General features: G+C 36.3%; 6 protein-coding genes across 9 annotated transcripts; 2 read left to right on the top strand and 4 right to left on the bottom strand.

The window, feature by feature from the left end:
- The first annotated feature begins 99,086 nt into the window (after nucleotides 1–99,086).
- On the top strand, nucleotides 99,087–105,643 carry LOC112052425 (uncharacterized). 3 transcript variants are annotated; one of them, XM_052882264.1, is made up of 7 exons: nucleotides 99,087–99,453; nucleotides 100,166–100,285; nucleotides 100,600–100,733; nucleotides 101,257–101,402; nucleotides 101,543–101,605; nucleotides 102,293–103,827; nucleotides 104,466–105,643. In XM_052882264.1, the coding sequence occupies exons 1-7, from the start codon at nucleotides 99,355–99,357 to the stop codon at nucleotides 104,490–104,492; spliced, it is 2,124 nt and encodes a 707-aa protein (XP_052738224.1). In that variant the 5' UTR covers nucleotides 99,087–99,354; the 3' UTR covers nucleotides 104,493–105,643. The 3 variants fall into 3 exon arrangements, with proteins under 3 accessions (XP_052738224.1, XP_052738226.1, XP_052738225.1); XM_052882266.1 differs by having other exon boundaries at nucleotides 99,088–99,453; nucleotides 101,269–101,402; XM_052882265.1 differs by having other exon boundaries at nucleotides 99,090–99,453; nucleotides 101,266–101,402.
- A 5,185-nt stretch (nucleotides 105,644–110,828) lies between these two features.
- On the bottom strand, nucleotides 110,829–113,978 carry LOC112052430 (uncharacterized). Of its 2 annotated transcripts, none has more exons than XM_024091503.2 (5): nucleotides 113,754–113,978; nucleotides 112,825–112,981; nucleotides 112,264–112,495; nucleotides 111,926–112,016; nucleotides 110,829–111,474 (listed from the first exon to the last, which is right to left on the bottom strand). In XM_024091503.2, the coding sequence occupies exons 2-5, from the start codon at nucleotides 112,966–112,968 to the stop codon at nucleotides 111,363–111,365; spliced, it is 579 nt and encodes a 192-aa protein (XP_023947271.1). In that variant the 5' UTR covers nucleotides 112,969–112,981; nucleotides 113,754–113,978; the 3' UTR covers nucleotides 110,829–111,362. The 2 variants fall into 2 exon arrangements, with proteins under 2 accessions (XP_023947271.1, XP_052738228.1); XM_052882268.1 differs by having other exon boundaries at nucleotides 111,926–112,013.
- Nucleotides 113,979–114,118: 140 nt separating this feature from the next.
- On the bottom strand, nucleotides 114,119–118,164 carry LOC112052429 (uncharacterized). Its single transcript, XM_024091498.2, has 5 exons — nucleotides 118,009–118,164; nucleotides 116,811–116,991; nucleotides 116,225–116,445; nucleotides 115,306–115,436; nucleotides 114,119–115,159 (listed from the first exon to the last, which is right to left on the bottom strand). Exons 1-5 carry the CDS (start codon nucleotides 118,162–118,164, stop codon nucleotides 114,991–114,993), a joined length of 858 nt encoding a protein of 285 aa, XP_023947266.2. The 3' UTR covers nucleotides 114,119–114,990.
- Nucleotides 117,038–121,349, top strand: LOC112052432 (uncharacterized). Its single transcript, XM_024091505.2, has 5 exons — nucleotides 117,038–118,706; nucleotides 119,110–119,281; nucleotides 119,567–119,787; nucleotides 120,014–120,144; nucleotides 120,954–121,349. The coding sequence occupies exons 1-5, from the start codon at nucleotides 118,566–118,568 to the stop codon at nucleotides 121,135–121,137; spliced, it is 849 nt and encodes a 282-aa protein (XP_023947273.2). The 5' UTR covers nucleotides 117,038–118,565; the 3' UTR covers nucleotides 121,138–121,349.
- Nucleotides 121,350–121,519: 170 nt separating this feature from the next.
- On the bottom strand, nucleotides 121,520–130,598 carry LOC112052428 (histidine-rich glycoprotein). The gene is made up of 5 exons (XM_024091496.2): nucleotides 130,447–130,598; nucleotides 129,511–130,141; nucleotides 125,940–126,159; nucleotides 123,580–123,772; nucleotides 121,520–122,860 (listed from the first exon to the last, which is right to left on the bottom strand). Exons 2-5 carry the CDS (start codon nucleotides 130,129–130,131, stop codon nucleotides 122,722–122,724), a joined length of 1,173 nt encoding a protein of 390 aa, XP_023947264.2. The 5' UTR covers nucleotides 130,132–130,141; nucleotides 130,447–130,598; the 3' UTR covers nucleotides 121,520–122,721.
- A 2,093-nt stretch (nucleotides 130,599–132,691) lies between these two features.
- On the bottom strand, nucleotides 132,692–287,913 carry LOC112052427 (protein O-mannosyl-transferase TMTC1-like). Its single transcript, XM_024091495.2, has 15 exons — nucleotides 287,671–287,913; nucleotides 227,550–228,615; nucleotides 188,522–188,699; nucleotides 147,515–147,588; nucleotides 144,526–144,660; nucleotides 143,586–143,756; nucleotides 142,824–143,013; nucleotides 141,821–141,942; nucleotides 140,993–141,157; nucleotides 139,948–140,061; nucleotides 138,890–139,033; nucleotides 137,096–137,295; nucleotides 134,856–135,006; nucleotides 134,616–134,733; nucleotides 132,692–134,377 (listed from the first exon to the last, which is right to left on the bottom strand). The coding sequence occupies exons 2-15, from the start codon at nucleotides 227,843–227,845 to the stop codon at nucleotides 134,072–134,074; spliced, it is 2,364 nt and encodes a 787-aa protein (XP_023947263.2). The 5' UTR covers nucleotides 227,846–228,615; nucleotides 287,671–287,913; the 3' UTR covers nucleotides 132,692–134,071.
- Between the last annotated feature and the right edge of the window lie 445 nt (nucleotides 287,914–288,358).

Raw genomic sequence — 288,358 nt, 5'->3', positions numbered from 1 at the left:
GCTAACTCATTTTTGTATAATTTGAATGAGTTTTTTTTTGGTCAAACGCTCTAATCTCAAGGACTACTTGTTCGATGGAAAAATCCCATCAGTGTTAGATAGACATAGATGTATGATAGACATCAATGAGCAAGGCAAGGCCGTCTCTAAAAGCACGCAGGTATTTAGGTAGCTGACCCCTTTGAGAGTATAAAATATAGTCTAATGCAAAGCAACCAAAGTTCTAACGCATTCAATTGTCTTGCTTGCCAATAACAATGAATGTATGCAATATATTCATGCTTATTCATCAATTCTACTTTACTTTACCTAAAATTTATATTTTTCTCATCCTCCACATTATTACTAAATTGGCTATATACGCGAGTGGAACTGCGTGGCACTGCCAGTAACATTATAACCAAGTTAGATACAAATAACAAGGATACCTAATAATTGTGTGACTTATTGAATGCTTCTCGGGAAACCTGGTGGGAAATTGCCTAAAGTGAGTTTGTACGAGTATAACGAGAGAGTTGGTGCTCGCAGTGAAACTCTTCAACGACCACTTTATTTCGGCAATTCGCTGCGAGAGATCGATTGAGACGTGTATTACCTACGTTGGGGGATTCAGGCGCTAAATTATCGTCTATTTTCGCTTTTTGGAAATTCTTACGCTTTTAATCTATCTACAACAAAGTGAATTTGTATTAATGAATACACAAAGAGGATATTTGTAAGTAAAGATAAGTGTAAGTTGGGTCATAGTTTGATGGACTTCGGTTTAATAACCAGCCCGAGAATTTACGATGGTTTTATGTGGTAGGTAAGCAAAGTCGATGGTATTGGCGATAAACGTACCGCCAAGCGATAGATAGGTACCGTTGAAGGGTTTAAAGATATGTATTGAATAAACTATTATTTAGCCAATACTGCCTCGTTGGTCCAGTGGTTAGCCTAAGTGGCCTCGTATCATGAGGTCCTGGGTTCAAATCCTGAGTTCAGCGTTCAGAGTTGGGAAATTGGTGGTGTTACGACCATGGCTTAAGGTGCTTGCAGGGGCAAGCACCTTAAGCCGCCGGCCTTGGTCATTATTATTAACATTTGACGTTAATGAATTTATCATTATCGCCCTATGCCCACCGAAACCCACATTGGAACAGCGTGGTGAGTTTAAGCCCGATAATGGTGGTACACTTTAAGAAGTTAAAACTTAATCATGGCTTTTTAAATAAATTCAATAAAGCGTCCGCAATCAAGCGCTGACTTTTTTATTAATAAACAAGAAGTGTAAAGTAATGCAGTACACAGTGTATATAAGTGTAATTGTAGCTATTAGCAATAAACACTGCACAAAGAGTAGTTGCATCAAAATTGCAGGTTGCCCGACCTGCAGCGATTTGCATACAAATTGCAAGCACAACTTCATAACTGTCCAACTTCGAAACTTTGGTGTTACACAATTTACACCAAAGATATTTAATCTATATCCTAGATGATATATATACAGATTTATAAAAAAGCAGCTGTTCTTCTTTTCTACTAGCTGTGCTTCGCCATCTTACACTTGAAAAAATAAAATAAAACACTTATTTTATTTTTTCGAGTGTAAGATCGTTTATTTTCACGGTGGAGGAATGAAATTATAGAAACCTATAACTAAACACCTATATTTCAGGTGAACGAGCGAAATACACCGTGTTATTCCAATTAACCTATTGTGATATAGGCAAGCAATGATTTATAACTCTCCGTCAGGTAGGTGAGATAAAATGTTTATGTAACTGTATATAAATACTACTACTTATTTTATATATAATAGATATTTATAATATCCGCTCTAGTTTTAAAGTGTCTGCGCTTCGACCGACCGTGGCCGCTTCATACTTTTTGTGGGCCAAGTTTGTGAAAATATGCTTATGGATTCATGAAGTTATGACCGCAACTTCCGGTAACTTACCTATTGAACTCGTAAAATGTGCTTTTCTATAATAAACTTTCCTTTAATATGTTGGACGGAAATTGAAAGACGGCGCATCTATACTGTGTACTCGTATAGTTGATATACCAAAAGTTATACCTTATTAAAAGGCAATAATAATTTATAATTTATTTTAAGTCTCTTTCATTTAGGTTTACGTGATTTTTTTTGTGTCCAGCAAAAAGGAATACAGTAAGTTCAGCAAAATGTAATGTATTATTATATATACTACATAGTATAAATTAGATGGACCATGTGATTATTCACGGCATATTCATGTGAAAAACGAATGTTTATGTTCAAACTTATAACGAAACAGTGTGCCCTAGTTATTTTTAACTTCAATGACTATAACAAATGCATATATTGAACAACTCGCCTCAGCCGTCGTCCTAGCTACATAACGGAAACTTTCTCATAATTAAGTTCATACGATTATTCCTGAAGTTATTCAAAAGTTAGAAGTTATTCTAAAGTTAAATGAAAATTGACGAAAATTTGTTGAAAAGTTGATGAAAATATTTAAACGAAACAAAAAAACGAATGAAACAAATTGTATTGCAACAGCGTATAATAGCAAACTGAATGGAACAGCTACATAATAGCTAACGAGCCCTTAATGAAAGCCTCATCTGAGCGATCAGGCCGCAATCAGCGCCATTGTGTTGCTGCTCGCTTATATGCGCTTAAATGCGCCATGCAGATTATATGTTAAGCGGCGCAGCTTCAGTTACCAAAACGGCAAGTCGAGCGAAAGAAAGAGAAACTTGTTTTATTTGGTTTAATTCATGAATACTCAGTAGAATTAGTAAAGACTGAGGAAGTATATTTGCTGTGTTTATACCTGTGTTTTGGTATAACGGCTGGATAGATACGCATTCTAAGCACGTGGAATTAATGCCTATATTGTGTCTAACGTTAGGCGTTTAGCATTAAAATGATTGTATAGTCTCTCAATCCCTTCTCTTGACGTTCAATTGTATTGTGCATAAAAACAAGCTTTTCCGTTTGCGTTCTTGCAATCGGTGGTCAGGACTTCAGAATAAGAAGTCTCACAATAAGCGTCGTCTCAAGGATTTCTTGCCTTCCGTATCCTGCCTTTGTTCCGACAGTAAAACCAAAGCCTCTTAAACTGTGGGTCGAAGTTTCTTGCTATAAGACTGAAAAGACTACCGGAACAATATCCCTTGGGTCAACATTTTTGAATAATATTATTTTTTCTCGTGTAAAGACGAAAGCCCATCCGATTGCCTCCAAGCAACATTGCCATTAATATTTTAACGTGTATGTCATAATAATGACATCAAAGTATACGTACGTAAAGGTACACGATATCATGAATACGCCCCCTCCCCTCCCCTCCCTCCCTGGAGCGAAGTGTGTATCTGGCAGACGTTAGCCTTTGTGATATCACTGTCGACCTCAAATTAACAACCGTGCTTTTATTACCTACTCACGTTGGTAATGTAAATATGTCTATATTAAGTGTGCTTATGTTCCTTATATTCCAAGGATAGTATACAGTGAAGAATTCCCTCGGCAGTCCAGTGGTTAGTTTATGTGGTTTCCGATCACGAGGTACTGAGTTTCAATCGGGTCGGGCTATAAATTATCGATTTAAATTGTACATTGAAAATTCTCAGCTTGGAGTTAATAAACCTTTGGTGTTACATCCCCTAGAAGGTATTTCATCAATCCTTGATCAATCTCTTCCATTCGCTTCTATCATTCATATTTTTCATATACTTCAAACATCTCTTCTTTGGCCTTCCTCTCCTCTTGTGTCCACATGATAGTAGGTATTTGTGTATCAATTTTGGTAACATATGGGATGAATAAAATAATAATTGGACTCTGAAGTTTTAAAATCGTTCAATATACGCCTTTGATAATACCACACAAGCCATAATATGCAGATCGTTTAAATAATTGCACCCCAATATTTTATGGTTCAGTTGAAAACAGTTCAACGTTTCATAATGTTCGTGCTACGATAAATGGACGAAATTATTGTATTGTAGCCGACGCCCCGCAGTTTCACCCGCGTAGTTTCCCTTCCCGTGGTGAAATGGGGATCATGACACTTACAAATAACGTGTCTTTCTAGTGGTAAAAATTTTCAAAATTTTGGTCTAGTATAGCCAATAATCTTTTTGACATAAAAATGTAATCGACTTCAAAGACGTATTTCAAATATTTTGATTTTATCACAAAATTACTAAACCGTTTTTCATCAAAATTAAATGGGAAAAAAGGGAAGTATACTCTTTTAATTAAAGAAATAATTTTCAAAATAGAGTAATAAATAATGAAGTTATAAAATAACAAACATTAATAAAAATAACATATGCGTCGAATTGAAAACCTCCTCTTTTTTTTTGAAGTCGGCTAAATATTATCCCCTACAATACCACTAACTTTACCTCTTTATGATATTAATATAATATAATTAATATAATATAGATATACATGTTGAATGTGGGTAGGTTTATAATGTTTAATTATGCGGAACTATGTATTTATGGTCCGAATAAAAATTGTTGAAATCTACAAAGCGCAAAGAATTCATTATATATTCCATTCGTTTAATCCACAATTTCAATATGCACAACGATTTAATGAGTTAAAAAAGTAGGCACATTTTCGATAAAACTGGTAATTTTACTAATTTTATTTTAAGTACAGATATTCATACAGAATTCATGTTTTAGTACAGATTTCATTTTGAAGATTGCTTTCTGGCACGATATCATCGTTGGGTAACATACGTACATATTTCCAAAAGGCAAACGGGTAAATTCAACAGCTGTAAGTGGTTCGCCACGTGATTTGAATAAAGGTTATGTGCTACGCAGCGCCGGTGCAGTGTTGGCGCAGTTGCCGCTATACCGGCACTAAATCTTGCTTACCAAAGTGAATTGATACTTTACGTGTGCAATAACGTGAACATTTTACATCTTATTGTGTGAAATGCATTTTGAAACCAACTTTTGTTGTTTTCATTATAAAGTATTCCACTTGGTAGGTCCAGGGGATAACCGATGACTTGGCTTTGGATCATGAGATCCTAGGAGGCTTAGGAAGTTGGCTATAGTAAGCTTTAGAATATTGAGCTTTTCTTTATATTAAGAAATTTTCATAAAATTTATTCACTCTGGAGTTGGGAAATTGGTTATTGTGTGGTCTCGGGCAGTACGTTACGTGTCGGTGCTGGTTATTGGCATTGACATGTCACAGTGATCGTTAAAGATGGTCAATGATCCGTGTTAGAAACGACCTTCACCCATCTATTTAATGGATGAAAAATGTTTAATATCAAACTCTAAAACTCCCGGCCAAACTATCATTGATAATAGTTAAATATGGTTAATAATAGTTATCCAGGGTAACCTGTTTTTTAACTTAATAAATTTGGTATAAAACGCTTTTCATCCATTAAACACATGGGTGAAGGTCGTTTTTAATTTGGATTTAAACATTATTATTACCCGTCAATCCTTTACGATGAATATTACGATAGGTGGTTTGCGGACTTGATTTACCTTTTAACAACGTTTTTATTAAAATACTGCATTGGTTTGCAAATAACATTGACACAGCAACACTTTTAGTAAAGCTTTCTACAGCGTCAAAGTTTATAAAAAAGCCTACAAATTATTAAGTGCCTATATAAATCTGACTAAACCACAAAACACTTAAGTAGAACCTACAAGCTAAACCTCAACCGTGTGGAAATAGTCTAAATTTCAACCCTTTAAGCAAATTTCTTTGGTTTCGTGTAAATATTTGTAATTCATCTTGTGAAACGAGAGTATTAAACTTGGAGCCAAGTTTGAACAACAATGTCTAAGTTCTGTAAGGTATTAAAGTTGCTGCCTTTCGAAGTTATAAAGCAAAAGGTAATTTCAGCGTATTTCTCACATTTTCTCTAAACTTTATGTATCTCTACTTAGCAGCTTAAAGTCTTTAAATTTAATATTTAATAAAATAGATTAGGTAGCATCGCCTCGTTGTATATACATGAATTATGCTTACGTGCTGGGTTTTTACAGGCGTCTTGGGAACTCTCGTAACTTTGATGTTTTCGACATTACCACTACTTTTATTATCATATACCTTTATAGTCAATCAAGACTAAAAAACAAAGTAGAAGATATGTTTGCTTTTATTTTAATAATAGAATTTTCCAATTAATTATTATGTTCAATATTATTCCACTCAAATAAGTCGTCAAGACTGTACGTTTGCTGGAACTGTTGGACTATCCCATGGGCGGGGAACCAAACCTATGACCACTCGAAGTTGTGTCCTGCCCCTTCACCATAGAGCTATAGAGCACTTTCTAGCGAGTAATATCAATTAATCTATACCATGAAAAATAATATAGATATTTATTATAATCACAATAAATTGGTATCCCAATAAAGCCAAATTGAAGGATCAGCGAAATGGGAATTAATTTTCATTATTTAGCGAAACGAGCGCAATATTTACCATCACATATAAACAATGATCATTATGATAATGGAAATGAGATTCAGAAATAAATGTGATAATTCACCAGATGCGAATATATCTCAATTATTTGCAGAAAACGCGGTTTGTTCGATTTTAATCATTAATAATTTTCATTTTATGAAACTAATACACATAAATAATACAATTTGATTAATACATTAAAATCGTTTTAAATATTTTGAAATCCGTGAACTTTAGAATATGATACTTTAGTAAAGTGTAATATCTTCATATTTTTCTCAGCACGATATCCCCAGTCGCCAGACACTTAAACGTTCCAACCCTTTGGAACCTTAGAGTTTTATATTTGACGATGTTTTGAGACAAACTGGCAACTATTTTTTCATATTGTGCCGAGGAAAATATGAAAAATAAGTTTTTTAATTGAATCTTCTTCTCTCAAAGCCTTTGTTTGCTTGTTGTGTGTACATATAAAGCGTATAAATAAATAAATAGTTGTCAATACGAGTACTCACAACGAGACAAACTTTCAGCTTTTACAATATCATAATCTATACATGAAAATAGTTATTGTGGCAGTATTTCAGTCGTTATTATTACTAAATAATGGATAATAGCCGTGTTTGAGGTGAGGCTAATTAGGCAAAATGGCTGTAGCACACTCGTCCCGCTGACGCAGCGCCGGCGTGCAGCTATTGGTGCTGATCCGGTTCAGTGGGTCAAACGGATTAGTGGGCCAATTACTGTAATCGTCAGGGTTGCAGTAATGCTGCACTCGAACAGAGCTATACAAGAGATATCAATTTAGATAACATTGTTAATTTGGATTTTGAATAAAGTTCTTCTTTATTAACCGCTTGTTTTAACGGTCCACTGCAGGCTTTCTATTTATGGCAGGAACGTGGTGGGTCTGAACTCCGTAGAGGTTTCAAAGTTTAGACCCACCTCGCTGCTTCAATGTTGGTTGAGACTGAGGATGCTTCTCCACCAGAGATGTGCTACGCTTCGTTGCTATGGATGCGTTTGATATCCACCAATCATATTTATTGGTGCACGTAGCTTAGCACTGGTGGAACCCAGGTTCTCGTTATCGGAACCCATAACGACGGACCAACGACGCATCATATACTAAAATCGTCATATCTTTAGTAAAACCACAAAATCAATAATAGTGAAATCTCTTAAAATGTTTTCAAACAATTATATAGTAACTTGCTGATTTTCTGTATTCTGAGCTTGCTGAAGCCCGTTTTGTCCATTTGTCAGAGTCTAGACTTTTTTTAGAGATGCCTTAATTCCCAGCGGCAGACTGACACGATTTATTTTGTACAAGCTAAATTGAATATAGGTTGATGCGCCTACGAAAAGCACACGAACGACCTTTTACAAATTTATGCAGTTTTCATTACTTTTTAAAATTAAAAATAAAACCTCAAATCGCAACAAAACACAGACCAAACATGTTTTTCATGTATAATATTAATATTCTTAGGTAAATAATATACAAATACCTTTAATGAATAATAATAATTTCCTTTGTGATGACTTTTTAAAATAAAATGTTTAACAGATTTTAGGAGAATGATTAAGCAAGAGATTCCCATAAGTTAAGAACCAATGTTTATACGTAAAATTTTGGATGAAAATCTAAATAAATATGAATAGATAATATTTATCTGAATTTGTTTCTCTCTTCGCAACTACGAGGTATGACACTCTGATATATACAATCTCGTCTCCGATCCCTCGATCTCATAAACAATATTGACTTTATTGAGATTTGTTTACTGCCTCAGAGGGAACCAGTCAAATGGAGAGCCCTCACGAACGCGCATGTTTTCACAGATATTGTATATTTTTACATCGTAAAACCGAAATCGCTTTACGGTAAAAGATGCAATGTAAATTCTCACTCACATCAATGGAAGTATGCTCTTTCTTTAACAATCACTAAGTTGAAACAACAACAATCCTGTGAAAAGTTCTAATATTAAAATCAGTTATTTGTATTGGATTGAGTATTTGCTCCCTCTGGCTTGGTCAGGCTTCTATTCGAGCTCTACTCTGGCAGAGTAGAGGTCCAAGTCCAACCCTAAGCCCATTCTGGGTTGGGAAGGAACAATTCACGTCTGTGAGATTTAGACTTCGACTTAGAGGGACTTCGGTTGGACCGACGGGGCTTGTGAGAATTACATGCCAGTTTATTTTGTTGGCACTAAGCTGCGATATGTATTGAAGATCATAGAGGTCGCTGTAACTTGGTAAGCTTACAGCATTTTCAAACTATGTACCCCTCTTATGCCCCTTATTATAAAACAAATCTACCAAATGTTACATTTATAACCAAACCAATTTTATATTGTTACAAACTTCACCGGTTCATCTACTTTGAAAAACAAACGTCAGTTCAGAATATTTTCAATGCCTTTGTGTTAGTTATATTTTGCGTCTCTGCTTACAAAAATCCCCCACAAATATCAGTGGAGCCCTCATTACATTCGTATTTTTTGAGAAATGTATTTCTATTCAACGGCAGCACTAAAAAGAATAAAATCCCACTTCCTGGCGCGGTGAATAACGCGCTTCTATTCTATTCATGGATGCAGATTCAGCTCGCCATCGAACGGGGAAAGTTTTGCTATTGAAATAAAAACTTTATTGTTGGATAAAAATTGTATACAATACGCGGATGGATTGAAGTCATTTCGCTGTTAGGTGCAGCCTAGTACTACTCGAGCCGAATGAAATGACCATCCATTGTTGTGATTTTGTGCGCTTGTGCATCGGGTTTAAGAATATTTTTTTCTGTATTGTTTAATAAGTTATGTCGTAACTGCAACCGTGCTTCTTTTGCCGGTAGCGTGGTAACAACACACGGTCAAAAACTATTTTCAGTTCAGACTTGTCTACTTGCCAAGCCGATCTCCAAATACATTGAAATTATTATTTGATTATTATATAATAGTTTACTTTATAGATGTTATTTTAACTATGAAATCGCCTTAGTACACTAAAAGTAAAGTTTTTGTAATTAGAGACACATAGTAATAAAGGCTCTACAAAAAAACTATTTTTTAAAATCAATATTTAATTAATTTTTAACTAGCAGTCGCTCGCGATTGCATTCGCTTAGAAATAATAAAATATTTTATTATGCACATATAGTAAACCTTCTGCAACTCTATCTATTGTTGAATACTTAATTTAAAACCATTGTGTAGTTTAAAAGATAAAAATACAATAAACAGTTTAAAAACTAATATGTAGATAAAGTAGGTACATAACCTTTTAATTTATACTAATATTATAAAGCTAACGAGTTTGTTTGTTTGATTGAACGCGCTAATCTCAGGAACTACTGGTCCGATTTGAAAAATTCTTTCAGTGTTAGATAGCCCATTTATCGAGAAAGGCTATATAGTATCCCTGTATTCTTACGGGAACAGGAACCACGCGGGTGAAACCGCGCGGCATCAGCTAGTTTTATTTAAAATTGAAAATTAATTTCCTAGTTCCCATATTCATATAAAATGAGATAAAGTAGGTATTAGTGTGTATCTGTGGAGAGGAACTCGCGTCAATATTTTATGTAAAGCCCGCCCCGAGGCTCGCACGGCCAGCAAGTTTGTGATGTATCGGAGGACCGGAGTCCGGAGGGACACAACAATATTAATTTGCCCGCAAAGTTGTGCTTAGTAATGAGGTCGTCACATATTTTATTAACTTTCTGGTTACTTTATGAGACACATTTTTGAATTAATGGAAGGTAAAAGTGAATGTGATCACAGTATATACACTACAGCTGTTGTGAATGACTTGATTACTCAAATGTTCCGTGGAAAAACCTACAGTTGCCTACCTATCTATCGCACCTTTGTTAGGCGAATGGTAGGTATTTAAGATTCATTATATAGCTACCAAAGTCATAAGAGCATCACTGTCTCAAATATAATCTGCCCCTGTTGCCTACTGAAGTACGGGATTGACAGATCTTGATCACGTGACCTGTCAATAGCAAATGTCATTCCCATACATTTTCTAGTTTTCGAAGCATTTGCGATCGTAGAAAGAGAATCGTCGTGCCACTTGGCTACAGGGGCTGAAGTTTCATGCGCTGCTGTAGAGTCAATCTTGTGCAACTACTAATACAACGCTTGACTGCGTCTCTGCGTCTGACGGCGATGTAGGTTTGCTCGCGAGCTTGCTATTGACAGCTTGAACCGACAGTGAACGCTACAAAATATTACTCTGCACACTTTACATATGTTAAGCTTCTAAGAAAGATGATGGAAAATGGACTTTATCCGCGTAGCCTAGTGTAGACTTAATTTAAACACAACATGTTTTAATAAAGTACTGAATAAGCTCAGAATCCTTATTCATCGTAAATTCGTCTTATATTAATAAGTTCTACGAAAGGTAATATTTTCTTAACCGCACGTTTTAGTTCTCCTAAAATGATGTATAAAAAATATTATTCGAGATTTCTCCAAAATTAGTTTTTCAGTTCTCAACCAATTATAATAAGTTTTAAAATATAATTCGGGTGCTTGTCTTAAATAACGCATGGCACTGTAATATAATTTATGTAATGTGTGTCGACAGATGTAAAACACTTACGATGATCGAGATTTTGTTCACCGATGAAAAAAAATCCGCAAAGTATGCCTGTTCATCTATACTTTAAGCAAGCGCCCCATGACGCAATACATTGGTATAATGTCTCGTCATGAGTGTCAGCGTGACATCGATATGACGCCGCCGACGTAGACGCTATGGCTCGGCTGACATTTATGACGCCATTTGTTGCGTTGACGAGCGTTCCCGAGTGCGATACAGTTTTTCTGGTTATATTAATACTCGTTCCGCTCGTAAAAGAAAGATATTATGATAGGCCCGATATGGGTTTTTTGAAATATTGCAGATATACCATCCTTACTTGATCAAGTAAATTACCTCTATTGGTAGAGTCTTGAACCTCTTGGTAGGGGAATTTACATTTTCTAAAGTAGCTAAGATATGGACTGGTGGTAGCCTCATTCGTTGGTTATGTTTTGGTTTAGATGATTTTGTAAACTTACATTAATAATTAAATCTCTTAAAATGTTAAAATTAAAACACGTAAAAGGTATAGCATCCAAATTTGATGTTAAAAAGATATGTGTAATGTGTCAGATCAGTATTTTTCTGAATACACAGAAGTATTTGTATGTGTAAAATATACCAGACCCTTTCCTCAAATTAACTGAATACAGTTTGGTAAAGGTTTTTATGTCTAAAGGAGATGGTCTAAAATTGTATGGAGCCCAGGATCAGTCATTGTACCCTGACGGAAATAAAAGAAAATAATAATTTTAATATTTTCGATTATATAAATCTACGAATTTACTTTAATTCTTTTGAAATAATATTCATTCTCTCCCAAGAAATGCAACAGCACTAATAAGGATAACAATGGCGGATTGATGACGTTTTCAAAGCAATAGTCGGTTTGACGTTTGCTGTCAAATGTCATGACATAGTTGCTTTAAGGGCGCCAACTTGATATTACTCAAAAATTTGGGTTTTAATTTTATTAATTTCTTTTTATTTAGTTACATTTATTCACTTATTTAGATTTTAATAATTACCTTGAATTTTTTAAATTTTAATGATACGGGGTACAAGAGTGGACCATCTCCTTTAAAATAAACATTAAGCACAGTATTGAAATAGATAAAAGGCTAAACTGCCGAGAATTTGTCGGAACTGTCCGACTAGGTTTAATAGTGTTGAGAAAGTTAGGTTAGCGCCACTTGCATTTATAAGTTCATGACTAAGAAACACAGATTGGTTTGAAATTTGTGGAGCATAATGAAGCCGGTTATGTTTGAGTACTTTGGCAAACAACCACGTCAGTATTAATTCTAAACTGGTAAACAATAAGCACAATTTTCACTAAAACAGCATAATTTTAGCGTGAACAACATTGCAAACGTATCTACTCGAAGCGTTCAATTAATTCACTACACGATGAATAATTATGATTATAATCAAAACAGTTCATTTTAGTTGTATATATTACACGTTCGTTATTTGTATCGCAAATATTAGCTGTATTAGTTGTAATGGCCATATCGCATTAACACGGCGAGTTTCGACAACCAGTGATTGATTGTACACGCGATCAGCTACTTATAATCAAACTAACATAGTATTGTATTTGTTTGTTATATACTCAGTTCCGAGTACACAAACTGTCTCTGACGACTGATAGTCCAGTGGTTAGATTATTACCCCAACAGCACTAGACTGAAAAATCCTATACAATAAAACAGTGCGCTTATATATTATTTTGTAATACTTAATTAGTTCACAGATTCATAGCCCGTCAAGTTCTATTACTTTTATTTCTTGTTGCAGTATATACTCCTAGCTAAAAATTTTTAAATAGGTACAGAGGAAACAAGAGTATTAAGTAAATCCACTAGCGACAACACCAATTCTTTTATTATTAATGTATAACCATTAAAATACTTTATTTTTAGCATTAATGTTTTAAATGCGACTTATCACACAAAATAAGTAAGTACCTATTTCCTAATTATTAACTACTCGAGCGAAATGGATTTGGCCCTTGAGACTGGTGATATTTTAATTACAAATAAAAAATGCCTTTTTCTTTATTCGTTTGTTAATTGTTTGATTTCATTCAGAATTATTTTCTTCTCAGTAATTTAATTTATGTCAATTTATGAAATATCCAAGAACGTTGAAGAATATCTAATAAGATGAATGAATCAAGTTAATTTAGTGTCTTTGTCGTGCCTGAGCCTCGAGCGCCAGTGCTTGGAAATACTCCGTACATTATAGGCAACATGTCTCATTAACGAGATTTACTGCATCTGACTACGCTACGTACTCTGTGCATTACCTCAGATGCCAAGCGAACTTTGTATTATTTTATACGAGTTGATATAAAATAATAATAAGAATTCTGATATTTTTGAATTAATTTTCATTAATTTGTTATCAACCAATGACGAAAAATTTGGTGTATTAATTATGTGCATTTCTATAATAATGATAACGGATGGAGCGATTTGGTCTGATGGAAATCGGATTTTAGGAAGAAGATTGTTGGCTACGACGAAACTTGGTGACATTATTGGAAAGTGATTATAAAGAACAGCGGGCACAATCTGACCCGATTTGTGAAAAATCGCGTACAATAATTATCATCAATCATAAACGAGATTACGATGTTTTAAGATTACGATGATACATAATACGATGAATCCCACTATTCATGTTATGTTTTTTTTTTATTGTGAGAGAAAGTTAGCCTCAATAGCTCAGTGGTAAAGGAGCTGGCTGAATAGCTCAGTGGTACTCATCACCGAGGAGGTGGTTTGGTCCCCGCCTACGGTAAAATTAAAAAAATGTGCATCGAATTAAATCTCAATTCTTTCTAATTGAAATCTAAATAACCACGACAACGGGAGGGCCGAGAGATAAAGTATCATTTACTTGAATATTTTATATTTTGTATTAAAAATTTGCACATAAATTCGCCAGCCGTCTTGGTTGTACTGAGTCGCCGAACTTTGCTGTTGTTAGATTTACAACCGCACCGGCCGCGGCCGACCGATACCTTTTTGCGGCTTTCCGCAAAGTTGTGCGAACTTTTACAAATTCATGAAATTATGGCCGCAGTATATTTTTAAATCGCTTGTTGTCGCCGAAGCAGGCTTTCATTGGAATTTGAATGTTACAAATTGAAAATCTTTGTTGCTTCGAATTTCATTTTTTGCCGAAGTTTCCGTGGAAATAATTCACAGAGCATAAAACAATTTGAATTATTCTTTTCTTATTTCATAGGATGAAATTCCAAATACTAAAGTAAATTCAACTTGATTTCTTTATTTGATTGATCTGATTTGACTGGTTTACTCAAAAACCACTGAACGTACTTTGAATAAAGTTTATCACAATTCGAGATATTGCCACATGCCGAAAAAACTACAGTTTTCTACTGTTACATTATTGTTTTTATACTACTTACTTACTTACTTACTATACTAAAAGTATTATAAAAATATATTCATAAGTTGTAATTTATTTAGTTTTTTGTTGCGTATTTCCAAAAAAAACGACTGTAAAATATGATATTTTTTCTTTTTTCTTTTATTTAATTTGCTGTATTATAGAAATGCTTTGGTATACTATATACATATTTTCCTTTTTAATTTACTTTACTCCGAATAATTACAATAAAAAAAAACTTTTTCCTTCTTACCATCAGTCGTTGAACGTTCAACTCGGCACAAAGCTAATAACACCCTAATAACATGTAGTCAGTAATAAAGTGCAAAGACATTAGAGTCAAGTAGATTAGGCCCCGTTGAGCGAGGCCGGGTAATCTACATAAATAAGGGCGGGGGTTGCTTGTAAATAAAAACTCTCGGGCCGCGTTTATCATCCGCACGGTCCGCGTAAACTACCCGCTTTATTACTTTCATCTCTGCGCTACTGTTGTATTTTGTCCAGGGTTTATTCAATTTGGAGGGATAAGATTTGTAACGACGCCCCATAAAGGTCCATCGTCTGAAGTGCTAGTGAGCAGATTAATGGGAAGGGCTGCACTATTGTGTAAGCTCTAATGTCGCCTATCTATCTACAATCTACAAGTGTGTTGTTGGCATATTTATTACTACTTGTTGATGATAAATCATTGGGTCGCCTGATGAGCAGGAAACCATCCACTTAATAGTTCATTATTAGGCACAGTCGCTAGCTCGTCTTTATTGCATTGTCCCAGGCTAGTTAACCTGAAGCAATTTCACTGCCCATAAATTGAAAAAGCCCTCCTGCTTGCCGGCAGTAACAACTACTCGTAGTTTACTATCTTTAAGTTTCTCGTAATAGGTATTTATTTCGAAATTCACTTTTCACAATATAATGGATAGATATACCTATTATATTTAGATAATGACGTATTCAGTGGTATTAATAATTACAATGATTTACACTAACTAAAACAATAATATTTATCTAAATTAACTATTAGGTAGTTACGTAAGCTACATATTATAAAAATTAAGGAAATATAAAATTATAACTAACACATAAGCGTCGTAGAATACATCTAAACCGAGGTTGGTTGGAAAAGTGCCCAGAAGGTTGTCAGTATTGCCACGTTGTATGGCAGTATAACCTAATATGACCTAACAGGCCTGCCTTCTGGTCACGGGAGGCATCGATTAAACGCTTATCGATTTCTTTGAAAAGAAAGCGAGTACTCGGACCGCATGGTCGATAGTGTTTCGACCGCAAACACCTCAAATACGCAGCAGCAGCGCCCGCACAGCCCATCGTGCCATGAAGGCGCAAGGGTGTCCACGTATATTTCCATTTATGGTATCGTATTATTCGAAAATCATTATACCAATATCCTGAAGAGTAATGTTTGTAAGGTTGTAGTGGATAATCTCTGGATCCACTGACCCTATTTTGAAAATTCTTTTATCAGTAGAAAGCCACGTTGTGAGTGTTAAGTTTTATCACCATATTCCCACAGGAACGGGAATTGCGCGATTGAATCTGCGGCCGTCGGCGTCGGCTAGTAACCAATATGTTTATTCCGAATCATAAAAGTGTTTATAAATTGTTACATTAACTTTAATTACAACGTTCATTGTAACATCGTTGCAACCAATGGTTGCAAATTTGACAAAATGGATATTGCATTTTCCAAATTGTCCCAAAAATTTCCTTTTCCGAAAACCATTGTAAATTTTCGAAAAAGCTTGCAAGCATTGTAAAATGCTTCGAGCTTTAAAAATGTCGAAATACGGCACAGAACCTTAACGACCAATGGAGTGTTAATGACTCCTTATTTAAGATTTTTGTTCATTTTTTTATTACTGAAACACTGATGAATAATTGATGGTTTCATTTTTTATTAAATGATTAGTAAGCCTTCGAGTGCGATCTCTTTTAAAAATAAGTAACAATCATAGGTATAAAATACTTGTTAAAAGGATAAATTAGTTTAGAAAGTCTACAATTTACTCAACCTATCACCCTACAAGGTTTCTTAACGGCATCTTTTGGAAGTTTTTAGCCACTTGACAGGTCAGGGTTAAGCTTGTTACCGCTGAAATCTACCAAGGCCAATTAAAAAAACTCTACATTATACCTACAGACAAACATAAGTATAAGTAGGTACGACAATGTATCCGACTGATACTCACCGGTAAGTGGCACTTATTTCATGGATCACTGCATATGTTGTCTCGCACAGTCACTGCATGCATTATTGATGCAACGTTGAAGTTTTATTTTCCGTCCGCCATGGAAATGAAAACACCGCGCGAGGCGACGGCTTTAAGAAAGTGCCTCTGACGTAATTGTATTGGCACTTGATTCTAGAGCTGAGAACTTTCGAGAACATCGAGAAAATTGGATTCAATAAGGAGCTTACAATAGTAAATAAATTGTAAGACTTTTATTGAAAATCGCTGATGGTCGCGGCCTTAGTCGCTTTGGAATTGGATTATTGGTGCGGACGCCGACAGAGGGCGCCCTAATTGTTTACTGCGACTTGTACACTCGTAATTTTATTAGTTGAGAAAAATTTATTTTAATAAATCGAGTCAAAATTTAAGCTGCAGCCTAAAGTTGAAAACTTAATCTGTTATCGTTTTATTTGTAATTTTTGAAGTGTGAGAATTGTGGAGGTCTGTAATTTCCATTTTTTTTTAATTTGCATGAACAGTCAGACAAAATTCTAAAACTTTGGCACTTCTTGTTTTGCTCTTTTGGCTTTTTATACGTAATACAACGTATTCTTCTTTTCCACTAATTTATTACAATTGTAACCGTTAATTATAATTACAAATGTACAAGTTTTTTTTTGACAACCTCCGTGGCGCAGTGGTATGCGCGGTGGATTTACAAGACGGAGGTCTTGGGTTCGATCTGGGCCGATTGAGGTTTTCTTAATTGTCCAGGTCTGGCTGGTGGGAGGCTTAGGCCGTGGCTAGTTACCACCCTACCGACAAAGACGTACCGCCAAGCGATTTAGTGTTCCGGTACGATGTCGTGTAGAAACCGAAAGGAGTGTGGATTTTCATCCTCCTCCTAACAAGTTAGCCCGTTTCCATCTTAGACTGCATCATCACTTACCATCAGGTGAGATTGTAGTCAAAGGCTAACTTGTAAAGAATAAAAAAAAAAGTTATTTTACCTAATTGTTTTTTTAATTTCTTCCATCCATTAATTAATCATTATTAGTTGCTTCCAAAGAATTACAAACCAATGCGGATCCACGCTGATACATAGTGCGACATTAGTCCTAAGAATGTGTCAAAGCTTAGTCTTTAGCATGTCGTTAGATTAATTACTTAGTCCACTCTCTACACAGCAATTACTTCAGCGTATGAACTTAAAGATTCGTATCACATTACTCCGCGCCCATTAATCTCAGTAAGACGTCACATTCTAATTACTTTCAAGGTATGAGTATATTTGATTGAACTGCCTTGTTCGTTCAGTGAGCCCGTTTTTTCTCTCTAAAAAAATTCCGATGTTGAAAAGTGTACTTAGATGTCGTTACTCAGAAATTCAGCTAGAGTCAAAGATTAAGCAAATGCCTACTGGATGCACTCTGGAGAAGCGTGGTGTCTTTAAATTACAAATTTTCTGCTGTAGCAGATCTGTGGCCTTTAGATATATTGCTGATGATCAGTGGCGCGTGTTTCGTTTATCCTAAAGGCACATTACGATCTTGGAGATGGAATTTTCCATTTTGTACAATTTGTACGTAATACTATTCGTAGATATAAATGTGATAACATTTTATTCTGAAAACTATATTTAAAAATTAAAAATATAAAGTAATTTAATTTTGTTTTTCAAAGGAAGGTTAAACTCGTATCTCTTGGAAAATATTTACGAAGGTACACTTTGCGATGTCAGGGAAGGGAAAGATACCCGCTCGCAGTTAAGACAACCCGCTAATTTCCTCGGACCTCCTTAACGATTCGATAAACGAGTGCTCTCCTGGAGGACGGATGAGAGGATTATAAAATAAATGGAGGGCTCTCGTACGGGAAGGTTCCTCGAGTCGTATTTTAATTGCACTCGTCTGTATTAATGGCGATTTGACAAGCTAATACAATTATGCGGGAGGTCAGGCGGTACTGAGAGCCATCTGGCCTACAAAATGAAATATATTTATGTCGGGCGGGGTCTTTCCGATTGGAAAAGGTCACTGTATGGATTACGGCTGTTTCAGGTTAAAATATATCTTAATACATTTAGCACATGTTATAGGTTTCTTAGTTATTGAGTTATAATTTAACATGTACACTTTATTATTCATTTTATCAGTTCTTGTAAAAGGTGTGAAAATGTGCGTTTGTTTGTAACCATAACCGTAACCGAATAACTATAAGAGCGAAAATTTTATCTCCGTATAACCGTGACAACGGGAGCTACCTTGGTATCTCCTGGCGTCCACTAGTTTAATCTTTATATATAAATGTCAACATCACAAAATCTCAAAATCACTTGACGTACAAAGATGAAAGGCAGGAAGGTAGTTTATAGATACTAGAGGTCCACTGAAGACGGATTTTGCCAGAGGAGTATTGAGGAGGTCTAAGGGCAGAAGAAGTCGCTGGCGTCCTCTAGTTTTAAATGTTAGTAAGTTGTATATTTTAGTATTACAGACAGGTGCACGAGTGAATGCCTATGTCTTGAACGATGAACAAAAACTTTATTTATTCTATCTTAAATATACTTGAGATAATTATTTTAAAATCTTTTTGAATTCTGATATAATGTAAACCTAGGACATCTCGTATTTCAGTAAAACTAAAACATTGAGCCTTTCGAGGCGTATAATATGTGTGGACCGAATGAAAGAAAAAGTTGATCGTTCTTTAGGAGAGCATCAAGCAATAAAGTACACGGTGTTATAGCGTAGGCCCCGACAGCCGCCTGGCGCGCCGCCAACGAGGAGAACACGGCAAATTGGGCTAATAGTGATATCGGGCTGATATTGAGATGCCTCGGATGCCCGGAGCGGCCTGACCAATGGCGGCACCGCTATTAACATTCTATTGACTGCTCCCGCTGTACCTACTACAGTTTCATTAGATTCCGAGCTACATACAATTTTTACTGTAGGTAGGTTTAAAAAACTTTCCTTAAGAAATACTATAAAATATACATACATGTACGAAGGTACATGCTTAGGTAAGTACTGTACCGTGTTCTATGACGTGGTTTAAGCGCCCTTCGTTATGGTCCCTTCACCGTCAATACCAATATTATATGACTAGCGGATGCCCAAGACTTCATTCGCGTCAAACTCAGTTTTTCTCATATAACTCTGGAATCATTAATTTTTCCGGGATATAAAGTAGCCTATATTTTTTTGCTCAATGTACTCCTCTATCTTTTAATGAGTCTCATTAAAATTGGTTCAACCATTCCCAATATAAGACAGGCAGACAACAATCATAAAAACAGCTAAAGTTTTTGTATCCCGTAAAAAACTACAAGCACTTGAAAAAACAGCAGGGGCGTAGCTACCGCCGTATGCCGTATCAGTGATACGGGGCCCCGGACTACAGAGGCCCCTTACGTGTGAAAACAATAATTAGTAAAATGTAATCCACGATCTCATTTAATTCCTTGCTTAAGCGTGCGCCCAAAAGTTGGAAACATCCTGCGTAGGTTAAGTCATTGTCATATTTATTTTTTGCGAGCATTTTTGTTCATTTTGTGAGAAAGAAATCTTTACCCTTCATTAATTGGGCCTCCCAACTAATTGATACGGGACCCCTCCAAAGCATGTTACGCCACTGAAAAACAGTCACTTCGAAATCACAGACAGACACTTCAATTTTATGTGGATGTATGTATATTGTACGTGTACAGTTATTAATACAATATTGAGGATTATTAACAAGCCGCACACACACACTTTGCCTACATGCGGTACGCTTTGCTAAAGCTAAAGGTCTTGTTTGTAAAAAAAACAAAATGATTTAATTGAATTTGCCAGCTCAGCATCAAAACGAATCAGGCATATTGCATTACCTAGGTAAGTATTTAGTTACAAATATATGATTTTGTTGCGCTACTGTAGTAATTTTCATAATGCGTTTAGTTTAACTCGAAGCACTGATACGCAAGTTTAACAAAACTGCAAATTGCATTATTAGAGTGCTTACACAGCAGGAGGGGGAGGGGGTGCATCTGTTTCGCGCAGGAAGGGGAAATTAGCCAAGTTCGCTGACACAGTTAACTCCTTTCAGTACTAAGCGCTTTAAAACGCAGCAGAGGATGTATTTACAGCAGGAAATACTTGCATTTTATGAATAACCAAGTAATAAAGACTTGTACATTCAACAGAATGTCAAAAGTCTTACCTAACTGTAAATTAAAAATGTGAATAATTGTTTAAGTTTTAATGTTTTTAGTTTTACTACTCATTCGCTCGTCAATCGTCAAGAGAGGCGAAATGTGTCACCCGGATAAATTACCTGTTGAGGATTGTCAGGATACTTATCTCAGTATATTATTTGTCTGTTCTACCTTGCCACTAAAGATTTTCAAGCAATTTTATGTGTAAATAAAGTTATAAAAATATAAGAACAAAATAAAGGCATTATTTAGTGTTAACTCCGACGTCGACAAAACTCAGCCACTTGATAAATATTTTTTTAGTAACCGGTCCAAATATATAGGTGGTCCTATAAATATCTAACCTTTTTAAACAAGATGACGTGGCAGTGCTAGAATAATATATTCCACGTAATTGTATCACAATACTCGGGCGGGAGGCGCCGGCCATGTTTACTCTTTCCATGTCAAATTTGTATTCCGCTGGGCCGCCATCAACGGAGCTTCGGGGATGAAATTTGGAATCAAATTATACCTTTTCGCTTTCAAAATACACAACACGTCTGTGCCATTATAGATTTTTATGTACGCGTTTTACTTTACAAGTCAACTTTGCTTGTAAAATGTCTCTCGTAAAATTTAGTACATCGCGGCAAAAGACCTACGACGTACTAAAGAGCGATAATTTTATTTGAAAATTTGTGCAGTGACTTATCGTAGAAGAGAAAATACTTATCGACTCACATTATAACTATAAATCTACCTTCTCGGCATCTCATATATCTTCACTACGTAATCGATATTCTTTAGCCTCGACTCTAAGCTCAAAAAGCACTGCAAGCTTATGGTATTCCAAAGCTTCTTCTTTTTTTTTCCTTCCGGGCAAGCGTGTTCTTTTGCATATCATTTATCTTTTTATCATAAAAATAATTATAATTGCATCGCTCTAAAGCAACAATATACTTAAATGATAGTTAAGAAGCTTATTAAATATTTTTTTAATATTATTTTGTAACAAAGATTAGTCAATTAACAATATATATTATAATAAATATATAATATCTTACTCAAAATTAAAAAAAAATATCAAAACTCGTATAATGAACCTCTTTCTCTCTTATATAAAACTAGCCGACAATGCGCGGTTTCACTAGCGTAGTTCCCGTTTCCGTGGGAATATAATATAATATATAGCCTTCCTCGATAAATGGGTTATCTAACACTGAAAGAATTTTTCAAATCGGACCAGTAGTTCCTGAGATTAGGGCGTTTAACTCTTCAACTTTAATATTAATATTAGTATAGATATATAAAACTTGACAATAACCATAAATTTGTACCAAAATTCAAAATTCATTTATTTCAAGTAGGCTCAGTTTACAAGCACTTTTGACACGTCAGTTGACTATTTGTAAAGATTCTACCACCGGTTCGGAAGGCAGGTTCTGCTGAGAAGATACCGGCAAGAAACTCAACAGTTGCTCTTTTGAAAAAAGTCATACAGTATTACAATTTACATTTGATAACAATTAAATTACAATTTCTTATAGTTTTATTTCCTGTGTGAAGGTGGAAGCTGATCCAATGGCCTCCAAGCACCTTTGTCGTTAAGGAACTCATCAATAGTGTAGTAACCTCGACTAAGTAAATGTTTTTTAACACATTGCTTAAAGTTGTGCATTGGCAAGTCCATCACAGTCTTGGGGATCTTGTTATAGAAGAGTACACCCAAACCCACAAAAGATTTTTTAACTCTTTGGAGACGATATGCAGAAATAACTAACTTATGCCCGTGTCTAGTAAGACGTGGGTTTAGATCTCCTACCGTATAAAGTTCTATGGCAAGTTTACTAAGCACTTAACAGTTTTACGCGCTAAGTTCATATAAACGGTTCGGAAACTTTGCTTAACAACTGTTGCCATTGCACTATCCGCTTGTTTCATCCTAATGGACTTAAAGTTGGTCGCGCAAATAAAACACTTTCAAATGTTTTCAGCTGGACGTTAACTTGCAGAACAACTTACTGCTTCTCCGGTGTATTTTTAAGTTTAGTATTTTACTTGATAATAGCTGCACCTGGCTCATGAATCTCAATTAGGTTTCTGATATTTTAACTCTGCTCAAAAGCATGCAAGCGTTTGACTAGTGTTGAAGTCGCTGATGTTTTATTATTTATTTTCAAAATATTTACGCTGCCTGTCTGAAACTCAAGTTTCGAAATAGATTTATGGAATGGATTTTAGAATTGTATGGGACTCATCTGAGGAGAAGTATGAGTATAAACTCACACAGGTATTTGTGATATTATCATTAAAAACTACGTACCAACCAGTACCAAATAGTACATGCCATTTATTTATTCTCAAACTAAATAAAAGCATTATTCTTTTTATCATAACAGGCCTTTCGTTAAAAAATACATTGAACTTAAATGGCATGTGTTGAAAATGCAATGTTTAAGTCAACCCGTGCTGGTTTTGCTGACAACGTAAAAACTCAGGACTTTAACAATGTTACAAAATTTCTTATTACAATAAAGTAAACGTTAAAATAAATACACGACCGAAGAGCCCACAACAAGGTATATAATTCATATTTGCGTCGACGGAATTGTTTCAGCGTCGGAATTGTTTTATATTCTACCATCGCATGCTGTTGACGTAGCCAATTAAGTGTTGCATTAATGCTCCACATTTCACATGCATGCGATTTCCAATTCCAATAAAAAGTGGATTATTAACTACTATTCAAGTTTGTAGTGGATCTGATAATTATATAATCCAGTTCGCTTTCATTGCTTCTAATTGAAATGAGTTTATATTTCCTTAACTAATATTTTCATTTAATTTCTAGTTCAGTTTTAAGCTTTTTTTTAACTTTAATTAGGTTTATAATAATTAATTAGGTATTTGGAAACATGATGTGTAAAAAAACCAAACGATGTTGGAGATAGACTGTAACCTCAGGGACTTTTGAGAATACAGCAAATGTTTCACTATTTTTTCAGTTATTTACTGAAAAAATATTGAAAACGAATATTATTTCGACTGCCGAACAAGTCCACTGTGTACATCCTTCAGTGGCTTTAAAGAAGGAATACTGTTCTGCGGCATGTTTGGACGTCCTATACAACATTTTTATCTGTCACTTACCACAGTCACCTGATGTCACCATTGTAACGTATGCCGCTTTCCAGTCTTTCAGTGAAGATGCAATTGAAGTCAATTCCTCCCTCCAAAATCAACCTAATGCAACCCACCTGATGCTTTCTCAATAGCGAATTGTATCATGTGCAGCAATCTCATCACATCATTTTAGCACTACGAAAACTGAGTGACTGCTAGACTGCCTTGAGGACTGCCCTGTTAAGCCTCGAGACTTCCTAAAACAAAGACCTGCCTCCAACGACATATTTTAAGCACTTGGCCTTCCATCTGGACCGCTTTTGACCTGGAAATATACTATTGAAAATAAAAGAAATGAGCCCAACACAACGTTCAGAAATCTGCTCCAGGTAAGTAACCTGGAGGCAGACAGTCTACACTGAGACTTAACAATAAAATGCTCATTTACTGTGCAGTGTTAAAACCTTTATGACTATACTACGTCCAGCTGTAAGACTACTTTATCTACAGTAAGTCCAACGCATTGCTCAACACGCTACTCCGTAGCGAGTTAATACGCTTCAGGTCCGAGGCCTCTGCTCTCCGAAACACTTCCAACGTCTCAACTACGGGCTTCCGTAATAAGTCCGTAAGTAAATATTTTTAAATATTACTGACAATTTCTCGGATGAAAGAAAAGATGAGTCGAGGTCCAGAGGTTTTTAATCCAAAATCATAAAGCTCTGGACGAACGGTCCTATACAAAGAAATGTGATTGCTAAAAAAAAGTCAAATAAATAAATTGGGCACTTTAGATAACCATCACGCAATACCTTCCCAAATCCCTGAAGTAACTCGACACAGCAGGAATAAACAAAAGTCTATCTATTTTTATGGAGCAAGTAGAGCTCCCCGGAGGATACGGAAGCGCTTACCTGTCGTGACTCAGTCGCGCCAATAAAGCTCATTGAATACAAAAGCGCTGGCAGCGCCTCCCGTGACGGTAATGTGCTAATTGATCGCGATCTACAACAATGGGCGCCTTTCAAATGTCTCTATTGAGATGTTCCAAAAGCGCTCCTTCTGTTCCAAAGGATCGCTTTACGATAGACTTATTGCTTAACGGCTGACGCAATCGGTGTTTTACTAGTCTGTAGTTGTAAAATTATAAGATGTTCTTTACTAAAAATTACTTTTGTGTTTTTATACAATGACTAGCAGTTTCACCTTATTGTTTCCTTTAATTTGAAATAAATAATTACAAATTATTTAAGAAAATCGACGATACTGGCTCTGGGTTTCTTGTTGACTTGATATGTGTCATGTGTGGTATGACCCTGTATGACATTCTATACAAAGAATACTAAAATCCGATTGATGAGATGCATCCGATGCGTACGATACGGATATGTAGACTAAGTTTAAGGATCACATAAGTGACCCCTAAGACGCCGAGTCCCACGAAGAAAGTCCATTCCACAAGTAGGAGGGTCCGCGGTTTATGCTAATGAAGTATTTTCAATCTGAATGGAAATCGCCCGCGGCCTAGCGTTTATTCCGATAATGTGAAACATTAATGCTAATTTTATTTGTTACACTCGAAAAAATATGGCGGACGATAAATAAAATTTTCATACAAAACTAATAAAAGCAATTAATTTTGAAACATAATTGTCATGTTAAATTGGCAATTAAAATACAAATTATTCGTAGTTATCGATCTGGTTTAAGCCGTAATTGTTGAATGCTATCACTAACAATGCTGTGGTTTGTGAATTTGACGGTATATTATTTCAGAATTTACTTCAGACTTTATTCCATGTTAGGACATCTAAGCTGCAAACTAGATCTCTGTTACCTAAAAGTTGTTTTGGAAAAATACTGCTTTTTACTCGCATTTTACCTTGTTAGCTGAAATTGCTTGAAGAAAGCTATTGTATTACCTACTTGATTAGTTAATTTTAACCATCCACACAATTTTGAGGAATAAACAACAGTACATTCTAGTCTCTTTTTAAACAACCTTTTTAACTTCTAAATGGAATTATATTATTGAGATTACTCATTTGTATATGTGTTAATATCCTTAATTATATAATTATATTATTATTCGCATATATCTATTTAGTTTATTAATAACATTTTACCCTTCATCCTATAAATAACACTTCCCTAAAGAGGTAAAAAGGGTCAGCAAACCTCATTGACTCCATAATTTAACACCATCTTTATACATACTACTTTGTATGTAGATTAAAGCGGAGCCTTGCTTCCGTGAATTTTATCATTATAAAATTCATAAATTTTCAAGTGAACTTGACGTAATATTGTCTATTTTTTTTCTTAGATCATAATTTTAAATTTAAAGTCTGCTGTTGCCCACATTTTCTCGCGACTTTTCATTTTTGCATAACAACAACATAAAAGCTTTTTTAGTTTAAACGCACACGTATGAGCTATTTTCGTATTTATCTTTGATATTAATTGATATACTTGAATTGTTCTAGGTTCAAATATATTTCAGAAACCCAGAAGAAAATTAGCTTAGTAGTTAGTAGGGAAAAGACAAGACAAAAAATTAAGTAATTGGTTTTAAAATCTTATAATAAAAGATTTCATGTTATTCCATTTTATTCAGTGTAAAGTGGTTTGTAGTCTTTTTATAGAATAAAATAGCGTAGTTGCAATGTGCTTTACAAAGGATATAATGTTTGTCTACAATAATAAGATATCTGCATGCAAGTGTTGCGTCCACAATAACTTAGCCATAGTGTGTTTCCGGCAGGAAGTCCACGTTTGTTGAGGCAGAGCTGCGGCGCCGCGCTAGTCATAAATAAGAGTGAAACGGATCCGTATTTTGAAGCGTACGGTAACGGAATGTTTCACAAAGAGTAATGTGGGTTATCATCCAACATATGGGGGCTCGGCGTCGATTTATGAACGCGCAAAACTACCAACCGTATGCTGTATGCGTGTAAGTCTAACACGGCGTGTAATAAAGTCTATATTCGCTTGTATGATGTACGATTATAATTATGTTTATTTTTTTTCTATGTAGTAACTTTTAATATAAGGTAATTTGTTGAGAACACCTTTTGGAGATTCAGTATACGACTTGACTTCACGCTTTTTCTGAATTAACCTGAATTCAGTAGTGAGTGTTACTGTTACTCTAAATAGGTACAAAACTCTCGAAGGATTACTAATGTCTATGCGTAATGTGTTGTTTATACGAATAATTATGCTAAAAGCATTATTTCCCTGTAAAGAGAGAATTACGATAACTAAAACTTAACTCTCAATGTTCATTGACTGATAACATTTTTTATGTAGGTAAAAGCAAGTGTTCTTAAGTATTGGATTAAACACTTCTTTTGAGTTTGCAAGTTTTGCCGTGATACCAAATTTAATACAATTTCTATATACCTGTAAGGCGCTACAAAAGTAAGTGAGATAGTTTGAACGAGGTTATCGGCAAGCGGTCATAGTGTCTCGTAGAGTATCGCTACGAGTACGCTAACTTACGTAGCGTGCTACTACTACGAGTCTACGCGTCTAACCTCTTCATTTTACTGCGGAGGTATGCTACCACTACCAGTCTATCACGGCGATCCATTGCGGTCTCGTGGTATCTCGATGCGAGTAGCTACGATACGCTGGCAGAATTATCGTTGTAACGTGGAGATTATTGAACTAAGCGAGTGACCCACCTGCTGGCAAGTGTATAACAAACGTTAAAAAAACAGTAACTATTGACTAAACGCCAAGCAATACGTCCAACAAAATGCTGTCCTGTGTCCATAATCTGCCTGTAATTAACGCTTGCAAACATACCCAGCCTACCAAAACAGGCAATGCTTATTGGTGACAAAAATAACCATAACGGTAGCTCTTTCATAAAAAGCTACTACTTTCTTATTAAATAATCTAGTAATATAGATAGTACATTATCCAACAATAGGAGGGTGTGATTCGTTGCGATTTCCTAGTCCTCGGAGGCTTTAGTCTCAAACGCAGATAAAAATTAACCATTGTGCAATCGAATGAAACCGCTGAGAAGAGATCTCTCATTGAGATCTTTATGCCATTAACTGTGCTCGTCCATAATGAGGGCTTCGGCTTAACAATCAGCCCCCTCCCCCTCCCCCCCGCACCCAATCACTGCCATTGTTCCGCTCTTTTCTACTGAGAACGATCATGTCCTGGCGACTTCGTACTTAGTTAGTAGTAAAAAGTTAACTGGAATAATTTTAGGAATTTTATTCTATTGTAACGGTCTCGTTAAATAATAATTTACACAGAGAACTTAAATATAAAATACAATGGATATTAAGTAAGGAGGCAATCCAAATAGTGATTTTTCCTCTTTGCTCGAAACGATCTGTCTCACTACTTAAATAAGTTGAAAGGGTATAAACTAAAGTTAACTTGTGGATGATAAAAAAATGCGAAAATGCGGCGAAGTTACCATCTTTGTGGTAATATTATGAGTTTATTTTAAATTTCCCAAAATGTAGCAAGCACAATAGCCCACCAAACGACAGAGGGAGTACTTAACTTTTTATTGTTAGGTAAATAAGTTAAATTTAGGCAATTACGGCGTTTTCCCAGCGCGCTATGCTCGCTCTGTCGTGTCGCCTTTTGACGACTGAAACAAAAGATATAATTAGGCGTTTTAGCAACGTTTGTTCCCTCATTGTTTTTATTTAAATGTTTTCTAAGTTTCGACAAATAATAGGTACTGTACATAATGGTGGATGCTTGTCACATTGGAGCACTTAGTGTGGCCCAAGGAATGACGAGCTTATACCCTGGGCCTCTAATATGAAAATAGATCTAGAGATTCTGGGTTAAAAATAGCACAGCTGTAAATGGCAATAGGGTTAATGGCACTGCTGTTACCATATACATTCTCTCTCAATGTAATATGATACTAAATGGACAAAGGCATTCAATAACGTCTGTTACGAGTAAATGTCATCTTCAAGAGCACATGAACAGTCAGAGCGTTTCGTGTAGTTATTTCGGCGTGACATCAGCTGCCGGCTGTCACTCGCTCACCCTCGTCACTTGAGTGTAGTGCGATATCACGCGGTATTGCGTTTAGAGATTGAGATCTGAGCTAGCTCTGCTACAGCTGGAGCAACATCTTTAGATTGCGTGCTTGCGATTGATCAGCTCTTAACGCTCCTCTTGAGTACGCGTATGTTTGATGACATCTTAGCGCTCATGTTTAATAAAAGCATTATATTGGGTATAATTTCTAAATTAACTCAATTTCATTTATACGAGCTCATCATACCTTGGGCCACAAAAACAAAAATTGATCTAGAGATTTTGAATTTAAAATTCAGCCAGATGTCACTTCTGTTACCATAATTATAATTTTTGTGAAAATGGTAAAACCAAGCAAAGTCACAATATGATACTTAACGTCCTATACAAAGCGCTACATCACTAAATCGTCAGTATACAGTATGAAAGTGTTAATAAAACGGTGACATTACCCGCACTCTACGATTGCTTGAGCATAAATTCGAGCGATAAAAGCTACTCCAAGGCACTCACCTGGATTGCAGGCGCTCAAACTTTTATAAGCTATTACTCGGCCGAATCCAGCAGATGTTACAGCGGGCGAGGGTGGCAGACGTAACGTAACGTAACTGAATTGTCATATCTTAACTGCAAGTAAACTTTTATTGTTCCACACTGTAGGGGCAGTAAATTGGTTATATAAAACTCTACTCGGATCTTATGTATGGACTTTGTACGCCTGTTCAATTAAGTTCGAAAGATAAGTTAAAATTGATCCGTGCGTGTAGTGGTAGAAAGAAATAAAAGTTTCATGTAAACGCCACTCTTATAGAATCCACTTGGAAAAGTAGCACAAAGTAGGTAAATTAAAGATTATTCTATTTAAATTTCAAAACCAATATCAAACAGAAAAATACTGCGTCCGCCTGAAATTCAGTTTTTTTACAAATCCCACGGGAACCATGGATTTTTCCGGAATGAAAAGTAATCTATGCGTTTATCCAAGGTAAAAACTATTTTCATTCCAAATTTCAGACAAATGGGTTCAGTAGTAGCGGCGTTGAAGAGTAATAAACATCCAAACAAACATCCAAATACACATCCATACAAACATCCATACAAACTTTCGCATAAAATGCTTTTGAAATAAGTTGAACAAGATGGAAACTACCATTTAGCATTTTACCATACCATCAAATATTAATACTTTGCAAGCATAAAATAAGAACTCCAATTCGCCGCAATACACCTGAAAACGCAAGACTTACGAGGATATCCTCAAATGTATGTAAGTATAATCACAACAAACATCATGACCTTTAGACAAAAACATAGCCATATTGACGGCAGAAATACCTAAACATGGCGAACCTCCGGACCTCCCCGAAGAGCGTTTTGAAGGTATTTAGGCCAAAGATGGCACGAAAAACGTTTTGGGTAAGTAATCTTTATTTTAGTTGTTAGAATTAAAAGCATAGAAATTAATTATTACCTACGGGTCGCCTGGAGTTAACCGAGTAGGGTTATCACCGTTCACGCATCTCGCTACAGAACAACAGGTAGTAAAGAGAAGATAAAACGCTGAGCCTTACATATTTTATCACTACATACAGTAGGCGCGGGTCAACTGAAAGCCTTTTACAATTTAAACCAAATAAGGTGCGTGTATTGTTTCGTGTGCCGTTCGTTTTTTCCAATTTATATTAATGTCGGGATTTGTTTTAAATTTTAATTAAAGGTAGATGTTAATCCGCTTAGGAAATGAACGAACGGCGTCATTTGGCTGTCGTTATCCCGCCGCGTCCCGGGAGGGTAAACATTGAATCTTATTGTTATTGTTTTGGGGCCATCCATCATACCGCGCAGGGATAATTGTGTGGCGGGTTGAGTTCGCAATGTTTTTGCTTTTACATTATTTTATATTAGGAATTTAGTAGGTATTTTTTTTTCTTTCGATATTACCTGACTGGATTTTCATCCTACTTCTAAGAATTTAGTCCGCTTCTATCTTAAATTGCATCATCACTTACCGTCAGATGAACTTGTAGTCAAGGGCTAACTTGTAAAGAAAAAAATTAAAAAAAAACAATCACTTGCTGGTACTTAACTAATTTAGTATATAAAACCCGATACTGACTCGAATTGGGAATCGAACCCATGATGTCTATATTAAGAACCATAACACTACCTACTAGTCGCGCCAGTGAGATCGTCAAAAAATAATTCACAATGCTCTGGCTAAATATGTAAACTAGACTAAGTTAGCTCAAAAAGTTAAACCAGCTTTCAGCAAAACCGCTTGAGATTTCCGAAAGTTTTGCCCGATAACTGCTAAATATAGTTCTGAGTAGCACAGATTACCGAATAGCCACTAAGTTTGCTGTGGTTTGTGAAATTATACATTATCTAGTGGACGAGATTGAACTATAACTGTAAATTTACACAATTTTTTATGTATTTTTCTATAAGATAAACACATCCAGCTATTTGTTTGTCTCACGGTAGATAGTATATTACGTAGTTGGCTCTCCTCGAACAATTCAAAGTACCTTTTCCCATTACTACCGCACGGCACCGCGTCTCGATACAATTGCATTACATCGTCAATCTGTAGTGCCATTGTATACGTACAATGGAGCTCTCTCCAGAGATTCGGGATGCTGCGCTTCAGTTTATTTACTTTAGACTGGCTCTCCTCCGTTACTTTACCTGTTTACTATTTTAGTATTCATTTAACAAGAGATTGAATTTAGTTGACCAATATTTTAAGCCGTGTAGTCAATTTAATTAGAATTATTTACATTTTTAAGTATGTACGTATAGCTTTTTCTAAGTTTAGGTGAAATATAAATAAATAATAAATGTATTTTATAATACAGTAATAATGAATTCATGATCACCGGGACAACAATAAGCCAGTAATTAAACACATCAATAAAATGCAACAAAATAATGAGTGTACGCTGTACACTGAATTAGTATAATTAATTATTTGCGGTGCAATTACGACCACAGGCGATCACCGAACAAATTACTATAAAGGCGTGCCCCGAGTGCGCGCGTGTTTGCGGTTCACCGTTCATATTCAAATACCCGCATTTATGGAATAGAACGTTTCAATAAAGAGCACATTTAGATGATATTACTAATGCAGTGGTGAGCTCTACAGCCTTATAATAATTCGATTCAATGTTGTCCCGTAGTTTGAAATTATTACACGTTTGGATAGAACATTTACGATTAAATCAAGCCATTTGAAGACGCACATAAAATAGCATTCGCCGCTACTCTGCTTTAAATGGACCTGTCTTAAATGATCAAGAGCTGGCAATATACAAAAAAAAAATCGGTTGTCTGTAAAGTCGGTTTACTGACGATAGTTGAACGTGACAACGTCATAGCAAAATACTGATGGAATGGTTGTTGGAACCCAAACATTTTCTTACAATATGTAAAAAAAATGTTCGGGTTATCTCAAATACTGCTTAATAATGTTCATACACTAAAATATACTTTATTTCTTGTAAAAAAAAGTTGGCAACCCTATAGCGAGGAAACGACACATGACGTAATTTTTTTTTGATGTTGCAGCCGGCTCCATCGAATTTTTCAAGTCAACAACACAGAATAATTAGACATTTTTTGATAGGCTTCAAGTTCGTACTTTGCCTGCAAAACCACCTGATGCGAGTTAAAGATGATATTAATCTGACTTGGAAAATGTACAACTAATTCAATACGGTGTGTATTGGCTGACTTATAAAGCTACAATGTACAGGAATTCTCCCTCAATTTGCGGTATAGTGGTGACTAGCAACGGCACGACCTAGTTAATGCGTGACTGCGGTCTTACCGGATGTTAAGTGACGATACAGTTTCAAATAGCAAGACACTTACTTGAAAAAATATCCCATGTTATATACTCCCTAGGTATGGCAACGAAATATTCGCTTTCGTCTTTGTCTCTGTGACTTACCAAAGCCTAACCTAAGTTCATTTAAGAAACCGTTAGTTTTCGTTAAAAATGCACTTTGACCGGCCGGCGACTTTCGTGGGTCTTTTCGTTCGCTTATGACACATCCGTAGTGACACTATGACAGTGATTCGCCTGTACTACCTAGCACGAGGCGCTCGAAAGCACCGTAAGAGGCTATCGCCGAGCCGGTTACTGCGTGAGTCTCTGCGTGGATGATCTTTCCTCAATTTTCGTATAAAGTTAAATAAAATACAACTTTTTAACCGGTTTGCCACGTTCGTTAATGAGTGCATAAAATGTAAATAAGTCAATGATGCAATCTTGTCACCCGGTGGCAGCATTTAGCCACTGTTTGCCTCTGTTAGCTTCGCAGCGGGAGAAGTCATTCAAATTAATTATTCGCACTCTGTTTATTGCTTCGTTTGCGGAATGAAAATCGCGCGTCGCGAATGAAAACGCCGTATTAATATGAATGAAACTGTTAGCGAAAATGGCGAGCTTTTGTACTTATTCGTTGAATGTAAAAACGGCAGAAACACTCTGCTTTGAGTGAACTTGTTCATATATTTTAACATATTTTTCGCTTTTTGAGTGATATTTTTGAAGAAAATTCATATGTAATGAAAAGAAAGCTTGAGTATTTTAAAAGCCCTTTAAAAAAAACCTTTGGTAACTGAAAAGGTTTGTTAGATACTCGTAATAATTAGTCAAACCTGATATAATTTTATACCCATAATTTTTACGAAAACAAAACAGATGTGATAACAGATCAAAATAGTAACTAATTTCCTATAACTACACGCCATTAATGCCTTTTTATGTTTTATGAATGGCAAAATAAGTACAATCGAATAAACATTCGAAGTCAAAACATATTTTAGCTCGTTTTAATACTATTTTAATAAAAACTCACATGAGACATGAATTTTAACAACAAAAGAACTTTAACTATCACGTAGGTATCAAAATTCACAAAAAATACTACCTTACTCCAAAAACCTACATTCAGTATTTTAATCTACAAAACCATTTTCTTTTTCATGGAAAAGATATTAAAAATAATATTTTTTTTTCACAATTTCACAGCGCGTTTCGCGCCTCCATATTGACCAGAATACCGAAATATTTACGCAGAACAAACAAGAGCGGCGCTATGGAAGATAAATGGAGTCGGATCAAATGTAAATGTATCGCTGTTGATATCCTCTCAAAGGGAGTTTAATCTCGAGTTTTTTCTCTTCGCTATTGAAAGCCGATATCGAAATGATTAAAGTACACGCTCCGAGGAAAGTACGAAATTCCCTTTTGGGCGTCAGTGTAACATTTGTATATGCATACTTAAGTTAAATCGTGACTTGAATCACAAATACATTTGCTACATTTGACGTGACTGTAATGTATTGATGATAAATAAAGTCATAAACATAAAATTAAGTGATTAGGAATCCAAGACAGGGAAGAGACTAAAACACTAAGCTGAAGTATAATAAAAAATTTCAAGTAATAGAAACAGCTCGATCTAGTAATATAGTCATCTATAGTAGTAGGTACCTCAACTCGTACAATAACTTGCTATTGTAGTATCATTACAACGCCATTCATCGTGAAATTTAACTCACGCTAATGCAGTCATGAAAGAAACAATTATTTTATAAAATTTTACAGTACTGATAAGTTATTGTATTGAAGAAATTCTAATTTTGTCTAATTACAATTTGAATTCAAATGACGTCACAGATGCAGGTGTTTCTTAATGGAAGTTCATCATTAACAACTTTTCTGGTAAAACAGAAAAAAAAATCAATTATTGACTGTTCTTTAAATTCACAGAAATAAATTGGGTTTTCCCGCAACTGATCGGTGAAAATTGGGAAAAGCATAACGGCTCAGAAACGCAAGACCTCTCGACCCCTAACTAAAACCTTATCCACGCATCCCATCTGCTGAGCCATCACGTAATTTTTTATTGTTTGTTACGGCCGTATTGTTTAAGCCAAATTAACAGACTGAAGGAGGCAATTTCTAATTTCCATCTAAATTGAAAACCCCAATTCAGTCACGCGACGGCCCGCCGCAGCTCGCTGTTCAAATATCATGAACTTCGCTATGAAAAAGTCCTAGAGAATGAAAAATACGTCGTATGGTTTTAATTACACCGTCACTGCCTATCGAAACCACGCTAAGACACAGAACATAGACAACGCTAAAGCTAACGCTGTGCCAAGACGTTAAAATTTATATAGTAATAAGATTTAAAAAGTAGCACGATATTAAGAAGTATAACATAGTATTTAAAAGTTATTATAATAATATTTAAACAACAACCTAGAGTGTTTTAGAAAATTATGGGAAATCCGGGAAATAATACCTCATGTCACTCCTACAAGTAAGACGAATTCACAGACACCAATTCTGCAATCGCGTATTATCTTGATAGCCATCAAGCTGTTTAAGCTGTAGACCAAAAATAATGAGACATGACGTTACACACTTACAACCCTTCTTGGGTAGTTGTGTGAAAACGGCACGTGCAATGAGATACCTACTAGTAATATACGAAAATTTTCCTGAAATTGTGATATTACTTTGCATGTGACGTGTGAAAAGATGAATTGAAAATGTTCTTAATATACCCAGTTTTAGCTTATTATAATTAAATTTAGAGTACAACGACTATAAGATGTTAAAAATTACAATCATTATCGTCTATCATCTTGATTGACGTCCACTGATAACCTTTTGTTGGGGTTCTTGATAACATCTAGTTCTTGAGATACATACCTGCATCCAGCGACGTTATTTAAATTGACATAATAAACTATTAACCTAAATATGTTCTTTGTTAAAAAGCCTTTCAGATCTCTATTTGCCTTAACTAAGCTTTCATATTGCCTTCTAGATACAACTATTAACGATAATAGCGTATAGCATGTGCCGTGTACATGCCTGCGCGTTAATTACTGCGAGTCAAAGTCTCGGAGGAACTTAATTAAACTAAAAGATATGCTAATTGTTAGGCGGAAGGCGTGTTCAATTTAAATTGCCTTTACCGGAGCTACACTACAGTACACATGAACATTAGAAGCGTGTGTAAGTTGATTGCCGACTGACTCAAGATCCTCAGTAGGTAACATTGCAAGGATTTTGTACTGTAGTATAAAATAATTAGGACAATCAATGCACTTATTTTGAAGGCTCTTTTAATGAATACAATCACAAGCAAAACATTTTTTAAAACCCCTCAGATATACGTAATACGTACGTATACGTAATGAAAGTTAAAATATATTTCCTTTAAAAATTTTTGCAACTGCAAAGCTTACAGAAGTACTGTAATATATTATTTTATATTGAATATTTTAACTTTTATAACTCCGAGTTCATTAAACGCATCTTTAACTTCACTCTGCTTGGAGGGAATTCGGGCGAGATATTTAAACCAAACAAGTTTACGAGCGCGGGGGAGGGAATAAAAACACTAATTACATCTTTTGTCGGTGCCTTCAAAGATGCCTCGTAAAATGCTGCATAATATACCTACTCTGCTTTATGCAGGAATTATAATGAAGGAGATTTAAAGTCTTACGAGGGTTTTAGCGTTTCACCTCCTAAGATGAAGATATCTAATCTTTTGAAAGTCAGATCTATTTACAGCAAAGTGCTCTAAGTGCAGAAAGGAGGTTTGGAAAAGAATGTCACCCGGGACGCTTTTTATCGCTACATTTGATAAATTTTTTCATGCAGACTTGCAGATTTGTATGAATATTATAAAAAACTGCCAATATACAAAATTTACAGAATAATAAATAAATTATTTTATGAAATACGACTGGTAGAATTGCACCTTTTTTATTTTTATTGCATGTCGCTAACTTTCATACATTACACAAACGAAGTACAGGCGAACGATACCACGGGCACAGCCAAAGATACATATGGGGAAATTTACCTTGAAGGTCAGGCGAATCGGCTTCTGAGTGGAAAGCGAGCCACAACGCACGAGGGCGATAAAGAAAGGCCCACGGAAATGAGATAAAACGCGCGGCCGCAGCTCGCCCGCTAATGGCGGCCATTTGTAACAACCGGCCGACACACTCCGGTCACGCACGCCACATCGTGCTCCTTGTTTATTGTTGCTGGTCGCTGGTCGCTGGTCGCTCACTTGTAACTATTTGCTCGTTTTTTGTATACTAATAGTTGAAACAAATAGCTCACATCAAGATCTTATGTGGATAACAACCCTTTCTATCAGAACTTTACATTGTAAGTCACACTCCCATTGCGATTACGTGAAATAAAACCACTGAATTTAGCTTCATATTTGTAGCTTACAAGTTACCATTAGGTATATAAATGTAGCGGTCCTGTTTAGTAAGGTAGTATTATCATCAACGAGCTTTTATTGCAATATGGCTCTTTCTTCGTAACTTCGTAACGCTTTACTTATAACGAGGTTATGATCCATAATAGATCAATTGACAACACCTCATCTTATTTTCCTCGTAGAATGATGGAGTATCCATGATCTTATTTTCCTCGTAGCATCATGGAGTGACGTTCCCGTGGCCCAGACATCACGGGTAGTTGGGCACATCAGCAAGAACACGCGGTTTGTTCGACCCGTTCCCGCTGTCACGCACCCCACGTCACGTTTCCTTGTTTCTTTATTAATTGTTGGTACGACGATAATCTAAGTATCCTGACTACAATAAAAATAAGTCAAAGTTAATATTGAATCACAAAAGCTTTGAAAATACAAATGTATTATTTTGTTATTTCAGCAGCAGTTATTATGTAGTAAGTTATTTTAAACTTAAAGAAAAATATACTTTAATTATTTCATTTATTCTTTTCGCTGGTTAAGTCTGGTTTCAGTTTGTTTGGTTGAAAATAAAGAAAACCGAAACGTTGAAAAGGAAAAGCAGTAAGTAAAGATCATAATCTGGATATTGTGTAGGTTTCTACAAGACGGTGTTCAAGTTAACGTTGGGTGTATTTTAATGAAAAATACAAGAATTCTTTTTGATAAATGTTGTATGAGCACTCTTGTACTTAATTATATTACACAGGTTGCGAACCCTCAAAAAATCCAATAAAAACTGTTCGCTGCCAGAAATTTTCTTTGATCCTGGATATAAAAGAAAATAAAAAAAAAATATTTTAAGGAGAAAGAATGCTTTGACCGGCCTCTACCTTTTTTATTTACAAATCGTCCGTTTTTCAGAAAAGGGTTTTCTTTTCTTGGAGTATCATAAAAAAAGCTGATAAAGATTTCTTTTACGTCAAAACTTCGCAGAAAGAACTTCTTTAGTATTACAAAATATACCTAACATTACTAAGTCGACTGGCTATTTTTCTTTCTCATACTTTTTATTTTGTAAATTTTCTACCGACTTGTGTATAGCTCGCGACCTCGTTCGCCTAGAATTCGGTATATTTTTTTAAAAATCTAAATAAAACAAGCCGTAGGTATACAAGTATTAGACGTAGATCATCGAAGGAGATAATCTTTTTATATGTTTAATACTTCTTTTAACAAATTGACCCTTTTCAAAAATTCTTAAAAAAGCTTACAAATACGTACGTTATCAACCCATATTCGGCTCACTGCTGAGCTCGAGTCTCCTCTCAGAATGAGAAGGGTTAGGCCAATAGTCCACCACGCTGGCCTAATGCGGATTGGCAGACATCACACTCGCAGAGAATTAAGAAAATTCTCTGGTATGCAGGTTTCCTCACTATGTTTTCCTTCACCGTTTGAGACAAATAAATAAGTTGTATTCCTAATTTTTTTTTAGACTGACTTATTGTTATGTGTTCATTGTTTTGCATGTATGTTGAATACTCTGACAGTATAAACAATAAAAAAAAATACATTCGTTGCAGACTAATGATAAAATGAATGTCGCACTGATAGCCTGAATGTTCCACACACAATTAATAATATTGACAATATATAGGATAAATTTGTCCCTAAATTAAAAATAATAATCCATTATTATATAACCGGAGTGTCACTTGCTATTAGTACTCGTATGTTCGACTTTACGCCACCTTACCCTAAGCGTTTGGGTACCCTAGAGGTTTGTTGATTAACATAGGACTTGAATCATGGACTAAAAATCATATTGTTTCTCTTTCAGAAGTTATTTAAACATAAATCGTTTTAATAAGTTTATTTAAACATAAATCGGTTATGTTTTACTCTGGTATCAGTGATGCGTTACAAAGAATACATTTAACGAATACAAACGTAGAAAAATTCAAAGATTTCGATTTGTAACAAGGCTTGGGGCAGTAAAGAAGCAGGCAGAGGAGACTTCTGAAACGAATCCATTGTCTTGACATTTATCGCAGAGCTGGTAATTTATATCAATTAATAACATGAGACAAGGCATTAAGCAATTCATAACGGAATTAATCTGTTGCCTTACCCCCGCCCCGCTGCCCTTCTCATCCCTTAAGACTTGACAGTAAGCTATCTCTTTACTCAGGATTTAAGGGACGAAATAGTATAAGTACAGTAGTACAAGTTTTCATGACAAATACTCCCGTAATGATAAATCTCAATATCATCACTCTTAAGGGCGGACTCAAAACCGTGGTCGTGGGTTCGATTCCGATCCGCATGAAGATTGTCGTACCCACTGCTAACACAGTCTTTCCGACTAATTGTAGAGAATATTGGTCATATTTATAGAATGAAACTTTAAAATTTGAACTTTTGAACTTCTATTCACTTTCGTACCTATAGTTTGCTCCATTTTTATTTTTTTAGTGGATGTTGCTTTTTTTAGCTTTATTTCACATTTTTTAATGAAAACTCTCTTACTCGACGACAGTCCTACCTGATGGCAAATACCTCGGTACAGTTGGGCACAGAATACATAATAGTACAAGGTTGTGGCCAAAGTAACGCGCTTTGGTATAAGTTGCTTATTTAATTATTTTAAGGATTTTCAAGCTATATGAATTATGAAATACTAACTTTGGAAGGGGTCTTATATCTTATATTATTTGATTGTTCAATTGGTATTACTTGTTTAATAGGTATCTGTTTATCAATAACAAAATACAATACAACTTAAATAATATTGAGTATATGTTTGGTGTTTCCCGAGTATTTACTCGATTTCAATCACACTGCAATAATGTATTGTGTGCACTATAAATAGTCTGTTAGCAATTTCAATCAACGAAATGTAATTGGAATATTTGCACATTAATGCATATCTACTAAATTTGAGCAACATTATAAAATGTTTATTAAAGTTAATTGTAAACCATTTTAAATTATTTAGATGAATCCATAAAGTAATGGACCAAATTTTAAACATTTAATATGAAATATCTGCAACACCTATAGTAACTTATTGTATAGTACCTTTAGTACAAAGTTTCTAAGCTGGTGTTTTTCATTAAGTAGGTACTAATATTATAAGAGTTAAAATTTGTGACTAAGCCGGCTTTGGAATTCAAAATTCATTTATTTCAAGTAGGCTCAGTTTACAAGCACTTTTATACGTCAGTTGACTATTTGTAAAGATTCTACCACCGGTTCGGAAGGCAGGTTCTGCTGAGAAGAAACCGGCAAAAAACTCAACAGTTGAAAGATCTTTTACCATTTTAATGCAATGTTACTTGTCAGTGCTATAATAGGCTATATTGTATCGCCATATTCCCACGAAAACGCAAACTACGCGGGTGAAACCGCGGGGGATGTGCTAGTCGTTAATATTGTCAAAACACAAACACTTCTGTTTACAATGCCATAACTCGTATTCCGAACAACATAAGGCGAAGCTGTAGGCTGTACACACAGCACTAATTAAACGCAAACGTGCGAGTATCTTGTTGTTTCAGTTTTGTTAAATTTATTGCTGCGACAAGACGAACAAATTAGAAGGGGTTTTATAACGACATCAAACAATTTCGCAATTCGTGCTCGTCCTTTTGATGTGCCTTCTCGAGTCGCTGAGACTGAGACTTGAGGCGGAGCTTCACTTGTACCCGTAATTTGTTTTTAAATGCTCTGGCAGGCTCGTTACTTATATATTTTTTTGGAAAAATATCAACATTTTTATATTAGAAATGCTTTAGAGCCGCGTTAGCCCGGTGAATATGACCTCCCCCGTCCCCGATTCCGAAGACTGTGGGTTCGAATTCAGTACAGGGCATGCACCTCCAACTTTTAAGTTGTGTGCATTTTAAGAAAAAAACACGTGTCTCAAACGATGAAGGAAAAACATCGTGAGGATTCCTGTATACCAGAGAGTTTTTTTAATTATCTGCGTGTGTAAAGTCTGCCAATCCGCAATGCCATAACTCGTATTTCGAATCTTCCATTCTGAGAGGAGACACGAGTTTATCATTGAGCCGAATATGGATTGATAATGATGAAAGATGATGATGAAATATTGTTTTATTGTTATGCTAAAACGATCATCATCATTAACATTATCAGACGATGTACGTCTACTGATATACATAGGCCTTTTATAGACTTTCAAACCCCACGGTCTTGAGTCGCCAGCATCCAGCAGCTCCCGGTAATTATGTTGATGTCGTCGATCCACTGTGCGGTGCGGGGACTACTAACACTTCGCTTTTCAGTGCGGGTCACCATTCCAACACCTTGGGAACTCGATAAAGTAATAAAAACACCAAAAGAAGACAATCTGTCAAATTTGTAACATAAAGTTAAATTTAATCCAATTCGTGCAGTGGAGGTGCTTTATTTAAAACTCTTTGCTGACAGTATAGATTCATTCACATAAAACGACACAGCAGCAATAAGAGCAGGTGACAAGGTGGCCGCAGCACACTAGTCGGCCAGTGGTCGCACTGCGGCTTGCGACGGCTATTTACGAGAATGCACGTCGATATACGTGCCAGAGATACATGACCTACTAGCTATTAAAATCCATTTATTCAATATGAACAATGAATACTGAATTTATATAATACGAATTTATTAATTTTATAATGTATCTGATATTATACATTTAGTAAAGTGAAATTATGCTGAAAGTTCTTTATTTATTTATTTATTAATAGACATGAAATATGCCCAGAGAAACATTACAGTTTCCCAATTCGTTTCTCGAGCAATCAGAAATATAATTACAACAATAAATCTAAAATTACAAAATGAATATTAAACAATCAAAATAATTTAAAAATAATAAATTCAATTCAAATTCAAACAAATTAAAAATTAAGAATAAATTAACATTAACCAAGTCAAATAAATTAAAATTAAACAATTCAAATAAATTAATAACAATAGTCAAGAATTAGAATACACAAAAAAAAATAACAATAAAAATTAACTAGTCAAAAAAACAAAATGAAAAATATCCTATACATAAAATCTATTCTAGTAACAATTTAATTTTATTTACAAGCTGATAAACAGGTGTGTGAAATATGTCTAATTCTAAATTTCTACTAGTGAGATCATTGAGCAGGCGCAGCGCTTGAGCCAGCGGCTCATGCTGATATATGTACTCATGGTTGTAATAAAAAGCTTCCAATAATTTATAATGTGACCTTTGGCCTGTAGTCTCAACTGATGATAAGTGAACATACAGTCTACGAGTATGATAGTGGCGGGTTTTTTCTGAACAGCAACTAATAGGTACTGTACTGAATACTGTTCTACTACAGAATATAATGCATTATCATTGTCAAATAAATAAGTAAATTAATTTGTCGCGCAACTTCCAATATGCAACAATTTAAAAAATTTTGCGTGACATTGATTCTTACAAAAACATCGAAAGCAACGAAATATAAAAATTATTAATATATAATCGGAATAAATCAATTTTCCCTCAAAATACGCCTTTATTGAACACAAAAGTTTAACGTTTATAAGTTAAGTTAAATTCATTTTCTTAGTGTATGTGTTAGAACCAAGTAGCATCTTTGGTTTTTCGTATACCAGCGGCGACGGTGTTACAGTAAGCTTTTAGTCCGTTCATTTTTAAATACAAATTGTTGTTGCATTTTCGTAAATATTTTTATTTCGCCGCAAAGAATGAAGCGGGAAAATAAATCCACAGATTAAACCTGCCATGGAATTGCTCGAAATAGTGTATTTCTCATTTCGTTAGTGTTTTATAAAACGTTATTTTTAACATTGAATAGAAATGGGTGTTACTTTGCAGAATTATTCTCAGCAGAACCTGTCAAAACAAACAGTTGTAGAGTCTACAATACAATACAAGTCATACTTGAAATAGAAGTAACTAAAATAACTTTCCAATTTTTCATTTTACTACATAATTATCTTTTGTAAATTGGTCGTTTTGGCAAGACGCTTACACTTTTTATATCATTTTGAAAAAAAAATCTATTAATTAATCACACGATTCAACATTTTAAAAGCTCAAACAGAATATGCAAACGTCTCTCTCAAGCGCTAAATCACTGTCGGACGCCTCGTGAGTGTCGCTATTACTTTACATGACACAATTTTATGTGAGTAGACATTATACTAGGACTTTCACTTGATTACTAAGCACAACAGCTTAAATGTATCTATTAGGTTATCTTCAACATAATATTTTTTTTTGAAAATCCTATTTAAAATATTTATACATTTCATTTTATTTTTTTAAATTAAAATAAAAAGCTCTAAATTTTAATACACATTTGGAAAGTAAGTATAAAAGAATTAAAAAAAAAGTTGAAAATACACTTAAAGAATCATTATTAAAGGCAGAAGATAAATAGCGTAAATCCGATAAAAATAATCAAATATTAGATTTTCCTCAAAAAGTTCGGCGACGTCACCAAGATCAAGTTCTCCATGCACGTTACTCGGACATCAGTGGAACGCTTTATTTAACAAATTACTCTTTAATTTTGTTTTTTAATTACTGCATCCTTAATCATTCATAGCCAATGTTGTATTTATTGACAGTAATACTCTTTATAAGAAACTTGTGAAATACCTCGCTAAAGGCAACAACTATCACCTTGAGATTATTAAATTCATATCCATGTTTAACCTTCGGATCCTATTTTCAATTTCCAACGGAGCAAATAATAATGATAATGAATATTACACGAATGCAAATTTTGTACTAATGCCAGATACGCACGTGCCAATTTAAATATATTCATACAGGTTTGAATGTTATAGGTTGGCCTGTAAATATTTTTACCATGGTTATCTTTACGAGATATTATCTCATGCGCTACTGCGGTAGGTAAGAGTAAAGTCACAGAATACATAATAGTACTAGGTGAAGTGATACTTAGAGAACCAATTTGTTGATACCAATGTACTGCAAAACGTGGCACTGAACGCTAGTCACGACATTGAAAGGGTGGGAAAAATTACGGTTGGTAACAAAGTTACACTATTCTTAATCTTACAATAAAAAAAATATTTAAACATGCAGTAATAAATTTTCAATACAATAGTTGAATAGGTAGACCCCTGGCTCTCAAACTAGTCGTAACTGTATCTTGGAAGCCAGTGGATTTCCAATACTGTTACATGTCACATATTATTTAACTAAAAACTAGAAATTAAAATTAAAACATTAATTCATTCATTAAAAGACAGCATCTAATTTTAACTGACTACGTTGAGTTGATTCTTTGAATAATGTATTTTTTTTACTACAAGTTTTCTACAAGTTATCCCTTGACTACAATCTCACCTGATAGTGATGATGCAATCTAAGATGGAAGAGGGCTAACATCGTACCGGATCGCTAAATCGCTTGGTACGTCTTTGTCGGTAGGGTGGTCTCTGAAAAGTCTGACCTGCGTTCCTCATCCCTAAGACAGCGATTTCGTGTCCTTTCGGGTTATACGAATTCCCTTTTATGAACTTCGGGCTGAGGAACGCAGGTCAGACTTTTCAGAGATTCGTCGACGAGCTAACCCGTGGACTTGACTTTTGCTACGCTTACCTTGACGATTTTTTGGTATACTCCAGGACGCAGGAAGAGCACGAAGACCATTTACGCCAACTGTTCTCACGTATGCAGGAATACGGCGTACTAATCAACACAGCGAAATGCGTCTTCGGTGCACCTGAGGTAACATTCCTGGGCTACCAAATTTCCGACAAAGGCACCAAACCTTTAGACAGCAAAGTCAAGGCCATCGCGGACATCACCATCCCGAAAACCGTCAGAGAGCTTAGACGATTCTTGGGCATGATTAATTTTTATAGGCGATTTCTGCCTAACGCTGCCCAAATCCAAGCCCCTCTGAACGCCTTACTGACCGGATCTGTTAAAGCTTCCCACCCAGTCATCATAGAAGGAGAATCTCTGCAAGCATTCGAGGACTGCAAGAAGAGTCTGTGTGATGCAACCCTATTAGCGCATCCTGTATCTCACGCTAAACTGGGACTCGTCACTGACGCGTCCGATAAAGTCATCGCAGCAGCCCTACAACAGCACGTGGACGGAGCTTGGCAACCTCTTGCATTTTTCTCACGTAAGTTGAGCCCCTCGCAGGTCAAATACTCTCCATACGATCGCGAGCTCCTTGCAATATACGAAGGCATCAAACACTTTCGTCACATGTTAGAGGCCAGTGATTTCACCATCTATACTGACCACAAACCGCTATGTTACGCTTTCCATGAGCGGAAAAGTAACTGCTCGCCACGTCAGTATAGACACTTGGACTTCATCTCGCAATTCACTACAGACATTCAACACATCGCGGGTAAAGACAATGTCGTTGCCGACACGCTTTCCCGTATTTACGAATTGCAGACGCCTGTAGATCTCGAAGTCCTTGCCAAGTCCCAAACCACAGACCCTGAGCTTGCCCAACATCTCAACAGCGAAACATCTCTTCACCTTACCAAGATGACAATACCTGGTAGTCGTACTGAAATGTACTGCGACGTCAGTACCCCGACTCCCAGACCTTTTGTCCCAGAGAACTGTCGTAGGCAAATCTTCAACAGCCTCCACTCTCTCAGCCATCCTGGTCCTAACGCCTCAGCTAAGCTCGTTGCACAACGCTTTGTTTGGCCACTCATGCGGAAAAACTGCCGCGACTGGGCTAAGGCATGTTTGACATGCCAGCGCACGAAGGTAAGCCGACACGTGTCATCACCTATAGGTACGCTTGCTTTACCTTCGGCGCGATTCAAATATGCCCATTTAGACCTTGTCGGGCCAATGCCGTACTCAAATGGTTTTCGGTATTGTTTGACAGTCGTCGATCGCTTCACGCGATGGCCGGAAGCTGTCCCCATCACCGACATTACCTCTGAGACAGTAGCCAAAGCCTTTATCTCTTGTTGGGTCTCGCGTTACGGTGTTCCTACCGATATAGTCACGGATCGAGGAGCACAATTCCAATCGGCACTTTTCCAGCAGTTAGCCAAATCCATTGGATTCAAACACCGCAGGACAACTGCATACCACCCACAGTGCAACGGCTTAGTTGAACGCTTTCATCGACAGCTGAAGGCAGCTATAACTTGCCACGCTGATTCAAATTGGACCGAATCTCTACCCCTGGTACTTCTTGGCATAAGGAGCGCTATAAAGGAAGACCTTAAAGCGTCATCAGCTGATCTGGTATACGGTGAGCCACTCCGATTACCCGGAGAATTTTTCGGTCATACCACAACTGGGTACACCACCGATATAACCGATTTCTCAGCACGCTTAAAGTCCTTTGCCGAGAAGCTAAAACCAGTTCCCACTCAGCACCACTCAAAATACTCTCGCAAAACCTTCGTGTTCAAGGAACTCGACACGTGTAGTCATGTTTTCATCAGAGAAGACGCTACACGTGGGTCTCTGCAACCAGCGTACACAGGTCCACACGAGGTTGTACAGAGAAGTGCCAAAGTTTTCAAAATCATGGTCAAGGGAAAAGCCGTCACAGTATCAATAGACCGACTTAAACCAGCCTATATACTGTCTGACGACACACCCCAACCAAATCCATCTAATCCCCCAAAACCTCCACAACCTAATCCCCCAAACCCTCCACAACCCAAACCTCCAAATCCTCCCCCTGCACATCAGGCAGCTGGAGACACCACTCAACGGACCACACGTTCAGGGAGACGAGTACGGTTCCCAGATTATTATCGTCCGTAGACACGGCCTCTGGAGGGGGGTGATGTAGGCTACACACATTATTTATTTATAATATTATTAACATCCCATTATAAATATTTATTTCATTAAATATATTTATTTTAATTTATTTAACACATTCATTCACACTTACATACACACTTACATACACACTTACATTACATACAATCATAATTTCACACTCACAAATTAATATATGCACTTTTCACATATTAAAATTAATTCACGCGCATACTCGGGTGAAACCCGTAGTATGCGGCGCGGCGGCCGTCTTACGTCACGCGCTCCGCGCTCGGTCAGTCGACATTCGATGCCTACCCTACTATTCGTTCTCGGTGCGTTCGAAGCTATACATTTTGACTTGCGCGTAACCTTTTGAATAGTGTTTCTTATATTGTTTATGTCTCTCATTGTGTATGTTAACTGCCTAGTAATTAAAGACATTCGAAATACTTTACTCGTGTATATATTCCATCACTGCTAACCACAACAAAGCCTAAAACTAGTCTCCTACCAGCCAGACCTGGAACAATTAAGAAAACCTCAATCGGCCCAGGTGATCGAACCCAGGACCTCCGTCTTGTAAATCCACCGGACCATCCAAGTCATGCATCTCGAAGTGTTCTTTAAAAATAAAAAGTATGCGTTAAAGTTTACATGTCAGACTGAACACCAATAAAGACTGAAAAATAAAAGTTCAATGTAATATCATACAATAATTGATCCGTGTTATCCTTTTTACAGAACAAGGATTTTACAGAATTTTCTTACAATGTGTTGACAGCTGACTTGTCGGCACATCTAAAAGCGCTTTAATAGCGAAGGGCCGTTATGCAAATCCATTGAAATCACAAGCTTTAGTTGAACGCTTAATCGTTCAACTGCTTTTTTTCGAGACTCTAATTAAAAACGTAGTTTGAATGTCGCAGAGCTCTGTTATCTGCTGCTGAAAAGGTTTAAACGCTTCACTTTCATTGTACTTTTTGAGCAATTAATTCAACAATTTTGACCTGTATCGATAATAATAAATATCGGGAATTTGTATTTTATCTTACACTGCCATTTTTAATGGCGCTAGTTAATGAAAGTAAGTAATATTTCAATGCGAATGTGAGTTATTTTGTCTGTTAGTTTTTACATATATACAATAACTAAAGTATGTTTCTTGAGAATCCCACAATATTTAAATAGGTATGCTTTATATAGACCAATGTGCAAAAGCTCTTAACTATCACTTTTAAAAAAGGAACTATGTAATACAAGCAATTCTCATATAAATTGTTTTGGGTCGCAGCTATTCGCTTCAGTTCCATTCCACTTAGTATAATAACGTTATAGTATTGCATAAATTCACATGTAAATGGCCACAGTAATAGCTACGCATGTAAATGAGCGGGGTGGGGGGGCGAAGGGCGGGCGCCGCCTTAAAGGCTATGCGGATCTATGCGGTTACACTGAATTAGACTATCAACTATATTATAAAGCTCTTTCATCTAGACCTTAGGGTACTTGTAATCAAAAAATACATAATCTGGTCGAGTGGGGAATAAATTTAGTGTAGTAAGGATACTTCTATATACTTAAATAAATACATCTTAGCTAATAAATGGATAGACGAATCATATAAAGTCCAGTTCTAGAGCTCTCGGATCAATATATTTTAATCAAACTTACGTCTTGTCTGGTGTCTTCTCTGTCCATGATTACTTACCACAAAAGATGTATCATAACTATGTCATCATATGATGTCAAACGATTTATGTTATTATTATTATTATTTAGTTATTTATTTATTTATTTACCCGGTCATGCTTCGCTTTGACTTATGTGCAATTTCCATTTGACATGCGGCATGCGCGGTGGATTTACAAGACGGACGACAAGATAAGTTAGCCCGCTTCCATCTTTGATTGCATCATCACCATAATAGCCATCAGGTGAAATTGTTGTCAAGGACTAACTTCTAACTGTATTTCCAACTAATTGAAAAGAAAAGTGAATATATCTAATTTAAGAAAAAAAAAACATAATTATGCAAAAAATAACCAAGAACCACAATAATACTGTGTCTAAACCAGTTAATCGGACTATCTAAACAGACGTAAATATAGACAACATGTACTTAACCACTTCTCTTTTACGTTGAGAATGAAGAAAGTAATAGAAATAAAGCTCACAACCTTACGGCGATGAACACAAATTTTGTATTATACAAATCCTGACAAAGATCTGTTTGAATAAAGAATTATCTTGAGTTTGTGTTAGTTAATGAACAAGGTCAGGTTCTGTTTACCCAGGAGTCTGTGGCAGACACAACGATGTCACAGTATTAAATCCTAATGGTCTACTATTATAAAGGTCCCGTCAAAGTTTCGGGACGTGTAGAGAATACATAATTTAGTGAGATAGTGAGCACACTCGCTGAATATTAAAGTACCGTCCTCGTAAACTAAACTTGATGTACGGTGGCATTTTTGTTCACTGTTATAGATTAGAGTATTTAATATAAAGAGCGAATGTATTAAATGTATTGTTATAATTTGTTTCATATTGTATTGTTATAATTATGTTTTATAGAATTACCAAATTCGATAAAACATAAGTTCAAATCAAATCCAAATTAATTTGTTTCAAGTAGGCTTCGTTTCCAAGCACTTTTGAAACGTCAAGGTTGTTTGTAAAGACTACAACCGGTTCGCAAGGCAGAATTTGTTGAGAAGAGCCGGCAAAAACTCGACAGTTGTTTTTATTCAAATTTAATTTCCAAGATATGTAAGCTGTTACAGAAGAAAGTTACCCTTTCAATATTAAACGCAGTAAAAACAGAGTGCAATTAGGAATTAAAATTAGTACAGAATCATTTTTGTTTGTTAGGAATAAGAAACACGTTATTTGTAATCGCACTCCTCCGATACGGCTCATCTAAGTAATTAATTGTTTTGTGTATGTTTGGCAGGTAAAATATATTTCACCCTACCCCCACCCCTATATTTATTAATCGTATTTAAGATTTTAGTATTTTTGTATATAAGAACAAAGCTTATATTTATGGCTGGACAACATTTGCGGGGTCAAATAGTAATTCTATAAAAAAAAATATACGGAACTCAGTCCAACTAGAAACCGAACTCCAAATGGAAACGATAAACGCTGTAAGCATAATAAAGATGTTTAAAATATTACTTTGTAAAATAATCGAGGAAATTCGAATTTCAATCCCGAAATTCCATTCGCAAATACCTAAAACAAACAGAGAGTGAAAGGCTTGGTATTTTAAAATTCTCTCCAATTTCCAAAAAAAAATATTTCAGTAACGATACGAGTATATTGTGACACGGCCGCGCTAATGGATGAAATGATGAAAAAAGTGAAAACGGTGAAACACACGAGAGAACCGGTACACATTTTGAAAGAAAAAGCATTTTTAGCGAGGCAATTCAGCGTTTTACATAAGTATCTACTTATATAATATTAATTCAACTTTGAAAGATCTGATGAGAACAAATCAGGACAGAAAACCTTAGCTATAGTTTGATGGTAAATTTAAACAAATAATGAAAAATACAGTAACAAACATAATGTTACAATATTGTTTCGTAACCATAGGAAACCATAGGAAAATTAATTTGTCTAAAATAGTATAAACCTCGACCGCATTTCAGTCAAATATTATGAAAGGAATACGATAAAAGTGCGTTAAAGCACGAAGTGTATCAACTAATTAATATAAGTTCATTTAATTATGAGCATCAGAAGAAACTTCATCTTCTTGTACTTAGTGGCGACTGGCAGCCTCCCTCCAGTATCGTTAGCAGTTCCGACCATTACACGCCACAACATCAAACGTAATGAGGTGATCTCGCCGAGCAATTAACGTAACGCGCCTTCTCTGTCATAATGTGACGCATAACTGTTAATGGTTATGACAATTTTGACATTTGCACACTCAATAATCCTTCGGGGAAGTATCTTGTTATGGGACTGCGTTGAATCGCCGGTCTAGTAGTTATTTTTAATCACCTGCTAAATAACTGCTTTCTACTATGCTTAACTAGTTTGACGAGCATTAAGAGGTCTTTTTAATTAATATTTTCCCTGATGTAAGCTGGGGAAACATGCTTTCAAGAAGCAGACATCGAAAAAATTAAAAGTTTAATAACTTTTTTTTTCGTTTGAGAAAGAATACAATAAGGATCTCAAGCTAATTTATCCCAATAACTATACAAATTATACCCACGTAATATTCTTGCCATCACGGAATGGTGGCAAGAACACTGGCTGCATTTCCGCGCTGGACAGAAATGATTCGGTGAATTTTTTTAGCACTGCGGCTTAATGGCCCAAGGGTCTCCACGCCAAAAGTTACAAATATGTAACTCTCAGTCAGAGGGGCATACTTGAGCCACTTACCAGTTTCAGCTTGTTCTGCTGAGGCTCCCAGACTTGATTCTGTGTGATAACTGATGGCATGAGGCTATTAAATCGATAAGCAGCAAATCTTTGCTGGTACTGGTAAGATAGTACTAGCCGCGGTATAATCCTAACACCAGATCTGACCTGAAGTAGTTTAATACTTAAATAAAAAATGTAAGGTTAATCTGAAATCGGGAATTGAGTCCAGGATTTCTCAATTGGAAAGCAAGCCATACGCCAGCACGAAAAATAGTTCGATTAAATATCAGCAAGTAGCTTTTATTAACTTTCAACATTCGCCCCACACCAATCAATAAAAATAAAATGTTTTGTTAAAAATATCAACAAAAATGCAACCCTGAAGTGACGCACGCACGATTTGATTTGTGAAAATGTGCTGATTTGCGAGTCAGGCGTACGGACGAGATATTTACTGCTGCGGCTTTGTCGATAGCGCGGCGTGAAGTAAACCCGCAAGCTTTCATAACTGCCTTTATCCCGAGCCGCTAATGTAGCGAGAGAATTTATATCCTACACCCTTTTTATTTCCGAGTACCTTAAATCTTACTTCTTCGAACATTGGAATAGATATTGCTATTGAAAATGTAGGATTCACTAGTCCATTTTGTTTTTTCAAAGACAAGATAACGTTGGTTACGACGTAGACATATAATATGTACGAGCTACATACAGATAGATAGAAATCATTAGGTAGCTCAAAATGAAACTACTTAGAGCCTGTAAAATACGAGACATAACGAGTCAATATTATGTTTAAGATTCGTATATTTTTTTCAGGCACAACGATGGTCCGCGTTATGAGTACAATATTAGAATTTGGAAATTAAAAGTAACCAGCTATTGTAAAATATATTTGTTGACTACGATTGCCCCTCTTTTGACATGCATGAGTTTTAAGCAAAATACATGTTTAATGTCATTTCAACAGTCCTGCAACGATACCCTATCTGGGGGCACGGTAGTGCCCCCGCAAGTCGAGCAAATACAGTTATACACACAATGTAACTACACACAAAATATCCAATTTATATCTACAAAGTACTTAATGCTGTTTCACGAAGTAGACTTTGATCATATTCGATAATTATTTTTATAGTATTTTGGGGTATGCAGTCTATAGATTTATTTTATAACAGATCAATTTGTATAAATTGCTACATACAAAATCCCTTTGATTGGGAAGATTTCGATTTAAATATAAAACGAAGGCTCTATGGAGGAAAATTTGCCATCTTCAATATTTAATTTCTACGAGAGGTACTTCGCTCCAGTCCGAATGGCGTTTGTTTTTCCCGTTTCCGTGAAGAATCGTTCATTATTCAACAATCAGTTTTCAATAATCTACATTATCAAACTTTCTCAGCCGAATTAAAAAGGAAGCTCGACGTATTCTCAGCCGATGATGAATCCAGCCAGCCAGCCAATCTGAAATCTGACGCGTTTACTTGGAAATAATAGGTGGGTAAAAGTATTCCAGCAGTATCCCACAGTAATTGGCATATGTATATCATATGTATCATATGCATATGTGATGATAACCTAACCTAACCTATGGTGCAACGTGCTTGACTAGAAGATGCCTATAATTTTGGTTTAGGCAAATAAATAGTTGAAAACCAGATTAGTGACATACAAAAAGACATAAATTGACCCCAGCTGGAAATCCAAGTAACTAAGGCACAAATAAATCTAAATGTACCTACAGTTGAAATAATTCTCATAATAAGTTCGCGTAACTTATATAATAATTTCTCCTTACAAGTTCGCGGGCGGGCGCCTAGCCGCCTCCCACGCTACGGGAACTACAAAAACGAATAAGCATATTCAAGCCGAAATGAAAAATAAATTCAACCATTTATAAACGTTACTGGACGTGTCCAAAGAATGGGAAAAGTTTATAATGCCCAGGTTAACGATTTCCTTAAGAGCCATTTCTAGACTTCTCAAATATGGAACATAATAAGAACTTCAATCAGTATTGATGCTCTAAATTTATCTGCTTTTAAAATCAGTATTATTCGAACAACTGTATCAGTAATTGCCTAAGTAACTAATTCAGTGTATGAGTTATAGAAAACGAGAAGACGCCTGCAAGGGTTAGTTTTTTGCAATAAAACACTAATTTGGGTTTTTGTGTTATGAAAATATTCCATTGTAACAAGTAAACTTACAATATCGGGAAAATAAAAGCAATCTAGCAGATGGCCAATTTGATAGCAACTGGAAAACCGTCGTACAAAATTGCCCTGTATCTATATATCTGAGACGTACATGGGTGTCAAATCTTATAATTACGCCTGTAAAAAATCGACAACCATTGCGTATATAAAAATATTAAGTAATTATGAGAATGAACATCTTTAAACCTTAACCTGAAATATGTAACAGAAATAAAACAATACACATAACGGTACTTTCCTTAACGACCTCCGTCACAAAAATGTTCACTGTAACTAAATACTAAATCTGTTTGATAATTAATTAATTCAAAAACCTACAACATTAATAGATTGAAATATAGACAATATACGGAATAAATATCACACTTATATTATAAAACCGAAAGTTTCTGTGTGTATCGGAATGGAGATAGATGATATCCAGAGGTTATACTCTGGATAATCTATCTTCATTGCAGGCTACTTTCTATTCCGGAAAAATCAATGGTTCCTGTGGGATTTGTGAAACAGAATATCACGTGAACGATGTTGCCCGTGCCCTAATACGAGAACGAGTATGCTGTATGTCTGTAATTCAGTTAATTTATATGCAGACTTTAATCCAAATTCATTTATCTGTTTCCGAGTAGGTAATTGTGTCTTTTGCACCCATCTCAATTAGTTATTAGTTTTAAGAAGTTTTTATCCCGGGCAGCCGGGCATAATAAACACTGTTCATCTAGTGGACTCGGTCCACAGCATACCATTCGCTGAGGGGTAAAGAAAACACTGCATATAATAAGCACAGAGGTAAGGAATAAAAGCGTCCGGTTTCCGCGATGAAAATTTTGCGGTTTTAATATCACGAAATGCACTTTTCACAATATATTGTTTGTACAAGGAAAATGCAAAAGCAAGGCTTCCTCGTTGTTGGCGTTGTAGATCCTTATAGTCTACCGTTATTATTTGTATCATAGGTATATAATTACCTCTAATCGATTTTAGTAGGTGAGGTTGACGATTCGACTCCTGGGTCAGGTCAATAAAAAAGTTATACGGTTTTTCAGCCAGGAGATGAAAAGTTAGCAGTTTTTCAAACCTCCATGCCTCGATGTGCACGTAAAGCCATAGGTCCTGTGACTAATCTCTTTCCGGTCATATCGATGTGCCATTCATGACTACAATAGTGACACACTTGTATGAGCACACACTTGTGCACTATAATTTTCTCTTACAAATATGCATTTACCAAGATCAGATTAGCCACCGTGACCAAAATTTGTTTGTGATGAGAACCACAAACAAAGACCCTTAGTGTGAATAATGAATTTAGTTGTCGGTTTTTGAGCAGAATAGCAAAATAAATTAACTATTCAATGCCTAACTTTCGCCAAATTTATTGTTAACAAAAATTAATAAATTGCTATTCTATTAATTTTATGTGATGACAATATTAGTTAGTCCATAACTTCAGCTAGACTAAAATAAAATTTGTTGAAATAAAAAAAAATGTGTGTACTCGGTTTGTATAACGTACTGTACATACGAAATTAGTATACACTAACTAACCAAACCAATAAAATATTGCTGCGAAATGATTTTGCGCTACAATATTTTGGGAGGATTAAAGAATGTATGGACACGATGACATAAATATCGTAAAACAGAAGTTATTTGCTTTAGTTAACATTTTAATAAAGCTGTATTTATTTGATACAAACAAACTAACATTGAAATTTAAAACTGGGTGGTAGGTAAAACTCACGGTTCAATTATATTTTACGTTCACACATTTTGTACATATTTTGTGATCGGTATTTTCATTTCATGATTTCGTAAAATAAAAAAGGAGTCCTTTTTAAAATAAATATTATTTTTGAACCGACTGAATTATGTTGAAGTATTGCGCGCTCTATGAAATGCTTTCTCTATTACTTCAATAAAATAAACGCAAAAACCTTGGTAAAAAATAGTACAAACAACAGACAAAGATATTTTTTGTACAGAGCATTATAAATAATAATTAGTAAAATTCTCTAAGATTTGCAACCATAGCTCCACTTTGCAGAATAAAAGTCTTTATTATATCGTCTAAACTAAAGGGGTTTAGAAACTTATAGCCACCATGATACTCCAATGCGGAAAAGAAAAAAGAAAGAATATCCAACAATCTTATTTTTAACCGACTTCAAAAAGGAGGAGGTTATCAATTCGTCGTAATTTTTTTTTTATGTATGTTCACCGATTACTCAAGACGTCTGAACCGATTTGAAAAATCCTTTTTTATTTAAAAGGGTATGCTTTCAATTTGGTCCCATAGTAATCATGTCAGGATCTGATGATGGAATCCTGAAGAAATCGAGGGGCAGGGACTTTCGGAAAGTGGCAACTAACAATTCCATGAGGGTCTTGTGTCGATCTGATGATGGAGCCGTAGCTCAGGTGAGGGAACTCCTCATGGATTTACAGCAGTTACCTTGTGTTTGGACTTAATTAATGTGTCTCGATGAGAACTTTATATCTAGAATAGTTGTGACTGCCATCAAAGATCAGGTGATGGAGACGAGGGACATTTAAGAGAACTCCTCAACGGTTTACAGTAGCAAACTTTAAAAGCGAAAAATAATATCGTACTATGTGCTACCTTCTTATCAGTTTGAAGGCGGGAACAAGTTAAGTTAGTGCTGTGTTAATTAAACCTATCGTACCGTATCTAAAAGAACTGACTGTAAATCCAGTTAAAATATTTATGTTATAAACGGCTTGAATTAATACATCACTAACTTGGTACCGCCTTCAAACTGATCAGAAAGTGGCACATAGTATGATGTTATTTTTCGCTGTTTAATTTAGTAGAAAGTAGTTGTGATTTTGAAGTATATTGCATTTTTTATAGCCCAACTCAATAAGTTTAACCTCCGAAGTTCAAAACCAGAGGATATTATCGATGAACGGTCAGAAAAACAAAGCAGATATTTATTGCGAATTGATAGAATCCGCGGATTATTTTGGATGTTAATTGTAAACTACATTCAAATCTTTGCAGGTGTCTGAATCATTGTTTCATTTGGCAGCCTATGTGGTACCTATGTGGATACAATAAGCTCTGCATACTGGTGGCAATATCCGACGGATAATAATTCCCGACAATTTGAATATTGTGGCAATAAACAAGCCGGCTAGCGCTGTTGCTGGAATACCGAACGGCTGAGCAACACTTTCATAAGCGGGATTTACCGTACATAATGTTGTAACTGCGCCAAGTTGCGCCAAACTGCGCCGGCTGCACTGCACCTCGATAACTTACGCCGAGTTACATGTCGGCCCACTTTCGCCTGCAGGCTGTCTGTAGGCTGTACGGGACACGACGTCGTGTGACCGACTTTGGAACTGCTGAACTACTTCGAACTTCGCAAACACTAAGGTGGGTTTAGCGCTAACTCTAGTCAACTTTTTTGTCTTAGACTTCAAAATCTCGTGTCACAGTGGTTGTCATACTCCTCCGAAACAGCTTGGCCGATTTTGAGGGTGATAGTCGGTAGGTCTGAGAATGAGTTGTTATCTATTTTTCATATCCCTGAACTAAGTGAATTACAACACAATTCGGTATCTAACGATAGAATAAGTGTTACTGGTATGAGAACTGATGGACACCTACACACCGGGAAATATTCGAGACACTCATGTTAAACGCACAAAAATATCGGACTATGGAATCGGACCCATGAGTGTCCAAGTCCATGTATACTAAAGCCGATGTATTTCGTAGCGTACGTACGAGTATCTTTTATTAAATATTATCGAATGAATTTGGTAATTTCTAGAAACGACCGAATTCAATTGAAAATTCGTTTCTTTTTTTCTCTAGGATCTCGGATTATAGTAACGGTTAATTGGTTGCAATTCTTCTTGTACACAGTTTCCTACCAGTCAAAATTGCCATTTAACCTTTTCTTACTCGAAACGAGCAATGGTTGCAATTCCTACGCGCAAGATACTTCAAAAAACAATGAGAGCGAAGCCGTTAGCAAAAGCTAGTTTGGGTTTGTTTTTAGGTAAACATATTATTTATCAAAACTTTACATACTGTAAGAAAATTACAACTATTATAATTGAATATTTCACGCCAGCGCAACCCTCGCGAGCGCGCGCTAACGAGATTGTGATATATTGAGGACTGACTCCTGCGGGACTTAATATTAATCTACCTACCCGCAAAATTGTTCATACTAATTCAGTAGTCAAAATTATTCAATATTGAATAATTATCAGCCTTTTTAGACCAGGTCAGAACCAGATATTCCTTATAATGGTAGAAGGGTTTTAAACACATCACGCTACTTCAATGCGGGTTGACGGGCTTTGTAAATATTAAATGTTTCTCAATAAGGAACGTTTTAAAAATTCGAAAATATATAAAAATACACCAGTTCTAATTCAACTAATTTACATTGTATAAGTACTTACCTAATAATGCATTAAGAGGCTCTTTAGAGTGACTAGTCTTCCAAAACTTTCCACCAGTCTATTTAAATACGGTATTAACCTAAAAAATGGTTCAAATAATTTTCTGTTGAAGATTTATTTTCCAAAAGGAGTAGGTACAGTAAATACCTATATATAGCATCTAATACATAAACTAACTAAGAAAACAAACAAGTACTTTTACTGAGAACGTCGAAATTCAAGTCATCGTAATTAGTAGTAATTCCTGGAAGTATGTAGAACATTTTGTCTAATAATGGCTCAAGGTAACATTAAAATCCATAATCCACATTAAATTTCAAAATGCTACACAGAACACGAGTGGAAATACACCAATATAATCGCTCAGCTTCAGAATTATCCGAACATTACGCTCTTCCGTAAATCGCGTTCTGGGCAGTGATGGCAATGTTGAAGCACTTCCCAGCCCGGGCTCGGCGTAAAACTTTTACAGCTAATAAAGCCAGCACTCGGAGCCAGCCTCTACTCGCCACTACACCTGCGGGGATTCGCGATATAAACTGAATTGTCATACCTTTACGGCGAATAAACTTTATCGTTCAATAAGCTAGCCCGTGTCGCGGTATAAAATCTGTACTATAAGGCTTAATACAATTTTCTATACGCAGTTGGGATTCAATGTAGAATCCTGCTGTATTACTGATCTCTAGTGTTGAGATGTTAGGCAAAAATGTCATGTATATATTTAGTTTAATTAAATTACACTAACGGTCCCTCGACTTCGTTCGCGTGGAAAACTCTTACCGTTCGTAATTTAAAGACCAAAATTATTTTATACATACATTTCTCGCTTATTCGTCCCCCTGACACTTTAAAATAAGCCTATGACATTCCTCGATTGAGTCTGGTCTGTCTATCATTTACATAAGAATATTTTTTACAGTCCATCGGGTAATTCCAGAGATTAACGCTTTTAAACAAATATAATTATTAATAAACAAATATACAAACATTTCCTTAAAATCGCTATTGATTATATCCAGTGCAGAAAAGACATCCTTTCCCGAAAAAAAATAGAAGGATTTCGTACACTGCCTCAATGCAAATTGGAAAGTTTGACACAAACTATCACTGAGATCCACTGGAAATATCTTGGAAAGAAGAAACACCCTGAGATGCATAGACGGCGTAGCAACTGCACGTTTATACAAGTAAAGAGGATTTCATTCTACAGCGAGCTGAGAAATTGTAGCAATTCCCTCAATCGGTGCTAGCCATGCAGTCAGATATAGGAAGGTACTATAGTACGCGCGTTAACAACTGAGTCTTAGGGCCATAAATCATTTCTCTATATCTATCTCGCTTGCACTTATGGGTCTTATGGAGCCGTCTAGTGAAGGGTGTAACAATGAAAGACATATTATCGATAAGTAAAGTTTATTATCGTATCTTGTTCACAAAATTAAAAAAATTAACAATATTTGATTTAATATAATACATATTTCATATTATATAATTATTAACTAAATAAAATTAATCTTCATCTGAGTCTTCATCATCAGAATCTTCGTCTTCTGCCAAATTTATTATAAGCGGCGCGTGATCTCTAATTAGAGCTTTTTGTAAATCTTTGTTTTGAAGTTCTTCGGCATGCCTAACACATTTGGCATAAAAATACACATAAAAAAATACGCAATGCAATTACATTAGAAACCGACCAATCAGAATCGTCCAAATCATTATTGACTCATCATTAGCACGTGCGCAGGTAGCCGTTTATCGATAATTAGGGTGCGCAGGTAGGCGCGCTGCACATTCCTATCTTTTTTGACTTTTATGACCGGACGACTCAGATGATAACGCGCATACTATAGTTGTTGATCGCTGCAAAAATTGGAAACTTTATAGAAAATTCGTGCTCTAAAAATTTTCCTTTTTAACAAAACTGCTGAATTTTCAATATAACTTTACTATTTAGAGTTTAGTTCGGTTACCGTTTATGAAAATCTGGGCAAAGCAAAACTATGGTCATTGAGTTTTTTATTCTTCTGCGAAATCTGATAGCCGTTACAAATCCAAGTTTCCAATTCGTATTAAAACTTATTTTTAGATGACTTTGAAAAAAAATATTTCTGAAGATATTAGTTTTCATCTTAATATTCGTCTAAATTTGTGTAATGAAAGACAAAAATGATCAATCTTCCATTATGAAAAAAAGACGTTTCAAAAGGCAAATTTATATTAACGGCGGATTTTAATAACGGATTCATTTGAGAGCCGTCTGATGTTTTATTAAGTAGGTAAATTTTTCTTCTTGATTGTCTGCGTCAAATTCAAGCTTCAAAAGCTCCACGCGGTCAAGGGGGTCGGATTTAACGCAGAGAGGTCATGGGTTCGATTCGAACCCCTGCTGATTGTAAAACGGGCGGGAATCAAACACATAACTTCTCGGTGTTGACTTTGAAAAGTTGGCATATCAAGCCAAAAGCGTTCGGCAGTTTGTGGCTTATGAGATGAGAAAAAATAATAAATTAATAAAGACTTGAAACTTTTGACGCCAGTGATAGTTAGAACACGTCTTTCGTCACGGGGGCGTGCATAATCCAAATAAATATCTCCATCGAAAGAAAATTTAGCTACACACTATTTAATTTTACTGAGAAACTTAGTAGAAGTCATTAAGGCGTGCAAATACTAATTTATAAAACAAATTAACTTTTACATTTATAATATTAAATAGGACACCTAGGACTTAGTCTCAACGTTTAACATTCTGTGCGAACACACTCTGTGTGTCTTGTATACTAACATTTCTTATTTCCAAAACTACCATTTTTGCGAAAAACTACTCGACCGATTTTAAAATCACGAGTGGAATGACGTGGTCAGCTGGTTAGCAATATTATATTAATTCACCGTACACCCTTAACTTTTTATGTATTCAGCAAAAAGTGCTCGAGATATTGAATCCGGCAAAGGATCCACTCGTGCATTGAATGGTATTCTCTATTGAAGTACAGCTCATTACAGATAACAACTTCTGCTTCGTTCAGGCACTATTGAACTCATTATTTCCGACAATTATTATCATTATATTGTGTAAGCGAGACTTTTCTAGTATTACTAAATGTTTTGTGAATGGAAATTTCTAAGGCAAAGTTTCCATTATTGTAATCGGGCAGATAGACATAATAAATTAATAATTTCAAAACAAACATTTCAGTGAAGCAAAAATGAGTGAAGTAAACAGAGAATGAGTAGGACTTTTTGGCTACCATAAAATCATCACCACATTTTTCTGCTCTATGACATTTATATATGACAAATTAAAATGTAAAAAATCGAAACAAACAAACAAATGGAACTAAAACTTTGTGTAATATGATTCTTGGAATTACTGTTCAGGCATACACGTTACCGTTTTAAGCGTCATTGAATTGGTAAATTGGGGAGAAAGGTATGAAATGAAATGGATCAGAAATAGCAATTTTACGTACTGAGATTATATACTTGGATATAACGTTACTTGTAAAATAGCTAAGTGATATTTTAAGGAATATAACCTATAACTATTCTTCATATACCTATAATGAAACTCATAACCATTTCGGCTTTGTACCGTGAATCTATAGAGACTACAAATGTTAGCATTCTTCAGAAACTAGCAGTTGTTAAACACCATAAACGTGAGACGTTGGTTAAGAACAAAAATTCAGATTAGATTCAGTGTTCAAATTAGACATTCGAACTGTACAAAATCTGTCGGTTCTCTTGCATAATAACAAGGCAACACTGCCAAACGAAATAGCCTTTGTCAGTTTAGCAAGTTAGTGATAGCGCCTTAATCCGTGAACTGCAAACACACATCATAGCAACTTGTAAGTTCATAAGCACTTTACATCTTGTTTACGCAATAAACGCTCTTCAAACTTCAGCTAACAGCTGTTACCGCGCCTCTCGCTTAAGACCCTTTCCTCTAGTTCAAAGTGTCTAGTTTTATCAAAATCAATTAACAACTTCTTCTTCGATGGGATAAGGATTAGAATATAAATTATATTAACGGTATTTATTATACATCTATACTAATGTTATAAAGCTGGAGAGTTTGTTTGTATGCTTGAACGCACTAATCTCAGGAACTACTTTAGCCCATTTATCGAGGAAGGCTATAAACTATACTTTATATCCGTAAGCTTACGGGAACGGACCGCGAAACCGCGCGGCGTCAGCTAGTTCACTATCATCAGCATATTATAAAGGAAAAGTACAAGGCCAGGAAGCAACAATTGACATTGCAAATACAAATAGGACATAACATCATAACGAAAGTTAACAAATACAAATGTTGGGTCGTAGCTAATAGTTTCTCTGAAGGGCGACACTGACGTCCGGATCCGCGAAGAGATTGCTCGTGCATCTTTTATGAAGATGAAGAAAGTTCTCTGACCGTCAACTTTCTCTAAAACTCCGTACCAAACTCCAGCAGTGTTATTTATGTGTATAGGCCGTGTTATTAGGCTGCCTGTCCACCAAAGCGGAGCGAGTGAGTGTAGCGGATAAACGGACTAATGCGAAGCGGAGCGTACTGTGTCTGTCCACCGGAGAGGAGCGAGGCTGCGGAGCGAAGTGAGAGTGTAATGCGGAGCCGAGTTGCAGACGTGATTCCCCGCTCCGTTTCTCTGCTCCGCTTACCGGTTATAAATGATTTTTTAAACTAGCTCGCAAGTCCCTGTCCACTTAAGAGGTGCGGAGATTTTGTGCAGTCCTATTGGTTAACAATTCTCCGTTTCTCGGCTCCGCTGCCTCGCTCTGCTTAGGTGAACTGGCAGCCTTATGGATGTGAAGCATCGACCATAGTTTATAAAGATCGAAATTTTTGTCATGTGGATATACCGTAAAAGCGAATGCAGAAGAAAAAAATAAATCCATCAATATGAAATGGGCTGACTTCCTAAGCTTGTGATTCAATTATTATATTATACTTTGCACTCGCTACGAGAACGATCTTTACTCGCTTGTTGAACTAATGTGTAAATAAGTGAGCTATCAAAATAAAATGAAAATTTTGAAATGGTTTCCACGATAACATTGATAAGAAATTGGATATCAAAGGAATGTGCTTGAAATATCGGGTATTTTAGGAAAATATGATAGAGCTGCGATATCAAAGATAGTTTTTTTTACAAATAGGAAAACGTTTAAAGCAAATATTGATTTATGACAGCAATTTGTGCCGGTGAGCCGACGCGACGGGCCGATCGTGTTGGTTTAATTGGTTTAGTTTTGTTTGCGCCGTCGGACGCGGGCGGGCGGCGCACGCTGCAAACAAAAAAGCTTTTTATATAAATAGTTGATGGAAACTCGGTCTACCTGATGTGAAAAGGGAAAACCTATGAAAGAGTCTCCCAAGGCATACGCGGAACACGGCCTAGACTACCCTGCTGTGCCTTATAAGATATTAAGTAGGTACAGCAGCGCAATATAGGGCATACCTACTTGTAAGCATTCCACTACCTACATTGTGACAAACAATGCTTTTTTGTGGCAACATTAACCATGGAGCTTGTGCTTCCCTGGACGAGCTCGATCTCTAATTGAAATATAACATCAATATTTTGTTAATTCAGCTTCTTATTTCGATACCTACATCTTGTTTCCGTTTTATAATTTAGGTATTATCAACAAAGTCAGGTTTAATTTTATTAAGTTTATTTTAGATTTTTTCTAGTAATGTAGAAATTGATAATATAGTTTCATTAATTTCTATATCCATAAAAACATCTAATATAGAGAGTCCGTGGTTCTTAAAGCAGTTTTTATAATCATGCATTTTCTATTATCAAAGATTGACTTTTAAACTAGGTACTACTTAATTTAGATAATGTTGGAAATAGTAGTCAGGTAATGACGACGCTAGGTGGCGCGACTTGTTTCCGAAAAGAGTAGGAGGTTAGAGAGGGGTAGCCATCAGGTGGAAACGACTGGCGAAATAAGGCGCTCGCCGTATGGTCTAGATGATAATCTTTCATGGGTGTTTTGAGATAGACGGGGAGAGTGGCTTGAGAAGAATAGGGGAGTGTTAACTTGTGTGAGTTAACTTTTAAGGGATCCCTTAACCCTACTTACAATGATAGGGTATTATTTTGGTTACAGTTTGTTTTGTTAATTAAGTTGTCTTGACAAATATTGTGTATCTTAACCTTTGTTCGACATTGGTTTTCTTATTTTTGTAATCCACTTCTGAGTCTGCGAAAAATGTGTTATCTACTAGTTTAATAAAAAAAAATAGTATTTAATATAAATAGTCACAACGTTCAGCGTACAACCAGCTCGGTGTGAACGTTACAATATTGGCCGTGATAAAATCAACTCTTAGAATTCTATAAAATTGTCGACGCAGTTCAATAGAGCGACAAACAAAACGGCTGTGTTCTATTGAGAGAAACGAAGTCCATTGTTTAAGATAGAACTAAAAGCTCTCTTAGCACTGTGGAGCGCTCTTCATGCACAAAAGAGGACTTCACGCGAACAAAGTCGAGGGCTTTTGCTCGCTATTGAGTGTTTCTATCGTAAAGATTGTTGTAGTGCGAGTGTTAGTTCATTGTGTAGTAATACGTCCAATTTCTTGAAGTGGAACTGGCGTTCAATTAAAACATTTGCCAGAATTGGATATGCAATTTTGAAGGCTTTTGTTTCAAAGGGTCTTTCGAGGCGCTGTGCTTATGATATAGATGGTCAATTGTTTTTTTTTTAGGTTTATAATTTTAATAATTAGTATTAATACAGGGACAATAATTGCTTTATCAATTTTATAATATAAGTAGCAAAGACGGTAATTGAAGTTTTAAATTTTGTATTTTTAAGGACGCTTTAGACGAGAATTTAGAAAGGACGGATAAGTTATTCCTCATAAATAATAACTATATAACGATTTTTTGTGTTAATCAGTTTAAACCTCTGCATTCTTCTGAGATTCAGATGTTATATAAACATAGATCTTGAAATACCTATAAGAAATACTATTTACTTTTTTGAGCATCGGACGAAGGATGATGTCCTAATTTGTTAGAAGGGTATTAAAAATATTAGGAGCACGTATCCGCGGAATAGCTGCGGCTCAAAATACGAACCCTCGTTACCGCGGGCTGCGCTGGGAGGCGATCCATCAATGTTGCGTCGGCGAGAGATACTTGGCACTGACTAATACAGTGGACGTAAATCACCTTCTTATTATAACGAATCTTTGGATATAGCCTGCGATAGCCTGACTTACCTCATTTTATGAAGGCTAGATGTTACCATAGCATAGGTAAGTACGGTACAGAATATTCCAATTATGGAATATTGTATGGCCCTTCTTGCTCAAAAAGTTCGCTGGTGTACCAAAGCGGTGAAGTAATATTTGAAGCTGTATTATTTTTAATGTATTATTTCGTTAACAACCAACAAGCTTAACAAACAAGAAAACGAACAAACAAACCAATCATAGGTCTTCAATAAAAGTCGCAAGACTCGGGCTAGTAGGTAAGTATAGTACTTACCTATGGTATGAGCAAAGGCTGACCTTCATAAAATGAAGTACCTACGAGTATGTCTGACTATCACAGGCTTACAGTCCAGTCTATCAATAACGACTATGATGAATGAAACCTTATTTCCAGAGATTATGTTTCTAGAATAAAAATAAATGATTTAACTTCAAAGTCAATTTGCATCGAATGGAAAAAGTAATTGAATGATGGAGTGGAAGCGGACCATGAAGCCGGTAGCTGAGTTGTGTGCGTCGAGCCTAGTATTTGAATAGTGGCCGTTCAAAGTAATTACTTTAGCCTTTGAAATACTTGTATTGCATAAGACCGAAGGACTTTACTCCACTTCACTACTGAACTTCATAGAGCAAAAAACTAAAGCTAACTAAAACTAAAGTATCTTAATTGGATCCCCCTTTTTAATTTTTTTAATTTTATTATTCTTTACAATTATTGCCCTTGACTGCAATCTCATCTGATGGTAAGTTATGAAGCTGTTTTGTTGTGTTTTTCATAAATAAAATCCTTTTATTTCTTATTAACTTTTTATTAATATCACACTAATAATAATTAATATCACTTGGAACGCTGTGCACCGCGCAAACCGTCGGGCAAGAGAGAGCGATGCTTGTCATTGTCAATGGTGACAAGATGACACAATGACAGTTGACAATGTCAGCTGTCATTGTGTTCCGATTCACTATTACAGAAGCAATCTAAGATGGAAGCGATCTAATTAGTTAGGCGAAGGATGAAAATCCGATTTCTACACGAAATCGTACCGAAACACAAAATCGCTCGGCGGTAGGTACATCTTTGCCGATAGGGTGCTGACTAGCCACGACCGAAGCCTGCCACAAACCAGACCTGGACTAAATTGGAAAACCTGAATTGGCCCAGCCGGGGATCGAACCCAGAACCTCCGTCTTTTAAATCCACTGCGGATTCGACTGCGGAGGTCGAAGGCTAATCCACGCAAAGCAAAATTTTAAATTAAGCCAACTCAGACAACACAATCCTTCGCTGAGCGTGACACCACACCGAAGCTTGCAGGCACTCTCACAGTTCGGAAACTTGGTGATTAAGCGAAGTAGTCCTAGACGCTGAGTATCAATATTCATTAGCGACGATTCACTTGTATCGGAGTTTCAGTGAACTAGACCCGGATTAAGTGAGACTTGATTACTAATATTAAGATCTCGTGACCCGCCGGGGAGCCTCACAATGTGCGAGTGAGCACTGGTCGTTATGTAGATTAGTTCAGCTCACTTAGTTACGGGTATCCATTCTATAGCAAATCCTCACCTGGAACGAACGATCCTCATCTATCTAAATCATTGATATCAAGATACGAAATTACCACAAAGATTTTTCTGAATTTTCTAAGCCAAATTAATAAAATAAAACACAAATACATTTTGATTCTTAGTTAAGACACAGAAAACATATAGTTAAGAGTAACATAAGTAGGTCAACCTATATCATTTTAATTTAAAGTGTACCTATTCGATTTTTTTTTAATACGATTATCACTAGTATTTCTAAGAAAGATTTAATCAGAAAGGCTATATTAGGAATGGGTACGTGGTACAATATACTCCAGACGCGGGACTCAAACCCATGACGTTTCTATGTTGAGTCCGCCAGCACACCGTGGAGCTATAGTCTAGCAGATTCGCTGATGACACTCCCATGATATGCGGGCGACGGGGGGAAAGACTGCGCAGGTATGAAATTGTGCGAGCGGGGAAGTAAGGTGCATCAGTCGTGGGTTTTTAGGACATCGCTACACACCCCCGGCCACCCCAACCATCGGGAGTGTTATGAACGAATTTGTCAAGATATATATGCATAAGGCTTTTGTTATTATTTTGTATCCAAAAATCTAAGTTTATTAAAGTCAGAGGACAACTTACTAGTGAACTTTAATTTAATTAAAATGTGGTAAAGATGTTGACTCAATGGCCGGCCTAACGGCCAACACTCAATTAAGAGTGGGATGGGTGCTCTGTAAACAATGTAGTTCCAATAGAAACACTTAATAGAATGGCACACTTAAGAAGGTTCTACGTGTGCTAACATTCTTTGGATTTTTGTCCGACTAACGAAGGAGGGAAATATTTTTCGAGCATATGGTTGTGTGTATTCGTTCACTGCTGAGCTCGAGTCTCCTCTCAGAATGAGAGGGGTTAGGCCAACAGTCCACCACGCTGGTCCAATGCGGATTGACAGACTTCACACACGCAGAGAATTAGGAAAATTCTCTGGTGTGCAGGTTTCCTCGCGATGTTTTCCTTCACCGTTTGAGACTCGTGACATTTAATCCGGGAACCGGAGGCAGAGGTCATATCTACTGGGCTATCACGTCCGCTGTGTGTGTGTGTGTGTGTGTGTATAATATTATACTACTTTTTACGGATTCTTTTACAATAATGATGACATTCAATGTATTTCAACTCTTTCATATTACTTTAAGTAGTAGAGACTTATGTCTTTTTAATTTTTACATTATCCTTTCTCTCCGGCAAAATAAAAAAATCGAGAGTGAAGTTACAGACTTCCGTTAGAGTATTTGAACCCAATATTTCATGACCAGTAACACGCTTCGCACCTCTGAACTAACGAGACTTTTTCGCAGTTCCACTAATAGTAGTATCAGTGATTCTTATGATTTAACTCAAAAACTTTTTTCCGATTTTAAAAATTCTTTCACCAACAAAGCGATTAATTTAAAAACATAGGCTATATTTTATTTTATCCCATTGTTTTCATGAGAGCGGGAACTACACGGGTGAAACCGCGGAGTTTTTGCTAGTCAGGAATATTAAGTAAATAACAATTTCCACGAGAAGAAAACAGTCGGTAAGTAGGTAGATACATAATTTCCTCGCGCAGGCAAACGAAGGCTTTGCGGCGCGCGGGGCGCCAAGCGGTGGTTTAAGAAAATAATGCTCACGTAATTGTGTTGGCGGTTGGCTGGGAAATTGGCTCCAGTGAAAGGCCTAGGAAATTACACAGTAATATGCTACTACAATCATTATAGTACAATGTAGAAAATAAGTTAAATAACTGAATATTTCAATTTGTTTACGGCTAGATAGTGTGATTATTAATAATTGAAAGTCTGTTTATCTTTTACATGCAGGTTTGTGAAGTAAACATACAATAAAATTTATAAATATGATGAATGATAGATTTTTGCCTATCATTTCTTATTTTTGTCTGGGACTACAGACAATACTGAGCATAACTTCCAGCAACATATAGGCTGTTTCTTTAAAAACAGATATCGTAAAAGTTATTCGAAAAAAAGCTGGGTTTCACGCAGACTACAAAACTACTTTTTATTTTATTTTTAATTTTAAGTCAGTCAGTACAATTACTTTTATTTATATTTATTTTGTTTAATTGTAATTAACAGCGTTTAAGTACATAATTATTAGAATTCATTAACTTACTCTAAGGGCAGTTTTTATGATTGTGTGAAAACAGCGTTTATTTTCTATGTAGGTAGTTTCCCGCAAATGTTGTAGCTAAATGTACAACAAAGTTGTAACAAGTTGTAATTTTTGGAATTACACTTGTATTGGATTTATTGCTAATTACATCCGGACCTTCTCAGAAGGAGTCCCACAAATGTAAGCGTATCTTTCGGTAATTGGGACATTCTTGGTCCCGGCGCTGGAAGGTGTATGTCTTACGTCGGAATTGGCAATTATTTGGTTCGCATCAAAGAGAAACAAACATCAAAGTTAACGATTACGTGTGTTTATTTTGTTAATTAGCGGTATTGTCCCAGCCAGCAGTATTAGGTTGGTATGTGTATTGAATATTATGAGAAATCTTCTGATATATTTTATTTGCTTTAATTGTTTTGTGTGTAATATACAAGTTAGCACTTTTATCGCGTGAAGGTAGGGTTGATTCCTACAATCTATTTCAATGGAAAGTCTTTACGAGTATGAGCTTTTACAAGCACTTTTAAAACGTCAGTTGACTCTTTGTAAAGATTCTACCACCGGTTCGGAAGGGAGTTTTTGCTGAGAAGAACCGGAAAAAACTCAACAATTGCTCTTTTTTCAAAAAAAACATACAGTATTATAATTTACAAATGATAAACAACATTACAATTTCTTATAGTTTTACTTCCTATGTTAAGGTATGGGACCAAATGGGGACCTTTTAAACAAAAAAATAATTTTCCAAATCGGTTCAGTCGTCTTTGTGTAATCGCTGTAGGTACATACATAAAAAATCATACCAATCAACTTGAGAACCTCCTCCTTTTTAAATTCGGTTAAAAACAGCAACGAATTTAATACAAATATTTTTTATGCTTGAGTGACAAAAATCCGAACATACTTACTAATTTATAACATCACATTATTAGGACATTATTGCACGTTAATGAGATTCTTTCTCAGAGAAAAGTCAAGCAAAGGCAGCATTGTATACGTATAATTTATAGATGGGTATGTTATGCAGGTAACTATTTGATATAAGTACAAATAACTTAAATAAAATGTATTTTTAATTCTAAGCTTATTTAAATCATTAAATTTAAATCATTTTAAAGATAGAAATCTTATTTTTAGATCTAAGCGTTAATTGTTATCATTAATTAGTCTCGTTTGATAGTTATTTAATTTTAATAATTCGTTTAAATTGACAATGTAGACTCATTTCCAACTAATTATCCAAAAGAACGAGAGATTTTGCGAGATGTGCGAGAAGGTATATATGAAATCACCGGCTTTCATGTTTTAATCCTCAGCTTCCACGCTATAATGTGAAACACTTCAAATTGCCTTATTTTATGATAATAATTAGGTAATTATTAATTTACACTGGAATTTTATTAAATTCTGGACTGTGTACTAAAAATGTATGCTAAATTGTATCCTGGAATACCTAAAGCTGAACGAAATTAGCAACTTTCATATAATTTGCCTATTTTAACAGTCTACTGGAGGGTTAGACCTTCTACGTCATAGGAGAGGAAATATGGAACTGAGGCCCACCAGCTATGCTGCTCGAGGCGTGCTGGCGGATTTAAGGTTGCTATGTTGGACTCTTGATGATGATCAGATGCGGGACCGACAGCTAAACGTACTTTTTGAGACACGAGGCTGAAATACCACCAATCTCACACCTCCAGACTGAAAAAAAAATCATAATTTATTGGGAGAACGAAAAGCTTATTATTTAACTGTACAACCTAGGACTCGTAATTCATTAACTTTAAATAAAGCAACATAAGCAAACCACTATCCTAATAAAGAGACTTTTATAGAGTACATAATAGATGCTCCGATGAGTTTCCGACGCCCGTGTTTAAAACTCATCCTTCTTTACGCGCTAACTATTTACAAAGTTTTGAACGTTGAAGATTAAATTTACTGAAGTAGACTGTATACTGCATAGTGTTCAATTGCAGTGAGATCCGAGACGAGATGAGAAGTTTTATATTCGCCTCAAATAGTCGTCGCATCGTTGTTACCTTTGTAAAACAGTTTCTTAATTGTACAGCTTCTTCGCGCAAAGCAATCAAGTTATAAATAAAGCTCGAGTTTTACAAGGAAAATTAAAATAAAAGATACATTTCCATTTTCTTCGGAACATCTTACAAAATGATATTACCTACGGACTTGTAGATAAGGAAGATTAAATTTACTTTTCGTACCAGTCGACGTTATTATGGAAGAGATAAAAATAGACAAAATTTACCGACTTTTCCTTTTACAGTGCTTCTGTTTCGTTTAATATTGCGATTGTTTTACTGTCCTTCTTATTGATGAACTAGATTTGACCAGCAATTCTTTTCTTTGTTTCCTTTTGCTACGTATTTCTAACCGAGTCAACTTAGACTATTTCCGATTCTAGTTCATCATTCAAACGTGGAGCCATTGGGATTATTAGATCTTTCTTAATAAATTTCATGTGGTTCCGTTTCCGTTTTCCATATAACTTACAACATATCACTAGCTGTGTGGGCAAACCTCCGGCTTCCATGCGAATGGATCAGAGGTCCATCAACTGATTAGAGTAGGCAGCCGGGAATTCGTAATACGGCGCTACACCGCGAAACGAAAGCCTTCAAACAATTGGTTAGATAGGCAATGGATACTTACGGTCGAAGTGTCGTGAGTTGACCTGGGTTGGTTGACCCCAGCTGACGGGCGATATGTATGTGTGATGTGTCTCGTGTAGGTCAAGAATTCTGTGTTCTATGTATCCACCCGTCTGCAGGCCATCGCAAGCCAGTTCCAGCACTATGCACTTCAATGTCCAGAATAATTTTATCGTCCATTACCGCGGCAAAAGTTAGTTATCCAAACTCACACGCGCCTAACCTCGTCAAGTAGGCTAGTAGATTTTAATAAAGTCAAGCACTGTTCAAGATCACATATAAAACATCAAAAAGCCCATCAGTTGTGACAAAACAATACGCCATGTTTTATTGTTTCATTTGTTACAATTTGTTTTTATTTTCATATATAATAAAGAATGCAGATTGGTGTATAGTAATTAATTATAATTAGTGCACGTCGACTCCTACAATGGTGTGGTGTAGCGGTGCCGGTGCCGGTGCCGGTGCCGGTGCCGGTGCGCACATTAAAGCGATGACGCGGCTTGATGAGCTATTGTTCGTCCTTTTAAGCAAATTGCTCAAAAATACAACTCGCAGCTTAACGTTTAGGACAGCGACAGTAGAGGTCATTACCTTTTTACTGTAATCAAACATTTATCATCTATAAATAAATATTATAAATGCGAAAGTAAGTCTGTCTGTCGAAACGGCATTACCTTTTCACGGAAAACGGCTGAACCGATCAAGATGAATTTTGATATAACTGTAAATTACATAACATAATAGCTGTAGATACATTAAAGTGGGACTTCAGATAAAAATTAAATAAATATTTCGTTTTTTTTTTATTCATTTCAGTTTTTAGAGAGATTTTCCTTATAAAACACATTTCGAACATAAAGCTCTCGTTCTTTTCTTCACTGAAAATTTTATGTACTTACCTGTAATAGTTTTCTAAATATTTTTATATGAATGTCAATATCCACATCCAGCTATCCTTAATGTCCTTTTATACATGGTTTCTGTCTGAATGTATGTGATATGTTCTATGTCTACAACGAATCTAACTTTTATCTACCTGAAACAAAAACAAAGTTGCGTGTAAATATCTTGAAAATCTACATTTCCTTACTTTTCTATAATATTTTATTTAAGTTAGATCAGGTAAGTATAGAAAACAATAAGAAAATGGAGGGAGGAAAATCAATTCGGCCGAGCGGAAATATGGAATGGACTAGATTTCCATTAAACCGAATGACAAAACAACACAAGGAAATAATTCATGCTAATACTCTACTTGCTATAATGAACGACAAACCATTGTCTGCAACAACTGCACAGATCTTTTATTTAAGATTAATCCTGCTTTTATTTTTCCTCAGCATTGTGGAGCGGTCGGCAAAATAATGTTATATTCTATTGAATTCAATTGTTGTGTGAAACTCTAGAGCAAAGTTGAACTAGTTCATATTCAGCGCTGGACGCTCTACTTAATTTCAATAGCTCTTCAGTTTGCATGTTATTCGAGTTGGAAAACTATTCGCGAGCCAAACTTAAGTCTGCTTAGTGTACGTCTGGGAAGTTTCAGTTTCTTTTCATAGATGCACATAAATATAGGGTGAGATTACGTAGGCTTTAGATTTAGTTATGTGACCTATTTGCAGACTTAACGATGAGTTTCGACCTATATTGAGGACTTTCTATATTTGATACCGCCTAATTAGCAATTAATGAAAAAAAAGCCGTGATAGCCCAGTGGATATGACCCCTGCCTTCAATTCGTAAGGCGAAGTTTCGAATCCGGTCCGGGACATGCACCTTCAACTTTTCAGTTAAGTGCATTTTAAGAAATTAAATATCACCGTTCATATCATTGCAATGAACAACGGTGAAGGAAAAACATCGTGAGGAAACCTGCATACCAGCGTGGTGGACTATTGGCCTAACCCCTCTCATTCTGAGAGGAGACTCGAGCTCAGCAGTGAGCCGAATATGGGTTGATAATGATGAATCAGTTTGAGTTATCTATGTCCATGAATCTACATAAAACATAACCAACCAAGTCTAATAGTTAGTAATTAATTAAAATACTACAAATGTCACTGCATTAATTACGATTCCATTATGGATTCATGTTCCAAAGCAAGCAATTTGGCTATAGCCCGTTGTTCCAACATGGCTGCCGTGAATTAGGACCGTGTTTACTACAATGCCGGCCATTATACAAATTAAGCCGGATTAGATGCAGCTATGAAAACTAAAACAAACGGGCAAAACGATTTATGTAATCATTGTATTAATAACTAAAGTCATGGTATCTAATCAGTATCTTAGTTTGCCGAAAATAATTACACACAATTTTAGGTTACGTAAGGTTAACATTTTATTTAAAGAAAATGGGTTTCATGAAAACTTCTCCAATAGCTACTAAAACACATAATTATAACTTTTACTGTTGATTATAATAATATTTTTAGACCGAGCTGCGTATAGTTAATTCAATGTTATGTAATGTATGTATGTAACGTAGGGTACTCCGCAATTGATATATTTATTATTGAAAGAAATACACAAGGTCACTTCAATTAGCTTTTACCTTCACACAACAACTAATACAAGGGTTGTAAATATTGTAAAAAAGATATTGTAATTTATCTTTTTATCGTATTTTCTAAATAGATTCTGAATCTATAGGTATCTAGTAAAGTCATTAGCAAAACAGGTTCTTGAAAGTGTATGTATAATAAACTAACTTGCAACAAACGATTCTGAATTACAACCTTAGAACCGGCATAATTTACAAATTGTCTTTGAATTTAAACAACTTACTCCTAACAAACAACGGGTAACAAATACAGTGTTTGTTCGTTCAACAAAAGATATATTATTTTCTCCGCATAATATAAAGTGCCCGCATCCCTTTATTGGAGATTAAGAGCGTAAATGAGATAAAGGCTTTCGAGGATTATCTAGACTTTCCCGGGGATGCCGATCGCTCCCACGTGGGAGACGATAACATATTTCTTGCAAAACAAAATATTATATCTCGTGTCGTAAACATTATATGAAGTACTAGCTGCGACACTCGGTTTCTCCCCCGGAGGTAGATATCCTTTCTGAAGGAATATCGGAATAAAAAGTTACTCCTAATAAAATCAGCTGTTTGTGAAAGTTCCATCAAAATTGATTCAGCTTTTTCAGAGATTAGCCGAGATAAAAAAAGTATTTAACTTCTATATAAGTTTTTATTTGTAATAGTATAATAAATAAATAAGAAATTAGAGACAATATATTTTAGTTCTGGTAAATAGAGTTACTAATACCCAGTTAATAAATCAATCCGTTTCTTGTCATTCCCGCGGCTGTACGAGCTCTGATAGAAACGTATTCCGCCCGAAACTAAGTTAAGTAGCAATCACATAACGGTTACGGTGAGGGAATTACTTTTGGAGTGACGTGTAAAGTAAAGAAATAGTGTCGTTTGGGTTTATTTCAGCGTGAAATCGAGTGGCACCCGTCCTCTCACCCTCGTCACGCTACCTCTGACCGCCAAGCCCCGTCACTGTAAGCCGATAGCGCACATATTGATTTTGTACCCAACTCTTCCTGTTCCGGCTCGGATCAAACGGTACACCTTTACAAGAGGCATTATTTGATGCCAGATTATAGATTGCTTTATCAGCAAATACGATACCTTCTACTGATGGGTTCAGCAGTGTTCAATAAACAATTTTTTTTTAGGTCATATAGGATTAACAGGATTACTTGTATTATCTTATACAATTTATCTACGAGTATATCTTTATAACAAACAGTATTGTAATGTTAGCATAATAGTATAATAATTGGTTAGTTTCCAAAGTAATAAAATAATACGGGTAAGAACTTACGAAAGTACTTCGAGCGTAATTTTTCCTTACTATTAATTACTAACTAATGCCCAGGAGTTCGTCTGGAATATCACACATTCCGGGGAATAATTTATTTCTGCAGCTTATAATTGTATTTGTGTCTCTATGCCCAACAAAACCCTTGTAGGTAGTAGTATTGTCATGATCCATCCGCACTACTTTGGCACGTTTAGGATTAAAACCAATAAGATCATAATGTTATTGAAAAAAAAAATTACTTTTATTTTTGATTATATTATGTTCATTGATTACGCGCTGCTCGTGTTATAAAGTTACATTATTAGAGGACTGTATGTCCTTTTTAAAACAAATTTTAAGAAATTAAATATCACGTGTCTCAAACGGTGAAGGAAAACATCGTGAGGAAACCTGCATACCAGAGAATTTCTTAATTCTCTGCGTGTGTGAAGTCTGCCAATCCACATTGGGCCAGCGTGGTAGACTATTGGCCTGACCCCTCTCATTCTGAGAGGAGACTCGAGCTCAGCAGTGAGCCGTATAAGGGTTGATAACGACGTATGTTCTTCTTATCCCAAACAATCATAACACCGGGAAAGTACCTACGTCTCTAAGACGTTGTAAGTCACGTCTCGGGACCCTAGTCAGGTAATCCTTATCAATGTCACACTATCAAGGTTAAGGAAAACTTTAAGAAAACTGTATGTAAAGCTGCATGAGATAAATTCTTAAACAGCAAGAAGCCGTTTTCAACGTAATTCAGCAAGATGAATGAGTTAAAGATATAACCCGTGCGGTAGACGCAATCTTGATCAGAGAGGGTAAGCGCGGGTCAAGTGAGCACTTCTTATGCATGACTAATGTGCCCTATTTGCATACTCAGTGGCTTGATATCGGACTACCGTGACTTTCTTCTCATGGGGTTCTGTTTAATTTTTCTTATATCTCATAATACAAGATTAGAAACTGAATGCCTGTACTATGCATATTTCGTGTTCTATAGTTAGGTATTTGAGCGATAGACCAGAAAATTTAACCAATTTTTCAATTTGTTACCCAATTTTCATGTTTTATTTTGCAGGTAGACGTAACTTGAAGGAAAACGTTTGCTTCATTAGGATTAGAGTAGTCTTTCTTAATCGAATTCTACTCGGGCAAAGTCAATGTCGTCCGCTAGTAATTACTTGTTTGTTGTTTTTTTTAGTTTGCAAAGGTTCAACTCTTATTAGGCTTTAGTCGTAGCTTAGAAAGCCCGCATCATCATAGGAACATACTTTACAATAGAAACTATCATGAAAAACATGTAACTGGGTAGAACTATCAAAGGTTGAAGTTTGTTCAAGAGTAATTGAACAAAGATAACATTGGATGAATTTTAATGCATCAACATCAAAACGTATAAAAATTGAAGTACAACATTTCAGCTATGCGCTTAATATAAACTATTAAAAAAATAAATCACTTGAAACATTATGAAAGCATACACACATCTGGTGCTGAATATTTTCAACTGACCTTATTTTCAATTGCCGTTGGGTCTGCGGGACCCGCTCATGCCTCATTTTACTTTCATTAATTAGCTTTTAATGGATCACTCAATTCCAATCGAGAGTTGGCACTGGCCAATTAGCGATAATAAGCCTTTTTCATTTGATAACGATTTTTATTTTGTTTGCTTGTTTTCTCAGCAAGTTCAGTGTTCCATTAATACCAACTCTTCGATTCGGTGGTCATGCAGAAGATAAATTTGACAGTTTAATGGCCCAATTATAAATAGTATGGTTATAATAAAACTAATGAAAGAGTTGCGATTATAACTTGTAAGTGATCAATTTCCAATTTGGTTTATATAGGAATTCAAACATACTCGCATAAGTTGTTGTTGTTGTGTGCCAATTTGTTGCCCAACAACACGACCAATCAGCCAACAAATTGCTATAATTGAGAATTTCGTTCATAACCCACCTCAGAATTTTATCCAAAAACTTAACCATTTGGCAACAAAACATTAACAGCGTAAATTTGTTTTTGTTGGATCTGGTTAAAATCACGTTAAAAGATTAAATTACATACATAAAACGGAAAATTGTATCTTCTTATTCTTCTATAATAAACGAGCGGACGCCTGCAACTTCGGTCCGCAAAATCGGTGTAAACTTTCAAATTTTTAGCACAAAAATAATGTACTAAACTTGCGAGAGCTTTTACAACTCCATAATCCGGCCCTGTTTCAAAATTCGTTTGTAAGGGACGTCTACCAACTATAAACCACCTATTTGCCAAATTTCAAGTTAGTAAGTTAATTAAACAAATTTGCGAGAGCCTTTGGACCTCTTTAATCCGGTTCTATCGCAAAATCTGTCCGTAACCATAGACTACGTCAATCTGTTTGCGAGATTTCGTGATGACCTTTCGCATTTATATATTAAGGTTATCATGAACAGCACAATAACGACAACACTATACGAGACAACAATATAAATGCAAAAATTACTAACTAATCCTTAATCATTACGTAAACTTGATGGGTTTGTGTCGTTGTTGTATCGTGCATATGGGAAATAAGTTACTTTGAAAAAATAAACAACTGCAAAGTTCTTCCTCCTCATTTCGCTTGCCGGCATTTGAGATCGTAATCAACCTCACTTACCGTCGAATAAAAAAGTAATAAAATTATTTCAAGTTGCAAAGAGATGAAACACAAATCCGTAGACAAAAGCTATTCACAAAATGTAATCAAAATAAATCCTCCGGCCGTATAAACCTTTCCCCATTATTTGGAAATGAACATTTGTGTTTTCTTACGTAGCTATAACAAAGAGAAAGTTTTATAAGGCTTTTAGTTCGTGAGAGTAAAAAGTACAAGTCTATACCTCGGGGATTACACACAAAATAATATATTATCATCCGGGCGCTCCACATATGAAAATAGCTTTCGTAGAACTTTTGCTTGCAATATAAGACACCGCTTGGTGTTTACGTTTCTTAGTGCCAGGTAATCCTCGAGGAGACTATCTTACTACTTTACGTTGTCTCGGCTTACTGTGTTTTTAATCAATTTCCATTTTTATTCTCCTATAATGATAAAGATTTTTATTAAATACATATTTACTGTTTGAAACGAGCTAGAAATAAATTCTTATAACCTCAAAGGACCCAAGTGAAAATGTTCGAATAACGTCTAAATGATTAGGACCTGCGTGTTGTACGTGATGACTTATGGTACCGAGACCTCTTCGCTGACTATGGGCCTCATAAGAAGGCTCAGAGTTACACAGCGGGCGATGGAACGAGCTATGTTAGGAGTGTCTTTGCGTGATCGAATCAGAAATGAGGAAATCCGTAGAAGAACCAGTCACCGACATAGCTCAACGTGTCACGAAGCTAAAGAGGCAATGCACATAGTTCGAAGAGCTAATGGATCTTGGGGTCCCAAGGTGCTGGAATGGCGTCCCCCACCAGGTGGACTGACGACATCAAGCGAGGCGCAGGAATTCACTGAATGCAGGTGGCTCAGGATCGTGATGTTGGAAGTCCCTACAAAAGGCCCATGTCCTGCAGTGGACGTTCATCGGCTGATATGATGATGATGATGATGTGTTGAGAATATTCACACTTTCTTTAAAGATCTGTATTTTATAGCCCGACCAGACCGACCGCCAGACCTGAAACCTAGAAGCTTTTGATACGAAGACACAGAGGCTAACCGATAAATTAAACATATATTATCCAAATAAACGGGGCAGTTTGGCAGTGACCATTTATTATTAGGTATATGATAATATAATTGCACGGATTATTAAACAACTTCAAAGTAGGATGTGTACTTTTGTCAACAATAAAACGAACCAGAGTCGTGTAACCTTTCTGTTCCATCACAATACAGGGAGTCGCTCCACGGAGTCACGCTATTCGGAACTCCGCTGAAAGGGTCCTTTGTTGCAAATCAAATAAGAGATCCGGGGGCGAACAAATCGACAAAGAAAGAAAGGCAGGGAAGGTCTTTCCGTGAATATTGCCTGGATACGGGGAAATGGCTCGTCATGCACCTCGTGCTCTGGCGCGGAACTTCAAACTTTTTTAATTTCTTCTTCGATACAAGATTTTGTTCCTTGATTTATGATATCATTTATCATCGTCATCATATTTTTTTAATAATGAAATGATTATATTACAATGTCATTATCTTTCTCTCTCTGCGGTCGTTCCTTCATTTCTGAAGATCGTGGTCTCGGTAAGATCCCAACCTCCAGCGGGTCCACGTCTTCCACCGGATTCTGTGACAATCAGTAAAGTTACTTAGTTAATTTTGAATATCCAAAACTATCATCTTGCTTAGCTTTGCGGCAACTCTTCGAAAAACACCGTCAAAGATCAACAATTGCAGAGTTCCTTGAGACGGGTTTCCACAATAAGTCTGGAGGCTGGAGATTGAGGCATGGTTCATGATGATTAATGATGAAATGTATGTTATAAACTTGGACAATAATTCAGTATCGGGCACTTGAAATCTGTAAACTCCCAATCCGCCAAAGTCCAAAGTTCCCATTGGCTACAGTACTTACCTACCTACGGTAGGAGCGTAAATCGTAATATTTCCGGCTATCGCAGGCTCTCATTCTATACTCCCACACAAACGCATGTTACGCGGTTGAAACCACGCTACTGAAATATTCAATACTAGCTGACGCCGCGCGGTTTCACCCGCGTGGTTCCCGTTCCCGTAAGAATATGAGGATAATATATAGCCTATAGCCTATCTCGATAAATGGACTATCTAACACTGAAAAAAGTTTTCAAATCGGACCAGTAGTTCCTGAGATTAGCGCGTTCAAACAAACAAACAAACAAACAAACTCTCTCAGCTTTATAATATTAGTATAGATTAATTAGTTTGACCTATTGAATCACTGTGGCACCATTGTCGTACTATAGCGTCGCCTGTCAGCAATAAAGCCGTTCCCGTCACAAATATTACTCCTGCTTGTACTGTACCTAACACCGATACCTAATGGAAGATTAGTCTCTGATGGAAATTAATGGAATTTCGGATGTTGCGTTTTAATTAATGAATATTAACGTTTAATTTACGACCAGACGGATGCAATAAATTTTCTCGGATTTAATTAATTTTAATTACCTACAAGAAAATTTTAATAGTCTTGTGATAATCCACAGCTAGTAACCGATCTGCAGGCAAATATAGAGGGATGTAGCATTTTGACGGAGAATCTTATAAAAACTAATCAGTCGCCTGTCTAGTGCGCCGGCATGTGTAAGACTGGATCGTCACTTAACATCAGAGGAGCATTAGTTCGGTAAATCAAAAGACCGTTGGTTGAAATTTAAAAAAATATCCATCAGGTTAAAAGGTGACGTGACGTAACAAAATAGAGGTAATATTTTACAAACGCGTGAAATGGTCTACTACTTATTCAACCAAAGTAATTAGGATTGGGGTTGGGGTTGGGTCGCCGGTCGAAGGGACCGAGCATTGAATTAATAAATTCCCCACGCGCCAGCAAAAAGGTTGACAGACCTCAGCAATAACATCCCTCGAAGAGAATGTCTATTACAATTTCATAATAGTTGTACAACATTTCGCTGTTTACTTTTTGTAATGAAGGCATGTTAGCAATTTTGTGTTTCATTTTACATTCCATTTAACATCCATTAGTCTTTATATTTTATAGTAGTAAAGTAAAATATATTCAAGACCATAGTGCTTAGACTTTGTGTAGGTATTTATGAGATATTCATGGCCAGTCGGACAATCTATGAACAAGATGAAACACAACAGGGGTGATTTCCTGCCCAGCCCAGTTCCAGACTCTAGTGCGTCCGATATGCAAGTGCAATTATGCCTTCTGAAACTAGTCCGACAATTACTTTAGCTGTTCTGCAAAACTCGTCTTTGTAGTTGCAATATTTTTATTTTTAAAAATGTTTAGTTCTATACCAATTCGTCATTAAGATTTTGTTCCTCTGTTAATTTCAGAATTATCAATTGTGCACCCGCAATTCAAATTCACGTATCGATGCAACTCGATCCCGATAGCCAATATACGGAGTTAAAAGATCACAACGAACACGCAGCGGATCTATGCGATAGACAAACAATGTCGTAATTCACGGCGCTACATCTCGCTGACAGGCGCCGCTGCGATAGCTATTGGCTTTACCACTTTTTATTCGGCCACCGTTTTCGAAAACATCGTTCGTTATATGCAAATCTTTTTAAACGATCGCTGCGAAGCCTAACGATACTGCATTGCGACAAAAAGTTATCTTTTTAATCTTTCGAATGTACTGGGTTTTAGGAATCGTACTCGTATAGCCCCATCGCGAGCCGCGCATCGCGTGCTCGACCGAATTAAATCGTTATATTTTATTTTGACTAAAACACGGCCGAATGTGACATTTGCGCCACCTGTGTGGATATTACTCACGGCAAGATCCCATTCTTCGTTATCAACCCCTTTGAATCCTACTACCCAAGCCATCTCATACTCGTAGGAGAGGGGATTTGTAGCTTAAGCCGACCACGACAAGAACCAAATAATGGGAATACCCTCCCGTGACCAGAAGTTTGACCTTTATTTAGGTCAGAGAATCAGTATTGCTATACAACGTGGGAATACTTCCAGCCTTCTGGTCACTTTACCACTTACACCACTAGTGTAAGGCTGTGGGGTTTTTGGAGGTGACCCCAAAAATAACTTGCCAAATTCTGCCTTGGAAATCAATGCTCTTTTTAGTGTCCTTTTTAATCAGCATAGGATCTTGCTATGATTAATTCGATACCTTATCCTACGATATAGATACTTATTGAACATAATCTGAGGTAACACAAGCTTAGAAACTTAATAGTTATTCTTATTACCTACATCGGAACTTAACCACATACCTATACACTTTATTATGTTCGGTCTTAGAGCTGCTAAAGAAGCTACGAGTATTAATTAAGTTGAGAATCAAGATAGAAGAGGCCCCGTCATAATTTTAGTACATTTCTAGAATCAACATTTTCTATAATAGTAGAATTCAGTTTCAGGCAATATTTGTTGAATTCCAACTGTTTTCAACAAATTGAATTTTAAATATATAATAAAGTTAACATAACGTAGCGTGCACAAAATGTATTTAAAAGTGTTTTTGAACAAAGCCTAGTATTTTATTTTGATAGCTAAAATGATTTTTCTATTTAGAATACTAAATTTACGTAGGCACTGCTGTTATTACATTTTCGCTTCAATCACTATCAATTTGTTTATGAAGCAACTAATTTAGCGCCGATCACGTCATTTTATATTCATTAGTTGCGGCGCTCTTCTTTCTTATTAATTCGCATTGAATTCTGCTGCTGATTATTTACTTTTATTGAATGTAAGATATTTGGAACTGTAAGTTAACAAAAAGAAAATAGTAAATTGTATTATCAAAAATACCTGAATATTTTTTTTTTTGTTACGTATGAACTCAATGACAAGCAATCATAGTGGCGTACACGTCATAGATGCAAAAATGCACTGAATAACCTGTGGATTCAGTATGAACCAGTATTAGAGAAGGAATTTTCCATTACGATTTGTACGTATTGTGCCTACCCAGGTTGAAAAGCTAGCATACCACTGAATCACAACACATCTAGCTAATTTTAATTAATCTACTAGTAAAAACCGCATTATAATCTGTTAATACTGTAAGTATTTATAGGTTTCTGATCTCCGTCCGGTGTGTCGGGCCCGGGCCTCCCTACTCGGGCTATGAGAGTAAAAGAATAGAGATTGCACCTGTGATAGTCATCATCACCATTATCAGCCGATAGCCACTGCAGGATATTTGTAAAGACTTCCGAACAACTCGCTCCTTTAGTGGCTCCCTGCAATTAGTCAAGTTGATTTCGTTGGTTTATTTGAAAGACGTACTTTTCATGTAGCTCCAGTCCAGTACTTTGGGATCCCAAAGTTGAGCGGCAATTCAAACTGTGTGCCATTGTGCCATATGCCATTGCCAATTCTGCTTTGCAAAGCATGAGCGATCGGTGAGTGTGGTTCTTCTGCGGATCTCCTGTTGTGTAATTCGATCTCACACGACTCTGAGCATAACTCACTCCATCACCCCATGATTGACTCTGAGCCTTCTTGTAAGGCACATCGTAAGCGATTGAGTCTCTCATTTACAAACTCTTCTCCTTCGTAGATGGTTATTTTGCAATATAAGAATGGCCGTGGTAGAAACTCGGTCGGAATATAGTTGTACATTATTACTTTGCTTACACATGCTCTACTTTAGTCGACAAATACGGTCAATCAAAACTCATCGCCGGTTATATAAAACCGGTTATTATCGTCCCAATAGGCCGCGTCCGGGTGAATGAGCACTCGCGATAGCACGTCGCCATCGGTCTGGAAAAGTTTTTTGTTTAAAAACGCTTTTTTAAAAAAAATATAATTTCAAATAGCTGTAGCGGCCGTTTCGTGGAAAATTGCAGGATGCGAATATTTGAATGCGTGACAGTATTGCGAAATATTCTTTAAGCTTTTATTTGACTATATTTTTCGATATAGATGAATTGCTTTACACAATATTGTACGAGTATGTGAAGCAATTATCTCTGATTTACTAATATCAAGCAGACTAAATCCTACTAATATTACAAACGCGTAAGTTTGTATGGATGATTGTTTGTTTTCATGTTTGCTTGGATGTTTGTTGTGTCTTTAACGCCACAACGACAGAACCGATTTGGCTAAAATGTGGAGTGTAAATAGATTTTATTCTTGATTGACACATACACACACACATACTTTCATCCTGGAAAAATACTTACATGGTTCCCGAATTTAAATTCTATTCGCGGGCGACTGCTAGTACTCATAATAAAAATAAAATTTACGACATTTAGCATTTAAAGATAAAATATTGAAGGAAAGAACCAAGTATAATAATCTTTTAAAATTTTATAAAACGGCTTCACTATCTAACCGTAGAGATTTGATAGACCTTTGTTTTTTGCACAAAATTGTTAATTTTAAAATAGACAACTCGGAGTTGCTGAATAGGGTAAAACTTGCTGTGCCGAACAAAAATGCTGGATCTCACATTAAAAATAAACTAACTTTTAGGCCAAGAATCACAAAAACTAATCTGGGGAGAAATGCTCCTATTGAAGTGAGATCGTATAATAATATTTTTAAAATGGCAAATCTGGATATTTTCAATAGCGGTTCTTTTAAAAGTAAAGTTAAAAAAATATATGTCGATGAATAATGTACTTTAAATGCATTCTGTTTTTGTTTTAAATGTAATTTCTTATTGTTAATTCCCATTATTATTGTTGTAATTACATTTTTTTTATTTCTTTCTTTTAGTTTCTTTTTTTTTTTAGTGGTAGGTAGATTTAGTTTTTGTTTCTTTTTTTGAAATTAAGAATTGTATTAAAATAAACGCATGTTGAGTTAGCCTGTAAGTGGGGTGTACAATGTAGCATATTACTTTTTAATGCATGTTATGTTTAATTAGTCATAAGTTTTTTGTATACAACGTTGTTTTATTTTTATTTTTATTTATTCGGAAAATAAATAAAAATAAAAATAAAAAATAAAATAAAATAAAAACTCATAAAACGCACACACAAGTAGTACCTTAGACGAAGTCTGTGAATTAATACCTCAATGTGAACCCGAAGTTGGTAAGTCAGTCAGTTGTGCACCGTGTCTCGAAGAACGTTAAACCGTCAGACAATACAATCGTCATTGACATCAGTCTGATAGCGATACTTACCGTCAAACATTCTCAAATGAAACGTGCTAACCCTGTCGATGTAGCCTACAAAGCGCCGAGTGAAGTTCCACAGGAGTCCATTAGATACATTGCTACGGTTCATTAAATAATTACACCCTTTTTACAAGAAAAATTCTAAAGTCAAAGTTAGGAGTCGTAATGAAAATATTCAAAATTCCACACAGCGTAATGTAATACGGGCACGGTATAAAGGCTTTATTAGTATTTTTATAAAAGCCACTCGGGATAGTTTTACGAGGCATCTATCCGGCGCAGCGGGCGCTCTGATGTGGGGGAGGCTTCAGAGCTTTATGAGCGGCGACAGCTTGCGTTCAGGCGCGCCCTCTTATTATGTTATCTCACTAAACGTCCCCTTTCAATGCTGAGTTTTAAACTATTTTGAGCCATTAGCAAACTGTTTTACTTGTATGACATGTAGCTTTTTACGTTTAGTTAAAATATTTTAAACTGGCGCTTACTTACTTTGCATCTCTACGTCTTGTCTCTAAGCAGTAAATATTATCTGTGAGACATAACGTCTTGAGCTTATTTATAGCTACTGCACAAGACTAATTGGCCTAACAAACTAAGAGCCTGTGATAGCCCAGACGTACCTAACTTATTTTATATAAGACCCTCATAACTTGATAATGATATAACTTGATGTTTCGAAGAAATATAAATTAATTTTGACTTTGACATTGAATTTAAAAAAGGCTGAAAATTTGTCAGCCTATGTTTCTAGCCTACCACAGGTTACTATGAGTACTACAGTGGTTAATCTTAGAGCTTAAATCGCGATGGTAACAGGTTTCAAGGGAATCCTCAAGTATAAATATAATATGTGATTTTGATATTTTCTGCGAGACTTCATGGGGAATTATCCAGTCTCTAGTTGCCAGACATTCACATGATTTCCCGAATTTTGCAAATATAAAAAAATAATAAAAAAAACACTTTATACTTGGATGGTAGAGGGTCTAGACTCTTGAAATATGTTACCTTCCAAAGCTACCGCAGTTCGCAGTCCAAACTTCCAGGGAAGAACGGCTCCCCGTCCTATGCGATTATGTGCCGCCCATTTTTGCGATTTCTTAACCGTCGCCGACATAACTATGGTCTCTTTGGTTTGGATCTTCGGCGGATCTCTACTAATTTCTGATTCATTCACGCAGAGATAGTCCAGGCATAGCTTCATCGCGCGCTGAGGCCCAAAGTTAGCTACCAAGTTTGTTTTCAATTGGCAGTATTTACTCCCTCTCATAATATGCCTTTCCATAATATATAAATGTTTCTTTGAAAGCCTACAATCTTCTACAAACATGAATACAAATAGTCCCAGACATTTCCACAAGATCCACAGTGTAAACAAAATGTCCGTCAGGAACAACGTAATCCCACGGTCGAGCGAAGTTGTTCTACTCTATTTATTTTTACTAATCCTTCGATTCTGTCCCTTGGGAATGAATAGGCAATCAAATTGATATCTTACTGTTCTTATATTTTCTTTGTATCAAAAAATACGCATCTCTGAAGATTTTCCGATTCTTGTTTACTCATTGGCTTGCTCCATCAATAAAATTGTTACCTACCTACTTTAAAAAATAGTATTACCTAATTAAGGTTGATTGGTATTTTACAACGACCTTTGTGTCACAATTGTGTAAGTATATGAAGGTTCAATTACCGACTCAGGCCTGCTCTCAGGACTTATATTTTCTAAATCTTTTGTATGCTGTATAAAAATTTTAATAAAAAAAATTCAACCGACTTCCAACTCAAAAATTAACCTTAAACTAAAAAGCAAAAAATAACATCTTACCTATGTGCTACCTTCTGATCAGTTTGAAGGTGGTGCCAAGCCAGTGATGTTTTAATTCAAGCCGTTTAAATTACACAATTTCTGTGGTTCTTTCATTAACGGCTTTAATTAAAACATGACACTGGATTGGCACCGCCTTCAAACTAATCAGAAGGTAGCGCATAGGTAAGATGTTATTTTTTGCTTTTAGTTTAGGTTAATTTTTGAGTTGGAAGTCGGTTGAATTTTTTTTATTAAAATTTTTATTTTTTAATTTTTAGTAGTTTTAGCACACCTAACTGAGTGTGAACAAAAATTAATGAGCAATTAATTGAAACGTTATTTTCTTATGATAAGTATCAAATCATATACAAAATTTCACTCCCCCTTTATCCACACGTAATATAAAACGTGAAAGGTGACTGTCCTCTGTCTTCATCACCAGACCCCCTATGCAGTCACAATCTATAAGGGTGGAAAGTTCTCATCAATATAAAATTTATCAAGTCCAAACACAAGGTAGCTACTGTGATCCGTCGAGGAGTTCCCTTAACTCTCCTTCATCTTCATCACCAGACCTCTAATACAGTCACAACCTATCCAGGTGGAAAGTTCTCATCAATACAAAATTATCAAGTCAAAACACAAGGTAGCTACTGTGAGCCGTCGAGGAGTTCCTTTAACTATCCTTCGTCTTCATCACCAGACCCCTAATACAGTCACAACCCATCTAGGTGGAAAGTTCTCATCAATACAAATTTATCAAGTCCAAACACAAGGTAGCTACTGTGAACCATCGAGGAGTTCTCTTCACTGTCCTTCGTCTTCATCGTCAGACCCTTAATACAGTCACAACCATCTAGGTGGAAAGTTCTCATCAATACAAATAAATCAAGCCCAAACAAAAGGTACCTGCTGTAAATCGTTGACGAGTTCCATCGTCTGTGTCTCGGCTCCATCATCAGACCAACTCCAGACCTTCATAAAATTGTAGTGGTTTAAAATACCTTATGGAAACACTAACAAACGCACTAGCCGTCTCTACGATTTTCGAAAGTTCCTCTCGATTTCTCCAGGATGCCATCATCAGATCCTGACATGAAAAAAATGGAACTACCCTGGAATCAAACCCTTCAAAACAAAAAAAGAATTTTCAAAATCAGTCCACAAATGACGAAATTATCGCTGGACATACATAAAAAAAAAAAACATACATACAGCCGAACGTAGAACCTCCTCCTTTTTGGAAGTCGGTTAAAAATATTTAAGAAAATCGATACTAATATACTCGTACCTTATTATGCCTTGAACTACGGACAATGCGTTCTAAAAAACAATTAAAGAAATCAGTTTTAGACACCGGTGGTACCTATATTTCCATCTAATGTTCAGGTATTTGTTATGTGCTGACTAAATAAATAACCCATTACTGCACAATTTCTTTGTAACTTCGTTCCTCTAAACAAATTCGTCAACGTCACGAACCGAAGAAGGCACACGAGTGTAGCGAAGGGAAGGCTTGAACAGATGAGACGCGCCATAAATCCTTGCGCTTTGACAGCAATGAAGCCTACACAGTGTCTTGATATATTGGACGGGAATTTTCCGCTGGAGGAAATTGTGGAGTTCATATCACGACTGCCTCGGGTTGCCAGTTAAAATGTTTAGGTACTGACCAATATAAGCTATATGCTTAGTCTTGAAAACAATATTTTGTTTAATCTTTTCTTGGAAAAAAGACGAATTTCATATGGATGAAAATGTAGACTTCTTGTAAGTAGTTTATTAATACTTGTAACTTGTAAACTAACCAGCAGATGTCCCGTGGTTTCACGCACGTAATTCCCATTCCTGTAGGAAAATGAGTATAAAATATAGCCTATTTTACTCTATGAGTTCTAACCCAAGCATTTATAGACTTGAGAGAATGCCGCTTAACCAGAGCAATCAAGTGACCGTTGCTATATCAACTGCACAACACAACCCTCAAAAATCGATTGATATATTCGGCTATAAAGATACGCCGTCGACAATGCCGTAAGATTGCCGTAATTTACGACGCGGCCAAGTGACATTTATTGCCAACCAATAAAGTACACGATAACGCACCTATCAAAAAAGGATACATTTTTTTTAATTCTGAAGATAGTAAAACTTTTATACCGTAAGTTATTATCGAAGTTTTAGGTGTTATTTTCTTTGACTCAGTGGTGGACACTGAGTCAAAGAAAACACGTAGAGGATTTTATTAAAATTGGAAGAACGCGGGTTCTATATCTGTAATTTGTTTACCTAATTTTTATAAATGAAATAAACAGAGATCTCCAGGAACACTACTATTCGTATAATCATTATGTATCAAGAAACTAACCCGAAAAGCTGACTTTTTTTTAATTACTCAAAAATTTAATTTTTTAACCGACTTCCAAAAAGGAGGAGGTTCTACGTTCGGCTGTATGTATGTTTTTTTTTTTATGTATGTCCAGCGATAATTCCGTCATTTGTGGACCGATTTTGAAAATTCTTTTTTTGTTTTGAAGGGTTTGATTTCAGGGTGGTCCCATTTTTTTCATGTCAGGATCTGATGATGGCATCTTGGAGAATTTGAGGGGAACTTTCGAATATCGTAGAGACGGCTAGTGCGTTTGTTAGTGTTTCCATACGGTATTTTAAACCACTACAATTTTATGAAGGTCTGGAGTCGGTCTGATGATGGAGCCGATACACAGACATTGGAACTCGTGAACGATTTACAGTAGGTACCTTTTGTTTGGGCTTGATTTATTTGTATTGATGAGAACTTTCCACCTAGATGGGTTGTGACTGTATTAAGGGTCTGATGATGAAGACGTAGGACAGTTAAGAGAACTACTCAACGGTTCACAGTAGCTACCTTGTGTTTGGACTTGATAAATTTGTATTGATGAGAACTTTCCACCTAGATGGGTTGTGACTGTATTAAAGGGTCTGGTGATGAAGACGAAGGATAGTTAAGGGAACTCCTCGACGGTTCACAGTAGCTACCTTGTGTTTGGACTTGATAAATTTTATATTGATGAGAACTTTCCACTTATATGGATAGTTCGTGTGGATAAAGGGGGAGTGAAATTTTGTATATGAGTTAAGGTAGTATTTTTAAAATTGAGATTGTAGGACTTAGATACTTATCATAAGAAAATAACGTTTCAACTAATTGCTCATTATTTTTGTTTACACTCAGTCACAAACATGACACTGGATTGGCACCGCCTTCAAACTGATCAGAAGGTAGCACATAGGTAAGATGTTATTTTTTGCTTTTTAGTTTAGGTTAATTTTTGAGTTGGAAGTCGGTTGAATTTTTTTTATTAAAATTTTTATTTTTTAATTTTTAGTGTTAGCACACCTACTGAGTGTGAACAAACCTACTGACTGTCTGACTGTCCTCCGTCTTTATCACCAGACCCCCTATGCAGTCACAATCCATATGGGTGGAAAGTTCTCATCAATATAAAATTTATCAAGTCCAAACACAAGGTAGCTACTGTGAACCGTCGAGGAGTTCCCTTAACTCTCCTTCATCTTCATCACCAGACCTCTAATACAGTCACATCCTATCCAGGTGGAAAGTTCTCATCAATACAAAATTATCAAGTCAAAACACAGGGTAGCTACTGTGAACCGTCGAGGAGTTCCCTTAACTATCCTTCGTCTTCATCACCAGACCCCTAATACAGTCACAACCCATCTAGGTGGAAAGTTCTCATCAATACAAATTTATCAAGTCCAAACACAAGATAGCTACTGTGAACCGTCGAGGAGTTCTCTTCACTGTCCTTCGTCTTCATCATCAGACCCTTAATACAGTCACAACCCATCTAGGTGGAAAGTTCTTATCAATACAAATAAACTAAGCCCAAACAAAAGGTACCTGCTGTAAATCGTTGACGAGTTCCATCGTCTGTGTATCGGCTCCATCATCAGACCAACTCCAGACCTTCATAAAATTGTAGTGGTTTAAAATACCTCCCCTCGGTGATGAGCCCGACCGCTCTTACCGTTGAACTATTGAGGCTTATGTTTAAAGGTGGGTACAGATTGGTGCAATGCAACATGCAATGCAAGAATTTGACGTCCACATTGCTGCAATGTATCACGAATGCTCGTGGTTTGGACGCCTCGTGCGCACGAACTGCGCCTGGGTCGCACACGCTCCGAGCGTTACAACTCGTGCGCGGTTCGATCCGAGATTTGTCGGTTTTTGGTACGAACACAAAGGGGCGCGCAGTGTGCGCAGGACTGAGCCGACTGAGCCGACTGATTAATAAGGCAGAATATTACATTACATGTCGCATTGCACCAATCTGTACCCACCTTTATGTTTAACTCCTTAACGCTATCTGATGTCTATACTTATATTATAAAGAGGAAAACTTTGTTTGTATGTATGTTTGTTTGTTTGTAATGAATAGGCTCAAACACTACTGGACCTAAAAATTCTTTTACCATTCTAAAGCTAAATTATCCTGGGGGTAATGGTGGGGTTAGGGTGGGGTAGGGCTAGGGTAGGGGTAGGGTAGGGGTAGGGTAGGGTAGGGTAGGAGGGATAGGGTAGGGATATGGTAGGGGTAGGGTAGGGGTAGGATAGTGGTGGTTGAAAGTTTACATCGAGTTTCACTCAGACGGAGTCGCAAGCGTCCGCTAGTTAGCGATAAAGACCAGGAGCGGCGGCTTAACTAGCTCTGCGAGGCAAGTCACATGTGTTACCCCACCCTTTTCCCAACGACGAGCTGAGAAATTTCAAAAGATCATTACCTCATATCCCGACCCAGGAAAAACTAAAACTAACCTAAGACCTTGCAATAAGAAGCAACATATTATAGGCTAACACACCACAAGTAGCTTACAAGTAGGTACTTAGATATTCCAGTCCACTCTGAATACGAGGCGTATGTTTGTGCAGTAAACGAAACAATACCAGCTAGGTTAATGCAGATCCAGCTGACCTATTCACTAACTTTTAACAAAAATCACAATTTAAAGTGGAAAGTGTCATCTACCACAATATGACATCAACAAAGTGTTATCAGTAGGCATCGGGTGACCTTTTACCTGTAATCTCAATTTTAAATACGAAATCACGGGTCCTATGAATAACTAACAATGAAATTCGTATAATATGTCGTTGACAATGACATATTAACCTATGTCAAAGTTAGTGAATCGGTCTGCAGTTCGGCGTATTGCTACTACATACTAGCTGTACTTACTATACTAGTGTGCTGAAAGAGGAGCCCACAGTCAAAATATTCTTTTATTTTTCAAAACGTTTAACAGTCACTTCAACAAAGTTAGCTGAGCTATTAAAACTTGACTGGGCTGTACAGGCTACGGACAAGTTAATTGCAGCGTCACAAAATTTGCATGACCCGACACGTGCGAGGCTGGGCTGACGACGCAAAGTGATTTTTTTTTCTTTTTCAGTTATAGTTGTTTGTTACTATAACAAATAGTGTTTTTTTTTCAAATGGTTGTTACTTTTATAACAACTCTTTTTACAGTTATTTGATGTGTCTATTGGAGCTTAAGTTTAAAACTTCAAAATCAGTTGTTCGTGATACAATACGTATTAATCGTGGTTTTTTACTGAGCAAATGGTGAAAATCTTTCACTTCCACCACTTTTTCAATGCAAAAGTAAACTATGTTTTCAAATAGAAGAAGAATATTTAAGTAAATAACTAGATGATGTAAATTCTTATAGCAGATGTTCGTATTTTTACTATTACAAAATATTCCGTTCGCTAAAAAATCAACTGTTTTTCACAAATACCACGAGAACCATATATTTTCCAGAATAAAGAAATAAGTAACCTATTCAGGGTATAATCTATTGCCATTAAAAATTTCAGTTCTGTATTTAAGGCTTGAAAGAGTAACAAACAATAAACCAATATACACACAATCTTTAGCAAAATATTGGTAAGATACTTGTCGTAAAGTGTTTTATAATATTATGTATTCTGCGGAAAAGTCAAAAAAGAGTTTTCCTCGTTCTAAATTTACAATGCAGTGATTCAAGGATAGCTTTTCACTATGTGAAAAGTTTTCAATCCCTCGCCGTCAGAGTGAGAGTGCTACCGAGTGTATTAAGTTAACTCAGTGTTGCTGTGAAGTGAACCGCAGGCTCGGACCACAGACAACTTGATAATACCACAGAAAAGGTCTCTCTTTTCACTCTCAGAATACATTCAGAGTATTTTATTCCGGCTCGTTCCATCTTCCACAGCAAGAATAAAATTTATTTAGTAAAAAGTTAAACTTATACTTACCATTTACTTCGGCAATTAAACTAACTATGTAACTATGTTTAAGGCACATGCACATGCCATGAAATATAAAATTCTCAATCTTATAAAAACTTTGTTAAGTTTATTTAGATAATGAATGAAATGTCCTCAATTGTATGGACAAATTGTTTTGATTTCATTTGTTTCCGGAAAACATCACATGCATCATAAACATTTGTGATAAAATGTAGGTTAGAAAACGTTATTCAATTTAGTAGCTAACAACAAAATGAAATCATTTAAAAGTTTCGTTTAACAAGCGATGGAAGTTTATATCAATTAACAAAGCGATGCGATCGCTTCTAATTAACGAGAGAGTTTAATAAAAATAGTTGCACAGGAGATACGATAGTTCGATATTACAGAAACATTTGAGTAGGTACCAACTGCACAACTACTACACCTCTATAATCATAGACTCATTTCGTCATCAGCTCATAAGTCCTGGTTTCCACTGAGTCTTAGTTTGGAAAGCACATTAAGCCGTTCGGCCCCTGTCATTAGATAATAAATCAAACAATATTATCATAACCGAAACCGCATTGTAGCAGCGCAGCAGTTGTACAAGCTTATGTTTCAAATTCTTTGGTACTTTAAGACTAAAGCTAAAAGGCCTGGCCAGGCCTTTACTTTAGGCCTGCACACATGTTTAAACACGCTTGTAGCGTGTTATATTAAAACGTCCTACGACTGCTAACATCCTCCTAACATGTTAGACTGCATCATCACTTATCATCAGGTGAGATTGTAGTCAAGGACTAACTTGTAAAGAATAAAAAATAAAAAAGGTGATTATGACTGTTGACTTTTAGGCCTTGTAGTATGCTTTTAAATTATGCTATTGAACAATGGTGATAATGATATCTACAAAAAATAATTAACCCTAGCAACTAAGTATTCAAATCATGATTCATGAAGTCTCAAACGTCCTACATCACTACATAGTATAAAACAAAGTCGCTTTCTATAGCAGTTTTTTTAATAGATAGAGTGATTAAAGAGGAAGGTTTATATTTATAACATCCATGATTCCCGCGGGATTTGTAAAAAGCTGAAACCCACGCGGACGAAGGCGCGGACGTCCGCTAGTTTATCTATAAACGTCTTTAATAAATGTTCGAGTATAAACGACGCCATGTTCTCATCGAAAGATAAATGTTCTGCACACAGGAGTCTCGTTATTTTCCAATATGTGGGGAATCGATATAGGATCGGTCGCATGAGGTTTTTGTCGGTACACGGTATCTGCGTGAGAAATGTTAGCGGAAATCATTTATGATTTGTGTTCGGAGGAGAGTAATTTCGATCTATTAATCCCGAAGCCGCGAGTGATTGATGATGTTGGCTTGCGTCTGTGAGTCCTTTGACCTCGCCGCATCGGATAGTCTATTCGGGCTGATTAGTGGGAACGTATACCGACTGTTGATTAGGTAAATCCATCCTCACTTACTATTTTTATAAATGCGAAAATAAGGTATTTTTGTTACCATTCCAACCGCTAAACTGATTCTTAGGAAAGGTATAATTAATGAGACCGCGTTGTTTTTGGGCACGAGAACAAAAATAGAAGATGAATAATAGGGATCGCGTATGAAAGTTCTTCATTTCTCAAATTGTATTTATAAAAATTGGTACCTAAAATAATAACTAAAAAATAAAATGTTATTTTAGAATCTTTGAAATCTCCACCTTCTTAAGAGTTTTTCTCACTTTCTTACACACTTTATAAATTCTCTGATTTCCTATAATACTTTTACGCAGTTTTATGTTGTAATCTAAAGTTAGTAACTTGTAAATATAAAGTACATAACAAATCACTAGTAGCCCGTAAAGTAGTACATTACAGCGGTAGTGTGAACTGTGTAGGAGTAAGACAAGGTCGTAAGGCGAGCTCTATGTACGAGTAAACATTTGTTATTCAGCTTTACAGGGAAGGCAATAAACAAGCTCACCGTCAGCTTTGGACTGCATTGTTTATTCACGGCGATATTAAGAGTTACTGTACTTCTCGCTTACTAATATTATTTCAACGAGACTTTGTCAAGACTCCTTAGTAATTAATTAACTTCTAGATATTTTGTACTTGTTAAAAATAAGCAAAATATTAAATAAGCAGTTTTTTATTTATTTTTTCGGGAAGCACCAGATTTTTTTGATTAGATTGTGGATAAAACTTTACTAATTTTTGGTAAAGGGCTCCTTTTAGGAGCTACATTGTATCATTGATACGGCTGATATGGCGCGAGCTACGCCTATTGAAGAAGGGAGGCCCTTTAGTAAGTTGTAGTAGTGATAATACGTGGCATATTTGATAAGGTAATAGGTATAGGTAATTTGATTCAAATTCGAAATTAATGAAATATTGGCTGTAGAACACAGTATAAAGCAAGTACCTACTTAATAAATATGTATAGCTGACTCGTTTGTTGCCGGGGCCGGTGCTCTCAGTAATTTGCAGCTATTAATCACCGGCTGGCGTCAAATTGATAGATTATCTGAAACCTATAGAGCGGACATTTTTTCCGGTAGGTAGGAAAATTAGCTTTGGCCACTCGCAAAAAATAGAAATGTTTAAGCAACGTATGCAGGATGTTTCTCATCGTTTGTTATTATTACATTCTCTGCTGCAAACGCTCGTGATATCACTTCGATGGGTACCTACTCGCTATGTAACGAAGGTACATGTTTGGCCTAACTATTCAGTGCACGACTAAAGTGTTCAAAGAGTGTAAATATGATCACTGGCTAAAAAGCAAATTAAACAATTGCCACATCTAATACTAACCAGATTAATATTTTTTAGAACTTTCAAACATGGCACTTCAGCACCTCGGATTAAATATAATTATGTAAAGTTTAACGTAGGTTTATAAAAGAGGTTCGAAAACTTTTTTTCTCATAGACCACTTTCAAAATCTTAGAGGATCCGGTACAGATAGAAATGTAGCAGGGGGTCCCTGCTACATTTCTACATAAAATTTATTTTCCGATCCGGTGATAGAGTCAGAACAAGTGGACAGACCTGACGTTTCAAAAATGCTTGAAAACTAGACTTTTTTTCAAATAAATTAAATTAGAGTTTTGAAGTTTGTACTAGTCTACAAAACATTCAAAATTTAGCTCTAACTACGCTAACTTGCGCTGCGGCTGAATCCACCCATGAACGAGCAGTATTCGAAAAAGAAGGGAATGATAATTAATAAATTTTAATTAATTTAATTAATTACAGTTTGTGCTAGGAACCAATCAATCCATACATAAGTAGAGTAGTAAACCACTATAAAACCAGATAAATGTAGATGGACCCCGCTTATGAATTGTAGTCCCCTATTATTTGGTGACTCCGACGTAGACCCCCGAGGAGTTTTTTGTGGACTCCAGGGGGTCAACCTGAACCAGTTTGGGAATCAATGGTTTATATGATACGATACATTCATTTTAAATATGTCCTTCATCCGCGTTATCAGTAATTTTATGGCTATACCAAACAGAGCACAGCCTTCTTCTCTTGTATTTAGTAGATATAGAGCGGGATATTTACATGGACCCAATACGACATAGACAACCTATTCCGGGAATTCTGAATTTGGACGTACGGGTAAGATGACGGACCAAGCGCGTTTGTGTGTATAAACTAAAGGTTGGTTTCATTAGAGAACGTATAATTAATTCAGTCTCACACACAAGTGCACTGTCTATCAACAGTCTCCTTACTGTTAAACGCTTGTGTGTACATTTACCTTAACAATAGGCACATTTAAAGCCAAACGGACTTCGACCATACCAACTAGACCGTTTGACTTTCTAATATCACTTCTAATATCAGATGTTATCATGTCCTGGTCAACACCGATAGCTCTACTGAGCACAATGGTATAACGCCATCAATTTCTCAACTCTGCTCAGATAATAATTTTAGGAAGTAATACTAAAACCCTCTGAACGAAGCAATATTTTCATTACTTGAACAATCTTCTACCAAATAATCTTATATTCATAGTCAATAGTTAGCACAGGTTAATCGAGGTAAAAACAAACTTTATTGATAGAACTATTTAAAGAACCAGAATCTATAAATTCGCTATAGACTAACGAAAACGTTTAAAGAAAGATATTTCCACTCAAAAAGTCCATTGAATATTCAATACTGGCGTAGATTGACGGAATAAAGCAATTTTCCGTGCGGCCGCAAAGCCGGCGGGCGTCGGCTCGCTGCCCTGATGCAGTTAGCTCGCAATTATTTTAAAATAGGCCGAAAGTGCTGCCGCCCGCGGCTGCCACTCGCAGCGCTGCAAGACTTTTACACATCGGGACATTCGTTTTTAAAAAAACATCCAATAAATCTATTTTAAAACCTACCTACCTATTTGAACAACTCGACAATGTGAGTTTTTAATTCGTCTCATTCATTCTCTGGAGAAAGTTAACAGATAGAGAAGAATACGAACCTATCTACCAAATTAATATCTGTACAGCCCCCTAGCCAAGTGTCACGTCGATTCTCTTTCTACGATCGCTAATGTTTCGAAAACTAGAAAGATGTATGGGAATGACATTTGCCTAATACTCCTAACTCACAGAGACAAAGACACAGAAGTGGCTTTGTGTGGCACAGAAGTTTGGAAAACTGTTAGGTGTTAGCATTTTTTTTATTATGGCTTCGCATTTTGTGGTTAAAGCCAGTCCTCAGGGTAAAGTTTTTTTTATCAAATAATAATTTGCCGTTTAAGGCGAAAATGTTCAAATATTAAAGTCCATCGTCCATCATTGTCCTTCTTCTATTTAGACGAGATTAGTAGGTACCTAAATCACTTAAGTTACCCCAAGTCTACCTACCTTTCGAATATAAAAATCTTTCGTGAAATGGAATTCAGGGCAGGGGCGTTTAGCTTTTAGGTCGATTGGCTCTTTGAGTGTTGATTCCTACCAGAATCGGATGAGGATTTTTTTGATATTATTTGTGATTATAGAGAAGAAGACCTACCTATCTCACTGTTGTTTTCTGTTGTAATAAGTAGGTACTTAGGTAAGTACCTCCGTATATTCTTCTTATTCTAGTTCTAAGCTACCTCTCTACCAATTTTCAAGAAAAAAGTTTTTCTAAATCTAAATCACTTTTAAATCAGCCTTTCTTGAGTTAGGTATTTAATGTAACTAACACGACTTTCATACAAATATTTTCTAGATTATTTTGATCTCTACACAAATCTATCTCTGGTACAAATTAACCGCAGCCACTCGCGACACAATAATTTTCTATTCTTCTATTTGTATTTTGTCTTTCTATTTCGTACAGCGCCAACTATTTGAAATTTACATAACCAATCACGCAATTGGCAATTTGCTTTGTAATGCGCTTATTATTCACGAGATGGCGGTTACTAAGAAATAAAGGAACATAATTTAATATCTGAACTAGTAATTTATTTTCATCACAGTCATATCATTAAATTATCAATTGTTTAAATAATTTGCTTAATTTATCAAAACTCACTTTAATGTTTGAACTGCACAGAATATACATATTATTTGACGGTATTTTTGTTGATTGTCAAATGTCATTTTGAATTTTGACGTATACTGTCAAAAGTTCGCTTTGAATTTGAAAACAACAATTATAAGTATAACATGAAAAAAATTAAAAAGATTTTTTAATGTAGAACACAGTAGAACAGCTATATTTAAATGTAAATTAAAATATGTATTAAGTTTTCGTTTTCCCATAAAATGTATATTTAAAGTTATACTTAATTTTTATCCTTCAATGAAATTTCAAAGCTATCAACAAAGTTATTTTTTATAACCTGCCAAGAAAAACATTTAACGCCGAAAAGAGTAAAATAAAATGAAGTGAAATGTGTGATAAGAAGGAATATAGATGTGTAAACTGTGGTGCGACCGCTGCTGCCTTGTTCAGGAATTACGGGCCATCAGTACTGAAATTAACAAAATGCGTAAGTATAACATTTGAAGTAGGCCTGTTGTATGAAGAACTTCTTACAATATACCTTAATGCCCTGTAGCAGAGATCTATCAGCTAATGATGAAGGTGATGACTAAAATAATCTTTTTATTCAGTGTTATGATAATTTTTGGTTATCAGTACATTTGTAATATATTATGTATAGTATCATATTATTTTTTGTTTTTTACATTACCTATCATAAAACAAAAAAATATTGATAAGTAAAGTTGCTATCTTGTAATAGAATCAGGTATTAGTTGGTTTAAGTTCTAAAAAAAATTGCAACTGCAATCAGCCTCATGACACTAATCACGAGGAGTTGATCTTAGAAGGTAAGATACTTGGAAAACATACTCCAGGAAGACATCTCAGAAAGTGGATAGATGATGTCAAAAAGAGGACTTTACTTAGTCCTCTACATGTGCATGTGCCAAGTTAGCAAAATTGAGCGCGTGGGGCAACTCTACCCCCCTCCCGGCCTGCATGGACCATCGGGAGTGTTAGGAACGAATTTGGCAAGCTATACATACAGCTTAAAAATTTTGCAAAAGACCTGAAAATTGTCTACACATGACCATCACACTTCAGTTTAAATAAGACTCTCAGTGATGGTGATAGTTGGTTCTGCCACCCTTATAAGTTATTGTGGCTCAGTAACTGTTTCACAAAATATTACAAATTTTTGTAAACATGTATTTCAGGACAGCTGCAAAGGCATAGTGGATAAATACATAGAGTATGATCCTGTGATAGTCATGATTGACCTAGTGCTGATGTCGAGAGAGGCGCAGAGGCATATTATCTACAACACTGAGTTTAAGGTTAGTATTATTAAACATTATGCCACACATGAAGGCCTATATATCCCAAGATTATCGCCATATACAGACAATAATAGATTAACAAGACTACTTGTTGGAATCAACTTTAAGCACTTGGGGAGTTTGTTATAAAAAGTGTAATGATGCGAGACAGGGAAGTTAAAGAAGTATAGTTGTGTGTGACGGACAGTTGTCTAAACTTATTATTAGGCTTTGTTTATTGAAATTTGATGTGAGGAATTTCACAAATGGATGTTTGTATTTGATTTGTATTTGATTAATTAATTAATAATAAATTTTTGTGTAATTTCCAGGCATATTGGAAGCTGTTCATAATTTTAATACTATTAGAGACATTTGTAGTGTGGAGGAACGACAGTTTGTTCAACATAGCCATCAACACAATATGCAATATCAGAAATAACGCTACTATAAATTCTACTCAAATGTAAGTATACCCAAGTGTTTTGTATCAGTTAATCCAAAACCTGAGTCATTAAAATATTGTATGTTTTAGTTGATCAGTAATAAATCAACTCATTATTCTTTACATTAACATCTGGCTATTTATATAGGTACCTATTGTTAAATGGTGATAAACTAAATTAGAAAAAAACCCAGCTAAGTTTTTTGTGACCTTAGACTAAAGTTTGTTTCATGTAGATTAAAAAATAATAATTTTGACTTTGACATCATCAAGCATTTTTAAAGGCCCTCAGGGCCTCTTCCCTTTTAGTCTAGTGGAGACGATGAAACACGTTTATAAAGTAGTATAACTCGTCCAAGGAAGTATCACCATGCTTATTCTGGCCATCAATAAAGATATTCAATGTTCTTTGTTTTGAAGGATATTATGGTTTCCAATTTAAACACTGGCACTTGAGGCTTAAATCCTGTCTCAGGTTGATGGACACAAGGCAGTGTATTGTAGGATGTGTTTGTTGAAAAATAATTATTTATAAAAGAGAAAGTGTTTTCAGAAGTATGCCAATAAATTTGAGCATTCCTCAACAATGGAGGGGAGAGTGCCAGGGCTGGGCGCAGACTGAGAAGGACACGGCTGACCTCTTCATCTGGGAGAAGGACTTCTACATTCAATTCCTCTCTACTTTTGCTGGTAACAAAGAAATAATACACACACTTTACCCTACATTCATAATGATATGAAGTTTAATAATATTTTTTTTTCATTTATTTTTCTGCACTTATAACAATATTATTACATTTTGATTGAGTACAGTTTTAATTTTATTTCAGGGATTGTGGTGTACATATCTACGGTGCACATCCTCATGACTTCGTTTTGTACTATAAATAAAGGTAACCATGTACTTTCCATTTATTTAGCAGTATTGTAAAAACTGGCCAAATGCCTGTCGGGCCACGCGCAGTGTAGTGTTCCGTAGATTAAGTTTTTAAGCACTTTAATCGCTTATGTAATGCACCGATAACCATACCACAAAAATACCGATAACCATACCCCACACCATGGGATAGTTCATAAAAAATTCATCCCATTTGTATATAGAGAAGGAAGCCCAAATACTTTTTTTTTCAAATTTTCTTTCTACTCATATACAGACGTAATTACCTATGGGTATGTATATTAAATAATTATATTTGTACGTTCGCACATAAGAAAATATACTTTATATTTACTTTATATATACTTTTTGCATTATTTAGTTTATTTTGTTTTCTACAAATTTGTAATACTTTGAAGTAACAATAAATTTAATACTTTGACTAATTCTTAAGGTTATATAAGGTAATTTTGTACATGTTGTTAAATTGTCTTATTCCTTTGTTCCGTTGTAAGTAGACGTGGATTCTTTATTTGACGTTTTGAGAGTTACAGGCGCCCTCTTGCGTCCTCTCCGTACACCAGTTCGCTTGTATGATTAGCGAGCGAACAATATTTATTTTTTTAATCAATAATTTGAGATATTATGACATGAGAGAACCTAGACAAAATTAAATAAGTATTATTGTATACATTAATTGCAGCGCCTGTACAGAGGGTGTTGAAATCGTTCAGCCTGGCCAACGTGAGCACGTTGTTCTGTGTGCCGATGTTAGTGTGGGGTAACAACGACACCCCGCCCGACACCCGCCTCGCGCACTACCTGCTGGTGTTCGCATATAGTCTGGTGGTGTTCTACAACGTATTACGAGGTAAGACTGCCAATGCTGTGTGGGGTAACAACGACACCCCGCCCGACACCCAACTCGCGCACTACCTGCTGGTGTTCGCATATAGTCTGGTGGTGTTCTACAACGTATTACGAGGTAAGACTGCCAATGCTGTGTGGGGTAACAACGACACCCCACCCGACACCCGCCTCGCGCACTACCTGCTGGTGTTCGCATATAGTCTGGTGGTGTTCTACAACGTATTACGAGGTAAGACTGCCAATGCTGTGTGGGGTAACAACGACACCCCACCCGACACCCGCCTCGCGCACTACCTGCTGGTGTTCGCATATAGTCTGGTGGTGTTCTACAACGTATTACGAGGTAAGACTGCCAATGCTGTGTGGGGTAACAACGACACCCCACCCGACACCCGCCTCGCGCACTACCTGCTGGTGTTCGCATATAGTCTGGTGGTGTTCTACAACGTATTACGAGGTAAGACTGCCAATGCTGTGTGGGGTAACAGCGACACCCCGCCCGACACCCGCCTCGCGCACTACCTGCTGGTGTTCGCATATAGTCTGGTGGTGTTCTACAACGTATTACGAGGTAAGACTGCCAATGCTGTGTGGGGTAACAACGACACCCCGCCCGACACCCGCCTCGCGCACTACCTGCTGGTGTTCGCATATAGTCTGGTGGTGTTCTACAACGTATTACGAGGTAAGACTGCCAATGCTGTGTGGGGTAACAGCGGCATCCACCCGACACCCGTCTCGCGCACTACCTGCTGGTGTTCGCATATAGTCTGGTGGTGTTCTACAACGTATTACGAGGTAAGACTGCCAATGCTGTGTGGGGTAACAACGACACCCCACCCGACACCCGCCTCGCGCACTACCTGCTGGTGTTCGCATATAGTCTGGTGGTGTTCTACAACGTATTACGAGGTAAGACTGCCAATGCTGTGTGGGGTAACAACGACACCCCACCCGACACCCGCCTCGCGCACTACCTGCTGGTGTTCGCATATAGTCTGGTGGTGTTCTACAACGTATTACGAGGTAAGACTGCCAATGCTGTGTGGGGTAACAACGACACCCCACCCGACACCCGCCTCGCGCACTACCTGCTGGTGTTCGCATATAGTCTGGTGGTGTTCTACAACGTATTACGAGGTAAGACTGCCAATGCTGTGTGGGGTAACAACGACACCCCACCCGACACCCGCCTCGCGCACTACCTGCTGGTGTTCGCATATAGTCTGGTGGTGTTCTACAACGTATTACGAGGTAAGACTGCCAATGCTGTGTGGGGTAACAACGACACCCCGCCCGACACCCGCCTCGCGCACTACCTGCTGGTGTTCGCATATAGTCTGGTGGTGTTCTACAACGTATTACGAGGTAAGACTGCCAATGCTGTGTGGGGTAACAGCGGCATCCACCCGACACCCGCCTCGCGCACTACCTGCTGGTGTTCGCATATAGTCTGGTGGTGTTCTACAATGTATTACGAGGTAAGACTGCCAATGCTGTGTGGGGTAACAGCAACACCCCACCCGACACTACCTGCTGGACGGGATTCGCTTACCGTCTCGTGATGTTTGACGAGGTAAGACACCCGCCTCGCGCACTACCTGCTGGGGTACCTATGAGTGATGATATGACAGGAGCGTCGATATTCACATATTATAAACTAGACGCCCGCCATTGTAACGCAGGTGTGACTTACAATGCGTTTATCCGTTGCGACGAGGTAATGCGACGTAGCAACGATGCTGTATAGTAACAGCACTTAAATGATACCCAGCTATTAACATTAGTATTTTTAAAACGTCAAGTCTGTCAGTGACTAGTGCCGACTTCGGAGTAACGACCATTTCTGCAAGATGTTGCTACGGAAAAGAACCATCAAGAATATCAGAAGTTGCTCTTAAAAATATACTTTCCAATTTAACAGCAAACACCTTTCTCTTTTTCATTGTGATGGTCATATATATACTTCCAAGGAAACTTCAATATTATTCTTATTTTGGTTTCAGTTCTGTACGAGGGTCCGCGGCCACTGACCGTGGTCGTGCTCATCATCAGCTACTGCGCCAAATTCCTCACCACCTTCCACGTCACCCCACTCGTGAGGAGCACTATGCAGTACTGAATTATTTTAACCTGGAGCCATCATCATCCAAACCAAAGGAAACTGCTGAACATTGATTATAGGGAATTCTAACACGGACCCGCCTTTATCCTTCTAATGTCGACATCTTAGTTGAGTTGACTGAATAAAAAATCATATATCATTTTTTGAGACGTGACATAAAGATATTTTTTTAAATATGTTTTTGACGATACGAGCCTGTCGGCCATGACATATTTCAACTGTTTCATGACGTAAATGCAATAAATCCCATACAAATGGAGCGTTTGACAAAAATATTAACAATTAGTTCGACGTCACAAAATGGACGACAGTGTTTTTGAAGTTTGGAAAATTTGAAAAAATACGTATTAATTGAAATCGATATATTTCGGACCCTTATTCCATGTACCTACTACACGAAATTAATATTGTTTATATTTTATTTGATACTAGAGGACGCCCGCGACTTCGATGTAAACTTTCAACTAGGTACTCCTACCCAACTGTACCCCTACCCTACCCCTACTCTACACCTACCTTTTCCTAAATTTTCTTTGCTATAAACCTCACGGAGCCCGAGACCTTTCCAACGAATGCAAAACCGTGGAAATCGGTTCGTGCGTTCTGGAGTTACAGTGTCAGGAAAACCCGACTTATTTTTATATAGTAGATGAGTCAACTACCCTATTTGTCTATTTTCTCTTCATGAGATATATTGTTGATTGCATGTTAGGCAGGGTTAGCTCAGAAAGTCGCAAGCCAATCGGGGCTAGTATACCTATAGTTTGAAGACCTGATGGACGTTGGGGTCGCAAGGTGCTGGAATGGCGACCCTGCTAGGTGGACAGAGGACATCAAGTGGGTTGCAGGAAACCGCTGGATACTGCCGGCTCAAGACTGTGGTGTTTAGAAGTCCATGCATGAGACCTATGTCTAGCTGTGGACGTCCATCGCCTGTTCATGATAATGATGATGATGATGTTAGTTCTAATGGTATATATTTTTAAAAAAAGTTTACATAATATAGTGGTCTAGAAACTTAAAACTAAAAATTCTGAAATAAAACGATATTTTGCAGTATCACAGAGTATTTATTTCAAAATATATAGATCCAACTTTGCATAATTTATAGCTATCATGGTAATCTTTTACTTAACATACACATTACAATTATTACACAACATTACAATAATATGTATTACATACAAATATTAGGCAAAGAGACATTCTTGAGCGAAAAAAATATTCATTAGGTACTTAATTATACGAGAAATGGGAAAACTGTATTATTTAAACATGTTTGTTTGTGCCATTTTTATTGGAAGACAGGTCAACATAAATAAAATTATCATATTCTTTTTATTTAGAAAATAAATATTGTTTTTTTTTGTTTTACGATCAACTCACATGATTATTTCAAGGAAAAAAAAGTAAATAACTGTTTTTCGTTTAAATAATCTTACTACTTGCTACTGCCACTTCTACATTACTTCCACTTTACGTAAAATGAAGATACTCATGTCATTTCGTTTAAAATACGATGAAAACGATGTAGTGACTTATTATTTGAATGGTACACCGTAAAGATACATTATAACCCTGCGGATCATAGTCTGCCAACTGATCGCATGAGTAACAACGAAAAATAAAGAAAAACACCTGTATAGGTGTTTTTCTTTATTTTTCGTCGTTACTCAAGTTTGTGTATACAAACTTTGATTTGATTTGATTTGATTGATTTAAATTGTGCTATTTTTAGCATGATGAAGTACGAGTCATATAGTCATAACACAACATTGTGTGATATACTCACATTATACAGTTAATATTATATTAAAAATAAACTATTTCACTGTGATTTTATGCATAACAACTACTTTAATTAATCACTTTGGCTATTAAATTTAAATCTGAACTATATTCTAAATTTTTAATTTGCTTGCAAAGCAATGAGATTCCGTATAAAACAAGGAGTAATCTATAGGTAATAATAAAATATATTTTTATAACTAGTGACATATTTCCTAACTACATTTTTAAAATACCTAACATTATGTTGGTTAGTGTTTATCTGTTTCACGAAAACCTGGCTGAAGTTGTAGTGTGCCTAACTACAAAAGTTGGATTTGAAAACATTAATATCATTAAATTAAAATATTATTAACTAGCAGACCCAGTCAAACTTCGCTTTGACTTATGTGCACTTCTTCTCTATCCCTACCCTACCCTACCCCTTGATTCTTAAACGGTTGTATGGGAAATAGAAAAGGGATATTTTTATGGTTTTCCCAGTAATTATTCTAATTTTTCTCACCTTTCAAACCTTCCCTATATCTGCACAAACATTTCAAGACCAAGATTAGATAAATCCTTTCAGCTGTTCTCTAGTTTTAACGAGACTAACAAACAGCAATTCATTTTTATATTACATCTAATATATAAAATTCTCGTGTCGCGGTGTTCGACATTGAACTCCTCCGAAACGGCTCGACCGATTTTGATGAAATTTTTTGTGCATATTTAGTAGGTCTGAGAATCGGCCAACATCTATTTTTCAAACCCCTAAATGTTAAGGGTAGTCCACCCCTAAATTTTTTTTTTATTTTTTAGGCAAATTTTTATGTTTTTATTTTTTTATGACACAGCATACAAAAATACATACAACCCTAAATTTTCACCCCTCTACGATCAACCCTTATATTTTATTTGTTAATTAAAAACTATACATACAAATGATTTGTAACTAAAACGTAGTCAATTTGAGCTTTATTGTTATTGTATAAAGTTCATATTAATAATAATTAGAAAACGGGGTAGGGGTAGGGGTAGGGTAGGGGTAGGGTAGGGGTAGGGTAGAGGTAGGGTAGGGGTAGGGTAGGGGTAGGGTAGCGGTAGGGTAGGGGTAGGGTAGCGGTAGTTGAAAGTTTACATCGAGTTTCACGCGGACGAAGTCGCGGGCATCCGCTAGTATTATATAGAATATTATTGTTTTCAAATCAATAGTGAACCTATTGTGGTAAATGAACATAATTTAAAGAGTAATTTTCTCGTATATTGTAATTTGCTCCACTAGTTTTAGTTAAGAGCTTAGATTTCTAGTTGAAGTCTGTAGTAAGTACTTCAACTTTTAATGGTCTGCGAGAAATAGATCATCTTCTAGCTAATATTAGACAGTCAGATTATCACTATCAGCCTATTTTCAAAATGCTGCAGGGCTACTACAGGGCCAGGCCAGGCGTTTTTTTTAAAGAGTTTTAATACGAGAAAAACACCCACCAGCTCATATTGGAGTAGTGTGGTGGGTCAAAGCTCCAAATTTCCTCTCATACATTAACACTGGTTTAATTTGACTATGCTACCATCTTAGTTGTTGCTACACTAATATTATAAAGAGGAACGATTTTTTGTTTGTACCAAATAGGCTTCAAAATTACTTGTCCAATTTTAAAAAATCTTTCACCAATGAAAAGCTACATTATCAGCGAGTAAAATAGGCTATATTTTATCCTCATATTTCTATGTGAATGGGAACTACGGTAAAACCATTTGTGGTCTTATAGTTTGTTATCTTAAAATACACATAGTAAAAACTAACATGTTCGAGCTGCCATTGAATAAATACTATTTTTTTCTATAGCAATATACTAAATTAAATGAATGATTTTAGTTTTCAGACCCACTAAAATAAAGACTTCACATCTGAAATCCAGTGGTTTCAAATACATTGTTGTATTTTTTCCCAAAATTCCATTTTATAGCAGAAAGTGATTAAATTTATTAAAAACATAACATACAGAAATAATGTGTTCCTTCTAAGATACAGAACCCTCTGTCTCACTCAGTTTGAGTTGTTATAATATTAAGCAATATTAAAGCGGCTATGTATTTTTTATTTAATTTTAATAGAATTGTGAATCAAATTTAAACGTAGACTAAATTATTATTCATTCTACATTTATTGGATCAACTTATCTGGTGTCCTGATGTTTATTGATATTATTAAATCCTGTTGAATTAGCAAGATATTGCAGATTCCAGAGGGAATAGCTATCTTGTTTGTGTTTATTACAAAAGTGACTTAAACTAGAGAGAACAAAATTACAATTTTGTAACCACATTTCAGTCTTTGGTGACATTGAGCGGACAAAGCAAACTCTAAATTTATCATATAAAATAAAACTAGACCTTTATTTAATAGGCAATAAAAATATTAATTAAAAAATAAAAATATTCTTATACCTTAAATTTAACTGAAAAATTAGAAATTGTATTTTGTTTGGAAGAATCTTTGTATTTGAAAATGTTATAAAGGATTGAGAAGAAATGTGTATTTAATATGCAGGTTAGAAAATGGAATTTAGCTTGGATCATACAATGATTTTCAAAAATAAAACTTAATTACTATATTTGATTTTATACCACTGAATTAATATTCAGTGATATAAATACATACATACAAACCATTTTTGTAATCATTTTGTGATGACCTCTTGGTAATTTTTGTCAATTTCCTTGGACTACATTTTAATCAGATTCCACTATAACTGAAAAGTCTAAGCATTGTATTCTATTCATACTTTGCTTTGCTTTGCTATAGATGATAATATAGACAGACTAAATAAAACAATAAACATTGGAATCTTATTTAAATCCTTTCAATGTATTTAAAAATATTAACTTCACAAGTAAATAACATTATAAATTATAATTATACAATATAATTTTTAGTTGAGTATTAAAAATTGCATACTTTGTCAATAATAATGAACATTCAAACAGGAAAACTGACGCCAGCTATCAGCTACTTTGTAATGTTATAATAAGAATGATGATTACTTTATTAATTCTGTCAATAATTAATTAGGCTTCATAGATAAATTCCATTTGTGTACACAAAATAAATATTTAGCATGCTGATAAATACACAAGTTAAAATTTCAAATTGTGTAACTTAACACTCAAGAATTCAATCATTAACAACTTTTATGTCCAATATTGATATGTTCAGATTGGCTATCAAATCTTTGTCCTTTATATCTTAAGTGAATATATCTAAAGAGAACATCAACAAGGTGGACAGTTTTTGAGATATAAGGATGTACAGAAAACACATTTGGCCAACTGTACTAGACTACTTGTTGGAAGATGTTAGTAGAAAATCAATCAAAATGGATATCTTTAATTTAGCAGAGCACCTTTTTTTGAAAATAAATGCAGGCAAGATCTAGGCAATCGTTATGAACTTCTTAAAGCCAAACCACTCCCCAATATCACATATAATTATGTTGACGGTACCCTAACTTGTCCACTCTGTGTCAGACCATTCTGCACAGAAATGAGGTACATAAGTAACATGAGGGTACATGATTGAAGCCTGTGTGTGATCTGATGCGTGTTTCGAGTAGCTGTTGCCGAATAGGCAAAAACAAGAGATAGAGAACATTATCATAAAGACTATATCAACTTTCAAACAAAAGAACTGCATCTGACACTCAGACAGACACATGTAACTTATAAAACCCCTCAATTTTTATGTTGGGGGTTAATACTAAGATTTGGATCAATAATCATACATAATTTTATATTATGTTTAAAAAAAATTTAGTCTTTAAAATGTCTAAGCATTACATAAAACAGTACACAAAACGCTAGAAAATAATGATGAATATGTTTCAAAATTAAATTGAAAGCTTGTGCTAATAGTTTGCATGAGAATAATCTGTTGAGAATCTGAAGCTTGAAGACTAAGAGTGCCATTGGGCTCTGTAAAGACTACTATGGAACCAGGGGTGGATCATCCTGTCCGATCATCACATCTTCGTACATAACATCATTGTTTCGCCTTAAATTGATTTTATGACGAACATACTCAATTAAGTTGTATTTCCTTATAACTAACACAAGGCCTACAACCACCAGTGCTATTGTGAAGATCGACACGACCGCCGCCGTCGCGTCGTGATCTGATGCAGTTGCAATAACAGATTTATCGATACATCTATTATCACTAGTTTGGACATATCCATCCAAACAAGTGCACTGCAAAGAAGTCGCGTTACATACGTGGTAGTTCCCCGGACAAGGATTCAGCTGGGTCACGTTGCAGGACAGGATATGCTCTGTTAAAAAGAATAAAGCTCTCGGATATCACGTCCTGGACGAATTGATTCAATTAAATAATTGTCTACTTACCCGTGTACGCGCCATGTAGCAAATTTAATATTATCGTTGCAATGATATCGATGTTTCTAATACCCATGTTTGTAGTATAGCTCTCGGCGCCTCACATCACAAATTGTAACGGGATAATAAAAGAAGTTTTTATATTTTTTTCCGCTTTCGAATATTATTGCTTTGCTGCTTCACAGTCGGTGTCAGTCCCGAAACGACGAAAGAAAACAAATGTCACTGTCAAGTGTCAATGTCAATTGTTTGCTATGTCATTGTCAAAAAGTTTTGTTATTGCTATTTGAACAAAAGCAGAAATTAGGTATTATTCAATGTGATAACACACGAGCAAACATTATCATAGTCGTCAGTATTCATTGTTTAAAATTACTCGTTTTCTTTTCGAAAAAGAAAATAAAAGGTGTTTAAATAATTAGGTATTTATTTTGTTCTAATATATTATCACAGTGATTTTACTGGTTTATCAAGCTTTTACAATTATTTGAAACTTGAAAGTTATGTTATAAAATTATGACGATATTATTAGATTCTTTGGTGGAGTTTGCTTCTTCTTGCTTTGTTACAACGGTTTGCAATTCTCTTGATATTTCTGTTTGGCGTGATTATGTTGTTAAAAATCGTATTCTTCCCCGGAACCATAGGTGTACTTTTCCGGAAGGATGTAGTCGTTAGGATCGTGTCCATGAGCCTCAACTCCTCCGTTGCCGTCAGGAGCGCCCTCTCTGGAATAAAATAGTCATTTAATAATTTCAAAATTGGAAGCAGGTATTTCATTTACTAATATAAATCTCTGGGTACTTATATTCCCTTACAAAACAATAATAATCACGGCTAAATCACGGCACGATAAATCAAAAATATTAAAAATTGTCAATAATATGTTCTGATAATTGTAATATTGTAACTTGATCTTAATAAATAAATAATGATGATTAGTAAAAAAGGAAATATAAAACCCCGTTACATTATATTTTCTATTATAATATGAAGCTGAGATAAAAACCGTTACTTCAACAAAACGGCGTAATAATTATTAATTATTTTTAGTGGGTTCTCATACCACCAAAAGTGTTGACTGACGTCGTCAGCTTAGTTGGAAGGATTACGTTAGTTTATTAATTCTAAAAACTAAAACCAAATCTAGCTTTTTATTAAGTTCAAAACTTTACTCACTTTAGTTCTTCATGTTCAATTTCAGGTATGTCGTCTCTCAACCGTTCCACGTCTTCTTCATCTTTAGGTTTTTGTTCGCGAGGCTTTTCTGCTATGAAAATATTCTAATCATTAATGTCGAATAAAACACCTATATAGATACCGAAAATCTTTTTATTTTCCACTTATTGTGACTACAAATTGTCTGTCTCTATGACTAAGTATTTTGGTGGGTAGGTAATCTTCAAAGTAGATATTTACGTGAATACTAAAATTATCTAACTTCTAAAATATCCATTTGAAAAGCTTTCTGGCAATTTTTAGCGGTCTTCTAATAAGCGGGCCTGCTCTCAATTCACCTTTCTTCTCGTGGCGGTGGCTGTGCGCGCCCTGCTGTCCCTCCTCGTCTTTCCCATACGAGTCCTCGGTTTCCAACTCGTAATGGTCTCCAGCCTTTTTGTGGTACGAGTCGAAGTGCTGGTAGCCCTTCTTCCCGCCGCCGCTCTTCTTGCGGGAGTAACCGATCACACCGTCACTTTCACTTTCGTATGTCTTTTTGTAGTCCTCCTGCTCCTGTTTCTGCTGATGTGGCTGAAATTTTATTTTCTTAGTTAATTTTAATACCACAAATTATTAAATTGATTGTAAGAAATTGTAATTAATCAGAAGTCGCATGCAAGGCTGCGGTGAATTAGCGACCGCTAGCAAGCTATCCACAGCTATGTATGTCGCGCTGTGGTGTCAGCAAGTTGCGTTGTTTATTTTCAGTTGAACGTTGAATAATGAAATTACGATAACAAACACGCATTTTAATGTACTTATTTTGTCTGAAAGCGAGTCTGCTTACGTTAGCTGAACAACATTTAAGACAAAACCAAAAAAAGACAAACTGGTAGTTTATAATATAGAAAAGATCTCACAGCTGCAGCTCTGACGGCGCGGACGTAGCTTCCTATTGCCACGGTGTCGTCCACCATTTGCATGTCCTGAATACCCTGAAGGGAGCTGGTTGGGTTGGCTACAGCAATATGCAGAAGCCCGAGGGCTAATAACTTGAACGCCATTCTAATACTGGAACTATACAACAATTAAATAGTTAATTTAGCAATAAATTATTATAACCAAATTTGTCAGCGTACTTAGACGTCATTGTCCCAAGATATTGCACTATCTAGTAATTATCTTTAACGATATGAAATAAATATGCGAATTTTCTTCAAACATAAATAATAAAACAATGGCTTATAAATCTTACGAGTGATAGTAAAATCTGTAAAACCTTACTAGACCTACTTCAACTGTTAAGCCATAACAGTCACGAATAAACATGCACACAAATAGTCACCTACAATTGAGTATGAAAACATGATTTCAAAAAAATTAAGTCACGTTCTCGCGGTTCGGTGTTACACAATAGAAGTAATGAAGCAAAAACGGTATGGCATCTGGGTATTTTAGTCATTTACGTTTTTCAATTACGTTTGAACCCACCGCTTATAAAAAAACTGTTCCGTCCGTTCACAGCGCAGACTCTACAAACTCCACACGATGTTTCAAACTTAGTGTTTTATATAACTGTCGATTGCGAGCGATCAATCTTTCACAACGTTCGCCGCCGAGCCAAGCCAACGTTCCAGGTTTCCCAGCGAGATTGCTTCTTAGTTCTTGCATGCTATTGTAGACCGTTTTATTCAGATGTTTTTGCCTACATTGCTTTACTTTGCCAAGTTTCTATTAAGCGTCGTAAGTTACGAATCATTTCCGTTTCGAGGTGAGATCCGATTTATGCTAAGTATTTGAATTTGATCGCCATTTAAAATTTAATTTAACAGATGAATGAGTTACTTACACTTAGCGCTAACCACTGTAAAATTGGCATGAGTTTTCTTTGAAATTTGAAATTTATTTTACTGACTATTTTTTAACAATGAGGAATTTAATGAGTATTAGTAGAATTTGTTAGCAACACGTTAAGTAATTCTTACAGAGAAACTACAATAAATAATTTTACATGGACAGCGTTCATTGAGAATTACTTTTAGAAAGGTAAGTACCTACATATTTGGAAACTAGTATAAGCGTTGTTTAAATCTTGGAGTCATAGAATTATACCTTGTGCCGAATCGTAAATCAATGCTTGGAGTAATGTAAATATTGCAGACCAGTGAAATGTCAATAAATGTGTCTATATCTAAATTACATGTTAACTATACAAGTACTTTTGTAATTAGATAGACTGAATCAATCCACAAATGTGTTCACAATTATTATTTCAATTATTTTTTTGAACTCATAGAGAGCAACTTCGATAAAGATATTGAAATATTTAGTCAAATGGATAACAAATTCTGATGAGCTTTACTTTAATTTAATTGACGTGGTTGCCATATAAAAGAGTTATACCCGATAGACCTATAGATGGACCAACTTAAAAAAATAGCTACTTGGGGCGCGAAAATTGCATACAAATTCCGTTGTTAATTAATTAGATAAAGTTGTTAGAACGATAATTCAGAGTCTGTCAAGACTAGAAAGCTGTAATTAGGCATGGCTTTATAATATTTATTACGTCTAGTGAAAAGAAAATTTGTGCTTTAATTATTTTAATCTAAGATCCTCTACACTCTGCCCATTCATTCGGCCAAGAGATAATAGGGTCTTAAGAGAATACTGCTACATGACATTCACGCTTTAAGAAATATCCATATTATACCAATTTTTTTTATAGATAGGTACATCCATAAATATTTTTTAGGCTGCTTCCTTGTTTTTACACTAGATTTTGTACATAGAATTTGTACCTACTCGTCTTTATTGACGAGGTAGAATTTTTTTTATATACTAGATTAAATAAAACATGTTATAGTTTATTACGGTTTATTAACAGCTGTCACCATTAACTAATTATATTATATTTTATTAATTAGTTACTCTCGTCGATTGAATATTTCCATAGGCATTTGATTTTTATTTTAACCTTCTTATTTACGAGCGATTTTCGATGTAAATTTTCTTGCAAGTCCATTTTTATTTTCGTTGTTTCTCCAATATTTTTTTCTAATTGTAGATATTTCTTTCAATTATTTTCAATTTTCTTTGTCTGTTAAAGAAAATGTGTATACTGTTAATATTTTTCCATTGGGTTGTATGGTGTCTTCCTTGTTATCGGTGGAGTATATCTTTATAACGTCGGGTAAGACTTCGTAATTGAGTTCATATTCTTTTTTCAATTGTAGATCTTCTAGTGCTTTTGCTCTGAAAAAAGAAAAAAATGTTAATTAAATCTGATATTTTCATAAATCCATTGGTTTCCTGTTATAGTTAAAGTAACTATCTTTTTTGCTTATTTTTAAATTCTTAATTTAAGGTTAAACTACAAATAAAATATTCCCAATACTCACATTGAATATTCAGTGACGTCAAACCGCAAAAGAGAAAACCCCATTTCCCGACCGCGCTGAATCGAGTTCCGGACGAGCATCTGAACTATTTCTGAGCTTTTTGGTGCATCGAGAGGAACCATCAAAACTACCTGTAAATAAAAGTATGTTGTATTTTATATAGTAATATGATCTATATCTTCGAAAGAAACGAAAACGAACAGAAGATGGTTTACTTAATGTTATATGGAGACCGATCGCCTATAAAACAGCAGCACTTTGCTGTGGTTGTAAAAAAAGTGTCTTACAAGGCGCTACACTGTGCCCGTTAATTTTAAACGTAGGTGTTAAATCTCACGTGCCTATAATGTTATTGGCAACTTCCCTTCGGTTTGTAATATAGCAATATTATTTGGTGGCAGTAATAACTGAAACTGAATAATAAAATGCTAATACTTAATACTCTTACTCAAAAAATACTAGCAATTTCCAAACGCAATATCTGCGGTTAGGTTAGACAATCTCAATATTATACTTAGATTGATTTCCTAAACAGTTAGGTATCCAGGATTCATTACAATAGACGTGATTGATAGAAAATATGAGAAGGACCACATTAACTAGGCAAATGGATAGATTTACCAAATATATCCATATCAGATATACATTAAACGGATCGTTATTGTTTCTCCTCGCGACAACCATACGACTCATCGTATTAGGTCGCTTATATCTCCCTGTACGAGCACGACTCTACGTGAGGGATAGCCCCTCTTATCCCTAATGCGTATCTACCTACCTATCACGTGATCTTCGAAGCACGGGGGTATAACACTCCAACTTCACTGGTACTGAGAATCACTTGAAAAAAAAATTTAAAACTAAATAAAGGTCTTCAGCCAAAGTCACTTTAGATGAAAGAGGCTATTAGTAATTTTACCTGTAAAACTTTATGGACTTTGTATTTATCGTGCAGGTCGGGAGCTTGCAAGCAGTGCGCGGAGAACAGCATCAGTTTCCTAGTCTTCGGGCAGCGCATGCACTGCGCCCACTTCTCCAGCAGCTGGGCGTCCCACGAGCAGGTGGAGGAGCTGAGCGCCAGCCCCCGGATCTGCGACCAGCCCCGTTTGTCCGCCTGTTGCTCAGCCAGCATAGTGTGACCTGGATCACAGGATTCCTGACTAAGCGTTTGTCATGTTATGAGATCAAATACATCTTATACTCATAATATTATTTCTAGCGGAGTTAAACACTCACGACTTCGTGCGAGGAAATCATTGTGTGCTTCCATCCCTTTGTAACTTATTACAATTTAAGTTTAAAAATAACGATATTTACAGCGATCTTAAAACACTATGTTTCATGTATATCCAATCCTCTAGAAACAATTTTTTTTTTAAATATTACTCCAAAAATTATCTTCTATGTTCTTTGGTTCCATTTAAGTATAAACCAATAATATTTTCAATCAGTGGCTTAGTCGTGAAAAAATAATATACAGACATACTTTCACATTTCAACGGTACCTTGAGCCAACATTCTAGCAACGTAGTCGGAGAGGATGATAAGGTTGGGCGTCTCCGAGCCGTTGACCAGACCGGGCCACGCGAGGCACGCGTTCTCCCGCACGAAGCGAGTCACCCGGGAGACGTCGGCGGGCCGGGCTCGTCTCACCCTCACGCGCACTTCGTCTTCTGTGCCGTGCGCCTTATAATAAAAATGGGTATTTTTTGTAAGCATTCATTGTCATTATCAGGGCCAGGCTCCCTACAGGCCTGGCCTGGCCTATCTTATTTAAAGGAGAGGAAATATGGAGCTTAGGCTCACTACGCTACTCCAATGCTTGTAAGCGGGCTTAGAGTTATGTTAAATTCATTGACGACCGCTATCAGATGATAATGATAATGAAAAAAGAAAGAAATATACATCCCAACCCTGGTTTCGAATCCAGGATCTTGTGATCCGAAACCCTAAAGGATAACCACTGGACCAATGGAGCAGTCAGTTGTGGGCATAACGAGTAAAAAATAAATTAAAATTTTCAAAATTTCAAGTACATAGGGTTAGTTAACAAACACTTTTTATATCAAGATTGACTATTTCAGAAGGCAGGTGGAAAGAGTATTTTCACATCTTATTATAATAACCTAGTTTTTGACTACCGCCTCAACCTTTGTAACTTTCTTGACCTTTCTTCTGTGCCGTATGTAGCTAATTACGGATAAGTTAATGAGGTTAGAATCTTATGTCAAGCCTACAAACAAAGTGTCTAAGCTTAGTAGCAGCCTGGAGTTAGGAAGTTGACCCTATTATTTGTATTCACGTGTTGTCACTGTCATCTTAACTTCTAACTAAATCTATCAAGAAACAAACTGGATGCTGCTCTGACAAATGACCAACAACTGGTACAATACAGAAATGAGTACCTGCCTACATGAGTGTTACGTGTACAATGTAACACAATATGTGTATATTTTTTCATCATTTGCAACATCTACTATCTTACTTCTACGCGTATTATAATGTAAACTTATCATCTACGGAGTAGATTAACCACATATAATATATTCTCTTTGACACTCTAAAAATTCATACTTTTGACTTGGAGCCCTTTCTTTTCTTTTGTCTAACATATTTTCTAATAGTCTACAATTATTAAAATCATTAGCTTTTCTAACCACTTATAACACCAAAATTGCTATTTCTTTTTTTTCTTCAACTTACCATGACTTTCCTGGTAGGATCTCTTTTAGGAGTATCAGCAAAATTGCGTAGACGTTGCTTTAGTGTAGAGGGAGAGAGAGGACCGCTGGTAAGAGCTACCGAGTTCCTCACCGCACAACTAGCCGGCAATAGTTTCAATAAACGGAGCACTGACATATTTTGATGGTAAATGTGAACACAGGAATTTTGGAATCTATGTTTTGTGTAAATTAGGCATGGTTACGAATTTTGGTTGATTGTTTCTATTAGAAATTTTGAAATATATAAAATACAATTCAGGGCATGGTGACGGCTGTGACAAATAAGCTATTTTTTCCTATTTTGAAACATGTCAAGAACGTGAAACAGGCTATTAAAACCGTGAAGGTTTTATATTTTCATAATTTTTGGTAATCGTAAACTTGCAGAAATCATAAAGATTTCTACAAGTTTTTCTTCGAATTTTCTGTCATTTTGATGTCAATTTCAATAACATTACAAAAAATAACCAACAAAAACCAATTAAATTTCAGTTTTTAAATAAAATGAAGATGAAATAGCCTTTGAAGCCCTGAGCAATGAATCGACTTTGGAATTTAAAGAATGGTTTCTTGCTACCAGGACGATCCTTTCAACCCTGCATAAATTCACAAGCCAAGCGTTTTAGAAAGAAACAAACACCGTGTGACATTCATTACTACCCTATAAACAAGAAACCGGTACAGTTTATATCCAATGCAAAATAATGTGTAGCAAAATGATGAATATTTACTTCCCCGGAAGCACAGTTTTTCTATCGATGATTTAGATGTCCTTCATGTTTTCCGATAGCTTCACAAAGTATTTCTATAAATTTAGCAGGATCTAGCATTGAACTTGCCATTGCCACATTATAAGATTGTTTCATTTTCTTAATAGATGGTTAGACACTTTAGCTATTGCTAACAGAGTACATTTTAGGAAGCGTGAAGTTTTGGTCGTTACCTTCTTCAAAACTGGCGTAGCTAAATATTTATTTAAGATATCCAAGTATTCCAATTTGTGTCAATTTATTATATTTTCACTGTGTTAATATTACAAAAAGCAACGGGATTTCTGAGTTAATTCAAATTTTTTGTGCAGTGCTTCAATTTACAAGATGTGACCATCGAACGAGGGAACCAGTGCCATGCAAAGCTCATCAGGTCATTCCTCTTCACACACTACTGGCCGCGGGAGCCCAGTGTGGTGGGGCTGTGGATGTGTCTCAACAGCCCCTACCTGGAGACACTCACTGACAAATATTCCAATACAGGTATCTGCTATAGCAACTGAATACGAATCTCCTTTCAGTGTAAGAAGGGTTATGGATTAGTTCTCCACTCTGACTTTCGTCTGAATTAATTAAGTTTGATAAAGTACACTAAATATACCAACAATAAAAATGGCTTCAAATAACTCATATGTTAAGCGTATTCTGGGATGTGCTATTTATAATCGTATTAACCATCAATAAATATACTGCAACTGTAGTAGGTAAATCATTCGCAACCCATGTTCGGCTCAGCATAACATAATGGATATCATTTTGTTCTCCCAGGTGATCGTCTATTAGCTTTTGAATTCCTTCATCGTACGAAAGAGAAGAAGCTAATTGGCGTGAGTGTGGCGAACAAGACGTTTCCGTGGATGGTCGACGAGTACGAGGACTGGGCGCACTACACCGTCTGCAACGCGGAGCGATATCGCATGTACTTTATGGCGCATTGTTTGAAGAGTCCCAGTTTATTCAACAAATATAATGTCAATTTTTTGTACGATGTGAGTGTCTTGTAAAGAAAAAATACAAGTAAAAATCAGTGAAAGTAAGATTCTAAAGCTAACATCCATGACTTATTAACAATTGCCTACGAATATAATATAATTAGATTACCTTTCTATTGTTATAGATATTTAAATCTAAAGCGAAAATTGGTAAATGCAATGATAATTTAGACTGATGAAGACGTTTTATATTTCTACCTTTTATGAATTTTTATTTCGACAGATAGAGGTTCTGGGAACAGCTTCCGAAGTGGCAGGTCAGGGCGTTGCTACTCTACTTCTGAAGGCAGCGCTAGAGCACGCAGAGGAATCCCGATTCCCATTAGCGCATGTCATCTCTGTTAGTCATTACATGTAAGTATTGTTCCACAGTCGTTAACCTTCCTTCCTTTGCGCGACTAATCAGAAATCAGAATCAGAATATTAACACTTAAGACTCAGGTTAACAGGCACAAGACAGCTTTAGCCTATAGAACGAGTAGTGGTGTGCTTTGTGAGCTTATCCGGAGATATTGCCGTGCTTAATTATATTGTTAGGCAACATAGTTGTGTTCTTGTCTGAAATCTACGGTGTGCCGGTCAGATTGCAGGCACAATGAAGTATAACTTACATCTCCAGTTGACAGGCACTAGTTATCGCTTGCATGTACTGCTAGTTGCTGTGTTATAGGGAATGGTTTTCCAAATACCATCACGTGGGCAGTATGCCCACATTTGCGTTAGGGACATATCTTTCTAAATAAAAAGTTATGCCCCTAAAACTTCAGAAGTACCTACCACAAGCTATTCTTCCTCACGATATTTCTCTCATTAAAACGAGTTCGTTCGTTATCAACCCATATTCGGCTCGAGTCTTCTCTCAGAATGAGAGGGGTTAGGCCAATAGGCCACCACGTTGGCCCAATGCGGATTGGCAGACCTCTCACATGCAGAGAATTAAGAAAATTCTCTAGGTATGCAGGCTTCCTTGAATGTCTGAGACACGTGATATTTAATTTCTTAAAATGCATATAACTGAAAAGTTGGAGGTGCATGCCCCGGACCGGATTTGAACCCACACCGTCCGTAATCGGGGGCAGAGGTCATATCCACTGGGCTATCACAGCTCTCACGAGCATTACAAGTAAAATAATAATAAAAACAACTATGCTTTAATCTCTCAGGTCAAAAATCTGTGAAAAATGTGGCATGAAGCGTGAGTGGTCCATGGAATATTCAGATTTCATAGATGAAGCTGGTCAAAGGGTTTTCTTCCCGCGAAGACCTCACCTCAATGTCAACGTGTACACCAAGCACTTCAACCCAGCGGCAGGGGGAAGGTTGCCTTGCAGTCCTCTACCAGTTTAACGTCAATTTATTTAGAACTCTGTACGTAATTCACCCGTAACATTAATATGCAGACAAATCATAATAGACAAAAGTAAAAAAATTAACATTTTGAAGATTATTTTAGTTTAATAAGAAAAACACAAAAAAATATTTTGAGAATAATAAATGAATTAAAGAAGTATTATTGTTGTACCTTTTATATCTAAGCCAATAAATATATAATAATTTTGTATGTTTGTTACGATTAGTTATTGAAACGATTTTAATAATTCTTTCACCAATGCAACGCTACATTATCAGCAACTAATATAGGCTATATATTCCTATGGAATAGGGAACTACGCAGGTGAACCCGTAGACGGCTACTAGTCTTAAAATATATGGGTATAAAAACTCGAAATGCACAAAATAATATTTACATTTATTTAGTTACAGCAGATTTATAAAATTATTTTCATATAAAATTTTACGAAACCAGTGTTACGCACTACCATGATAGTGATTATCTATTTTTACGAATCAAAACAAATTTTATTCTCAGCCAAATGACTATAAATATTTATGATACAAAAATTTGTTAAACTTATATTCACCAACATTATTATGAAGTCTCACAAAGTGCCAAACATATAGAATTTAGATAGGATATCAGTAGAATATTTGAAAAAGGGCGTAGAAAAATTTCACAATAATCTAGACTCTAGTTCAATCAAAAAGAAAAGTCTAAACGACCTTAGTACAGTTACAACAACCGGTCCATTTGTTCCGGTCTCTTGCGCGAATACAGCAGACACTGAACTTTTTATTCAAATAACTCACAAATGTACTGTGAAATTAAATTTCCAAACATTCAAAAGTACTTATTATTAAACTTTTTTTTACTACTGACGTGAATTCAAATAATAACCAGAATGAAGAAATATTAGTTAGATAAAGTCACAAAGCAAAAAAAAATTAAAACGTGTAAGCAGTAAGTCAAATAAATGGCAGAATAATCGCAATCGTAGGGATTGTTACTAGAAAACTTAAGAATTCAAAGGTAAAAAGAAGCCTAACTAATATTTACGGACGGCAAAACATTTAATTAAAATAAATAGAATTATATTCATCATTCATCATAAGACATAAACTAGAACTTTAAAAATTTAAAGTTTCTGTAGCACTATTCTTAATTTTCACTTATACATAACCGCGAAACACAATTATTTCACAGAGTTATTATAAATCTAATCTTAGTAGTAATTACTTAAATAGATTAAAATGAGAACATTTTAGACTTAATTGTGTTTTCAAATAAGTTTTTTAAGTAAGCTATATTAAATTAAGTTTTGTAAGAAATCGAAATCTGACATTTTAATTATTATATGTATTTTATTATAGTGTTCAGTTCTCTTACCAATTAATGTTAATTTCAATTACATGTTATGTTCTGAATGAAAGTTTATCCCAGAAGATTCTTAGGATATTTATTTTACGATTCTATCTTATTTATAGTATAGTATTACTTTTTAGAAAATTGAATAATATACTACATTTCATAACAACCTTACGCAATTCCTGTTCAAAACTATTAAACTTATCTATCTTATCTTAGGCTATGTGCTAGTGCTTGGAATAGCCCCATTGTGATCCATGGTCTTGCTTCCCTTTCTTCCCGTGTTCTGCATGGTGTTGCTTGTGTTCCTCATGGCCATGTTTACCGTGATATCCTTTGTGGTCTGCATCTATGTGGCCTTTGTTACTGAAAAATTATCAGACATATTATTGAAATATTAATTAAAGTAAATGTTATCGAATTGACGCTTTAATATCGAAACTTGTACACTTAATTTGTTATTTGATCATGTACATATACGCAAACTAGCATTACTAATGAATATATATTAGGCTGCAACATTACTGTTTCCTGTGAGTTTGTCTATTGGTTAAAGAGTTTCTTTGGAGGGAGGGAAGAGGAATATCGGTCATATTGGTGGTATTTGACATGAAAATTATGCCATCGTACACATAATACAACTTTTTACATCAAGTTACAATGAAAAAACTGCTTACACAAAATACACAAGTTATAAAAATAATATTTGAGATCCTCACAACAATCTCTTTAATTTTATATTTTCCATCTTGACCGCTAAAAGTGGTAAATACATTCAGTTTTTGTTTATGCACATCACACCTATGCTTTAAGATTACAAGAATTAACATTGTGTATCAGAATTCAACTTAATCGGTTCAGTAGATTCTGAGAAAATTTACTCTGACAGGTAGCTGAATCCTACACGAGTGATTCCGACTTCTGTTCTTATCTATTCAGACGTATGAAACTCTAAAACCATTCGAGGCTTACTTTCGTGCTTCATCACGGCAGAAATTCTAATTCCTTGCATGTTACTAGTAGATATTCACCCTCTTATTTCAAGATACAAAGAAAGCCGTTTCTGTCTAGTGTGGAAACCTTACCTGTAGCCCTTCTTCCCGTGTTGCATGACGTCGTGTCCGCCCTTGACATGGTGCACCTTCTTCTTGCCGCTCTCGTCGCTGGCGTGCTTGGCGTTGAAGTTGCCGTAGCGGTGGTGCTCGCCGTCCTTGTACAGATCGTCGTAGAACTTGTGCTCCTTCTGGAACTCGTCCTTCTGGTACTTGTTGTGGAAGCCTGGAATGTTGACATATGTTTTTTACCTTTGGACCTGCCAATTCATAAGCTAAAGATCTGCCAATGTGCTGCACATGTATTACACTAGGCTTGTAACTAACTAAATACTACTAACTCATCAATTATGAGTTTATTAGTGACTAACATTGGATTTAATAAATTAGATTTCATCTTAACACAAGAAGTAAAACTAAAGTCCAACATTATATCAGTCTAAGCCTAATATTTAAGTTACGTAAGTAAAAAGTAAAGAAAGAAAAGTTAGTGAAGTATTTAAGCTAAGTATTTATTATTAAGTTTTCTTTTACCATATTGAAAGTGGCGAGGAAAAAGAATGAATGAATGATGGATGATAGTTTATTCATAAAAATGTAGATTGTACACGATGGTACAAATAGAATTGAGCACATTTTACTACAAATGGTCTATGAATTATTTATCTATTATCTTATGTAATTAAATACATTTGAACGAAAATAAAAAAAAACTAAATCTAATAAAATATCACAATTACAAAATAATAAACTTCAAAAAGTTGAATTTAATATTTGAAGTGCGTTTAATGAAAGATGAGCCAAACTGTTTAGTACTCGTAAGTACGCGTTCCAGAGATGTCAACAACGAAGCGGTGCCAATTACTACTATCAGGTCAAAACTTCAAATACCCTCTCCAATAAGAAGGAAGCCCGCCCTATACTTCGCAGTTAATATAGGCAAATGGCGATGACGATACTAATTAATTTTAACTTTGATTCATTGCTTTCATTTAAGCTGTGCAAATACTAATAATATCTATACTTTTTATAAAGCATTATGTACAACTTTAGATAACTTCCGAATAATCTAGGTAGTATTTTCGGTTGCATTATTGAATGTTATAGTTGGATTACATTCAATGACGAAACGTTACTGCACCGCTCTGACCAACTTACGATGAAAAGGTTTTTATTCCGTTGTATTTGCCGTCACTTGCGTCTAGCGCCACCATTGTTTAGAAAAAAATTGTTTCGCGGTCGAGTGAAAGCGAATGATTTGTTACATAAAGTATTTTGTTGTCAGCCATTGATCGTCTGACCTTATGGTGATTTGAATAAATTGTTATTGTTATGCTCTCTATTCATTATTAACTTTCTGATTCTTTCGGTTAATTTGTGAATTACGACATTATCTATCTGTTTGGTGCACATAATTGTGATTATGTTCAGATAATTAAGTGTTACGCCAGTAATTCTGTTTGCAATTTAGTATCACATTGCCTATGAATTTTGTTTCCCAACTCCTATTACTATTGCCTTTGAGTCCCTCAAAGCACACCTCCCAAGGCCACATCCTGTGAGTCTGACTAAAGTTCCATCAAGCAACTTCAGTAAGATTCACAGGATCTTCAGCGTAACAAGCAAACCATTAGCCCACCAAGGAGTATCTACAGTTATGTATTATTAGATAATAATATGCGTTAGAGAAAAATATGAAACAAATATCAAAAGCACTGAATTACACCTTTTATTGTATTATCTTTTTTAAAACTTCGTCACTAGGTGGAATAGTTTCTGATGATAAAATATTTTATTACTTGGTTTTATCAAGTTTCAATTTCTAGTAAACGGATACTATACTTACGCGCTAAAATCAGCATTAAATTACTGACGCCTATATCTATCTGGTGTCGATGTAATTGGAGTTGCCTTGTCTTGTTTTATGCGTAACTTTCTTATTATGTACGTTTTATATTTAAAAATAAGATCAATAATACTTTTACGATTATTATTATAATTGAATACTTATACTTTTGCTAGTGTCAATCCACTGTATTGTTAATCTGTGTATTAATAAAAAATCGTGTTTCTGATAGTGTAATGTGATAGATGATGATATGCGATGTTAAAAGTTTAACTTTCTAAGTAAGTCGCTCCGATTTCGCATTTCTTAATATGTTACGTAAGAAAGATTCATTAATTTCATTCAAGACCGAATACTTGTTAATTTATTAGTAGGAAAGTATCATCATCATCAGCTCTTTGTCCTTATTTCGCCTAGTGGTCACTCACTTCTATCATTTCTTCAACACAATACAGTTTACTTCTCAAACACACGTGTGTTTTCATAACTATTCTCACACTCTCATCTATTTTTTGCTTTGTTAGATAAACTACTTTGTGAAGATTACCTTTAGTCTTGTGTCCTTTCTTGTGCCCCTTCTTTTCACCGAAATGCGCTCCCCTGGAGCCGTACGCCTCTTCCTCGTGGTGTCCGCGGTTGCTGGCTTCGTCGTGATGCTTCTTCCGCAGCCCCTCCTCGTCTTCGTACTCCTTGCGGTGCAGGTGGTTGGTCCTGAAGCCCTTTTGCCCTTTGTCTACAAAGTGGTCCGATTTTCCACCTTTGGATGACTGGAAATATATAACAAATTTATTAAAATACCAGCTTTTGCAGACGGCTTTGCGCTTATGAAGATTCATTTTACATTTAACTTTGGATGAGCGCCTCTATATATATTTTTTATCTCTCCCTCGCCTCCCTATCCCTCCTTGATGAAACTTTTTGTGTTAAGCGATAAACCTTTACCAATAAACATTCAGAATCGTATGTCTACACTATTAGTTAATGATTAGTGTTGTGAAAAAATAAATCAATTTCTGTGTAATCCGTAAACAAATAAATAAACATTATACAAAATGTACCTGTTCATTAGCTAAAATTAACATGATATTTATATGGCATGCAAGAAAATAGATCCATTGACGTATCAATAAAGACGTAATATTACTAAACTATTTTAAGTACCCACGTTGTAATTTCACGCCATTAAAATCTGTCTGTAGCTTGTCTGTTGCTTCGATCGGCAACAGGTGCCATGAGCATAATGAATACGGACATAGACATACGATGCAAAGATCTAAGCGTATCAGGTGGTATCTAATGTGGTATACATTATTTTTATTACTAGCGGAAGCTCGTGACTTTGTTCGCAGTCCAAAAATACTCGCATGAATGTGAGCTTTCATCTTTTAAGCCCCATTACATATTCATTGCAGTTTAACGAAAGTCACTGTACAAATAATCGTAAAAGTAACTCGAAAATTAGAGATACAGAAAAATATCAACCCTTTTAAACTAGTGACCTCTACTCCATAGAGGTGAAATTTTCAAAATTGTTGAATATATTCTATCGGCTCGTTCAATATATTCTATCGGCTTCATACCATTTTGAAAAATGGATTATTTATTCAACAAATATAGACATAAACCAAATTTTCAACATTTTCCTACCCATTGAATTGAAATGGTGGAAGGCGTAATTTCAAAAATTCTTAAATCGTCATAATCATTAACTATCTTAAAAGTACATACGCCGCCGGTCATAGGCCTCTCTTAAGAACTTCCAAACAACACGGTCTAGAACCGCCTGCACCCATGGGCTTCCCTATAAATTTTCAACCCGTATTTCACACCCTTCTATTTATATTTCGGTGACAAAAAGGTAGCGTAGGTATATTATTCTGCTCCTATACCAACATTCAATAAAATCGGTTCAGCGGTTAAACCTTAAAATAGTAATAGATAGACACACACAGACAGAAAGACTTTCACTTATACGGTTATCTATGTTCTGTGACTATGTAGTATGTTTAATATTAATTATTTTGAAAGTACCTAACGTAATAAATTGAGATAAGTACTATTACGTTTTTACTCTCTGGAGTACAGAGAAGTGACTGGGGCCGCAATGCACCCATGCTAACTGCCAGTCCACCAGACCCCAGCTGGCCGAGCGCCAAGCTGATGACGGCGCACTATTTATAGCGTTGAAGAGGTTAACAGCTGATCGCGGACACGATATTTGGTGACATTTTACAATTATTGTTAAGAGAGACAACCTATCTATACTCCATTGGGCAGGACTCCAACATGAGATACGAGGGCTTGTTTCCCTTCCTAATCTTCTATTTGGACTACTAACAGGGTTATTTGGAAGGAAAAGTTTTTAGATAGGTAGATAGAATTAGGTAGATTTTTTTGTATGACTATCTAAGTACAGTAATATTTAGTAATGTACTAATTAGTTCGGCTGTGGGTATATACATAATTAAGACGGTCTCATTGTTTTGAATAAATCAGCCTAAAAAAATAAATTACTCAAACTTCAAAACAAAAAAGTATTTCGTTAATCGCTGTTACGCGGAAATGTTCTTAAAAATAGGAATTCTATAATATTTAGAACCTATTATGAAATACCTACCTACCTAATAAGAATAAAATCTTCGCATAACCTGTATCTTGTAATACCTACTTGACCTTTGAATATTACCGCTTACCTCTTCATTATGTAATGTAGGAAGCGACAATTGCTGATAATAATTAAATACACAAACAAGTGATCAGGAAGACACTGACTACCAGAAAAACTCATTATCATTAAATAATATCTTATGACGTATTATGTTCTCACTTCTCATACCAATAGTAGGTACCTACCTACATAATAAAGTACCTTACTTGTGATAAACTTAAATGTATAAATCAAAATAACGAACGAAAATTATCATCTACAAAAAGTATCTTCAACATAATTGCTTCGGCGTCGAAATGAAACGATTGCGTCGGTGTTAGATGATGATTAAGTGGAGACGTCGAGGCCTCTGACCAATAAATTGGTCTAAGATTACTTAAGGCATCGTAAAAACGAACGAGCTTTGCTAATAACAGAGTACGGCAGAACTTTGCATAAGAAAACCAATCATACGAACGAGACTGTCTGCTTTTTTGCATTCTTTAAAAACTGACCTGAAAATTAGCTATAATTCGACCGAGATTATTATTAGGTCTTTTATTTTTAAAAATTATATTTTAACTACGTTGAATTCCAATTTACTTGGAAAGTTATAGTAATGGAATTAAAAGAGGGATGAAAGTTTGCATTATCAATATCTGAATTTGGTACATATTATAGGTAGGTATAAATACATTATTTTTCGAATTAAAAGCTTTGCCTATATGCAATCATATAGTAATGTATATCACCGGGAAGGGTTGATAAAATATTACAATACCTTGTACAATAAAATGGATATATTCTGTTTTGGCTTATCTTATCGAAGAGTGATAAAATAAATAGACGTGTGATAGTTACTATCGCTCGCCATTTTCATTAATATTCGCGAAATCCTATGAGTATGTACCTACCTGCGTAAAATGTAGTTAGATAGGTAGGTACTTACCTAAAATAATGCTGTCTTTTAGCTACTTATCTCATTTTGATAAAATTATAAATAGAAATAAATTAAAGTGTTATTACTAACTAAATATTTAAACTAAGTTTAAATCAAAATAGACGGTAATGATCAATAAACTTATTTGTCACTAGCGGACGCCCGCGACTACGTCCGAGTGGAATTTAGTTTTTTACAAATCCTGCAGCAACCATAAGAACTTCATTCCGGGATGAAAAGTAGCCTATGTGTTAATCCAGGGTAAAATCTATTTCCATTTCAAATTTCAGCCAAATCGCTTCAGCGCAAAAGAGCACATACAAACTTACACACACACCCATAAAATATTAGTGTGATGTATCTTATAATAATAATAATATTATTATGTTGCCACGTTTAATGATGTCCCTTAGGCATGGGAAGCTTAATATTACGTTATGTACTAACATAATGGATAGCAGTTAAGGGAATATCATCCCATGTTTTAATGCTTTCATGCCTTAATGCTAAACAGTAAGATTATAAACATACCTTTCCACCGTGCTCGGCGTAATGATCTCCATGGTGGTCGTGGCCGCCACCGTGGGAGCCACCGAACTTGTGGGAGTACGCCTTGTCGTGATGGTGACCGGCGGCGGCGGAGAGATCCTCGTGAGGCGGAGCAGCCGGCGCTGGAGCCGACTGGGCGGGCTGGCTGGTGTGCGACACTGAGAAGGACACCGGTGTCGCGACATTGACGGCTTCCGCTGCGGGGCTCGCTCCGAAGGTGAGCGGCCCGGGTTGTGCTTCAGGATTCAGGTTACGGCCCTTGGGAGGAGCGACGTACACCTTGTGGTAATGCTCAGCGCTCGCCACTAACATCTCCTCATATGGCGGCGACGGCAACGACCCCGCATCGTTGTGTTCGTGCACTTCATATTGATGAGGCTTTTTAGCATCTCGACGCGATCTCTCTTTCTCGTATTTCTCACCGCGTTTCACTCTCACGTGTTCCTCGAAAGGTCCTTCCACGTACGCCTCACGTTTCTTCCTATCGTGGTCCACTTCTTTGTAATCGTTGTACTCTTCCAAGTCTTCCTCTTCAACTTGAGGGACGTCGGCGAGTGCCGTCGCAATGACCGCAAGGGTCAGGACCCAGACGGCTGTTCGCATGTTGAGTGAGCTGTAATACACCGTTTTTTATTAAATACTTATGGTTAATAACAGCCTTTCACTGTTGGCAAATGCTTATAATGCGCGCGGTCGGACGCGGCGCGGCTTTATATCGCGACAGAGTTCGGCTCGTTTGTGTTTCTATGTTTGCTCAAACGTTCGCGCGGGATAGCAGCGCAAGAGGGACTAAGCGCTCGCCGGCGGTAGAAAGCGATCAATTCATAACCAGATGCGAATCTGCGATGTTTCTTAGTCCCCTCTTGGTGACTTTTGCGAATTATTCCGCTACATTACATGTATATTAGAAACTCTTACCTGTTCCTCCGATAATGAAAGCGTGATGTCACTAAATTCGTAAACGACAAATGCAGCAGTACAAATTATTTGACTAGCGGAATGACTAGTGGTAATATTTTTTCTAATTCTACCTTCGACTTTTTACTTAACAGCTCTGTAGTCTAGTACTTCAGTATTGATGTTTTGTATTTTTCAAGCCATAAATTAAACAAATGCCTACCTACAAAAAATATTAAACTATTTAATGGAATGAAATTAAAATTGCTTTATAAAGTATCTATAGAACAAGTTACATGGAGTCATTTGTTATTTTCTTTATATAACCCTATTTAATATAATATGACACCAAAAGATAATAAGAATACTTATAAATCAGACAAAAATGTTTGTGTCGGTTTTACGAGTGTGATAGCATTTAAACATAGGTACCTACCTACCTATACCTATGCCTATTTGTAAATTCATTCACCTCAATGATATGGATATCGAAACCGATACTAATAAGTAATAATGCATTGTAATTTCGATATGGATCGAAATTATCACAGCGTTAGCTTTTAGCGTTTTCTGTTCTATGGAAAATACAATGCATTATTAGTGTTACCTGTTGTTCTATTCTTCAGAATCCATTCTAATATAAAATGTTTACAAAGTTAGTCTGTCTGTCTGTTACCTTTTCACGGCTAAATCACTGAACCGATTTCGATGTATTTTGGTAGTCATAGTAATAAATTGGAACTTGGTGCAGAACATAGGCTACTTTTAACACCGGAAAAGTCCACGGTTTCCGCAAGAATTGCGAAAACAGAATTTGATGCAAACGAAGTGCGGGCGTCCTCTAGTTTCAGATATGAAAAAAACTATGAAATTGTGAAATTTTGATTAGTTACACACATTATGTAGGTAGCTATATCTATTACAGTTCGTTTCATGTAGGATGGTGCCGGTGACAGTTTGTTAATTCGTTTCACTCTTGAAAGTATGCTGCGATTCACTATAAAAGTATGTATTACGAGCGTCATACAGGTGACTGTCGCTATCTTAAAAACACTTCACTTACTATATCTATTCTTCGCATAGCCACAGCTTTGCAGTAGCTCATGATAAAGACCAATGGGATCAAAACCAGTGGGACATTGTTTCAATATTTTACCAATTTGTCGACTTCAAGAAAATGAATGTAGGTCTTTGTAATCTGTACCTAATAAATTTTAGTGTAATATTATCCTGTGATAGACACTACCATAAGAATCTCAAATGTATTCCATGAGTTTTACGAGACGGGGACAGATATCAAATCAGGTAACATTTCTGCAATAATCCTTGACCAAGAATAGTTTCATAATAAGTATAGATAGGTATTTTTAGTTGGTATTATAAATACAACTGTTTAGGGTCACGGCGATAGAAATCGAATCGGATCAAAAACCACCCGTCCCACTTTCCCACGGCCGTAAATGTATCAGTGGGAACAAAAGATTTTAGTCTTGCAAAATTATTACCACTTGTTTTTGTGCTATCCTGCTGGCTATTGTTTACACAGAAGGAAATTTCGTTATCAATCATTAAGACAATCTATGAGCTGATTGAATTTCGGTGCAATTCAATTTCGCCATATCTACATTACAATCACACTTGTCGTAATTCGCCACACAATCACACCTATCTATTAAGGTTACAGCATTTTGTCTTGTCGATTTTTTTTCAATACCACTACGAATTTTGCGGTATAAAGTTCCTTAGTTCGACAATGTCTTGAACGTACAAATTATTGGTCTGTTTATATAGTAAGTACCTACCTATAGTAAAATAGGATCTAAATAGTAGTATCTATCTAATTGATGACCGCCAACGCTCTTTGAAAAAGCGTGGCGCTTCTAAGCTCTATTCCATCTATCAGGAGATCGGACGAGGTACTTCTATGTCTGAACTAATGATAGCCAGAGGGATTTTTTTATTTGTATCCAATGAGATTAGAATTAACTAAATAAACCGGCCAAGTACGAGTCGAACTCGCGCACAAAGAGTTTCGTACTATTATCTATTGTAACGGTAAAAAGTCATGTCTGGTAAATAAGAGAGCTTAAAATATTTATTTTATTCTGTTTTTAGTATTTGTTGTTATAGCGGCAACAGAATTTCATAATTGACATGCAGCCTGGTAATATTAGACGGACGGACAGCGGAGTTTTGGTATAGGATTCTGTATCCCTTTGGATACAGAACCCTAAAAATGTATGACATTAAATTAAAAGCACTAAAATAAATATTTGTTTTGTACATAAATTTATTTTGAAATTAAACAAATCATTTGCATATTATAAAGGTACCTGCATGTGTGTTTGCATGCACGCTGTTTCTCTTTTATATTGAAATGCTTCATTTACAAAGTATCGTGTAATTAACTTTTGGTAATATGACAATCATATTTAACTTACCTTATACATTTAACCTTGGTTTTAACAATTTTAATACAGTAAGATTTAAAAAAGTTTTCTTTTTCAGTTTTTCTACAATATTTACACCAATTCGTATATAACAGCACTTTTTTTATATTTTCTATAGACATTGTAGTATCAATGGAATTAGTCAGTTTTTGTAAACATTTTATATCAGTGCAAATTATAATAAATGTTGTTGATAATATTAATTTCTATAATTAATTTATATACAATGTAATTTACACAATTCCAAAATGGCACGCAGTTTCATTACAATTTATTTACATAGTTGTTGTAAAAACACAAAAACAATAATTATCAAAACAATATTAACAATATTGTCTAAATGATTTTGTACTCCAAAATTCATTTAGACATAGATATGAGTAAGTTATTCCCATTTTTTTATTTGGAAAAGTTATCTGAAACTTACGTGTAGGTACAATATATTAATATTTAAAATTAAAACGCAGCCCGTTTGTATGCAATACCAATAAAAACAAAATCTTTTAAATCTTCATACATATTTTACATACAAATTTTTGTACACAGTCATGTAAACAAACTTAACAGCCAAACCGAGTGAATCAATAATAATTATTTAATTTTTAACAGTAACATGAAACAATTATCGACTTAGATTCCTACGTTAGATTTAACATTGAAAATTACCTTTTTGGTTTCCAATCCCACCACAATAATTAATTCAGTTACTTTTCTTTGTTTTAAACGACAACACTTCCGAAAAAATATAAAGTTTTTCGTTATTGAAGGAGCGATGTTAAATTCAAATTAGGTAATTCAAAGACTATTGAATTACCTAATTTGAATTTAACTTCGCTCCTTCAATAACGAAAAACTTAGGGCAGGGCAAAGTTTGCATGTAATTTTGTACACTGGTGACCCGTGGTCTTTATTAGTGTACCAAGACGATTTGACAGAGCTACTAGATTAACGATCATTTAGGCAGACTCAAATTTCACTACGTAGCCCCGCAAAATCAAGGTAGGCCGAATGAAGGAAGAACAAAGTATTCAAATCAATCTGAATCAAAGTATTCAAGTGGGTACTTAGTCATTAAGCTCATACAAAATTTCTACGAAAGACAACAGATATGAGACCCAAGGTTGGTGATCTCTTCTCGTGACGTAGGTAGGGTAGACCCCTCAGTAAGGGGTCGGCTAAATGTTAAACCTTACAATTTAATAAGTCTTTATCAAGTGGTCGGTGACGTACGGCAGTCCGTCTGGATCTTTGATCTTTTTCTTTTTATGTAAAGGGCAGCTTTTCTGCTTCACACCGGTTTCCGACTTGTTATGAATAGGCTTATACTGAGCGGGTATTGACACACTTTTCTTGTACACGTTTCTTTGGCAACTAGGTTCAGATTTGTCTGTATTATCTAAGGGAATACTGGGCGCGGGCGCCCTTGAGTCTCTGTGCACTATATTGTTTTTATAATCTGGCGACACTTCGAGCTGGCTGTGGTGTAGACAGGTGGATGTCATCTGAAAAAAAAATCCAGAATAAATATATACAGAATAAAACTTTATATAAAAGAAAACTTTCTTCTCTTTGGTTTCTCACAAATTAAATAATCGTTTAATAGACTCGGCCTTATCCTTATTACTCGGACTACAAGTCTGCGCTTTCCAGTGCAGAGTCGCCTTATCAGCACTTCTGATTGGGACCCAGTCCATCGGTTCTTACAATTACATATATCGGGAATGGAATGTGTTAGTATACCAGCGGCGCTCGCGCGTATTTAGCCGCGCGACCCTCGAGCTCGCTGCGAAGCCGCCACGCCGCCGCCGCCGCGCGCCGCCGCTCGGCCGCAGCAGCGCCGCCGCCCGCGCCGCCCCACCTTATACAGAAAAAAAAAATACAATATGTCAGTGATCATTCATATTGGAGTGAATAATGGTATGTCAATTTACTAAATCTCGCCCTTGTCCAGCGACAGACGTAACCGATGTGTGTAGGTACCTTGTCAGCAGCTGAAGTAGTCTAGAGTGCTGCCCCGCACTCCTCAGCAGCAGACACGCGTCGCGCAAGGACGGCAGCGCGCCGCGCTCGCCCTTGTCCAGCGACAGACGTAACGCCGTCGAGTAGTAGGCCAGAGACAGGGGCCACAGACCTACAACCATCATATCGTAATTACTACTCTAGAAATTTGTGATTGCCACCACTAGGTACGGTGTATCTGCGACGAGTATTTAGGTAGGTAATATGTTGGGGTCCCAAAGTGTTGAAACTTTGGGAGCCAGCTATGAAATTTGCTGTGCATAAGAAACAAGTGTTAAAAGCACAACGTATACTAGCACTCCGAGTTTGCTCTGCCTATAGAACAGTGTCGACTGACGCGGCACTGGTTCTGGCTAACCTAACACCCATTAATTTACTAGCCTCTAAAAGATCGGCTCGAAGAACAAAAAATAGCGCAGAAAAATCAGGAACTCTTGAAAAAGAAACCCTAGCGAGATGGCAAAAGGAATGGGAAGGATCTTCTAAAGGTAGATGGACGCCTTATTCCTGATATAGAAGAATGGACCAGCAGAAGGCATGGCCGAATGACATATCGACTTACACAGTGCTTTACTGGAGATGGCGCTTTTATGTGCTATCTTGCAGGTATTGGTAAAAGACCAGATGCCACATGCATGTACTGTAAGAATATAGATGATGCGATGCACACCATCTTCCACTGCGTAAAGTGGGAACATGAAAGACGAGAAGTTTCTGCAAAGGTGGGCGATATTAGTGTACAAAATTTGGTATCTAAAATGCTGGAATCTGATAAAAATTGGAATGTGATCAGTAATTTCCTTGAGGATATTATTAGGGAAAAGGAAAAGGAGGAAAATAACAAGAACTTAAGACAGACAAAAATGTTACCGTGTTATAGGCTGAAAGGCGGGTACACGGCTAACAGGGCGATTTCACATTAAAGGCGGCATGAGTTTACCGTAGCATGTTGACTAGTGATGTGGGTTATACGAATCGTTACGAAAACGTTGAAATTTCCGATTATCACTAACAGTTAATTATTAGGGTTAATAAACATGTTATAACCGACGTAAAAACTCAATGCTATAATTTTATTGTAACTCTTGTTTTTCATATTAAACAAATATGATAATGCACACACATTTTTTTTTTTGGCTGGTGGGAGGCTTTGACCGTAGCTAGTTACCACCATACCGATAAAGACGTACCGCTAAGCGATTTAGCATTCCGGTACGATGTCGTGTAGAAACCGAAAGGAGTGTGGATTTTCATCTTCCTCCTATTAAGTTAGCCCGCTTCCATCTTAGATTGCATCATCACTTACCATCAGGTGAGATTGTAAGTAGTCAAGGGCTAACTTGTAAAGAATAAAAAAAAACAAAATTTACTGCCAGTGAGTTCTCTGCATTTTTTAAATATTATATCATCTTAAATGCATCCTATATTGTTGGTAAACTTTTAGGAAATCTAACTAGAATCGTTGGTACCAAGTAGACTTTGTTTGTGTGGTTATGATGTACCCACTAAATACTTAAAGTTACTCAAACCGCCAAACTCATGTAGTCTATTAAAAACCTCTGTTTAGAGAATGATACAAGATAAGCCAGCTTTTGAAAAACCCTAATAAATCTAGTTTGGATATAATCCAGTCATACAAACACAATACAGTTGGTCAAAGAATAGGTAACAGCCCAAGCGTGAATTAGCCTGACTATAAAGGTAAATCATTATGTAGGTTATTACGATATTATATCTATGTTAAGTAGACCTTTAAATCACGGACGACACTGCCAACTTATGTATACCAATAAAGCTGTATCTATTTTAAGGAGCATATTATTATTATTAGGAGGGGTTTTTAGCCGGTAGGAGTCCGGCACTACCCTTTAGGGTGTCCATGAGGATTTCCCCTCCTGAAGAAGAAAAAAAAAAAAAAAGTGTTGAAACTTGGAGTGGTGAATCTGCATCGGAAAATGCAGTGTTTGATCCTCCACTAGGTGGAAGGTCGACATCAAGCAAGTCATTAGAACCGGCCCGGGAGCTGCCTCTAGTGGTTATACCACAGAAAACGTATGGTTATACCTCAATCAATTAGGCAAAATAAAAGTTCAATCTCGGAATGAGAGGTAACTGAAGGAGTAAACCCGTTGACAGCTTAGTAAACTGGTTTACTCCTTCACTAAGGTGTTCTAACAGTTGTTTCAGAAGTCTCACAATACCTCTCCCTTTTAACCAGTTCCCGTACAGATGGTAGTGTTCCCAGTTGGTAGGCTCCAACTCCAGCAGCCGGTCCAGCGTGGGCCTCTTCTCGTGCTCCGGCGTGATGTGCAACAGCTCCAGATGCGCCTGCACGAAGCGCGGCTCCAGAGACAGGCAACGTTCTAACATCTTCAGCGATTCTGGTATACGATTCTTTTTTCTGAAAGGTGTACAATTATTATTAACTTTTAAATCTGTATTCATGGCCGTGAGTTCGATTCGCATGACTATGTAATATACGCGTATTTATATATACCTATACGATGAAATGAGATTTTAATAGCCATAAAATAGGCTACTGTTAATTTGGGATTATACAGATAGTGATTTGCTTGTAATAGTATAATATTTATTTAATCCTCAAAAACCTCAATAGGTCAAAAAGCTGGCTTTAAGTCGAAGAGAAATCGGGTTGAATCCCTGATTTCACTGGTAAGAGTTTCCTTGGAGAACCCGGAGTCATCTCAATTAAGTGTGCTGTGTGGTCACCGTTCGTGAGAGGGTTTATGTGGGTAGATAAAAAGTCCCCATAAACCTACGCAAGTCTGCCCCTAGACTAGGGATTGACGACGAAGATTTTTCCTTAAAAAACTACTCTTTTTTTAGCTTTCTGTGTATCGTGTTGCCAAAACAAGTTCATGATTAGTGACGAAGAACCCAGACGGTTTCCAAACTAGTCGCACAGATTTTATTTATTTTAGTATTATGAAAAATACTCACGCGTAGCGTAGGTTACTTTTAATTAAAAACAAGATATCTTAGTACATTATGGGTATAAAGTTTGTCTATGCTTAGGTAATGAAAATAACAAAGCTCTTCAGGCATAAAAGAAAGAAACAACAAGACCTTGCAAAATAAGAATAGGGTTGGAAAATATTTAAAAAAATGCTTTAATTCTTATCTTTGCTGCAATTTCATCACAAGGGTAAATAATAATTATTTATAGAACAAATATAAGCTGGCAAACCTTTGCTCATGGTCACTATTGTGCTAGATACGGACGTACGACAAACATCTCTCAGGAGACACAAATAAGCTGTTATCAGCACCCTTATCAGTCACGTCCTGGCGCTAACTAAATAGTTATAGTTGCTGGCTTTGACTTGTGACGTCAACGCAATGTGCACAGGACTCTTGTTTTGCTCAATGATATGTACCATAAACAAAAGCGGACTACCGAGAGTGATGCTTTTTGAAAATTACGTGCTACGAACTATGAAAGCATCGAACCTTGATTTGTCGAAAAGCTGATCTACGTTAATCAGGGTAAAAGTTAACTTTGCCATTGAAAGGTTTTGGATCCCTTACAATACAGAAGTCACTTTTTTTTACAATTTGTTGTTTCCAAAGTTTACAATCGCTGAATAAGGAGTACTACATATACATTTACAAAAAAGGTCCTGACGAACAAACGGACCACCAATTATTGGTTGTGATTCGTTTGTGGTTCGTTTTGACCATTAACGTACTTAATAAAAAAACAGTCAATGAAATGATCCTACGACATGCCCATAGTGTAATTTTGTACTAAAAGGCACAAACGGAACTCTCTAAAGAAGACCAAGTATATTTGTTTTATTTACTGATAAGTTAGCCCTTGCTCACTTGATGTTATCTGACGATGCAGTCTAAAACGAAAGCATACTCGAAAGAGGTGCAAGTTTATTCTACCCATACCTCTCACAGTTTCTACACGGCATCGTACCGGAAGGCTAGTTCGCTTTGCGGTAAAACATTACCACTACCATACATACCGGTAAAGTTTAGCCAGGTTGTAGTGCGCGTTGACGTGGTCCCTGTTGTACTTGAGCGCCTGCAGGAAGTGATGCTCGGCGCGCCCCGCCGCCTGCACCAGCGTGCCCAGGTTGTTGTGGGCGCTGGCGTAGCTCGGCCAAAGTCTGGAAACATACGCAGAATAGTCATTACTCATTCCTCATAACATGTTATTTAATTCGTCAAAGTTCGCCTGAACAAGTAGACAGCCTACTTGATCCTCTATCTCAGAAGTTCATTACATCGCGAGACATTTGGTAGGAACACGCACACAACATACGCCGTACAATGTCCAGCCTCCGACGATCTGATGTAGGTAATTAGATAATTAATTAAACCTTAAGTTGCTACAAATACTTCGGTAATTATTATTAATAGTAAATTCACTGCATGAACACTATCAGATGCTACTACCTGCTTTTTTTTTTCTTCATAGGGGGGAAAGTCCTCATGGACACCCGTTTGGGTAGTACCAGCTAAAAACCCCTCCTACTAACTCAGACAAAATTATGCTACTACTAGCATAATTTTGTCTGAGTTCCGGATTGGATTAATTAATAAAAATTGCTTCGAAGTTGTTTTGTAGGTTTTGACTTTTAGTTACCATGCTAACGGCTACCGAGTGTTATTAGCGTTTTGTTACGATGACACGTTTTTAGCTATCTATATCAGATAAAACCAAATCTCATTTGTAGGTGATAAAAAAATTGTGTGTCTATCCTTTTCAGTTGTGTCCATTATAAGAAATTGAATATCACGTGTCTCAAACGGTGAAGGAAAAACATCGTGGGGAAGCCTGCATACCAGAGAGTTTTCCTAATTCTCTGCGTGTGTGAAGTCTGCCAATCCGCATTTGGCCAGCGTGGTGGACTATTTAACCCCTCTCATTCTGAGAGGAGAATTGAGCTCAGCAATGTGTCGAATATGGGTTGATAATAATGATACCGATTTGAGCTTGAGTTTAATACATAATTACTAAACAAATACAAACATATTTTAGCTACGTGTTAAGTTATAATATAAGTCTTTAAAAGAATACCTTAACGCTTCTTTGTAATGTTTAATAGCGTTCTCTTGCTGCTCGATGTCTTTCAGAAAGTTAGCAAAGTTGTAGTGCAGCTTTGCGTTGTGTGGAAGCACTGCTAGGTCTGCCCTGTAAAATTATACAACAACAATGAACACTACCTACAAAGAGGACCTGGCACTAAAGTGGTTAAAAAATGAGTAACCTTTCCATACGTGTGCAAAGAATGAAATAGCTATATAAATTATGCCCAAGAGAAATGGTTCCAGGTATTCTGGTTAAATTTCCCTGTAACAAGGCTGATTCTTTGCGTAGAAAATAAGTAAGCCCTTCTGTTGCCAGTCGAGGCTATTAATATTAGCTTCGGTGAAATATTTTGGAATGTTTTTTAGCGAAAATAGAAAACGGTTTCTTGGTTTCTTTGTATATTGTAGTGATGTCCCAGTGGATATGACTTTTGACTTTGATCTGGAGGACGTAGGTCCGGTTTGGGGCATAAAGCTTCAACTTTCCATACGTGCCATTTGACGACCTCCGTGGCGCAGTGGTATGCGCGGTGGATTAACAAGATGGAGATCCTGGGTTCGATTCCCGGCTGGGCAGATTGAGATTTTCTTAATTAGTCCAGGTCTGGCTGGTGGGAGGCTTAGGCCGTGGCTAGTTACCACCCTACTGACAAAGACGTACCGCCAAGCGATTTAGCGTTCCGGTATGATGTCGTGTAGAAACCGAAAGGAGTGTGGATTTTCATCCTCCTCCTAACAAGTTAGCCCGTTTCCATCTTAGATTGCATCATCACTTACCATCAGGTGAGATTGCAGTCAAGGGCTAACTTGTAAAGAATAAAAAAAAAAGTGCTTTTTAGGAAATTAAATATCATGTGATTCAAACCTTTTGAAGGAAAAACGTCTGACGATTTTCTTAATATTCTATATTACTCATTTAAAGTCTGTCAATTCGCATTGGGCCAGCGTGGCAGACTATTAGCCTAACCCCTCTCATTCTGAGAGGAGACTCGTGCTCAACAGTGAGCCGAATATGGGTTGTTGATGATTGTTACCTCAGTAGACTCTCCCTAGTTCTCCAGTCCCTGTTCCGGAGGTAAGTTCTAGCAGCACCCGACGCGACAAGGACGGCAACACTCAGCACTAGGAGCCGTCTGCTGTTGCTGCCTCGCTTCCACATCAGCTGGACCCCGTATACTGTTATTACTACGGAACCAACGCTGAAAATTCAAAACAATATTATTTCAACAAAGTTTAGACGGTGTAAGTATGTGTGTTTGTTACTCTTTTATCCCATTACTATGTAACCATAACTATGATAGAGATTATACTCTGGAAAAAATTTCCATTGCTTCGTGGGATTTGTGAATAACAGAATTTCACACAAACAGATTAGCGTGCGTTTGCTAGTTTATTTTTTTAACTTGAAAATTGAGCTAGTGTCAGTAAATATTTAATACCTATTTATAAACATTTTTGAAGGCTAGCTAGCTACAACTTTACATTGAGCTAGAAATAAATCCCTCAAGCCCTAACATGCGCGCCAGGACTTATCTCCAGAAGATAATCGACTAATAACAGCCTCAATAGCTCAGTGGTAAAGAGACCGGACTCATTACCGAGAGATTGGTGTTCGATCTCCGCCCGCTGGTCTATTGTCGTACACACTCCTAACTAGATTAGTTGGAGAGTAACTTTAAACATAAAGGCATTTTTTTTTTATAAAAAAAAGGACCGGAAATATCGATAGGGTATAATATTTTCGGTTTAGGGTGGGTGTTTATGGGACGATTTTTCTTCATGGATAATATCGTAGGTCGCACGTTAGACTTGCCTCTTTGCGCCAAAGGTGGATAATAATGTGTCATTATGTATTTTTTTACCTGGGAATATACAAGACTCTTTCAGCGACCACGAAGCCGACGGTGACCAGCAAGTTGGAGGCCGGCAGGTACGGCAGCACCAGCAGCAACAGGCCGACCATCAGAGGCGTGTGCCGCTGTAACTGAAAACGGAGAATTCATAAAAATTATATTAACTTCTAACTATCTAACTAGTACCTGCTGACGTGCAGTCTGTACTGATAATCTTTGCTGCCAATCAGGGTCGCTGTGCTCAGAGTTTCCGGTGAAATCAGAAGCACACGAGAAATCACAGGTACAGGGCAGTGCATTGTAGAACGTGTTACTTGCATGTACCTACTGTCGCAAGCAATGGTTTCATACGGAACAGCACATATAGAACAACATTGCCTATGCCTGTGCTAGGCTTTTAGTTTTATTTAGTACTCACTTCTAACACAGTATTTTGTAGTAGGTAATTGGTAGGCGAACGCAAATATTAGTCATATTTTTAAACAGAAAAATATATACATTGTTTCTCGGACGCAAATCTGATAAAGGGAAAAGAAGTTATTCTCCAAAAAAAAAAAATGAAATTTCGCACGAATGAATGTAATACATAAATTAATGGCAAATACAATACTAAACTACAGTTGTTTGTGTAATTCGTCATCATCAGCCAATATCAGTCCACTGCTGGACCATAGAGTTATCCGAAAACGCGTCACCACACACGACCCTGCACCTTCTTCATACAGCCACTTCCACTACGCGGCCTCCCTCCTTACATGAGAGTGATACAGAGCTTAGACCCTGTGCAGGCGGGCATTGGGTGATAATATTAATTCTTTAACAGCCACTCAGACGTTAATGATAGTTGCCGACCGAAAATTTAAACTAAACATACTATCTGAGGCATTTGAGTAAAACACCATAAATGCCCAACTCCAGGATAAGAAATATTACTGAAGCTTCTTGTTCTTCTTCGTAATCTGAAGCAATACCGGCTAACCACTCGACCAACGACTGTTGTTGCCTCACCTACCTCTAAATCCATGAAGCAGCGGTAAGAGAGCGCTAGCAGTGCAATGAGCGCCGCACAAGTGAGAAGGTTGCGCGGGTCCCAGCCGCTGGTGATGAGCGGCACGGAGCCCATCTGCCAGTCGTGGCTGAGGGGCCAGGGGCACAGCAGCAGCCACCAGTTGAACGCGGCCAGGTAGCAGAACGTCATCAACCTGAACCGCAACATGGAAACAAGAACGCATTACAAACATTTCGTAAGAATACATTGGGTGTTTCGTAATAAAACGAATATACTTAATGCTTAGTTGTAAATTTTTGACGTACTCGTGAATAAAACTCGTCTTAACCCACAACTACCTTATTCACCACGTGTGTAAAGAAGTTTTACCACAGACAAGCGAGACGCCGTTTACAATTGTATCATTTTGTCGTCGACATCCAGTCGACCCGCACCAAACGTTTCGCATCAACGTTTCTAATAAGAATTGCTAAAATGTGGAATGCCCTTTCGGCTTCGGTGTTCCCAGACACCGATAAAAGTCAAAGTTCATTTATTTCTGTTAGGCTTCGATTACAAGCATTTTTGAAACAATTATAGCTAAAAACTTAAATTTTAGCAAGGGTTACAAACGCGCCTGAATACATAATGTAATTGAACACCTTCAAGGCAAGGGTGAATAGGCATCTTCTAGGCAAGCGCGCTTTAACTTAGACCTCATCCTCTTCATCTTAGTTTTAAGCGCAAGCCTCTATAGCATAAAGAAAACTGTAAAGTGTCAACAACCGTATAGCAAAGGAAGGGTGGAAGGCGGGCGGGTTGTCCTGCGGCGAGAAGGCGGGCAGCGAGCCCTGCAGCAGCGCCAGCCGCCCGCCAGCCAACACCAGCAACACCAGCAGGCCCCGTGCCACGCGCCCCCACACTGTGTAGGCTTTCCACCGACATCTTACTGGCGACCTGGAATCCGGAAAAAAAGTATTTTCACTTTTGGTGACAATTGATTTTTTGTCATCTCATGAGGGTTTTCTCCGAAGGTCAGGTAACAACAAAACTTTGCATATTGTTATCGCAGTTTAGTGTTGGAAATAGTAGTCTGCGACGGATATGACGTCGCTCGATCTCGTGTTGGCTTCAGTGTGCTCGAAGCGTTCGAACCATCCACATCTCTTGTTGTGTAATTCTTTATGGGTTACTTGGGATAGGCGGGGAGAGTGGCTTGAGTGGAAAAGGGAAGTGTTAGTCGACTATTAAAGGATCCTTTAACCCTACATGTGTGTAGGGTTAAAGGATCCTTTAATAGTCGACTAGTTCACAAGTACGTGACTTCACTCAAGGTCATTCTCTGCCATTCTAGGGTCTTATTTTGCTTACAGTTTGCAGTTACAACCATTGTTCGGCATTAGTTTTCTTATATTTGTAATCACTATTGAGTCCACTAAAAATATTTTAATTTTAGCAGTAAAGAATTTAGTCTGCCATAAACTGGTGCTGCAGTCAGGAATTATTTCTCTGCACTGGTTCGTATAACAGCCAACAGACATAAATCGTATACCTACGTTAATTTTTTAATAATCTGCCAGTTGTGGAAATCGATGGATTTGGATGTGGAAGACAGGGTCACTACCCAATGCATTCATTGGTTGTTGTTAAAACAAGATACCTGCAAAATATTTTTTTCATTTTGCAAGTACGAGTATACAAATACGATGTGCAGCAATGGCAGTACCTGCTCATGGAGCTGCAGCTCCTGTGAATGTCTATGGCCAGGTTGAGCAGCAGCGCGGTGAGGCCCGTCTCCTTCGCCAGCATGCTGAGCGCCGCCAGCGCCACGCTGCACCACACGCGCCGGCGCCCCGACGAACTACAGTTATAAAACAGATTAATATGAGAACGAGTTAGCTGTAGACCACGCGACTGAGATGAAAATTCTTTCAAAAATAAAAAAATAAAGCGCAAAGTTTTAGTTTCCAATTTAACTAAAAATACAAAAAAGGACTGTTTCCATTTTAACTAAAAACTGGTATACTGGTAGTTTAAAAACAAATACTGTTTAACTATGCCTGTAAATGGCAGCACGCATCTCAAAAGTCTCGCTCGATTACACTTTTCAAAACTCATTCGCCACTCACTCCTCCGAGTTAAACGTGCGTAAAGTTGATTTACTTCAAAGTCGTTCAATATAAATAGGTTCACTTAGCGCCTTGTGTACCTACTATTTTAAGCAATTACATACAATTGAGAAGACTAAATTGCAAAAACAGTCGACAGGACGTAACGTTTTTCTGCGACGAAAACCTTTCTTTATTGATGTCAGTTACAAACTTACGTGGGACGTGAAAACAATGAAAGAATTTTCCGTCTGTAACGAGTAAAGCAATTTTTCCTCGAGTTACGAATATTATCAATATCATACACTGACATACTTTATGTAGATATTCATATACTATACGGTATGTTACTCAGTATACGGAGACAACATGGAAGGCTCGACTGTAACACAGTAGAGCCAATTCGCAACGTTCGGGCGTAATACGCTTCCACAAGTTTCGGGAACATTCAACTTTCTCAGCATTCTTTGCAAAGTTACTTATTTCGAAGACAAGGGACGAAGTGAATAACAATATTAAGGAGAAGACGGGTGTACCTACGAATTATTTGTACATTAGAGACTAACTAGTCAAAAAAGCTTTATATGTTTTTAAAAATATTAGAATACATATATAATCAATATTCCCCTTTTTCCTCTAAGTATAAATAAACTTGGGTCTGAAACCTGCTATCTACAAATCCACCATAGTCCAAACTTCACATTTGGCAACCGTACTACGTAGGAGCCGTGATAGCCCAGTGGATATGACCTCTGCCTCCGATTTCGGAGGGTGTGGGTTCGAATCCGGTCCGGGGCATGCATCTCCAACTTTTCAGTTGTGTGCATTTTAAGAAATTAAATATCACGTGTCTCAATCGGTGAAGGAAAACATCGTGAGGAAACCTGCATACCAGAGAATTTCTTAATTCTCTGCATGTGTGAAGTCTGCCAATCCGCATTGGGCCAGCGTGGTGGACTATTGGCCTAACCCCTCTCATTCTGAGAGGAGACTCGAGCTCAGCAGTGAGCCGTATATGGGTTGATAACGACGACTACGTAGGTACCTATGGTAGAATCATGGGCGGTATTTCAGCTCCTAAAAATGAGCTACAAGGATGTCTGGCTACCCAGGCTGCCGTCCACGTCTACATCTAGTCTACATTGTGGTAAGCTGCAGCTGATGTATACGACCTGCCCAGATCTGGGCCAATTTAGATAATATTAAATCCTAACTAACCCGTGTTGGAAATCATACCCGGGACCTCTCTGTTGAGTAACACAGCACTACAAACTGCACTGAGGTCGTCAAACATAATTGCTATGTTATTTGCGGAAGGCGATTTAAAAATTCAAGAACAATTTAAAGCCAGAAAGTTGTAGATAAAATTCTTAAGCGTCTACATAATGTAAATTACTTTAGTTTATATAAAGAAATTGATGGAGAATTTATTTTTGTAAGAACATATTTCACATTCATACACGCAAATATGAATAGTTAAAAAATATTGTTTGAATGTTGGCCATTGTTCGTTTGTAAGTTGTAAGTTTGTAGTAGTGAAGTAGTAATGAAGTCGTATCTATAATAAACTCGCTTACTGTATCATTAGGTATATAGTAAGCTCCACAAGGCCTCATTTGTTAGGTTTCCTCAAGATGTCGAAGGACTTCTTAGCCTAATAACGTTCAAGTCAGCTGATAATAAGGTTTGCATGAAGGGTTATGTGAATTAGGTTAATGCGACCCTCTTTTTCTATAATAATACCATACTATGTTGTCGGTGATAGCCGTGATAGCCCAGTGGATATGACCTCTGCCTCCGAATCCGGAGTGTGTGGATTCGAATTCGGTCCGGGGCATGCACTTTCAACTTTTCAGTTGTGTGCATTTTAAGAAATTAAATATCACGTGTCTCTGAAGGGAAACATAGTGAGGAAACCAATCAAGAAAGTTTTCTTGATTGTAATGTTGAAGTAATGTATGCTAGGTTAACATTTGTATGTAGTCACATAAATTATGTCATCTTGCAGTGTAATGTCTGCCAATCCGCATTGGGCCAGCGTGCGGTGGACTATTGGCCTAACCCCTCACATTCTGAGAGGAAACTCGAGCTCAGCAGGTATTGACTAAGGACAGTCCGCGACCAATTAATAAACGACTTTGTTGTTAGCTTGATAAGTTGTGAGTGTTGTTGTTAAAGTCTCATCTGCATGAGATGATTCCAGTCTCATTGTCACTTACTAGTTAAGTGTTTGTGAACACTTATGTTAAGTGATAATTTGCCGAGTACACCAATTCAATAATTAATTTTTTACCTTAATTTCGTGATTTTTTTAAGTAAACGTTTTACGACAGAGCTCTTCTGAGAAAGAACTATCCTCATACTTCCGCAGCTAAGCTTTATTGCTACGTTTTAGCCTGAGAGCTATAGTTGCTGGTGTAAATACAGGCACAGAGACTTAACAAATAAGCCGGTTAATGGTCACAGGCACGTGTCACGTGTATGTCTTGCAAAGTGTTACATTTTTAAGTGATCGTTTGTTACTTACCAGTACGTGGGCCTTGTGCTTGGTTCGTCAGTTACAGGTATACAACTATACATAAAATAATAAAATAATATGAGAGTTACCCGTGATAAAGTAGAAGAGAAGAGAGGAAGAAGACACACGCCAACACATCGGCGCGTCCGACCACTCCTGACACCTGAAACAATGAAACACGGTATGAAACTGCCTCCTTGCTCTAGCAGTTAGTAGAGGAGTTAGTTCAGATTAGAGGTCCTGGGTTGGACTATGAAATATTGAGCTTTCAATATCCCAGTAATAGTTCAGAGTGAAAAACTTGGAGGTGTAACACGCCTGTACCCTAAAGTACCTCTCTCGTTGGGCCAGTGGTTTCGGGTCCTGATATCATGGGTTCGAATCCTGGGTAGGGCTAAAAAATATCTACTGAGTTTTTCTTTCTTCTAAGACATTTTCAGTGAAAATTTTCATAATTTCAGCCCGGAGTTGTTGGATGTTAATGAGAATGAATGTCTCTTGGCCCTCCAACCCGTATCGCAGCAGCGTGGTGAGCCTAAGCTTCATATCCCCTCACCTATAAGGAAGGTGAGGCCCTATAATGGTATGTTAAAATAGGCTCATAATGATGGTGACCAATAGTAGGATTATAACGGGTAAACTTAGTTAACCGGCTAGGTTTCCGGTTGTGCTAAGGTATTAAGTTAGATAAGGTATAATTATTATTATTCTGCCTAGCAGAGCACAATATCATAGTTATTCTGTGGCTATTCTAGATGAAACTAGTTCGCCGTCCAGTGCGTAATTACGCCACGGTAATGTACTTTACAACAATGGCTGCCAGCGCGTTGTATTATGACTTTGTTTCATATAACAGAGGGAATTTACACTTTCCTCCACAGTACCACACTGATGCGTAAATTAAAAATAATATTTTAAAATATAAATTTCGCAAAAATATTTAACTTAAGTAATAGATTACATATAATTAAACCATAGCGTAGTAACCTCGCAGAAAAGAAAATGTCTCTAATAGGTATTTAAAACTCATTAGCGAAATATAACCTGGCAAAGGGCTATTAAGAAATTAATAAATTAGGCAACAGAGGAAATAAATTTTTATCTAAGGCATTTCGATAATATGTTACCATTTCGAGAATCAACCGACTTTACCACCGTTTTTCACCTACAAAATTAAATAGTAGAGAAATCAAACATCTTTAAATAACTTATGAAGGTTGCGTCATGTTGGTCCTTTATTTCAAAACTATACTTAGCTAAAATAATTTGTTTATTTAATCAAATAGCAGACTGGTTCAATTTTTGTTTATTGAATCCAGTCTCTTGTTTAAATAAATAAAAAATTTATTTAAGGTAATTTTTAATTAACTTTTTTTTTGCTAACTTTTAGTTATAATTAGCTAACTTAAATTTTAGCCATCTTTTTATAATAATAGGAGTCGTAAAATGAAGTTCTCGACAATGTAAAACTTTTCTGAGGTAGTCAACGTCGTAGGAGAGACAATACTGATATTATAATAATAATAGGTATAAATTATATTCTGATTCCATATCGAAACGTTTTTTTTGCAAAACCTGTTAAAACTTCGTCAGTCCTGCTAATGGATTTTTGGCAAACTGTTCTGTTATTTGAAACGTTTCTCTAAACCCTAATGTAGTTAGGCTGTACCCTGGAGCGATGCTGACTCCAGTATTTAAATCGTTAAACTTTTTGTGTGTAGTGATTGTGATGATGATGATATCATTATTGTAGCCGGTTCCAGCAATAGGAGGGGAACATAAGATTTAATGACGGTTTTTTGATACGACTATCGGATGCCCGCGTCTCCGTTCGCGTGAAATTTAATAGTTTTTTAGTTATTCCCGCAATAACCGTACATCTTTCTGGGATAAAAAGAAGTAGGTACGGCCAAGAGGCCACGCCGATACAAAACTGAGGAGGCCAATCCCAACGCCAAATTATATATTATTTATCAAGTTTTGTTAATTCTCCACGTAATTCTGCACGTAATTAGCAATTGTAGCACTCGTGGTTCAATGCCCCTCATTACATGACAGTGGCACAAATAACTATTGCCTACCTTTTAAATTGACTAACAAAATCACTCTCCGGTTTTCACATTTTGTCTAAAGCAATACGTGCCACCACCAATTCGCTTCACGAGCTTTGCAGACAGACGCATAAGAATCCTGCAATAAATCGTGAGCGTCGCGCCAGGCTGCGCGGTGATGCGGTACACTCGGCGACATCAATTAGCACGAGCCTTTAATGACCGGAAGCTCGTTACTGGGCCCTTTTGTCGGCGATTAATTTTTGTGTTTTAAAGAGGTTTGCGACTGTCAGGGGCCGTCGCCGATTGCGGGGATGCCAATGATTACCATTCAACTGTCGCATTGAGATGATTCCAAGTTATCGGTGCCACATTTTTAATTGTGATTGTTGTTCTATTCACTTCCGCCGAGTTAGGGAATTATAGGGCCTGCCACGCTTCAACTACTGCCATGGTTAGGTTAATAGATATATCTGCTGTCAAGCAACATTGCTTTATCAGTACCATGGTGATTTTTAGTTTGTCATTTAACATAACTTGTTTTGGGAACTAATGGTCTGAAATTCAACAAAAATCGTATGAGAAACTTGTTGCGGGCCGAGGAATTGCATTACACGGAAGTAGGTAGTAATAAACAAAATATATATTTTTTAAAAACATTTGAACAGATTTCTGACTGCATTGACTTCTTCTACTGTTACTGAAACATAAAGTTATGAGACCTCGTGACTTTTCCGAAGAATAACTACTTAAAAAATATTTTATTCAAGTCGAACGGCTACATTTAGTCTAGTCAAGTTCTGACCATGATAGCAATCGAGTGAAAAATGAAGACTCCTCGTTCAAGTTCCGATATAAATTGCATGGCGATGGCAACTTTTCAAATTAAACCCGAGAGCGAGACAAGTCCTGCAATCAGCCGGCTAATAGGAAAACTTTAAGAATATTGCCTTCCAATAGTTCACATTAAGAGCGTTTGTAGGGCTTCCTCTATTTGTCTTTGTCTAGCACTTTGTGGCCGGAGAGGAGACGACTTATTAACTTTTTTCGATATTTGTTCAATTGGTTTGCCTTTTAAAACTATTGTTATTGTAACATTTTGGTAGGTTGGATAGCTACCATCCTATGGCCACCATAGGATGGTAGCTATCCAACTTAGCGCGCGGGAGAGAATCGCGGCGAATTGGCCCTTTCTGGACTGAGCCTTAGAGCCTTCTTATGAGGGCACAGTCAGCGACCAAGTCTCGAATGCCATCGGTATTAAATACCAAATGGAAATGAAATAAAATAGTGACGAGTGATAGTCAATATATTATCCCCGTATTCCTACGGAAACGGCAACCAGGCAGATAAAACCGCGCGGTGTGAGTTAGTATTATAACATATAGAGATAAACCTATAATAACATTACCCACTTAATACGAGCCGGCTGAAACTACATCCAGGTAAGAGCAAAATTGTGTTACGTCGCTGCGTGAGGACTTTACGTAATGCATCTTACGTAATATTATTATTCCGTGAAGGCTGATACCACAGATACTGTGGAACGGTGTTCCGTTTCGATGCGATGGTGACGCACAAATTAATTAGTGGGTGTGCTTACGAATAGTTTACTGTGTTTTTTTCAGGTTCGGCGAACGTTACCTACTGTGGCAACTTTACAAGAGGAAAAAGGCACTTAGTAACGATAATAATTATATTATAATAATAATAATATCACCTATCTTTTTTGATATTACTTTTTCTATTCCCCTTTCCCTCCAATAATTATTTCAAGCTCATATCATGACCCGTTGAGTGTTGAGTCCAATCCTTTAAACGCAGATTGAGCCTTTCACGTTATGCCAATAATATCAGTAACTTATTCTACTGAAAGCTGTGATAGCCCAGTAACCTCTGCCTCCGATTCCGGAGGGTGTGGGTTCGAATGTGATATGGGGCATGCACCTACAACTTTTCAGTTAAGTGCATTTTAATAAATTAAATATCACTTGTCTCAAACGGTGAAGGAAAACATCGTAAGGAAACCTGCATACCAGAGATTTTTTTTAATTCTCTGCGTGTGTGAAGTCTGCCAAACCGCATTGGGCCAGCATGGTGGACTATTGCTCCTAACCCCTCTCATTCTGAGAGGAGACTCGAGCCCAACAGTGAGCCAAATATGGGTTGATAAAGATTTTACTGAAAGTCCCTGAAAGCCGCGAAAATCCAAACAAAATTATAAGCTGTAAAGTAAATAAAAAGTAGCTCTGTAAGTTAGTATATTTAATGTTTTTAAAATAATATTACCATATGAACTCACCGTACAAACAGTAGGTACACGTAAACAAGACCCCAAGCCAACGACAAATCAGTAACACAAATAGAAACTGGGAGTCGCATGTTTGATTTTAATCTAAAGAAGCCCTAACCGTCGCTTTCATCCCGCGAACCGAAGCGCTAAAAACAATAAACGTTCAGACGCTGTTAATTAACGCAGAGTTAGCGTAGAGTTAGCGCGGAGTTAGGGCGGAGTCTGTAATCTTGTTTACAGTTTCGCACCGGATAAAGTTGTTTGATGAATTGGGACAATACGAGGCGTGGAATAATAACATTTGACTTGTGCGAACTTATGCGCCGTTCGCGATGGATTCGATTCTATCGTAAAACCTCAGTCGATCATGGAATCGATTTTTTAATTTGATTCTAAATAAATTGATATTTGATTAATAGTTAATACCTTTTATAAACATTTGTTTATTGAGATGCGCGGAGAGTGTCAGTTAAATTCGAGTTATGCAAAAATTAGCCAATTCAAATCTTGACCTTTCATGTATTTTAAGTTCTATAAGCTATAGAATTTGGCACCCATTTAAATATCATTTATTTTGCTGAAATAATCGATAGCAAAAATTCGCTAAAAATAACTCTTTTCTTTCTCAATAACTTTAAAAACTCTAAGAATGGAATTTAAAAATTAGTGATGTTTCATTTCTTTAGAAATCGTCATTGCTTAACTTTAAGTTACTAAATCAAAAGCTCTGAGATATGCTCTCTATTAAATACAAGTAGCCATGGAAAATAAAATCTGAATTCAGATGTGAACATTAAAATTTATGTCAACGTAACAATTTCCCGGCCATAAAAACATAAATCGAATAATAGGCCTCTAGAAATTTCGGTCACATACAGAAACGAAATACACGGGGATATTTTATTTCACGGAATCACGCATCCCGTTGTCCCGGGGGCCGACTAATCCAGCCTTAATAATAAATAAAGACTATAAAATAGTTTACGATTTGTATCGGAGGCTGTATACTCTAAAGCCTCCGAGGACGTAAAGTTTTGATGGCGCATTATGAAATATCTCAATGCCCCTGGAAGCAATCGAGATAATGCTCCGCGGAGCTACGAGCGCGACCAATAAAATATCCCATTATAATAGTGACACGGATATCAACCGGAGTGTGGCGACGTTAGGAGTAGCACCGCGTGATCACAGTGAAGGATAATTTTATAGTTGGTAATAACAATATTGAATTAAACTTTAATAAGCTTCCGCTGCGACAGAGATTAGAGATGTGGCGTTTTATTACTAGATCATGATATTATATTGTAAATTACTAAATTTACACAATGAGATCCTACTACAGGATCCTTAATTTTGCAGGTTTACAAACAGGGTTTTTAAAAAAAAACTTTTTGAGCGGAGTATTTTAAGTTTTTTTAATTTACGGTTTACATTTATTCAATAATATACAATATAGTTTAAGCTGCACATTCAAAGTCAAAAACAGGTAAAAATAAATTGATTGTCTATTACAAATATAAGGCTAAGGCCGCATTATCAATTTAGCCACATATTGGCCTTAACATATTATATTATACGTACGTAGTACCAACTAAAATTGATGTCGATGTGGCAATCATATAAAGTTATCTACCAATATTGATATTTTTTATTTTCAAGCCGAATGGATCGAACTGAAAAATAAAAAATATTAATTCGATTTCTCCATTTCATTTCATTTTTCTAATTACTATATTAGCGCAAACATTTAAATCACACAAGCTGTTATCCAATTTCAGTATGACTACGAACAGAAATTCGCAGATCGATAAAGAAGATCTATGATCATTAGTATTTGTTGATAATGATAACGCCGACATTTTGTTAGCATTCTATTGTAGCTTACATCAGACCTTATTAACTATCAAGTAAGATCATGGTCAAGCGTAAACTAATTTCCTGAATTTTATTGAAAAGTACTATCAAAACCGATCGGCATACACAAACAAAATTTCATATTTATTTAAAACAGAATACCTATTAAGTGAGTAGTGAGAGTAAGAGTAACATAATTATTTTTGTTCTTGTTAAGTAATTCCATTATCTGGCTCTACATTGGGTATGCATTCTACAGACTAATCCAGCTGGGATACAGTGCTCTCAACATAATAAATCAGAACATAATCACCGGTTATACAAAACACACACTATGCAAACATTCCCGAAATAGCGGAGCGTTTAAGCAATTCACGAAATGCGCTCGAATTACAAACAAGGCGAAGCTTATAAAAAATTCAAGTGGATTGCAGCGGTCACCGCCGCAGGAGGGGGGGGGGGGAGGCAGGGGGATATAATAGGCCCCTACTGCTCTTATTGCCGTTGAAAAGTTTTTACCTCGTTTTAAATGTTTTACGCGAAACATTGCTTACGTGCGTTACACTGAGGTTAGCTGGGAAGGGGAAGTTTGCCCATTAAATGAAGCCATGTGTATTGTATTTGTGTCATATACATTTTTAGCTGCGCGTTACGTTTATATTGACGAAGCCTGGTAAACATTAATGGAAATATGATGAGAACTGTAGCTTTTCAATATGTTAAAGATTACTGTGTATATCTGTGGATAATTGAGACGTCTTCGTATTTAAACAGAACATCTACTAATTAGCTAGAAGGATTTGAAACGTAAAGTAAATATAAAAATGTTAATTCTGATTCAGAATGCAATAAGTTGTTGTTTAACAATTTATTTACTTTATTGCAATACTATTTCAAACATAAATAAATTGAATTACAAATACACTAGAGCGGGACCGCAAAATAAAGTAGTTGGAACGAGCAGTGAGCAGACTACAGAGCGCACTACGTTACGTTATAGTTAAGGCTTGTAGTGCTATTGTTTGCTCAACAGGCGCGCACTCCACCTACTTAGTTCACGAGTTTCATTCAAACTTAAATTTTCTACTAGCATCCAACCATAAATGTGCTTAAGGGAAATAATATAATTTACATTTATGAATTTGAAATCAATTTGATAAGAGTCGTAACTTTTGGTTCAGCTAATAAAGCTGAGTCACTCAGCGGGTTTTTTATAAATAACTAGCGGACGCCCGCAACTTCATCCGCGTGGAATTTAGTTTTCAGAAATCCCTCGGGAACCATGGATTTTTCCGGGATAAAAAGTAGTTTATGTGTTAATCCAGGCTATAATATATCTCAATACCAAATATCAGCTAATTCGGTTCAGTCGTTGAGGCGTGAAAGAGTAACAAACATTCATATCATCAAAATCATCAGTTTTCGCAAATCTCGGGGAACCATGGATTTTTTTCGGAATAAAAAGTATGTGTTAATCCAGAGTAAAATCTATTTCCATTCCAAATTTCAGCCAAGTCGCTTCAGTAGTAGCGGCGTTATAGAGTAACAAACATCCAAATATACATACAAACTTTCGCGTTTATAATATTAGTAAGAAGTAGGATAGGATTATGATGAAATAAAACACGGGGAGATCAGTAGAAGTAACAAAGTCCAAGATATATCGAGTCGCCAAGCTGAAGTCACAGTTTGAAGTTTGAAGAGCCAATGGCGGTGCTCAAGGTGTTGGAATGGCGATCCAACAATGAAAAATCGTAGTGTTTCAACAGGTAGAGGGATGTCATTAAAGATATCTCTTGGAGGCGCTAGTTACGAGTACAAGCGCTGAATTATTCCCCTAAGTCCGTTGACCAACATTAATAACCGTGGAGCAAAGTGGCGGCTGAAGCGTCAATCCCAATCTCATTCTTAATATTTTATTTGTTTTCTTGGTGACCAGATTAAGTCAAAAAAACTTTTATGTTCTACTAAAACTGAAATCCTAAAGCCTACTTTATCATGTTATAATGCAGGTCTAGCAATCAATTTAAACGCCTTCACGTCAGAACAATTTAAAAACACTTAAACAAAAGTAAACTCAAACAGCATTAAAACACCGGAAGAAAACTTCGCCAAACATGAATCTTAATATAGACTCTTAAACATGTAAATAAAGAGATTAAACTCAAAGCGTAACAGAATGGATGGCGGTGTTGGTAAAAAGTAACAAAGCGGTAACATCAATCATGGCCGACGTAAGTACAAGTGGTGTCGCTGATGAGTTGAGTTCGCCTCACCTCACTTAGCGCCGGCGTCGTGACGTTTGTTGGCTCTTTGTTGCGATAATAGAACAACTGGTGATAATGAGGCGATGGCAGGTGACAAGGTGTTCAACGTAGCAGAATAGTCTAAACTAAATTCAGTATTTTGCTGAATAGTTCATTAAATTATTGATTAGAAAGCGTTTGCACTTCTTTATCATGATTTATTTATTTTAATATTTACCTAATATCAAATTGCAAGGGCTTGAGTATGAATATTGTAGAATGGACATCTGAGGATGCTCATAATGAAATGATGGAACAATGAGAGAATGAAAAATAGAATATTACTCTAAAACAAAAACCCGACTACTACAAAATTACTCTCTAAATAGCAATAAGTAGGTACTTGTGTAAAACTAAAATAAATTGTTAGTTATGTAATGCCTTAAAATGGGCTGATAATAATGACTGTTGGACCAAGAGTCGGATACAAAAGGCAGTGATTCTTGAGACGGTGCATGAGGAGATTTCTCACTCTGGAGCCCTGACCACCGGTTGCTTGGGCACTCAAATGTCCCGCAGCGCAATAAAAATATTGATCAAACATATCAACAAATACTTATACTTATATTCTATTGGTCAAAATCGTCTTCGTGGTTGGAGATGATATTTATATGTCGATGATAAAAAACGACCTAATGATTCTTTCTAAACAAAGATAAAAAGTAAATTTAAAAAATAAACATAAAAATATTAGAAATACGAATACACGTACATGAACAGATTAGCGCGTGGCGTCGCTGTAAAAAGTAACAAAGCGGTAACATCAATCATGTGCCGACACTACGACGAGGTTTCGTTGCTCCTTCACTTAGCGCCTCGGAACAATCGGATAGCCATTTGGCGCGCTTTTGTTCTTATAACTGACAGCCTAACTGATGGGCCAATCTATACGTCCGTAAACACTAATAAATGACAAACTTTGTTTGAATAGTCACTGTCCCATGATGTTCAGACTTTAAGAAGTATTCGAGAGGTAGTACCTACTAACACCAAAGAGTAAATAGATAAACATTATGTGAATATAATGTTTAAGCCGTGATAGCCGAGTGGATATGATCTCTGCCTCCGATTCCGGAGGGTGTGGGTTCGAATCCAGTCCGGGGCATGCACCTCCAACTTTGCAGTTGTGTGCATTTTAAGAAATTAAATATCACGTTTTTCAAACGGTGAAGGAAAACATCATGAAGAAACCTGCATACCAGAGAATTTTCTTAATTCTCTGCGTGTGTGAAGTCTACCAATCCGCATTGGGCCAGCGTGGTGGACTATTGGTCTAACCCCTCTAATTCTGAGAGGAGACTCGAGCTCCACAGTGAGCCGAATATGGGTTGATAGTGATGAATGTTTAACGGAAGGCGGTTATTGGTATTCGTAATTTTATAAAAGTGGAAATACGCCCATGCTTGTGAGGATTTTAGACCGTGGTAACTGTAACAATACATGAAATTTATATATTGTCCTGTAATTAATAGATAAAACGCAAATGGTAGATACACCATCTAATTATCTAAAAGTAATTTGAATAGTTTTTCAAAAATCCCTAGGGTGACCAAGTTATATTTTTTTTTTCAGATTTTTCAAAATTTTCTATCTTGAATCACTTTTTTCAATGCTGTAGCTTTTGGAATTAAGATATTGAAGATCTGATTTTTGTTAAACATTACGGATTAAATGACTAATGCAACTTAATACTATTTTCGTAAATCATGTTTTATTTGTTTAGACAAGAAGCTTTGAATGCAATAATTATTTTTCTGACATTAAGATGACCTAATTAAAAAAGAATGTCCTTAAAAAATGCATGTAGCTGAAATGTACCATCGTTTTAAAAAGTAGATCCAGAGATTACCGCATATAATACCACAAACTTTACGTCTTTATAATATTGGTATAGAAGTATAGATGAAGGTCTGATCGTTACGAATGCTCTCTATTAATCTAATTTAAGTATGATTTGGTGTTCGCAATAGTTAATAAAGAATATTACTTTAAGTATAAATGTTTCCACTACTTTTGAAAACAAAGTTGTAAGATTATATTTCATTTTGGAGTAGTGTTGCCGAGCTGAACGCTTTACTCGCTACACCCCGCCAAAGCCTCCACTAATTGGCACTGACGCAAGCCGGTAATCCTCGCTAGAAAATTAATCTTTCAGGTTGCAGTCGGGGAGTATCTCCGAAACTCTAATCTGACATTGCGCGTCAGATAAAACTAGTTCTTTTTTCTTGTATTTCTGACTTGACGAAGTCTTAATGCTACTTAAAATAAACAAATGCTTTATAAAACTAATAACATTTAATTTTTATGAAGACAAATTAGATTAAGTTTTGACTACAATAGCCATAGTGGAAACACGCGGGAGACATTTCACAAATTCACAAAATATGTTTAGAGAAACAAGTTGCACTGCTTTTTTTCCTTTTAATCTTCTAATAGGACAATACCTACTCGTAGGTGCATACACAATAGGAACAAAATTGTAGAATCTTGATTATCTAGGATCATCTGTAGGACTGAATGGTTTTAATACTTAAATAATTTGATCTTTCCGAGTTTCTAGTTCGATTTCTAGTACCAATAAAATATTTCAAAAATAACATTTAATAAAAGCCTTAATGATTGTAAGCTTTATTAAAACACAAAATGAATAACTTAACTATTAAAATAGGCATTAATTACTATTAACTAAATAAGTCTATTAAATTAAAACAAATACTTAAAAATACCTATCAAAATTTGCCGGCCTTGGTAGACTGAAATTAATACAGATTGGAACCTCAAAAGTTTCAGTCATTTCAGTTAAGGTAAATAAAGAATGTTAGTCATCGTACACTGGATGTTACTCAAAAAAACAAAGAATAATAATACCTAAGCTAGTATAGTCTAGTGTTAGGCCTTTTGATTATATACCACCCTAAACCCATAGCATTCTGGTAAGACCCTGCGTTCAACCAGATAGGGGATGAATAGCTCGCACCTATTTAAAGTCTACTACGTCACTTAACATGAGGTGATATCGCAGTCAAGAGCTAGCTCGTTGAAAAAAAGTTCACTCCAGTATTTTCGCCACTTCGTTGAAGTATTTCGGAACTGTGAAGGGGTAGCGATTTCCAGGTAAGCCTTACTACTCGCAGTTGGCAGCGCTGCCAAGTGCCTTAATCCGCCGCAGTAAATTAATCTTCTGAGTCGCCTACTGAGTCTGGGAGACTGTAATCTGTCGCCGCAGCTGTATCTAGCTACTAGCTAATGCTACAACTTTTTTAGAATGCACATAAGTCAATCAGACGAACTTAATATTTGAATTAAGCAAACTCTTAGTTCTACTCGACGAAATTAATATTAAAATTAACTTAAATTATAAGCTAGCTGCTGAAAAACCCACTCGATTTTGTTATACTTTAACTTTGTACTTATACAAAATTACCGAACGTTTGCGACTCCGTTACCTTATAATTATGTTTTTACAAATTCGGTGGGAACCACGGATTTTTCCGGGATTTATATATAATATAATGTAGTTTATGATTTGCTCCACGTTTCAAATTACTTCTGCGGTTAAGTTGTGAAAAGATAACAAACATACAGACAGACAAAAATATTGAGTTGCTTTCGCATTTATAATATTAAAATAACTATGAGTTACCATTTTTACGGTTCTATATCTCTCAAGGAAAAAAACGAAACGCCGGTAGGGTTTTGAAATACCTTGTATTATTCTGTGGAAATACTAAGATTTTATTTCTTTTAAGAGAAATTTTTAGTAAAAATTGTCAGTCTGCAGTAGAAATGTTGGATGTATTCAATCCTCGTATCTTGCTGGCCACGTCTAATTATTATTATCTTAATAGATAGTGATTGATAATATTATTAACCCGAAACCCGCATTCGAGTAATGTGGTGGGCTTGAACTCCACCACATCTCATATAAGGAGAGAGGCATGACCCAGTATTAAAATATTCATCATCATTATCAATCCTTAAAAGTACCTATAATGATGAATATTCGAAGAAAATTAAATTTCCTGGTCATAGTCGTACGCTATGAAATAATTTTAGTCTCAAATTGATACCTAAATTCACAAAAACTCAAGTAAAACGTATTTAAACGTAAAAACTTGCTCACTTAATCTAGTATTCAACCCTTAAATGGAAGATCCGGGTAAAAAGCGATATGAATATTCATCGCGCTGAGCTGCGAGTGGAGGCTTTTATTAGATCAGCGTTTCATGCTCCGGCACCGGCGGGCCCTTGTAGTGCCCACGGCCTTACTTGTTTTAAGTTTTTATCAATAACTTATTTATCTTAAACATAATGCCAATAAATATAAATAAAGTTATAATTATATTTTTTTTAATTTTAAATAAATAATATTTAAAACTTAATATAAAATTAGATTGCAGTCAAAGAATAAAATATAAAATAAAGATAAAAGAAATGACAGATTGTGATAAAAAATTGTAAAAAGACACCAAAATATGAAAATAGGCTAGGCCGTACATATAAAATGGAGTGGGAAAGAGAAGAATAAAAATCGCATTATTGTAGATATTGTAATTTTTTCCAGTTGTGTGAGTCGAACCCACGCCTTGGATGCGAATCACTAACCACTGCGCCACTTGGCATCAAAGTTGCCGTAACGATTCAATTCATAAAATACGATATCTCGCGTAAGCATCGGGTTTCTACCGATATTGTAATTTTTTTTACTCCCACATGAAAAATAATAATAGCCTATATAAAAATTCAAAAGTGGGGGTTATCTTAACACTTTAAATCTAATTTGGTAATTATTGTACGAAGTTTTTCAGAAACTGGGTCAGATTCTGTCCTGTGTCCTTTTATATAAAAGCTGAATCTAAGCTATTCTGAAGGAAAAGCTTCCCTAAATTCCACCAAATTCCCCGCAGTTACCATATCCAGGTCACGTCGGGCACAATTAGCGTCTCGAGGGGGAAGAGGGGGATGAAAGGAAGCCGCTAAATGACTCCAACTGTTTCATTGTTTAACGCCTAGTTGCCGCGTCCTAGTCTATATTCGCGTACTATTGTGAAAAGCCAAAATAGTAAGCCCAACAATAGCTCTAAATTTGTGCGCTGTGGGATAATGGGGCGGTGCTTTAATGGAATTTTACTTGTACGTTTCGAGTTAGATCGGAAATAAAATATTTCATAGCCAAATTATATTGAAAGGTTTCGAAATAGTTTTAAAGGCGCGTAATTTAAGGTATTTCTTATTATTCTTCTTCTACATCGTGTAGTGGGAGGATATTTTATTTAACTTGCGTGCGGTAGTTAATAAATATTGTAAAAACGTTTAGGTACATACATCAATCGTCAAAGTTAAGTCACAGAAAACATATGGTTAAATTTCAATTAGTAAATATATATCAAACAGTTTCGGGTAATTTGGAAGCTTTTTTAATCGATTCAGTCTAGCCTAGTAAATAATTTTATTTGAGAAAGTTTGTGGTATCGCCCGACATAAGCAGGTGATCACACGTGAGTGTTACATGACAACTATAAATCATCATTATCAGAATATCTTAAAGGTCTACTACCTTTCTCCTTCCTTGAAAGTTATAAAGTTTAGACCTACTAGAAGTGGCGTAGCGTGCCTTGGAGGGGCCCTGTATAAAAAATAGTTGGGTAAAGATTTCTCACAAAAGAAACAAAAATGCTTGCTTAAAATAAATAGGACAGTGACTTTACATACATAGGATGTTTCCATTTGTTGGCTGCACCAGAGTAAAGCTGTAGCCGCACGCTTACCCCGGGAAAAAACTCTATAGACAGTTTTTTTATATGATTTTTCCGGGACTCACTTTACCAATTTCTTGAAATAAAAAAAAAAAATACCAATTTTATTGCCCCTCGTAGGAACTTCTGACCTCGTCATCCGAAGCCACATACGCTAACCACTGTACCAACGAGACAGTTTACTTAGAGCTCACACAAACAATTCCATCGAAACGCTCGAGCTATTTAAATCAACACACAACACAAAGTTTGGGGCCTCGTAATTACTCAGGTTCAGAGTTGAGGGGGTTGATTGTGTTCCGTCGCCAGATTCGGTGCAGATAAATATAATCACCGTTATTGCGAGGTCGTGCATGTTTGAGCTATTAATTTGTGCTGGAGTCAGCGTGCGAGGCGGAGCTTTAATTATAATTGGATTATAATTACGAGAACAACACTTGCTCTGCCAATGATAATTATAACTCTAAACGTTATGGTTCAGCTGGTTTCAACAGCTGCTGCTGTACGATATAGTTAGTTTTACATTGATGTCACATTCGTTCGTCTACTATATTTTCACTTAGTTATTTGTGACACGTCCGGGACGTATATCATCATCATCGTCATATCAACCGATGGACTTCCACTGCTCAACAAAGACCTCTTGAACTTCCAAACAACACTACTTTAAGCCATCAGCATCCAGTTTGATATCATAATCCAAGGTCCATATATTGAGGAGTCAACTAACATGCTTTATGGTGTGAAGGCACATGTGCCTCACCTGTGCCTCACGACATGTTCTTTCATGCTCTGCAAAGTGATACTCTGTTACTACTGTAGTAGTGTTTGTGGTAGTACTGTTTTCCACTTACCATCAAGTGGATCATCATTTTGCCCGCCCGTTTGTAAATTATCTACTAAAAAAATAAGCGAAAATTCAGTGATTAGGAGTTTGTACACCACACCTATAGCTCCACAGTAAAGAGGCTCTACCACAAAGTCCATGATACACAGCCTCAACAGCGGCTATGGGACAGTCATGGGTTTCAATCTATTGTCGTACCCACTTTATAAACAGTATTTCTGACTAAATGGAGGGATTTTTGTTCATATGTACTTATTTTATAAAAAGTTATAGCAAATATTCTTTTTCAAAGAAACAAAATGATCTGGATTCAATTCTAGATGTCTAGAATTGAATCCGGACATAACCGGACTAACAATGTACGGGTCCGAACTCAAGCTGTGCTAACAATCAAACTGGAGCGGTGCAAAATGATAATTCACTTATGTATTTAAGTCGATTGGTTCGGTCCTGATTCCACCAAGATTGAACACCGCAAACGCAATCCGATATTGGAAATATTGGATCGTGCGAATGTTTAATTCATTTATTCATGCGACGGAGCTGACATCTGCGGGATGTGCTGCCGATAAGCGCTACCAGATCTGATGGAAAGTGGACGGGGACTCATCTACTACAATTACTGAAAAATAATAATCAATTCATATAAATAAAATTGAAGGTTCTATCTGGGATTTCAAAATAACTGTATTTTTTCAAGTGCTTAAGGTTATTCGTCGTTATCAACCCATATACGACTCACTCCTGAGCTCGAGTCTCCTCTCAGAATGAGAGGGGTTAGGCTAATAGTCCACCACGCTGGCCCAATGCGGATTGGCTGACTTCACACACGCAGAGAACTAAGAAAATCTCTGGTATGCAGGTTTCCTCACAATGTCTTCCTTCATCGTCTGAGACACGTGATATTTAATTTCTTAAAATGCACACAACTGAAAAGTTGGAGGTGCATGCCCTGGACCGGATTCGAACCCACACCCTCCGGAATCGGAGACAATGGTTATATCCACTGGGCTATCGCGGCTCAGCAAGGTTATTCACACGATACTAAAACACAATTAAGCTTTTTTTTAATTTTTTTTTGTCTTTTCTATATCTGTTTATATCGCCAAATTGTGGAACGACTGAACTGATTTTACTACTGAAAGTGAAACTGAAACTGAACTGAGGTTACTGAGCAACATAATATGTGTGCTATTATCCCAAAAAAAACATTTTTTTGAATTTATTAATGACAAAGATGATGAGATGCTTGTAGGAACTGGATCAGCTTTATTTTTACAGTATTTGAAATAATTATTCTATGCAATGATAATAAATATTGTAAATAATGATGATTTTAAAAGAACAAGCATGAATTTGTTGCCAAGTTTTCTCAACAGATCCTGCCTTCCGATGATACGAGTAGAAGCTCTACGATACGTCGTTTCAAAACTTTTTGAAATTCAGAGTAGGTATAATAAATATAAAAGACACCAAACTAGTTACCGACCAATTTTGTAACTCATCTAACGGAGAGTAACAGGCAATTCTGTAGAACAAATACTTCGTTTTTTCACCTCTCAAGCGGTGTCGGGAGAATGTATTGGATTTATGTATCGCAGCAATACGCGGCGCGGAATGTTTCGATTCCAGCGAGATTGAACAGCACAAGCCGTTATTGGATTGTGTTTCCTTTAATTCGGTTACATTTATTCATCCGCGACGTCGACGTCGAAGCGACGCGTTCGCTCCACGTCTTCGTGATGTGTGGATAAAGGCACGCGCACATTCAGTACAACTTCAGATTCACATAAGCGTGATTGTAGATTTTTTTTCCAATAAGCTTTATAGTCCGGGATCCGTAGAACATTTTGTACAACTATCAAGTTAATTTTTCGTAAAAAAATCTTTTGTAGGTTTGGGTGTACTCTTCTATAATAAGATCCCCAAGACTGTGATGGACCTGCCAATGCATAGCTTTAAGCAATGTGTTAAAAAACATTTACTTAGTCGAGGGTACTACAACATTGATGAGTTCCTTAATGATAAAGATGCTTGGAGGCCGTTGGATCAGCTTCCACCTTCACACAGAAAGTAAAACTATAAGAAATGTAAACAGTAATTGTTATTAATTGTAAATTATAATACTGTATGACTTTTTCAAAAGAGCAACTGTTGAGTTTCTTGCCGGTATCTTCTCAGCAGAACCTGCCTTCCGAACCGGTGGTAGAATCTTTACAAATAGTCAACTGACGTGTCAAAAGTGCTTGTAAACTGAGCCTACTTGAAATAAATGATTTTTGATTTTTTTGATTTCGTGAGTAGCTTCATCTCGATGATGCGATAAACTTTTTTATTTACGAAAATTCTTGATTCTGGTAGCTAACTGAGTTACCAGGAAATAAAAAGTTGTGAGCGTCGGAACGAGATAATGTACCTTTTCTCACGATATTTTTCCTTCACCGTTTGAGACACGTGATATTTAATTTCTTAAAATGCACATAACTGAAAAGTTAGAGGTGCATGCCCCTGACCGGATTCGAACCTACGTCTTTTGAATCGAAGGCAGAGCTCATACAACTGGGCTATCACGGTTATTTGTAGCTTAGTATAGTTATTGTTTTATTTATTAGTACCATAAAATAAGTGCAAACACATAATAACTCTGTTTTTGAAATTTTTAAGTAGATATTTTTAAATTTTATATTACGTACAAGTATTTGAATGTTTATAGAATAAAGTAAGATCAGTTTATCCCATTATTGTACTTTTTAAATCCATCATCACACAAACAATTTTCCATAAGCCCGTAGAATGTGCGCGCGCCTTTATGTTGAAGAATAGACGATTGTCCCACGTAGCACGTTTCAGACATATTTGCATAAATATTAAACATTTCTCTTTGAATGGTAAGCAAGGATGGCTGCCAGCAGTCTCTTATGTTTAAACGTTGATAGTACAATGCTCGTCCTACAAAAGTTATAAAATATAATATTTCTCATTTAATATTATATATTGTTGTATATCTACTTGTATAAGTATTACTACTTTAATCGTTACGGATATTATAAATGTAAGAGTAAATTTGTATATTTCGCTTTTTTGGTTGAAATTTTATATACAATCTGTCAGGAGAACAGAAAAGATCACAGAGCACGAGTACCTTTCATCCAGAAAATAATACTATTTCGAATTAAATACTAAAGTCGCGCCAAGTCATTATTGTGAAGCTCTAAGCTACTGTACTACTTATTTTACATATTCCTACAGCTTAGGGTTTTCACTTACAATGAACGAGATTTTATAATTCCTAAAACATGGTCTATCATCATCATAATCATTATCTCCACCGGACATAGGTCTCTTGCATGGACTTCCAAACACCAAGATCTCGAGCCACCATCATCCAGCGGCTCCCTGCAACCCGCTAGATGCCTTCGGTCCCACCTAGGGTGGAGTCAACCAACAATGCGCTTTCCGGTGTAGAGCAAAAAGTGTTATACGGTTATTGGTGAAAAAATACATAAAATGTACTGGTACGTTGTATATTTTTTGTGATAAGCGAAGATTAAAGCTCAGGCGCTCACCGCATCGCTCTCGTGTCGAGTGTATTGACAATAATATCCAATATTGAGGCGCGTATGTTCGCTTGCGTTACTACTTACCAGTGTTTGCGTTGTGGGAACACATTTCTGTCACCCCACGCGCAAACTATCACAACACAAACAACTTTATGTGGAAGAAAATATTATATCTAAACAACACTCAACATTATTTGTAAATTGTTTTACTCGTAAGTGTGTCGGGAAAGCAAAGAAAACATTTGTGTTTTGAAAAAAAAAACGATTAAAAAATTCATTCGTAAGACTCTTACAAAGCGTTTTACGTAAGCTCTTCTCGTACGATGCCGGAATGCTTTTTTCCCCGTTTCTAAAAGACAAAGACGTGATAAACAACAGATGGTTTAAATAATAATTTAACCTCAACTACGGTTTCAGTTTAATTATTGAAATCAAATCTGTACCAGAAATCCGTTAGCATTAGTAAGACGGAACTATTCAATGCGATGTTCTAGGAAATGTAGAATTCGCTTCACACTTTCACAGTGAGGTAGCATCAGACAATGTCGTACCTGCAGCTGGCGTGTCTCGAGGCTTGAGGTTAGCGCAACGACGAAACACCGCACATCACGACTGCGATTCCGATAACTGAGCAGGTTACATTTCATTTATTAATTTAAAATTTTGTAATATAACCAATATTACAATCATGTGAATGATCGGTTTTTGTTTATCAAGCAAAAACCTTAACGGTTATCCGGGCTCCACACTTTGGCACCAAATAGTGGCCAACCTGATATTTTTTAGAATCACACTTTGGGTGGGTGACGTTGGATCCAATGTTGGGGCCAACGCGTAGCGCCGATGTTACGCTAACGACTGGAGTGTGACTTCGTAATCTTCGTAAAATCGTTCGCAAAAAGGAAAATGACATCGTGAGCCATCAATCACGTGTCGTAGTCAATTAGTATCAAGACTGGAGCTACTATACTAGCTGCTGCCCGCGAGTTTATACAGATTATACTCAAACAATAAAAAATGTGATATTGTATATAGATATGATATTTCTTAAAAAATTTCATCACTTATTTCACGCAGGTACTCCAACAGGTAATATCCATTTTATACATATCAGTATCAAAAAGTAATTAAAATCAGTTTCGTAAAAAAATAATAATTTCGTAATAGACTTACAATTTCGTTTATAATAGGATGGATTTGTCTCGCTTTCCTTGGAATTGGAGGCAATTAGATTTTGAAGGTAAACTTTCACAGTGCTGCTTTTCCTTTGATTAAAATTAGTCCTCTAGATTCTGATGCAAAATCAAGCTTTAATTCAAAGTAATTATACTAATATAATAAACAGTGAGATGCTGTAGGTACAATATATTATTTAGTTATATAAACGCATTTGGTTTTGTTACTAACACAAAAATTGTTAAACGGGAAATACCGGTGTGGATGTAGTTTGAATTTCCTTGGGTGATTCGAAGAGCCACATGGCATTAGACACTGCTTTCCTAGCGTTTTCTGTTATGTGGTTGTTTCTCGGAGCCCTTCAAAACAGGATTAATTGCGTGCGAATTCGCAGGCATGCAATATTGGTTACTGGGTATACGATATAATTATTGAAACAAAGTGACCGATTAGCGGGCAGTATTTAGCCGCGTATCTGATCGGAGGCTAATTTACGAGTGCCAAGCGGCGGTAACTGTGCCGATAACGACCCGCCCTCAACACCTGCTAATGTGCCATTACCGTCCCGCTTCTGTCATTTTTGGCGCCGGAAATTACAGCATTGTCCGTTATATTTTATCTTTTATACTCCAGATTACGTAGCTAAATAGTACTTGTACAAGGTTTTGGTAAACAAACATTTGTTGAATAATGGTAGATGTTAATTTTTGGTGAGCAGTGGACATAGTTCTAAATATGAGACGCGGTTAATAATTTACGGTTGAAAATTATCCGTATTTAATTTAATTCCATTATCATGGAAAACATTGTAAAGTCAGTTAACGCTTAGATTAGGCTAAAACTTTTTTCATTTGGTTAGATAAAGAAATTACTAGTATTACCTATATAGAAGCACTCGTTATTTCGTGAACGTTTTTTACGAGCAGTAATTATAGTATTAAAATGTCGATATTATTATAAACAGACTAATAAAATGAAAATATAATATAGTATATAAGAAAATATTCTGCCTCGTGAATTTTCAGTTTCTAATCTCCAAAACACATGACTGATACAGCAGGCCTGCTCTTGACAGATTACTTCGCGTCTCCCATCTATCAAAAGGCAACGAAAATATTAGGAAAACCTGGAACACACGTGGAATTAATACTCCTAAATAACTTTTAGAAGAAACACCGATATAATAATAACCAAGATATGGTAAAGAAGTAAAAGTTGAGTACTTGAGTAAAAATATACATCAACATAATCAAAATACCATTCTGTTCTAATTAAATTGCGAGCAAGTTCAAACTACCTAGCGACATAGTTAGTATAAAAAAATAGATTTGAACTCTACATTTCAATTGAGATATTACTACGTATAAAAGCAAAATGAATATTTTTCTTTTTAGTTTATTTTGTAGAAAATGTACCTACGCTCTATAGAGCAAACTCAACATTCACGAAAAATAAGTTAATAGCTACTTGAATAGAGAAGTAAGTAACGAGATACAACATAATAGTATATTATGTCTGTTACAGTTTGCTATAATACTTTTAATAGTCATTACGGAGAGAACATGGCCGCTCTTTCGGATTGAGCTTTGTTCCGAAAACCTATTATAGTATAAAGAAAAGAACATCGCATTCGGGAGCCAGTATTAAATAATGATTTTCCTCAATTTTATTTCCATTAAATTATTATTGAAAAGAGAAAATAATAGCCCATTAACCTTACTCTGCATTACAAAGGATCATCGTTTTCTAAGAGGATTGGTCAAACAGGGAAATATTATTGTAAAATAATGATTAGATTTTTTTAAGGAAAATAAGGAAAACCTACGGCCATATTGCTTTTATCGTTGACAGTTCTCAATATTTACTTTCATATTATTTTTATTTGCTTCCATGGTGTATTAAATGAACCTCCTGGACAATATCTGGTTTTTAAGGTGCGGGTTTACTTAGTTCTCACTTCCTTTTTACGATCGTCTCGGACGGAACGGAAACAAAAACGGAACTCCTATAGGATCGCATGTTAAATTAATAATTGTAAATAATACACAACTATCAACTTATATGAGCTTGAATGGCAAAGGACGGGGCACATACTCGTAGTTCGAAGAATCGAAGAGGACATTGGAGTCCTGAGGTTTTGGGATGGCGACCCGTATTAGCGCATTATCAACCCATATTCGACTCACTGCTGAGCTCGAGTCTCCTCTCAGAATGCGAGGGGTTAGGCCATTAGTCCACCACGCTGGCCCAATGCGGATTGGCAGACTTCACACACGCAGAGAATTGAGAAAATTCTCCGGTGTGCAGGTTTTTTTTACGATGTTTTTCCTTCACCGTTTGAGACACGTGATATTTAATTTCTTAAAATGCACGCAACTGAAAAGTTGGTAATGCATGCCCCGGACCGGATTCGAAACCACGCCCTCCGGAATCGGAGACAGAGGTCATATCCACTGGGCTATCACGGCTCTCTGCCGTATTAGCGCAGCGTCGGTCAATCTCCAACTAGGAGAACTGCATGTTCATCGGCTGAAAATGATGATGATGATGAAAACCCTAGATTTATGATCATCTTTCATCATCTCGTACTACTAATAAATAAACCGCGCGCTACACTGTTCGATCGTCGAAGCCGAAACGATAGCTAAATTCGTTTCAACACTCAACTTCCGTGGGCAACTAAAACGGTAAAGTTTTCCGTTACTCAGCGATTGTGTTAAGTTCTATAGTGTTCCACGGATAAGTTCCGTTTCAGCGATACAGGTAACTTTTATAACTTCATTGATATTATTTTAAGATCGGAAGTTTAAATTTCCTTTTATTTTTTGGTATATTTCTCAGTAGCCATCCGGTGATTTCATCAGCAGATTTTAAGAAATATCTGTGTCGAAAATTGAACGGTGCAGGTGCCTTGCAGAGCAAATTAAACCGGAAGTTAAACCCGCACTGTATAAAAAGTTTTACTTTTTCAACGAAGATAAAGTATATAGATAGTATATAGTATATAGTAGATATTAGGGTAATAGTAATTTTTACTCAAAATTTTTTTTTCACTACTCTTGCTCAAAAACACTGTCATATTACCACTCCATTTCAGCCTCTAGGGGCAAAGTAGTTTTATTTTTTTAATTTTCGTCTGTTACGAGTGCTAGCCTACTATAAAACGAAAAAGGTTTAATTCGTAATAGTTTAATCATGTTAAAATAATGACTTCTATCAAACGAAGGAGGTTTTATTCGTAAAAAGAATCATCATAGGTGGGCACGGGTACATTTTAAGGCCCTGATTGTTTGATAAAAAATTTTAATTGGAACGAAATTCAGCGTTCTTGTCTGTTTCCACAGACAAGAATTCGTATTTTTTTTTTTGATTTTTATTGAGTTGCGAGCTGCGTCTACAAAAAGAAATTTAACATGAATTCTGTACTGAATTATTTTATTTTCTCACAATTGTAGCGAAAAGAATATCGTAACACGCGGGGCTAAACCCATTATAAACTCGGTTTCTATTTAGCGGTCCTCGCCTAAAAATACCTCATATATCGGGTTTTGTGTAGCCCCTTGCTTAACAATTTACTATTATATTATTTACTATGTATTCATACATTTATGTAGAGTTAGAGACGCGATTTGAATAGAATTGGCAACAAAAGTTACTCAAAAGCCAAACCGAAATCGATGTTCCGATTCCCACAAATCAAAATTCTCGTCCATCAGTATTGGACGCTGATATCAATTAGAGGCGCAATATCTTTGTACCGCGGCGCGATTCCGAACAGTAATAATGTGGCGGAAATTCCGCGAATTGTACCCGCTGCCGCTATCTACCTCACACGTTCGCTTCGGTTTCCACTCGAAATATTCCAGAATATTCGGGAATTGCAACAGTTTCCCAATTCGGGAGGTGGATCCGAAATTGTGAAGTTTGGTTGTGTTCGGCCGTTGCCAAGTTTTATGACCGTATATCTTGCACAAATTCGTGTTACTTGGTATTAAGATGTGTAAGTATTGATGGACTCGCAACTGTGCTTTGGCTAGTATTTATTAATTTATGAATGTCCTACTGATCGGATTTTAAAACGGCACAGTTTGTCACTAGCCATTTATGCAGAGCGCAAGCACTCTATTTTCTATCTCATAGTTCGATTGGACGACCGACCGAAAATAAATCGGGCACAGGACTTTAAATGAGCCAGGACCAACTATATGAAATGCAACTATTTGTATTGTGCATGACATATTACATATATTATGCACGATTACCTTATCTTACCTACCTACCTACCTTCTTGACGTATCCTCAAATATACTCGCATTTTGAATTCACCAACTTTAAAACTTTCACCGGACAATATCCGATATCAAGAGCTTAAATTATATATACGCATATTTTATTTTAAAATGCTCAGCGCAGTTATAGTTCCAATCAAACTCTTATTTAAATGCATAGAACTTTCAAGGCTTTAAATAGGTACGTTTCATATTATAACCCTAATGTGTGCTTCAGAAACTGCAAGCGAGAAAATGAGGGCTGTGATATAACACAACAAGAACGGCCAAAGTGATAGTGAGGTGTATGCAAAGAAGGTCTTCTCAAATTACATTAACTCGGCCAGGACGCACAAAGGCGGCAATTACGAAGCCGTGGAAAGAAATCCATTCGCTTTAGAGCGCTGCATTGTTGGCTGAGTCCGCTTTGTCTCCGGCAAATTACTTAATGGCTTCTCAACTATACAAATACGTTAATGGACTTTGGCTGTGACTCCTGAATTAGATCCAGGTACAATTAGTTGTTATTTGTGAACAATGGCGTGTTTGCGAAGCCATTAGCTGTTTGTTACGAGAACGAGTGTTTGCGAGCTGGCTGATGAATTGTTGGCTAATTCTTGATGACGACCACCTTGTTATAATCTTTAGAGATTTGTTATTTGAGTTTCTTTGTCAGATAATCTACAAGTAAGACTTTGGATTACCTAACAAAGATGATTGGAAGCTGCAACGTTTTCAGTTTCAACTTGACACTTTAAATAAAAAAAAATGAAGAAAATAGTGAATTTAATTTTTCTAGTTTGTGTTAATGCACATACCATGACTCTAAACTAAACTAAACGGGTCGACAGACATTAAAAACTTTTTGTATTTTTAAGAAATTATAGTTAGGAAAGAATTTTTCAGGCTCCTCACCCCAAATTTTTTATGGAGTTTTTTATATTTTTTGTATAAAGTTTATATGACAGAACAACGTTTACTGGATCAGTATATTATAATAACAGGCAACAATATAAAATAAGAACAAATCCCAAATCAAATAAGTCACAGAAATACGAGTAAAAAGTGTCCTAGTTCCTTCGAATCGCATTTCCGGAGGGAAGCGGGGCAGGTGGGAGGGGGGGGGGGACCACTAAAAGCGCACTATAAATAAATATTTCAAGTTACGACTCCCGACTCAACTCCGAGAGCTTTCTCTTGTACCTCCCTATTAATGTATTTTATTCGGCAGTACCACGATTCTACGGAAAGAACAATCTTATTTCAATATCCATTTTTATGATAAAAGTAATAATGTTAAAAAGAATAATAAATGTTTCATGAAACAAAATTAATGTATGTTATCGCCGTTTAGTGTTGGAAATAGTAGTCTGTGACGGATATGATGCCGCTCGATCTCGTGTTGGCTTCAGTGTACTCGTGGCGTTCGAGCCGTCCACATCTCTTGTTGTGTGATTCTTTATGGGTTACTGGGGATAGGCGGGGAGAGTGACTTGAGTGGAAAAGGGGAGTGTTTGATATCAGTCAAAGGATCCTTTAACCCTACACACATCGTTCACAAGTACGTGACTCCACTCAAGGTCATTCTCTGTCATTCTAGGGTCTTATTTTGGTTACAGTTTGATTTGTTAATTAAGTTGTCCTGACAAGTGTTGTGAAACGTAACCTTTGTTCGACATTAGCTTTCTTATATTTGTAATCTCTTTTGAGTCCTATAATATGTAAGATACTTTATTCTCTCGTATGTAACATGAAAAGTTACTGTCATTGACTTTCGATAAATTATTTATTTAAAATAAAGTAAAATATTTTTGTAAAGTATTGTGTTTTGGTAAAAAAATGTATTTATTCAAGGTAATTTATTTTATGAACAAAAATAATTATTTTAATAATAAACGTAGTTACGATAAATATGACCACAGGCTGACAAACTGTCAGCCTTATAAAAGCAATTTCTAAATCCGTTGTTTCCAAATGACCACACACGTCATAAACTTTGTACCGTAACCGTGTACGTCCTACGAATCCGCAAGTGCCTTCCGGTCATGTAAACTACTGAATAATAAAGTGTTCATTAATAAAACAAGAGGGTCTTAAATTCCCATTAGAATTGTTCGCCGGCCAATTAAGTGCGACCTTTCCTTTGAGGAGTTTACCGTCGGATGTTCGATCCCGCCTCGTGTTAAACTTCAAACGGTAGCACCTCCGACGGTTTAACATTCTTTGGGTAACTTTAAACAGTTGAGATTCGAACTTGCCTTTATCTTCGCGAAGAACACCCACACAAGGCTAATATTAAATTTACTAAGTTACCTTCAAACATTGTTAGATATAAGGCAGCGGTTATGTTAATGAAGTTGAATTGGTTTGTGTGACAATGCTTGCAGACAGTCGGATCAGCTTTTAGCTTCACTTAAAAAATATCAATGTAATATTTTAAATTATTTTGGCAATTCATCATCATCATCATTATCAACCCATATTCGGCTCCCTGCTGAGCTCCATTCTCCTCTCAGAATGATTTAGATAGGGTTAGGCCAATAGTCCACCACGCTGGCCCAATTCGGATTGATAGACTTCACACACGCAGATAATTAAGAAAATTCTAGATATGCAGGTTTCTTCACGATGTTTTTCCTTCACCATTTGTCAATTAGAGTAAAATTATTGTTTATAACAAAAAAAGTTGGTTGCCGGCTCAGTTTTCTTTTCGAAGAGACAATACTGTAGTAGATACATTATTTGGGTGCAAATAAAACAACTGGTTAGTCAAATTTGTGAAACATAATAAAGTAATACGACAATGTTAACAGCTGTCTGGGGTAATATGTATTAAATATTTTATAACGAACACAAAACATAAAAAAGCTAAAGATTTTAATAATGCCGTGACAATGAATTTTAACTCAAAATTGTAATTTTTGAATTAATATTCATATTGATTGTGGCAACTTTGAAACAATTAATAAATGATAGTCTACTTGTTAACTTTTTAGCACAATTTTTTTCCTGAACATGTTTTTTGTAATTAATAAAAAATCAACGCTAAAGTTTGTTCAGATATCACGTGATTTGTAAGGGATGCCCAAGTCGTGTAGTATGACGGGCGGCAAAGTACGCGTTGAATAATTAACTAACCCCACTAAACCTCACGTTGTCAGCCCAGCGATTAAATAATTCAGGCTTACAGCAGAAGTACACTCATCACCGGTGTAACTGTTCGCGTAAATTAACCGTTGGCTCGTTCCGTGTTCAAATACTACGTAATTAAAATGTCGTTAAACAAATGTGGTCGTCCGGTTATCGTATTGGTTGCACGCTGCAGTACAGTCAGCTACAAATATAAGATAAAGTAAATTGACATAAATCTGTTACCATCAAAGGCTTGTTTTAATGGCCCGCTACGCTATGATATCCTAAAGATATTTGAAGATTAGGCCGACCAATGAAAGTTTGGCTTTGTAATTATTGCCAGATACTAATAATAATGATGACCGTCTAATTAACATGTTCGCTGCAGCACTGATTTTTCTGTACTTTCCTCTGGTGCGTTACGAGGTTTTATGATCTCATACTAAAACTTCATGTGGTGTGGTACGAGGTCCATCGCTCTCGTAACTCTTGAAGACGCTAGACTTACGAGGTCAATTGACCTTGTAGCTAGTAGTGAAGTTTGACTATAAGTTTCTATACCAATCTAACCAACCACGGACTATTGAGAATCTCCTTAAAGAAAGAAAACCTGAACTTTACAAAGCCCGACTCGGTTCTCGAACTCAGGACCTTAGGATCCGTAGCCATATCGGTTAAAGGACTAATGAGGTAATAAAGTAAGGTCAATTAAATTGATAACAATAGTAAGTGAAAATCTTGAAATGTAAAGTACTACCTACTACATTACTTCAAAATGTAATTACAGACGTATAAGTCGTAAAACTCAAAGACGGGCCGAAGTTAGAAACTTGTAGAAGCTTTACGACATTGGCCCTCACAGTCAAAATTATTTCTGTCCGTGCACAACCAGTCTAGGAAAGAAAATGAAGACAGGCCATTTCATTCCCTCGGCTAGTTGTAGCTTATTGAACGTAGAACAATTTTCTTGTTGGACTTGCTCTACCTACTCTCTAAATTAAGCTTTGTTGAAAATTTTTGCTCTCAATATTAATTTCAGGACTCAATTAAGACGTATTTTCTTTTTTTTATACAATTTTGATTGAGTACATAAATACCTCACTTGTGACTTGTGAGTAAGTAAAAATAACGGCTAAAACAGCAATATTAAATAGATATATAATAAAAATATTTCAATTTAGGTGCATAAAAACAACCAAACATCCAATTTGTGGGGATAGAATTTACTATAATTTATATTCAATAAAATATTTTGTTGTTGTGTGTACCTACTGTGATAAAAACCAATCAAAATTAGTGGATCCGTTCAAAAAGTTTTTGTATTAATTAGCGTTCGTTAGCTTTCGTTGATAAACTGATAACTCGATTATTCGCTTACCGCTTACTAAAAATGAAATTATTTCGCGCAAATTAATCCATTATTCTATGGAATGGGGTGTTTCGTTACTGGCTTAGCGTTTATGTAATTAAAAATAACAAATGGCTGTTATTTGGCATTAATTGCGTGCTACGTATTATTGTTGACACTTTTAATGGCGTTTTTCATTAGAATGTCCGACAAACACCAAACCGAAGTAAACAAACAACGAATGCTTAATAATAGAGGACTTATGTGAATTGTTATAAGTGATTTATATAAACAATTCACATATGATAATGTTAAAAAGAAAAATACAGTGAACCTAAAATTTATAAAAAGATTTTGCTTTGTAGATGTGTCCGTTTTTAATATGTAGATGAAAAAATTTACGTAAGTGAATATTACAAAATGTAAGATCTGCATACTGCATAGCACGTTCTATTTGAATTAATACCTGAATATGAAAATATTTATTTATTGACTATTTATTATGTGAGTAACATAAAATCAGACGAAAGTTAAGCCAAAAACAATAGAATTTGGAGATTAAGTTTTATGACCTTTGACAAAATCAGCTGTACAAATATACAAAAATATAATACAAAAATTGAAAATGATATTACATTAGAACTGTATTCGAAATGAAGTATCAAATCCATGCAAAGTCGACAGCAAAAGCTCGTAATACCAAAGTGCCAAATTGACAACCCCTTTTTAAAACCATCTAAAAAGAGCCGAACAATATTCTAATAACTCTCATTTAACTTCAACGCTCTCGTGAACCCAAAGCCTTCTGAAAATGTAAAATGAAGGCTTTATGAAGCGGGGACGCAATTATGAATCAAAAGGTCTGAGGATTCTATCGGATTAAATCACCTACAAATTAACTTTAACCCCTCCCGTTTGCTCGATATGTTAAAACTCAATAATTTGTTGAGTAACCTACTTACAAATTGGGGAGTTACAAAATTGTCGTTACAGTTTTATTCTCAACTGTATTGATTTGTAATTCACTGGTTTCTCTGAGATACATAATTATTTTTTTTAATAACGACTTTAAAACATAAATATAGAAACCAAAATGCGAAAAATAACATTACAATATTTTCTATCTACTGATCACTTTGAAGGAGGTATATATAATTATATAAAAAAATATCAAAATCGGACCACACAGTAAAAAGTTACGCGTGTTATACATAAAAATATACATGTCGAATTGATAACCTTCTCTTCGTTTTTTGTCGGTTGAAAATCTCGTATGCAGGAATTTTTTCATTATTTTGATAATATTTTGCTGGAGGTGCAACAGACGGTCTAGAAGAAGGCATAAAGCGTATTCTTCGAAGATTTCCTCGGCGTAATATAAGAAAGGAAGTCCCCAGTCACTTAGCTTCGCGGCAATCATTCGTAAAGCACCATAAAAGATCAAACTGTGGTCTCTAGCGAAGGGTTTCGGAAAACTAACTTTTCTGTTTCTGTTCTGGCCATTCTGGCGACTGGAGGATACTACCTAAAGTAGCATGAGCTAACAAATTATATCAACCTTCATAAAATTAGGAATAACTGGTCAGCGCTGGCTCTCGTATTATAAAGCAACACAGTTCGCCAGATATGCTAGGAATACATACATCTTTTAACGGGTTGTGTACAATAATCTAAGCATAAATGCCTTATGTCAATAATTTCCCTAAGCTCTTACATAACTGGCCCTAAACAGACTGCTAATATCAATTAAGAAATTAACATCAAATGAATACAACTAACTAGCGACTCGGTAATTTACATAATTCTCCGAACAAAAGTCAAATAGGTGCCTGTAATACAATCACAAAGTCCACAATACAAGAGGGGAATCCCTTAATTACAGAGCCTATCGCCACAAGCGGCCGTAATCACCGACATCAAAGGGAGCCGAGACAATTAAATGATGGTTCTTTTATTGAGTGCACCTCTGCAGTTGGAGGCGAGGGAGAATTACACGCGGTACCGAGATGCCCGGGATGAACCGCCGGCAAATGCCTCCCTTTTCAACTCAACTTACGTTTATTAAGTGCTGTTTTTACGTTTCTTTTTTGAAAAATCATTTTTTTAAACATCGATTGAGAGTTAATGTGCACTTTATTTTATTAATCATGAATGAGAGGTGTGTCTACATTACAATTCCAGTGTGTCTTTGTGTTTGTCTTCGTCGTAATTCCGAAAATAATTCGGATATAGGAGTAGATATATTTCAAAAGCGACGAACCACCAAGCGATTTAGAGTTCCGATGTGACGCGAAGAAACCGTAAAGCCGGATTTATATTTGACTCACGTGTCGTATCGTGACGCATAAGAACATAATCGGTATCATACATTTTGTATGCGACGCATCAGAAGCCATCACGACATGTCACAACACATAAGTGTAAACGTTGCCATACAAAATGTATGATACCGATTCTGTTCTGATGCGTCACAACACGTCACGTCAGACAAATGTAAATCCGCCTTAAGAGGTAGGGGTATTTGGAGATATTTCTTAGAAGTATAGAATAGTATTGCTAAGACATATTACAATGAATAACAAATTTATTTTACTTTCAACATCAAATATTTGTGAAAAATTAATTATAATAGAAACTTTTGACGTAAACGGCGCATACACTTTACTGTGCAACTTAAATACTAGAATAGCGAATCTAACAATTTTCACCCGCACTCGTACAAGTTGGGAATTGTTGAGCTCGCCCTTTAGTTCTGACTGCTAGTTAAAGTTACAGTTATAGTGAGAATGAAGGCTGTATAATAATATAAAAGTTGCTTGAAGTTGTCTGTTGTAATAGCTAATATAACATTCTTGGTACTTTTTAAAACTTATAGTTGAACGAGATAATTACAATAACGCTGCTCGCTATGCATGGTGGCTAATATAAACATAGCTGTAATACACCCCCGGAAGAGTTCCGACATAGATATCTACTATAATAATACTCGTACGTGCATCCTTGGGCTAATCGTGAATTTAGGTACATTCGTCAGATATCGTTGCGTACATTATGAAAGCTCATTTAGAAACAATGTCGAAAGCGCTCCATGACAGTTTCCAACAAATCATAATACAGCGTCCTACAACAATATCTTAATATCACAAAGAGAAGAATGTAAAATATTCGCAATTATTACTGTAATATGTTGGAGCGACGTAACTGGGAGGCACTCTTAAATTATTCCGACCGTGATCCGACGGAACTTTTCGACGGAATATTTAAAATATTAAACGTAAGATCACGTTCCGGTAAATCTGGAATTTAAGGAATGATTAAAGCTTAACTTGCTCAAAGAGAGTTACTTACTCTAAATTGAGTGTGAGTTAGACTGATGTAACTTTACAATTTACATTAGGTTAATTTGTGGAGGGAATTGCTTAATTCAAAGCGATTTTTTTATTAATTACCATGCAACGCAACACAACGAATATAAATTCACTAACATTATACAAATATTGTATAGTGTTACGGAATTGTTAGTGTGTCACCCGTGTTCCTCGGCAAACACGTTACGCCGTCGTTCATTATCATTAACACTTCGGAACAGCGTGGTGGGTCGAAGCTCTATATCTGCCTCCTGTAAGAAAAGAGACCTGGCAATGTAGAGAACCGTTAAAATTTTCAAGGGTTGATTATGAAAATTATCGCTCTTAAGTCCACCAATCTGCAATGGAATGGAAATAGATTTTACTCTAGATTAACACATAGGCTACTTTTCATCCCGGAAAAATCCATGGTTCCCGCGGGATTTGTGAAAAACTGAATTCCACGCGGACGAATTCGCGGGCATCCGCTAGTTAATAAATATAATGGGCTGGTGTAGACAAAATATAATAATAATAATTTATAATGATTATCAACCAATTAGTATTTCCCACCTCTTAATTCTTCTTCTTCGTCGTCACACTCTTGACAGAGTGGTCGTGGTCGTCATTTGGGCGCGGTGGCAAGCCTCACTATCCGTCGCCATTCCTCCCGCAGTGTGGCTCTCCTAGAACATTCGTGGAGCGATCCATGGAGAGCGGTTTTTACTTGATCAGTCCAGCGCATTGGTGACCTGCCACGTGCTCTTGTGCCCTCCACCTTTCCTTGCACCACAAGTCTCTCTATGGACGTGTCATCTTTTCTTGTAATATGACCAAAGAAAGTCAGTATGCGACATTGGACTATTGAAGAAAGACGCTGTTTGATGCTCAGTTCTTGGAGGATTGAAATGTTGGATCGGAACTGAGTCCAGGATATGCCAAGCATTCTTCTCCAGCACCACATTTCTAGAGCGTCTATCTTTTGTTTCTCGCTTTCTCTCAGAGTCCACGTCTCAGCACCATAAAGAAAGATGGGAAACACCAATGCCCGGACTAATCGCATTTTAGTGGCCTTTGTGATGTTCCTGTTTCTCCATATCCTTTTGAGTCGATCCATGGCAGATCGTGTAATAGCCATCCGTCGTTTAATCTCATCAGCGCATCCACCACTATTTGATATTAGTGCCCCGAGGTAGATATATGATTGAACAACGTCGCAATTCGCAATTTTAGTAACTTCGGGCGAATTGCCATTAGCTCGATCGATAACCATAATCTTTGTCTTGCTGCGATTTATCTTTAGACCGAAATCAAGACTAACTTGCTCCATTTTGGTCAGTAAGCATTCCATATTTTCGATGCTAGTTGCAAATAATGTGGTGTCATCTGCATAACGCAAATTGGATATTTTATAGCCTCCAATAGTAACTCCGTCTGTCCACTTTTCGAGTGATATTCTCATAATGAGTTCCGTGTAGATGTTGAACAAAAGTGGTGATAAGATGCAACCTTGACGAACTCCGGCACTAGGATGAAAATTACTCGACAACACGTCGTCTGTTCTCACCGAAGCTGTACCTTCTTCATAGAGTCTCCTAAGAAGGTGAACGAGATGTTTTGGTGTTCCCATAGCCAACAGGGTCTCCCAAAGTACTGGCCACCTTACTGAGTCGAATGCCTTTGAGAAATCAACAAAGCAAATATAGGTCGGCTTGTTGAACTCTCTGGCCTTTTCAATAATTTGGCGTACATTCAAGATCTGTTCGCGAGTACCCTTTCCTTTTACAAAACCAGCTTGCTCAGGAGCAATCTCCTTCGATAAATAAGACTTCAATCTCTCGTTTAAAATATGCAGCAGAATCTTGCTTGCGTGTGAGATCAAGGCAATTAGACGGTAGTTACTGCATATTTTGGTGGAACCTTTTTTATGTAGAGGAACAAAGACAGTGTGAGTCCATTCTTGGGGCCAAGTACCTGTTTCCCAGACTTTGCTACACAGGGTATGAAATATATCAACACCATACTCTCCGGATATTTTGATGGTTTCGATCGATATAGCGTCCCTCCCTGTAGCTTTTCCGCTTTTTAGTCGTCTGATAGCGGCTCGTACTTCGTCTTTTAATATGTGTGGCTCTCTCTCTTCGTCTGTGGGTTCCGTCGAGAGATAGTTGTGTGCTTGAGGATCTTCAAATAACGACTGACAGTAGTTCTTCCAGGTCTCAGATATTGCACCTATTTCTGTATGTAATTCACCCTGTGAGTTTTCTACAGCCCAAGTTTTAGAAGAGAGGGTTTTTGTAATTGATCTTATTTTTTGATGTAGGTCGCTAGTTTCGTGTCTATTAGCGTGAACTTCAGCTTCTGCGCATAAGTTGTTCAAATAGTTATTAAGATCCCGCCTACATGCTTCCTGTATACGAGCAGACATTGAGTTTAAGTTGTTAATGTCTGTTCCCTGAGCTTTCATGTTTCTTCTTTCTTCTACAAGGGCAAGCGTTCGAGCAGTCATCCAATGTTGACGCTTGCGAGCTGATGAAGAGGACTTTGATTCTATTACCGCAGTTTTTAGCAGTCCTCTTAATACATTTAATAACAACCATTAATATCGACAAAAAATCGAACGATCAGCGATGATAAACTGATTGTACCCCCCATTGAAGTTTGAGTTTACAAATTAAATTATCCAGTAGGTACCGGCGCCCGCTGCCGGTAATTCCCCGTCGGCATTTTGTTTGTCAATGCCTTTGAAATTCAGAAATTAACTTCTGTTTCTTGAACTAAATTAGATAATTTGTACCGGCGCTCCTGAATTGACCGGTTCAATTCAATTTAAACTGTCTTTGAAATGAAGCAACCCCGAGTAAGTAAATACAAGTTCACTTATCTTAAAGAGATTTTCAAAAGCACTGGGATTACTATAATTTTGATATTTATTTTATTCTTGCAAACTAATATAGCGAGACCCTATAACGGCCGGTCTTATGTAACTTTGCCAGCCAAGCCCGAGTTTCATTCATTGTGACTTTGGGAGGTAGCAGATTTCAACGGCCCCATTTTTTTAGAATTTAAGCTATCGTCAAGACCCTCAATCGTGCAAGTGCACAACGCATTTTTCTTATATTCTCTTTGACTATTGTAGCGATCCTTGGTCTTACGAATAATGTTAAGGAAAAAAGGTAAATATTTCATAGTCTAGAAAAATATAATATGGTGGGATTACTTGGTTTATTAAAACCCAAAAGATACAATTTAACTATTAAAATAAGCATAAATTGAAATTAATTGACTAAAACTATAAAATTATAATAAGTTAATCTATACTAATATTATAAAGTTTGTTTGTTTATTTGAACGCAGAAACTACTGTTCCGATTTGAAAAATTTTTTCAATGTTAGATAGCCCATTTATCGAGGAAGGTTACGGGCTATATTTTATCCCAGTATTCTTACGGGGCCGGGAACCACGCGGGTGAAAGCGCGCGGTGTCTAATAGTTAAGTATAATTTTAAATTTTTAAGACAAGACTGTCGCTAGGCTAATAACAACCAGTTATAAAAGGAGTAATTAAGTCTAGCATTAGTTTTTTACTTTATTCTACTATTTTTACTTTTTACAATTTATTTGTCCTACTATTTATCACTGAGAGAATCTTCTCAAGACAAAGCGCTCCATGGGAGTATTTGAGGTATTAATTCTCAGAGTACCGGGATCTGGGTAGAGGGTAGGATCTGGCGGGTAGTGGGTACAAACTGGCGGTAGTAAGGTGGTGAGTTATGCGCGGACAGGTGGCCGTGTTAACGAGTTGGTCGGAGGCAGATAAATAACCGCTGATAACGTAATGTCCCTTTGTTGCCGAGAGGGTGAACGTAAAAAGTAAGGGGCCGTAACCTGATAATGGGCTCCCGGAAAACATCTTTAGATGTTGTCAAGCAATCTCATGTAGCCATTTTTATATAGTATGTAATAGTTGGCGCAGAAAGCTCACCTGATGCTAAGTGGCTAATCAAATCACAGGGCATGCATAGAAAACCCTGCAATGTACTCTAGTCTGTAAACTGTCTGATAAAAGATGCCTTTGCACATCGCAATGCATATCACGAGCTACGTCACAAAAAGCTTTATCATTTAAAAAAATCTTTACTTTCTATACTCATAAAGCTGAGGAGTTTGTTTGTTTGTTTCGCGCTAATCGCAGGAACTACTGGCCCGATTTGATAAATTCTTTCAGTGTTAGATAGCCCATTTATCGAGGAAGGCTCTATATTATCCTCGTATTGCTACGGGCACCTCGCGGGTGATACCGCGCGTTGTCAGCCAGTAAATATTAAAGCTTTCTCTATTAATAACCGCTTTGACACAATTTTGTTTTATATGGAAGAGAAGAGAAGGAGAAGCTGAATTTGATTCTTAGCTTGGATTATTTCAAGAACATATATTTCTTTATAATTTAGAAAAAATATGAAAGAAATAGCGTCCCTAAAATATATAAATGTTTCCGTGACTTTTATTTAAATTTAAACGAATAAAATATTACTCGATCTGAACAAACAGTGACAAAGGCAACGTAGCTCTGAAGAATTAAAATGTAGTCAACAAATAAATCGCGCAGTTAGGGCTCGTTCGAAAAGAAACTCCGCCATTTCGCTTGTCGGCTCTAGAGAAGTTCGCGACCTAAATGTAAAATGAGTTACATCACTACTGTACCTGTTTACATTGACCTTAATTGTAACCTGTCAGTTTGTTTCAATAAAAGTACGGATAACGTAATTAGATTAATGATAGTCTGCATTAGTAAATATACAAGTATATATTCTAATGTAATAGAGGACGTCCACGAATTAATCGGTGTGGATAAGGGTCGATTAAAAAAAAAGCCTGCTACAAGTTTAGTTTTCCCTACCCACTGAAACGCTGTACTTAATTTGGCAAAAATATGTAACTAGCTGCTCCAGCTGTCGTCTCCTAGTAGCTTAACTTTTACATAAACCTTCATTTGTATATTCACATGGAATTCGTTAAGCAATATATGTCAGATGACTGACAAAACGTATGATTTTTAGTTGACTGTTCTAATGTGCATATCATTCACAATGTGATATACAACTTTTTCTAAAGAGCCAGTTGAATAGTTAAGTCAAAAAAGTTACAGACACTTAAACAAAATCAGTAGCACAAAAGACACGTGTTTTTCCTGTTACGGTGATGTTTCGCATCAGTAATTCAGGTTTAGTTGCGTAGTAATCTCCATTTGCGATTAAGGAACTACGGGAGAACTTGTGAAATTCGTTTATATACACAGGCCTAATCAAGCAATAAGCACAGGAAATACAATTAAAATGAACAATAGATACGTGCCCTGCCTCTCTTTAATTTATTTATTCGACCACCACCACTTTACACTTATACCACTTTATTCGCATCGCAATAAAGTGGTAATTTCCATTTATAATTAGGATAAAAAAATCTAAGTACGGCACGGTATTCTCCTATTGAAATTAGAAATATCTTGTAAACTTCTTCTTTATATTCTCCTATTGCAATTAGAAATATCTTGTGAACTTCTTTTTTATACATAAAAGGCTTTCTTAAAAGTTACAATTTGTTATTACTAAAAACATGCGACCTTCAGCGTTTCGAATCCTTATTCCAAGCTTGGAAGCGCAATTTTAAAAATGAATATAGTTCTAAGACTAGGTTAACTTGTGAAACTCCTTAATAATATACAGTTCTAACAATGTGATTATCACAAAAGACACAATAATTAATTAGCTTAAATGACACGTGTGTCATTGAGTGATTTTTCGCATCCCTAGCCCGGGCTCGGCGGCGCGGTAGCTCCCGTTTGCACAGCTCTTCGGGTAATGCTTGCAAATTAAACACCTTGTGTACTGAATTTATTAAGAGCCTTGTAAAAGCTGTCTTGTTTTGATTGTGCGCTGTTACAAAATTTAAACTTGAGTGGTTTATGGCTTGGCATAATTTGTTTAATTAGACAATAAATAGAATATTAATAATTATTTGATATAATGTGCATTTCAAACGTAATACGTAAGTACTGAAAAGAAATCTATTATAAAATCCCATTTTTGTATAGAAGAAAGTACCTACCGTAATTTAATTTACAATTATAACACCCCTGGGTTTTCAATGACACTTTGACTGTGTTTCATCCAAGGTCATCAGAACTGAATAGGCATATCCCCTATCACATAATCAGATACCGTGAGACACATTATATCCCCTATCACACAATCAGATAACTACGTCAGATCTACACTGTTACAATCAAACCAAACCGTTTTCCGAAAACAGAAAATCTATAACTTATTTAAAATTAACATTTACATTTATTTAGCTGACGCCGCGCTGTTTCACCTGCGTGGTTTCCGTTCTCGGAAACCACGCGGAATACGGGGATAATATGTATTGAGCACCACCAAGGAATACGGGGTAATATGTATATAGCCTTCATCGATAAATGGGCTATTTAACAGTAAAAGAATCTTTCAAATCGTACCTGTAACTCCTGAAATTAGCGCGTTCAACCAAACAAACAAACATACTCTTCAACTTTATAATATTAGCACATATTTATACAGCAATTCACTTACAAGCTGCAGCTATGAGGTATTTTCAGATAGCTTTACTGATAATCATGAATCGTGATCTAAGATTGGTAATTCGCACTAAGTCTGACTAAATCAAACAAGTTTCCGCGACGAAGCTCGCTACCCGAGATATTAATAACAGTTTGATGAACTAGCTTCCTTTGACAACTACGAGTAGGTACGTTGCTTACGCTATGTCGGTAAACAAGCTTAGTTTCCAATTAAGATACTTTACATAGCGTATCTTTGCGCACTCCTCATTGTAAGCAAACACTATAGCTTCACGGTTTAGGAGCTTGAAATTAATTCCGAGATCTTTTGTGAATTACCAATTCCCACGTGTATGTATGCACATCTTCGTATGTCATAACCAACCTTATGTCACAGTAGATATATTATGTTCGCTAAACAATAATTAGATTTAGTTTGTCTACTATCGCTGTTGTATTGGTAATTATTATTATATCTAAATTGGTAATTATTATATCTAAAATACTAATATTACAAAAAGGTTTGTAGTATTGTAGGGGGTAATCTCTGGATTTACTAGACTGAAATTGAAAATTCTTTTACCACTAGAAAGCAGCGTTATTTATGAGTCTCATAGTCTATATTTTATTTAACAAACAGAAAATACGAGTTTAAAACCGCAGGGCGTTGGCGAGTTTTTGACTGAGTTGAAAAAAAGGAGGAGGTGCTCAATTCGTTTTATAGAAAAGTATATTATCTGTTATTGTCTGTCCTGTCCAATAGATAAATTATGATAAAAATCAAAGTAAGTTTATGTAAATCTGACACTAAGTAAAATCTAAAAAGATTTTTATAGAATCTCAAAAATATAACTATTTTTTTTTGCCCAATCTTGTTTACAGTCAATGTTAAAACAAAAGAAGTACAGACCTCTACACAGGTATTATATTCTGTATGTACGCTATTAATTTGGGGTGAAAGACATCGCAGTTTTCTCTTACTACGAGTATATCTCATGTAAACGTAACTAGATCTTATGACCAAGGGTACAAGGGTCAATTTCGTAAAACCCTCTTTGCCGCGTTCGCCTGCGGGCAACAGCAGTGGAGCGACGTAACTGGGTTCATAACGTTAACCCTTTTTTAGCGAAGTCCCTCGTTTCTTATTTCCAACCCCGCATCTGTCTTGAAATACAGAACTGCTTTTAGTGTTATTGTTTTACATTTTCTTCTGACATCTTTTTTTTGATATTCTGCTTTTTACATTATTAGAATTATTTTACGCTATAGTCCTAATATTATTTTTAAATCACTGATGTAAAATCATGATAATATGCTTATAATAATATCCTCATTTTAACAGTCGATCGACGTCTAAAGACTTCCTTCGTCCTTTTGAGAATTTCTAAACACCACGGTCCAGCACCACCACCACCGCACCAGAATTCAGCGGCTCCATAAATACGCTAATTATTATATGTCTAACCACTACCCAGTAAGGACTCGACCAATACCTACTGCGTTTTCAAGTGCGGGATTTCAGCACCGTAAGACCAGATATTAGCTTTTCGAACGGTGTGCCCACCCATTGCTACTTCTCTGAACTTATGATTCGTTGAGCTATTTCGTTGAATTTTGTTTTACTGCGGAAGTATTAATTTCTGATTCGATCATGCAGAGGTAAGCTTATCTGCTCTCTAAGTATAGTTTGTTTCATCACCCGCTGAATCTTCTTATGAGAGGCACATAGTTTAGGGAATAGAACGAGGAAAAATGAGTAAGCACATAGACTTCACACGCGTAGTTTACTGGGTAATTAAGATAATTCTGAGGAAGGCAGGTTTCCTCGCAATATTCTTCCTTCACCGTTTGCGGCATGTGATATTTAATTTCTTAAAATACACATAACGGAAAAGTTGGAGGTGCATGCCACGCAATGGATTTGAACCTACGCTTTTCGGATCAAATGCAGAGGTCATAGCCACTGATGTAACACAGTTTTAATATGATAACATAGAAAAAACAACTGTCTTTCAGCAAATAAACGGTAAGTGACAGTAATATTGTACGTTTGTAGACATAAGACAAACAACTCTAGGAGTCTCGTTAGTCGCGGCTCTTTGCTGACCGCTGCCGCTCGTTACCGCTGCCCACTACAGGGAACTAATGCTTGCACAGTTATATTGATTTGATATACTTGACAAATATTTATTGAATATACAAGTTCTGTATTAGAAAGGGTATCCAAAACTGCCCTAGTAGGATCATATCAAATTTGGCTAGGAAGAAAGAACAACACGAGCGGATAAGTGGAGTGTTAGTTAACTGTCAAGGACGTCAACCCTACACCCATAGCCATCCACTAGAAATTAGTCTAATACCTAATAATGGAGATATTCATGATTTTTTGTGAGCAAAAATAGTTATTAGTACCATAATTCGTTAGTTTCAAGACAGCATCGCAGCCGACAAGGCTAGTAAAATTATACGAGTACCATAAAAAACATCATCCATAATTTTAGTGCTATGTGTCAATAGTAGAACCGTGGCCAATTGGAAAGATTAGATAATTCAAACTTACCGCTTCAGTATGTACAGGGTGCACAGCGAACAGCAACGCGGCGAGTGCTGCAAAGGGTCTCTGCAGACGCGCGACAGCCGCGCCGACGCGCGCGACTAACGCGCAGCACGCCGCGTGCAGCGCGACGTTGCACGCGTGCCACCACCATGCCGACAACCCGCACAGAGCGTAGTTCAACCTGTAAAATATCGTATTCCATATTTATATTCTACTAATATTATCAGCTTATTTCTACAAACCCACAAAGGACAGGGCTTCTCTGAGTATAGAATAAAGAATATTGACGAGTCTTTTTGTTTGTTGTTTTGTTAAATGAAAATGTGCAAACACCACCGCACCATTTCATCTCCCTAACGTTGTTCTGTCACCGCTTTGTTTCGTCGCACATCACCGTTGCCTTTGGTCTCCAGAAAACGTCGCGGCGAGCGTGTTGTTGACGTCAAAGTGATAAACGTGCGATATGAACAAAGCGACGTCACGCTGCGACAGCTGTGATGTCGCGACGTTTTGGAATGCCCCGCTTTACATAATATTATGGTCTCAGGGCCCATGTATGTAAGACCTTTGTCATTTTGTCATCATTATATTCTGATAAAGGCCAAATATAGGGCCTCCCTCTTTATAGCAGAAGGGCTTAGACCTACCACGCTGGTGCTGCACAAAAGCTAAAAAATCATCAGTTCGTGGTCAGCCCATAAATAAGGTAGGCATCCATGAAGTTTGGGTCATCAATAGTTTACCAGGTAACAATGTTGTAAGTTTTACACCTTAACATCGTCAAAGGATACAGTGTATTTTTAAATCTTTGTTATGATCTTAGAAATCATGCCCTAATATAATATAGTTTTGTGGATAGATTTCGCCAGACAACTTAATTAATTATGACTCCTCGTCATGTGTTTTTAACCTGAATATTAAATTAATTTACATGAGTACATTTTTCCTTAGCAGTGAGGCAGTTTGGATAGTCTCGGGCCTATTGTATAGGTAGCTGCCAGGCAAATTCTATGGGTAGCTGATGATGACGATGATACAAACTCCATAGTTGTCTCTAGTCATGGTCTGACACAGTACAAAATGACAAAGGTCTTGCCACCGCGGGCTCTCGTTGTAACGGGACAGTTCATGTCACGGTTGTCTACTTCACTGGTTCGCATCTTGTTATCGTTGGTGGATGCCATTTGTTTTGCTTTTTATCGGTTCAATAATTGATGTCAACTCAATACTAAATAACATTATATAAACGCTATTAAATTGCTACACAAGAGGCACTGCTTTTGCAAAAAAAACATTAACTGTATTGAACATTTTGATATTTTCTGTGAAAAACTACGAATCCGTGTGGAAACTTTACCCGGATTTAAACCATTCTTGTAGCGTACGTTTTGAAGCGATATTCGACCAATCATTCTAGACTCGTCAACGTGACATTATTTAATCGCACATGTTTTACAAACTAAGTTACTCAACCATTCAATTGTACTCGTATATTGTATTTCATAATATTTTGTTCATAAATATGTAATCTGTTTGCTTAGGTTAAAAGACAGCCGATATTTTTAAGTCATATTATTGCTATAAGCTACACAAATTAATTAGTTAAGAAATAAACATTTTATTGTATTTACAAAATAAAAAAAATATATCTGAATATATTATTTTACTGGTATAATATTAACACTAAAATAATATTCCGGTTAAGTCACTAAGTACGTACGATCTGTGTTCAAATACCGTCATAAATCCCACTTTTGCAAATTATTTGTAAAGCACTGCTAAGCAGAGCAGACGTGGCGTACAGGCGCAATGGGCAGTAACTTCATATTACGGTAAGTACATTTTATCTCAGCACCAACCATTCTTTACTATTACCCGGTGATAGAGAGAACTTAGCGTTTAGCAGAAGGTATGTATTTTTAATGGTGGAAATTCTAGTTTAATTTTCCATTTGTTTTGATAAAAACAGAAATTAGTTAAGATTCAAACTAACGTGTTTGTTTTTTTAAATAAGTATGTTTTTTTTAAGGAATAGTAACTATTATTCGATGCGACCTAACTGAACATTACGAGCTAGTTAATAACTTTAAGATTTTATTTGCTTTCGACCTGTAGGCAAAAAAAAGCTACAAAAAAATTTAAAAGAATTACAGCAATTTAAAAAATTACATCCATTTTACCGGATATGTGGATTTTTTATTTTATTCATATAGGAATAAAAATGAACAGCGTACCCACTTTAAATTATATACATCTTTAATAATAATTGTTTATTGTTTTGCATAAATGAATAAGGTCGTTTTTATTAGTATTTTGTTGATATGAAACTAAATGCTACAATAAAATAACGCTAAATGATAACGCGAGGGTGACCTGATAATTAATTTAACGGAGCTTACGTTGCCCACGCTTATTGCGCAGAACGACTATTTGCACACATTCAACGAAATAGTCTCAGGGTCACCTGAACAGACCCTTAGTGTCCCCGCACACTTGAGCCAAGCCACTGCTACAAAACGCCGCCACCTCCAACCTCTTATATGAAACAGCTCTCGAAAACTTATTTTGAGAGAGCCGCCACCCACCCCAACCAACTAGTGGTTGAGGCTTGCAGCTACATCCCCGATATCAACGCTGATTGTAGATCTAGACGCCCAAAAAACGTCCTTTACGATCCTGACGTTGACATAACGAACGACAATGCTTCCCAGGCAACACAAACACAAGCTACACAGCGTCTTCGCCGGCGAAGACGAGGTCCCCGATATCTGACGTCACCCAGACGTGGGCTTTTTAACTCACGATCTCGGGGGCGCCCGGACTGATACACTCAGGCCAAAACACCCTTCCCGAACGGCCCTCTAAGTCGAGGCCCGAGTCTCAGAGGAGACGCCCTTAGAGAGTCGTTCCGCCCACTATTTTCTTCTGCCTTCGGGCCCCATCAGGCGATGCTTCTGCGCTCGCCCAAACCCCCCGGTGACGCCGCTGAGGTCCCATAAGGAGCCTACGGCACTTACACAATCAGAAAAAATAAAATCCAACCTCTTTTCTTTATTCTTCATACGTTTTATATGGACTCGCCGCTCACAGTCGATGGCACCAGTGGGCGTCTACTGTAGCGACACACCTATACAGCACGCTAACAATGTTTTCCAATTTCCCCTGACAAAACATCCAACGCATCATGCGACACGTTACGTTACGTTTCGTGCGCACAATTGAAAAATCTATTGCACTCCGACCGATAGCTCCGCGCGTCTGCCCCCTGGCCAAGTGACACGTCGATTATCTTTGTACGATCGCTAACTCTTGGAAAACTAGAAAAATATATGGGAATGACAGATCTTGATCACGTGACCTGTCGATAGCAAATGTCATTCCAGGGGGCGGGTGTGTCATAGTCATCGATAATTGCGTCGCATTAGTTTCCAGTAGGCTAGATCGTAATTTTAATAAGTACCAAATTGGTACTTTACAATAGAGAAAAAAAAAATAGTTTCCGCACGGAAACGTTACGCAGGTAAAGACAAAACGTCGCTTCTAGCTTTAGGCTTTAGATGGCGGTGTGTGGTCGGGGCGTGGCTCCTATGTGCGGCGACGCTAAGCGTTGCGGTGAGTTATGATTTATAGCTGCTACAGGTTAGAGGAATTGCTGATTTTTTAGCTAGCTCTACCTTTCCTGAGAGGTAAAATATTATGCACGTATTCTGAGGTTCATAGAAGGAGGGCCAAGTCAAATAGGTTGTATTTATTTTACCTTTTATTTCTTCAAGTTTTATGTTGATTTTTTTCTTTGTTAGAGCCTTTATACTAAGCAATTTCTGTTTCCTATAAGAACTTCATTGAAGAATTTCTGCATAAGATGATTACAAAATTCCTATCCTTATCTTCCGTTTCACAGACGACGAAAATAGTTTTCATTTCTATTTTCTACTATTTCTATTGATTGTGCTTACCACTGAAATGTGAAAGACAAAACAAAAATACCTACGCAATTTCATTTTTTTGGATATATTTTCTCCTTTTTTTTCATTACTTAACCTTAATTTTAATTTTTTGTCTTTGGAATCAACAATTTTGAAATATGAATTAAAATATTGTTGAGTGGCGTTTTTTATGGCATAAATCGGCGAACCTAGTTTTTATGTTAACTTACAAGTTTTTCACAACTTCAAGGAACTATAGAACTGAGTATAAGGTAATTTGATACCTATACGCACTCCCAGGATTATGGAACTTCACAGACAGACAGATAGACGGGCAATAAAGTGATCCTTGAACACTGTCATGAATTTATTTGCGAAATTCCGTAAACATCAAATAAAGCACTTTAGAAATAGCTGTAAAATATAAAACTGTTGCTCAAGAACACAAGATTATGTTGTAACTTTGTATCCCGTCACATAATTCGGCGCAAAGTTGTACACGAAATTGTAGAAAGCGCTTTCACAAGTAGAGCTTCCACGGCGTCCTAAATTCCGAGCGATTCAAGGATGTACAGCGACGTCTCAAATGGGGCCTGCATTGTCTGTGGCGCAGCTCTAATGGTTTTGTGGCTAAAACAGAGATTTTCCTAATGTCGGAATTGCTTTTGTGTGAAATATAGTTTTGAACGAGGCGGCAAAGACAATGACGACCTATCTAGTGCTCTCTACTATTTGCGCTATGCTGCTGGAAAATGGAGTTCTCTGGTTCTATAATTGCTGACTCGGGTTTATTTGGAGATTTATAGTAAATAAATTCTTACGACTGAAACATGACTTTAGACTCCTGCAATATACAAAATATACATTAATGGTTGGGCACGTAGAGGATGTGTGAATGTGTGATGAGCCTAACGAAAGGGATTTTTTGGATTAGATGAGATTAAATGAATATGTTGGAAAGCGAGAGGCCAAGGCAAACATTGCTGACCAAATCTCAATAAAGATCAAGAATAACCTAAACCTAAGCCGATGAAGTTGTGTGGAAGGATTGCTGAAAATGGAAGAACCGAGGGAGATATGCAAGGATCGCAGCAAGTGGAATGATATTGTCTCTGCTAAACCTTACCGGAAATGAGGCGTGAATATAATATATATGTATATACGAGTATACAAGGCAAAAGTGACCTTAAATTGGAGAAAATCATGTCTGGAAAGCTTGCGCCAATGGTTTAGGTGTTTATTCCCCTTAACTGTGCTAATTGAGGTTTGATACATTTTGAAAACAGCAAAACCTTTGAAAGAAAGTACGCTTCATGCGAGTTGACATCAACATCGCTATTACATCCGATATCAGATAGAACACGATGGTGCCTGCTGGCAATAGCTTAATAAACCCAACTCGTTCATAATTCCCTCGTCTTAATAATCTCATTTGCGGAGCGCCGTCGGCCCGTGATGTATGACTGACAAGTATTCATGCTTCAGCTGTATGTCAGAACATTACTCTAATTAATTTTAGTGAAATTCAGCTTAAATCACTGACAAAATTTAATTTATTACCAGCGTACGCATACGACTTTGACCGCATTGAATTATTATTTAATGAACAAGAAATATTCATAAGAAGGGCAAAGATCGTAAGAATTAAGAGTCATATCATAAGAAAGCTTAGAGTCACACAGCGGGCGATGGAACGAGCTATGTTAGTATCTCTACGTGATCGAATCAGAGATGAATAGATCCGCAGAAGAACCAAAATCACCGTCATAGCTCAACGAGTCGCGAAGCTGAATTGTTTATGTCTTGCAGTGGACGTCCATCGGCTGATATGATGGTAATGATGAAGAAATATCACAAATAAAACAACACAAAGCTTGTAAATAGAAATCGAAATAAAACAAAATTTTAACATCTGGTGTTCTTTCCTCTCTTTCTTTTCTTTTAAAATATGACCAATAATCCTGTTCTCCTACAATTCGTTGGAGAAGACTGTATTAAAATTAAATACGCCAATAGTCCTCCGAGAGGGAATTGAACAACAACTTCTCGGTAAAAAGACCTTTGCCTTGACCATTGAGAGATTGAGGCTTTGATTTCCTAGTATCACAGGAAATACACTTAGGGAGACTTTCGACCTGCCCCTAGGCACAAATTTATATTAAAAAAATCTACAATAAAAATTCTATCAACAAAAAAAATAATAATTTATACCCTACCCTATAAATGTAATAATTAATTCACAAAATGGTTGCCCCTGCCGCCCTTGGGCACAAATTCCTATTAAAAAAATCTACAATAAAAATTCTATCAACAAAAAAAATAATATACCCTACCCTGTAAATGTAATAATTAATTCTTAAAACGGTTTTTATTCTAAAAACATATCTACTGATATTATTAAAACTATGAAAAAGAAAAGAAGGTAATCAAAACATTATTAACTATAAAGTAGAGAATTTATTTAAATAAAAGTAATATAATTCCGCCCACGGACCAGGCCGGAGGCCGGAGGAATATGCATAACAAATTTCATAGGCAAGAAAACAGCGACGTGAGCTGTTTCAAAAGGAGGTAATACGAACAAAATTGTATCAAAATATTTATTCTGTAAAGTGGAACGTAGTAAACTCCGTTGTAGATCCGCAATCGTTTGTCTGCGTCTGGCAAAAAAACAGTTATTCTCTTTCAAATAACTCTTTCTGCCTTAATGAAAAATTTGTTTCTCAAAATCTTCTGTTTAAATAACGCAACACTAGATACAGATACCAGCGTGAATGTTTATTTAAAGAAACACAAACCTGCAGTATGCTCTTCTCAAATCAAATTAAATTAATATTTTTTTTGTAGCAAAATTCATGGGAAACCTATAAAGTTACCCACCAACCCACATTGAAGGAGCGTGCTGAGCCTTTTCTATAAAAGGGAAGCTAACCCTGGCCTGAATCGTTAAAACAGGCTGGTAATTGACCTATAAAGTATGTACAGAACATTCAACGTTTATTATGAAAATGTACATAAATATATTATTCTCTATCTGAAGCTATATTCAGGTATCTAGGATAACTAGACTCCACGGGCTCACTAACGAGCGAATATTTTTATTACAATATGGGTTTAAGTCACTTGGCTGTTCTTTCTTGTATATTTTATGAGCTCTCGACATTGATATAGAAAACACAAAGATATGTACACAGTTTTTAAGGCGGTAAATGGATTTAAAAATTGACATAGTACTCTTACATAGCGATTCCCTCTTTAATATATTGAAAAGATAAAGGATTTATTGTACCGTATATGCATATATTTTTGAAATATTGTATTTGTTTTATTTAGCGTTTTTTTTTCTCAATCACTATTAATAATATTTTAAATTTACAAAAATACAATTATCGATGTTTTAATACTAATACACTGGAACATAAAAATTTACATTTTAAAATTTGTTATAAATATAGATGGATCTACACTTTCTTAATTGTTTCCTAAGTTAATGTCAAAGTCATTCCTACATTTTTGTTGCCGAGTAAGAAGCTGTCGCTCATGTTTGAGAAACTCTCCTCGTGTCATCTAAGCGAGCAAGCTAGCAATCTGTGACACTTAGCTGGTCAAATACGTTAGCTTAGCATAGTCACAGTGAGTGAAAAGATTAAGACTGCATCTTAAGTCTAGTCTACAAGTCTATGATTTAGTATATCGACGTGTGTCGGCCATTTGTACCGGCCGGGAGCCGGGCTCTCGCCGCAAATGAAACTGCGGCCGCACCTATTTATAATGGATTATGCGGCATATTTAATGCTCCTCCAGCGCTTGCTCGGCGGGCTTATATTGCTCTAACTTGTTATTGTTTTAAAACTATGTTCAACTACTATATGGAGTGCCATATGCGTGATGTATCGTTTTCGCGTTGGCAATGACCTTTATTTTTTGTACTTGATTAATCATCAACTATCATTATCAGCTGGTCATAGGTTTCTTGTGAAGACTTTCAAACATCACGCTCTTGAACCACCAGCATCCAGCGGTTCTGTGACCCGCTTGATGTCATCAGTCCACCTAGGGGCTCGACCAACACTGCGTTCCGGAGCTGAGTCGCCATTTTATTTGAGTAGGTAAGCTTATTTATGTGTGTACGACATCGTAAGTTCCAAAAGCAAATTTTAGAAAGGCAGAACTTTTTAACAAATAGGTAACAACGAGTATCAATTTGCAAATACACCCCAAGATAATGAATACGTTTAATTACAAAATATATAAAATATACATGTAACCATTATCGTAACGTATATACAGATTTATATAATAACCTTAAATGTTAAAATACGGTTTTATTGAGTAGCCAACATAAAGAAATTAGATCAAATCTGTGAATAATTATGGCGTTTGTACAACAACAATAAGTAGTCCATTGTTAATTCGCGAGAGGCTGAGAACAAAATAAAACAAATTCAACCGCTCCCGGCTCACGGCCAATCGACCCGCGGCTCCTTTGTTCTTTACAAATTATAAAAACGACAAAAACACAAAACAAACCAGAACTCCGCTTTGCGTATTTGTGTCCATTTCGGTTTCGAGACTCGAATTTCCCGGGACAAACAAATAATAAGTAAATTGAACAATGTTCTCTCTTTATAAGCTAACAATAAAAGTTGTTACCGTATTATATAGCTTTATGATGGGTAAATTGCGTTCTAGTAACTTTAATTGACCAATCAAGTATTTGTCACTAGGACGTGTTTCTTTATAAACATTGGTTATCCAATAATATAAGTAATATCAGCCATATAGATCATGTTAGACTCATAAAGTCATAACTGTATTTTATTAAAAACTTACATATTTAGTGCAGTCAAAAATCCATACCTACGAGTACTAAGTATAACTTTATTATAATCTAGGTTTCTTGTCGAGGAACCTGGAAAATTTTTATTTATTCTCTGAATCCTTAATGTAAAAGTTTAGCCATGTCGAATTCTTTGAAATTCTCAAATTTGAGATTAAACTTTGAATTCTATAATCAGGTTTTCACTTGGGGATTTGAAGTTTTTGCTTAAAAAATACTATTATTTATTCGATTACTAGTATCGCAACGATAGAATAAAGGTATCGAGTTATATTTTATGAGTTGTTTAGGTGTTTGGAAGGTTTTTTCTTTTTAGTTTGATGACATTATGGTTTTGGAACTCCAGTCTCAGTCAGTAAAAGGAGGTTTTGTACTAGACCGTTAAAGTAGAAGGATTTTAATGATTTTAAACTTATTTCGTGGTTGTTCATTATGAGTCCCGTCGTGACCACGATCCATGCAAGTTGGTCGAAATATCGACATTAAAAATCTCGTCGTTTTATCGTGGTATGATTTTCGCTAGCGCGGTCTTATGATCTTAGATTAAACATAGGTTTATGGCGTTGATAAATCACATTCAAAACTAAACATATATTAATGAAATTTAATTTACATAATAAAGAGACAACAGGCAATTATTTTTATGGTGTGTGAAAAGAAAGACTTAAAATTTGAGATAATACAACGATAGTAAAGTACTTGGCAAACTGTATCTTCCTCCCTAGAACACCTAGAAACAAGTTCCTCAAGAAGTTTCGCAAAGCTCCTCTGTCGGGACGCGAAACCCTTTAAGACCTCAGTATTTTTACCTGAGAAATTAATTAAACTTCGCGAAAGAGGAATTCGAAACTAGTTTAAACTTGCATCTGCAGTTAGATGAGCTTTTCATTCCCTCATTTCTCTAAAACCGAAGCTTAAAAAATATATAAAACTAACTAACTGCAAAACTGTAATGAGATAGTAGATAACATAAGAAAATTATGAAACGTGGTTTATTAGGAAATCATGTCCTCAGACGCTTATCTTTGTGGTGGTTATTTTCTCAGAAGAACTTAAAGTTTAATTTTTTACGGTGTTCTTCGAAGGGTTACCACGAAGTTTCGTAACACAAAGTCTAAGATGCTTTAAATGTAAGACTTTCATTCCCACTTGACTAAGTACTGCAGATAGCACTTGATAAGTTGTTAGTCACGTTTTGAAAACCGTTGTTATAGTACAGCGTCATTGGAATCTATTAGATTTGGTAGATTACATGATAGAAATAATAAATGGTTATATACTTTTTTCGCTTTCGGCGGTGGGGAAAAAAACTACAGATTTTAAAGAAAATTTTTATTACTTTGGCTTACTGAAATCATCAGAAAACATGAGCGGTTATTTAGGAGATTATTTCATTCAAAATAAGTAAAAAGTTAACTACGCCCGTGGCTGGATAACAGAAATATAAGGGTTTTATTTTGTAACTTTGGAGTCCTCCTATTCCATTACGTTACGTTCAAATCGTCAGATTTTCGAAATGCACACCTTTTAGCTATCAACTCACCTACCTTATCTTACTACTACTACTACTACTTAATCTGACGTGCTGCTTGAATATTTCTGAAGTTAGTTTTTTTTTTGGTTGCCTTAAACGTACCCACTAATATTAAGGGCTCATACTTGGTGGACTTACTGAACAACGAGCAAGGCATATTCTCTTATGTTCATCTGCCGCGCTCGACTGACTGCAAAATCCCCTCTTCGGCTCCCCTACTATTAAAGATTATTTTAAGAAAACTGCGAGTCTAAACCTAAACTAAAGATAATCGCGAAACTGAGATTCTGACGCTTGGAGAAATAGTTCCTTAGGATGTACCGTATAAAAAATCAAACAATTCTTTTTATATTTAGTTAATTGAGAATCTGGACCCTTACAACCTTCTACCGTCCAAACTCTCCCAACAACGAGTACATAAATAGCTACCGGACTTACCTATGGTAAGAGCAAGGGTTAACGAACTTTCATCAACCTTAAAAAATCAGGTGTGTCTGGCTATCGCAGGCAAGAAGAAGACTTTAAAAATGTACACATGTGTACCAAAATTCATCACCATCTCCTTCCTCTTATCCCACTTAAGTAGGATCGGCAAAATATGTCAATCTTCTCCATTCGTCTCTATTACTCGTAAACTCATCATCCACTCCCTTTACACAAATGTCCTCTTGTATACACTCCTACCATCTCTTTCAGACTTCCTCTTATATACTCTTTCCTTATTTTATTCATTCTTATCATACGCATTTCGTTAACATGCATTCTTCTACTATTCGTCCCTTTTACCACCCTACATTCTGACCCACACAGCATGACAGGTCTTACAACCGTTTTGTATAGCTATTTTTATAGTTAAGCCGGAGAGGCATTCGAGGGTCACATAGTACACCTGATTATCGCCATTTCTTCAATACTGCATTCAGTCTACTTTTCACACCTCAGTCCACGTTGCCGTCGTTTTGACCCGAGTAGCGAAAATCAGAGCAAGCTGATGGAGTAAGTAGGTAGGTATACACATTTATACCAAAATTACCGAACATAAACGATTGTGTTATTTAATCTGGCGTAAGAAACAATGTCCGCAAATAGTCGTTTAGCGCAATAACTGCGGAAGTTCGGCGGACAATTAGCGAGGGTCGGCACGCGGCACACGTGTGTATATTTTATTATTATTGGATCCTTTATTAAGGTAAACAATTGTTGTCAGGATTTATTGAAAATAAAATGATTTTCTTTAGCTTACGTAACGTTTACGTATACATTGTTATCAGGACCAACGGACGGATTTATTTTGCAGACGTATTTATGTGCAATTCTTGTACACAGACGAAATTATCACTTTTAAACCAACCACCATACAACAACCAAGTGACTTATGTTGTATGTTTACTTATTCCATACACGATTAAAAAGAAAAAAAATAAAATTGTTTATACTATAATCATGAAAGATTAAAAACAATATAACATAGGTAGTGAAAAACCGTAGTCATGATGGTTCTAAGTTCTGAATTTCCCTCTTTTATAGGAGTAATGAAGTATCAAGTAAATAAAGACTATCTATACTAATAATCGTAATACAAAGATGTCACGCTTGTGAGGTTGTAGGGAGTAATCTATGGATCTAATGAACCTATTTAGGAAATTCTTTTACTAATTAAAGCCACGTTATTTGTAAGTGTCATCTAGGTTATCTTTTATCCCCGTACTAGTGGACGACTTGGTCCGCGTGGAATTTAGTTTTTCACGAATCCCTCGGGAACTATATATTTTTCCGGGATGTAAAGTAGCCTTTGTGTTAATCAAGAGTAAAATCTATTTCCATTTAAAAAATCAGCTAAATCGGTTCAGTAGTTGCGAGGTTAAAGAGTAACAAACATCCATACAAACTTTCGCGGTCATATTAGTACGATTTCCACGGGAACGAGAACTACGCGGGTAAAACCACGGGATGTCTCTAAGGATATAGTTAATGATAAATGATAAAAATACCACACATTTTAATACACCAAACGCCAAAAAAAGGAGACATTGAAAAATATGATCACTTCAGAAATATTCAGGTCCAGAAGCGAGGACACTAACAACAAAAAACTGAATGAGATCGGATGAATAAGCTTTTTAGGTTTTATGGGCTTAGAGGTTCCGTGATAAATTGCCAAAGGACTTTTTTCCTTTTTACCCGTTCGAGGTACGAAGTAAAAAAAAATTTTTTGTTTTAAAAGGCTAATACCTACATACTCGTACTTCAGTTTCAATATTTTTAATTACTAGCGGACACCCGCGACTTCGTCCTCGATGGATTAAGTTTTTTTACAAATCCCGCGGGAACTATGGATTTTTCCGAGATGAAAAATACTTAGTAAATAAGTGTTAATCTACAGTAAAATCTTTTTCCAATCCAAATTTCAGCCACATTGCTTCAGTAGCCACAGCGTAAAGGAGGAACAAACATACACACAAACTTTCGCTTTGATAATATTAGTGTGAGTTTTTTTAAAGAATGTGTACCGAACATTACGCATACTTGGCCTTTACCCATTGTCGACGTATTTAAAAAAATCAAAACAGTAAAATCATGTAATACCTATTAAACAAATATAAAGATACTAGCTGACGCCGCGCGGTTTCACTCGCATGGTTCCCGTTTCCGTAGGAATGTGGGGAAAATATATAGCCTAATAGCCTTCCTCGATAAATAGGCTATCTAATACTAAAAGAATTTTTCAAATCGGACCAGTATTTCCTGAGATTAGCGCGTTCAATCAAACAAACTCTTTAGCTTTATAATATTAGTACCTATAGATTTGAAAAAAATAAATATGTATCATAAGTAATTAAAAATTTAAATATGTTTTATAACTTTCAACTTGAATTTGCCGTGATTTATCAAATTAGACTGATACACTTACGCTAAATCGTCGTCATATTTTACGATTCCAGATGGAAATTATCATGAACCTGCAAATCCGCTTAACTACCCGCAATATGGCTGAAATTTGGAGCAAAAAGGATTAATGGCTGCCCCTAATCATTGTAACGTATTCCGTCCCACGGCCATCCTTATTATAATGAGGGCATTAAAAATTCGATGAGCTGTGACCGCGTGTTGCCCGGTGTTACGACTCTTATCAAGTATTTATAGAGTTTGCAGATGGTGTGTGTGGCGGGAAATAGTTCATTATTATGTAGGTAACCTTTTTGCAAAAGCTGTGTTCGTATTATGTACATTTTCGACATCTGCTTAATTTTAAATGATGTTCACTAGTATCTTCAGGCCCAGCCAATCAATTAACCAACCTCATTTTTACTGACTTCAACTTTTACTAATGTAACTTGTAGCACTTCATTTATTGCTACTGAGATTTTTTTCGAAGTAAGAAAGACTCATCGTATCGTAGCCCAGCTCTGCATCCTAACTACAAACGTTATGAACCTAACCGGAAGCGGTCCAGTTAACGACTTAATCAACGAGGCGTTTAAGAATGTAGCCTAAAACAATACACGCACTGCAGGTTCGTTAGTCGTCTTTACATGCATAGGTAGGTACTGTATTCACGTTTGTCAGCTACCACTAGAGAGATAGTAGAGGTTTTCCATTAAATAAACCTTTTAAAAAGTGCTTGTAACACATATTATTTATACTCCTTATGCTTAGATAGTCCAAAGTTTAAGATAAGGGTAAGTAACAATCGTTATACGTAAATATTGGTATAAATAATATATCTTCTCCATATCGGTGTTTCATTGACGCGTAAAACTCCTACATTTCATGTAAATGTGAATTGTATGGAAAGCTAATATTTATACAAATTGGCACGAATATAGACACTCATCCTATGCTCCCAGATAAGTCCCGATTCCCGGCAAGAATATGCAAAACAAATTTCATAGGCAACGAAACACGAACCGTTGATATACGTACCCAAAGATGCAGTATCTTAGAACTTTGAGCTTAACACGCACTATTGGTAACCTTAAACATTTACCTGATGCTAATTATAAGACGCGCCGCTGTATAAAAAGTAGGTTGTTGTAGAAAAAACGAAAGTTTTCTACCTAAGATTAGATGTTACGTAGAAAACCCATCGTCTAAAAGAAGATACTACATAGTACCTACCTAAGTTGCAAAGCACTAAGAAACATGCCCTCTAATATGCTGCTTACTCTGTCATGTTGTCATGTTGTCCACATCCACTATGCTATAAAATGCAATGTAACCCGGCCATGTATTGAGCCGTAAATAGACCAGGCGCTGTAAGGTATTAGGTAGGGTATAACAAAAGAATGGAGCAATGGACCTCCTGGCAACATGCAAAATCGTAATTTGCATGCTTTTTTGAGTTCAAGACTATAATCAATATGCGGTCGTCGAATTATCAATACCTCACAGCACCAGCAGAATAATTCACTAACTTTGACGTAGGTAAGTTGACATATCACATCACATCACACTTCACACTGATATTAATAAGGCGAAAGTTTGTGTGGGTATAAGTGTGTAAGTATGTTTGAAGTTGAAGTTTGTACTGAAGCGATTTGGCTGAAATTTGGAATGGAAATGGATTTTACTCTAGATTAACACATAGGCTACTTTTCATCCCTGAAAAATCCATGATTCCCGCGGGTTTCGTAAAAAACTGAATTCCACGCGGACGAAATCGCGGACGTCCGCTAGTACGAAATAAAGATTCTATGTAACAAATGCCATGCGGTGCCTACTGACAACCCTTAGTGGATATCATATATTAGGTAAATGACATTTTTCAGTAGTTTATTTTAATAGGTTGTTATTAAACCAAATTAGTGAATAGGCTCGCTGGTTATAAAATAGCTTGAAAATGACGATAATAATCTACATTTTACGTTCGTTCCTAAAGTCAATATTGGTGGTTTAATATCAATGGTGCTCTTTCCGTGCCACATACATTGGCAATAAAATTTTACGATGGAAAACGTGTTCTCTGAATGTTTTAACAAAAAAGTTACTAAATTGGATACGTGGTCTCCCTGTGGAGGAGTTCCGTGTTGCAGAATTATCACGAATTTAGGTGAAAGTGAAAAAAATCGCTTACACAAAAATCGGCGTATTTGTTTAGTTTACTTTTGGGCTAGTTTTGCTTGTATCTTATGTTGGGAAAAGCTTGAACGTAAATTAAACGTTAGAAGCTAGTTGCTCTAATGACAAAAACGCTTGAAGATTTGGTTTATAATAGATAGTTATACATATTACAATAATTAAAATGCGAAACATATTTTGTCCACATTTCTTCATATTCAAAACTAAAGTCAAATTACGTTTACCTAATACTAATATTATAAAGAAGTAAAGTTTGTGGTTTTGTACGAATAGGATCTCTGGATCTACTAAACTGGTTTTCAAAATTCTTTTACCACTAGAAAGCCATGTGTTTTGTGAGTTTCAAATTATATTTTATTCCTGACTTCTCATGGAAACGAGTACTACGCGGGTAAAACCACGGGGAGTTATATATATTTATTAACGAAACGCTCAAAAGCATCGACGCTTCAAGCAAATTTAGAGTAGCCAGAAGTACAATTTTTTTTAAATATTGTATTTCTGGCTACTTTTATACTACAATAATTCACTTTTTTGCATTACAAAAGTACAAAAATAAAATTTATATTTCATAATTATTATGTTTATACTTTCCTACCACAGTGTATAAGATACGCAGTATTTCAGGCTTTTACTTGTTGTATTTCGTACGTCCCCCGTTCTTTCACAACGCGCTGAAAATACAGGGCAACCGAGAGCCGCCTTCTAAAATAGTTCCCTTGAGCTTTACTGTTTGTACATAAAACATTCACATACAATATGCAGCCCGAATATTTGCCGCGTCCCGCCTGTGTAGAGTGAGGTACGCTCTTCCCTGTGGATGTGTTAACACTGGCGGTAGGACACTTCTCTTTTTGCCTTGTTTTTTTGGAATCGACTTCGTAACAAGTAAAATAGAGAGTGGGAAATAGATGGATCTCTTTTTTACAGTCATAGTTGAACAAACTGTCGCTGAGTGGAAAATCGTCATAACTATAACTAAGTACAGTTCGAAAAGCAAGCAAAAATACGTATTGAGTCGTACGATGTCTTGTAACTCTTCACTTATTATTATTTTCAGCACCAAATTACAATGTCCACTTTGTATATGAGGGTTTTGATCCTCACTGAACGGTCACTGAGAATAATAATTGTATATTATTCTGGACCGGAACACATTGACGCTACTAAGCAGCAGATTTTATTAAACCATTATAGACTTTAATAGACAATCAAAGGGTAAATATAAATATAAAAGGTAGGTAATAAATAATTTAAATAAATATTAGAATAATGTTCTATAACTAATTAACGTTCTCGTATTTAAAGGAAAGAGACCGTGATGGGCCAGTGGATATGACCTCTGCTTCCGAGTCCAGAGATGTGGGATCGCATCCGGTCCGGGGCATGCACCTCCAACTTTTCAGTTGTGTGCATTTTAAGAAATTAAATATCACGTGTCTCAAACGGTGAAGGATAAACATCGTAAGGAAACCTGCATACCAGAGAATTTTCTTAATTCTCTGCGTGTGTGAAGTCTGCCAATCCGCATTGGGCCAGCGTGGTGGACTATAGTCCTAACCCCTCTCATTCTAAAGAGGTGACTCGAGCTCAGCAGTGAGCCGAATATGATGTGATAATGATGACGATGAAATGAGTAATCTAAAAGAAATACATAATTATGTGCAAGGATGAATTAATTTATTTTCTTTTTGTTGTCGAACTAAAGGATAAACGGCAAAATTTCTAATATTTTAGACAATGACTTCTTACAGGACCACAACGATAGATCACCAAGCGATCTAACACACTCCGAAACGGAAACTTTTCTAATTATTTGACGTACTCGTGGCAGCACTCGGTCGGGTGGGAATCGTTACGGTGATATTATTAAAAGCTCGAAGCTCGCTCGGGGTCGTATCTCCGGCTGTAATTAAAAGTTTTTTTGTAATTTCGCGAGCACACTTGTCTGTTTACATTCGCTAACGACACTCCACTAGAGGGCGCTATCAGCGTCGGGAACGCAACGTTGGAATAAAATTATGCTTTCAGAATTTTAAACGCGGAAAAGGTTTCTATAAACCCAGCCGTACTTAATTATTGTAAATGCGACAGAATGCCTGTATATAAAAGCCCAAAAAGCCATAGTTTGTAGCCCGGTAGCCAGGGTAAGCGAAAAATGTAAGGATGCTATCGTTTATTTTTGACGACCATTAAAAAATGAACTTTTAGCCTGGCGACTGAGGACTTGATTTCTCAAAATTATTATCCCACAGAAAATATAAAAAACATTACGCTTTAACGTCCACAGATACGCATCATACGTAACGGACGCATCGCATCAAACGGATCTTTGTATTCTGTGTATATAGAAAGACTTCACAATCGTAGAGAGTTGAGAAAAATCTCAGGTATGCAAACCAGCTGCTTATCAAATCAACCATAGTCCAGACTCCTACCTGTGGTAGGTGCATGTGCTTCAGGTTTATTGAAATGCCGAAGGTCTGGCTATTACAGGCTCTGACTCGATAATAATAATAACATATAATAACTTTAAATAATTAAAAAAACTAAAAAACACGTTTTAAACACGCGCTAAAAATTACAAATATTGTATTTAAGTCACGTGACTAATTTTTTCGTATTTCTGACAGCAAACCCTTTCACTTGATATCCTTATAATGGGGGTGGATTTCAAACAGCCAGTCCGCCATCTTGGGGAGGCCACCATATTTGATTTGTAATGACGTTTCTTAACTAGACATGTATTGTCATCAAAACTCAGAGCGTATGCAATTTTTCATCCTAATCGAAGACCGGGAAGTGGGTCAAATTGTGATTCCAAGATTTGATTTTCTTACATAGTTACAAGTGAAGCTAATTTATGCATGTTAATATTAATCATTCATCTACTCACTCCGTGTAAACTAAAATCACTTTTAAAACTATTACATTCCTTAAATGAAATGAAGTCTGAAACATTGTAATTAAAAGTGAACAAAGAATTAAAACTACTGCACCAGCTTGCTTTTAAAGTTTGAAATAAAATTCCAATTCAAATTAACTTGTTAAGATTGAACTTTTTATAATTAAACGTGACGTCACGGAATTTTTTACATCAAAGGTTTTTTTTTTTTTTTTATTCTTTACAAGTTAGCCCTTGACTACAATCTCACCTCTCTTGATGGTAAGTGATGATGCAGTCTAAGATGGAAGCGGGCTAACTTGTTAGGAGGAGGATGAAAATCCACACCCCTTTCGGTTTCTACACGGCATCGTACCGGAACGCTAAATCGCTTGGCGGTACGTCTTTGCCGGTAGGGTGGTAACTACCCACGGCCGAAGCCTCCCACCAGCCAGACCTGGACAAATTAAGAAAATCTCAATCTGCCCAGCCGGGGATCGAACCCAGGACCTCCGTCTTGTAAATCTACCGCGCATACCACTGCGCCATGGAGGCCGTCAAACCAATGAAAAAATCATACAATATTTTAAGTGGAAATTTAAATTATACTAGTGTACCTAAACATATTTTTAATTATGTAAATACAAAAAATAATGAATACAAAGAAAAGATTATTATCAGCTTATAATACAGAAGTTAGTGATATCAGTTTTGCTGTGATTGTAGTAGTGAAACAGCTAAGCATTGGCCCAGCGCTTTGATATGATACTAAAGCCGCGTCAGCAATGAAGAAACATTATTAACTTATCATCTATCGTACCTAGTAATTCTAATGAACATTTTTTTATTCCGTCCTTTTTAACTCATTTCCGTCGTTTTTCATTCATCGCTACACGACCTCAGACCCGCGCCGACCTGTGTTATTGTCACAAACAGTGTCGTCAACTTTTTATGAGCCATAATTATGAAAAAGCATTAAAAAAAAATACAAAACTAGGCATTAAAGGAAAATATGTTCTATTAACTGATATCACCAATAAGATGTATATCCTAATAAAGAGACACTATTTCACATATTTTTCCATGATTTTTTTGTGGAATTCAGAACGTAGAGAATCATTGATAAAAGTGTTGGGCTTCTTCTCAGGTTCTGTGCGTGCACAGTTTTTGAAGACAACATCATCGTCCCATCTTCTTTTTACCTTTAAATCATTCTTCTGTCCTGCTGCAGAATAATTTAGCAAGGGATTTCCTGATAATATATTTTCCATTCTTATCCGCTCCTCTTCTTGTTTCTTCTCAGCTTCCTTAGGTTAAAATATTATGAGATTTACTTTAAAGGTGTAAAAGTTTGGCACAACAAGAAAGCAATACATCGTCCGATTTTGCTGAACTGTCAGGCAAGTGAACCGTATCTAAATTGATTTTAGGTACTTAGGAACGTTGTATGTACATAAAATAATCATTATTTTTGAAAATCTACAGCGTTATTGTTTTAAGCAACAACATATTAAAAGAAGTACATGGAAAGTTTGATTGCCGAAAAATTATGATTTGTATTGTAGCTGTCTATATTTCCCCATATTAGCATAATAGGTCTAAATTTACAGAAAAATCGTATTATAGTGTTAATGACTTTATAAACGGCAAAAAAGCTTGGAAATTAAATGTATATGACTGGCTGACTGAATCTTTGTAAAATAAATTTTAAGTTTTCGACTAATTATTATCACCACTATCTTATATAATATTTATACCTGACGTTTCAAAACTGTTTGTTTTATTGATTATAATCTAAAGTCGAGTGGTAAGCTTTAGCTGTGGCAAGTTATCATCAAGGACCATAATAAATTAAATGATTAAGCTCTCTGTTTGTCCAAAACCAGTCAAGGTTATTTGACCAAAATCCCTGTTCGTCGCCAACTAGTTGGGAGTGCGTAAGTGTGTACGACAATTATAGTCCACTGAGCAGGAATAAAACCCACGACCGGTCGGTCCCTTTACCCCTAATAAGGCTTTAAATTAGTATTGGTTGAATGAACTAGTACCTACCCCGCGCGCAGTACACACTCTACCACTGAACCTTGTGCAGGTGAGATAAAATTTATTACATACAGATAACGCATCAATAGTATTAACAGGCTGCTTGGGAGTATTTTCCATAACTTCAAGGTTATTAATTCTTTAAGGAATATTAATTAAATATGTCCAAGGAACAACTGTTCTAAAATGAATATTTTTGGAGTAAATGTGTCCCTTATACACATCCTTATAATAATGACGTAGCAAAACATATTAATTGATAAATATCACGAAGTAGCTAATTAGCGAACTACAGAGTGCCAGTTGTAACTATCTCGTCAATAGACAAAACAGGTGCATTCATACCACTATCCGAAAGTGCAAGGGCTTATATCAGGCCTGCTCTGAAGTAATCAATAAATCACAGAACCACAGAGCTTGTCGCTTCCGTCAAAAATGTAGTACAGTACAGTCATCATCATCCTAACTTGTTATTAAATAAAAAAAATAATTTCATTATACCTAATAGAATTATTTGAATTCCTTTGTAAGAAAACATAATAAGGTTTTTTTAGTTGAAAAAAAATAGTTATGCAGTTCGGCTTTTAGTTTTAAGTGAACTCGTCAACACCTTGAAGTTATGGGAAATTACGCCAAAGCACCCTGTATAACATCTCTCTTTTTGTAGTAAAATAAAGAGGTTTGAAAACTACGAATTAATCAAATTTGCCGCAACCGCGTCTGTTGTGGCTCTAGAGCGTAATATTATTGCACAAAGCAATATGCGATAATATAATGGCGGATGAAAACCATTTTCGCCTTTATTTGGGAACAAAAATGTTTGGTATATTGTAAACAGCTGAAAGGAATGTTCTCGAACTTTCGACCTTGTCATAGCCGAGGTCAGATTGGCCTGAATAATGTAATAAGGTCGCCCTTGTTCGGTCCCTCGGTCTGTACCCGTATCATATAATGCAGCTAAATATTACAATACTACAGTCTGGTACAAATGCCTCATTGGTACAGTGGTTAGGAACTCTGTCTTCTGATCCCGAGGTCCGGGGCCGAGCTACGAAATACTTGATCTTTTCATTGATCTAAAATTTTCAGTAAAATTCAGAAGAGGGAAACTTAATGCGTTACATCCCCGAACCTTGGAAAGCACGTCAGTCCTACTTTTTATTATCATTAACATCATCATTATCAACCCATATTCGATTCACTGCTGAGTTCGAGTCTCCTCTCAGAATAAGAAGTGTTAGGCCAATAGTCCCCCACGCTGGCCCAAAGCAGATTAGCAGACTTCACACACACAGAGAATTAAGAAAATTCTCTGGTATGCAGGTTTCCTCACGATAATTTTCCTATACCGTTTAAGACACGTGATATTTAATTTCTTACAAAACACACAACTGAAAAGTTGTAGGTGCATACCCCGGACCGGATTCGAACCCACACCCTCCGGAATCGGAGGCAGAGGTCATATCCACTGCGCTATCACGGCTTATTTATATATGGTCCATATTCCCTCTCCTATTATAAGAGCAGCCTGGTCCTGTGATCCACCAATGATCATTACCAATCATGTTCGTCTAGTTTGGTCTGGTCTAGTGGTTAGCCTATTCAGTGGAGGATCCTGAGGGTTTTTAAGACCAAGGCCCGCTTGGGCCCGTCATTTTGGGACGTAAACAAATACCTCATAATTACGTCTAAAATAAACCGTTGATTCATATTTATTTTGATCCATAGTAATAAAATAAATGCATTACCGAATACCACTCGGGCACCTCCTTCAAAGTGATCAGTTGGTAGAAAATATTTTAATGTTATGTGTCGTTTTTTAGTTTTGTGGGTACCTTTATTTTGAAGTCGGTTGTAATTTAAAAAAAAAATATTACGACGTAGAGCGCGAACATTTTTGTCTTGTGGCTGCTTGCCCTTAGTTTTGGGTACCTATTCGGCAATTAAATTGGCAGATGGATAGAGAAAGCTCGAATTTTGTACTATGCAACATGTTTGGCGACTAAATTAATTATCATGTTTCAGTAGATTAATCAAAACACAGCCAGATTATAAAATGAATGTCACTAATTTTCCATTAAAAGTCACAAAAAAGATTTCAAAAATCACGCGTAATAAATCGAAGTCTGATTAATTGCTCCTGGAAAACTCCAATTTCATCGAAAAAATCGCGTAAAACTCCAATAAAGCAGTACCCGGTTGCCCTTCGAGTACAATAGGTCATTAATTAGATTGACAGCCCGACGGTTGCGGGCAAAAAATATTAATTCCCGATATAAGCACACGTTCCGATGCCCTCCGCTTTAATTAAACGAATTAATCAACCCCCCCTTCCCGATTTCCCTCCACCTTCCCCCTCATGCCCCTCTGACGCCAATCACGTGACGGAGCACTTCGCCTCTCGTATACAGAATTTTAATTAATACACGAAAACGTACTTTAGGTAAATGTATTTTTTTATACTTTCCTTGAGCTCCCTTAGAACCTTATTATGTGCGGTAGGCACAATATTTTGGGAAGGCTGTTTGCTGGAGTATTATGTCAAGCGTTATTTAATTAATTGGGATGGAAAATTTTAAGAAATCTTTGACGTATTTCCAAGTTAATTATATTTTATATTATTAATAACCTTCCTCCATCCATCCATTCACTATCTTAGCATAACAAGTTCAGAGGTGACTTTTTGTTAAAGAAGGAGTGAAATTAAGGAAATTATAATTATGTTTACAGAAATTAAAAATAACGATAAATAAATAAATAATAAAATATTTTGTTCATGTGTTAATAATTTGCTTAGTTAATTAGGCAGTAATGTGTAATTAAATTATATTCTTAACTTTGTATATAATGTACTACTCGACCCAACCAATATTTTGCCGGCCTCAGTGGCGCAGTGGTGTGCGCGGTGGATTTACAAGACGGAGGTCCTGGGTTCGATCCCCGGCTGGGCCGACTGAGATTTTCTTCATTGGTCCAGGTCTGTAGTATCTAAAGCAGCATTCACGAAGCTGATATAATTTCCCGAAGTTCTTGTAACTTTTGGCACTATTTTTATTGTATACATTCTAACTTCAGTTGTGTACATAACAGTATACAAAAATAGTTTCCTTTCAGCATTTGTATATAATTTGAATTGCAATGTGATTCGCTTGCACGTTTTGATGAATGCCCGCTGAGAGCCATCCGTCACTGCCAACTCTGCGATGCAAAAGAGTTTGCAGACGCCGCGATTTATTTTAACTTTCGCTCAAGATAATATTAATAATTTATTAGAAGACTGCTCAGTTGGTGTAGTGACTTGCTATCCATTGGATAAACGAAGGCGTTATTTTGATGGGTATTATTTATCAGCCTGGCTGGCCTACAAGACGAGCCAGGCTGATAAATAATCCCCAGCGAATAGAGGTTTGCTATTCTCCGCGTAAAAGTGATTTACCAGTGCAGTAGCATCACCCAGATCCCACTAAATACTTTTACTCTAAAATTTGTTACGAAACCAGCTTCAGAAGATCTTGTCTCTTATTGGTATTGGCAAATTGCTTTTCATTGTCTTTGGATATGGGTTACATTGCTGCAATAGAATCTCACTATTACGTTACAGATGGAGATAACTAAGTTCTAATTTGTAAATAAAATTATTTCACACCAACTATAGTTCGCCACGTGATCGAAATTCGAACGTTTATGCTTTTTAATGTAGTTGTAATCATCCATATATATCGTTAGATGGGCCCCTCCATACTAAAGAACGCCCAAGTTTATGTTATTACTCAAAAAGGTGCACGCACATCTTATCTTAGTACGTAACAAGCGCATGCTGTGAGAGGACGTGGACTTAAAAAAATATTTACTGTTTTTTTTTTTATTTTAATCCCATAATTATGCCTTCGTGTTCATTTTGGAAGTGTAAAAACACAAGGCACAACATGAATAAAGAGAAATGTGTTACGAGAGATGACATGTTCAATGTGCGAAACCAATGACAATTCTGCGACGCTTTGAAGCCCATCTAACGATCTACGACCGAAGGTTGTAATATTGTAATTTGTAATTTAAGATTTTAAAAAATATAAACTTCTTTTTCATATAAACTTCAACATGGAACTTAAGCTAACTTATCCTAATAACTATACAAATCATGTCCACGTGGAATGGTGGCAAGAATACTGGCTGCATTTCATTTCAATTTCAATTCATTTCAACTTCAACTGTGTCAACTTTAACGTTCAACAGTTGTTAGCGCAATTTTCTTGAAATGAGTTCGATTATTTTTGTTCCACTTAATTATACTAAATAAAGTCCAAACTAAAAAGCTTACTGTAAGGAGGACCCTCGTCCTTACTATAAGAAAATCTAAAGACTGGCTCATCTCGACACTGGTAAGGCAAGCAGACCGCGCACGACCACTCAGGTCGAACGCCGGTGACAGACTGACAGTCTGACATAATACACTGTAATCTTTGAGACTGACTATTGCCCCCACCACCAATGTACATGAGATAGTGTGTGTAGTATTGTAGGTATCAATTTAGTATACACAAACACTACACTTACTATACTGATACTTTTGATCTACTGGTAATAATGCAATTGGTCAACTAAATCATGTGATGTACGCTGTCATGGCTAGTATAGAGCACTCCATACGATGACGCACAGGAACTCAACTAAACCACAGAATGCTCTCCGTGTTAAATAGATGCGCTCGCTCCAATTTATTCTCGATTCAATCAATGTCAGTTCAAAGCGGAGCCGAGTTAGCCGAACGAAATGAATAAGATTCTGCCGTGTCAGTCACTGCCAACTTCTGTTTTGATAGATAAAACAATCCTAACTAATATGAATGTGAATATCTTTGTTGATTTGCTGTATTTGTTTTACACAATTATCTAATCATGTGTTGCAGACATCTATAACCTCTGACTTAGATTCGGAGGGCGTCAGTTCGAATCCGGTCTGAGGCATGCACCTCCAGTTTTTCAGTAATGTACATTATAAGAGTAAGAAGTTAAATGTCAGGTATCTGAAACGACGTCTATCGGCTGAAAATGAAGATGATGATGAAATGGTGAAGAAAAATATCGTGAGGATATCTGCACATCTGAGAATTTAATCTTCTACATGTATGAAGCCTGTCAATCCGCAATTTAACTGGGTCGGTTACGACTATAAACAAAGAGCTTGTGAAGAAATATTGATGTTTTACGACATACTGCTTAGTCGTAGGAGATACCGATAGAAACGGCTTCTAATACAGATCCTAGACTATCGAGGCACGAAAGTACAAAACACGGAAGTGTAACCGCATCGACGATTTCTCATATATTCTGTACTTTTACAATATTAAATAATAATTGCTACAGGGAGGGAGCGAGTTTCTTAAAACAAAAAACAATTTTTTTTTTTTAGTTTTTTCGCAGAACCTTTTACATGACCTAGTCAAACTAGCTGGGACGAAGTGCAATTATTAAATGAAATTCAGAATATAATCAATTTGATAATAGATTGTAGTAAACGAAAAAAAAATATGTTTTAATTGATTCGTTTGATATTATTAACTTTTGATTCCTCGTGTAAGTACACTGAAAACGCGAGATCTGTCATCAATTTTGCTAAGTGACTAATCAAACAACGAAGTCGAGTCGCTGCGAGTTACCTCCGAAAGCAACGAGTACGAGTGGGAAGGTGGAGAAAGCTGCCACTTTGCTCCCGGTTAATAATAAAAATACCTCACGAAGATGAGAGAGGGATCACTGGGCCGCGAAGTACGCGTGGGTGTACTCTTTATTATTCTTTTAATTTGAAAAATGTTTTAGACTTTACTCTTCCTTAGACCAATAATTTCCAAGAATGACATTTTTAGATACATACTAGTGGACGCCCGCGACTTCGTTCGCACTGCGACCTCTTTAATCCAGCCCTTACAGTAGTATCACTGTAAAATGGAGTAAGTAACTTCTCCCGTTTTCCCAACATTTCCCTTCACTGCTTTATATTATATTATTATAATTATAATTTTAAATATCTATTTATTTTTACCATAAATGCTTTATAGATTTCGCTGTTCCAGTGGCCCCAAAAAAGGTCGCTCCTACACCGCAGAATGCGGAAATCCGCTTTTCATGTTACACCGAAATAAGCTGCCAACTCGATGCTGAACTCATGTCCCCCTCCCTGCCGCACGCCGCACCGCACCCCCGCATCCCGGTGGAAGTTTATCCTTCACTGATTTTATTATTACTCACTTTCCAAGCTTCAGTAACAATTTCTAAAACCAGGTAATCTGGCAACACAGAATTTATAACGTACAGGTCTAGTTAGATTTTTAAGCTTTGCAACAGTAAGCCAGAACTCCCTCGTTGGTTCATGGTGTTGGTTGGTTAGTCAATGGAGCAACACAACGAGGCGATTTATTTTTTTCTGAGAGATGTTTTTTTTTTCAATTATCAAAAAAAGCATTTATTGTATACACGAAATATCCAATACGATATATTAAAAGGTAGTTTATTAACTTCATACACACATATAATGCTCCTACGCTGTATATTAAGTGTTTCTAACAACTTTCAGCAACTGAAACTATCTCATTTCGTTTCGTTTCTTTCATACTTCGTCGTTATCAACCCATATTCGGCTCACTGCTGAGCTCGAGTCTCCTCTCAGAATGAGAGGGGTTAGGCCAATAGTCCACCACGCTGGCCCAATGCGGATTGGCAAACTTCACTCACGCAGAGAATTAAGAAAATTCTCTGGTGTGCAGGTTTCCTCACGATGTTTTCCTTCACCGTTTGAGACACGTGATATATAATTTCTTAAAAATGCACACAGCTGAAAAGTTGGAGGTGCATGCCCCGGACCGGATTCGAACCCACACCCTCCGGAATCGGAGGCAGAGGTCATATCCACTGGGCTATCACGGCTCTCATCTTTCATACTTATACTATTCTATTTCTTGGTATTCTATTTTATTTTCCTAATAATACTGGGCGCTCTAGAACTCTCATATTATTTTAAATTTTATGTTTGCAACATATTACACTTTACAAAAGTTTAAAAAACAATGTTTTACCAATTTTGGACCGCCGCGCCATCAAAACAAATGTTCAATAATTTTTTATATATTTTTTTTAATAATAATAAAAATAATGTTATGGCAATAATTGTAATGGTTAAACTTAAATAATATATTCTAAGTACATACAGAGAAAAAAGTAAAATAAATAAAGAATTTGTATTGCAGGTCATGTCGTAATTCGTAGCAGAGGAACAGCATTCTACAATTACATACGCTACGAGAGCTACGCGGGCTACAAATGGCTACGACCGCTACGAAACATTCCCTTCGCTCCTTCGCTATCTGAAACGGCAAAATGCGCTTGTTCCCAAAGTTGTTGGACGCGCACTATCTTAATGACCATCGTAAATTATAGACTTTAATCTCGACCCTCCTTTGTGTGTATTAAACATGTATGTGTGTGCCATATATACCCATACGCGAGTAATGTGTATTGTCAAACATTCTACACCCGAATGCATTATCAGGTTTATACAAAATTTTAGCTATATCATATTAGAGTTCAAACTATCGTGAGTGTAATTCATATAAATTTATTATACAAAAACGGCTAAAACTCACGTAATACAACGTCGGAGTATGCCCGACTAGTTTCGAACTCATACGGGCCCCTTAGTTATGAGCTTGTTCTTGCAATGCGGCACCATCTAAACTATGGAACTCACGTGAGTTTTAGCCGTTTTTGTATAAAAAATAATGTATCATATAATGTTGAAATAAGCTTTTATTTATTATTATTTATATAAAGGTATGAGTACCTACATCCGGACCCTTTGCTCGGGCACTGTGAACTAACAATTGGTTGCTACTTAACTTTTGTACTTTTGTAATCTACTACTTTCATAATAATGGTGAATTCCGTTTTCCTTGTTTATTTTCTTTTGTGATGTACAAATACGAATCATGAAAATATATAAAAATACATTCTGTCGTGGATATGGCAAGACAGCGCATTTCTACAAAGAAATGTTATATTTAGGGCGTCTTCATCAATATTTACCCAATCAAGGTACAACAGTCTGTCTATAGTATTATTACGTATGTTTTATTTGAAATAACACTGTCCCCGAGAGATACATCTTTTAGTCTTGGACCAAATTAATTAACAACCTTGTGATTTGATAAAATACTGTATGAACATTTAATCAAACATTTTCTGCAATTTACTGGATGACGAACAAACGTAGGTTCGAGGGTCAAGTATAGGCTGATGACTGAATGATATCTATTAAGTCTAGTAAATGATTTCATGAAGTGAATATTCCCACCTCGCACTAACACCGCAATCGTACGTGACGAGAGTGTGACTTTGACGCTACCGACGCGCCACGCGTGTCGATAACCGCAACTGCTACTGCCTCAACTCATCAACACAATGCCATTACGAGTCAATGTGTGGTTTGGAAAGTAGCAAGCGTGGGTTGGTTGGTTAATTAAATTTTTCTACTCCCATTTCATAATCTACTCAATATAAAACCTCAAACCTTAAAAAATCACAAACCTTATCACAAAGCTATTCATTCCTAATGGTTGTTTGTTAATTCTACATTACCAGACGGGTAAATCTTGCTACTTTGTTTTTTTTAATTTTTAAATAAAGCTTACTTCATTGGCTACACTTAAATCTAGGAAGCCAATCCGAGGCTAAGTCTAAGACTAGACTGATACAAAATCGAGGAGGCCATGCCCAACGCCAATTATATATTATTTGCCAAGTTTGTTAATTCTTTTATCATGGTCGTAGAAAAAGCATCGTATGTCACTGCACATAATTAGCCATTTTAGCACTCGTGCAAATCTATTGTGTCGTGTCGTGTGGGTGTTGTATATATTGTGCAAAAATCCTGCTACAATGACGGTAACATAAATAACTATTTTAATGTTTCTGTATTTTGATTTATATTATGCGTTAGTTTGTGGAAAGTTGTTAGGTAATTGCGAAGTGACCATTCACACATTCTGACAACGCAACCGTACGTGACGAGGTTGTGACAATGTCGCTGCACCGACGCGCCCGCACTCATCGATAGAATGCCATTACGAGCCGATGTGTGGTTTAAAAGTACGAAGCGTTAATTAACTTTTAAATATTTCCTTATTTTAATTGAAAAAATTTGTTAATTTGTGCACGAGTAGGGAATAAAACATTTATTTAGTGTATGAAAAGATTAGTTACTTTATAAAACTTCATCATCATATATCATATGTGTAAAAACTATAATATTGTCAAAAATATTTGATTTCTATTATACCATAAAATTGTCAGCGTAAATTGAAAGCTCGTTACGTAGGTGGGCAAGCTTAAAGTGATAATACTTGATTCTGTTATCATAACTACAAGTACCTTGTTGATTTTAAGGTACCAATTTCTCAACTCCGGGCTAAGAGTTTTTTAGAAGAAAGTTCAATTTTTTCTGGTCAAACCCAGGTCTTTTAGAAGAAAGCTCAATTTTTTCTGGTTAAACCCAGGTCTCGACACTAGCATCTGATGGTTCGAAGTCAAAAAGGCCTGTCACTGGATCTACGACGTAGGTAATTACGAGGAAACGACGTAGGTAAGTGGTTATTCCACGTAAAACTGATGATTATTACAGCAACGCCATCCAAATCCAACAGATGCACCTTTGAACTGAGTATTATTTATTTTATATAAATAAATATTAAAATGAATTAAAAGCAAATATTATACGAATTGCTTTGTTAAAAATTAAACAAATATTGCAATAAGTTGTATATACATCCGTAAATATTCCTACGCGTTTAATTTATTATCCTGTCCTACATTTTCTTTTGTGATAATAATCTCTTACTTTATAATTTTTTTATAATCAATTTAAAACAAACAAACAACAACCCTTGCCGGAGTACACTGCCTCAGCATAAAAGCTCGCAAAGTAATCAAAGAAAATGTAAAAAAACACCGTGTATTTTATAGCTTCGAAAAATCACGAACTTTTTATACTCTCTCTCTCAAGAATATTTAGGAGTTTGTATTCAAGAATACTTCCGTTGTATTCCGAGGAGCTCACATTCAACCCTTTTCAACCGTATTTTTGCGGGTTATCCCGGTGTAAGGGAGATCCGTTTAACCCCTTTTTGAATCGGCGGCCTTTTTCAACTTTATCTCTAATCCTTGTCGACTTTGTGCGCGATGCCTACATACGCCACTTTAGATTTAACTTGAGAAGAGCACTTCAGGAAATTAAGCACACAAATTGAAGCCGTTTTGTATTACGAAGGATGTAATGTTGTGCCAGCTATGTATGCTTAACGGTTTCTCCCATTTAAGACTGTTACTAAAGCCTACATCTTTAACAGTAGTAATCCACCTACACGGTGGGAACGGGTCTCCATTTTTGTGGTTTCATGGTTAGTAAGTTATTTAGCTTAACACAAGAAATACAAGGTTACTTTGTACCAAAAATTAATACTAATTTCAAAATTCAGATTTCAATTAAAACTGAAACAACGTTTGTCACTAAGCTTAACGATTGTTATCGCCGCGTTAGCACCTTTTAAATTTACATGTTTTTAATAAATAGGGTAGGAAATAGTAGTCTGTGACGGATACGTCGTTCGATCTCGTGTTGGCTTCAGTGTGCTCGTGGTGTTCGAGCCATCCACATCTTTTGTTGTGGATTTCTTTATGGGTTACTTGGGATAGGCGGGGAGAGTGACTTGAGTGGAAAAGGGGAGTGTCAGTCGACTATCAAAGGTACCTTTAACCCTACACACATCGTTCACAAGTACGTGACTCCACTCAAGGTCATTCTCTGCCATTCTAGGGTCATATTTTGGTTACAGTTTGAATTGTTAATTAAGTTGTCCTGACAAGTGTTGTGAATCATAACCTTTGTTCGACATTAGTTTTCTTATATATGTAATCATTTTTTGAGTCCTATAATACGATTAAGTTTTTTGCATAGCAACCAATCCGAGGTAGTAATTAATGAACTATAAAGTATCAATAACGTGTCTACAATAAGTAACAAAAGTTATCACGAATTATGTGACTGAAATACGAATATTTATATATATACAGCGAATATTTTTCATAAATATTATTAAGTCAACACGAAACTCGAATCTCGAATACATAAATTGAATAACCACTGAGATAGCGAGTGAACAAAATAATAAAAAGTCAAAGATAATAAAATATTAAGAAACATTTTCCGGGCAGCTTATCGCGTGTCGACTTTTATTGTACCGCATTGCGATTTTTCCGCGGCCTGCTGCTGGGAAATTACTTTTTATGAAGCTATCCCGCGAATAAAGGTGCCGGGTTCAAACCGTACCGAATTAATAGTTTATTAATTTTATTGTTAGACTTATATAGTTTGATAGAAACCTTCCAAAGCTTCTACGATCCGAGTTCTATAGTTGCCAAAGTTACCAACAGTAGAAGTTTTAGCTTTAATGTGAAATAACACAAGGGAAGTATGACGTCGTTGTTTTGAATTTTGAATAGCTCCGGAGCACACTCAAGTATCTGTTTTTAGGGTTCCGTATGAAATTTGTCACAGGCTTTTACTATACTATATTTTTTTTAGCTGGTGGGAGGCTTCGGCCGTGGCTAGTTACCACCCTACCGACAAAGACGTACCGCCAAGCGATTTAGCGCTCCGGTACGATGTCGTGTAGAAACCGAAAAGGGGTATGGATTTTCATCCTCCTCCTAACAAGTTAGCCCGCTTCCATCTTAGACTGCATCATCACTTACCATCAGGTGAGATTGTAGTCAAGGGCTAACTTGTAAAGAATAAAAAAAAAATACGAGCTTAGCAAACCCGGCAAAGTATTGCTCTGTTATAGATAATGGTTTTTCATTTGATGTCAAATATTTGCATTTCCCGCCAACTAATCTATTTATTGAAAATCGAATTAGTCAGAATAAATTATTGCATATGAAAATATCTTCTAGTGTGGACTTAGCCTTAATTTAAACATACTAGGTCAATAAAGTTATTAGTATTCAAATTTGGTTTACGAGTAAGTATTAAAGAAATTATAGTGCAAAACATAGAGTCGTAGTAGCGTGCGCCCTACTGTTGCCACGTCGTAACATTTGCTGAAAATGACCAAAACATTCCTTGGAAATATTCTAGACTAGCTGACGCCGCGCGGTTTCACTCGCGTAGTTCCCGTTCCCGTAAGAATACGGGGATAATAGCCTATAGCCTTCCTCAACAATGGGCTATCTAACAATGAAAGAATTTTTCAAATCGGACCAGTAGTTCCTGAGATTAGCGCATTCAATCAAACGCTTCAGCTTTATAATATCAGTTTAGATTTAGCTCAACGGTAAGAGCGTTCGGACTCATCACCGAGGGGTGGTGGTTCGAGCCCCGCGCCGTTGGTCTATTGTCGTACCCACTCCTAGCACAGTCTTTGTCGACTACTTGGAGGGGAATGAGAATATTGGTCATATTATAAAATATATGGCAAATATTCTTTTTTAATTAAAAAAAAATTATGATTGAATAATGAGAAAATATTATGATAAAATATACGGAACTATATTCTATTGATCGGTTTAAAGGTGGTGCTGTGCAAAATAGGCTCTTGAAGGTAATTTTATTTTTTGGCACCGCCTTTAATTTTTTATTTTAAAAAGATTTTTTTTTGTTTTTATTGTGTTATTTTAATTAATGAACTGATTTTTGTAAAAATTAAATGCGACCAATCTAGAAGTATACGTATACTCTTTCACACAAAAAAAATCAGACTTGGTTAATATATGACGAAGTATGAGGTAGCAAACAATAAAAATGAATTAAAAAAAACATGCGCGTCGACTTGAGAACCACCTCCTGTTTTGAAGTCGGTTAGTAATTAAAGTAACTAGACGTATACATTGACCAATACCGAAATGGCTTGCGCTCCAAGGCATAGGGTTGTAACTTCAAAAACTTCCTAACGAATTCATGCTGAGAATTTCTAGAATAGTTAAAATGTGTATGAAAACACGTGACGGTAGCAATTTCCCAGAAGAGTTTCTTTCACAAAGGGCCCTAATACTAATGATGTAATTTTCATACATTAAATATTATAATAAGACATTCCAGTACAAATAGCGGCGCAGTCGCGTGCTCCCGTACCACCGCATTGCGATCGGCCGCTGTAACTCGGCGCTGGCAAATAGCTTGCATTCGTCACAACTCACGAAACATTTACTAATACAGGAGGCTTTATTGCCCGCCTTCCGTGCAAAGGGTAAATAGTAAAAATATTGATATAACTGTACCTACGGAACCTACTAAACGGTTATTCGTGCGATTGTTATAGATAAGTTCAACAGTTATGAACTTTATTTCATTGAGATTGAACGTTGGAGTTACGTTACATAAATTAACTTTTTAGTTATCGATGAAGACAAAATTTATCTTTTAATTTACATATATATATATATATATATATATATATATATATATATATATATATAAAGAACACACGCTTTCAAAAATGCACAGATATATTAATTAAAGATGAAGTTAGAACCAAACTTGTGTACTTTTTCAAGTGTTTACTTTCTACGTTATTTGAAGTTTAATAATAAAAAATTTAACATAACAAAAATTGTTTTAATAAGTTCTCGCTATAAAAATAACAATTTAGTACCATTTAAAAACCGTAGTAAGTTAAATAGGGAAAATTACAGAATTACTTTCTTTAAGCGTTCCATTTCGGGCTCGTTTATCATAGCAGCGCGTTTAATTTCCCAGGGTTTGCTGGGGTTTGTCGGGGTTTTCCACCTACTCATCACTGTGTCGTTTATCAAAGCGTTTTGTGCCTCCCATTGTCTTGAGAATCTCTGTGACCTACTTCCTTGTACTTGTAGTCTGAGAGCTAGTGCGAAGTTTTAAGTAGATAATTGCTAAACGCTGAACTTTAATGAGACTAGTTTAAGCGCTATAGGGAATAATTAATTAAAATCAAAGTAGGTAGTTTGAGTTAGGAAAATAAACTTGAAACACGAAATGGAAGGCCAGCGCCGATACGGCGAATTCTGCTCGATAGTTGCTGGGACAAAGTGTTGTTTCACAAAGGAAAATGCAAACCTTGTTTCCGCTGTGTCAAATTAATAAAATTTCTTTATCTCTAACTTCAAACTTTGTGTAAGTTGCTACTAATTACCATCATATTGCTTTTATTTATGTTAGATGGAAAGCTAAGCTTCGTTGCTTTGTACGCTTGTTAGAATAGAAATACTTATAGGCAAGAACCTTGAATGTTCATAAAGCAAAACTATTTTGAATTTCGGCTTTAGGACTTTAATTTATCAAAAGTTGTATTAGGTACTTACATCTTTTACTTTATTTTGGTAAAATACACTGTCAATATTTTCCACCAGCTCTTAGAACGTCATGTCTTAGTTTTTTGTGAAGTGGTTCCACCGATAGTGCAAAATGTACCTTGTGGAGATGGTCTAGGGTGCAGCTTAGAATGGCCGGGGGCTAAGTTGGCACTGAATGCGTGAACATTAAAGACAAGCCTCTGAAGATTTTAGGCATCCCGTCTTCTTTTTGTGTTGGTTGTAATAATAGCTAGACTAGTATCTTCTTAATTTTTCATAAAATTGAGATAAACTTTATGTGTTAAAAATGGATTAATTGTACAATTTGGAAATAACTATTAACTAGATAAAACAAGGAAAATTCAAACTAATTTAATAGATGGGAATGTGAGTTTGTTTCTTTGTTTCTTATGCTTACATGTCTTAACCACTAAGCCGATATTGATTTTTTTTTTCCCCAAACCAGAGCTACATTATCAGAACTCCGTTGTAGGTACTAACATCACGTCACGTATCAAACGTTTAGATTTAAGAAAATTAAATAATCTAAACCCATAAAAATTAAACCGCACTCTATTTAATAACCGTAAGTATTTACCCACCCAGTAATAATAATATTTTGGAAGTCGTTGCCCGGTGATTTGGCAGATAAAACTTTCTGTACAGCCAAATACAGCTCATCCCTGTCGAGATATTAGGCGTCATATTGAGCTACGCGTTACAAAGCGAACCCGATAGTTGTAATCCACAAAAACTCCGACATATTGGAACCCGTGTCGGGGAAGTGATTGCTCTGTGTGATGTTCGAGGTAAAATATTTGGGACAAACTGTGGCTGTTATGGCATGTGAAACATTTAGGTACAAGTGCGTGACTGGTGGAAGTATGATAAAAAATCATGTTTGCTTAATTGTTGCATGTTTTTAAAGGGCAACCTTTGGCTGTGATCAAGCCAACATATCCTCTAGCGAAAGTACAGACTATGTTGGAACGCGTTTGCTTAGAATATGCATAAACTCTCTTGGCTTGAATACATCTACACTGTAAGTAGTTTTCGCTTTTAGTGCGAGTCAGGAACAAGCAACCAAAACACTTTTGATGTGCTCATTTTTTTTGTTATGAGATTTTAAGCAATTAGTCGGACAATCCTTACAAATGTCGTTTAAGGTCATCTTACTCGTGAATCTTATAGCCTCAGAACTTTAAACAGTGCGCCACGTATTCAATCTCAAAATTTACAAGATAAATTTGGAAATTCGTAGGACATACAAAAAAGAAAACGTTTGTATTATACAAATATCACTTATATTCATCATCATCATCATTATATCAGCCGATGGACGTCCACTGCAGGACATAGGCCTTTTGTAGGAACTTCCAAACATCACGATACTGAGCCACCTGCATCCAGCGTTTCCCAGCGACTCGCTTGATGTCGTCAGTCCGCCTGGTGATCACTTATATTGTCAATATTAATTTGTTAAAGATCTGAAAGCTTGGCTACACCACAGGACGGGTACAAAACGTCTATAAAAGCCCGCAATGAAACATCTTCCGGGAATATAAATCAGAGTGCTCCGTGCGGGTGGGGGCGCGGCGAGATCAAGTTATTTTTCATTAACCCTTTTATTAATTTTTGCCGTCATAAGCTTCGTGATCTTTAATAAGCGCTCGCAGTTTTGTGTACTTTATTTTTCGCTTCATCACCCGCTTGTTTTTATCTCTCCCCAGCTGTTGCCTCCATGTGTACAATACACATACTATGTAACGTGCTTTATTGTCACAATATCTCTTTTTATTTTTAAGTTGGTGTTTAATCTAGGTATATGCCCCCTTATTACCTTTACCTGCGCAAGAATATTTAATAATTATAGTTGTTATTTCAAGAAGTAAAAGTTAACACACACTTGATTTACAAAGGATTATTCAGTTCCGAATCCAAAAGAAGATGTCATATATGGATATATATTTATGAGACTTTTAATATTTAAAATTGATATAAAGATGAAGCAAAGTAAAAGTTAACATACACTTGATCTACAAAGGATTATTCAAATCCGACTAACCAACTAGTAATCCCATTAGCTTGTTAAATTTTTATGCAGAAGATGTCAAAGTAATTTACGTTTTTCAGGAAGATATTTGATTTTTATCATCTTCACTCAGTATTTAAGATGTAACAAGCAAGCAAACAAAGTTTATATTATAAAAGAATCACAAATAAAATAAGACGAGAAAATGCTTGTCTCTACAAAATCTGAGCTTTGGCACATTGTAAGCATTTGTCTCCATCAACATAGCATTTCAATAAGGAAATTACTCGAATACCATCGAGATTATCCAATAAAGTGAAACGGCCTCATCGCTCAATTAATAAGGGTTCATTCAGACATATCGGGGTCAGGGATTATTGGACCGCTCGCAGTGGACTATCAAAGCTCTTGCAACTTAAGAAATAAAACAAGTGAATGTTGAAAAATATAAAAATACTTTTTCCATCAACTTCCGTGTTAAAATTTTAGCCAAATGTCACGTGACAAACAAAGCAATAGCAGTTCAGGGATATATTTTGGATATATTATTTACAAATTACATAAATTTTAGAAATTAAATTAAAATATAGCTAACAGGAACTGTATGTAACCCATATATTCTCAGTCCCTGACTAAACACTAAACACTGTCCGGAACTGACGTTGATAAGTATGACTACACCACAAAGTGTAAGTATTTGTGTCGCTCTTTGTCGGCGGGATAGATACTACGGGATAGTGGATATCGGACAGTAGCCTCGCATTCCATAATCCAGACATGGAATGTTGCCCGGATTTCATAATGGGGTGTTATGAAATCCTCTTATATACACGAGTAAATTGATTTATGTGTTGTTGTTTGATTTTGCTAAAATACAAATAAAATTCAGAAGAGGAAAAACAAAAAATGTATATATGGAAATTCAAAGGATACTATGAAATCACCGAATATTCTTCTGAAGGACAAACTTTACTATTTTAAATATGTCGTCCCATAAACTGACAAAGATTTTTGTAAGATGTTAGTGTTAGTGATGAAACAACAAAACTAACTTTGGATTTTTTCTTTCATCAAAGTTGGGTCAATCAATCATATAAACTATAAGTTTTATTACTTCACAGATGAAAAAATTACGCCATAAACTGTTTGTGTGAATAAATTTTGTAAAAGATTAGACTGGTAAGTCGGATTTTTTTCAAACTTTAAGAGATTGCAGACGCATTCCTGAGATAAGCAATGGTCACAGAGTATTACATAGAAGAAAAAATAAGTGTCTCGAAATTTTTTCACGTTTTTTTTAGTAGGTACATCAGTCACTACTTCACTTGTGTGTGTTAAACAGAGGTCGACAATGTAACGTCGTGACCCTAACAAATCATGCGATCCTGTTTCCCCCGTGTTCAGCAAACGCGTTGTCTCCGCGTAATGGCGGCCGAGTGACGCATGGCGGCGCTGGATAAAAGGTTTCGGAGGAGCTAATAGTATTTATTGTGCCTCTCGTGGCCCGTTACCGTCCCAGTGACGTGAAATACACTGCTGGGACCGTATCACTTAAACGCTACCATGTTTAACCGACTGTGCAATACAAGAAGGCTCTGAATTCTACGCGTACGATTTTTAGCATGTTTGTATACCATATTCACTAAGGAAATGGTATTGAGTTTTTCGATAAGACTTTCAATTAATATTTTATAGGCAAAAATTTTAACTAATATGCTAATAAATTGGTGTCGTAAATATTTTGCAAAAATATAATCAAAACCTGAGCAGATCCGAAAAAATGTAAAAATATAAAATCTTTACAACTGACCTTTAAATCAAATCCAGTTTATTACGAATACTATAAAGCTACGTTTTGTAATATAAAGCGTGGTCGCAAAGCGTTTCACAAATAAATAAACTTATTTTTAATAGAGGCTTATATCGTAATTTTATAGATAACACAAACAACGTAATATTCTCAATGAATATAAGTGAATATTACATTAAATCAATCGTGTAAGTTACGCATTCGATACATATTTTATTTCACGTGGGTATATCAAATTTCCTGCGAGAATATTCGATTTGAAGGCCGCGTGTCTCGCGTACTGATGAGCCTCTTGGAATCAAATGAAGCGAATTTATGGGACGGAAGATGGTGACGCTGAGTTGCCGTGTCGGCAATACTGATGTGTGACTATATACGACACGTTATGTTATAACACAGTTACCTTAACAATTGATTAGTGTTATTTATATAGCCCTATATTAGCTTGAACACGTAAAACAGTATATACTCGTAGTAATAATACATATCAAAGGAATATTCAGAGACTCACCTGAAGGTAAGCGTCGTAAGCGGTCGGTACGACTTGTGACTGCCCGTATCTGACATCGGCGTGCCCCAGAAGTCATTCTTGAGTATTTTCAGTACAGGGTTAGCGCCGGTGACGTCACCGTTCGTCACTATAGCGGGTATGTCGTCATGCACGAACTCGCCGTTCAAACTGTTCGAATACGTGAGCGCGCCGACCGACGCGACCAACGCGTACACAGCCCACTCGTTGTCGCAGAAACCGCGCCAGAATTTCGCGTTCGAGTCTTCGCGGACCGATGGTAGGGGACGGCGACGCATGGCTTCACTTTTACACTATATTTTCACCTTATTTTTCACACTAGTCGAGATTTTTCTTTCCTCAAATTGACTGGACTTAAATCGGAAGTACAACGCTTGCTTGGAATTCCCATTTTATTTGTCGGTTGACATTTAATTTATTTACATGATTTTCCATTTATCTTAAGAAACTAGGTTGGTTTTTAAATACTGCAGGTAAATGGTCTTTAAAAACATTTTTTACTTAATTCACGTTTTTGCACGCCTACTATCTAAATTTAGAGTTTTTTATGTTTTGTAAAATAGCTAAAAAACTTGTTATTACGACGTTTAGTTACTTTATCAAATTATTAACGCTCTCTTTGTTATGAAATTTAACACTTAGGTATTTAATTGATTGTTTTATAAGATTTAACTCAAAACTGAAACTACTATTGCACGTAGTTCGTTTTACAGATCAGAATATAAAATTTATGTTGATCCAAAAACATTGCAATCCATCCGAATGGTAGATCTGTCACAAAAGTCCATGCATACGCAATCGGTTCAAGTTTCCGAGGTTCCGAGTTGGCTAGCCAGGATGATGGATCACCGACGCATAAATCAACATGGCGGACAAGCGAGGACCACTGATGTCATATTCATGAGTGGGCGAGGTTAAACGATGGGCCTGGGAAGATGGCGACCGACCCTTTTCTTTTATTTTGGTTTTTTATGATTACTTCACTCCAGTATGAGCGGCCCTTCTGTTTTAATTTCCACTTGATTTATGTTCTGCTCTGTTGTTTCGTCTGTAACAAAAAATGGGAATGGGTTAAAGAGGTCTTTTTTTAGATTTCTCTCATACAAGTTTGTTTTCAATGGGTACTAATTATGAAGAGGCTTGATCGTTACATTATCAAGACTAACAGTGACTAATTTATTCAATTTGCTATTATCCGAAATTTGAAGCGGAACGTTGTAGCGTCAAAATCTTCTGAAGATGCTCAGATTTCGAGGTGAAAATTTCTGTAGAAAAAATGTCGCTTGGATTCATGGGTCGTTCGCGGATAACATCAAAAAAAATAATTTCTTAGTCAGTATAATGATTTTCCGCAAAGTGACTATTTACGCCCGTTACTATTTTTGACTAACAGTTTTTTAAGGCTGTTACAGTATCATAAATAAAAAAAAATAACGCTGCTTGTTCGATGTCGTCTGAAAAATTCTATTATTGCACTTTATAACTTAAAAGACTCCGTGGTCAGAGGCCAGCAAATACCTACTGCCTAGAACCAAACACTGATATTTGTTGAATAAACTAAAAACAAGAAAGAGCAGGCTATGAAGGTTAACATGAAAACTAAAAAGAATTTAAACCCTGCATTTCCATGATATTTTGTAAATTGTTTCTAAAAATCGCTTATCTAGATTAAAGTTGGAAGTTTGTGAAAATTCGCAGCTGATGGGAAAAGTTGCTCGCCGAGGGATTACGACATGCGCGTCCATCTGCATCGTGATACTCGTGCAAACTTTACTTATAGTTGTAGACGGTTTTTATGACAAACCTTGAGCAAGGAAGTACTACCACCAAGCTTATATTTGCTTCAAAGCAGCATTGCTGAGTGACAGTGACAGTGTAGTTACAGGCACATAAACCTCACCTGCGTCTCAGGTTGATGAGGAGGACACAGGGCGGCATTTTCTAGGACCTGGTTATTTGTTGTTCTGCTAAGTATTGCTCTGTTTATAGAGGTCGGTCCCATTTACCATCAGGTATATTTAACACAGCAAGCTGATGACTCGATTCATTGGATGTATGCTAACTTTAGATTCTATAAAGCTGAAGAGTTTGTTTGGTTGATTGAACGTGCTAATCTCAGGAACTAATGGTCCGATTTGAAAATTTTTTTCAGTGTTAGATAGCCCATTTATCGAGGAAGGCTTTATGCTATGCTATGATATTATCCCCGTATTATATATATGATGACGAAGAATCATTTTGTAACGTAAGTCTACCGTTAAGTCTTATACTTGGGATTTCATTTGGTTTAAGAGAAAAACTGAAAATCGTTTACGAGTAAGCAGGTGACACAATCAAAGCTAATTTTGTTCCAAACACATGTAAATTGATTCTAAGGTACAGAGACAATAAATTTGAAATTGGTTTTTCTTATATCCTGTTTCCTTTATCATCCCTCTTTGAAATTTTGGCTAATTTATTCAACAGTATAAACTTGGTTGTACTCTTTTATTTTAGTCGAATATTAATTATGTAGGCCCATTTCTTTGATCACCGAAAATGAATAATGTTTTAAATAAGCTACACGATCACGTGCCGAGTTCTTTGTTGCGAAAAATCTCGCATAATATCGCGTTTCGGGATTAAATTTCAAATAAATCCGCGCGCGGCCCGCGCTCCAAAAATGTTCGCTCGAATTTATTTTACCATACAAATTCGCACGCCAAAGGAAATATGTTAATTTCTCACAACATGTGTTGTGCCGAGTGTAAATAACCATTTCGGCGTCTGTTGTTTGTCAAAATATTTCGATAAACTACGTCTACACGCCGTCTGCAGGTCTGAACTGGTCTGATCCACTTATGCGAGAATCTACTGTAGGGCGTGCATAAGGTTCTTAACTAGAACAGACACAAATTGTACAAAACGGAAAATTCCTTCTCTAATATAGGTCCTAATGTGTCTGACCCTGAGGGTAGGCAGGCAATGCACCAGTTAATTAGACGTCACGCATTTAATTCAATTTTTTCAATACTCGCGGGTAAGGACCGTTTTTACTCAGAACACACGATCGGTAAGATTCAATACAACCAATGAAATCGTGTCGGTAGGCGCACGATTCAATACATACGGCCAACCCGATAGTTATTCAATAACAACAAAAGGCAATACAGGGATTTATCTGCAATACAAATTTACGGTTGACCAATAGGTCAACCAGTGCTCGTACAGTCTTAAGGAATACCTTAAGACTGTAAAAGCACTGGCACCTCAAATATCACCCTGCAAAGTATGATACTTCCCAACTCCTGGCTTTGTACCCGGTTGTTGTAAGTTGGTGCCGGAGTTTGGTTTTGTTATACCCCCGTGCTCGTGAAGCCATGATTTTCATTAACTCTTTTTTATTCTTTGCAAGTTACCTATTGATTAAAAATCTCACCTGATGGTAAGTGATGATGAAATCTAAGATGGAAGCGGGCTAACTTGTTTGGAGGAGGATGAAAATCCACCCTTTCGGTTTCTACACGACATCGTACCCGAACGCTAAATCGCTTGGCGGTACGTGATATAATCACAGTAAGAAACAGATAGACAGACAGCGGAAGCCAACGAACAGGTCCCGTTTGTATACGGAACCCTATGAAGGAAAACTGTGTCATCATAATTTGCGCGCATTGTCACTTGCATTGTTGTCGTCCCTGTCGTGCATGGAAGCAATCCGAACTATCTGTCTCACACTGCGATCTGAAGCCCCTTAAAGCTACATAGATCAAAAGCTGGTGATCGCCAGACCTTCTTCATTTAAAACTGAAAATTTTTCAAGTAAACAACGGTAAGCAACTGTAGATTTTGAACCATGGTGGCTAGAGGTAGATAGTAAAACTTTGAGAACCTGAGAAAGGACAAATGCTCTTTTTTTAACTTTATTTGTTGAATCTGGGTGGACTTTTGAGACTTACCGACTACTAAGCTACCTTTATCCAAACTCCATAGTTACCTCCCATACTTACCGACGGTAACAACATGTCGAAGTCTGAATTTATTTATTTTCATTTAATTATGGCTAAATAATTAAAGTCAAAAGCTTAAAATTAAAGTTAAGAAGGTTCCAAGGTTTGAATTTATCACCATTTTACAATAATTTTTAAAACTTACTTAGTTTTAAAACATACAGTGCATTGCATTTGAAAATTTATATAATCATTAACACAATAATACGAATGAAAATAAACTGGTTGGTAAACTTTCAGCTTTTTAGGGTTCCGAACGTACGTAGTACAAAAACGGAACCCTTATTTAATTTGCCGGAGGTGTGACCACAGCACGCTCATATGCCGGTATATAGAGATGCCCCTGGGATTATCGTCGCCGCAGCGCTGAGCCGGCGATCAATCACCAACTCGAGGGTCATTTGTCCGCCGAAGCAGTAACTTGATTAGCGACGATGGATCGCACAGCGCCAGCTCACTAACTGATGATAGCAATACTGAGCAACTACAAGTTTTTGGTAAACTAATCTATCAACTTGCCCAATGGTCTAATGTTTAGTGTTGCTGGAAGTCCGGAGTTCGAGTCCGGAGTTAGGACATAAATTAATCCTGAGTTCGTAAGTCGATGATTTTTCAAGGACTCTTCATTATAAATACTGCGAATTACTTTATATTACAATTATTTAATAAGGTAATGATATTACAATTATTTAATAACTTTATTGATGGTAGGCTACTCTCAAAATCGATTAGGCGTATAATATTTAAAAAAAACAAATGTTATAAGTTTTTGCTCTTCAATTCTCATAATAAATGATTGGTAACATCACTAGAGCCAATAATAATATTTTGAAATGTATTACACATAATTTTTCTTTTAATAAATATCTTATTAATCACTTGAAATTCAAGTAAAACTTAACAAAGTAGGTAAAACTTTGCAACACAAGATCTGCTGAATTGATGTTTTTGAGCATTGCTTTTTTAGGTTCATCTTCATGCCGGAATCAACAGAATAGTTATCAAAACATTGAAAAATAATCAAAAAAAATAATAAATACATTTTTTTAGAATACCAAAATGAAGGTTGGCAGCTTATTAGTTTCTCATTCCTTGCTTGATGTCTTTATTTTGCTGTATCGACTAGCCTATTTATGAATCTCTAAATGTAGATCTTCTAAAAGTACTCGTAGTTAGTCATAAGTTACAATTTCAGCCAATTCTATGTTTAATATTCATGTCTGAACACTTTTAAACTGGTTGAAATTTTAATGAGTAATCCATCTTGCCTCATCTGGAGGATTGGTCGGATTTTAAATGTTAATTTCACCCTTCCTCCTTCGCCGCTCACTTCGTACTTGAGCGATTAATCTTATCTCCATCAAACCGAAACATTCTTAATTCTACACTTCCAAAAAGTCAATAAAAAGTTTTTATCAAGGTAATGTTTCGTTTATTTAAAAATACTTTATTACATTTTTGACGAAGATAAGTTTTAGCAGACTCAGAAGTGGATAAAAATAAGAAAACTAATGTCGAACAAAGGATTAAGTGAAGTCACGCACTTGTAAACGTTGTATGTAGAGTTAAAGGTACCTTTGACTGTTAACAAACACTCCTCTTTTCCACTCAAGTCACTCTCTCCGCCTATCCCAAGTAACCCATAAAGAATTACACAACAAGAGATGTGGACGGCTCGAACGCTACGAGCACACAGAAGCCATACGACGGGTGCCTGATATCGCAAGTCGTTCCCGCCAACCGATCGTTACCCCCTCTAAATCCCTACACTTTACGAAAACAAGTCGCGCCACCTATCTAACACGAGATAGAGCGTCGTCATATCCGTCTCAGACTACTATTTCCTACATAACATAAGTTTCTGAGTAGTTATATCATTGCTGCTAGTTTGCCTATTTCTACTTCCATTCAATAAATGTTGACCTTTAACAAATCATGTCTCTGTTGCATCTCTATTACATGCATTAATCTTTCCCGCAGAGGTAGGCGGAGGCTTGCTAGTTGCTCCAATCCTTGCATATATCCCTCGCTTCTTGTAACAATCGTTTTAAACAACTTCGTCGTTTAAGGGCACTCTTGACCTGGCTTTTACTGGGAATATTCTGGATTTAGTCTAGGAACTTTCACTTTGGCCTTTCTGGTCCAACAATTACAGTCACCCTCGGCATAAATATATCCCTTTTGTTAACCGATTTCTAAAAAAAGGTTTTAATACTTGTACTTCAAGACTACACCGTATAGTGTCTAAGAAGCGGAAGTCGTGATGTCACACTGTAAAGATATGTAGAAAGTGACATCGTGTTCATATGATTTTCTTTTTTTATTCTTTTTTGTTTAAAAGAGTTTAGTTCCAGATTAGTAATTTATTTTAAAATGAAAATAACGAAATTGCCTGTACTGTAGCACTTTCGTTCACTATGCTGGGACACACTAAAAACAGAAAAATAAAATCTTTTTAACGAAAAAATTCAACCGACTTCAAAATCACAAAAATAAACTAAAAAGCGAAAAATAACATCGTATGTGCTACCTTCTGATCACTCCGTTAGTCTCCTTTCATTCATCATCTCTACGTGTCCAAACCCCTGAATTGATACACTTAAAAAAACAAAAGCTTGAACAAGTAACACAATCGTCGTGGAGAAATACGAGCTCGATTACTTAATCTGACACCCTTATTTTTAACACCCCCTAATAGTTGGCAGGCGTTAATAGAGTCATTAACAACAATGACTCGGCCGCCTTCGCCTTCGATAAGTGACGTTGGCGTAAACAAATTGTTGTTTACTCTGAGACCTTTCACACGATCTGCTTTTTACCGCGAGCGCCTTCGATAGCTTAATTTTTTTACTGGACCGCTACAGCCTGAAAGGTTTCTTTGTCGGTCATGTGACGTATATCACCTGTATTTTCAACAAAACTATCTGTATGATACAATATTTACATGTGGACGCTGTAATTTGAGATTTTATGTAATTGTAAGAGTGGATATGACCTCTGCCTCCGATTCCGGAGGGTGTGGGTTCGAATCCGGTCCGGGGCATGCACCTCCAACTTTTCAGTTATGTGCATTTTAAAAGATTAAATATAACGTGTCTCAAAACGGTGAAGGATAGATATCCTGAGGAAACCTTAATTCTCTGCGTGTGTGAAGCCTGCCAATCCGCATTGGGTCAGCGTGGTGGACTATTGGTCTAACCCCTCTCATTCTGATAGAGACTCGAGCTCAGCAGTGATTTGAATATGGGTTGATAATGATGATGAAAAAAAACTGCCATGTCAACCAGATCGAATTCGTCAATGTTCAGTTACTATGGTATTATTGATTTGTAATATTCGTTTTATTTTTCTCACTGCAAACAAGCTTCAAACCTATTTAATTTATACGATGCATACTTGACCCAGTGGCAATATTGTTCGTAAGGTACAGAGTTAATCATTATCAGCTGAAATCTGTCACTCCACATTGGAGCAATGAGTTAAGACTCCTTACCCCCCCTTTCTTATTGTATAAATCAGGTTCTGCAGTGGGTATGAAAGCAGGTTGAAGATTACACATTTTATTTATTTAATATTCACACATAAAAACGCCTGGTTATTTAACCTGGCATTTGCTCATCAGCTCCTACCATTATGACATTTTCATCGTAGACTAAATGTCAGTGAGAATTTTCTACTTTTGTTAACCTTTGGGTTTGGGCTTATTAGTTAAAGAACTCAATACACAACTATAACTGAGCGAGTAGGTCTCTACAATTCTTATTCCAGATATAGAATATCTGGAATCCTGGTGATGTATTTATGACATTAGTCCATCTTTGGTTGATATGGCAGCGATATTACCATCTCTAAAAATAGTAGCGCTCCTCGTAAGGAGTTTACTTTGTTTTCCACTTTATTTCATTATTTTTTACTTTTTAAATATTAACATTAGTGTCATTAATATTAAAGTATAATAATGAAGCCGTGATAGCCCAGTGGATATGACCTCTGCCTTCGATTCCGGAGGGTGTGGGTTCGAATCCAGCCCGGGCTTGCACCTCCAACTTTTCAGTTGTGTGCATTTTAAGAAATTAAATATCACGTGTCTTAAACGGTGAAGGAAAACATCGTGAGGAAACCTGCATACCAGAGAATTCCTACGGGAACCGGTACCACGCAGGTGAAACCGAGGCATCCACTATAACAATCGAGCAATCTTCTTATTCATGATAAAAAAAATACATTCGTCTTAAACAAAATTAAATATAACAACCTTAACCTTAATTACGCAGCGATGAAAACTTTGATGCTCTAATTTCCCTGCTTGACTAGAATTAACTCGTTTACAAACTTAATATTGTAGGCGGACAAGAGTTAAGACGATTTAGTCGTTAAACCGTGACGACTGGAACTTTTATCGCGAGCAACTTTGAGTGAGGCTTTAAGTTCTTGCTGCCTGCGAAACTCGATTTCGGAGTTTTAATACATTGATAAACCCTGGAAAAATAGAAATATTTAATGAATTATATTAAATTCGTTTCTTTTACTGTAGTTTGTCGTGAAAAGGAAGCTTCTGGTCGAATCTTCATAAAAGATGTATCAATTATGATATTATGTATATTAAATACTTTTTTTTTAGTTGGACTCATAAAGTGGTTGTATAAAGTTTAAGTTTAAATACTGAAATGTAAATACAGCTAAGAATCACGTGATATCACACTAATATTACAAAACGCATAACTTTGTGTGTAGATGTGTAAGTTTGTTCTTCCTTTACGCTTTTGAGTTATTTGGCTGAAATTTGAATTGAAAATAAATTTTATTCTCACATCGGCAATTTTATCCCGGAAAAAGGTTCACGCGGGATTTGTAAAAAAACTAAATTCCACGCAAAGAAGTCGCGGGCGTCCGCTAGTTATCTGTAGAATATGCCCGACTCGCTTTGAGCCCATAAGTAAAAGTACTAATAAGCTGATTAAAAAAGTATGGTGATACTATTCTATCGCCTATGATATAACCTCACAGGGCTCATACTCAAGGCAAAAGCAAAAAATAAGGATTATGAATGAACCCTTAAATGGTATCTTCTAGAGTCTTAGAAAATGTATGTTGTGAGAAGATGTTAACGGTTTTGATAACAGATCATATTAAAAAGTGTAAAAAAATTTTGATAAGGTTTGAAAAAATTTAGTTAATTTAAAGATTATAAAAAGTTAAATTTAAAGATTTTTGTTTAATTTCTTTATTGTCGTGCAAACTTTATATGACCCGCAAACATTACCTTTTTTACCAAGGGTAACTTTGTTGTGCTCTAGTAGGTAAACAGAAACAATAATTAGTACAGTTAGCTAGTAATCGAGTACTCTTGGTGACTGCTGATAAAATTTCCCAATCCGACACTAAATACCTTACTTTAGATTAGAACGCAACGCCCCGCCGTTAGCGAAGGTAATAAATAACACAAAGCGAGTTTATCAATTTAAGCAGCGCCTTTATCAATTTCAAGCAAAACAATCGCCCCTCTGCTAATTAAGACCTAGATTTAAATGTCGCTCATAAATCTAATCTATTTTATACTTTATTGCGATGTAGGAGTAATGAATTTCGCTTGACAGCCGAGTAGCCGAATTTTCAAGAAAATTAATACAAATGAGTCGTTCCATCGCTGTCTTTCCGACGTCTATAAGAATGGCGTCACTAAATGCCAACAATACAAAGATAACACAAATATTTATCAAATAATAATACAACAGCCATTACTTACTACCTAATACCTACTAATCAACGTTAATACTTTACATACAAATGTTCACTTGTTAAAGGAGAGGGCTTTATCCTGTACTTTTGCTATCTAATATTTGCAAACGACAGTTTCTTGAGTAATTCTAATAAAGAGAGTGTCCTGTCAGAACCTTTGGGCGCTTAGGTTTAATTACCAACAAAAAAATGTGAATACATAGAAACGCCAACAATCAGAACCACGTAACAAACAATAACGCGCTCGTAGCAAGGAAAAGCTGTTTGCAAAAAACTTGTATCTCTCCTCAAATCGAATAAAAATGTTTCGTGATCACACGTCAAAGCGAAAGCAGTACTTGTGCTCGTATTCTCGAACAAAAGAACTCGCGCGAGGAAATTTCCAGAGGCGTTCGCGCGCGATGCAGATCCGTAGTTTTGCAATTCAAACTTTGTCTCCTATCGGTTGTGCGAGCGAGCGGTTTGGCGATTGCGGCGTCGGGCGCAAGCGGTGGGAGTTGAGACACATACTTTTATGGTTTGAATTTGTTGTATCATCACTATAAACCGTCGTTAACGACTTACTACAGGGACCAGGCCTCCCTCCCCTCCCATGGAGTTTTGTCCCGCCATGCGCTTCTAATGCGGATTTGCGGACTTAGGGTGATAATGTTTCTTTAACAATGTTTTAAAATGTTAATGATAGTGACCAGGACCGAAAGTTTAACGTGTTCTCCGAGGCGCGGGAGTGTAACACTACCACCTTCCCAACATCGGGCTGTAAATTTTTCATAAAGCCTTATCCAGAATTCGAACTCTGGACCTTGTGATCCGAAACTACATAAGCTTGTATTGTAAGCTATTAGACCAATGGGACAGTTGGGAAACTCGTACACTTTTAGAACATAGGGATTTCACCAAGCGGAGCATGCATGCATGGTAGCTTTTGCAATTGGTAATTTGACAATTCATGAAATTAACGCACAATAATTCACATCCGAAGTTCCTCAGTGCTTGAAGGCAAAAGTCTTCGATCAGTGCGTTTTGCCAGTGATGACCTACAGATCCCAGAGTTGGTCGTTGACTATGGGCTTTATTAGAAGGCTTAAAGTCACTCAGCGGGCGATGCATGAAGTTTCTCTGCGTGATCAAATCAGAAATTAGGAGATCCGCAAACGAACCAAAATCACTGACATAGCGCAGCGAGTTGCAAAGCTGAAGTGGCAATGGGCTGACCACTCAGTTCGAAGAGCCGATGGACGTTGGGGTCCCAAGGTGCTGGAATGGCAACCCCGCACCGAAAAGCGCAGTGTTGGTCGACTCCCCACCAGGTGGACCGAGGACATCAAGAGGGAGCCGCTGGATGCTGGCGGCTCGAGACCGTTGTTCTTGGAGGTCCATGCAAGAGGCCTATGTCCAGCAGGGTACGTCTATCGGCTGATAAGGTAATTCACATCCTCAGCGTAAAAATAATATACGCTTACAGCTTGTAACTTAAACCACAGATATGTGTATGACTTTCTGATACGATTCACATAAACGAGGAATATTTGTGTAATACACGCTCGCTTCACCAGGGTCTCCACGTCAGGGCATCTGACCTAATTCGGCGTGACTCTGCTCGCGCCGTCGCGGGTGAAATTGACAGTGAACTGTCACGTGCGCACGTGCGCAGGTAACAGAGCGATAAAACAGATACAATCTGTTCAGAACGCACCCGGAGTGTATCTGATTCCATTGTACGTCGAGGTGTTTGTGCTTTGTTGTGAAGTTTGTTTATGTTTGATAGTTAAAATCTATATAATTAAAATAAATAACAGCAAAAGAGCAAGTGGAAGTATTTGAACTCAGGTCGTAGAGGGCTCTGTACAAATTCGGAAGTTATTAAGTAATATTTCCTATACTTCACACCATTGTGAGAAAAAGGATGACGGACAACCATTCTATCAATTGGCACATACTATAAAAACAATAGCTCTACAGTTAAGATGCCGGACAAATGTAAACGATATCAGGTTCACCATCTTATCTACTCGTATTACAATCTATATATATAAAAATGAATTGCTGTTCGTTAGTCTCGCTAAAACTCAAGAACGGCTTAACGGATTTATCTTATCTTGGTCTTAAAATGTTTGTGGAGGTATAGGGAAGGTTTACAAGGTGAGAAAAATTCAAATAATTTCCGGGAAAACCCTAAAAACTGCCCTTTTCTATTTCCCATACAATCGTTTAAGAGTCAAGCGGTAGGGGTAGGGTAGGGATAGGGTAGTGGTAGGGTAGGGGTAGGGTAGGGGTAGGGTAGGGATAGGGTAGGGGTAGGGTAGGGGTAGGGTAGGGGTAGGGGTAGGGGTAGGGTAGGGGTAGGGTAGGGGTAGGGTAGGGGTAGGGTAGGGGTAGGGTAGGGGTAGGGTAGGGGTAGGGTAGGGGTAGGGTAGGGGTAGGGTAGGGGTAGAGGTATAGAAGGGTAGAGTAGGGATAGAGAATAAGTGCACTTATGTCAAAACGAAGCTTGACCGGGTCCGCTAGTAGTAGATAAATTTAACAAAACATGTTTATATTCCTTTATACAAATACAAATCATGACCGACTGACAGATTCATTGACGAATATCTAGTTTAGAAACCTGTAAAATTTTGGAATATATAGATTATATAGATAGAAGATTCGACAACTGACTACTATACGCCATTGCGCATTGTCGACGTTGATTGCCATACATTGTAACATAATGTGCCCAATAAATGCAGTTCATTTTACACACTAGGGCTGAAAATGAGCCCGTTTACAGTCGACCGCTGAAATTGCGACAGCCATACGCGCTCCCACAGTAACCTGATTATCCTCTGATGCCAAAACTAAAGCGACCTAATCTAGCACGGGGTCAATTCACTGCGTTATTGCCCCATTTATGGGGCACGTTGGGGCACAAAGTGACAAATTGATTCACATATTACTCAGTTATTAGACCCCGATAGTCCTGTAATGGTAACAAGGGTGACATTATCTTGATGATGTAACATTAAACCGCGTGTTCTGGAACTGTTTCCTAACCGAAAGCGTTTATGTTCAAGCGTTTAGTTTGACAAATTAATAGTTGTTATAACTATTTTGTTTGCTATTAGTAGTTTCAGGTTATTAGTATTGTATGGTTTAGTACTATTTTGGCCATTTGTATTACAAGTCTATAAACATTAAGAAATTATTAAACACGGATATTTTGGACTACTGGCACATTTATTTTTGAAATTTAGAATTAAAGTATTGACAGATGATGAATTTTCGATATAAATTTTTTACTAGGATATTTTAAAATGACAAAAAGTTTTCCATATATATTATTTCGCTAGCTAATTCATCATTATCATTACCAATCTATATTCGGCTTGAGAGGGGTTAGGCCAATAATCCACCACGCTGGCCCAATGCGAATTGGCAGACTTCACACATGCAGAGAATTATGAAAATTCTTTGCTATGCAGGTTTCCTCACGATGTTTTACCTTCAGACACGTGATATTTTCTTAAAATGCTGTGTGCATTTTAAGAAAATATCACAACTGGAAAGTTAGAGGTGCATGCTATCACGGCTCTGTTAACTAATTGGTAAAACATAATAATGAATTCTATAAAAGAAGGTAAAACATCTACACAATGGCTGTATTCTGTTATATTTTATAATATTATTCTGCAAGGATCAAGCCCTCGCCTAAATTCTCCGCAAGAGAATGTGTAACATCTAAAAAAGGAGCAACACACCATGTTTCTTTTACTCGTACAGTAATAAAAATATATTATAAGAGCGCGGTCCTACTGCGTGGGGCATAAAAATAAATTCATTCCCATTTTATTAGAGGGGAGAACAACCCTAATTTTACATAACGTTGACACAGGTAATAAACTGTTACCTTATTATTAAAATATGGGTTGGTGTATTTCAGTAAATGGTTATTTATGTTTACGGAAACTTATTTGTTTTTACGACTGTATACGCAAAATGTAACAAGCTCAAACGTTTCGTTACTTGTACCGAAAAAAGACGCTGTTTTGCTGAATATGTAAAAGATACATTTTTTAACATAATGGTTGACAAAATAAGCTCCACATGATGCTACGAGTATATTGCCTGTTATTGAGGTGGTGAATAATAAAAACTGTATTTATACATGGCAAAATACCTATACCAGACATAACCTTAGACCTGTAGTTTCACCGGTGAACCTTCTCTACAAATAGAACCGGACAACAAAACAGAAACTTTTCCATAGAAAAAAAATTACTTTAGAAAAAAACTAAAATTTAGTCACACATAAATTTCGTTACAGCAGTCAATTTATTATGCACTGTAGCCTACAATTGATGGTATTTAAACTGTTGTAGGCGGACAAATAAAATCTGGCACACTGCGTACATACCTCCCCCTCCCCCACAAACAAGTCCAAATGTCAAACATACAAAGTGCCTGGCACGGATGGTCGCGTGGCGCGTAATCGCTCCGAATGCAACAAATAGCTTTTATTGTGCCGTGTCTATTGATTTTTGCCGTTCAAAAGGCACTGGAGCTTCATTGATGGCTTTTATTTCGATAGACTATATCTATGATAAGGCACTATTCGTTTAAACCTCAGCCGTGGGCAGGGAAATGTAAATGTTAAATTGAGCTTTACGTAATTAATAGCTTTTACTTTAATAGACTCTATTAGTATATGTAATGTTTACAAGAATAAGCAGAAATAGACGTAAATTACGATTTCTTTACCTTTCGATATCGTACCTGAAGAAAAAAAGGGAGTTACCTCCGACTATGAATAGCAGCACACAAGAGCGAATTGGAAACCCATACGAGCTTCCAAAGCAATAGCAATAGATGGGAGTAAATATACACAGATGAGAGCACGAGGGAACCGGACACAAAGTCAAATCGAATCGTATAAAGCTGGCGAGTGTGTCGTATGCAGGGAGCATGAAATACGCGCTTACCGATAAGCTGACGCGGTCCGGTCATATCCTACGGAATACGTGCTCTGAGAGCCTGTGACACCCACACCTACGTCATTTTATACAAGTACTTACCTTTAAAAGGTCTCATTCGATATCAACCCATATTCGGCTCACTGCTGAGCTCCTCTCAGAACGAGAGGAGTTAGGCCAAAAGTCCACCATGCTGGCCCAATGCGGATTAGCAAACTTCACACACGCAGAGAACTAAGAAAATTACTTAATTAGGTTTCCTCACGATGTTTTCCTTCACCGTTTGAGACACGTGATATTTAATTTCTGAGAATGCATACAACTGAAAAGTTGGAGGTGCATGCCCCGGACCGGATTCGAACCCATCATCCTCTGGAAACCGAAGCAGAGGTCATATCCACTGGGCTATCACATATGAAAGGTCTCAATAACAAAGTTATTTAAATTAAGATTAAGCTAGATATCGTAGTAGGTATGTAATACTTTAGAAGTAAATCAAAATTACTAAAAAAAATATTGTAGAAATAAATAAGTAAGCTACTCGTAGATCATAATATTTTAAGTACCTGATTCGTACTACGACCGAATTGAGAACCTCCTCCTTTTTGAAGTCGGTTAAAAATACTGTTATAACAGGTAAAAGATTGTAACATAAAAAATTTGGCACTCGAATGGAGAGCCAGCACAACCCTTACATTTTAATATTCAACGGTGTTTCTCGAAGGGTTGCCACAACACTAAGACAACTAGAGACATGATTTCTCATATTGAGTATCGACTCGAAGAACCACGGAATAAAATTATGAATACTTGGGCGATTCAAACTTTGGACCTTACAAATCTGCTACCCAAAAACCCTGGTGGTAGCGTACTTACCTACGGTAGGAGTGTTTCGCTTAATAGGGACTTGGGCGATTCAAGATTTGGAGTTGCTACCGAAAACCACCAAAACTAGTGATAGCGTACATACCTACGATGTACGCGTGTGCTGACAAACGATCAGTTTTATGAGATTGCGTAGGTCTGACTGTCACAGGCTCTCAGACCACAAAGTTTCGTGGTCCGGTTGATGTCCAATGGAACACACATTTGGGAGCTACACCGACGGCGGTGCCGAAGCGTATGGGCCGGTTGTGATTTCAATTTGTGCCGTCTATTGCGATAATAACAACACAACAACACTAAGCTATGGTATTGATGTTACCCAGTTGCGTAAGTTAACGATTGCATTGCTGTAAATGTTTTTATTTGTTCACTTGATTATCTTTTAAAGGTATAAGTTTATAGACTTATGTTTTACTTAACTGGGGCTTTTTTTATTCCAGAGTCTCGAATTTTTCCGAACACTAATTACAATTGTTAAAAATTGTTTCATAATATATTGAATTAAAGTATCATCTAACATAACCTTACTAACAGGTTAGGTTAAGAGTAAAGGTTTTAAATTGAAAGCTTTTCCATTGGCTCGTATTTTTTCTCCATTTCATTCATCTATCGCATGACGCATAACCCATGTCGTGTTACACCCGGCCGGGGAGTGCAGGAGTGAAGGTGGCGCCCAAATTTTATCAAAATCACACTTTTTTACAATAATATTCAGCAAAATAAGAAGCTAAATACTTACTCAGGTGCAGCTTTTTTTCATTCTTTACAAGTTAGCCCTTGACTACAATCTCATCTGATTGTAAGTGATAATGCAATCTAAGATGGAAGCGGGCTAAGTTGTTAGAAGGAGGATGAATGAGGACCCCTTTCGGTTTCTACACGGCATCGTACCGGGACGCTAAATCGCTTGGTGGTACGTCTTTGTCGGTAGGGTGGTAATTAGCCACGGCTGAAGCCTACCACCAGCTGACCTGGACCAATTAAGAAAACCTCAATCGGCCCAGCAGCCTGGACCTCCGTTTCGTAAATCCACCGCGCATACCACAGCGCCACGGAGACCCGTTATAGCTGTTCACTGCTATGCTTTATTATAGTCTATATGATTTTTCTATAAGCTATAGATGGGCAAGAACTTTAAAGAAACTTGATGTAGAGTTTCCCAGTGGAAGACCATTCATAACACAAGCAAAACCAATCTATCCCCCTGCAACATTTTCCATCTTGCTAACGCAAACTTAGAATAATTAACTACGAACCAGCCACTGAGTTCTAGTTCTAAATTATTTATAGTTAACTGGGAGCGTAATTACTAAAAAGTAATTAACGCAATACCAGCGATAGTAATTAAGAGCCGCAGTAATTAATTGATTTAGAATTAAGTTCGGTCGCTGGATCCGCGCGGCGCGACTGGGACACACTATTATTAAATCTTTGATATTATGAATATTTCACTAATTTATGACGGAATTCCAACTTCATTTGTATCTACGTAAATAAATACTAAAAAATTAATCTAATTTGTATTTTGGTCATATCCTTGTAGAAGACAGGATTTGGAGCTCAAACCCACCATTCTGCTCCAATGCGGGTTGTCGTACAGAATGAGAGGGTTTAGGCCAATAGTGCACCACGCCGCGCTGGCCCAATGCGGATTGGTAGACTTTACCGCAGACCCGCAGAAAATTATCTAGTATGCAGGTTTCCTCACGATGTTTTCCTTCACCGTTCGAGACACGTGATTTTGTTCGAGAGGCGTGAAAGAGTAACAAACATTCATATCATCAAAATCATCAGTTTTTGCAAACCTCGGGAACCATTGATTTTTTCGGGATAAAAATTAGCCTTTGTGTTAATCCAGAGTAAAATCTATTTCCATTGCAAATTTCAGCCAAATCGCTTCAGTACTAGCGGCGGTAAAGAGTAACAAACATCCTAACATCCATACAAACTTTCGCGTTTATAATATTAGTAGGATCTATGTTCAATATTATATTTCTAAAATACGAGTACAATTTGTTTAATATTGGCATGCAATAAAAAGTTCACCGAGCTAACAGCGAAGCTCCACCGTCAATACTCGCTAAAGTTCCGAACGGCAAACTGCAGGATCACGGCACTCCATTGCGCTTTGCTTCCGACTCTCGGCTACATGAGCTCTTTTATGGCAATTGTGAACTAACAAATGTATACAAACCAGTTTATGTGCTACTTACTCGTATTAGCTGCTTTATTTGCTCTTGTTCTTGGATTTGGTTCCCTGTAATAGGTACTCGTACTAATAAAACTTACCAGAGTCTAATCTCGTCAGTGAATTGCTCTTTGTTAGAAGGTATACAACCTACCAACCTTTCACTTATTTTCAAACAGTTTTTACAACAAGATAAATAATAATATTAATGCATAATTGTCCTGTAGACTATAGTATTTTATAGGCTTATTATATCTTTGGAAATTAAAGTAGTTTTTTTTTTGACTATCCAAAATTAATCAATATTTTTATTAGCTTTATCCAGCTTCCAGCTAAAGGATCAATGTATCTATCAAGTCAAGATTTAAATCTATACTAATATATAAAGCTGAAGAGTTTGTTTATTTGTTTGATTAATGCGCTATCCTCAGAAACTACTGATCCGATTTGAAAAATTCGTTCAGTGTTAGATAGCCCATTTAAAGGAAGGCTATAGGCTATATATTAATCCCCGTTTTTGCTACGGGAACGGGAACCACGCGGGTAAAACCGAGCGGCGTCAACTAGTTATTTATAAAGTGCTTTACATTTATTATTCAAGGCCTGAACTGAAGGGAAGGAATATTCGGATAGGGCTCGTCCACTTGGCCGCTATTTATTCCAAGTGCGCGACAGTAACAGAATGTTACTGGAGTAGCCTGGAATGGAATTCGCGACATTAACATATCATCTAGGACCTTTATCACAGAGTACTAATAATAATAATTAACCTACGTTTACAAAGATGATGAATTTTCTCTCTTTTTCCAGTTTATTAGGACATGGTCATTACGTCATTTTAATATGATCCTCTACTGGAGAGCATCCTTGAAAGAAAGACGTTAACAGTGCATTTTGCCAGTGAAGACCTCTGGTTTCGAGACTTGGACTTCTAACTATAGGCCTCATGAGAAGACCGAGAGTCACTCATCGTGCGATGGAGCGAACTATGCTCGGTTCTTCTGTGTGATCGAATCAGATCACACAGAAGGATCAGGAGATCCGCAGAAGGACCAAAGTCATCAACATAGCTCAACATAGACCATGCACCGGCAAGCGCAGTATCGGTCAACCCCCTCTAGGAGGACTCACGTCATCAAGTCAATCGGAAGGAGAGGGACATATCCTCAGAAGCCACATTGAAGTGTAATTTTGCAATTTTAGACATATACATATACTCGTAGGTACTCGTATAATATCAAAAATTGCGGAACCGGTAAGAATCTATGTCTCTTAAGGTATCGCGGCCTGAGCGACACATGAAGATATACCCAAAGAGACATGAGTTAACCATGTATTTCTAGAACGAACGAAGAACGCTTCACATCGAAGGTTTTACAAAACCTTATAACGTTTGCTATATAACACGTAAGGTTACCGGTAGTCGGCGCGCGCGGCGCACGCCAGTAACAGATGCCTGGCCGTAATTACCGCCTGTAATTAATCGAGCCACCGCGGAAGTAATTGATCGAGTTTACTTCTAGCTCGAGTGTGTGCGGTAACTGCTCCCTTCATTGAATTTAAGACTGGAGTGTAGTTTCAGAGGTAATTGTTAGTTTATCATACTCATACTAGCGGAAGCCCGCAACTTCGTCCGCATGCAACCCTGCCCTACCCCTACTCTAAGTATCCTATGTCCGTCTCCTGGTTCTAAGCTACCTCTCCACCAATTTTCAGCCAAATCGCTTCAGCCGTTATTGAGTTAAAAACTGTGTAACAAACACGACTTTCTTACAAACATATAGATTTACATTCAACGGAGATAACGCTCCTATCACTAATTCAGTAGCTTTATTTTCCGAAAACAGCCAAATTGGCGAATACAGTTTTGATTTTAAAAGAAAAAATATGCTAGATATTTAAATAGCTTCGTATAGCTGTTATTTTCTACAAGCTTGTGAATCAAATCTTGGACCAATTCCAGCTATAGCACGCTATAGGTCCAATCCCGACTTAGTTTACTTAATCATCTCATGACAGGTAATTACAATGATCTCATTAAACACCATAGCATCCATGATACAACAGGATCGCACTACACTCCACTAACAATGATATCTGATCCTAATGACTGCATGTCCAGTTCGCGTATAAGGAGCTGTTGTGTTAAACTGTGCTTTAATCGCTAGTTTGACGCTCCAATATACTCGACGATTATCTGATATTCTAACAACCATTAATTTTTGTTACAAAACGTTTAACAGTTTTCTCGGTTAACAAGTTGAAATCTTGAAATTTAACAACTAAACTCCTAAAAACAACCCAAAACTATTTTTGTTATATCTTTTTTTTATTTTTATTCTTTACAAGTTATCTCACCTGATGGTAAAAGATAATGAAATCTAAGATGGACGCGGGTTAATTTGATAGGATTAGGCTGAAAAATCGATACTCTTTCGGTTTCTACACGACACCGTGCCGGAACGCTCATTCGCTTGGCGGTACGGCTTTGTCGGTAGGCTAACTAACCACGACTGAAGCCTCCCACCAGCCAGACCTGGACCAAATAACAAAGCCTCAATCGGCCACAGCCGGGGATCAAACCCAGAACCTCTGTCTAGTATACCCACCGCGCATACCACTGCGCCACGGAGGTCGTCGTACCATCTATTTAGAACTTTAAATATATTTTTTATTGGCCTTCTCAAAACGAATAAGCTTTTGAGAAAATTAATTAAAATAAAATTAATTAAAACGAATAGAATGTGTTAAGCCTCAGTATTTTAATTCAAACCTCTAACATATAATTTTCCAGAGGACTGAAAGGCGCAGACATCCAATACAAATTAGTAAGCCAATAATAATTAAAGTGGTCATTACATATAGTTTCAAATAATAATGACGTCACAAACCGTGCAGTCAGCGAGCGGAAGCTACAGTAATACATGGTAATATCCGGAACCGCACGGATTGAACTGCAATTTGGTTAGTTGCGGCGTAAAGTTCGACCGAGTCGCGTTGGCAGGCGAAACGTTCGCATTTACATGTTATATGTATATTACGTAATTTGGTCGGGTTCAACTGAAACATAACATTCGGCTTCCGCAGTCTAATGCGGTGTATCGAATTATTGTTCTACATACGGACTTGTAGACTCACTATTTCGGTGTTATTATATAAAACCGGCTCCCATTTAAGTGTACGACGTATGACATACAAAATTGTACCTATAGCAGAATACCTATTACCAGCATATCTTTAAACAATTATAAAAATTTAATATATTCAAACGAAATTTAGATAATAAAATAAATAATAAATGTTTCGTTGTATAAAGTTTTGTTTTAGCGACTTATTTAGGCAGTATTCTTAAGTTTTTTTTATGAAAGTTTGACTGTTGATTTTGTTCGTATCGTAGACCTATGTATGGGTGTCATTAGTAAGTAAACACGATTTAACACAATTACAAAAAATAATCTAAATCTTCATCTATTATAAATAATTGAGGTATCGAAACTACGCCTTTCGTTATAAACCGACAAATATAAGATTCTTGGACGAAATTCGTCACATCGCAATGTTGTAGAGTAAAATCAGAATTTTTTTCTGTCGGATCTGAGTGACATTTTTGGCTTGGTTTCATCGTTTTTACGCGAGTAATAGCAAAATAATTAAATTAGTCACCAACTGTATGAATGAAGAGCTGTGATAGCCCAGTGGATATGACCTCTGCCTCCGATTCTGGCATGCACCTTTAAATTGTCAGTTTTGTGCATTTTAAGAATTTAAATATTATGTGTCTCAAACGGCGAAGGAAAAAGATCGAGAGGAAACCTGCATATCAGAGAATTTTATTAAATCTTTGCGTGCGTGAAGTCTGCCAATCTGCATTGGGCCAGTGTGTTGAACTATTGATCTAAACCCTCTCATTCTGTGAGGAGATTCGAGCCCAGCAGTCAGCCGAATATGGGTTGATAATTATGATGACACTAAAATTCCGTTAACCTTCATTTTCTTCTTCTTTTGCTATTGCCATAACCTATATGATGAATAATGAACTTCCGCTTCTATTCAACGTTTAATATTCATTACATCAGCATTCCTCTCCCAGCAGAAACAAACATTTTATTGCAGTATCACCATTAAAGGATGTTCGGGCACCATCACTGATTGCTCATTATTATGTTTAGGGGCGTCATATCGCTCGCGAAGGCTTTTATGTAGAACGATTCGCTTTATTTCGTTTCTCTCGTCCATTTCAATAATGCTTTCATTGCATCGGGTAACGGCCGCGTAGCGAGACGATAGACGATAATAGAATTTTGAAATGCTCGTAAAATAAATGTTCGTAAATAAACTGTTTGTCGTAAAAATAAACTTTGTTGTAATAAGCGTTGTCTTCTGTTTTTACAACAGTTCCTTAGGTGGAGCTAATAGCTTAGCTTTAAGGAACTGCAAAGCAAATCTAAATAAGGAATCCATAGTGTTTTGTATTTTAATAATATTTTTAAAATTAAAGAAAAAGACAAGTAAACAAATTAGAGAAAAATAAATATTTTATCTCATGCTGCGGATCATGTTCAGGAATTGAGTCTCGGGACAAAAAATAAGTTGGGGTATTTAAAAATAGAGTACCCTGGAGAATCTTAAGCTTACTATACGACTAAGTTCAAAGCATTATTCTTCACATTTTAATAAATCACTGTTTGTTTAGAATGCCGGAAACTTCTGACGATATTTCAATTTGTTATCAACCCATATCGGCCCACTGCTGCGCTGGAGTCTCCTCTCAGAATGAGAGGGGTTAGGCCAGTTCACGCTGGCGCAAATGCGGATTGGCAGACTACCCATACACACACGCAGAGAATTAAAGAAAATTCTCTGATATGCAAATTTCCTAACGATGTTTTCTTTCACCGTTAGAGACACGTGTTATTTAATTAGGGGGCGTTCATAAATTACGTGAGATGTTTTAGGGGGGGAGGGGGTCGAGTCAAATCTCATCTAATCTTACGTTGGAGGGAGGGGGGGTCTCGGCAAATATCACGTATTTTTTTTATGTATGAAACAAAAAAAAATATACTATTTTGGTCAATTTAATCCAGATTGTACATGCTTAAGATTTAATCTTAAGCGTAATCGTAATACGATTAAGATCATTTCCTTATTCGTTCTAAAAAAAATAATTTCATTTATACCTCGACGTTATACATTTACTGACTGTCCAATCACCATCCCTCATGAAAAAAAATGTAAAAAATATATAAAATATGTATAGTACCTAAATATATTTTTAATAATTAATTTTTGGCCGGTTTTCATATATATTTTATAATATATATAATATATTTTTAATATATTTTAGTTATATTCAAGATATATTGTAAAATACATAAAAAATAAGTGGCTAAAAATATATTTAAAATATATAAAATATATACGAAAATATTCTATTGTTAAATTTTTATTATACTTATAATTAAACTCTCAGCAATATTGATTACTAGTCTTAACTAGTCGTAAATAAAAACACGAAGCAAATTTTCTTTTCTTTTTACAATAATAATCTAACACATTTACGTAAGAAACCCACATTTTGAAAAATCTCACGTGAGATTGGGGGATGGGGGGAGGGGGTTGAAAAAAATCTCACGACATCTCACTAAGGGGGGGGGGGGGAGGGTCAGAAATTTCGAAAAAACACCTCACGTAATTTATGAACGCCCCCTTACTTAAAATGCACACAGCTGAAAAGTTGAAGGTGCATGCCCCGGACCGGATTCGAACTCACCACCCTCACGGAGGCAGAGGTCATATCCACTGGGCTATCACTGGAATATTTCAATTGTTTAAATAAATAAAATAATTATAAGAGTATAAACGCCGAAAGTTTTGGTACACCAGAAGTACCTCGGAAACCATGTAGTCTCTCCAGTCAAGTCGGTATTCAGTTATCGTTACAGAGCGCACCTATATTTGGGTATACACTTTTGCACTATAATACCATTATAGATAGCGGATACCTAGATCTCTTCATTCTCATCTTGTCACTTAGTCGCTCCATACTAAAATTGGTTGCTGGAGCCGAAATTAAGTCAACAGAACATTAATATTATATAATATATTTTGATATACGTACATCTAGACAAGGAAGGTTTCAACTCTAACATTTACTTAGCAATTTCCAGCATCGTCATCCATGGCTGCCCAACAAATACGCATTACGCCGGAACGTTCACTTGATAAGCGAATTTAAACTTTGATTTATGCGACATAGCGTCCTAAATTATACGGTCTCCTAAATTGTTTAGTTCATATAAATTCACACTCCATTGCTCTTGGCAAGTGTCACCCGGGGGTGATGACGCAGTATGGTTGTTTCTTACATTATTACTTAATTTTCGCATTTCCGATGACGTCATCTTAAAGAAAGAAATAAATGCTTTCGACTGACCATTATTGTGTGCCACAAACCCGTGTCGCGTCTAAGGATACCCCATATCCCAGAGAAAATTTAAAAAATGGGCTGTAAAAAAATTCATTTCGGTTTAAAGATATTTATTTCTTCAAAAAAGAACGTACTGTTCACTTAACTTAGAGTTAACCATAACTTTTAGCGATGTCTGTTCTGTGGAGTTAACATATCGTCATTTTGCAGACAGCATGCATTATTGTAACAAAATTTTAATTACATTGTTTTTTTAATATTTTATAGTTCCAAGTTCGTGAAAATGTAGGATTTAATCGATTTCTTGAGTGCTTTTATGAAAAGAAAAGAATCCATTTACAATAAGTTACATATTTATAGCTATTGGTTTAATAAATATGTAAAAGGAACCGTTAACAAACAGGTATTTATTTACGATTATGCCCTATACGAAGTTAAGTAAGTAACAAAGAGTGAAGAAACTCATAAACACGGCTTACCAACTTCATACCCTGCCATTGTCCGCTCTATATCGACGACATAATTTCAGCATTATCACGACGCAAACAGAATTTAAAAGGACTTTCCACAAAACTTATGCATAGAAAACTTCGCTGGAAGGGCTTTTAAGTCTTATTTAGGTACTATGTAAGCTTTCTTTTATCTTAGAATGACAACGCACGACTACGAATATTTACGGATAGCTGGTATAATTTGTGAAAACAGAAAATACGTTTTATTAGAACTACATTTTCTTTTCTTAATTCTTTTTTTGTTGTATTTTTATTTTATTTTCCTCCTTTCTTTTATACTTTTTTGGCAGCCTTCGTGGCGCAGTGATATGCGCGGTGGGTATACTAGATAGAGATCCTGGGTTCGATACCCGGCTGACACTATTGAAGTTTTCATAATAGGTCCAGGTCTGGCTGGTGGGAGACTTCGGCCGTGGTTAGTTACCACCCTACCGGCAAAGACGTACCGCCAAGGGATTTAGCGTTCCGGTACGATGTCTTGTAGAAACCGAAAGGAGTGTGGATTTTCATCCTTCTCCTAACAAGTTAGCCAGCTTCTGTCTTATTGCATCATCACTTACCATCAGGTGAGATTGTAGTCAAGGATTAACTTGTAAAGAATAAAAAAAATACTCTATAGTCATACATGTAGATGGAAAGTGTAATAGAGTTAGTATGTATGCTAGGACTACTTACAACACCGTGCTTATATTTTTTGCTTTGTATTCCCTAAATCTAAGAGGTTAATGTTCATTATTTTGTATTGTAAGTCTGCTAAGGTCTGGTTCGTCTAGGTACCCCTTACATGTCTAACAAAATGCAAGCTTTAGTTGATAATAAAGAAAATACTGAAAAATAATAATGATTTTACGTGTCTCTTAACTTTGAATATCTTATCTTAACTTGATAATATTAAATGTATTTTTTAACTGAAACAAAGTGATACCGTAAAGTTATATAAAAGATCTATTAAAATGTTATTTAAAAACAGTTTTTAAACAATACAATTATAACTTCCGAGCTTTCATCCTATTTGTGTTCGAAAAACACGCGCTAGTTGCTAACAGACGTAATTGTTAGATGGAAAACTATTTATTTTTCCCGGAGTTTTCTCCCCGAGGAAGCAGACGTAACGTGCAACAGTGCATCTTAAAGAGTTTCTTGTAAAGTATGTTTCTTGTGAAGTATTTTGTTTGAAGAAAAATTTACTGCGAACACATTAGTTAGGTTATACGAGTAGCTAACATAGCATTTTGTTTCTGACCAAAGTTCATTATTAGTTTTTCATTGTTTAAGGTCCCTTTTGACGTTACCATAGCTATTACCGAATATTTTGAAACTAGTCTGAAAAATTCAGGTAAATTACTTAAAACCTATGTTTATTTCATTATAATGGAAAACATTTACAGTTGTCTACACTTAATTCAAGTTATGAGACGAATATGGATTTCATTGATTTACCGTGTGAGTGACAGGTTCATCGTGAGAGAAAATCTTCAGCATTGTCCGAATCTTGTGACCTGAGTGTAAGGTTAAGGATTTCCTTTATAACTATTTACCCCTGCGCCCCGGTATTATTATGTTTTTATAGTCGTAATAGAAAAAATAAATTAGTTTTAAAGGATTTTCAGCAGCTTCTTAATGTAAAATTGTAGTCTAATTAAGATAACGTTTCTGACTTCGAAAACTAAGCATAATAAGCTGTTTTTTGGAAAAAGTTTCTTTTTCTCTTTCCTCGCAACGAAAACTACCTTTTTTAACGGTTTCTTCAAAATCAAACATGGCGCTGGTCACATGAAGTATCAGTGGTGTTTGGAATTCCATGCAAATATCCGAAAGACGTCTAACCGACGATGATATAAAATATGATTATTACTTTCCAAACTCTCTTGAAAAAATCATTTCTTCAAGTGGTTTAAGAGGAATACTTATCACACGAGAATCGAAAAACAAGCAGCAATATTTCATCTAATCCCATTCAGTAGTCACGATGAAATTCGCGGGTACACTCGTGTTTCACGCTCTATACACATGTCTCATAACCATCACTGTGACAAGTCCCCCCCTCGCGCCGCATTACGTCAATAAAATAAATCACAATTTTTCGCGAGTACAAAATAAACGAAAGCAATCCCTCATCTCTTTGTGGGCATTCGCGTGAGTTATTAAGAGTGCCTAAGGAAGCTCATAAATACGGCTTAGAAAATTGAAGTCTGCCGGCGAGCGGCATTGTTCGCCGACGATATCAACGCTGTAATGTCGCCATTATGACGATGCAGAGGGAATTTAAAATACTCCCCTCGTAGCCGCAGAGCCGGCGTCCAGGTTTGAGAACCTGATTAATGTAATAGGTGAACTTCTTCATAATAGGGGTTATACTTCCTTTGCGGATTAAATTTTATTGAGCTTGCGATTGATGATTTGACGACAGTCAGACACAGCCAGGACTTCTTTCTTTTTCATTAATCAGGTTCCCAAACCTGGACGCTCTGCGGCAACTTGTTTTCTATAAAAAAAATAAGAATTTTCTTATAATCATAACAACGAATGTATCTGTTTCTGTATTCAAAATTTCAAATCGTATACGTATTTTTGTTTTTAAACAAGGCATCACCTCAATTTTTTTTTAACACTACTGTTTTGATGTGTGTTCTTTATTGTTTACATTTCGCAACTAAGTTTCGGTCATATATAATCATTTGAATACAATTAGTTTTTTCTTCAAAAGAGTATATATTACATTAATTTGCAATGTTTTTTTTCAACTAACTACTATTATACATTTTTCAAATTTATAACACGAGCAGAAAGTTTCTATTAAGTATTTGCGTTAGAACACCCACACTCTTAAGTTATAAGCTCACGCAACTCAAACTTCCAGAGAAAAGAATGCTATTTATATTGGAAAAGTTACCGGAGCGTGTACGTTACAATATAACAGTTGGAAATGTTTAATTTCCAAAGAATAGTGTTTCGTTGTTCGCCGGAAACTGTCGTCGAGCAAATAAATATTATATGAGAAACAATAGCTTTCGAAGCTTTTATTTTTAGGAAGGTAACAATGTAACTGCTTCATTGTTCCATAGTTTGTTCGGCTATGGAAGAGGTCCCTGGTCAGTCAAATAAAAGAGCATTAGATCTTTTTTTTAAACTCTACGTAGTTTTATTGTGCAATATATTTAGTTCCTGGTAGAAAGCTAGTCTCATTATGGAATTGGTTATCGAGGGTACACTTGGACGTCATAATTATATAATCAACTAGCTGATGCCACGCGGTTTCACCCGCATGATTTCCGTTCCGTGGGAATACGGGGGTAATATATAGCCTATAGCCTTACTCGATAATGGGCTATCTAACACTCAAAGAATTTTTCAAATCGGACCAGGATCGGGAAATATCCCGAGATTAGCGCGTTCAAACAAACTCTTCAGCTTTATAATATTAGTATAGATAGACACATCTGAAAAGTTTCCTAACAATTCCAACCAAGTCTAACTTTTTTTTTCAGAAAGGACTACTTTATTCAAAGTACATATATTTATGTCTTTAAATTTCACTCACCATAGGTCAAGTAGGTATACAATTTTTGTTTGAGTTCAATAGTGAGTGCATTTTAATTTCAATTCACCGTTAATTCACATTCTCCCGGAACTTTTTCGTCATACATACACCATAACATACTCGTAGCTTAGCCATCAAAGGACATATAGCCTACCGGCGAGGACACGACGCTAATCCAGCGTAGGTAGCAGCCATTACGGAGGCTTTTTATCTGCCCTTTGACAGCATTACGTACCGCCCCGTCTCGCTAATATCTTATTGATCCCGCGTAACTTACGACAGGACTTGTTCCTAAACCTACGGGCTAAGATCTGAATTAGAAACCACCTTAACCCATCCGTTATAGGGTGGAAATGTAGTGTAAGACAAATAAATGCGAGTAACATTGCCTATAAGCAATTCCTGGGCAAACTATTATTAACCAAAATTTTAAAGATCGTATTTCTTTTTATCTTGATTTTTTAATCGAACCTTCTACTATTAAACAATTTATTTCAATTAAATGGCCATGGGTATCATAGATCAGCCTTAGCCACAGATTCTGTGATCTTAATAATATTTTAAAAACACCCTTTGGTAAGGATTGTGACAATACCTGTCATCGAGATCCAATTTACATATTTTTTATTGAAAAAAAATCTTTATTATTGTTAATGTAGTCTAATTTGTGTATTATTGTACTGCTTGTACAATATGCTAGAGATGCTTGATTAAGATTTATCGCATTAAAGAAATAATATATTTGTGACATATTTAGAGATTTACACAAAGTTGTTTGTGCCTGATGCTGACCTCTATTATTTAAAAAGAAAAGAAAAATATCAGCATTGAATTTTTATGTACACGGAACTACGATTTCGCGGAAAAAATGCGACATCGATGGGATAATTTCGTAGAAAATAGTGAATAACTGTATTTTCCGTTTATTTCCTTTCATAAATGTCTCAATTTCTTGTGGGGGAGAAGTTTTCCCCTGCTAGTGAGTGTACAAAGGCCAAAAAAGTCCATACGTCATCGTTCAGCGGCCGATCACGCTTCACGCTCCATTTGACCGCGGCGCAGACACTTCTCGTAGCTGACGTAGAGCGGCTAAAGATACTTTTGTGTGAATATTTATGCACAATATAACGATACCAGCTTTGCTTTTATTTTTGATCTCGCTAATGTAGTGTGCAATGCAACGCAGGAGACTGTGTTTATACAATACGAACACATTCAAGGCAAGAATAACTATCTTTTTTTAATCCCCTACTGTTTTTTTTTAAGTGGGAAAATCTTTATAAATACTTCCGCGTTACAAGGAAGTGTGACACTTATATGTCTTACCGACTATCTCTCGATATTCCACCTGATCAACTTGTGGTTGAGCTATGAATTCTGTCACTCTTTCGCGACCCAACCAGAGACATATAAGCCACCTGCCTTACGAATCCCTTTAAACCATAAATGATTTTCCACAATATTTGACAATAGACAATAGACAATAGCTTTATTACTAAAAGTTACATGCTTATTTAATATACTTAATCCAAAAAATTAAATGCGTAAATCCAAATAATTAATGTGATGGAAGTTGCACTAGTATAAACCGTGCCGCAACTTCCATCGCTCTTCCCTCATTATAGATGATTACAACATTCAAAATTAACAATCTAAAATTATAGAAAATAAAAATCTTAATAATAAAAAACTAGCTAAATATTAGTAAAAGGAAAAAAACTAAATAAACAAATAATAATAACAACGACGAGCGAAGGAAATAAAATAAAATAAAATAAAATACATGTTAGTTGAGTGTGCCTTAGAAAGTGTATGTGGGTTGATGTGTGTGGGTGTAGCATGTGTAGTGTGTGTTCGTGTGTGTGTGTGTGTGTGTGTGTGTATTCGTGTTTACGAATGTGTGATTAATGTGTGTTTGGTTTAGGCCGGTGCTATGGGCAGAGTAAAACGAAAAAATATAAACGAATCGATTGAGACTCTCGACAACCTATCTACCTACAGTTTGCCATCGTTCCAGAACTTGGAAGTAGACAAGTATCCTTTTCTTTATATTAATTATCTCCGTTTTGTAGCATTGTTTTATCTGTCACTAATAGAGTATTGAATATCCCGTATGTTGGGCCGGAGCCACATTCCGGTGCTGGGTGAGCGGGAATTTTGGCAGATTATAATGAATTACGTACTTTGGGGTCGGAAGGTTACAGATTACCTTTCGGGGATTCAACGGGTGTCGCCTTTATATCGATTTACGTCTTTAACAGGAAAAATATGGTACTGGTAAAATTAATCTACCATTAATAAGGTCAAAGATTTTTACGCTCTTATTCGTTGTAGTTTTCTTTTTTAAAACGCAATACATATTGTCCAGTTAAATCTCGAATTTTAATAAAAAATAACAGCTGACAAAACAACACAATCTAAATATGAATAGTTAACGATGTTGACTCGAGTAATGAATGAACATAATATTGAGTTGATCACATGGCATGGCTATATCGCATTCCCCATTAGGCTCTGTTTGCTGTTGATTGATTTAATTACTAAATATAACGCTACGAGTGATCAGAGAGAAGCGATCATCGATCGCCCACAGGTATGTTGATTGTATTCACTTTATTCGTTTCAAATCTACGTCAATTATTAGCATCCTATTTAAATGGGTCAAGCCTTCAAAATATAATGTCTCCTTAGGATAAAATATGACCCATCACACTACTCTAGTGCAGTTCGTTGGGCTAATGGTGATAATATTTATAAACGATCACCAGGGTGTAACACCACATCCCTACCCTGGGCTGCATTACAAGAAAAAATTTAATGCAGGCCCTTATAATCCGAAACTGCACATGTTAACCACTGAACCAACAAAGCAACTACACAGTATGACGGTGATGAACGGAAACTATTTAGTTGTCCGTCTGCCCCATTGGGTTTTATATCCAGATAAGTTCGGGGTCAGCCACAAGTTAAATACTTCGGCCCCTCGTTTTCGCTAAATCGTCTGAAAGGCTGATGAGTGAGCCCATACAAATGTCCACCCATACAATTTTTTCAAAGAATCGCAGCGTTTTTCGCAAAACTTTGGAACTCGATATGATTTTTCTTGAATTTTGTCTGGTTTCGCGCAATACGATCTCCGAGTATAAAATGAAAGCGAATTAATTTAGTTCTCCGATGTACATTAATTTGTTGGGTTTCTGAAAGACATAAAATACGTAATAAATTGATAGATACGCATCAACGAGAAGCGCAATTCAAACCTAAAATCCAATTTCAAATGATTCAACAAAAATCTCATAACTTATGTTCTCAAACTCAAAATGTTTTTTTTCAAACAATGGTCATATAGATAATAGTTGTTAGCTTGAAATTAAAACTAGAATAATTACAAAGATGTCCAGTTTTAAAGGAACACAACAAACATTATAAGCGAATTATGTAACAAAAAAAAAAGTACAAAGGATTATTTTGAATTTGATCGCGAAATCGCAAATAAACACTGGAATCAAATAACCGAGTGACGGATGATAATTGGGAATTATTTTCCAATATAGAAAGTAAACAGAATCCGCAAAGTTTCATTTAATTCTGGATTAGTCACCGCGCGATTGCAAAACGCCGTTTTATTTGCGCTCACTAAATTAAATTCGCTGTAAAAGTGATTGCATATCTGTTACAAGCGAGCGCGCCGTACGTATCGCAAAAGATTTCATAAACCACTTTTGATAAAAAATAATTTCGTATTTACTGTTTATCTATTTCACATTTAGGTATTTAGGCGCTAAAGGAAACTTCTGCTGATAAAATAATTTTATACAATCAGAGATAGTGCGGTATTCACAGATAACCTACAGGTTAGAGCCAAAAAGAAAGAACATAGTCTTATTAAAAAATAACATTGTCAGAGGAACGGATAAGTAGGTTTAGATGTTAAACATTACTTATAATTCTACCGACAAACATTACTATTTGCATCGCTATGTGGTAGATATGCCATGACATTTTATAAAACGTTCCGCGTTCCTGATACAAGTTTGAATAGTAATAATAATCGTTCTTCCAGTTGTGCGTTTTCTTTAGTATAGAAAGTGTATCTAAGGTAAGGTAAGCGTATTCCTTTAATGTTTCATATTTTTTTCATTTCATTTAAAACTTTACAGAATGGCTTATTGCTGCAGTCTAGTAACTAGCAAGAGCTTTGTGAAGAACGTCTTACATCAAAGACGAATGAAATAGCTACACTATGGTTCTATGTCGCGTGTGGTTTTAGTACGGAACAGTGAATATTGTTATATGCGTACGAATATTTCAAATAAAGCGTGCGATCACTTCACTTAAATATTCGAAATAACGCTGATTATTATCTTTGTTCGATAAATTCCATTAAAGTAAATTATGTTTTAACATTCTGAACAACCTTTGCGGTACGTACTCGGTCAAATTAGTAAAATTAACACTCAACTATGCCAACAGTTCAATTTGATTTATATTTTTATTCTGTGGCTTTACTTTTTGTGGTCATACTACATACATACATTACACACATACACTAAAAGCTATTTATTATAACTTTTAATATATAAATGCTTCGAAAAGTTAAAATTCAAAATGTTGCATAAGGATATTCAAGTGTGAAGATATCTGTCATTTTAATTCTTAATTAGGTAAAATTTTAAAGTCTTGTATAGAGGACAGTTAGTTTCTTATGTAACATATATGCTAACTGAGCAAGTTAAAATTTAATGATAATAATTAAGCTTATAATACATTATTACTCGAAATCAACGTGACTCCGTGTAATGCTACCCACCCACCATCCAATAAGCCCACATGCCAGCAGCGCTAACGACTTGACATCCGATAAAAGTGATCGTGTCTTGATCGCGATCATGATGTCATGCACATGTGACTAATAGAGCTATTTATCTATCACATCGTTCTTTGGCAAGAAACAGTGGTCTGCAATTCGCTACTCTGCGCTTATTCTTATGGCGAATGAAAAATTTTTTGCCACACCAAATATTTTTGTACTATTTACTTTTGAACGCCTTTGATAGACCAGTGGATACGACCTCTGCCTCCGATTCCCGAGGTTGTGGGTTCGAATCCGGTCATGAGCATGCACCTCCAACTTTTCAGTTGTGTGCATTTTAAGAAATTAAATATCACATGTCTCTAACGGTGGAGGACAAATATCGTGGGGAAACCTGCATACCAGAAAATTTTCGTAATTCTCTGCGTATGTGAAGTTTGCCAATTCGCATTGGGCCAGCGTGGTGGACTATTGGTCTAACCCCTCTCATTCTGAGAGGAGACTCAAGCTCAGCAGTGAGTCGATTGTGGGTTGATCAAATCAACTTTTGCACACCGCACAACTAGTCAGCAGTGTCACAAGTTCACAACATAGTATCAAGAAGCCAGCAGTAATGCCTCAAGTAAATCAACGGTCCGTCTGTGGGCGGCGACCGCTCGCAGCAGATGGGCCGTGTCTGAGCGGCACGCTAGCCTTCGTAGACAATTGATGCCCGCAATATCCCTGCTCCACCGATCGATCCTTGTACGATTAATGTCTTTGCCTTATCTATTAATCTGCCTCTCAAAACACGTTGAAACCTCTCTGGCCCGGTGGTCATAAAAAGGTACAAGTTTCGATACCTAGTATGAGTATAAAACATGGTTAAAACTCATGTTATTGTTTTTGATGTAGGGTAGTTTCGAACCCATACGGGATCCATAGAAATGAGCTTTTTCATGTGATGTGGAGTGAACTAAACTGACTCTATCACGAAGTAGAGGTGAACTAACGAGGGTGAATGCAGGCGGCACTAGACAGTAGCTACTTAGTGTTGTGTACAAACTGCTGATGTCCAGAGGAGGTAGTCCATAACATGATAACATGACGAATTTTACTGTAAAACAATTTATATTACTATAGATATATACTAATAAACTGTAGGTACCTAAAAGGTACCTAAAGTTTGCAAGTTTTTGAAGTTTTTGCAAGTAATTTCTGGGATAATACTAATCCCATCTAGAATTTTTTTTTGCCAATTAAAAGCTACATTATCAGGGAGTAACATAGGCTGTATTTTCACGAGAACGGTAACTACGCGGATGAAAACGCAGGGGATCTGCTGGTATGTCATTAACTGCTAAATACTTTGTTTGAACGGTGTCACAGTCTGACAAACTTGATTGGATATCCGAACAAATACAGAATTAGTGGAACAATATAGATTCGGTATTGGATGATAGTACAATGCTATTCAACCGGGTAGGCAGCTAGCGCTGGTGCCCGGCAGGTAATTTATACAGCCAACCGCAGCGTTTAGTCTAAAACTCTCATTGATTATGCATTCCACCGCTAAGTACCGCTGTAGTGCCAGCCAGTGTTGGCGTAGACTGGGAATCTGTTTAATAAAATTATTCTAACCTTAATCTGCATCACAGTAATTATAGCGGCAGTTCGCTTTAAAGTGAACCTCATTGCTAAAACAATTATCTCTTATAAGTGTCCTCACACACCAAAAATCTTCTAGTTTCGAGACTTGGCATCTACGCCCCTATGCTACTTCTATTGCTAAAAGCTAACGCTTTTAGCAATAGAAGTAGCATAGGGGCGTGGCCCGCTTACACCCGGGTGTGCGGAGCTTCGCAAGCCTATCCGCGCATGTACTAGCAGTCTTGTTTCGTTGACTGACACGTTACGTCCTGCGGTTGTCAAATTCGGTAATTGAAAATAATTAAAAACGATTAGAAAAATGCTGTATTGTGCCGTTTTGGAATACAAAAATGCTAGCCGCCACAAACATGAATCAAATTATGGTGTTTTGTACCATCGTTAAGACGCATTTTATTTTATTTTCATTAAAATATGAAAAAATAATTTTACTCAAAGTCACAAACTAAAATTAACTTTACGGAAATAGTACTAAAGTTTACTTTATTTTAATACAAGTTCGATTTTCTCGAAGATTCCGTTGACATCAGTGGGCATACATTTGCTGCATTAACAACAACAACAAAACTATCATAAATCAAAAATTTACAAAAATGATTTTATTGCAATAATTCTTCTATTCCTAATTAAATGTATTAATTATTAATATTAATAATCCTTGTTATTTTATATTTATATAATAATAAATAAATAAACGATTATTTTATTGATTTCAAAGCCAAAGGTTTCAATTGAAAAGCAGCATATTTTATGCTTTTAATATCTCCGCTAGCATTCAGTTTATCAGAAAACTGCAAAACATTTTGAAAATATGATTCCAATGTTTATATTATATTATGCTTTATATAAAATAAGAGGAAAAATAGACCAAAAAATAGTTTTTATTTTTCTTGTTTTAGTTCCCCTGAAAAAAGTATAATTTTGATTTATGTTAGTTTTGAATTTAAGCAGCTGCCATATGTCATTTGGCTATTCATTAAGGGATGTCGATAATAATATATCGATATTTTATATCTACTACTATTATATTATTCCGTGATAGCCCAGTGGATATGACCTCTGCCTCCGATTACGGAGGGCGTGGGTTCGAATCCGGTCCGGGGCATACACCTCCAACTTTTCAGTTGTGTGCATTTTAAGAAATTAAATATTACGTGTCTCAATCGGTGAAGGAAAACATCGTGAGGAAACCTGCATACCAGAGAATTTTCTTTATTCTCTGCGTGTGTCAAGTCTGCCAATCTGCATTGGGCCAGCGTGGTGGACTCAGGTCTAACCCCTCTCATTCTGAGAGGAGACTCGAGCTCAGCAGTGAGCCGAATATGAGTTGATAACGACTATTATATTATGATGACACGATCATGATGAAATTTTCGAAAAATTTTTTAGGAATCCGGAGAGGAAAAAAATGAATCGAGGCGACTAGGAAGCAAAATTTGTTTTATGCAAAACCGCATTGTAATTTGTTCCAAACATTTTACGCAGTCAGACACGTTAATGTAAAGTGGAAACAGAAGATATTTAGTAGTCACGGCAGTGCCAAACAAAAAGATTTTTTTATTCTAAAAGTCGTATTCGTGTCTTTTCAGGATACAAATAAAGTGACGAACTTAAAGTGTTAGGAATAAAATAAATATATAAATATATATAAATAGGATATAATTGAGTTATTTTCCGCAAAAAACCGACGAATTATAAAAAAATATACTATCGTGTTTTTTATATATTTAGGAACTATTTTTACTTTGCAGAAAAGAGTAAATCATTTCGTTAAAATATTTAGGAATTAAGTTTACGAAATACTTAGAGCAGCTGGTCTGGACATTGCAATATTGTGACATTGTGGTGTTTTTCTGATGATATCTCAAGTTGACAGATGGGCTTATCAATACTTGTAGTTTGGTCTATTTTGTATTGGCAAATATTGTACAGTACAACTGAAAAATTATAAAAAAAACTTCTTCTGTAATTAAATATAGTTGGAAAATAATAGTCTGAGAAAATATGACGACACTGTACTATCTCGTGTTTTATTTTTTATTATTTGTTTTATATCACTTTCATTTGTTAGTCAAATTGTCCTGAGAAATTTGTGAAACATTGTTTAACATTGGTTTTGACTCCTCCAAATGTATGACTCCGAAACTACTTAATAAAATCAAATGAAACTTAGCACAATTTAAGCAAATAGTACGAAGAAGGTTATAGATTCTTCATGTTGCGAATATAAAAATAGAAAGGGTGAAATAGGGTTATCCCCTATTAGTTAAGGTTTCGTGGAAAGTACTAAATTTTTCAAGTACACAAGTTATGGACTTGTGTTTGACCTTCTTTGTTGTGTAAACTCGAATCGTGCAAAGTTTCAGTTGAATTAATGTTTTTTCAGAGTGGTTCATTAAAACAAATGCTTTTTTTTACTTTCTTGTGTGTGTTTCTTCATATATTTTTAATTTTTGATTGACCTATGTTGTTCTTCTTAATTTTATAAAATTCAAATTTTTTTAAACAATAGACGTTCGTTTTATGTACTGCGAGTAACGAGACTATCGATGTTTAAGACTATCGTTATTTCGCATCCCTAGACAATATTAATAAAACAAAGTTAGGATCATTTTGAATCTTATTTATAAGGTAATAAAGCTTATAAATAGAGACAACTAGTGACGAGTAGCGGTACTATAGATTTCATTCATGAATTTTCATTTGTTCTGAGACAACAGTAATAAATAATTTTCAACTCTAAAATAAGGGTAACATATTTCTTTTTTCACTAAATATTAAACAGCCAATTAAGTGAAGGGTTTATCAGTGTGATAAGTATTATTACACTATAAATGTGTTTGTAAGGCCACGCCCCCGGGTACGCTGGTTTTAATACAAACAGTTGGCACTTTATAAATCTAGTTACTTCTTATATCTGTGGTTGAAATGCCCGTAGAACGTAATACCCTTCTTCTATAATCAAATTCCACAACGTCAAAGCTGTGCTAAGGAATAAAATATGTCGTCTCCCCTCTCAATGCAAATCGCTGTAACCAAACACAATTACCGGCATGCGGGTCTGTGAGCACTGAGCCCGCATCGAGGGGAGGAGAGCTGAGTGCAGTAGTGCTTGTGATCAATCAGGGGTACTCATAGAATACGTTTTATTGGCAAGGAAAGTATACCTTAAGTCCCGTTTAAATTTATTAGCATTGATAGGTTTGATAATAATAAATACAGCTATAAGCGATAGGACTCGCCTAGAAAAATTCTATCTTGCTTATTTTTGTCGCCTATCACTATTACTGTGATTCGGTATGTAGAGTAAGATTGCTGGTAAACTAACAGGCACACGAAGCTTAACACTTTAGATGGATAGCCACAGGCATTATACTGTTGAGTGAGAGTTGAGAACCAAAGCAACCGGTTGTTAGAGCTCCAGTGAACTTCCTGACAATACGCGCTATGTCAAGGTTTACCGCATTCTGTGTCCAACTCTTAACCCAACAGCCAAGTGAAATCCTTAAGATGTTGGTCGAAACACTTTGGCATAAGACCATTGAAGGACTATCGGATTAGTAACTCTCAACTTTTCCACATGGTAGTTATCTCATGAGCAAGGTTCTTCAAAGTTTTCTTTTTCAACTTTTTCCTAGTAACGCTTCTGTGTGAAACATCAAGACCATGGCGCGGCGCACTGATCGATCAATTAAAACTTTAATCGGGTATAGTGGCAACAATATACCTGTCACTGATAGTAATCGGTTAATCCCAGTACAGCAATGTTTTTAAACAGCTCCAACCACGTATCACAGCTACAGCTAGGCTTAGATAAACTTGCAATATGATTGTATTAGAGATGAGGCGACCGGCTTCGTACGATGTCGTCATCAAAATTACAATTTAAATACACTAATTCAATCCTTGGGACGAAATTACTTTAGAATTTGCGAATTAAGTGGGAAGTGGGCGAAGGCGGCACTTTCGTTTGGAATTTAACGAGCCCCGTTGCTAGGCAACGCCGCCCGGTTTAAAATGACAACCCTGACGAACAGTTTTAAGGAATTTTGGTCTCCCTGCCAAACGAGGAACGATTGGTATCTTTATGAAATGCGCAATCACTGGGATAGCATTTAATATTTAGAATTATATTACTCCAACAACAGTTCCGTTAGTACAGTGGTTTACATGTTCGGTAATGGATCATAAAGCCCTAGGATCGACTCCTTGGTAAGGCTGTGAGCATATAATTGTGTGTTCTTGCCGATGGAGGCATGGATTATAGTGTACAGTTAAGAAAGCGCCCAGTTTCTAAGTTAACAACTATCTTAGACAGCAACATCATTAAACATTTGATAAGATCGCAGTCAAACGAATTAGGTACTTCTCGATAAAAAAACGCGAATTTTGATGAGGTTTTCAGTTACATTTAGTACCTACCTACTCAAGTATTACGTAGGCTTTGTTTCCAGTTCGGTTCGGTTGAAAGACATCCGCGAACATACCAAAGTTCCATGCGGACGTAATCACGGACATTCGTTAGTATTCAAGTATGATTAAAGCGGAATGTCGGTGTCAGTGTCACTCAACCGCTAACTTATCATTGAATGAAAAAAAAATCTTGTTAGCGAAATATGAATAGCGATGACGAGCCGAAAACGGTCACCGCGCAGTCGTTACAGCAAATACAAACTCGGTCACCGACATTACTTTGTGTCTGTCAACTTCAAGGAATTCATACCGAAAAATTGCTAACACAAATTATTCGGTGATGATAATATCAACCGTAATATAATCTGACGTAATATAATACTGATAACATCCGTGGTACAGTGGTATGCGCGGTGGATTTACAAGACAGAGGTCCTGGGTTTAATACCCGTCTGGACCGATTGAGGTTTTCTTAATTGGCCCAGGTCTGGCTGGCAGGAGGCTCCAGTCGTGGCTAGTTGTCATCCTAATTTGCACCTTCTTCCTCTGTCCGCGACTCACTATTTTCCAAACTGTTCCCCATCACTTCTTGACATTATTCTCGTTTCTTCTAGTGATCATGTGGCTAAGCATGGCCAATGCCCTGCCGATGCCTTTTCATATCATGATTTACTTTATCTATCTTATAAGATCCGCCCCCCTAAAGCAAAATCAAGAATTCTTCTCCAGCGTAATTTTGGTGGTATGGATTTGGATCGTCTGAGGGATGATGCTGCGAATTTAAACTGGGATGATATTCGTGTTGGATCGAATATAGACGAACAAGTAGAGATTTTTAACTCCCTTTTAATTAAATTGTATGACCGTCATGCTCCAATTCGTCCAGTCAGAATCAGGCATCTTCCTGCTCCTTGGCTTACTGAGGAGATCAAAACCATACAACACAAAAAAAATGTTGCAAAGTCCAAGTTAAAATCAAAGGACACGGAGGCTTACCGGCATAAATATAAAGTTATTCGGAATCAGTGTAACAGGTTGTGTAGAGATATGCAACGACGCCATATTCATAAATCCATACTCGAAGAGGAAGACTCTGGTAGAGTATGGAAGTTTCTCAAATCTCTGGGAGTTGGGAAAGCAAATAGGAACAACCATACTAGTAATGTTAATTTAAACCAGCTTAATCAGCACTTTTCCTCATCTTGTACCATTGATAGTACTATAAAAAGTAATACAATAAATCATATTTCTGCTTTGCCCACTCCCGATGATCCAGCTTTTATCTTTAGTCAAATCGACTGTAGTGATGTTAAGAGAAGTATCTTGGAAGTCAACTCTGATGCTGTTGGAACTGATTGCATTAGTCGTAAAATGATCATACCTCTCCTTGAACTTCTAATCCCTGTAATTTCTTTCATTTTCAATAATTCCATTCTTACTGGTGTTTTTCCAACATCTTGGAAAAGGGCACACGTAATTCCAATTCCTAAAAAACCTAATCCCTCGAGCTTCTCTGATTATCGGCCTATATCAATTCTCCCATTCCTGTCAAAAGTCTTTGAACGTATAGTTCATAGACAACTAACTCTTTTCATGTCTCGGTGTAACCTTTTCAACCCATTTCAATCTGGTTTTCGTTCCGGTCATAGCACGACTACTGCTTTAGTTAAAATAACTGATGATATCCGCTCTGGTATGGATAACCAGTGTGTGACAATCCTGACACTGTTAGACTTCAGCAATGCTTTCAATAACGTTGATTACGATCTACTTTTGACCATTATGCGTTCTCTTAACATATCTCCTTCAGTCATTGACTGGTTTCATAGTTACTTGCATGGACGCCAGCAGCGTATACGAGTTGAAGATTCACACTCCGACTGGTGTTCAGTGAGTGCTGGTGTACCACAAGGTGGCGTGTTGTCTCCTCTCTTGTTTTCAATTTTTATTAGTACAATAACTCTAAGTTTATCTTCTTTCTACCACTTGTACGCTGATGACCTTCAATTGTATGCCCAAGCTAAAATAGAAGACTTACCCCTTAAAATTAATTCAATAAATAAAGATTTACAGGGAATTGTTGAGTGGGGTAGATCTTATGGTCTGCAAGTAAATGCTTCTAAAACACAGGTCATCATTATAGGCAGTCACAAACAAATTGCCCGTATTAACTGGACAACACTTCCTTGTGTTGTTTTTGATGGAGTTCAACTACCATTTAGCGATTCAGTACGAAATCTAGGTGTTGTATTTGATAAATATCTCTCCTGGGTCCCTCAGGTTAGCGAAGTGAGCAGGAAGATGTTTGCAGCAGTACATTCTTTGCGACGTCTCAGTAACTTCCTGCCTATACCTACTAAAATTACGTTGGCTCAATCTCTCCTTTTACCAATTCTTGATTATGCTGATACTTGCTATCTAGATTTAACTATTGAGCAATTTAATAAACTTGAGCGTATTCAAAATCTCTGCATTCGGTTCATATTTGGACTTCGAAAATATGACCACATTTCTGAATTTCGGACTAAGCTCAAGTGGCTTCCGATTCGTCTTCGCAGGAATACTCATATTCTGTCTCTTTTATACTCTGTTCTTTTCCATCACTATACTCCTTTTTATCTGAAAGAACGGTTTGAGTTTCTTAGTGATACTCACTGTCGTTCACTCCGTTCTGACGATAACCTTATCTTAAAAATTCCCACTCATAGTACTTCTTTTTTCTCTAGATCCTTTGCTGTCGAATCCGTAAGGCTGTGGAACTCTCTCCCTCCTGATATCAGACGTGCGAAATCTTTACCGATATTCAAGGGGCTCATTGCTAAACATTACTTTCCACCTTAAATTTTGTATATTTTTTTTTTTTTTTTAATAATTATCGTCATGGTTTGTTGTGTTTATGACATGTTTATATATATTTTTTTACATGTTTATACATTTATATTTATTATTTATATATCTATATTTATATATATACTCGTATACGTATGTATAAATATTGTAAATATACAATATGTATTATATGGTATATGTATCGTATTGTATATTATATATGTTGATATTTCTTAGTATTTTGTTACATAAGTATTTAACTATTTTCTTTTTTATGCGTTATTTTCTTTTATATATTACTTCTGTACACCCTAGCCTATATCTTTATAATTTTTATTATTAGTTTCTTCGTTAGGTTGCCTGGAAGAGATCGCTTTTTAGCGATAAGGCCGCCTATTGTGCATTTTTCTTTCTTTCCATTATTTTTCTGTATCGTTTGTTTCTGTGTGGTGTACAATAAAGTATAAAGTATATTTTCATTTCATTTTCATTCATTTCATCCTACCGACAAAGACGTACCGCCAAGCTATTTAGCGTTACGGTGTCGTGTGAAAAACCGAAAGGGATGTGGATTTTCATCCTCCTAACAAGTTAGTCCGCTTTCATTTTAGGTTGTATTATCACTTACCATCAGGTGAGATTGTAGTCAAGCGCTAACTTACAACGAATAAAAATAAAATGAAATCTTTATTGAGGACACAATGCAGAAAATTGCCTGTCAGATTCTTCAATGTATGACAAATTGTAGATTGTATTTTTGTTGTAATTATATTAGTAGATAGCTGTATGTGCAAGAGCCGTAATAGCCCAGTGGTTTAGAGTCGTAAGTTTGAATCCGGCTAGGGAGGGGCATGCACCTCCAAATTTTAAGTTAAGTATGTACATTTTAAGAAATTAAATATGACTTGTCTCAAACGGTGAAGGAATACATCGTGAGAAAATCTGCGCACTAAAGATCTTTCCTAATTTTCTACGTGTGTAAAGTCTGCCAATCCGCATAGACTATTGGGCCAACCCCTCTATTTCTAAGAGAAGATTCGTGCTCAGTGAGCTGAGTATGGTTTGTTAATGATGATGATGATGATGATGATGATGATGATATAATATGTTTTCCGGGATATGAACAGCACTTCAATACCAACACGTGTAGGAACAAATTAATTAGTATTTCTTTTAATTTATTATTAATAATAATTTTCAACTTTTAAAAGTCCAACCGATACCAATGTCAAAACGATAGTACCTAACACATACTACCCACTACCTCTTCATATTATATTCCGGCATAATACGGGTCGATTGGGGGATGAGGGAGTTCAAGGTTAATGTATTCAACATAAGTTTCAACATACACGTGGCTAGTAGTGTTTTAAAAAATATAAGAGTAGCTCTGGACGTATTTAAAAAACAAAAAAAGCACAACCTAAAAGTACTGGAAAAGTTTGTGTATCAAGTTCTTGGAAAGTTTTCTATGGTTTGAATATTATGTTTCGTATTTCTTGCTAACTTCACCAAAAAGAAAACGTTCCGGGTCTGAGTAGGTATAACCAAAAAGTTAAAAGTTTTTTTTCTTTAATTCGTCACTCCAAAGTATTTTTAATGGATACGCGATATAAAGTTCTGGAAAATAATATTTTTGCCCATAGCGCGTCAAATTCATAAATTTTCAAGGATTTTAAGTACCCAACAAAATTCTATATCGAGAAGGATCTAAAGACGACTAGATACTTCGTTTGTTTTATAACAAAAATTGTTTCAGCCGCTAAATAATTACAAAAACTCATAGGAATACTTTGTATCATACATACGAACAAAATATATCCAATATAAAACACTTGTAGCATCGCTGTAGATAAAAAAGACTAGTGAACTCATCCTAAATACATACCTCAACCTCGTAGTACGAGTATCTCTGCAAACAGGATGAAAAATGTCGCGAAACAAAATAAAGTGCGTCACCGACTCATGTTCCCGGGTCATTCAAAAACCCGCGCGAAGTTGTTTAAATCTTTGATCATAGAATCCTATTACTGGGGCTTTGGGCCCGCGCTATGAATAAAATATCAGGCGGCTCCCCCCTCGGGATATCAGCGTTAAAACTCCGGAGTGATGTTCTGCAGTGGCTTAGCACGTTCTTGGCAAAGTTTTTGCCAGTTTCGAGTTATTAGATTAGGTCGAGTTTGATTCATCGCGCCGCTGCGATGCGGAATACGTTTTAGTTAGTGGATTAGATTTAGTTTGGTTAGTCGCAAAAATTACGTAATCTCGTTGGATCACTTGCTTTGGAAGTCTGTTCGAAATGTTTTTAGCTGACTGATTATCTGATTTTCGAGCGATTATTTTTTTCCTTTTTAGCATGCTCTACAACTTAAACTATTCAAGGATATCTATATGATCCACTAAGGATTTGGACTGCGTGGTTCATTCAGTGGTTAGCTTATCTCTGGATCACGAGTTCCTGGGTCCGATTCCTGTGAAATATTGAGCTTTTCTTTCTTCTAAGAAGTTTTGAGTAAAAACTTTCATTTCGCGGTAATAGGTGTAAATAAAAGCACGTTAATCCGGTCATTGTCATTAACACCTTATAAAATCAAACATTATCATCAGGTCGCCCGCATCGGAGCAGCGAGGTGGGTCTAAGGTCCATATTCGATATCCAATAAAGATGCCCAGGCCTTGTAATGCAAGTTCCAAGCTGATAATGACGATGATGACTTATCAGTAAACGAGATTGATCGAAAGCAGTAAAGAATAACAATTACAAATTGTATTTAAAATTGTCATTTTATCTTCAAATCCTACACAGATTTTTGATTCTTGCTCTCATGAAAAAAATATAGATTCATAATATTCCATAAAATATTTTGGCAAATATCAATATCAACGAAGCGAGTCACACAAAAGATACCATTATGTAGATTCAGGACATGGAAAATAAAATCCTTGAATGAATATTTCATAATAGTATTATTTCGATCGCATAGGATTCTATTAATTTTTGTAGCAACAATAACAGCAATGGAGTTAGGTATTCGAGTTAGGGTTAGGTGTGTGTGTTTGTAGTTTGTACAGAATGTAAAGGATCAATTCACAGGCTGATAGGCAATCAACTGTGGTGTACAAACTATAAAAACACTTCGCCGCCATAAAATACCGAAATAGTCTCTTCTGTTAGGTGCAAAATAATGGTATTGGCCTTTGTGTGGGCTTGATTGGGATTGGGTGGTATGGCCCTCTGTACAAATAAACTGCAAAATATAAGTATATCTAGCAGTAACCAACCGCGTCTTTGTACAATTAGTAATACATTCGTATATCGATTCATTGTGTTATCACTTTACCAGCATATTTGAATGGTCCACTATTGGGCCAGACCTTCTTCCATAAATCTCTATCTTCTCGAGCTATCCACTAATATTTTTGAAAGCGAGGACCTATGGTGAAAATGTTTAACTAACGATCGATATAAAATGTTAACGATAATGACCACGACCGACGACATAACATGCTCTTCAAAATACGTGGTCGAGGTGTCTTGTAGCCAGCTGGTGAGATAATGCGCACGGATTTAATAACTCAAATATGGTTAGGTTGCCTGGAAGAGATCACTATTAGTGATAAGGTCGCCTTTTGCCTAAATGTGTTCTTTTGTTATTTTCTTTTTTGTGCAATAAAGTTATTATAAAATAAAAATAAATAAATCGTGAATCACACTCCGAGACAGTGACAGCAATTTTTTGTTTTAACGTTTATCCTCAAAAAATACGTGTCCATCTTCTCCTTTTTGGTTTTTTAATATGAATACTTGTTCAATAATTCATATCATGTATAAGGTAGTATTTATTTCTTACTATGGGCACAAAACTAATGCACGCTAATACAAACAACACTTTCATCACTAGCTATTTAAAAGTAGTTAGTAAATAGATTGCAGAAAGGGTATCGAAATGAATACGCAAAATGTACGCGTAATTCTGTAAAAAGCAGTTTGTATGGCCACATTTCAAAAGGTTTGCGCCTCTTTTGATACGTCAGATTGTATGCTAGTGATGTATTTGAGCTTGACAGGAGAAACGAAAAGCCTTCGCCGGAAGTATAGGAGACACCGGCAATCCTCTTACACACTTTCAATAAGTATTTTTGTATCAAAATTGTCAGCGAAAGCGGCTTTATTCTGTTCTTTTTAACCGCTGACGTAAACAGAGTACATTTTCTGTACCTTTTTGTACCCCAGCTTTTTGATGGACCGATTCCGATTATGCTTTTTCTGACGATACATCAAACATAGTACAATTATCATTCAAGCCAGGTCAAGTTAATCCGCACGATCTGGAGTTACTCATATATATTAAGATGATCTTTTCACGTAGACAGAGAATTGAATAGAGAAGCAAAAAAAAGTGAATAGACATACTCGTAATATAGACAGAACTAGATCAAAGAAAATTCAAAAGTAAAAGCTATCGGAACTCTATGACAAACCGGCTCTAAATTAGCAATAACACAAAAGCAATTCCATATTCAGTGGAGGAATTAATTAATGTAGTATAAGCTCGGAGAATTTCATACCGTTTGCTCAGCGGCGTTCATTACTTAACAGCGAATACTCATTAACGACACAATATTTGCGCATTTTTCAATTTTACATCAATAATAATGTTTGTCGTGTAATAAATTATCTTTAAAAATGTATTTTGGTAATGTATGAGTAACAATTCTTTATTCATCTATATACCAGTAAATGACCGTGACTTAGCGTGGATACCTCTAATGTAACCCTTTTATTTTCATCCTCCTCCTAACAAGTTAGCCCGCTTTCATCTTAGATTGCATCATCAGAGGTGAGATTGTAGTTAAGAGCTAACTTGTAAAGAATAAAAAAATGAAAACATAACCTCGTATTTCAACCAATTTACACAATTTTGATAAGACCAAAACTCATTTATACAGGTTGCTCGGGAGTATTTCCCATTACTTCAAGGGTTTGATGAGTCCACTTATAGGAGCCAAATTGTATAGCTAATATTTTTTTAACTAATAAAAAACGTTGTATATTTTCATATCTACTGATAAAATACGCATTAAAATCCGTTCAATGCTCTTTAAGATGATGGACTTTGTAGTATATGTAATGCTATATAGTATTTTTATGAGTTTGTGGGTATTGTGTATTGTAAAGATGTTATTGAAGCGACCACAGGAGATGTTGCCATAACAATTTGTTGACATTGGAGCTATGAGGGTACGCGCAGTGGTCAAAAAAAAAGCCCACAAAAAGCTCTGATATTTCTTTTTTAGTATAAAAACAAGTCTGCGTTTAATGTTATCTATTTAGCAAGTTATAAAGAATGCAAACCTGCTTTGTGTCATAATCACAAAGTAACAAAATATCACGGCTCGCGCCCGGCTCGTAATGTCATTACGTGGAGAGAAGTACATTAACGTAAAAATGTTTATGAATTTAAAACCATATTACGCTAAAAGTCTCTCTAAAAGTTGATAGAGATCTTCATCAGAGTAATGAATGTCACTGGGAACAACTGAACAAGTCAGTCAGGATTTGTAACTTTCTGCAGAATGTTTAAAAGAGGAAACTCAAATACATGGGTCTTATAATGCGAATCTCCAAATATGACCTGCTCCAGGTTAGTATCCAGGGAAAGATAAAGGAAAAACGATGGACTGGTCGTAGACGTACATCATGGTTCAAGAACTTACGGCAATGGTTCAATTTGAGTACTAGATGAGTGTTTTAGGCAGCAATTAATAAAGTTAAACTAGCATTAATGATTGCAACCCGATAGAAGCTGGCACTCGCAGAAGAAGAAGAAAATGAAGGTTAACGGATTTTTAGTCTATAACGATAATCATCATTATTATCAGCGGACGTCCACCGGCTGGTCTATAAGGTCTTCCACTGTATAAACACTCTTACTCATTTTAAATAGGCTATTTACAAGTACTTTGGAAAAAGGACCACAAGGACCACAGAATAGATGTATTTTTTTTAATTACTACGAATGTTTATTATGAAGTGCAATTGGTTTATAGTTAAATGTACAAATACAGAGAACATATTGCTCTGAAAAAAAAAAATCTCACGCCGTTCATATTGACTGTAGGCTGAACTGAAAATCAAAATCTAAATGCAGAACTGGACCGCATTCGTATGTCACCATTTTAGCAGCAAACCAGCCTCCGGCTGAACGAATCAGCGAGCAATTTGCCGCACACAGCGCATTGTAAACAGCTACACGCAATTGACTCCATGACAGATGTACGTACAAATTTTAACCGTATATTTAACTAGCGGACGCCTGCGACTTCGTTCTCCTGAACTTTTTCAGAAAACTATAATTTTTGCGATATACAAAGTAGCCTAAGTATTGCTCTGAAATCCCATTTATTACAGTACCAAATTAATATAAATTGGTTCAACAGTTTAGCCGTGAGAATATTTCAGACAGACAGATACTAAGTATGGATACAAACGCAGTAAAACCTTTCCGTTATGAAAAACGAAACATCTCTATAATTTTCGCATAACGTGGAGAAGGGAGCTTGAGGCTTTATACTGCGGTGTAATTAGCTATTTTAAAGAGGTCGTTAAAAATTTACAACTGCCCTTGTAATACAAATTCACCCTTTTTATGAGAACATCATTTGGGTCTTAAAATATTTGGATGTAAAAACAACAATTACGGAGTTGATGGTGACCGTACCCTATAATATAAAAAGTTAATAATAAAATATTTTTTTTAATTCTTTTCTTTTCTTTTCTTTAAATATTAAATTATGATAAGAAGACCAGTGGAACAATGAACAAAGAACAAAGAACACTACACTAATATGTGTTTTAAAATTAAACTGAACTGCCTCGTCGGTCTAGCCTATGATAATTATCATAGGTTAGGTAACTTTGGATCACAAATTCCTGGGTTCGAGTCCACAGTTGGGCTTTAACTTACTTTCTTCCTAGAAATTTAAATTTCCTATATTTCATGTCCTACATAATTCAAATAATTACGATAAATGGTGCTAAGTATTAACGTAATTACAACCGTTTTGCATATAATTTCACAGTAAAAGGATATCGCGTGTTAGCGTGTTAAATGATATAATAAATAATTAATTAAATTATTGTATGCTTCATATTTTAATCATAAAATAATAATAATTGATGAATTATTTAAGTATGAACTCGAAATTGTAATATGTTGTGAATCTATACTAATATAATTATGCCAAAGAGTTTGTTTGGTTGAAGCATTGATAATTTTATACTATAGATCGGTTACGTCCTTACAAAATCAACGCAAAAAGTGATCCGAATAATATATAATAGGCTACAACACTGAGCACACACATGCACAATTTTGTCTTTAATTCCATTATATATTTATGTATATACATATAGTTTTTACACTTCCTTAAGTCCAGAAGAAACGAAGAAAATTATATGTATAATTATTAACAATTTCATGTCAGTTATCAAAAACAGATAGATGAACAACGTTCGGAACCCTCGTCATGCGAGTTTAACTCGCACTTGTCCGGTTTTTAACAAATCCTGCGGCACGGGGACAATGGATTTTTATCGTGATAAAAAGTAGCCCATATAGGTCCATAACCTCCTTTTAGTGAAAGTCCCGTTAAAATCGATTAAGTTTTCCAAAGATTAGCCCATACAAAAAGAAAGACAGACGGACAGACAAAAATGTTCTTCATCATTATGATAACAGCCGATGGACGTCCACTGCAGGACATAGGCCTTTTGTAAGGACTTCAAACATCACGATACTGAGCCGCCGGCATCCAGCGAATCATTAAGAATTCTCAGCCTGGAGTGGGGATATTAGTGATGATATACCCCTGTGCCTCGGAGAGTACGGTCCCAGTCATTACCAAAAACATCTGATAGTGATCGTGAGCAAGTGAGAGTAACACCCTAAGTCCGCTAACTCACATAGGTGCAGCATGGTGTGTCTAAGCTCCATATCCCATCCATACAAGGAGGGTGGTCTGGCCATTGAAATAGGCTGATAATGTAGGGGTACATTACATTACACCTCTGCAAACCCCTGTACCTGGTAATACCCCTACACAAAAGCTAATATAACCACGGCCAATGCCTACCACTAAACCCAATCTTACCACTGCATTAACTGTTTAGCTGTACGGATTAAAATGTGCGTTTCATAACTACCACAAAAAACCGTATAAACAAAAAAATGTATATTTACTGTTATCGTCATGGCAATTTCTTTCAGGCAACCATTCCGTACCACGATATAAATAACGAACACTTACGATTATATTATGATTTATTAATATGATTTACAAAACGCCAGCCCTTCGCTCCACCAACAGTTCCTCTTTATTGGCTGATTTAGCGAAACAGTCAACATTTCCATGCCTTTTCCCTTTGATATTTATCATGTTACGCCCTCTGAGGGCAGCCTGCGTAACTGAATTTGTCTCTCCTCGAACTACATATATTGGGTAATTCTATTTACACTCATGTATTAAAGATCACTGAGAAAATGTTAATTGTTATCATATTTCAAAAATTTACGTATTATCCATTTTTGTCTCTCATTTTTATTTGTCCTTTTTTTTTAATTTTAATAATGTAAAAATATAATACAAACATAATAAATATAATACAAAACACTATTACACCGTGTCTGTCCTCTACAACCTATGCAATCCCGGGATTTCAACTAATACGTAATGATCGCATTCACCGGACTGGGGGTGGTGTTGCCATATATTTACGCTCTCACATACCCTTTAATATCATAAATTTATCTGACGCCCAGGCCGCGCCGGGAGCGGAACATTTATTTATCGAAGTATTATTTTCTAACACTAAAGTTTTACTTGGCGTGTATTATAATCCCAATCTCACTATTGACTACTTCCCTGCTTTTGAAACTCTTTTAGACAGATTTATTCCATTGTATTCGCATAATATTATTATGGGGGATTTCAATACCTGCCTGCTAAAAACAGATTTCCGCTCTCTGCGTCTAAAAACAATAGTGAGAGCAGCCAACTTACAAATACTTCCTCTTCTAGCTACACATTCTTTTCCTAATTCGTGCCCATCTCTTCTGGATATTATCTTAGTTTCTTCCCCTGATCATGTCGCCAAACATGGCCAATGTCCCGCTGATGCCTTTTCGTATCATGACTTGATTTTTCTCTCATACAAAATTCGTCCACCTAAAACTAAATCGAGAATCCTTCTGCTGCGTAATTTTGGTAGTATGGACATAAATCGCTTGAGGGAAGACGCTGCTGGGATTGACTGGACCAATGTTCTTACTGGAGCTAACATTGACAGTAGGGTTGAGAGCTTTAATTCTCTCCTTACTCAACTATATGAAGTACATGCTCCAATACGTCCTGTTCGGCTTAAGCACCTCCCTGCTCCCTGGCTTACTGAGGAAATTAAAATTTTACAGGGTAAAAAAAACTCGGCTAAAGCCAAGTATAGATCCAACAATTGTGATGCCAATAAGGAAAAATATCATATTATTCGGAATCGCTGCAACAGGTTGTGTAGAGACATGCAACGACGCCATATCCACAAATCCATACTCGAAGAAGAAGATTCAGGTCGAGTGTGGACATTTCTTAAGTCTCTAGGAGTTGGGAAAGCGCGTCAAAATAATAGCTCCTTCAACATAAATTTAAATCAGCTTAATAGCCACTTTTCCTCTACTTGCGTCATTGATGACGCCACTAAACTTACTACTAAAAATAATTTACTAGCTTTACCCACTTCTGATGATCCTGCTTTTATTTTCTGTCAAGTCACTGATAGTGATGTTGAGAGAAGTATTCGTGAGGTCAACTCTGATGCTATTGGTACTGACTGCATTAGTCGGAAGATGATTATTCCTCTCATTAACCTACTAGCTCCAATAATTAAATCCTTATTCAATTTCTCCATGTCTTCCGGGAGTTTTCCTTCCTCTTGGAAGGATGCTCAAGTCATTCCACTACCCAAAAAATTAAATCCTTCCTGCTTTTCTGACTATAGGCCTATTTCCATCCTCCCATTCCTTTCGAAAGTTTTTGAGCGTTTAGTCCATCGTCAATTAAGCCTTTTCCTAACCCGACAGAATCTTTTAAATCCTTTTCAATCTGGTTTCCGCACTGGTCATAGTACGACTACTGCATTAGTAAAAATTACCGAAGATATTCGTTTTAATATGGACAATCAGTGTGTCACAGTGTTGGCCTTACTAGATTTCAGCAATGCATTTAATAATGTCGATTTCGAACTTCTACTAGCCAAACTAGCTTCTCTCAACATATCTCCTAATGTGATTGACTGGTTTCATAGTTACTTGTTCGGACGTCGGCAGCGTGTGCGAGTCAATGACTCTGTGTCTGATTGGTGCACAATTTCTGCCGGCGTACCGCAAGGTGGCGTGTTGTCTCCTCTTCTTTTTTCTCTTTTTATAAGTTCTATTACTCTTCAACTTACCTCGCTCTATCACCTGTATGCAGATGATCTCCAAATATATGCTCAGTCCAAACTGGCTGATTTACCCAATGCAATAGATGCCATAAATAAAGATTTAGATTGTATAGTGCAATGGAGTAAGGCTTATGGCCTTAAAGTCAATCCGTCTAAAACCCAAGTTATTATTATAGGCAGTCACAGTTTGGTTGCACGTATTGACTGGGATAATATTCCATACGTAATCTTTGATGGAACGCGTGTGCCATTTAGTGACACGGTTAAAAATCTCGGAGTTACTTTTGACAAGTATTTCACTTGGGCCCCTCAGGTAAGCAGAGTAAGTGGGAAGGTGTTTGCATCCGTGGGGTCACTTCGTAGGTTACGAAACTTCCTTCCTTTATCTACTAAAATTGCGCTTGCACAATCTCTCCTGTTACCAATTCTCGATTACGCGGACACTTGTTATCTAAATTTGAGTGAAGAATTACTGGATAAACTTGAGCGCATTCAGAATGTTTGTATAAGATTCATATTTGGACTTCGCAAATATGACCATGTTTCCGAATTTCGCGAAAAACTCAAGTGGCCCTCGATCCGCCTTCGCAGGAATACTCACATTCTGTCTTTTTTGTATAATGTCCTGTTTAATCCTACGACTCCGATTTATTTAAAAGAGCGTTTTAGCTTTCTAAGTGATACTCACTGTCGCTCCCTTCGCTCTGAAGACAACCTAATCTTAAAAATTCCTTCCCATAATACTTCCTTCTATTCTAAATCCTTTTCTGTTAAAGCTGCTCGGCTCTGGAATTCATTGCCCTTAGACACTCGGCGTGCCCAATCTCTAACCTCTTTCAAACGGCTGGTAAACATGCACTTTTTTCCTCCCTGATCTTTTAATTTAACTTATTAATCCAAATTACGCTTGTATGTGTATGTTTATTTATTATTATTTTTGAATTATTTTGTTTATTTATTTTTCTTTTGTCTTCCCTTAGATGCCGTCTTGTTTTTATGTTTTGCAGGTTTTCATGTATGTATGTATGTATGTGTGTATGTATGTATGTATGTATGTATGTATGTATGTATGTATGTATGTATGTATGTATGTATGTATATATGTATTTCTTTGTATATATGTATGATGTAGTTAAGTATAGTCTATGTATTATTATTATGTATTATTGCTTAATATTTATGTATTTAAATTACTTAACTTTTCTTATTTTTTGTGTGCGTATACCCGAATCGGTGCTTACGTTTTTTTTCTCTTCCACAGTGGTTGTCTGGAAGAGATCGCTCTTTAGCGATAAGACCGCCATTTGTACATTAGTTTCTAAGTGTAATTATAAGTTATTGTTTATTTTTGTTTTTAATGTACAATAAAGTATATTTCTTCTTCTTCTTCTTCTTCTATTAAAAATTTATACAAAAAAATCAACCCTCCCGCTGCGGGACATTTGAGTGCCCAAGCAACCGGTGATCAGGGCTCCAGAGTGAGAAACCTCTCGCGAGGCGCCGTCTCAAGAATCACTGCCTTCTGTATCCGGCACTTGATCCAACAGAGTGAAAGCTTATGAATTTTTTTATTAGCCGATTTTAACTGCCCACCACCCGCGGACCGAGCCTCGTTATTAAGGAGGGAGGCCTGGCCTTGAAGGATTTTTCTTGGAATTTTTACTGAATATATTACAGAAGTAAGAAAAACTCAATATTTCATAGCTCGTCTCGATCCAGGAAATCCTGTTATTCAAAGCCAACGCTTGAACAAACGACACTTAACAGATATCAGTTAAAGTATTTTTTTTAATTTATATGATTAGTTTACTAGCAAAAATTGTACAGTTTTGATAAGCAAGTATGAAGTTTGTCTGAACTAATTAAGCAAGTATGAGTTTGTGCGAATCTATCTATTTATAATCTGCGGGTTGTACGTAAAATGTTTATTATAAATAAAATGAAAAAACTACCAAAACAGCTGTGCAATCCCATTTTGTGTACATTTGACATTCATCAGAAGCGCTGACCCGAACCCGTCTATCTTGAAGTAGTGTCGTAAAACTAGTCGAGACAACCCCAGGGACCGCGCTAATCACAATCACCCTAACCCCCGTCTGCTAACTTGACCAGAATAAAGGTCACGACAAAAATATACTTCGTGAATGACATTTACGAATAATAAGGAGTAGGTATACGTCTAGTTTTTACGCTATTTTAACTTTATTGGAGCTTACTCCTAAAGAAGATTTTTATATACAGATTGTCTCGTAAATACTACGACTTACTTTGCAAGGTGATAGCTGACATCAAGGCCTACTAAAATAACGCAATATAATTTATGTATTGATTTTTCTTCAAAATACTAAAATCTTCATAGTATCCTTTAGTGTAGTTTAGTTGTACTATGTGCTGAAATTACGGCAGTAAAATTCGATGAACGAATGACAGCGTTACGTTTTTGTGCGCACCTTTCACCCTGCCCTGGCGCGCCCGGACGCATATGCACGCTGTTGGCGGGCGCGTATGCCGCGGTCTGCTGCTCCACGGTTGCGCACCATTCACTTTTCAGACGTAGATATTGAGACGTACATAGTATATACTGCGGGGCAACATACACCTATTTAGACAGTCGATTTGAAAGAGTAAACTCCACTCGTGCGTCGGAGCTGAGCACACTTTTTTTATTTTTCCTAACAATAACATGCATGCTCCTGTTCTATATTTAACTAGAACAAAAATAAATTTAAAAATATACTTTCTGATTCAGTACACTTTTTTACACCTTTCATTTACTTATATCTAGCTTTAACTTTTATAAATCCACGTTTCGGTGTCCTCACACACCTGAGTCCATATAGTTAGGTTAGGTTAGATGGGTTAGTTAGGTAGGTACATTTACAAAAATACAAGTATTATAAGAAGGCCAACCCTAGGATGCTGGCGGCTCAAATAATGGTGTTTGGAAGTCCATAAAAAAACCCACATCCATTGGCTAATATAATGATAATGACGAATGATGTGGCTTTAGGCAATAATTTCTTTTCTAGAATAAATTAACTTAAAGACTTTGTTAGAGTGACGCTTTGGAGTTAAAATTAAGATAAAAGCGTGTTTAAATATCTAAATCAACTTTTATACTGCGACGTAGTGGAATTTCAAGCGTAAATACCGTATATAAATAGTAACGCTGCACTTTCTAAGCGCGTTAAAGATGCTACATAGTTGGAAAATGTTATGCACTTTAAATCTTACTACCCAGTAGGATTAAAAATTGCGCAGCTAGCAGTTTGTGAGCTCCTACAAAATGTTTGATATAACTTAATCTAATGTACCTAAACGAGCAATTTAAAATATATATGTACACTATACGTTTAAGTATACTTATGTGCATTTTCACCCGCGTAGTTCCTGATCCTTTAGGAATACAGCTATAGAATATAGCCTATGTTACTCGCTCATAATGTCGCTTTTCATTTTTGACAGTATTTCAAATTCGGTTTTTTATAATATTAGATAAATTTTTATATCTCAGAAACTAGTAAAAAAAAAACTTGTAAATGAAAATTTATTTTTCCATAATACATAGCTTAGCATAGCTTGGAAAGAAAGAAAACCGCAATATTTCATACCCCTAACCACAGTTAGGTTAACCACTGAACTAAAAAGGCACAACGCTTTAAGTATCAAAAATATAATGCAATATTAATCTTTAAGAGGGTTAAAAGCCTCAATAGCTCAACGGAAAGAGCAGTTGGACTCATCACCGAGGGATGGTGGCTCGATCACTGCCCCGTTGGTCTATTATCGTGCCCACTCCTAGCACAGTCTTTCCCGACTAGTTGGAGGGGAATGGCAATATTGGTTATATTATAAAAGATATGGCAAATATTCTTTCAAAAATAAGAAAAAAAATAATCTATAGTTTGTACATACATACATATAAGTTTGTATGATACACATGATTTTTCTTATCCTGCATTGCAGTATTTGGCCCCAGAGTACATTGGTAGCACAATCCTCGGGTCTCGGGCGGAGTTGTTTCAATCGGTTCATTGTTTGACGGCTACCGACTGGCGGATGGAGCGGCAAGCGTTTCGCTCAAACTTATGACCTGTGAAATCTAGGTTAGAGTAATACGCAGCGTAGCGCTTAATTAGCCGTTCACGCTTACAGCGGAATAATATCATTAACCTTAGCTGTAAATTCGGATACTGAATATAACTGGCTCTGCAAACTATGCCGGATTGATCCGACCTCTATTTATTACGGTGTACATTAAGTAACTAAGATAATGATTCAGATGCAGTTATCTTTTATTAAATGATGTTTTATTTTTCCTTTTGGGAGTTGGCATATCTTTTTTTAAGCAAAAAAATCTATTTCGAAAAAAAAGTCTTCGTCGTGATCCCTTAAAAAATCGTGTACAGCAGCGAACACTTCGTCATAATCATCAAATTTCTGACCGCTAAGGTGCTACTTTAGCCGTGGAAAGAGATTAGAAGCGAGGTCCAGTGAATACATTGGGAACTTGCTCTAAATGCAGGTGTATTTAGAGACACCAGAAATTTACACACACACATTTTTTTTTATTATTCTTTACAAGTTAGCCCTTGACTACAATCTCACCTGATGGTAAGTGATGATGCAGTCTAAGATGGAAGCGGGCTAACTTGTTAGGAGGAGGATGAAAATCCACACCCCTTTCGGTTTCTACACGGCATCGGACCGGAACGCTAAATCGCTTGGCGGTACGTCTTTGCCGGTAGGGTGGTAACTAGCCACGGCCGGAGCCTCCCACCAGCCAGACCTGGACAAATTAAGAAAATCTCAGTCTGCCTAGCCAGCCACCGCGCATACCACTGCGCCACGGAGGCCGTCAAAAACTTATGGCGGCATTATATGAGTTGTCTTCCTTGCATGCCTCGTGAAGGTTCTGCCCATTTGACAGGTTTCCGATTATTCTCATCGTTATTATGATCAGTAACTGTCATTGACGTCTGATAATGATCGTTATAGCATCAAACAGATCCTATCACGTTAAGTTCGCCAACCCACACAAGAGATCGTGATGTAAGCACCAAATCCTTCTCCTATAAGGAGGGAGGCCTGGCCCTGCCTTTCATACTGATAATGTCGACGCTTTAGGTTGGAACGAAGTTAAGAGTTATCTTGTGCAAAATAAAAGGAATATCCAAAATAGCGACAAGTGAATTCACAATTTAGCAAATGACGAGTAGTTACCAGTGCAGCATCAATTTGAGTGTCCCACTTACAGTTATGATTTGCGCGGGAACTCCAACAATAAATCAAATTGGGTCACCGATAAATCCAAAAAAAGCGAACGGCTCGCAGAAACTATGAAAAGCCCGCCAATCAGGGTAAATATTTGATTCCGCCGACGTAAAACAAAATACAGTCCCGAAAGCTTTCTGATTCCATTCGTTTTGGGATTTGCCCAAATACTTCTGTTTCTATGTAATCGGAAATACAAAAATTGATTTCGTCGATTCTCTTTCGGTCTATTTTTGATATTCGAAAGTATTTTTAGCTTAAAACAACATTGGGAATTGAAATATATTGTACTCAATACGTGCAATAGCGAAATAAAAACTGAATTGTGATGAATTCGAGACCATGTTGATTCGTTTGTTTATATTATGTAGGTATATTTAAATAGCAGTTATTTTATTAACATGTTTTCCATTTTTTTGTTTTAATTAATATACAATTACGGACATCGTAATATTATTTATTTATAAATACAAAAGTTATTCCGATTGTCTCTCATTCTGTCTATAAATCTTAATTTTCGAGTTATATTTATGAAAATTGGTGATAAAATAATGAAATAAATATAAAATTTAATTTGATTCAATACTTTTACTGTTTTACCCGAAATGGTTGCAAGATGTTAATCATAATTTGTACTCCAAGGTACATTTTTGAAAAAAAAATATACAGGTAGATTGATTAAATGGGTTTCAAGATATATCATATATCATCAGGAAAAGTTTCAATATAGATAGATACATCAGTAGTTTTAATATTATTAAAAAAAATCTTTTTATAAAATTTTCAATTTCTATTGGTACATTTACTTTTGATAAGAGGTAAAATTTGGTTTAACCCAATGGAAATGAAAGCTTACACTATTTTTCAGTCGGCCGAAGTCGTGTACACTCTTAACCACTGGGCCGTCGAGGCATTTTACAGAATATATTTCATAATAAGTGACAGAGCTACCTCCATAAACAGGAATCGAGTCCGTATTTCACTGAAGCCCTGCTTATAATTTTCCGAATTCGCGAATAAATTATAAAGTTTGACATTCGTGATTAATTAACGGGAATATTGTGTAAAGCCTATTATTAAGAGGTATTATAGGATTTTGGCGAAACATTACTTAGCCTTAAATTAACTACATTGTTCTGTTTCTAAAAATGTTTATTGAAAATGTGCGTAAAATTATTCATATCATAGTTGACAGAACTTGCAGACGGTCCACACCCTGGGGTAATCACTAGCTCGGTCTATATGACTAATCGTCCTTAGCGCAATGGACCCAAAGCCGGTGATGGCTATACCTTCTTTTTGCCTCATTGGTCTAGTCGTTAGCCTGTGGTTTCGGATAACGAGGTCCTGGGTTAGAATCCTGGGCAGGACTCTACGAGATAGCGAGTTTTTCTTTCTTCCAAGAAAGAGCTTTCAGTGTGCTTCAGTCCCGTTCATTATCATGAAAATGTTTTAGTGGTCACTAATTAATTTAAAATTATCACTCTAAGCCCACCAACCCGCATTGGAGCTGCGTGGTGGGCCTAAGCTCCATATTCATCTCCTACGGAGGAAGACCATATAGTGGGTTAAAATTAAAATAGGTAATAATTATTGTCAAATCTTGTCTTACCAGTTACCATATTCGTAACTAGTTTTAAGCGTCCACAACTTAATTGTCCAAGTAGTTATAGGTAAAACATTTTTTTTTGTACGTTTCTTTAGGGTCATGTAAAATGTTACGCGTGTGTTCTCTTGCATTGATAAAAAATCTTCGTAACATACGTACCTACTGGCTACTCAAAAATACCTGTATGTCAGGTATTTTCGATGATGGTTTTTATTTTCCAAATGCTACCGAGTTAGTAAATACATTTATGGTAATTTTAGGTAAAACAGCATCGCTTCTAATAGTATAAAAGAACTTGGGAATTGACGTCACGATTGATTGAAAAATTACCGTTACCATTGGATACTTGCAAGATAAAATGTAACATAACCAACTTCTGACTGCATCTGTGTAAAACTCTTGGAAGAAAAATAAACTCACAGCACGACTCAGGACTTGAACCTTGTACCTCAAGATCAGAACCCGGATAGGCAACCCATTACACCTAAAAGGTAGTTGCTTAAAAGTTACTAATACTGTTGCGCAGGTTTTTATAATTCCTTCAACTTTAGTGCACTTCGGAAAACGTAAAATATCCCTTTAAAAAGAAATATTTATCTAATGCCTACGTAATACTTAAAACAAATTCACAAGCATACTTGGGACGTTTTTAAGCATTTTCAAGCGAAACTTTCAACTTTATAAAAATCAAAACACAATAAAAACCATAAATCTAAATACTCGTATTGTTTTAATTACGATATCATAACTAAAACACATCAAAAGTATGCGGAAAAAACCTGTTGAAACTCACCGATTTATCTCTCAACAACGGTCGGAACTCGAGAGTATGTCTACAGTTCTACGAGCGATACTTCAGCGGCACAGTCACATCCACTCGCGAACACGATACTCGTCTCCGGGAGACAAAAACGCCCACCCCCGGGGATGGTCGACGCCGTACTGCAGAAGTAAGGGTCCTGTTCCATATCCCGCATCAGCGGCCGCGACGCGCATGCGTGAGGAGTTTAGACCCGAATGGGATGGAGCCAGCTGACGGAAGCACTTAAGGTCAGTGTGTCAGTGAAGAGCGTAATTTGAATTAAGGCGAGTGCTGCCGATACAGTACTCTGCTGGAGGTGGGTTTGGCACAGAGCTTGTACAGTGATGTATTGTAGAAGTATTTTAGCGGACGAGATTGTTTTTGGGTTTCAAAGGTATGCTACTTTTAAAAGTTTAACAACTATGCCTTAAGTTGAAGGACACCGTGCAAGTGCACGGTTTCCGTCAACTTAAGTGTTTGTAGAATGTTGACATGTTTGTAGCAAGTTCTGAGTTATACGATATCACTTGATGTAAAATGATATATTCATCAAGTTACTCGAGGGTACATTTTACACAAGGGTAACTTGAAAACATATTTATTCTACACAAATGTTGACGGTTTTTATGATGCCTAGCCATGGCCGAAGTGTGTTTAAGAGAGTGGCCGAAGAGAGATA

Source organism: Bicyclus anynana, chromosome 6 (genome assembly GCF_947172395.1).
Source record: "Bicyclus anynana chromosome 6, ilBicAnyn1.1, whole genome shotgun sequence".
In the NCBI taxonomy this organism is placed as follows: domain Eukaryota; kingdom Metazoa; phylum Arthropoda; class Insecta; order Lepidoptera; family Nymphalidae; genus Bicyclus; species Bicyclus anynana.
The sequence above is the reverse complement of the archived record's forward strand: the minus strand, read 5'-3'. Positions and strand labels throughout refer to the sequence as shown.

Bases quoted from the DNA above. Each gene is read 5' to 3' on its own strand.
- LOC112052425 (XM_052882264.1), top strand. From the start codon at position 99,355: ATGTGTGATAAGAAGGAATATAGATGTGTAAACTGTGGTGCGACCGCT. The intron at 100,286-100,599 runs GTTAGTATTATT...TGTAATTTCCAG, and splicing joins TCTACAACACTGAGTTTAAG to GCATATTGGAAGCTGTTCAT. The intron at 100,734-101,256 runs GTAAGTATACCC...TAAAAGAGAAAG, and splicing joins ACTATAAATTCTACTCAAAT to TGTTTTCAGAAGTATGCCAA.
- LOC112052430 (XM_024091503.2), bottom strand. From the start codon at position 112,968: ATGGCGTTCAAGTTATTAGCCCTCGGGCTTCTGCATATTGCTGTAGCC. The intron at 112,017-112,263 runs GTGAATTGAGAG...ATATTTTCATAG, and splicing joins CCACCGCCACGAGAAGAAAG to CAGAAAAGCCTCGCGAACAA. The intron at 111,475-111,925 runs GTGAGTAAAGTT...ATTTTATTCCAG, and splicing joins ATTGAACATGAAGAACTAAA to AGAGGGCGCTCCTGACGGCA.
- LOC112052429 (XM_024091498.2), bottom strand. From the start codon at position 118,164: ATGTCAGTGCTCCGTTTATTGAAACTATTGCCGGCTAGTTGTGCGGTG. The intron at 116,992-118,008 runs GTAAGTTGAAGA...TTTTATTATAAG, and splicing joins ATCCTACCAGGAAAGTCATG to GCGCACGGCACAGAAGACGA. The intron at 115,437-116,224 runs GTAAAATTACTA...TTTTATTTACAG, and splicing joins AAGTCCATAAAGTTTTACAG to GTAGTTTTGATGGTTCCTCT.
- LOC112052432 (XM_024091505.2), top strand. From the start codon at position 118,566: ATGAATCGACTTTGGAATTTAAAGAATGGTTTCTTGCTACCAGGACGA. The intron at 119,282-119,566 runs GTATCTGCTATA...TTGTTCTCCCAG, and splicing joins TGACAAATATTCCAATACAG to GTGATCGTCTATTAGCTTTT. The intron at 120,145-120,953 runs GTAAGTATTGTT...TTAATCTCTCAG, and splicing joins ATCTCTGTTAGTCATTACAT to GTCAAAAATCTGTGAAAAAT.
- LOC112052428 (XM_024091496.2), bottom strand. From the start codon at position 130,131: ATGCGAACAGCCGTCTGGGTCCTGACCCTTGCGGTCATTGCGACGGCA. The intron at 126,160-129,510 runs GTATGTTTATAA...ATATATTTCCAG, and splicing joins ACGCCGAGCACGGTGGAAAG to TCATCCAAAGGTGGAAAATC. The intron at 123,773-125,939 runs GTAATCTTCACA...TCAACATTCCAG, and splicing joins GAAAGGACACAAGACTAAAG to GCTTCCACAACAAGTACCAG.
- LOC112052427 (XM_024091495.2), bottom strand. From the start codon at position 227,845: ATGCGTCGCCGTCCCCTACCATCGGTCCGCGAAGACTCGAACGCGAAA. The intron at 140,062-140,992 runs GTAACAATCATC...ATAATTTTACAG, and splicing joins ACTAGGGAGAGTCTACTGAG to GGCAGACCTAGCAGTGCTTC. The intron at 134,734-134,855 runs GTACCTACACAC...TTTCTGTATAAG, and splicing joins CTACTTCAGCTGCTGACAAG to GTGGGGCGGCGCGGGCGGCG.